General features: G+C 44.5%; 3 protein-coding genes and 1 long non-coding RNA gene across 12 annotated transcripts in view; 3 read left to right on the top strand and 1 right to left on the bottom strand.

Annotated features, from left to right (window-relative positions):
* The first annotated feature begins 21219 nt into the window (after positions 1 to 21219).
* RHBDL3 (rhomboid like 3) lies at positions 21220 to 150756 on the top strand. The gene is made up of 10 exons (XM_060271999.1): positions 21220 to 21814; positions 25539 to 25685; positions 31088 to 31111; positions 86136 to 86294; positions 119255 to 119479; positions 120197 to 120345; positions 123723 to 123835; positions 134058 to 134158; positions 145593 to 145653; positions 147584 to 150756. Exons 1-10 carry the CDS (start codon positions 21692 to 21694, stop codon positions 147853 to 147855), a joined length of 1374 nt encoding a protein of 457 aa, XP_060127982.1. The 5' UTR covers positions 21220 to 21691; the 3' UTR covers positions 147856 to 150756.
* Positions 150757 to 156284: 5528 nt separating this feature from the next.
* On the bottom strand, positions 156285 to 172823 carry C2H17orf75 (chromosome 2 C17orf75 homolog). Its single transcript, XM_035103867.2, has 10 exons — positions 172642 to 172823; positions 171464 to 171541; positions 169262 to 169387; positions 166864 to 167004; positions 166044 to 166101; positions 165416 to 165535; positions 163948 to 164012; positions 163677 to 163813; positions 161476 to 161579; positions 156285 to 160432 (listed from the first exon to the last, which is right to left on the bottom strand). Exons 1-10 carry the CDS (start codon positions 172782 to 172784, stop codon positions 160175 to 160177), a joined length of 1230 nt encoding a protein of 409 aa, XP_034959758.2. The 5' UTR covers positions 172785 to 172823; the 3' UTR covers positions 156285 to 160174.
* A 2061-nt stretch (positions 172824 to 174884) lies between these two features.
* Positions 174885 to 196933, top strand: ZNF207 (zinc finger protein 207). Of its 9 annotated transcripts, XR_009557217.1 has the most exons (13): positions 174885 to 175053; positions 180678 to 180804; positions 181651 to 181789; positions 183155 to 183325; positions 184118 to 184193; positions 185885 to 185985; positions 187451 to 187611; positions 188385 to 188474; positions 189563 to 189805; positions 190345 to 190507; positions 190701 to 190884; positions 191112 to 191191; positions 195084 to 196933. XR_009557217.1 is itself a non-coding variant. In XM_060271998.1 (12 exons), the coding sequence occupies exons 1-11, from the start codon at positions 175013 to 175015 to the stop codon at positions 190859 to 190861; spliced, it is 1473 nt and encodes a 490-aa protein (XP_060127981.1). In that variant the 5' UTR covers positions 174885 to 175012; the 3' UTR covers positions 190862 to 190884; positions 191112 to 191552. The 9 variants fall into 9 exon arrangements, 8 of the variants coding, with proteins under 8 accessions (XP_060127981.1, XP_034959762.1, XP_034959760.1 ...); XM_060271998.1 differs by lacking the exon at positions 195084 to 196933 and having other exon boundaries at positions 191112 to 191552; XM_035103871.2 differs by lacking the exon at positions 195084 to 196933 and having other exon boundaries at positions 183158 to 183325; positions 185885 to 185955; positions 190701 to 191552.
* A 10833-nt stretch (positions 196934 to 207766) lies between these two features.
* LOC132591760 (uncharacterized) overlaps positions 207767 to 208035 on the top strand; it is a 4546-nt gene continuing 4277 nt past the window's right edge. Inside the window, exon 1 of the long non-coding RNA XR_009557218.1 lies at positions 207767 to 208035. This exon is cut by the window's right edge and continues 1644 nt beyond it. This is a non-coding gene — a long non-coding RNA (uncharacterized LOC132591760).

The following is a 208035-nucleotide window of genomic DNA, read 5'->3' as shown; positions in this document are numbered from 1 at the left end:
CCCACAGTGAGACACACAAATGTCCTTTGCAGCGAGTGCCTTGTACTGGTTCCAACCTAAGCATGGTCTGCTCTGAAAGGTAGAGGTCCTTCCTAGGCCTACTTCAGGTGCTGGGAAATTAGTTTAAAATAGGGTTTCAGTGTTAATAGAATCATCAGCTGAAAATTTCAGATCCTATTCAAATCTGAGACCAAATTGGGCCTTGTCTGCATGTCGATTCCCATGTCCAACCTGTTACATTTGTATTGTGGAGAACTCACTAATCTTGCCCTGGAAGCTTCCTTACTACCTCAGTTGCTGTGTTGTAAAATCATTTCCCATGCAGTTTCAAGTACCATGAGAACAGATACATTTGTTTATGGGATTTGGCAGTGGGGAGTGTAACACCAGGTAAGATATCTATGATGAATAGAAAATCATACCTTGGAAATCGAACGGAATCAGTTCCGGAAGTCCATTTGACTTCCAAAACATTAAAAAACCAAAGCGCAGCATCTGATTGGCTGCAGGAAGCTCCTGCAGCCAATTGGAAGCCCCGACGGATGTTTGGCTTCCAAAAGAACGTTCGAAAACTAGGACAGTCACTTCCGGGTTCCGATTGTTTGAGATCCAAAACGTTTGAGAACTAGGCTGTTCAACTTCAAAGGTAAAGGTACCGCTGACCATTAGGTGCAGTCGCTGACAACTCTGGGGTTGCAGTGCTCATCTTGCTCTATAGGCCGAGGGAGCCGGCGTTTGTCCGCAGACAGCTTCCAGGTCATGTGGCCAGCATGACAAAGCCGCTTCTGGCAAACCAGAGCAGCGCACAGAAATGCTGCTTACCTTCCCACCGGAGCGGTACCTATTTATCTACTTGCACTTTGACGTACTTTTGAACTGCTAGGTGGGCAGGAGCTGGGACCGAACAACGTGAGCTCACCCCGTCGCGGGGATTTGAACCGCCGACCTTCTGATCTGCAAGCCCTAGGCTCTGTGGTACGACTATAAATAAATGCAAAAGTACAAGCTGAATGTGAGTGGCCTTGCTACATCTGTTTTTAGTCAACATGGGAAAATGCCATGTACCCATTTGGATAGATGTGTTTCCCCATCAGGTTTTCTACTTTTTCCATTAAAAAAACCCACCAACTGTTTTTCTTGCTTCTCTGCTTCTCTGCTGTGATTTTGTACGCTTGGTGCCGGCTGACTTCGCTTTCAACAAGAATTGAGATAGGATGCAGATTGCCATGGCAATGTGTGAAAATAGCTTTTCACATCACCCAGTTGCTATATCTGGTTTTTGGCAGATGGGAATGCAGTAGCTGATTGGTGCTTGAGAAAGACGGTGTGAAGGAGCCAGCCGAAAGACAGTACGTAGCAAGCAGAACATGCAGGTCTAGCCGTTAGGTGGAACAGACTTCCAAATATAGGTTCACGTTGCTTCTGGAGCTCTGTAAACATTTTCCCTAATTGGTATCATATTGGGGCTTTAAGGACAATGCCACAGCATGTCTGAGTAGCAAGATGAAGTATAGATTACTTGCGATTCAACAAGAATACAAATAGAACTGGCTCTTAGGGATGTAAGTTACTGTAGTGTGAAACCTGGCTCTTTGTACCATTTCCGTTTCACACTGGCAACGCAACCTTCTTCCATCTTACAGTTTCTTTCGCCCCTCCACCTTACACCAGCTACCTAGAGAAAGTTGGCAGAGTGCCATGTGCTGTGCCCCTGCTGATCTGGCATGACAAGTTTCTCAGAAAGAGACAGGGATGCAATGACAGCAAATCACCACAAGCCCACATGATGCTCTGATGTTTTGTCTTGAAACCACCTGCGCCGTTTCTGCTTCAGGTGTTGAAATTGAGAATAAACATCCCTGTTGGAGTTTCACCTAAGGAGAGAGGCCACTTAATGTTTTAGCAGTCCAGATTTAATGCCGGATAGGGATAGGGTTTTGAAACTTGACAACGGGCTACCGTACTAAGCATGGCCCTCCATTGGGTGGTCTTTTATGATTTCAGCTGCTACAGAACACCACGGCCCGCCTCTTCTGCTGCTTGCATTGGTTCCTTGTTTTCTACACACAACAGTAGGTACCTTTTTTTGACCTACCTTGTTCTTGATGACACTGCCCTTAATGGTCTTGGATAAAAAGTCTTCTATCTTTTGTTGCATCATCGTGACCTTGACTCTCAGTTCTTCAGAATCCAAATGCGCTCTTGGCAGATGGTTTTCCCGAATCCCATTCTCTCGGAGGACCACCCAAATGGCCTTTTGTTGTTGTTGGTTTGGGTATTCCATAGCTAGGATTAATTAAGCAGCAGCTTGCAGTTTTCTGCATTGCTGCAGTCACATATCTGGTCCAAGTTACCACAGAATGCCTCCAATGCAGGGATAGCCCACACTGCTGCTCCCCAGATTTTAAAAGTACAGCTCCCATCTTCCCTTGCCATTGGCTGTGTTGATGGGGCATGATGGGGTACACTGACACTTGGAGGGCACCACCTTGCCTACCGCTGCTCTCGGATGTACTTTGTCTGCAGCTGCCATAATAATAATAATAATAATAATAATAATAATAATTTATTTATACCCCTCCCATCTGGCTGGGTTTCCCCAGCCACTCTGGGTGGCTTCCAACAGAAATATTAAAATACACTACTTTCTTAAAGATTAAAAGCTTCCCTAAACAGGGCTGCCTTCAGATGTCCTCTAAACAGGAAACAATAAGGTGAAAAGGTGTTTTTGTCCTGTCCTACGGCCCGTGAGCGGGACCCAAGTGGCACTGTGGTTAAACCACTGAGCCTAGGGCTTGCTGATCAGAAGGTTAGCGGTTCGAATCCCTGTGACAGGGTGAGCTCCCGTTGCTTGGTCCCAGCTCCTGCCAACCTAGCAGTTCGAAAGCACTTCAAAGTGCAAGTAGATAAATAGGAACCGCTACAGCGGGAAGGTGAACGGCGTTTCTGTGTGCTGCCCTGGTTTGCCAGAATCGGCTTTGTCATGCTGGCCACATGACCTGGAAGCTATACGCCGGCTCCCTCGGCCAATAATGTGAGATGAGCGCGCAACCCCAGAGTCGGTCACGACTGGACCTAATGGTCAGGGGTCCCTTTACCTTTACGGCCCGTGAGCAAGTCTTGCTTGGCAGGCAACAGGGGCAGTCTATAAGTCAAACTTTGAGAATTTCCCATCATTCAAGCCTGCTGAACCTCAATTACAGGTAACCAACTGATGATGATGATGATGATGATGATTTAGAATTTATATACTGCCTTATACCCGGAGGTCTACAAAATGTGCAGTACATATAAAGTTTGCAGTGACCCCCCCCCAAAAAAATGGCTTATGTAGTGGTGCCTGGTTGCCGCCTGGTGGCAGTGTGACTTCGAAATGTCTGTATGCTTTTCAGCTTCTGCCTTGGTCCTATTGCTTTGCATAAGAAACCTGGTTTAATTGCACATGCTTTTCTCCCCCTGATACCTTCTGCTAATTATGCATTTGCTTTATTTTTTAAAAAACACCCATAGCAAGTCTTACGGCACAGGAAGGTGAACTTTGGGGATCATGGTTATTTATTTATTTGTTCCTGTTATTGCTTCATTAACCAGAAATGGGACTCTTGACGCACACAAAATGCCTCCAGTTACAGTGGAAAAACTCTTTCCCCCCAGAACAAAGTGGCATCAGATCTATTTTTAGCATTTTTCCTGTGCTCTAAACCCCAAAGGTTTTCCCCCTTGGGGCAGAAGAGGCGCTGCAGAATTCCATCGCAGAGTTAAAAATTTCTCTTTACGATCACCCAATACAATTCTTTCCTGCCACTTAACTACTGTTAGAATGGGGGTGGGAAACTCACCTGGTGTCAGACTTCATTCAGCCGCAACCAGAATGACCAAGGATGCCGGGAGCTGGTTAGAGCACGGTGCTGATAACATCCGATTTGCAGGTTTGTCCCCTATATGGAACAGCTGTGTATTCCTGCATGGCAGGGGTTGGACTACACCAGGCATAGGCAAACCCGGCCCTCCAGCTGTTTTGGGACTACAAATCCCATCATCCCTGACTCCTGGTCCTGTTAGCTAGGGATGATGGGAATTGTAGTCCCAAAACATCTGGAGGGCCAAGTGTGCCTATGCCTGGACCACATGATCCTCAGGGTCTTTTCCAACTCTATGGTTCTGTGTTTCTATGGAAATGAGTTGTACTTTTTCTTTGACAACGCATGGAGGGCTGCAGGTCCCTCTTCCTTGAGTAAAGGACACCATCTAATCCACTTTATGGATGCAGGTGTGCTGCTGAAGCAGGGAGACACATTCTCAGAAGTGAGCCAAGCAGCCTGTGTTCAAACTCCGCTTTTGAAACCCAATACAGGGGTACCTCGGTTTAAGTACACAATTGGTTCCTGAAATCTGTACTTAACCTGAAGCGTACTTAACCTGAAGCGAACTTTCCCATTGAAAGTAATGGAAAGTGGATTAATCCATTCCAGACGGGTCTGCGGAGTACTCAACCTGAAGCGTACTTAACCCAAAGTATCAGTGTAATTGGTTCTGGAAGTCCGTACTTAACCTGAAGTTTACTTAACCTGAAGCAAACTTTCCCATTGAAAGTAATGGAAAGTGGATTAATCCGTTCCAGACGGGTCCGCGGAGTACTTAAACTGAAAGTACTCAAACCAAAGCATACCTAAACTGAGGTATGACTGTATTTAAATATCACTTGACTGTAGCAGGATCATGCCTTGTCTTTTGTATTATCAGATTTTGAATAAACCTGTTTTATTACTGAGGAAAAGTTAGAAGCTCCCTTGAATCATTTTGGGGAAGGTAAGATATGGCATGCGGTAGTTTCTCTGCTAGCCGCTGATATGCGCTCTGATCTGCCTCCAGATTGAACCAGTTAAGAACCAACTTCCTCTTGATTCCTGGACCGATATCCACTTTAACAAATGTTCTGTTCTAATGGAACAAATGTAAACTCGGCAACATCCATTGCGGTTTCCACTTCTTTCCTGATTTACAGCCCATTCTGTAATGTACATTGCTTAGGATGGTGTGGGGAGTCTTTCGAAAAAAGAAAAAAAGCCTCCTGCTACATCAATCCTTGTCTCTCTCACATGCTCATGCAAATTCCACTAACCAATAGACGCTGCTGCATTAAAGCAATGTCACACTGCATTGGATTATTATTTTTCAAAGTGCTGTGCCGCATCAGTTTTGTTCCAGTTCTTTGCAGCTGCTATTTCAATTAATGGGGCTACTCCAAGGAAGGCGGGCGGGAAATTAATTTTGGAACTGAACTAAAGCTGAGGCTGGGGGAAAGGAAAACGGTTCTCAATGACAAGTTGTCCTTAACCAAGGGGAAGAGGAGGCTCTGCAAAGGACTTAGTTTGCCCTCAAGAGGAGCATGAGCTGTAAAAATAGTTACAGGTCTCACAAATCGTGCAGCAAGCTGTCTTAGTCCGTTGGGGGGTGGGGGGTGGGGAGAGAATCCAAGCAGCGACAGCAGCGTATTATATTTGGGTGCTTCCAGACTCTTGTTAATTTCAAGTGGGATTCAATCACATGCTAGCAAATTCAGGGCTGTAGGAGATGGGCCGTGCACAACAAACTCACTCCCCACCAAAGACTTTCATTTTGCCGTTAGGAAAGTGATGCGAAAATGGCGGTGGAAAGTTTTGGATAACGCTGCAAACCAGTCGGGATGAATGCTCAATAAAAGGTCATCTGGGAAAATGCCCTTTATTAGGGCCAGACAGAATAGTCACAAAGTAAGGAGCGGGTTTTTTTGCAATCTCTGGAAGTTGTCTTCAGCCTGGATGTTAAGTAACTTGAACAGCAAAAGGAAGAGCAAAATACCTTGCTTGGCCTGCCAAAATGTCCAAGTCTTAAAGTGGAATGGAGGAGGAGGGTTTTTTTTTAGGGTCCCCCCCCCCAGATTTAGTGAGATTAGACCATGCCTGCTGCAACCATCTCCAGTCCCAGCAAGGCATATTGGGGCATAGGAATAAGTGACTTCCCTTTCGAACTAGAATGTAGTGTATCTAACATTAATGGATGGTGCATTTTTTAAGTGCTTCAGAGAATTTCCACACTCGGTCATCAAGGGGTTGGGGCAGGATACCTCTATTTACTGGGTAACACACACACTACACTTTTGGCTTCTATTGACTTTAAACGATGCAACATAACTTTTAACGTAGCTTATTTCCAATAAGTATTGGAACATCAAACCAACCCTTAAAATTTTTTTTTTAATCCCACCGTATTTTATAGATCTCAATTGCAATCAGTTTATTGCTCAGTCATTAACTGACCACCACTATATGTTCAAATAGGCACCACATCATTGTGCTACATGATCAGAACTGCCTATATATGTATATACCGATATGTTATTTGTTGTTTGATTACATTCCCATTGTTTCTTTGCCTTCATTTAATGCTAACTATATGTCACTAGTAATTGTGAACGGACTCATTGCATCTTGCGCACGCCATTTCTCAACAAATTTATTCTCCAGCTGCTTTCTTTCTTTGTTAATATATTTCCCAGATTCTTATTAACCAGGCTACTATTGTGGGAGCATCTAGCTTTTCTTCCGTTTTTGGCAAAAGGCCATTCAAGCATCTGTTAGAAGATTCATTGCCATTTCTAGGTCTTGGGATACCAGTCTTTTAAGATATCCAAACCATGCAATTAAAGGACCTTTTGGTAGTTAACATCAGTTGTTGTTGTTGTTGTTGTTGTTGTTGTTGTTGTTGTTGTTGTTGTATCCAATGATTTTATTATTATTTCTGTCAAGACTGCATCCCAGTATTCTACCATTTTTGGACCTGTCCAAAGAATATGTAGTGCATGGATTGCCAATTTGCAATCTCTATGGCTTTCCCTGGTACCCGCAGAGTTCCATCCATCCACCCCCCTGCCCTTCTTCCATACTTCTTCATCCAATAGAAGCGTTCCCCCTCAAATTCTCACAAGAGTAAAGTGTAAAGAGACTGGTTATTTCTGCCCCTGCTGCGAACCCATAGCAACCAGTGTCCAGAGAAACCCAGAGTGAGCGCACGGACGTGGATTTTTCCCCCGTGCTGATTTGTGGAGAAAGATAAACAAGATGCATTGCGGATCGAAGGACCACATTTTGATATTCCGCATCCCAAGACATAGCATTTAAAGATGGGTGGTCCCTGCCCTGCCACTTGTTTCACCTTCCTTCTCACGGTGTCATCGTTCCTCCCAGAATCTGACTTGATTGATGTTGCTAAGAGAAAAGTGTTTCCTTCCTCTGTCTCTGACAAACAACAAACGTGACGCACAATGCCACAGATCAAACACAGGGAACACTAGGGTCTCCTTTGAAAGGAGAAAAATATCGCAGGCCAAGTGCAGCCAATTTATATAGCATTTGCCCCGCCTTGCACATAATCACACATCTCTCTCATCCAAAATGGTGGGCATTTGGCTGGGGAATTTTTTTTTTAAGTAATTGTGAAATATTTTTAGTTTTTAGATCCTAGATTTGCAGGTGAGGAAAAAATGTAAATAGCTGCAGCAGGCATGGTCCAGATCTTGCTAGTTTCCAACTCCTACTAATCCTACATGAAAATAGGGGTGTCCTATTCAATAATAATAATAATATTAATAATAATAATAGTATTATTTATACCCCACCCATCTGACTGGGTTGCCCCAGCCACTCTAGGTAGTTTCCAACATATGTAAAAACATAATAAAGCAACATTTTAAAAAAATCCCAATACAGGGTTGCCTTCAGATGTCTTCTAAAGGTTGTGTAGTTACTTATCTCCTTGGCTTGGGAAGTCATATAACTCTATCCCCTCCAACATTTCACCAATGAAAGTAGGGGAATAATAATAATAATAATAAATTATTTTATTATTTGTATGCCTGCCACCTGACTGGGTTGCTGCAGCTACTCTGGGTGGCTCCCAACAGAATATTTAAAAACACGATAAAACCTGAGGAAAAGTGGGGCATTCCAGGATCAAATCAGAAACCGGAACGGCTTCTGTCAATCTGGGACTGTCCCTGGAAAATAGGGACACTTAGAAGGTCTGCCATTCCTGTCTTACGGGAACGGTGGCCTTCATTGTGTGTGGTAATCTTCTCTTTAGATCTACCGAGAATGCTTTCTGGACTCTTCCATCGGTGGGCAAAGGCGGATCTTTGTGTTTTACATCAGTGGTCTTCAACCCCCAGGCCACGGACCGGTCCCGGTCCGTGGATCAATTGGTACCGGGCCGCCCAAGGAACATTTAAATACAATTAAATTAAAATTATTAAATCAAAACAATCTAAATAAAATATAAACAATCAATGTCCCCCCCCCTCAGCGGGCCGCGGTAAAATTATCAAACGTCGACTGGTCCGCGGCGATAAAAAGGTTGGGGAGCACTGTTTTACATCACTAAATAAAAGGGTGTTTTTTGCAGGTGCTGTATCACAGAGCTCCCATCAGATGTCAAGGAAATAAACAACTATCTGACTTTTAGAAGACCTCTGAAGGCAGCCCTGTTTAGCGAAGTTTTGAATGTTTGATGTTTTATCATGTTTTTAATATTCTGTTGGGAGCCGCCCAGAGTGGCTGGGGAAACCCAGCCAGATGGGCGGAGTTTAAATATTATTATTATTATTATTATTATTACTACTACTACTACTACTACTACTGTATTATTATTATTATTTAGAGGCTCTGTGCTAGCCATTGAGGGGTGGCTATTTCCACCTGCCTTGCCCCACCTTCCAGCCCTAGGAGCCTTCATGAGGGAGCTCCTGAAGGGGATACTTTGACCTATCAGTAAGCTATATTCTTACTTAAACCTTTGCGTATGATAAATTAGCCGTTCTTTCTTTATTATTAAGTTTCCATGTTGGGTTGCAGCGATACCGTATGTCTTGTGTACCGCTTGGAGTTTTTTTTTGTGCATGAGCCACTTTTGAGGGCAGATAGACTTGCGGGAAAGGTGAGATATGAACCAACGGGCCATTAAAAAAAACCCCAAAAAAACCCAAAGGTAAAACCAAAACCAGTCTTCCTGCTGAAATACTCTCTCCTACACAAGCGTTGAAAGGCCGGCCAGTCAATCAATGTTTATTATGGCAAACATCCTGCATATGTTGAAAGGCCTGGTTTATCTGACCACCTCTTTGAAGCCCTTTGGGCTCTATATTGAGGGTCAGGGCAGGCTATGTTGCTTGGTCATGTGACAATCACACAAAACACACAAAAAGCTTAGTGCTCCCTCAGTACCTCAGTACCAGTTGTGCAATTCCCTCCCCACATCTCTCCCTCAAATTGCCAAATTTTCCACATAAACAGTGCCGGATTTATGTAAACGTCAAACAAGCTATAGCTTAGGACCCCACTCTCTTGGGGGCCCCCACAAAATTTTTTACCCTGGATGTACATTTCCAAAATATAAGATAAAAAACAAATAAAATAAAACCTCCATACAGCAACACTGTTGGGTGTTGTGTAGGCAGGCTCCTATGATGTAAGTCATGGGCCCCTAGCCTGCTCCCTAAAATATCACTGGTTTGCTCATTTCTATATCAATTACTTTGATAAAATACATATTTTCTTATGTGCAAATGGATTTAGATACCTATTAGGTCCATAAATGACAATATAGCATATATTCAACACAAAAAAACAGTGACAATTTGTTGTTGACAAAGGACAGCTGGACTTATAAAGGGCCCCATTACCTTCAGTAGCTTAGGGCCTCACCAAACCTAAATCCGGCCCTGTACATAAATTCCATTTTTTTAAAAATAGAATTGACTTCCCATTCCATTTTCCATGATGTTTTTCTTACCCCCTCCCCCTTTGCTGCACCCCCATCTTCCCTCTTATAAAATGTAGTCACAACGCAATAATCTTTCATTGTTCTGTTGCTTGTAGTTTGAAACCTGCATTCACTATACAGCTTTTGGCAAATGCTGAAGACAAGCCTATTTATTCCTGGCTTTTGGCACCTGAGTCGTGTGTTTTCAGGACGCGACTATAATCCATTCTTCCGACTATAATCCATTTTAGCCTGTTTTTTAATTATTATGAATTTTAAGTTGTTGTAACCTGCCCTGGGACTTGCTGGTGAAGGGCTGGTAATAAATTTAACAAAAAAATAGCAAGTCTATAGCCTCTCCCATGCCATCTGCCTTCCTGACTAAAAGTCCAGGAGAGCCCTCTTAATTTCATGTTGTTTGTTATGTTAATTATTTATACTCTGTCTTCCAAACAAATTTTTACCAGGGTGGTTTTATAACACACCACACACACACACACACTCCTACCAATGGGACAAAACTAATAAAACGTAGACACTTTGTCACCAGACATGAAGTCTGTGGGCTGAGCAGCCTTTGCAACAGGTCTTCCCGTCGTTATTATATTATAATCCCCTTCTCCTAAAAGCTTTGAAAACTTGTACTTCTGTCTTAGGGACATTCCAGAAGGAAAGAGAGATTTAGCTCAATAAAACAGAAGCAGGCATCTTTCCAGAGTTTCTGTTAGGAAAAGATATGCTGCAATTCCGGATGCTGTGTTCATCAAGGCTGTGTGACTTAGTGTTGGCACCTATTGGCTAGTGCCTGTAATATCAATAGTTATGAGGAATGTTCACATAACTCCACCCTACCCCACTATTTTGTGCTCTTTTTACATAGGTGCAATTACGATTATTTTGTTTTAAGATTAGGCCATGTGCTCCCTTAGGAGTGGGAATACTCATCTTGCCCTTTAGACAAACAAAAAAATGGCAAAACTCTCTCAATTTTTTATTACATTTTCTGTTTTACATTTTAGAATATTCATTTAAACAACCTTAAAAAATTAATGACTTCCCTTCTTCTCTTTCCATGGTTCATTTTGCATAACATAAATCCCTGCATATTTTGTATAAACTAAACCATTCAGTATTCCATTATGACATCCATCAAAACTTATTTACACTGTTGAATTTCTCTTAATGTTGTCCACATTTTCAAATATACACAATTTTCCTCCATATATTCAAGAAACAGTTTCCAATCTTCTTTAAACGTATGTTCTTTTTGTTCTCTTATTCTATTTGTTGCGCATATTCCATAAGTTAAAGTTGCCATTCTTCTTTAGTTGGGACTTTGCTCGTTTTCCATTTTGGGGCTAATAAAACATGAGCCGCAATAGTGACATACATAAATAACCTTTTCTGACACATGGGAATTTCCGTCTAAATTATCCCCGACAAGAAGGATTCTGGTTGTTGTTGTTTTTTTGGAAAAGTACTTTGAAACATTTTTTTTTTCAATTCATTATGAATTATTTCCCAATACTCTTTTACCCTTTTACAAGTCCACCACAAAAAAACGGCAAAACTCAGCAAATTGACCCCCCCCCACCTCAATAAAGTCCCTGCCTTTCCCTCGAGTTGCTATGGCTGTCTTCTACAGGCTAGTGATCACTGTGAGAGCACATATGGCTTTGGGCTTTGCCAATGGACTGGGCTTGTGCGGAGGCACAATTTGTGTGAACCAGCCCTTATTAAGCCACGGACATTGGGGCTTGTGGGCTTCTGACAAGCACCTGGTTGGCCACCGTAAAAAGGGAATGGTGGACCAGAGGAGCCATTATTAGTTTCTTACAAACAGGAGCATCTCTCTGTATAAAAGGATCCACACAGTGTTTTGAATAAATGGGGCTTCGGAGCAGTTGGGCAGATCCACACTGTACACTTCCAAGAACATTCAACACACAGGACTCCCCAAATGAATCCTAGGAACTGTAGTTTGTTAAGCATGCTGCATATTGTAGCTCTGTGAGGAGGAAACAACAGTTCCCATGATATTTTTTTTGGGGGGGGGGTCGTCTGCTTTAGCTGTGTGGTGTGCACAAACGTGAGGTCACAAACACACCAGCAACCTCACGAGCTTTCTCTCACTGCTCTTTGGCGCCTTCATTTGAGAGCCAACTCTTGGTGCTGTTTTGGGGCTACCTTAAAGCTGAGCAGAAACAGAGCCCCCCCTTTTCTTGTCTCATCTAGAAAGCACCTCTATGGGGAAATATCAAAGAGAGACAAAGAGAATGGCTCTTTCTCTTTTTCGCCCTTCTGAAGCAAGGTCTTCAGAGGCAGAAGACCTCCACGGGAGGGGAAGACAGTTTATTTCAGAGCTAGGAGAACAACGAATGACTCAAGCGTTTGACCAAAAGGTACCCCTGCTGATGTTGTGGCTGCTGCCTATCTTTTTAAAGTCCGTTTATTTTAGACCAGGGGTCCCCAGACTTTCTGCGCGGCGGGCCGGTGCCCGCCGCGCCGACCGCGCGGTGGGCCGGAGGGCAGGGGAGTGCGCGCGCAGCGGGCCGGAGGGCGGGGGAGTGCGCGCCCGTGCGCATGCGCACACGCACACGGGCGGGAAAAAAATCGCCAAAAATCGCTTGTGCGCATGCGTATGGGCCTCCCCCGACCCGGAAGTGCACCAGAAATGACCTCTTCCGGGTCGGGAGAGGCCCATACGCATGCGCACAAAGGATTTTCGGCGATTTTTTGCCGATTTTTTAGATCGTCGCTGCGCCGCGCGCCGTGAGAGCGGGCGGCGGCAGCGGGCGGCGGGAGTCGTCGCGGGCCGGATTGGAAGGCCGATTGGGCCGCATCCGGCCCGGGGGCCGTAGTTTGGGGACCCCTGTTTTAGACCAAGAATCAAGCGGTGGAGATACTCAGGAGGAGGTGGAATTGAGGGTTTTATTTGTGGAGAAAGAGAAGCAGAGCCTAGAAAACATAGCAGACAAGGCGGTGGCAAAGGTTGCCAACAAGCCAAGGAAAAACGCAGCTGGATCTGGTCTTGCACAGAGGGTTTGATATGCAGAAATCAGCATAATAATGCTCATTTGATTACCTAATTAGCAGAGTCCAAATTTACACGCTAGAACAGTGGTTCTCAAACTTTTTTCTTTGGGGCCATACTTTCAGAATAAAAAACTGCAACTTCATCAGTAGTTTTCATTTCCTAGAATTACTTCTTTTTCACCTAAATGTCTGAGTTAATCTCACACTGGGGCCTGTGGTGCAGCTGAATAAAAGGTTTTTATTAACTTGTCTTTGAAACTCATGCTATATGCCTTTCAATGTGAAGCTTAATCAAAAGCCCATGTGCTCAGCATGTATTAGAAGCCAGAGTTCTTTTTTAATGTTTATTATTAAGCTGTGATTACTAATTGGTCTTTCAGATCATGCAGATCACTCGATCACTGCCAGGGACAAGGGGAAGCCCCACACATTGGAAGTTGGGGGTTCCCAGCACAGGTAGGAGACACTAAAGAATGAAAAATCTCCTCTGTGGTCTGTACAGGAGCATAGGAAACTGCCTCACACTGAGATCATCTGCCCATCTAGCTCAATGCTGTCTACACTGACTGGCAGCAGCTTTCAAGGGATCTTTCTCAGCTCTACCTGGATCTATCACATGGACCTAGATGGACTAGATGGAAACTTGATATAAGGCAGTTTCCTGTGTTCTTATCCATTGTGGGGGAAACCTAGTAATTTATCTATTATTATTATGCATAGTAAGTGTTGACTGGTTTTTTACTCTAATGCACGGGGGTTAAAGGGTTCCCCAGTTACAACCTAGAGTTGCTGCACATGTCTTTGAAACAGGTGTGGGGAACCCTAGCCATTGGCCACACTTGCTAAGGCTGATAAGACATGCAGTTCAGAAACATCTGGATACCCAAAGTTTCTCAACACCTGCTTTCAAAAAGTACTATTGCTATGGAAAGTGATGCAGCTGCAGCTTCTCACACCTATTCAGACGAAACTCAACAGACACAGACTAATGCAGCCTTATCTATAGAAATACTAGTGATCATCCAGCTATAAAGACGGAGATGACCCACCAAACAAACCTGAAAGCCATATCTCCTAACCCATGTTGTGCATCTCCCCTGAAAGCTTGCTAAATAATCCCTTAACAACTCTGCTGAAACCTGACTTTATATCGTTATGCTGTTAGATCACCATTCTTTTATTTGACAGTTTGCTGGATAATAAATCAGAATGGCTCACTTAATGGCTGTTAATAATGATTAAGGAGATACAGGGCTGGCTCTACCATTAGGCAGGTGGGGTTGCAGAGTAACAGGGAGGTATTGGGGAGCAAAGCCGTGTGCACTGTACCTTCTTAAAGGCAGCCTGCGGTGTAGTGGTGGACATTGTCCTGTGGCCAGTGTTGAACTAAGACACAACTGCATGTCCGGTTGGCCTCAGTACATGGTGTGTGCTATTTTGTTCCATGCAGGAAAATATATTGGTCATCTTTCCCTTTATTTGATTTGGATCAGGCATCCCAAAACTGTGGCCCTCCAGATGTTTTGGACTACAATTCCCATCATCCCTGACCACTGGTCCTGTTAGCTAGGGATCATGGGAGTTGTAGGCCAAAACATCTGGAGGGCCACAGTTTGGGGATGCCTGATTTAGATACTTCTGCTCTGCTTCAATGTTTGCAAATAAAACAATATTGGGAGTGGGGAGTCAGTGCTTCCCCTTGGAACTTTTCATTGCTTAGGGGAATAACCAGCAAGCACGCTGCAGAATCAAATCAAATCAAACAGACCCCACCTGAGCCACTTCTTTAGTCCTTGCAATCAGTGTTTCCATTTTGGAGCCATCTAGCACTCTGACCTCCGCTAGACTGTTTGCTCGACAGATGCTGGTCGGCTCCCTCCCCTTGGGCACGTCCCTGCATATTCATTAACTGACCTTTTTTTGCATTACGGGATTAGGTTGGAATCCATGGTCCTCTCGGAATAATAATAAATGTTGCTATTTAAATGACTGTTGTTAAGGCAGAACTTGGCTCGTATTTTCAAGGCACCCTCTGTTAGTTCATGGAAATGAACTGCCCACGTGTTAACCGTCCAACGTGCCACACTCGTATCTGTCAATTACTGTTTTACAAAGCTGAACTGCCAAGGAGGACGTGGAAGGAGAGAAAACGAGGGCTGTATAAATCAAGAGGGTTTCGAAAGCTTAGAAGTTCATCGTATGCTTGTAGCAAAACCTTTTAATTAAAATGATGTCACTCTCCCCCTTAGACGTTAATAGTAGCAAGGCCCTTGTCACACATCTCCTCTCAAGATTCTTTGCTTAAATTATCAGAGCTGTTGACTGTGAATTTGTACTGAGAAAGGGGGGGGGGGTAAATAAAGGAGCAGATGTTTATTTTTATTTTATTTTTTTAAAAATACTCTACAGTGGTACCTTGGTTCTTGAACTTAATCCATTCTGGGAGTCTGTTTGACTCCCGAAACTATTCGAAAACCAAGGCGTGACTTCCAATTGGAAGCCATGGAAGCCGCGTCGGATTTGCGGCTTCCGAAAAACGTTCGCAAACCGGAACACTTACTTCTGGGTTTGCGGCGTTCGGGAGCCTATTTGTTCGGGAGCCAAGCCCTTTGAATACCAAGGTACCACTGTATTCACCTGCTGAGGTAAGGACATATTGTGTTGCTGCATTATTATTATTTTTTAATCAGATTATAAATGAGAAATATGCAGGCTTGGTAAAAAAAAAATGCCGCAGATCCTGATAAAGTGAAGATACTTTGGCGTTCCTGGCTGAGATGCCATAAATCAAAGGTGGGGAACCATTTCTAGTCCAAGGGCCTTGATTCTTTCTGAGCAACCTTCTGGGGGTCACATGCCATTGGCAGGCAGGGCCAGACAAAAATGTGGATGGGGCTAATAATGCAATTATTACCTTTGTACAGTAGGCTGGTTTCTGCACACGTTTACATACTTTGCTCTATCTTCCAGGCAAGCAACAGGCATTATGTGAGTTAAAGGACACATCCCACAGGCAAAAATACTCTTAAGAGTATATGAAGTAAGGGCAGGGAGGGGCATGATGTGAAGAAGAGTCCTGAGGGACAGACAGAGGCTGGGAGGGCCATATTTTGTCCCCAGGCCACATAGAGTTACCATATGTCCTCTTTTTTCCAGAACACACCCTCTTTTTCAGGATTAAAATTTCTGTCCAGGTGGATTTATTTTAAAAAATTGGCAAAATGCCCTGGGTGTTGTTGTTGTTTGTTTACAGTCACCCAAGAGGTGTTTTTTTTAAATGAAAACAATTTTAAAATTCTGATGTGTCACGCTCCCACCCGTGCCGTTTTTCATTAATGGAATGTACATTAATTGAAACAGTTTTCTAAATTGTTCTGTGCACACTTACATTCACAAAAACGTTAACATCCCAAATACTATCATGTGGCAAGTGAGGAAGCGAAATACGTATTATTATTGTTTTGTTGTTGAAAGTTAAGAACGTTGCTACAATATACCACAGCTTCTACAGCCTACGTATAGCAGGGGTAATTTAACATGAGAGTCGTCGTAGCGATCCATAGCTAAAAGTCGTCAAATGTGTCCTTTTTTTTGCTTTTCAAAATACGGCAACCTTAGCTGAGGTTCCCCACCCATGCCATAAATGAAAGGGTTTCACATGAACGCAATGGTGAGGGGGTGTTCTTAGATCCAGCCTTCTGCCTGCTACATATGCAGGTAGCATCCGTAGCGCACTGTGCCTTTCAGTTTTTTTCCTGGTGTCCCAGCTTTGCTCGGGAAGAAATGATCAGGCCACAGTTGTTGTAACATTCAGGGTAGATCACAGTATGTGTGCATTAAACACTTGCTTTGATGCAGATTGGGACGCGGGTGGCGCTGTGGCTTAAACCACAGAACCTAGGGCTTGCCGATTGGAAGGTCGGCGGTTCGAATCCCCGCAACGGGGTGAGCTCCCGTTGTTCGGTCCCAGCTCCTGCCCACCTAGCAGCTCGGAAGCACGTCAAAATTGCAAGTAGATAAATAGGTACGGTACCACTCCAGCGGAAAGGTAAACGGCATTTCTGTGCGCTGCTCTGGTTTGCCAGAAGTGGCTTAGTCATGCTGGCTACATGACCCGGAAGCTGTCTGTGGACAAACGCCAGCTCCCACGGCCTATAGAGCAAGATGGGCCTATAGAGCGAGATGAGCGCGCAACCCCAGAGAATGGACCTAATGGTCAGATGTACCTTTATCTTTACCTTGATGCAGATTGCTAACAGGAGCTGACCTTCAATGCTTCAAACGGGGCATAAGTTATCCAAAGGACCATCTTCTTTCACATGGTCACCAATTCAGTTTCTGCCCAGCAGCCTTTTTCTGTGCCTCTGCCTTCTGAGCAGAAGTGGTTGCCTTTGCAATGTCCATGCTATGGGAGCTCTTTCCCTCCCTCCGTAGGTTTTCCTGGAGTAGTTGCTTTTATCGTTTAGGTGCCAGGTGGAGGGTATCCTATTCTGCCTCCTCATGATTTTTAATTGTACTGCAGTCTAAAATTATTTGCATATGCTAGCTTTTGCTATTTTGACCTGAGTTCTTTTGGGGTTTAAATGTTCTGGTGAATTTCTTACGTTGCTTTTATAAGCCAACTTGAAGATGTTTGCACCACAAGTGGGGTGTAAATCCTACCAACGAATAAATCGCAGTTGCCAGCTATTTTAGTTGTTCGCATCTAGGTAATTTTGGACCACGGGCTTAATGGTCTTGTAGTGGACAGGGTGGGGGACAGCTCCCTATTAACATCCCCCCCCCGCTCCATTCTTCACAACTCCTTCTACGTTCCTGATGTTCTAGATGAGCATGGGGGTCAGATCCAGCCCAATCGCCTTCTCAATCCGGCCCACGGACGGTCCGGGAATCAGTGTGTTTTTACATGAGTAGAATGTGCCCTTTTATTTAAAATGCATCTCTGGGTTATTTGTGGGGCATAGGAATTCATTTTTTTCTCAAAATATAGTCCAGCCCCCCACAAAGTATGAGGGACGGTGGATCAGCTCCCTGCTGAAAATGTTTGCTGACCCCTGTTCTAGAGGAGCTGGGAAGTGTCTTAAAAGTCAATTTTCTTTTGTTTTTGTTTTTAAATGCGGATTCACATTTTCAGCTTAAATCATGACTGCATTAATAAACTGGAGTTTGCTTTGGTTGCCCCTGGTGCTAAATGTATTTACTGGGAAGCAAGCCTCATTTTGTTGTAGAAAAGGAAAATACTGGTAGGTAGAATTCAATGTTGAGCTGAGGTGATCGTTCTGCCAGTGCAGCTATAGATAGATAGATGATAGATAGATAGATATTCTTAGAGCAAATGGTTTGCCAGAGTCTATTGGTTCCTTCCTGTGGGCTTAGCTGCACAGCCACCAAAAATGTTTCCTAACTGCATTTCTTGAATTCAAATTCCATTTGAAACACAGAAAAGAGAGTTGATTGTTAAACATTGATTGTGGAGTTATATGGTATCCTTATCCTTAGTCAACGGTATATGACTAAGGAAGGTTTAGATCAGCGTTTCTCAACTACTGTTCCGCGGCACACTAGTGTGCCGCGAGACGCTGGCTGGTGTGCCGCGATGTGCGGCGACGAGAAGGGCGATTTGCATTGTCACATGCCTGGCGGCCGCCAATATACAACACTGACCCGCCAGAAAGCAATATTTCTCCTCCTCTTTCCCAAAGCTCAATGCAAACGAGCCTGGCGGCCGCCAATACACAACGCTGACCCGCCGGAAAGCAATATTTGGCAAGTGTTTCTTACAGTCATAATTATAATATAGGGCGGCACAGAGTTAAATTTTTTAACCTTTTTAATGGTGGTGTGCCTCGTGATTTTTTTCATGGAACAAGTGTGCCGTGGCCCAAAAAAGGTTGAGAAACACTGGTTTAGATCAAGAATTCCTAACTGAAAAAAAGAAACCAATTCGGTTCATGCACAGAAATAACATCCCCCCCCTCATTTGGCAATGTGCTAATGCCAATTCATAAACCAGAGGGCTTTTATTCTCAGCATCCCTCAAATTTATAATCCAGGTGCCAAATGGATTTAACAGCTGATATCAAAATGGGAGCAAATTACTGTGAGTTGGGATTTTGAAGTTGCTGTGAAAATTATAATATGAAGCGACAAGACAAAGGTTGGAGACTTTTTAAAAAATCATTAGTAATAGCAGGTTGCCATCTGTTTTTCTCTGCTCAGCTAAACAGTGATAAAAAAATGTGTGTTTGTGTGTGTGAGAGAGAGAAGGAATAGAAATTAGATTGCCGATCTCTCCACCTCCAGTTAAACTAGCTGCACTGCTTTGCATGCACTAGCTCAAATTAAAAAAAAAACTAAAAAACTGTCAACCAGTTTTTTTTAATTAAAAAAAGGCAGTGAGAGGAACTGATGGAAATGTATAAGCAAACACAGGATCTATAACACTACATCGGCATGTTTGCTGTGTCATAGAAAGGGGCGGCTGCTTCAGGGATCCTTTGTTGTATAAACAGAACAAGTTTCTAGCCCTCTTGATAATTAAATCCAAACATGAGAATGGGGAGGCAGTTGAGAAGAGGTTGGGTGTTTGCTTCATGGTTCCATTGGTCTCTTATGCCTGTCCGTGTAGTAGAGGCAATAGGGGGCTATATCTATATTCGGTATAAGGCAGTCAGTCAGCTTCTTCTATGACGAGGTGGTGCTAATGGCACAGGAGCAGGTCAGCTGGCAATCCTGTGTATGCAATAATTTATACAGATGAATGATAAGGATTAGCGGAATACCCGGGCTGCAGGAATGCCAGACGGCTGCAGTTGTTCTCAAATTAAGCAACCTTACACCCCCACCCCCAATCCCTCCCGCGTCACCCGGCCCCTTCTAAAGGAAAACCCTCGCATAAGCCAGAGGCATAACCGCCTCGGACGCCTCGCCGCTGGCGCATTGACCCATGCGCTCCGCAACGCGTCATTCTCCCTATGTAAACAAGAGGGCGGGGCTATGCGAAATGAGATCCCGCCCTTTCTCGAAACTCCAAGCGCGACTCCCACGCGAGGTGCATAACTCCAAAAACGGCCGCGGAGCTGTGGCGGCGGCGTGGGGGAGCTTTGGGAACTTCCTCGTAATAAATCACTTTGGGCCGGGTCCCCCCCACCCCGAGCTTTGGCGCAAGGTGGAAAAGAGGAGGAAGGGAAGGGGGGAAAGAAAGACCGAGCCTGTGGGCTCAGGGACTGGAAGGGCGCGGCGTCCCGTCCCATCCCTCTGATCCTGCAGGCAGGCGCAAATCCTCCCGTTTGCACAGCCAACACGTCCGCATCTTGGAGGAATCCCGGGCGCGACGTGCCCAGCGCCGCTCCAGGAAGGAGGAAGACACTCCGCTCGCTCCCAACAGGCCGCCCCCAGCCTGAGCGGGGGACCCACGTGCTCTTCTAGACCCGCAGCCGGCTCGGCGCGCAGTTTCTAGCTAGGTTGCAAAGCTCACCGTCATTTCTGCTCTGCCCTGGCAAGGAGCCGATCGCTGCTCTCTCTCCCTCTCCACCGCTCGAGGTAGAGTTGCCGCTGGATCCACTGAGTTGGCTTCCCAGTCACCAGCTCCTGAGTAAACCGCGCTGGAGACGCCGACAACGCCGAGCAGCGACGCTTCTTCTGCGCCACCGTCCCACGAAGAGGGGTCTGGCGGCTTGCCGAAGGTGGGCGATCCTGGGCTTGGCGAGAATCGTCCTAAGGCGACCTCCCTTGGCAAGGTCACCCGAGGGGAAGAAGAAGGCGTTCTTCTTCGCAGCACGCGCGCCCTCGCCGTCTCTTCGGAAAGCGCCAAGACGACGCGGGCGTGACGAAGCGGCTGGCCCAGGGCGCGTGGACGCGGGCTCCTACTACCCCTAAGCGGTCGGCGCCGTCGTGGCGCGTTCCCCACGCGTTTCGGCCGCAGAGCTTTCCCGCGAAGTTGTGGTCCTGCGGCGCGCCAGCTTCCCCCGCTTTTCCTCCCTTTGCAGGCTCATCTGGGCTTGCAACGCGAGGGGGAATCCTCGGGCCGCTCTGGTGCCAGGCAAGCTCCACCGACCTGCCGCTGGATCGCGACTTTTCTTGCTCCTGCAAGCATCGCCCCCCAACAAAAAAACCCACCACCACCACGCATGAAACCCTTTGGTGCTCGATGGTTTTAATCCCGCAGGATTTGCAAGCCGGGAGAGGGTTTCCTCCGGCCTCATGAGGAAGCAGCAGCAGGGAAGCCCCCCACTTCCATGACAAGGAGGAGGCACCTCTCCTCCATCCGCGGGATGAGCGCGATGTCTGCGACGTTGCCACAGAAGAAGGGCAGGCGCCTCCCCGCGTGGCGCGGCGCGGCTCCTAGTGGGACTAAGGCGGCGGCGGCAGCAGCCGGAGCTCAATGACGAAAAGGGGCTGAGGAAGAGTAACCGGGAGGGCTCGCGGGTGAGCGCTCACCTCGCGTGGACTAGCAGGGCAGGAGGCGCAAAAGTTTGGCCAAGTTTAGGGCGCGCGCCTAAAAGGTTTCCAAAGGTCCGGCTCCCCCACTCCCTTGGCCTGTGCAGTTGGATCGAAGCCACATCAGCACCAGCATGCCAGCTGGAGGACGCCTCTCGTCTCTCGAGGGATATTTCCCTTAAGGGGGGGGGGGAATTCTACCCACGCAACGACACCCACCCGGTCTCTGGCTGCAGGAGCCAGCATGGAAGAGGAAGGGGCCAGGCTGCATAGGCGGCTTTGAAAGTTTGCCAAACACCTCCGAGGTTGCTTTGCTTCCTCCAGCCCCCCTCCCCTCGCCGAAAGAGGAGCGACTGAGAGGAAGGGCAGAGAGAGGGGGGCAGATCGGGGGGGTCGACCGGGGAGTTGGCTACTTCCAAGCATGGGAGACAGGTTGCCGGAGCCAAGCCGTGCAAACCCTTCTCCCGCGGTGGCCGCCTGCTCAGAAGCAGAAGCGATCGAGGTCCTGGAATCCGAGGATGTCCTGCCTATGGCTACGGAGGACGTGAGTTTCATTTGATGTCTCTCTCCCCTCCCCGCTCCCCCTCCGTTCCCAGTTGACTTTAATCGGATCAAGCTATTTAAAAATAAACTTTGGAATTAAAGGGAGGGGAAGTTTGATTCTTTCTAGGAAGAGAAAGTGGGAAGAAAATGAGGTTTCCCCCCATTGGGGTTCCCAAAGTGGCCCCTCTGCAGCAAGATCCTGGGCCTGTTTACACAGGAGTAAGCCCCTCTCACTTGAGTGGGGGTTACTTCTAGGTAGGTGTGCATAGGATGGAGCCTGAATAGATTTCCTTTTTAACCAGTGGGTGAGCTCAGTGTGATTCTGCATATTATATGTACTCCTATACAGATAGCTGTATGTATAGGTGTCGTAATCATTCCACATCCCACCCCCACAAAGCAGACAGCACAGCAAGTTTTTTTCTTGGACCAAATTAAAAGCATTTTCTCCCTTTCCGCAAAATGTTGTGTGTTAGTTTGCACCAGCATAGAAAGGGGTAACGGGTTGGCGATACACCCCAAACTGCTCTGCAAACGGGATGAGCTCCTGCCAGGAGCTGTTGTTGCCCTGGGTGAGAAACCGAATGAAAATGTGCCATGAAGGCAAAGGAATATTAACCCTGCTGTGATTTCAATAGGCAGCTGCTACAAAGCACATTGGATAACCTTGGGCGGGTGACCAACCCTACCTTGCAGGGTTGGTGTGAGAATAAAATGGGATAGTTCCCCCGAGTTGCTTGGAGGAATGGTTTGATACAGATGCAAAATAATCAGGGGTATCTCACAGAGACAATGAAAAGAAAAGAAACCCACATGTTGCTCACCCTTACTTTGGTGCTGGATGGTTACTCCTAGGGCAGATCCACACCATCGTTTAAAGCATATTCAATGGTGGCGCTGTGGTTAAACCACTGAGCCTAGGGCTTGCTGATCAGAAGGTCGGCGGTTCGAATCCCTGTGACGGGGTGAGCTCCCGTTGCTCGGTCCCAGCTCCTGCCAACCTAGCAGTTTGAAAGCACGTCAAAATGCAAGTAGATAAATAGGGACCGCTACAGCGGGAAGGTAAACGGCGTTTCCATGTGCTGCTCTGGTTTGCCAGAAGCGGCTTTGTCATGCTGGCCACATGACCTGGAAGCTATACGCCGGCTCCCTCGGCCAATAATGCGGGATGAGCGCGCAACCCCAGAGTCGGTCACAACTGGACCTAATGGTCAGGGGTCCCTTTACCTTTACCTTTAATGTCTATTTAAAGCACATGACTTCCCTCCAAAATTAAGGCAAATGTAGTTTGTTAACGATGCTGGAAATGGTAACTCTGTGAAGGAGAAACTGCACTTCCCAGGGTTCTTTGGGGGGAAGTCATGTGCATTAAATGTGCACTGAATATGCTTTATTATATGCATGGTGTAGATCTGCCCCCTCCTTGCTATTACTGCCTCCTTCCTGCTGTCAAATCATGACTTCCTGCTGAATAATGCAGTGGTACATAAGTGCCCCCAACCTGCCAGCCATGTCCAGATGTAGCTGTGGACATGTGGTGAGTAATTTGTGCTAATGCACAATGTCATCTGCAAGAGCTTTAGTGTACATTTGAACAAACGCTGTGTGCTCAGCGGATCCCTCACGCTCTTCCCATGCAATGCTTTACTGTTTGCTGCAAGCTTTTCATATTGGTTTGTTGTCATCCCTCCCCACATGTGGAACCTTCAGTCATTCAGAAATCATTACTGGCACTAATATCATCTTGGGGGGATAAGAAAATAAATGCAATGAGATTTCAAAGAAATTACTCTTCTTCCTAGTCGTTTGAGGCGATTTTGCAGCAAAGCACATTTTGCTCTGAATCCCACAGCCGGTTTGGGATGTGACCACACATGTACTTTCATTTTCATTAAGTGTGTACTCAGTACTTTCAATGTGAACCTCCAGCCTTCCTAAGCAGCCTAACTTAGTTGTAAGCCTTAATCTCTAAAGATTCTTAAACAGTGAACCTTATTAGTTACCAAGTATTTCCCTGAGAATGCATCTTCCCCCCCCATTTCATCTCCAGCTGACGGTTGGCGGAAGATTTAGGGGTGCTTTATATTGCTCTTAACCCGCAACTGCTGCAAGATTAATCACTGAATGGCAACCAGAGTGCTTGGGTCTCTGGGCTGGCACATTCTGCTATCTAAGCACTTTTAGAGCAAATAGTCCTGTGACAGTGAGCGATTCCCCGAGAGCGATTTCCTCCTGTTGGTTTTCTAATTCATCCTATTATTTGATTGTATTTGTTTCCCCTCTGAAGATTTCCTGGTGCAAAAGCAACCCACGTATTCAAGCTGCTGGTGCTTGAATAAAGCACAGGAGAGCCCTCGCCATAATTCAGAATGTTTCTAGTGGTTATTAGCAGGCAGAAACCTCCATATTCCCTAGCAACTTTCCTGGCAGAATTAGAGGGGCTGGAATGCAGCTGAGGACCATTTAGTCCAGGGATGAGGAGCCTGTTGCCCTCCAGATGCAAGTCCCATTGTCTTTGAGCATTGGGCATGCTGGCTGGGCCTAATGGGAGTTGGGAGTCCAACAGCCTTTGGTGATCTACACAGGTTCCCCATCCTTCCACTAGCCCTATGTTCCAGGTGTTCTTTCAAAAACTTATCAGGAGTTCCTATTGAGGAGACCAGTAATGGCTGAAAGAACAGCTTGGTCGCCACTATCTTTCTCTGCAATGTGCAGCCAGTCCAGAGCTGTCTTCTAAGATGCAAGTCCCATTGAGTTCATTGGGGTTATCCACTGGCAAGTTCAGTACTCAGCCTTAGTTTCAGACTTGCATAACTGGTTTGAGTCGCTCACAGAAGTAGGGCAACTCTTGTGGCATCTCCTAAAAACCTTGGGAATTGTAGTTGAGCCAGTTCTTTGTGAAAGGTCTGCAGCTATCTTATAGAACTACAGTTCCCAGAGTCCCTTGGTCAGGAGCTGTGGCTGTTACGAAGTTTGTAGCCATTGGTGCAGTACAGCTAAGACAGTAGCGTAGATGTCCTCTGAGAATTCTCATGCAATGCCAAACACACACACAAATCTTTTGTGACCCCTGCGGATCTGACACTGAAATCTGAATCCATTCCATCTTTCCTAATCCTGTGCTGAATGGAAATGATGGCTCTCATTGCATCAGGTGAGACTTGCCACCAGGAAGGCCATGACTAGTACGTATGACAACTTCCTGTGCTGTCCATTTGTTCCTTGGTCCCTGAATCAGGGATGGACAACCTCTGTCCCTCCATATATTGCTGGACAACAGCTCACATCATCTCTGGCTGTGGTGTTTGGAGCTGATGGGTGTTAGGGTCCAACAGCAAATGAAGGGCAACAGGTTCCCCATCAATGCACTAAATACATAAAGTAGTAATGTGAGAAACGTCCTCCACCCCTGAAACTCTGGGATACTTTCTCCTCCTCCTGCTCCTACGTGTGAAATTTCTACTCTCGCACCTTGCGAGAAAAGAAATCTGTTCTTGCAATCCCTGCCTTGATTGTTTGTGCGTTGTGTTACAGTGGTCGTGCATAAACCCAGTGAGTAGCTGACTCCTACTTTTTAAATAAAATAAATGTGCAACTTGTTGGTATCTTCTGTTAGTGTTTTTAGCGAGCTTGAGGCAAGAGTGCCAAAGAGTAGGGTAGACAAATCCACTTGCTGTTTCTTGCCGACTTCCTATCCATGCGTCCCATTACTTCCTGCTTTATAGAACCATAGAGTTGGAAGGAACCAAAGTCCATCTACTCCAACCTGCTGCCCAAAGGCAAAGCTGCCAAGCCACCAACCCCCCACAGATCAACCTTTGCTGTCCAGGACACAGTGTGACTCAATCAGAGGGCAGAAGCATGTGAGAAAGGTACGTGCAGAGGACGTAGCTCGGAGCAAAGTAGTGCTTCCAAATGTAGCGACGATACCGATGTGTGTTTTCTCATGCCGAGTGACATATTGACTTGTCTGGTGAGATGTGGAGTTGTTGGGGAGGCAAGGGGGAAAGGCTGCGGCAAGATCCTGTCACGGCACGATGTGGCCCCCATTCGCCTGTCGGGCAGTTTCATCGTGAGTAGACGGGTGGCAGTCAATGTCAATGGTATCTCGTAGCTCCTGGGCACCTTCCGCATGGGGCGAACCCATTGGGTAGGCTTACACCTGTACTCCTTTGTGGATGGGTGTCAGCACAGAGACATGAAGCGTGAGTGCCGGCAGGACTAGGACCAAAGTTGCACTAAGTTCTGGAGAACGTCAACAGGAGGAGAACCTCCAGAGGCAAATATCAATGGCGTGTCATTTGAAGGGAGGGGAAGCCGAGCTAGAATGAGGGTGCTGAAGGGCATGCTGGCAGATTGGGAGGAGGAAAGCGTGGAGGGAGGAGGCAGGTGGGATCAAAACCAAAGCAGAGGTGATGCTTGGCTGTTGCTCATGTAAGGATTCAGGTCTGACCTGGAAGTATATATAACCAGGCAAGGCAAGAAGGAACCAATGAGCAGTCTAGAGTGGGTGGGAGTGGGAGGAGCTGTGTTAGGATAATGCCCCTTCTTCCTCCACTAGCACACTAGTTACTAGTGCGCCAACATGAACGCCCTTGGTGTGTCATGGCTGGATGCCGAGGAGTGGTGGGAGGCACTGGGAGAGGGGAAACCCATGGGGAAGAAAGCTCAGAGCCTGGAGATTGGTGGTGGGACGACGATGCAAGGTATGCTTAATGCTGTAGCGCCATTTCTGCAGGGGCTGCCCATCCCGTTTCATCGCCTGAAGCGCCACTGCCCAAGTGCAGCTGTGGTGGCGGCGGCGGCTTCTGGGTTCTGGAAAGATCTTGCCGAAAGCTCCCGCTTCTCTGGTGGTGGAAGAAGCGAGGAGAAGCTGCTGTGGCTTCTGATACCCAGAAACTGCTATCACTTGTTCTCTTGCAGCCGCAGCAGCAGACGGCAGTGCATTGAGGGTTTGATCATGCCCTTCCCGCCCCGCCCCCCCCCTGTGGCTCTTGCTGCTGAAACAGACTGCTTCCTCTTGCCTCATTAAAAGGCTGTCCCTGCATTTCTGGCTATAAAACCAAAACTAAGCAGGAGAAAGAGGGAACCAAAGCACCTGAAGAACCCCAACCCCCTCCCATTTTTTGAAAAAGGACAAGGACTTTGGGGAAGGGTCAACAGGCATGTGGGGCAAGTTTTGTGCTGAGCCCAGAGAAAAACGGCTTGGGCGCATAGCTGTCAACCCTCCCTTTTTTTTGTGGGGAACTCCCTTATTCCAAGCCACAGCTGTCAACCTTATCTTTTTTTGCTGGAAATTCCCTTATTCCAGCGCCGTTTCCCGCTGCTATCCTGGATTGTTAGATATACCGTAGACCAGGCATAGGCAACCTTGGCTCTCCAGATGTTTTGGAACTACAACTCCCATGATGCCTAGCTAACAGGGCCAGTGGTCAGGGATCATGGGAGTTGCAGTTCCAAAACATCTGGAGAGCCAAGGTTGCCTATGACTGTCCCTGGGACAGGTGAGGCTGCTGATCCCTTATTTTCAAATCCGAAAGTTGACAGCTATGCTTGGGCGCTGGTTGTAAGCTCTTCCAGTTGCATCTCTCTCTCTCTGCAGGGTGAGATCCATGTGGAGCCCAGAATCCAAACTTAAAAGAGAATGTGCTGATTGGGGAAAGGAGCCTTTGTACCAGACCACAGGGGGAAGTATCAGATTCCTTAGTGCTTGTAACCCCCTTCTTAATATTTAAATACATTCGTCTTGCTGGATTTCTTTCCCAGGGAGTAATAATAAACCTGATATTATTACCTGGGAAAGCTATGTTTAACAATACATGTAATTAGAGAAGAGAAGCCACATTTAATATTACACAAGAGACCGGAACCGCTCTTTCAGAAGCAAACAGGCTTTTAAACCTCCATAATTATAGCCCCCCCCCCAAAAGTCTAGCATTTAAAATGCCTTAGATCTTGTTTTTAACTCCTTCTTGGGCCAGCATAGGTGGGTATGTGTCTCTCTTCTTCTGTGAAACTATTAAAAGCAAGGGACTCTACAGCTGATTATAGAATTAAGTTATGAACTGGGCTGGTTCTACAAAACACTCACCATTAGGGTTGCCAACTGACCACGAGGAATTCGCCAGATCTGCTGTTGTCCCTTGTAACAGCAGCTTTATCTGCAGAAATCAACATGTGAAGATTGTTGTTGTTTCGCAGCATGTGGATGCACATCCCCCCCCCTCTCGCTAATATCTGCAGATCTAACATCTGCTCAAGGCCCACAGCAGCAGAGGCTGGTTGAATACACTTGTTGATCTTCAGCTTGTGGGTCGTCCCTGAATCTTAGGTGGCTGTTCAGTTTTAAAAACAGCAGGGTGGGTTCTGGCAGGTGCATTCCTCCCCCCACCCCCGCTTGCCCTGCCTCTTCTGATTAGCAATCTGTACCTGTGGAAATCCCCTCTTCAGCTGTGGGTGGTGCAAGAGCCCCGTTTCCCTTGGCACCTGTTCATTCTAGGGGGAAAAGGAGAAGGAGGGTCATAGGCAGACATTAACATTAGATTGGGTCCCACATTGCTGGTTGGGTGTCTTGGGTTGAAGGTGACTTACAAGAGTTTAACAGCTGCAAAAGGCGCTTGTATGATTTGCCAAATCAGGTTCATACCATTGAGGTCTAACTGAAGAGATGTGTATCTTGTAGCAGCAGTGGGCGGCAGCACATACACACCAAGAGGGAAACCAGAGCACCCCGCTGCAAAGGAAGGCTCGGCTGCCAGGGCTATGGCATCACTGTCTGGTGGCATCTGGAGTTGCATTAAACAAAAGCGTTGATCGAATGTTAACTCTGAATCACTAGGCAGATTTGCTGTGACAAGTGGGAGTTTTTATATAAAGGAATATTCACTCAGGCAAGAGCTCGATTGTTTCTGTGGGAATCCAGGGAGTTAGCGCACAAAAGCTGAGCTCTTTAATAGAACAGTTTGCCGAGGTGAACCTGCCATGCATTTTTAGGTTTGATTGGCTGGTGTTATGCAATCTGCTCTAACCGGAGGTTGTCAGGAGTCCACGGCCTGGTGGTCTTTATAATGTACAGTGGGTTTTTTTTTTTAAAAAAAACTGCTAGTTTAGAATCATAGAGTTGGAAGAGACCACAAGGGCCATCCAGTCCAACCTCCTGCCAAGCAGGAAACGCCACCAAAGCATTCCTGACAGATGGCTGTCAAGCCTCCGCTTAAAGACCTCCAAAGAAGGAGACTCTACCACACTCCTTATCGACTCAGGCTCAACCAAGCCAAGAAACTGCAAACCAAGGCTTATGCCCTAACAGACATGCCGTGTGATGCAATGTCATAAATTGCACTTAGTTATGACTTCCCATCCACCTGCGCTTGTTCCTTGGTCTTTCAGGTGCGCATCCATATGAGAAGTGTGGCTCCTTCCTCAGAGCAAGGCATTCTGGGTAAGGTGGGCCTAGGAGAGTGCCGGTACTGCTGCTGCTTTGTCATGGTGGCTAGAAAACCAATTTTAAAGAGTTTTGAAAGCTTATAAAGTTACTTTTAACATATTTTTTATATATATGTAAAAAAGAAGATTTTCTAGCCAGTAGTGCAGGCATATTCCTTGGCCACCTTTCCCGGAGTGCCTCATTCTGTGAGGAGATCTGTCATCTCCTTGGCAGTCCCCTCCAAATGCTATGGAGTTTCTTGCAAATAGGAGGCGCTGCTGGTCTCCTCCCTCCCTTGATTTTGATGTGGTTCTTTATTTCGGCCTTGTTCCTGATGTAGATCTTCACTTAACCGTTCTTTCCCAGTTGGGGGGTGGGGGCGGCACTACTTCGTGGTTTGCCTCAGGTGCCAAAATGTCTTGGGCCGGCCCTGTGTTGACAGTCTTGTCATCCACAAATTTGTCTCCTTTTAAAGGCAAGTTGGTGGCCATCGCTGCCTCTTGTGGTAGCGAATGCCATAGTTTAACTATGCACTGTGCGAAGATACGCTACACTTTATTTTGTCCAACGTTCATGGTGTCTATATGTTTTAGTGCTGTGTGTGAGAGAATTTTTTTCTCTTTCCACTTTCTGCGTGCTATACATAACTTTATAAACTCCTGTCATGCCACCTCTCACTTGTCTCTCCCCCCACCAAGCTTAAAAAGTCCCAAATGTGGTAAGCTTTCCTCATGGGGAGCTGCTCCACCCCCTTGATAATTTTTGTTGCCCCTTTTCTAACCTCCTACGACTCTACAAGATCCATTTTGAGGTGAGGCAGCTGGAACTCTGCACAGCTTTTAAGATGCATTAGACTTGTATAAAGCCATTATGATATTGGCAGTTTTTCTTCTGTATTTTAGATCTTCTTGTGGTTTATGTGGAAATTGTTGAGTTGTGAATAAATAAATAAACAAATAAACAAATAAATAAATTTCTACCCCCGCCCATCTGGCTGAGTTTTCCCAGCCACTCTGGGTGGCTCCCAACAAAATATTAAAAACATGATAAAACACCAAACTTTAAAAACTTCCCAAAAAAGGGCTGCCTTCAGATGTCTTCTAAAAGTCAGATAGTTGTTTATTTCCTTGTCATCTGATGGGAGGGCGCCACTACCGAGAAGGCCCTCTGCCTGGTTCCCTGTAACGTCACTTCTCGCAGTGAGGCAACTGCCAGAAGTCCCTCGGAGCTGGACCTCAGTGCCTGGGCTGAACGATTGGGGTGGACCACGATGGTTTAGGACTACTTTTGTTATGTCGCAGTTATGTATTTTTCCCCTTCATGTTGTAAACCACCTTGTGCATGGTTTCAACTGTGGAAAGGTGGCCTATAAATAAAATTATGTATGCATATATGTATGTATGTATGTACCATCCAGATGTTTGGGGGCTACAACTTCCATCAGCCCTAACCAGCATGGCCAATGGTTAGGGATGATGGAAGTTGTAGTATAGCAACATCTGAGCTGCACCAGAGAGGGCTGCTCTACAGAGTGTTGTGCAATCAAACATAACTTCCAAATATCGGTGACGAGGTGTTCAGTGTGGAGGAAATGGCGGCCTCTATTTGACATCTGTGATGACAAGGGGGTTTGTGCCTCTGGCGTGGTCATAACTCTTCAGAGCAGCCCACTCTCCAAGGCAGGACCAGACTCCAGGACTTCAGTTTCCTATATTCTCCATTTGATTCCCTGTCTCTCTAAAAAAATAAAATACGTTTCTGAAATGGATGTACATTTCTGTGCTCTTACACTTTTCTTCCTCTTTTCCCCTCTTCTTTCTTTTATGCATTGCCTCTTCCCTCTCTCAGCACTGGAAAGCTCTGTTTGATCAGGTATGTGAATAATTCAGATTATTATTTTTTGCTCTAACACCAACAATGGAGACCCCGTGAGTTTGTTCAGTGGGGGAATCTTTTGTAACATGTAGCTTATGTGCCGTTTGTGTGGCACTGATTTGGTTGCAGTCATGCTTGGCAAGTATTACCCCCCAACTCTCGGGTTCTGATGCCTGTTGTACTGTATCTTTGTACACTTTCCTTTAAATTCTTACCCTTATCAATGGATGACCCAAAGGGACATGGGTGGTGCTGTGGTCTAAACCACTGAGCCTCTTGGGCTTGCTCATCAGAAGGTTGGCGGTTCGAATCCGCACGGCGGGGTGAGCTCCTGTTGCTCTGTCCCAGGTCCTGCCAACCTACGGTAGCAGTTCAAAAGCACACCAGTGCAAGTAGATAAATAGGTATTGCTGCAGTGGCAAGGTAAACTGCATTTCTGCGTGCTGTGGCTTCCGTCACGGTGTTCCATTGTGCCAGAAGCAGTTTAGTCATGACCCGGAAAGCTGTCTGTGGACAAACACCGTCTCCCTTGGCCTGAAGTGAGATGAGCACCGCACCCCATAGTCACCTTTGACTGGACTTAACCATCAAGGGGTCCTTTACCTTTTACCAATGGATGACCCTTCTTTCCAGGGCTGTGCTGTAAAAAGAAAGGAGCTCAATATGTTTAAAGATGAGTTTCCCCCTTTCTTTAGAAGTTTCATAGCCCTGTTGCTGGTTCAGCTCCTTCATGCTTGCATCAGATTCACAGGTAGAGCACATTGATACTGAATTTCAACTTTTACATTTTAATAACAGATCAAATTATGGGAAAATACCTTGTATGTTACAATGTTACCTTGTGTAAGGTTTAATATCTAATGTTTAAACAATGTATGGGACATATTGATATCGGTCAGTTTCTTAACCCCCAGAGCTTCACTGATTTAGCCTAAGAAACTAGTTGATCACTGAAAAGAATCATATAATTGTTGAATTGGAAGGGACTGTGAGGGTCATCTAGTGCAATAGGCCCAAGGTTGGAAAGACACCTAAAGTGTTAAGATGGTAGGATATAGATATTTTACATGTTTTCTTTGTTTCAGCTGTCTGCAGTAGCACAGATACTGCTGAATTAAGATTCAGTAGTGAATCTCCACTTCTGCCCCTTGCAAAACCAGGGGCTACTTGAATCCAAAAGGTCTCCCCATTCATGCACAAATGAAACATACTGTAGTACAATGATTTTAGTGTGCCGTACATGCACAGCAAACATTCACTGCTGATATGCAGATGTTACCTCTGTGAGAGGGCCCAGCAGATCTGAATTGTGGCAGAGGTTTTAACATGTCTGCTGATGTTGCCCTTTGCTTAATCCTGCTGGTGCAAAGGCTTCCTTTGGCTGTTTTCATAGCAAAGTCAATAATTAAAAAACCGAGAAAAACTAAGCAGGCGGGGGCCGGCTGGTCTCAAAGATCTACTGAAGTCTGTTCACAGTTACGTTGGCAGGCTAGGATTTGTTCCGTAACTTGCATTTTGCTTGTTTGCATTTATATAATTAATGGGATTTTACCTGTGGATCTGAAAACCCATTGCCATTTGTGAGCGTTCAAATGGTGTTTGTAGATATTTTCAAGTTACATGTTCTAAAACACAAATGTGGAAAAAAAGTTAACATTTCAAGGTACAATTTCTTTCCATTTCCCTTTTTATTTCCAGTTTTAGTGACATGTGAAAATACGTAGACATTTTCCTAGAGTTTTGTCTTGGTGGCTCGCTTTTGGCCTGCAACACTCTGTTAAAGTGTCCCGCCCATTTCTGTGTAGGCACAAATACCACTTTAGGCAAGCGAACTGTTATTACTTTGTCTGGCCCTGGAAGAAGGTAGCGTTTTATGAGGCAACATAATAATTTGGTTCCTGTATGTGGTCAGACCGCAAAGCGACTATCTGAGTGGGCTGCCTTGCCAATGAGATGTGCCTCTCATCCCAGAGATGGCTTATTATCATTCCCTAAGTAAGCTCCCTGCCAGTGGTGATGAGTGTCTGTTTATAACCCAGTAAGCTGTGCTCTATATTTAGCCCATAAATCTGGGGTGAGCAACATTCCTCATTGTGTGCAGAATGTATCTGGGGTGGGGTAGGATCATGTAGTTGCATTACTCTAATGACAAGCTCCCGGAGTCCATTCTGTAACACATTGGCATGAATTTACTCCCATCTGTATCAGTTGTTTTATTTGGGGTGGGGGTGGGAGAAGGAAAAGGTGGTTGTTCTGCATGAGTTTGCTTTGCCACTCCGAATTTCCTCTTCTTTTCTTCTGATGGCAGGGCGTTCCACAGGGTGGGCGCCACTACTGAGAAAGCCCTCTGCCTGGTTCCCTGTAACCTGACTTCTCACAGGGAGGGAACCACCAGAAGGGCCCTCGGAGCTGGACCTCAGTGTCCCGGCTGAATGATGGGGTGGAGACGCTCCTTCAGGTATACTGGGGCAAGGTCGTTTCTCCAAGGTAATGGAAAGTATGTCAGTAAGTGAGAGGAAGCTGCCCTACACCAAGTCTGGTCCATTGAGCTCAGTGTGTGATTTGCACTGACTTTCTAAGGTTTCAGAAAGGCAAACATCATGATGATGAAAACAGGGAGGGTCAAAGCTATGCTGCTATTTTTGGAAAGGCACCTGCAAACTGAGTTTGGGGTCTGAATGTGCAAGGCACCTCCTTCCTCCTTCCTTCCTTCCTTCCTTCCTTCCTTCCTTCCTTCCTTCCTTCCTTCCTTCCTTTTTTTCAACCCACTGAGATGTGTAGACTACAGCTGCCTAGTCTGAAGTTCTAAGAGGAACCAGCCGCTTTGCATTTTAACAATTCAGCAGAACTGCTATGTTTGGATGAATGTGTTATCCCTGTTTTCAAAGCCGGAACCTGAGTATAGACACTGCTGGTGAATAACTGGAGCAGGGTGGGGGGGTGGGGAGTACAGGGACAGGTAAGATAGGAGCCTGCTCATGGTAGAGCCACAGAAAAGTAGCTGCGAGGTGGAACAATCCCTGACTCCACACACATACACATACACACACACCAAAATATTATGGGTAAGGGTCTTGTGTGTATGCCTTCATCATGCTGCTGGGGAGTATCTCTGGCAGCAAAGGCATCATGCAAATCTCACCCCTGCCTACTGGGGCAGGAAGGGGACATCCCATGATGCGTATTCTTAAACCAAATCTCTTTCCCTGAACAAAGTGAGACTACCCATTAACCACTGCAAAGATTAAAAGTGGAGTGGGAGTTGGCTTCAAGGGCATGTGCTCTGTGGCACTCATCCTTCAAGCCCATTTCCACCTGATAGTTTTCCTGCCTCGGCAGGTCAGGATCCCCACGCCTGTCTTCTGCCGCCGGAAGTGTTTTCCAGTCTATTGTCGGCAACAGAAACTCCAAGGACCTTAAACCAGTCTTCGCCAACCAGGTGCCCTCCAGACACTTTGGATTTCAACCCCCATGTGGGGATGGTGGGCGTTGTAGTCCAAAACATCTGGAAGGCTGCTCTTCTGTATGTACCGAGGAAAAACAGGTGCCGTTTGAGTTCCGCATCCTATCTATGGTTGCTTTGGAGAGAAGCAGAGGTTTTAGTCCACAGGCATAGGCAACCTTGGCTCTCCAGAAAAAGTACAACTCATTTCCATAGAAACACAGAACCATAGAGTTGGAAAAGACCCTGAGGATCATGTGGTCCAGGCATAGGCACACTCGGCCCTCCAGATGTTTTGGAACTACAATTCCCATGATCCCTAGCTAACAGGGCCAGTGGTCAGGGATCATGGGAGTTGTAGTTCCAAAACATCTGGAGAGCCAAGGTTGCCTATGCCTGTTTTAGTCTCCCTTTTCTCCCCAATTGAGGGGACAGTTTCGCAGCATCTTCTGTTGGCTCCCGTTTGATCTCAAGGAGGCTTCACAACTCATAGGTTTCCAGGTTTCAGTCCCTGGCATCTTCAGGTGGGGATGTAAACCAACAAGGACACCCCTCCTGCCTGAAAACCACTTCCAGAGTAGACAACGCTGGGCTTGATGGACAAATAATTTGACCCTGGTGTAAGGCAGCTTCCTATGATCCAATGGCTCTTCTGTCCCTGGTGAGGATTAGTGCCTGCAGAACTTTCAGCTGCCATCAGGGATATTTCCCATTTGGCACAGGGTGTTTGCATGCATCAGTGATAGCTGGAGATATTTTGGTGGAAGATGGTGTGCTTGATCCCCAATTTTTCTGCAAGGAAAATTCCACTAACTGGTTCATTTTGACCCTACCTGAAATGATGGTATCGCTATTTTGAGGACTTGGATGATGAGAAGACATCATCAGATTCTGCCTAGCTGGAGTGCTATTGCCTTGTTGTCCGTTGGTCCTAACAGTGGCTTCTGTGGCTTCCTAACAGTGGGAGCAAACTTCATATTGAGCAGCTGGGTTGAAATTTGCCCCACTGAAACTATAAAGGCATTTTTAAAAAAGGAAAGAAACTTAGAGCATCAAACCAACTAGTTCCCTAAATGGATACCAGATGGCAGACCTAGAATCCAGCTGCTGCTGTCCCAGATATCTGGGGAGCAACCCCCTGGGTAGGGAAGCAGTCATGAAATAGGGCATCTAAGGATGCACTGCACTCCACTGCCAAAAGGATCATGAAACTGAATTTATGTGGTCTCTGCTTGAAAATGTTAACGCTAAGCAGTGTGATTTGAAGCTGTAGACTCATGTGCAGTCCCAAAGATTGGATGTTTCATGGTTTATGTGCTAGGTTCTTGGCAATGTCTGTCCCAATCCTCAGTTGTTGGGCAGTGAGGTGACTACATTGCAAGAAATGGAAGGTCAAAAATGAGATGAGAGCTTGGTGCAATATACCGCTTAACACTGGCTTGGGACCTGCCAGTACTCAGCTGAAAGGGACTGGGAGGTAATTGAAGTCTCAAAATAATTAGCCCCTCCTGAGATGAGGGGGCAACGTTGAAATTTAATCTATCTCTGGGGTGTTGTTGCCAAGCACAGCTCATGAAAACTGGTCCCCAAGCCTTCCCTGGATTCACAAAGCTTTTATCGCCTATGGGCAAAAGCAGGTGTCTTCGTCCGAGATTTGAGAATCTAAGATAGATGGAAAGCCCACTTCGTTTGGATTGGATAATGGAATATATTGTTTGCTGTAATTAAAAATTTCCTCTTTCCATCTGGTGCGGTTGGGTGCAAGTTTTAACATGTCTTTATCACATTTGTATCTCATTAGAGGAGTCTCATGTACATCTCAAATAAGCATGGCATACATTTGCCTCGCCACCAACCCTCTTATCCTTGCACAACAGTGAGTTAGGTTAGTGATGGACCTAAGCTCAGCCAGTGAGCTTCATGGCTGAGTGAAGATTTGAATCTAGGTTTCCCTGATCCAAATCTACCACTTTATCCAGCACAGTCTAATATTGCCTATTCCGAATAGCAACAACTCTAAGGCTTACCTCTTTCCTGGGCTTGCTGCCTGGTGTCATTTTTAACAACTGGAGACACTGGAGTTCGAACCTGGGACTGTGCTTATGTAAAACATGTGTTACGCTGCTGAATTAGTACAAGGTGGAGCCCATAAGTGCCAAAGATGCTTGAGGGTGACTTTGTTAGCCCTCCTCCTGCTGGGAGTTAGCTCGTGTGGAAGAGTCAGTTTCAACTGGGACTGCTACAGTCCCGCTCTGCCCACCCACAGCAGCTATTTGCTAATCAGTTATGCAAGCCTGAGTTATGTAAAATATATATCAATTAGGTCACCAGTCATTCAATAGCAGGTCATGTTGGACTGAAGTTTGGAAAAACTTTCTGGCAGTAAGAGCTGTTCGGCAGTGGAACAGACTCCCATGAGAGGTGGTGGACTCTCCTTCCTTGGAGGTTTTTTAACAGAAGTTGGATGGCCATCTGTCATGGATGCTTTAGCTGAAATTCCTGCATTGCAGGGGGTTGGACTAGATGACCCTCGGGTTCCCCTCCAACTCTTAAGAGTCTATGATTCTAGGACCTTGGATAGCTCCAAGCAGACAGCCTGCTCTGACAGGCTGCCTTTCCCAGGTTCTGACTTCTTCCTGCCTGACCGATGGAGAGTCTTAAAGAGGCTGGGCTGTGGCCTGGAGCCCAGCACTCTGTTGGAGGCAGCTCCCACCTTCTGCATTGCAAGCCGCATGGATAGCTCAGTTAGTTAGGGCGTGGTGCTGATAGTGCCAAGGTTGCAGGTTCGATCCTTGTATGGGACAGCTGCATATTCCTGCATTGCAGGGGGTTGGACTAGATCAGGCATGTCCAACAGGTAGATCGTGATCTACTGGTAGATCACTGGATGTCTGTGTAGATCACTGGCAGATCACTGGCTCCCCCAAAGAAGCTCAACAACTTTGGGTTGCCAAAAAATCTCAACATTTTGCCCTGAACCCCCCCCCAAAAGGGCCTTCTTCCTCTCTAAAAAGCTCAACAACTTCACCCTGAACCCAAAAAAACAGGGCTTTCCTTCCCCAGAAAAGCTCAACAACTTTCACCTGAACCCCCCCCCCCCAAAAGGGGTGGATCACTGCCAGTTTTTAACTCTGTGAGTAGATCGCAGTCTCTTGGGAGTTGGCCACCCCTGGACTAGATGATCCTCAGGGTCCCTTCTATGAGGCCCTTGGTGTAGAGGTGGGGTCAGTCCCTCTGAGGAATTTGACTTGGGGGTGTTGTCTCAAGCTCAGGAGGCTCCCAGCTGATGGGCTTACGGCCTGGTGTCAGAGCCCAGGTTCAGGTTCAGCACCTCTGTGGCTCATGTTGCTAGTCCTTGTGATCTAGCTGGTGGTCTCTCTTCAGTTCCAGAGTCCCAGAGTCTTGGCTGCTGCTCAGGATGAGGGGCATGACTCTCTCCTGTGGACAGTCCCATGAAATGTTTTCCTGTTTTGTTTTTTTGTTGGTACTGTAATTCTGGATGCACTGACGATAAAGTGATTTTGGTTTGTTTTGCATCTGAGTGTCAGAATGTATTTATACATGTGATCCCACACATAGGATTTTTGTTCCACATCTGCCATCTCTCTTGAGAGTTCAGGTGTGTTCAAGCCATGCTGAGCACTTCACACATTATTCTTGAATTAGAAACTCATTTCCAAGCAAAGCAACCGCATCCCCCCCCCCCGCCCTCACTTTTTAAACTGCTTTCTCTTACTAGCTTGGTTTCTATTTTTGAGGCCTGTTTCTTGTCCAGTTTCAATTTGTATGGTGTCTTTTAGTTTCTGTTTTAAATGCCCCTTGCTTTAACTCTTGTGTGCATTTTCTAGTGGAAACAGGTGTCTGCGAATTGCTTAAGAATGTTCATAGCAGGTTTACAGACAGCTCCCTGTCTGGTTACCTGTGATAAGTATAAAAACACCTCTGGGCAGCCAGAGCGGGACAGCATTTGTAAAATGGTGTTTCAGGTGGTCCCCGTGCCATAAATGCGTAGCACAGACAAATGTAGCCAATAAACCTTTTTTAATGGGACAATACACTCTTATTTGTTTTATTTGCAAAGGTGGCTTGCAGTTAGAAGTCACTATGCCTTCTCCTTTAGAATTGCTGCAAATTGCCATTGCAGGGCATTCCTAACAGAGGTGTGGGGGAGATGGGCATCAGAGCAGGATAGGATGCCCTGTTGACTACTGATCAGCAGGTGTTTCCCAGATTTTGGTGTTGTGCTGGCTCCAGGCTAGCACAGCAGAAGGTCCCCAATTGGGCCTCTCTCCAGCTGAATTCCATACTAGTCCAGCTCCCACTCCATGGCCTCATTCCATCCCCAGAATGCTCCCCCCCACCCCTAAGCTGTTCTTACATTTGCTATCTCATGGGTGTATGAGAAATGGGGTCTTTTTGGCAGACCCAGGGCTGGCACCGGGAGGTAGCAGTGTTTGAAATTAGCCAGGCGCCAGGTGTATTTAGCACCTGGCTTTCAACCACTTGTGACCAAGTGAAGATGCCTGTGCGCCAGGATGGCGCCTGACATCTCCACCATCTGGAGGTGTGTGCTTGGGGATCCTTGGATCCTGACTGTTTTCACACACTAATACCACGTCCTGTAGAATTTTTATATTTTATCTGCACAATCGGAATGAATTTCTGGAACCAAAATATTTTGGGTTTTTTTCCCCTGTGCAGCCTGAGCTCAGTTTGGGAGTGCCCTTGTTGAGGTCTGGAGGACAAGGATAGGCTGTGGGCTAGATCCTACTTTATCTAGCTACTTAGTAGGTCCCTTTTTAAACTCCTTGTCACATGCCTGACTTAACAGTGGTTTGCCATTGCTCCTCACTCCCACTATGAAAATCATCCTTGACAGCAATCTGTTTGCTCAGACCAGCCGCCCTCCACCCCAGCCCCCAGCCCAGAAGCTCCCTACTGCTTAAGTTAGCACCTTGGTTCAGTTCCCTGCCTCTCGGCTGCATTTTTGTTACAGCTCAGTGAGGGAGTCATGGATTCCTCCACGAATGGCTTTCCCTGCCCCAGCGTGAGTTTGATGATGCTAACAAGGCGAAGCGGTGTGAGAGCCTCTCTCGGGAGATGCCAGGCTAAACCTCAGCTGTGTGGGCAGGAGAGAGAGAGAGAACTTGACGACCACATTGCAGTTACATCTTGGAGACTGTTAATGCCAGGAGAAGTTCTGATTCATAACAATAACAGCAGCAGCAGCTACAGTGCAGATCTGCAACAAGTGCATCTGAGGACAGTGGTAGGGAAAAAGGGGGGGAGCCATAACTTTACTTTTTAAATGGAAAGGATTAGACTTTCAGCCTCTATCTCAGTTTTAGAGGGGGTTTTGGGGGGGGGGTAGCTTATAATTGACAGAGCTGTGGCTTTCAAAACCATTAGCCTTTCTCCATTTTTGTACCTCATGGCTTTTGGATAAAAGAAGGCGATTTCAGTAAATGCGGAAGAGGAGTTAATTATTAAAATATCCCCCCCATTATATATGCATAACCACTTGATTAATTTCAAGTGCATTTCCTGATATGTGAGAACATGACACATGATTAATTAATTAATTTTTTAAAAAGTACAGCATATGTTTTTATATTTCTAGAGCTAGGGATAAAAATAGAGCAAGAGCCATGGGCGTAGGCAGGGGGCAGGAGGGGGCAATTGCCCCCCCTAGAAGTAAAAGGCTAAGGGGCGCAGGCGTGGCAGCCCCAGCCTCCCGCTCCCAGCGCGAAGGGAGTGTAAGCGGAGGAGCGCTAAGCAGCGGGGAGCGTAAGCGGAGGAGGCAGCCACAGGCTCGCGTTCCCCGCACGCCTCTGGAGCTTCGCGTCGGGAGCAGGAGCCTGGGGCCGCCTCCTCGGAAGACCGAGGAGGTGCGGAGGAGGCAGCAACAGGCTCATGTTCCCCGCACACCCCTGGAGCTTTGCGCTGGGAGTGGGAGCCTGGGGCCGACTCCTCGGAAGACCGGGGAGGCGCAGAGGAGGCAGCCACAGGCTCGCATTCCCCACGCGCCTCTGGAGCTTCGCGCAGGGAGCGGGGGCCTGGGGCCGCCTCCTCGGAAGAGCTGGGTGGTGCAGGCATCGTGGCCCTGCCCACATTCCCACTGTGGCCCCTCCCCTTGCCCCCGCCTCTTGCCCCCCTAATTTTGATCCTGGGTACGCCCCTGGCAAGAGCGCTTCAAACCAAGGCAATATAATTTTCCTTTCCCATTGTCCTCTCTTGTTGCCTTTCCTTTGGGCTTGGTTTTATGCCACGTGGTACTTGTGGAAAAGAAACGTTATTAACAGAGAAGAGAGGAATAGCTTGGTTGTGGCAAAATCAAAGAGGAGTACATGGTTGGCTTAGGTGACTAGGAGAACTCTAAATCGCCTGCAAGTATTTCACTTAATAAGTGAGTTGGCTTGATCCCAAGTTCTTACTGCTGCCCCTTGAATTTCCAGAAGTCCCTCTAGCTAATTCTAATCCTATCTTGTCTACATGCTGAAGTACAGTTTCACTGCCAGCAAAATCTTGAAAGGAGCCTGGGTTCATGGAGCTGGTGGAGGCAAATGTTGTTTCTTTTCTTTTGCTTTTCATTTGTGCCTGATCATTTACTCTGGGTGCAACCCTAAGCTTCTTGGAGGGGCAGCTGGGTGGCTGTTTTTGGCACCATGTGCCTCTCCAGAGTCACTTCCCTGATGCAGCGGGAGGAAGTTCTGCCACCCTAGTCTAATTGCTAAAGCACTCTTGGTATTCCAGTGGTGGTAAGAGCAAAAGGAGAGGGTGTTCTGGGGGCTTGTCAGGGGCAGATCAACGAGGACTTGAAGGACGCCATGTTAACATTTGTATAGCTCAGTTGGTTACAGCGTGATGTTTATAATGCCAAGGTTGCAGGTTCAATCCCTGTATGGGACAGCTGCATATTCCTGCATTAGACTAGATTACCCTTCCAACTTTACAATTCTATGATTCTATGACTTTCATAGAATCATAAAATCATAGAGTTGGAAGAGACCACAAGGGCCATCCAGTCCAACCCCCTGCCAAGCAGGAAACACCATCAAAGCATTCTTGACATGTGCCTGTCAAGCCTCTGCTTAAAGACCTCCAAAGAAGGAGACTCCACCACACTCCTTGGTAGCAAATTCCACTGCCGAACAGCTCTTACTGTCAGGAAGTTCTTCCTAATGTTTAGGTGGAATCTTCTTTCTTGAAGTTTGAATCCATTGCTCCATGTCCGCTTCTCTGGAGCAGCAGAAAACAATCTTTCTCCCTCCTCCATATGACATCCTTTCATATATTGGAACATGGCTATCATATCACCCTTTAACCTTCTCTTCTCCAGGCTAAACATACCCAGCTCCCTAAGCCGTTCCTCATAAGGCATCGTTTCCAGGCCTTTGACCATTTTGGTTGCCCTCTTCTGGACACGTTCCAGCTTGTCAGTATCCTTCTTGAACTGTGGTGCCCAGAACTGGACACAGTACTCCAGGTGAGGTCTGACCAGAGCAGAATACAGTGGTACTATTACTTCCCTTGATCTAGATGCTATACCCCTATTGATGCAGCCCAGAATTGCATTAGCTTTTTTAACTGCTGCATCACACTGCTGACTCATGTTAAGTTTGTGGTCTACCAAGACTCCTAGATCCTTTTCACATGTACTGCTCTCAAGCCAGGTGTCACTTTGGCTCTGCCTCTCATTTATATAAGATGGACCCCAGAATGGGTTGTTTTCTCTCCCATTGAAAATAATAATAATAAGGATTTTTTTAAAAAAAAAATCATCTGCAGAAGATAGGGGGAGGTAGGTACCCCCCGCTCCATCCACCCTGGCCAATGTGAGCCCAGCAAGGCTTAGGAAATGGCAGTTCTTCCCTGCCCCCCACAACCACCATCGGATTGCTCTGTCTGTGCCAACTCCTCAAGGCAGCTCACAGCGCATCTGCCTTGGTAGCTCCGTCAGTAGAGCATGAGGCCCTTAATCTCAGGGTCATAGGATCAAGCCCCACGTTGGGCAAAAGATTCCTGCATTGCAAGGGGTTGGACTTTCAACTCGACAATTCTATGATTCAACAACTGCTAAAATACAATTATTTTTAGAGATACTTTCCTGCCTGTATTTTTTTTAAAAAAATCCCGTTCTGTCAACAGATCACACTCCCAAATAAAGTTTTGGGTGAGGCTCATTGAAGAAGCGAAGCATATTGAAGGAATTATAAAAGTGCTTCCCCACCCCTTCTCATTATTTTCCCTGAAAGGTGAAATGCGTAGGGCGTGAGGACTTGACAAGCTGGGGAAAGTTCGTTTGCAGATGTGTCTGGTTGAGGTGGGGGCAGATGGGAGGGGAGGTGAGCCGCCTGCATTTACGCCCCAGATCTTAATCCCTTTTACAGTTGTCAGCCTGGGCTGGCAGAGGGTCTGGAGGCAGGGGGAAAGGCAGACAGAGTAGTCTTGAGCTGAGGGAGTTGTTGGGGCTGGGCTGGGGGCTGGGGTTAAGAAACACCTGCCCCAGTCCTGGCCTGATACCTTTGGGAGGAATGGGGATGACAGCTGGGCCGATGCTGAGGCGACCATCATCTGCTGCTATTTGATGCACTCTGTCCATGGAACACACAATTAATGAGTCAAGGGAGGCCTATTGTCAGTGACAAAAACCCAGAGGCTTAAGTAGGGCTCTCGATCTTCTCGATCCAACCATCGTATTGCATTTTTCAAGTGGGGTTTGCTGGGGGGGGGGGGGAACATTGAGGCGCTGTCTAAAGCCACAATGCTCCTCTTTTTTTATTCTTCCCCAAACTGCTGCTGACCTTTGTCACACAGCTTTAACCCTTTGGCTTCTCTGGTTTGGGCTTTGGGGTTGAAGAGAAATCTCCTTTATATTGATTCCCTTCCCTTCCCCCCCCCCTCTCTCATGCCTTGAAAATATGCTGGTGATTGGTGAGGGCATATAGCTGGAGGCAGAAGATGCTTGGTTGTTGTTGCCCAAGTGTCACTGTTCCCCACCAGTCTAATTAATAATGCTCATCTTTTCAGTTTCCGGAAGTATAAGAAGCAAAGCTCTACCTGCCTCAGGAGAAGCAAAAACTGCTTCATGTAGATTTTTCATTTCTTTCAACAATAAAAAATCTAAACCGCCCTTTATCCAAAGGCACCCCTTTCGGTGTTTATTTATTTATTGCAATAATAAAAGTCCAGTACAACAAAAGCGAGACACAAGAGTTGTGGGTGTTGAGCTGGAAATGAGTGTTTGCTTTGTCGAAGCACTTCCTCCACACTCCCTGCAAAGGTGATGCTATGCTCTTTAATGATTCAGAAAGCTGGTAGAAAGCTGGTTTGAACTTGCTACCTCCCTCTAGTGATGTGCTTTTTCTTTTTCCTTCTTCCTGGGAGTATGTAGGACGGGTTTCCTGAAAAAGCTGTATATTCCAGCCACAGGCCAAGAAAATCCAGCACTTTCTCCACTCTGCCTACTGTTTCCTGCGTTACGTGTTTGTCATACTGTCTTCAAAGGTTGTAAATATGTGCAGGCTAGGATGAGAACATTTTTGAATAAAAGGCTGTTCGTGTTGGTTCAGATAACGGAGATTTTTACAGTACCCTATTCACTTTTAGTAGAATGAAGCCAGATATTGCCATGGAAGAAGTAGCACACAATTGAATTTGGGTGCATGGCCCTTAAAATATTGTACGAGTAGAGATTTCTTTTGCGCATTGCCCTCTGCTGCACAACATAGGAATCCTTGCATAGTGTCGTTCATTGCCATCAGGACTTGATTCCAGTTGGCTGATGTTACATTGGCATCTGGGAAGGAGTTAGAGCCAGATAGTGCCACATGACACAAACTGGGTTGCGGGGGAACTTCACCACTTCAGAGGCAGATTACTGAGACATCCAGTCAGACTGCATGGCACTATTCCACAATGTTGTTCTTGTGATACTCTGAAACCATCTTTTCAATAGCATGATTTGCTTTCTTCTGCAGCTCGTGGTTTGCTTTGCTTGTGTGTGTCAACTGGAATTATTATGTGTGTACAAGCAATTGTTTTGCTGCGCGCTTGTAGTTTGCTTATGGGATGTGCTGTAGTGTAGTTTGATCCTAAATTAAACTGTAGTTGGTAGATAAATATACAAAGGGCTCTGGTGTTATATGCTGAAGGATGGACGACATGTCCTTTGGTACCTCTTAGCTTTATGATGAATGAAACCACTTATAGCCAGTTGCTATTATATTTGTGAACTCTGATTTAGCTCTAATTACTGGCAGATAGCATGCAATAGCAGCTGAAGACCCCCACCGCCAGCCCCGGGGTTGTGCATCATCATGTGCATTCAGTCAGACCTGAAGATGTAATGCAGGTCAAAATGTGCTTGCAGAATCATGTTTGCATTGTCTACATACATAGATAGATGCTTCTGTGCATAGTTATCTATCCCTTTCTGGATTGTGGCAATGACCTACCTGTAATCTAAATATGTCTCCCATTTGTGCCCTCTTAATTCTTATAAGACAAAGTTTTACTATGCTGTTTTGCTGCCTCCCATTTTTGATCAGCTAAATCCAGGGCCGTCTTGAGCAGATCGCGCGCCCTGGTGCTGAGGGGCAGAGATCGCTCCGCCGCCCGCCCCGCCCTCGCAGGGCGCAATTGGTTTCCGCGCGGCTTTGCCGCGTGGCGCCCTCCTTCCCAGGCCGGCGCCCAGCTTACCAGCCCCGCGCCATGGTGCACTGCGCCACTGGGGGTCTACGACGAGCCGGGCCTGGCTAAATCACCTCAGCTCTGCTGATCTCATTTCATCGTAAGATGAACGTTTTCGGCCTTGCTTCCTAATGGAGGTTCAGGCAACATCCCATAGGACAAACTATGAGCTACTTCTTAACCGCTTGTGGTGAAAAATACATATTGCCTGCAGGAAAGCACTAGAGGAAGGATGCAGCCAGTCAGGCTTGAGTTAAAACAGCTTTGTGTAATTCATCTTGTTTGCTGCACCTGTAGGTTTGTAAAAAGTTTCTACTCTCGTTAAAAATATATGAATCTTCTCTCCCTCCTGTCTCTGAAGTGCACGGGAATAAATCCCACATGAAGGATTGTCTGTGCAGGGGGGGGGGGAGTGAATGATGCTAGATGTGATTGAAATCAAATTGCACTTGGATAATATTACTTCCATTTGTTGACTTGGTTTTTCAATGTTTTAAATGTGTGGGGAATAAGGTTTTGTATGTGTTTTGATGGCATATAGTGTATAGGTGAAGACAGGAGTGCCTGGCGTGCTCATGAGGTCACGAAGAGTCGGACACGACTAAACAACAACAACAGTGTATAGGTTTTCCCATTTCAGATTAATATGTCATCATCTCTCCCCCCCCCACACCAGCCCATCCTTGTGCTCTTAACCGATGCATTGCTCAGCACACACTGCATCCTCCACAAGCAAGTCCATTAAACCAATATTAAATTTTAAAGCTTGTGCATAGGTTGGGCTGGAAATCCTGCACACACATCTTGGCCACGTATTGTTATGCAAGTCAGCTGTGAGCTCAAAGTCTCATTCCTCATGGCTGGCCTATTGTCCAGGGGATGGCCCTGTCTCTATAGGAACAGTGCCAGCTGGCTAGCTAGCCTAAGCAATGTCAGTCTTTTCTTTGAAGGCCAGTGCTTGTGCCTGCAGGGGCAGCATATTACTGTTCCATCTCCTTTCTTCCTCTTTTCAATCATCTGTTCTTATCATAACAGCACAGTGCTATGATAGCAGGATTTCCAAATGCCTGGGAACTACTCTAGAATAACTGTATTTTACAGCACTGTATTTTGCTATCTTACTAGCTAAGCGAATGTTTTAGTAACCTGGTGGCAGATGATAGGGTTGGGTGTTTGTTTGTTTTTGGTAGTGTGTGTGTGTGTGGAGCGGTCTCCCTCAGGAGGTTGTGGACTCTCCTTCCTTGGAGGTTTTTAAGCAGAGGTTGGATGGCCATCTGTCATGCGTGCTTTAGTTTAGGTTCCTGCATTGCAGGGGGTTGGACTAAATGGCCCTTGGGATCCCTTCCAACTCTACAGTTCTATGGTTCTATGATTCCTGCAAAGATTGCTGGGAACTGTGGTTTGTTAAGGGTGCTGAGAGTTGCTAGGAGACCTACACAACTCCCAGAGTGATTCAACAATAAATCCCCATTTGCAGGGAACTCTGGAATTGTCAGGTGATAAAGGGTAGTTCCCGTTGCTCGGTCCCAGCTCCTGCCCACCTAGCAGTTCGAAAGCACATCAAAGTGCAAGTAGATAAATAGGGACCGCTCTGGCGGGAAGGTAAACGGCATTTCCGTGTGCTGCTCTGGTTCACCAGAAGCAGCTTTGTCATGCTGACCACATGACCCGGAAGCTGTCTGCGGACAAACGCCGGCTCCCTTGGCCTATAGAGCAGATGAGCGCCGCAACCCCAGAGTCGGACACGACTGGACCTGATGGTCAGGGGCGCCTTTACCTTTACCATTAAAGGGTAGTTTGATGGTGTGAACAAACAAACAGGATACCTGAGCCTGACAATGTTGGTCAGGGCAAAGGTGGGGCTTGACTAGACTTCCAGGACCTTGGATAGCTCCAAGCATGCAATTTAACTCTGTGACTGTAGGTGCTTTGTGCAGCCCAGTTTGTACAGGACTAGAAACATTTTTTAATTTTTTTAAAAAAACGTTTCTCAGGATTCCAGGCTTTTGTGCGAAAGCCCATATTCCATATCATATATTTTGTGCTTGCAGAACATCAGGAAGTGTATAATATATATTGCAACACCCCTTCAATTATTTATTTAATGGGTTGCGTATGTATATTTTAAATTTAAATGCAAGCTTCGTGAAAAGTTTATGTGGTGATGGAAGAAACTTCAGGCAACTCCTCCAGCAGATAAGACTCCAGATTTGCATATTCATTATAAAGGGATGCGAGTTTCTTGACTCTGTGCTATTGCTGAGGGGATTAGCAGAGACAAAGGTCCCCAAGCAGAAAGTGCTATAAAAGTATTTGCCTGGGCACCAATAAACCCTGAAATGTTAATGTGTGAACTGTTTGATCATACATCTCACACACCAAGCAAGAGTGTGGTTGTTGTTGATGATATGTAAAAAAACCAAAATATGCATGCTGCCATGACTGCACTCTGGGATTAAGAAGAAAGAATCCAATCAGAAATGAAGGTTGAATGGGCAGAAGTGGCGTGACATCAATTATAGCTGCAAGAGGCAACTGTCAAGGAAGGTGGTGAAGCTAAGTGGATGGTGCTGATGCGTGAAAACAAGAGATGGTAGGAACCCAAGGCAAAGCACAGTGTGAAGCAAACATGGGGTTCCCAACCCTCTTTGTCCCCTTTTAGCTATTCTCACCTGTTGTTCTGTCTTAGATAAGCTTGGGGGGGAATAATGGGGAGGGAGTGATGTGAGGATGGTTTCAGCATCTCTCCCTCATCTGCCAGTTCCCTCCCACAGGGGTACAGATGATGATGATTATCATTAATTCCCCGCCCATCTGGCTGGGTTTCCCCAGCCACTCTAGGCAGCTCCCAACAAAATATTAAAAACCATGATAAAACATCAAACTTTAAAAACTTCCCCAAAAAGGGCTGCCTTCAGATGTCTTCTAAAAGTCAGATAGTTGTTTATTTCCTTGACATCTGATGGGAGGGCTTCCCACAGGGCGGGCGCCACTACCGAGAAGGCCCTCTGCCTGGTTCCCTGTAACCTCACTTCTCGCAGGGAGGGAACCGCCAGAAGGCCCTCGGAGCTGGACCTCAGTGTCCAGACTGGACAATGGGGGTGGAGACGCTCCTTCAGGTATACTGGGCCGAGGCCGTTTAGGGCTTTAAAGGTCAGCACCAACACTTTGAACTGTGCTCGGAAACGTACTGGGAGCCAATGTAGGTCTTTCAGGACTGGTGTTATATGGTATCGGCGGCCACTCCCGGTCACCAGTATAGCTGCCACATTCTGGATTAGTTGCAGTTTCTGGGTCAGTTTCAAAGGTAGCCCCACATAGAGCGCATTGCAGTAGTCCAAGCAGGAGGTAACCAGAGCATGCACCACTGGTGAGACAGTCTGCAGGCAGGTAGGGTCTCAGCCTGCGTACCAGATGGATTTATAAGTGCAAAGAAACTGTACAGAGGTTAAATCCACATCTGGTTGCCACTTTTGCTTCTGCCCCCCCCTGGCTTGTGACCTCTGGTAAGTGAAGCAGAGGGGAATGTGGCCCTGAGGACAGAAAAGGTTTCCCCCATCCCTTGGCTAGACAAACCAATAGCCTGACCTGGTATGTGACATTTTGAAATGCATTGAGATTTGATTGTTTGGGTGTTCTCTCTTTAAAGGCACTTTGGCACTCACTTACTCAACTCTTTCTGTGGTTGTACAACAAGTAATGAGCTGCTGTTGCGTATGCAGTAGGCAGATTCTCACAGACAGTGGTGAGCAGCCAGTTGCCATACTTTTGGGTGCAGGGTCTCAGGTTCCTGCCAGTGCACTATTCTGCATTGTATTGCAGCCAGCAGATCCCTGACTTTGAAGATCTGAGAAATGAGAGACCACACACCATGCTCCCAGGCTGCCTGAGGTTTCCTTTACTGGCAAGAAAACAGATTGTGTGAGTGAGCGAGTGCATGCGCAACTGCTCAGTACAACAGTAAGTGGATGCTGGAACAATCCTCAGCTTTTAATTTGGGCCTGGTAGTGCAGCTTGCCAAGTATGTCGCTAAATAAATAGCAGGGTGAAGACCTAGTGGCTTAGATCCGATTAACCTTTATAACATCCTCCTGTGTCTTAGTTGGATTAGCTGCGGTTTATTATTATTATTATTAAGAGATGCTTATCTTAGTGACATCTGATGCAAGGGAATTGTTATGGTTGTAGTACCTGGGGACAAAAATATATTCTGAAGCGACGGAATTGCTTTTGTGCAACGCAGCTAGTTGGGTGACGTCTGCCTTTTTTGTTGCTTCTTCCAGCTTTTGAGAGCTAAAGCTTACGAACATTAATAGCAGTCAAAAATAGATCTCAGTAAGGGGGTGACCAGCTTTATTAGAACGAATACAAAACTAGGAAAGAAGTAGACCTCTTTGATAAGTGGCAGAGACTGAGAGAGGTGCCTCGGTTCTGGATGCAGAGTGGGTGAAAATTTGAGATAACAATTTAGCATGCACTACTTCCCCCGCCCCCAACTTGATTTCCCCTTTAAAAAATATGTTTAGAACTTTGAAACTGCAGTCGTACCTCTGCATACGTACGTATCCCTCTGGATATGTAAATTTCAGTGTATATTTCTGGGTTTCGCCGCATGACATGCACAGAAGCACTCAGTCACGCTGCGTGCGTGCATGTGCAGAAGGGCACCTCCAGTTACGAAGTTTTCAGGATGCGGCCGGGCCTCCGGAACGGATCCCGTTCGTAACCAGAGGTACCACTGTACTCATTCTTTAGTGTGGTATCTTGTCTGTATCTAGGCTGATGACTGGTTGATCAGCCACATAACAGAAACTGCCACTTTATTGTTGGTCACTGCACTTTGGGTAGGCAACGTTGTACAAAATAGTCCAGAAACTGCGGCTTGGCATTGTTCCCGGGAGGGAGGAGTCTGTTCTAAAGGACTAGATGTACAGGTGGCTACCATTTTAGACATGTCCAATTGACATGAAGCGATCGTCGACATGTAGGTCCTTTTGGACTCGGAAGAGGGCGAAATGGAACCCCCTTGCGAAATGCTCACTGACTGTACATTTCTACCAGTTCCTGTGCCTTTAATGGCAGCTTGAACACTTGAAGGGGCCTTCTTGCAATTATGAAAAAGCAGAGCCTTCCTGCAGCCCCCCCATCTGTCTCCCAATGTTATACAACTCCTGGGGCCTCTACCAGTGTCCCCCATCAAGTGAGGATGTCTGATGTCAAGGAAATAAACAACTACTGTATCTGACTTTTAGAAGACATTTGAAGGCAGCCCTGTTTGGGGAGGTTTTTAATGTTTGACGTTTTATTGTGCTTTTAATTCTGTTGGGAGCCGCCCAGAATGGCTGGGGAAACCCAGCCAAATGGACGCGGAATAAAATAAAATAAATATATAAATAAATAAAATCATTATTACTAAGAGGGGGCACTTAGAGCTCCACACCATGTGCAGCCTCCCTATATTGTTGGACTACAACTCTCATCAGCCCCAGCCCGCATGGCTGATGGTCAGGGATGATAGGTGTCATATCTGAGCAGTTGATGCCTGGATAGCTCAGTTGGTTAGAGTGTGGTGCTGATAATGCCAAGGTTGCAGGTTCAATCCCCGTATGGGACAACTGCATATTCCTGCATTGCAGGGGGTTGGACTAGATGATTCTCAGGGTCCCTTCCAACTCTAAAATTTTATGATTCTATGAAATGTCAGGAGGGCCACAGATTCCCCACGCTTGTGTTGCAGTCTAGTAGAGTTCCAGATCACTGGGAAGCCCCTCTTGAGATACCCATACTTAGTATATGGATGGCAGGAGTGGGGAGATAGACCTTTTTCTCCCCCCCCCTTTTTTTGAAGGGCCAGAAGTACAGCCCCACTTCCCCTTAATCGTGTGGAGCCCCATTAATGTGCAAAGCATGTGATGTGAGGTGGCAAGCATTTATCTCCAGTGTTTGCTGTTAAAGGCAAGACAGCGAATCGGGCTTCCCCCCTCTGATCAGGTAGTAACTCTAGGGGTTGAGATGCCAGGGCACTGCAATATTTAGAGCTGGCACTGTTACATTTCACAGGCATGTATAACAGGTTGAGCCTTGTAAAGGATGCACTGAACCAAGTGCTAGACAAAGGCTTCAGTCACCTGGTTTGAAATCCCAGCTCAGCTGCGTGGCCCTGGGGCCCTTGCTCCACTTCTGACTCCTTGGAAACCTTTCCTCCCGGTTCCCCCAGCCTGCTTATTAAATTGAGATACGCTGGATGTTAATTTCCCTTTTTAGGGATTAATATATTCATGTAGTTCTTGTCCATTGACCCCCCACAGCAGCTTGCAGACTGGGTATGCAAATTGCTAGCTACAGAGGATGATTGATCCATTAATAAATGGGATCTGATGCCTGTAAAGAGATAACTAATGTTGAAGTAATCACTGTGAGGTAATAGCATTTTAAAATTATTTTTTTAAGTTGCCTGTGGACCTTTCCTGCTTGGCGTTCCATGTTTCGGGTTATCTCATTATAGGAACACTAAAGACAAAAGTGAGCAGATGGTTTTTGTGCAGCCTTTTCTGGTGCTTGCCATCCTTCCCATGTTCAGTGGTCCACTGTTGGCTTTCAGAGATCTGATAATGACTTGAAACAAACAAGAGCGAAGCCAATTAGATTTTGTGTCAGGTCAGAGGTTGGGTGGAGTGAAACAGCATTATTTGAGGAAGGGCAATTCCTGCTGCTACCACCATTGCTTCTGCTGCTGCTATTGCTGCTAATCAGTTAATTAATATACTGCTTGATGCCACATTTAGGGTTCAAAGAGAGTTCTGAGTATAAAAAACCAGTTGCACAAGCATTGAAATATAGACACCCACAATTCAAGGATGCAATAAATCAATCCCATTGAAACATTCAATTTCATTCTACTGTTGGTAGTGATCATAGGGGTGTGAGGAAGCACAATAGTTTTTGTGGATTTGATGGAGGAAGTGGCAAAACCCTGTGCAGTTTCCAGATTCCTTCTTCCTGCAAGCCAATAACTGTTTCACGGGTACCAAGGGGCAACAGAACTCACCAGAGCCTGATGTTCCATTTAATGTGTGACTTGGTTTGCTCAGTGCTGGTGCTGTTATGAGGAAAATGTGGTGACTAATTTTTATTTTTTTTATTTTTTGATCCTGCAAGTTTCATACTCCATGCCTAACAGCAGCTTGAAGGGAGGCGCTGCCTGGATCAGGGCTACAGTATGTCATTGGGGAAAGTGTTAGGTCCCTCCTCCTGTCCATTCTGTGCCACAGCTGTTCTTACAAAAAGAATTTCATGGGCTCCAAACATGGAGCTACAACATAGTACAGGCAGCAACCAACCCGCATGTAAATGGGCAGTTGCCTGTATGCAATGATTGTTTAGGTCAGGCATAGGCAAACTCGGCCCTCCAGATGTTTTGGGACTACAGCTCCCATGATCCCTAGCAATCAGGACCAGTGGTCAGGGATGATGGGAATTGTAGTCTCAAAAACATCTGGAGAGCCGAGTTTGCCTATGCGTGGTTTAGGTCATTGCACAGCAGCAAGCCTGGGGTTGTCCCTGAGTGTACACTTGACTATGCGACTCTCTCAGTGTGCCTGTACAATATCCATGTTTTCAAACACCTGCTTGTTGCATTCAAACTTCACATTTTTGATGTGAAAAAGCCCTGAATGGATAAAATACCTACTGCTGGTGCTACCACTTGTCATTCCCAGATTATTCAAACTTATAGCAAACCACCTGTTTGCTATAAGTTTGCAAGGTGCTGTATTTCTCCCCTCCTTTAATATTATACCATATCTGCAACATACAGGGAAAACAACAATGAGGCTTGAACTGTGCAGAGATTAAAGTGACATTGTCAATTCAAGGAGGAGATGAAATAAAGCTTACCCTGTCGAAACTTACAACTTTCTGACTCAAGAGTGTGACAACTGCAGTATGATAATGTTACAAAAGAAAAAGACTGACTTGCGATTTCAGGCTGCAGGAAGATAAATCAATCCCTTCTTCCCAGTCCAAGTGATGTGCAACCCTCCGACTCAGATATCGGAACAGTTACGAAACGATACAAGGTTTTACAACAGAGAGGTCTCAATGGTATGCACATGTAATAATAAAAGGATACCAGATTGCCACTGAAAGATTCTGGGTTGTTTCTACAAAGTGATAATCGTTCAAAGAAAAAGAAAAAATATATTTAGAAGCTAGAGATGTTCTTGCTGCCATCAAAAATATTTTTTAATGTAAGTAATCTCTGGTTTTCTAGGATCTGAGGGAAAAAAGAGACGCCTCGGGGGGGAACGGGCAGGTTGCTGTGGCTTGGATTGCAAGACAAAGTTAAATTATGGCAATTCGTGCAAAGAAGGCTCCTGCTCACCTGCAGTCTGACCCCTGAAAAAAACTCTCCAGAGGGTTTGCCCAATTAGTTGGGGATGAGAGGCAGGGGCTCCTGGGCCAGCAGGAATTGTCCACAGCCAGTCTTAGATCCTAAGGTAACTTAAGGGCATTCATTGGGAGGAAAGTTTGTTGTCATAAGAACGTATATGAAGAGCCCCGCTGGATCAGAAAAGGGGCCCATCCTGTTCAGCATCATGTTCTCACAGTGGCAAGCCAGATGCCTGTGTGAATTCTGCATGCAAGGCTTGGGTACCACCATGCTCTCAGCAACTGATCTTCAGAGGCACGTCACCTTAGCCTTTGTAAATTTGTCCCCCCACCCCCAAAAACCCTCCTGTGCCCCTCCCCACGTGGTTGGGAGGGCACAGAGAAAGGAGGGGGACCGGGAACTTCTGTAAGTTAACTTCAGGGAGTTTCTTTAGGGATTCAAGCCTCCACCTTTAATTTTGCTCTTAAGTGTTGCTCTAGAAAGCCCTGCGTTTTATACACACTCCTACCACAATTGCGAACAAGTGCCTTTCCATTATTGGCCTCCAATTGTTGAATGTGCTGCTGAAGCCTACACACAGTCAGATATGCTGTAACTTTATTACTTTTTTTTAAAAAAAAATTTATTTATTACTATTTTTTAAACATCCACCTCCCACTCAGCCCTCCCACAAACTCTTCATTGTAACACTGGTACTGGCTCATTTATGTTTTCTGTCTGAATTGTTTTGGGGTTGTGTTGATACGGCAAAGGTCTGCAACAAAAAGACCACCGGGCAGTGGCGGGTAGGGTTCCCCCCCCCCAGTCTGCCTCCATTCATAAGCGGCGGCGGTGGGTGGGAAAGGGTCTTGTTTGCATGACAGGATTTAAGATGAGGTTACTTTGTTTTGTTTGAGGGTTTTTTCCAGGGCTGCTGTGCCGACCCCTGAGGGTATATGACAATACAAAGCCGGGCGCATGAGATTTCATAGGGCTAGAGCTGCGGAGGGTGGGAGGGGGCAAGGAGTGGAAGAAAATAAACGACAGAAGGAGAGATTCTCTCCAGCAGATGTGGCCACTCAAAAGGCAGCCTGTGCCCCATCTATCACTCCAGGAGATGAAGGGTTTTCATCTTTCTCTCCTTTTCACAGCTCTAGTTAATGATTATCAATACGAGGAGGAACATGGATGGGAAATGGAGGGAGGGGGTTGTTTTGGCAGCCCCAATAAAATATGCTAATTCTTCTCCTTGGTGGCCTCTCCTCTCACCTTCCCTGCCATGGGTGTGCACTCTCAAGCTTTGGAGGCAGAATGCAAATTGGCAGAGCATTGCTCCCCCCAAAGAATCCTGGGATTTGTAGTTTGTTAAGGCAGAGGGCCTTCTGGGTAGTGATGCCTGCCCTGTGGGATGCCCTCCCATCAGATGTCAAACAGATGAGTTTTAGAAGACACTTGAAGGGAAGTTTTTAATGGTGTTTTACCGGGTTTTAATATTTTGTTGGGAGCTGCCCAAAGTGGCTTGGGCAACCCAGTCATTTGGGCAGCATATAAATAATTAAAAATTTATTATCATTATTATTATTATTATTAGCAGCAGCAGCAGTACTGAGAGTTGTCTGATATGCTGGACCTCTGTCTTGCCTCAGTTATGGACTAGATGAGAGTTAAGAAATTAAAGCTGAGCTGAATCCAGATAAGACTGAGGCATTGTTAGTGTGCAGTCCCTAGACCAGATGGATGGGAGTTGCCTGCTCTTGATGGAATTACTCTCACTCTGAAGGAGTGAGTACGCAGCTTGGGGATCCACCATTACTGTTGCTTGTGGCTCAGGTGGCCTCAGTGGCCCTGAGTGTCTTCCATTAGCTTCAGAGAGTGGTTCATCTGCATCCTTATCTGGATAGCCTAATGTAGATTGTAAACCACTTGGAGTTTTTTCCCCTTAAAAAAATGTAAAGCGGTACAGAAATTAAATTAAATGAATAATAATAATTTATGTCAGCTATGCTTTGGTAGCCTCTAGGTTAGGTTACTGCAACACATTATATGTGGGGCTGCCTCTCAAGATGGTTTGGAAACTTTGGCTGGTGCAGAATTTGGTGCCCAGTTTGCTTATTGGGGCACAAGACGGTTTGAGAATATAGCACCAATCCAGGCCTGACTTCACCAGCTGTCAATTAGTTTCTGGGACCAATTCAAAATGCTGGTTTTGACATACAAAGCCTTAAATGGCTCAAGACTGCCTCTCCCCGTATGACCCGACCCAGACCCTATGATCGTCTTCTGAGGCCCTTCGTCATGTTCCTCCTCTATGGGCCATTTCTATGGTGGCTTCCCATTTGTGGAATGCTCTCTCCAGGGAAGCTTGCCTGGGACCTTGGTTACATATCTTTAGCGGCCAGGCAAAAACATTCCTCCTCTTTTAGACCTTTGGCTAATTAAACAATCTATGGCCTTTTTGGGAGCTGTATGGTTTTTGTTTGTTACTTTGTTGTGTAATTTTGTGTTTTAATATTGCAAACTGCCCATTCCCCTCACAAAGCCACAGTACCAAAGTAGCTTAACAGTCAATCCCTCTTCCCTCAGGGAACTCTGGGAAATGAAGTTCTGAGAAGAGAGTATGGGTCTCCTAACAAATTTCAGCACCCTTGTTGTTGTTTAGTCGTTTAGTCGTGTCCGACTCTTCGTGACCCCCTGGACCATAGCACACCAGGCACTCCTGTCTTGCACTGCCTCCCGCAGTTTGGTCAAACTCATGTTGGTAGCTTCGAGAACACTGTCCAACCATCTCGTCCTCTGTCGTCCCCTTCTCCTAGTGCCCTCAATCTTTCCCAACATCAGGGTCTTTTCCAAGGATTCTTCTCTTCTCATGAGGTGGCCAAAGTATTGGAGCCTCAGCTTCACGATCTGTCCTTCCAGTTCAGCACCCTTACTTCCCAAAACTTTTCGGGGGAAGCCATGGCTGTTTAAATTGGTATCATTGTGCTTTAAATATATCTTCTTCTTCTTTGGCGATCACTCATGGCCGAGTAATATTGTCTTCCATGAACACGGTATTAACAGTGAGTCTGTAAGTAACCGCGAAGGTCAATTCTGGATCCACATGTCCTTCCACAGTGGGGACATAGGTTTCTAGGCAGGAGTTGATCGTGGTGAGGGTTTGCCAAGCTGCCTTCCTCTTAGCACGTTTCTCCCTTTCATCCTGAGTTTGAGCATCTTCAAAGTCAATGACACCTTAGGTAAAGGCTGTTCTCCAATTAATTATTTGGGGAAAGCCATGGCTGTTTAAATTTGTATCATTGTGCTTTGAATATATTGTGTGGTTGTGGCCTGGCAGCTGCACATTCCACCAAGGCCTTTGTTTCAAAGTGGTTGCCCCACAAGCCAGAGTTCTCTTTCCTCAAAGCAGCGCTTTCCCTCTTGGCCAGTGATGCTGAAATGCTACTGAAATAGAAATGTATGGGGGAGTTGGGAGACTTAAGTAAAATCTGACCCAGGTAACCTGCAGCAACCTTGGCTGCCCTTCCTCGGAGATTAGTCAGGGTAGAGAGATTTCCTTTTCAATTGCAGAAACACCCAACAGTCTCCATTACAAGGTGCCAGCGGCCGGTCTATCTTTCTCTTGACAATACAAGTTTCCTTCGGTTGACAAGTGTGTTCACGACTCCCCTTGCTAAAAAAAATAAAATAAAATCCACCTCTACTTGGCTGAATCATGGTTCCAAAATGTTTTAGTTGGTTTTATACTCCTAGTGTACTCAAACAGTTAGAAGCTACAGTGCCTGCCACTGTCATTTCAACCTGCTATCAAAGAACTATTGAGATACGGAAGGAGCGGGGGATGAAATCTAGATATATCCGTAGCATTGCTGTCCCTGTACTGAGTCTGAAGGGAGGGAGGAAATAACCCATCATTACCATGTCTGGGAAATTCCTTGAAACTGAAGAGTTTCATGGGGGTTGTTGTAATCGACCTGAGCTCTGTATGTGCCAACTTGTACAGGCAGATGACAAGTTTGAGAGGTGTGCGTGTGATCAAATTTTCGTTCACTTTAAAGTCTACACAAATAGGGTACTTTGGGAGGTAATCCTTATCCCAGGTACCATTATATATATATGCCATCACATATTGTGTATTATGAAGGTTACAAACTTCAGAATGACCATATCTCATCTTTGCAAGAACGCTGTGAGGTCACATAAAGGTAAAGGGACCCCTGACCATTAGGTCCAGTCGTGACCGACTCTGGGTTTGCGGCCCTCATCTCGTGTTAATGGCCGAGGGAGCCGGCGTACAGCTTCCGGGTCATGCGGCCAGCACGACAAAGCCGCTTCTGGCGAACCAGAGCAGCACACGGAAACGGTGTTTACCTTTTTATTTATCTACTTGCTCTTTGACGTGCTTTCGAACTGCTAGGTTGGCAGGAGCTGGGACCGAGCAACGGGAGCTCACCCTGTCGCGGGGATTCGAACCGCCGATCTTCTGACCGGCAAGCCCTAGGTTCAGTGCTTTAATCCACAGTGCCACCTGCGTCCCTGAGGTCACATAGAGAGGACTAAAAGCCCAAAGTCATTCAGTGGCAAGAATTTGACCCCTGGCCATGTTGCAGAGCCTGTGGCAGACTGGGGTGTGGGTGTGGTGAATGCTAGTATGGGTGGTTTGGGCTGGTAAGGGGGCCTTGGGCAGTGCATGACCTGGCCAACCATTGGTGCCCAGTTGCATACCCACCAAACCTAACTAGTTGTGACTCAGTTACCTTTGCCCTGGGCTTCCTTTTCCTCCCTTCCTAGCTGTTTATCTCTTGCCTGCCTTCCGCTCACCCCCTCTGCTCACTGACTTGCCCCCCCCCCCAAGTACATCTCCGTCTTTGTATTTGTTGGCTCTGTTGCTTCCATTCCCGTATATTAAACACCTTTGGGACTGATCATTCAGAAGACTTCACACCCTAATTATTCCTTCCCGGATCCTGATTTGTTTTTTTATGCTCTCCGCCTCCTTTTATTTTCTGGCTCGGTAAATGTTTGCCCACGAGTAAAATGTTGTGAAGAGCCTGCTGAAACTCTCTCAGTTACCCACTGCTTTTTTTTCTTTTCTTTTGCACAAGAAGATTAGCTGAGCTATGTGATGTGCTGTAGTCGTGGGCGCATGGGCTCCTCCGTGAGTCATCTGGATTTTGGAGTCGCTGGAGATGCTAGGGATTGAACCTGGGTCCTTCTGCCTGAAAAGCATGGAATCGTAGAATTGTAGAGTTGGAAGGGACCCTGAGGATCATTCTAGTTCAACCTCTGCAATGCAGGAATGTGCAGCTGTCCTGTACGGGGATCAAACCTGCAACCTTGGTGTTATTAGCACCATGCTCTAACCAACTCAGCTAATTAGTGAGGCATGCACTCTTCCACTGAGCCATGAGTTCTCTTCTGTATGCTCCCCAGTCATGCGCCCTCTATGTACAGACTAGGCCAAAATATTATAACTGATAGATGAACAAAATGGATTTTGAAGTGGGAGTGACCTTGGCTTTCCTGGGACTCCTATGAACCGGGGTCCTGCTTGAGAAGATGGGGCACTCTTTTTCTTTTTTCTAGAAGCACGCTGTGAAGCGCCATAGAACCTGTCTGCATATTGCATAACTCAGACATCCCCAAACTGCGGCCCTCCAGATGTTTTGGCCTACAACTCCCATGATCCCTAGCTGACAGGACCAGTGGTCAGGGATGATGGGAATTGTAGTCCAAAACATCTGGAGGGCCAAAGTTTGGGGATGCCTGGCATAACTAGTCAACGGTCTGTTTCCAGGCACAATTCAGAGTGCTGCTTTTGACCTCTAAAGCTGTGTAGGACTTGGGCCCAAGCTATTCAAAGGACTGTATTTCCTCATAGGAACTTGCCCGGGTTTTGAGTTCTTTTGGGGGAGGCCCTTCTCTTGGTCCTGCCACCCTCACTGGCATGCTTGGAGGGGACACAAGAGAGGGTCTTTTCGGTGTCTGCTCCCAGACTTTGGAACTCCCTCCCTGGAGAAGCCAAACTGGCTCCGTCCTTGTCCACTTTCCAACAGGTGAATACTTTATTTTTCCAGCAGGGTTTGAGGAGCTGCTTTTATAATGAAAAAGCTGGTGCCGTGCTGTTTTTATTGTAATTATGTGTATCATTTTAACTGATTTCTATAGATAGAATTAAAACTATGTTTAATTGTTTTTTAATTATTGTTTTTTCAATGTTTTTAGCGGCTCTTATTTTTTATCTGCAAGCCTCCTTGAACCGTGTGAGGGGAAAAGGCAGGGCGTAGATAAAATGATGACGGTGATGATGCAGTTAGGTCATTTTGGACTCTGAACTTAAGAGTCCTACCAGTGTGGGTGGGTGTGGGTGTCTTTTGATGACAGTGTGTATTACTTCATTTCAACTGTTGTAAGCCCCCCCCCCAATCACAATTTCTTCAACACCTTTATAATGTTGGTTACTAAAGACCAATTGTTAAAGAGACAGGTGTTGCAAAATATCCTGCTTGCGTTCCCGGGACCTGATTTATCTCATTATTCATCTTGCAAATTACCATAAGGAGGTGCACGGCCAGAACCTTTCTTCATTTACAGAGCTGACAATAATCATTCCTTTTCTGTCTCTCTGGTTGCTCTGTGCTTTCTGTGTAAGATGATATCTTTATGCCCAGACTGGCAGATGGAAAACCAAGAATCCGTTACATTTGCAATTATGATTTCCTAGTTGGCTCGCCTTGCCTCTGAAGTTACCCTATTGTGCCTTGTCAGTTTCTCCAGTGTGTGCCTTCTGGAGTTCCTCCCTAGTCCCCATGCCCTTCCGTTTCTTCTTCCTGATTCTGTCCTGCCCTCAATTAAAATAACCATTGCTTGGCATAATATTTCCTGCATCCTGTAGATACCTGTAGAAAGCTTCCAAAACAAACAACAACAAAACCCCAGAGGGTCAGTATCAGCTCCATGGATCAGCAGTTTGGGTTGCAAACATTTTTACTTTTTGTTGCTGCTGTCTATTAAAACAATATTCTGTTTTCTTCTTCTTCTTCTTGGGATAGAACCAGTTGTTTCCATTTGCTTTTGGAGAGTTTGGTTTGGTTTGAGAGCTATTCTGACGAGTATAGTTGGAACAAATAATAAAATTGCCTGTAAATAAAACCTTATTTTTTTTGCAGAATATGTGCAATTGCTAGATATACCTAGATTAGCTAGAAGCTCGGTGCAAACAGGAAACACCAAACACATTGACTGCCTACTTCAATCCCCCGGGCTTCAATCCTATATGCAGTTAAGCGAGAGTAAGTCCTCAATAGAACTTACTTCTGACATATATTGGATTGTGGTGTAAATGCAGCCGTACATCCAAATCAGTGACAAACCCAGCCGAAGCCTCAGGGTGGGAATGAGCAAAGAACTGTATTAAACGAGCAGCAAAAGGTATGTAAGAAGCAGGAGGCAATTCCATGATCTATACATAGGAAGGAAATAGGTGCAACCACCATTAAGTCCCCGCTGTGTGCCATCTCGGATCTTGTATAAAAAAAGATAAACTATCAGGGATGCCTCCCTCAGGGATATAATTCTAGAGGCACACATGTACATATGGGAGAAGCACTCAAGCATTTTATTAATGCTAAATTGTATTTTTCCACATCAAATATTTTTGGAGTCCCATTTCCCCTGCTTTTTTTCTTTGCGTCTCCCCCCCCCCCCATGATTGCCATGAGTGTTGAGTAGTGCACTAATCCCATGTTTATGCGGTGGCAAACCTTGTAAACTTTGAGATCCAATGTGTTGTAATGGTTAGAGTGCTGGACTAAGACCTGGGAGACCAGCATTCAAATCCCTACCAAGCCTTGAGCCAGTCACAGTCTCCCAGCCTAAGTGGCTCATCTACACGTACCTTTTGCCCTGCGCTTCCTAGGTTCAGGTCTGCAGAGGAAAACCCGCTCTTTAATGCTGAATTTGAACAAATGGCAATTCGGCTTTTCCATAGATCGCTATTTGCTCCGATTTAGCGGTAGAGAGCGGGTTTTTGTGCGGAAAGTTCTGGGGCAAAAAAGAAAAGAAAGGTGCTTGGACAAGAGAGCTTTAAATCACAGACCTGTGCCTGGAAGTGCAGCACAAAAGGATGTCTAGATGAGCCCTAACCAACTCACAGGGTTGTTGTAATAATACCATTTGCCCGGGGGGGGGGAACCAGCTACACCATCTTGAGCTCCTCGGAGGAAAGGTAGGATATGAAAGTAAACATAATAATAAGCAAGTGCTGTATTTAGTCATGTTTACATCTATGTAGGCATGGCTGCTTTAGAGCAGGCTGGGAACTTCTCCTGGGCCTTTGTGTGTGTGTGTGTGTGTGTGTGTGTGTGTTGTGTTGCCACCGAGCCTTTTTGTTATCCTCTTGGTGAATGAGGATTTTGCCCCAAGTTCACTGGAGGCTGTGTTTGCTCAAGAGTTCATGAGAACTCGGTGATGGAGAGCAGAGAAGGTGCCCGACATGAAGGGATTAAGAGGGGGGGTCTCTCTAAGACCCTAACACAGTCTGTCACAGACAGCTTTTCTTGCTCCTGGATTGAGGTTCACGCTGTGTTGCTTGCCGCTCTTTTGAAAACCATGTCGAGTGATGTGGGATGCCACTCTGTCCCTGCGGTTGTACTTTGTACCATTCTGCTTCCCGTCTGCTTCATTTAGCCTCTCTCGCCTTTAGCCTTCCATTCAAGGAGCATCTTTCACTCCTCTCCCCATTCAGCTTTCCCTTTGCTGTCTTGCCCCTTGTTAAGACTCCGCTGCCTTCAGCACCATTCATCTCGTCCTCTGGCTCATTCACATTTCTGCTTCCCTTTACTCCATTCATATCCCACCGTCCGTCTGGCTGGCCAACTTCTCTTCTTCCTGGGCTCACCCCCTTTGTCTTTCTGCAATCTCCTTAAACATCTGACAGCTGATAAGGCATGGGGTTTTGAGATAGGTTATTATGCAGCCCCCCTCTTTGCCCCCCTTCCAAGGGTCCTAATTTATGCCTGGAATATGGGGCTAAATTTAGCATCACGCGTTAAACAACTTAAAAGATTTTCATCTGTTTGTCCCGGTATGACAGTATAGAACTTGATTTCTTCTACACCCTTTTTGCTAGGAACTTTCAGTTTGCGATATAAATGCAAATAGTGTGTGTGTGTGAGAGAGAGAGAGAGAGAGAGAGTAGTGAGAAATTCTCACCTTCAGAGGCAACGGTATAGTAGCCTTAATTTTCTACTGAAACGTGAAGCTGATATTTAAAAAAGAAAATAAAAAGATTAACTGACAACTGGTAGAAATGTGATATTTGTCACCAAAAGCTATGGCTACTCAGCGAAAATCTATGTGTTCCATTACAACAGGAAAGGAAATGGTCTACTTTTATGTCACAATTTTATTTAATCATCTGTGAATTTTAAAGGTAGTTTTCAAACAGTAAATGGTTTACAAGATAGACTGTAGAGGATTCCTGCTGCTGAATAGGAGCATGGGGGGAAACTATAATACCGGTATATTGTCCATTGTGAAATCCCTTTGTATGGCAGCAAATTTCATGGTGATGTTTGCTTCGCTCCTGCTTTTTGATGTCCCTGTTCTCCCAGTGAAGTATTGGCGTATCTCTGCATTTTATTGGAGACTTCATGGCTAGTACTCAGGACTGAGAAAATATGTTGTGTATGTGAGCGAATAACATGGTGGGCAGGGTGTTCAGCTTTGGCGGGGGAGACCTGGGGTTCAAAAACATCATACCGTGACTTTGGGCCACTCCTGATCTCTGAGCCTTAACAGAGTACAGTGGTACCTCGGGTTACAGGCGCTTCAGGTTACAGACTCTGCTAACCCAGAAATAGTACCTCGGGTTAAGAACTTTGCTTCAGGATGAGAACAGAAATTGCACGGCAGCAGCGGGAGGCCCCATTAGCTAAAGTGGTGCTTCAGGTTAAGAACAGTTTCAGGTTAAGAACGGACCTCCAGAACAAATTAAGTGCTTAACCCGAGGTACCACTGTAGTGGGGATAAAATGGGATAACTTATGCCAACTTGAGTTCCTTGGAAGTAGGATTTGTTGCAGAGCAGACATGGGAGCAATGAAATGTCTCCTAACCAATATCTGCACTGCTTAAAAGGCTTAGGAATCAAGTCAGCCACCTAGACTTGCCCCCACATGGTAGGGTGTTAATGTGTTCAGGATCCCTCTTCCGTGTGTGTTTGTGCACCTTCATTCATTCACACATGAATGCTTTCAGTTTTATACCTCTGAAATCCATCCCGATGCCATAGCTGCCAAGTTATCCCTTTTTTTAAGGGAAATTCCATTATGCTGAATAGGCTTCCTCGCAAGAAAAGGGAAAACTTGGCAGCTATGCCCGATGCTTCCTGTGTCCACACTAGTGGGTGGAGCTTGATGGGATGCATTTACACTGTGTGTTGTTGTTCCCTCCCCTCAATTAGTATTTCCCCACCCACCATAAATTCCACAAACCCAAGTTCTGTTGTGGGCCTTGGGGCAAGTATTGTATACCTTTGCAACACACCTTTAACCCCTCCCAAACTCCCAATAATTTTATTTTTTAATAGAAGTGTTTCAATCTACCAGATTTTCACAAAATAGCGCTCTCTCTCTCTCTCTCTCTCTCTCTCTCTCTCTCTCACACACACACACACACACACACACACACACACACACACAGTGTCACTTCAGGCCAGTAAAACTGAGATCCATTGCGGGCATGCACACAGTAATTCATCTACCTGTACACATGCACCTTAAAAAAAAAGACAAGGTTTTCAAAAAGGAGCAGGAAAAAATGTGTGTCACTCTGAGCCAGGCAAGGATTTGAGATCACCGTCATGAAAAGTTGCCACTTCTTTTCCTCACCTCCTGTTACCTGCAGAGGCAAGTTTTATTTTTAACACAGCTGTTTTGTGGAAGAGAAATTCTGCACAATGTAACTGTTTTAAAAATACCTCAAATTTGCCTTTGGCGGCAACCGGAGGTGGGGTGGAGAAAGGCAGGCTGCATTCAGTCCTTTCAGCGGATGCAAACAAAATGGAAGAAGAGGATAGGATATTGTGATAGGTAGAATCCAATGAAACGTCGCTGCATACTTTAAAACACAACAAAACCCCATCCACACAATGCACTGCAGTGTACCCACAGTCTACACAATGTGATTCTATATTAGATTCCTTCCCTCCCTTATTGGTTTATCTGCACATGCTATAATTGTGTGCATGCTGCATTAAAAAAAAATACACTTCAGATATACTTCAGATACACTTCTGTTTCAGTGTATCTGAAGAAGTGAGCATGCACACGAAAGCTCATACCAATGACAAACTTAGTTGGTCTCTAAGGTGCTACTGGAAGGTGTTTTGTTTGTTTGTTTGTTTTTTTAAAAAAGTAAGAGGTGCAAACAGCTTCAAACCCAGATTAAACTCCAGTGTGGACAAGTCCCTAGTCTCAATGGAGGAGATGTGTAAAGCTGTCACATGAGATTCAGGCTGCCTTCACAGTCTCTTAAGGTGATCCTTCCATGGATTTTGAAACCCAACCCTTTGCAAAAACCATATGGGGAACGTAATGACAACCTCCACCCATTGCTGATTTCTGACCATGCCAAATTTCAGGTAGAGAAGCTATGGGATTAGTATAGGACAGATGAGTGAACATTTCAAGAAGGACCTCTCAGAAAACAGCCGTTCTTTTATGCCCAGAGTGTTTTCCAGAATAGCCTCTCTCAAATCATCTTAGTGTTAGTGCTGCCTCCCCGAAATCTGGGGGCGAAGATGGATGGTTTTTTCTTCTTCTCACCGATCAACAGCAGGTCATTCACTTGTAATTTAGGTTTCATCCACCACTTTTGACAGCCATGGCTTCCCCCAAAGAATTCTGGGAATTACATACAGTAGTTTAGTCCTCACAGAACTGTAGCTCCCATCAGCCCCCCTCCTTACAATGTAAAGGTGATTATTACTGAGCTTACTACAGTGCTCCTGTTGTAGGGATTACTGAACTAATTGGAGGAAGATTTTTTTAAAGCCTGCTATCCTAAATACAGTTCCTAGGGAGGAAGCCTCATTGAGAAAGACCCCAGTGGGACTTCCTTCTAAGTAAACATGAATAGGATTTTGCTGTGTATATTGAAGACTTTCTGAGGGATCGCACACAAATAGTGAGGATTGGGCTTGTTACATCTACCTCTCTGAAGCTCAGCACTGGCACCTCTTTGTATACATATGACTGTATTTCATCCGATCCATCCACTGTAATTATTAAGTTTGCAGATGATACCACCACAATGGGTCTAATTACAGGTGGAGATGAATCAGCGTATACGGAGGAGGTTCAAAAAGTTTCGACATGGTGCCTAGAGAACAGCAAGACAAAGGAGATGGTGTTGGACTTTCGGAGGAAGAGAGGGGAACTAGCCCCGTTGTATATCAGAGGGGGCTGTGTGGAGAGAGTCTCTTCCTTTAAATTCCTGGGAGTTTACCTTAGTGAAGACCTCACTTGGAAAATCAATACAGCACAGGTGGTTAGGAAGGCCCAACAGAGACTCCATTTCCTCAGGGTCTTGCATAAGAACATTGTCAAACAAAAATTGATGATATCCTTCTACTGTTCCACAATAGAAAGCGTCCTTTCATACTGTATTACAGTATGGTACGCTGGTTTGACAGCCACGGACAGGAAGTCCCTACAGAGGGTGGTGAATACAGCACACAATATCATGGGCTGAGTTCACTAGATGACATCGCAGGAGACTGCAGCAGCTCAGGAGAGCAAGGAAAATTCTCAGGGAAGACTCACACTCCAGCCAGCACCTCTTTAATCTCCTACCTTCGGGCAGGAGATACAGAAGTATAGTCAGCTGCACCAACAGGTCAAAGGACAGTTTTATGGGCTGTTGGGCTGCTGAATGGAAAAAAATAGTGGTGCAGTTGACTTCTGACAAGCACAACAGAGTGCGAACAAGACTGAGTGTATGGGGGGGGGGCTCGTTTAATTTCACTGCACACAGATGGTGTAGTGACAATTAATGTTTATTACAGTGGTACCTCGACATCCGAATGCTTTGACTTCCAAAGGTTTCGACTTCTGAAGTTGACAACCCCGGAAATCTTTTCGCTGTGCGCGCGTTCTGCACCTGCGCAGAAGTGGCACGCGCGGTCCGCACATGCGCAGAAGCACAAAATCGCGCTTCGACATCCGAAGACCTCGACTTACGAAGAGCACCACGGAACGGATTGTCTTCGTAAGTCGAGGTACCACTGTATGATTTTATTAGTATATGCAAAGTGGTGCTCTTTAAATGGAAGGCAGCATGCTACAGGCAAGCCATTATCCCTCAGCCCCATCTGAAAAGTAGCACTGCCCCCTCTCCCCCAGCATGAAGTTGCCAACCAATTGGTTTGGGGGGGTTGCCTGGTCTGCCATAGCAAGCCCGAGCCTTTGCAACCAGCAGGTGAAAAGCCTGTAGAGATTCAAGGCAGATCATTTCTGGTTTCCCCACGTTCTGTTTGTTTGTTTGTTTTTTAAAGCACAGGAGCAAAGGGCTTCAGCGCACAAATTGCGCAGTGCAGCCATCGTTCTTGCACCTCCTCTTATGCTTCAAAGAGGCTGTCCATTAAAAACAAAAGCAAATAAATTATCGTTTAGCAAAGCACTAATGTGAATGTTCCATCGGTGCGAGGATTTCTCTTCCCCACTCCATGCAAACCCTAAATCTGTTCCAGGGATTTCCCCAACACTCCAGAAAATATCTGGGGATAGCCTATGCTTGTGGGGAGAAGGAGAGGAAGTCCCATTGCACTAATGACAACCCTTGGACAAGTGCAATTGTTTAGTTTAATGCTCCCCTTTGCGTGTATAAATGTTGGCCACTAACATTTATTAAAACATTTTGCAAAAACGATAGTGAAACAGCCTTAGGAACCGGGGGGAGAAATGTCTTGGTTAACACTGTGTTCACCATCCGATGAGTAACTTTGCAGCTACCTTTCAATTTACTCCCTTTAATAATGTTGAAAAACTTGCTGAACTAGTGCTGCAGAAGTCTCCCTAGGACAGAAAAGGGGGATGATAGCTGAGAGCCTTTTCAGACCAGCCTTACAGCTCTTAAAATATGTATGTATTTTTTCACTCTGACTTAGCCAAGTGAGAGTGGTTTGTTCCATACATCGTCCTTTATTGTGAAGAGTCTTAAGAAGTGGCTGGGTGTAAGCATATGCAGCTGTCAGTGTGATTTACATGTTGTGTATTTGATCAAAGGACCATCTTCCTTGGACAGAGAAACTGTCCACTCCAATCTGTGCACAGAATGAACACTCCAGTGACATTGGGAGGGAGGGAGGGAAGATGAAGAAGAACAGGAACCCAGAAGATGAGAAGCCGTCTATTCCAGGCGCACACACACACACAAACCCTCATTTAAAGGAGGGACTCAGAAAAGCTAGTCGGCCCCCATAAAACCTCCACTAGGGTTGTTTTCCATATCAATATGAAGAGGTAACAAAAGCAAGGGAAAGTGAGTAGTGCAGGCAGGATTTAAAATAAATAAATAAAATTTTCTGCCTCTTCAGATTTGGATTTAAAAAACAAAAGCTTATTGTTGCAGGGTGGGGGGACGGTGAATTAATTTTCTGCAGCTGCTCCTTTAGACCATAAGGGGACTATGTTGATGCAGCCTTTTATATGGGGCAATCTTCAGGGTTGACAGGCCCATTTAAATGGCCTTTGAGGCAGCCAGAGTGTTTCACATGATATTTTTTAAAAACTGTAATAGAAAGCAATATGGTTTTTCTCCTTACTTGCTATGTTTTCTGCTTCCCAAAAAAACTAGCAGAATAAGCATTCTTTGAGAAGATCTGTGCAAAGACTCCACACTCCCAGATCTAAAGGGGGGGAGAGAGAATTCTTCCCTCGGTGGAGAGCAAGTGATTTCCATCCCACCCTGTTTTTGTCACAATTACCGATGTTCCCATTCCTCTGCAGTTCGGTTTCTGCCAAACATAATTGGCTTCACTGCCCACTATTTAACATAAGTTACATAATTTGCAAAGTTTATATAATTTTTCATATAACGTACATACCTGGCATTCATTTCACTGCACAGTAAATATCAATTTAGAACAATAACAAAATTAGGTATTGTTCGCAGACATAAAAAAAGCACAGCCATGATGCGAACAATTGCACTCACTTGGCTGATTTCCCTTCCTGACATTTGCAGGTGTGCACACAAATGCAGTCATTCCTGCATCCTTTTCTGTTTTCATCAGAATCCATCCGTATCCCTAGTGGGAAGGCTGTTAAAAAGTGTAAGATGGCAAAGGGCCAATGCCTGCTGGGAGGCGGGAGGTAACGCCAATCCCTTTTCTTGTTTCCTCTTGAGCCTTGCCAGGATTACCTCTCTTCTTCAGTAGCTTCTCCACTAAGCTGACATTGCCCTCTGCTAGGTTCACTTCCCTCTAAGGATGTAAGCAGTCAGCCCACCCTCCTTTGCCACATTGCCCCCACCTGCCAGCTTTGCCCAGTCTCGCATTTGGGGAATGACATGCCATTGTTGCTCTCCCAGTTCCATCCACTGGGGACTTCCCTTACCTTCCAAACTGACCGGCCAGGGCAGTCCTGCTGCACCCCCTTGTGACTGCTAGAGCAGGAAATCTGCAGCAGTTTGAGCCACCACATATTGCTCACATCCACAGCCTCAGGCTGAGCCCATCACAATGCTGGCTGAAAGTCATCTAAAGACATTGAACTAGCTGAACATACCACCTGCCCCCAGGAAATGTGTTCCCTATTCCAAATCGCTTTGCTTGTGCTCAGCAGTATTTACGTCGTTGAAGAGGAAATAGCCTGAACTGAGAAACAACGTACTCTTAATTTTGCTCTTTCCTAAGGGAGAAACCACTGCCCATGCTCTAGGTTCGACAGCTATGCCATTAAAGAGAAAGGGCAGCATTCCTGGAAATGTCAGGTATTTTTCCTCCTGGGAGTCGTAGGCTGGGAGATCTGCCAAGGTGATAGACAGGGATCAGTGGAATTGGAAGCCCGTTTAAAGCTGCTTTAATACTGAGTCAGGCCATTGGTCTGTCTAGTCTAGGGCTGCATTCAGAGAGGACTAATCTCCTTGGACAGCTCAGAGTGCCAGCTGCATGGGAGCTCAACAGCCAAGGCATGCCAATGGATGCCATTCGCCAGAGCTTGAATATCTAGGTTCAGTTTGCTTTAACTCTGCTCGTGCAGTTTGTTCCTAGCAGAGGATGAGAGGAGTCATTATTAACATTTCCATAGGATCTCTCATGGTGGGCAGGTGGAAAGGGAGGCATATTGTGCTCCATATTGCAATCAGTTAGCACAAGTGTTCTGGGAGAAGGCTCTCTTCAGTGTTCTAAAATGAATCCATTTCAGTACAAAAGTTCCCTTCTTTCTCATATTTTTCCCCTCCTCCTCCTCCTCCTCCTCCTCCTCCTCCTCCTCCTCCTCCTCCTCCTCACGTTATATGGAAAAAAGTTTCAAAGCAGATTAAATAAAATCATTTTTAAAAAACAGAAAATTTGAAATGATGCACAAGGCAAAATCCCTAAAACACTCATTGAACAACAAGAAGGGCAACTCCTACCCCACTTTTCTGGTAAAACGTGATTTGGAAAGGACCACATTCAAATGTCACCTCACCTGCAAGCTTACTAGGTGACTCTTAGCCATCACTGAGTGTGTCCCCCCCACCCCGCCACAATTCCTGATTGCATAACGCTGGCCTACCTTCCAGTGCTGTTGTAAGGTTTATTGAGAAAAGGTATGGCAGTCTTCCTCATCCTGGTCCCCTCCAAATGTTGCTGGATTTCCGCTCCCATAATCCCTGATCGTAGGCCAAGTTGGATGGGGCTGGAGCAGATGAGAGTTGTGGTATTTTACACTTGGAGGGCACCAGGTTGGGGAAGCCTGGTGCATATGATGCGCTTTGAACAATGTGAAATTTCCTACCTGGATCCCATTTTTTTATCATGCTGAAATCTGCTCGGAGCAGATAATTAGTAGCGTAGTTTCCAGCTGTAGCTCTACTGGCATCCTTTACGCGTGCTGCGAGACACAGAGGTCAAAGGTTAGATGGTCAGGCGCTGAGCATATACCCTGTTGCGTACTGAGCCTCAGTGAAAGCGAAGCCTCCGTTTCTAACTCTGGAGCTGAAATCCGTTCCACGTCTTATCCTATTCCTAGTTCCATTAGTTTTAATGGACTCACATAAATAATCGATGAGGAAGGAGGGAGCTAAGGAGGGCCAGGCCTGCAAATATGTCATTTAGTCTTAAAACAAACAGCCAAACCGAAGACGTCTTCTTGCTGCCCTTCAGCTCTATTAACCACCCACTCTTTTAAGAGGAACTTTATTGCCAGTGATCCCTGGGTAGAATTTGCTTTAATTTTAATGCATGCGTGCACATGCGCACATGCACGCACATCTGTTCTAATCCAAATCGGCCTCACAGCAGCCTTCTTCTCCATACTTGAGTCCTCCTATGTCCTCAGTGGCATTTTTTCCAGTTGTGGAACAGGCTCTCCAGAGAGACCCACCTGGTGGCCACCCTTAATGTCATTTGGGCACCTGGCCAATACCTATTTATTTTCCTAGGCCTTTATAAATCACGTGCCAGTTGTGTTCTTGTTTAGCTCAGTGGATTTTTACTCTGCTGCCCCTGTATTAAATTGGTTTTAGCGCTGCATGTTTTTGTTCTCTGCTTTTAAATCATACTTTTCGGTGTCTTGTTGTGTTCTATTCCTTCCCTTTTTTGCTTTTATTATAATTGTGATTTAAACCTTTTGCTCTGCGTCATATTGCCTCTTCCTATCTTACAGAGGTTCTTGGGCCCTGTGCAGGGAGTGGTGTGGGCCTTTAAAGGAAGTGGTTGCTAGATTCCTCCTGGGAAAAAAAATCATATTCTGAACAGGGTCAGCCTCTCACATTTGATCCTTTTGGAGGGAAGGTGATTAAACCTGTATTCCTGGATGATGTAGATTTTTTTTGCCATTCCTTCCAGTGTAGCTTCTGACCTGGGAATGCAATTGCTTTAGTTCCATTGGTGGTTGATCTGTGTTTGCCGGAAGAACTAAAAAGGATGGGCCATATAGTTTGGGTGGATTGCCTAAGACAACAGACGATGGAGAGCCAGTGTGGTGTAGTGGTTAAGAGCGGTAGACTCCTAATCTGGGGGACCGGGTTCACATCTCCGTTCTTCCACATGCAGCTGCTGGGTGACCTTGGGCTAGTCACACTTCTCTGAAGTCTCTCAGCCTCACTCACCTCACAGAGTGTTGCTGTGGGGGAGGAGGGGAAAGGAGAATGTTAGCCACTTTGAGACTCCTTCGGGTAGTGATAAAGCAGGATATCAAATCCAAACTCTTCTTCTTCATCATCATCATCATCATCATCCCTGATCGCTGGCTGTGCCACCTGGGACTGATGGGAGTTGGGAGTCCAATAGGGTTTAAAGAGCCACAGTTCCTCTATTCCTGGCCCAAGATCTAGGAAAACTAGAAATCATAATAGCTCAGTCAGTAGAGCATGAGACTCTTAAATCTCAGGATTGTGGGTTTGAGCCCCACATTGAGCAAAAGATTCCTGCATTGCAGGAGGTTGCACTAGATGACCCTTGTGGTCCCTTCCAATCATGATTCCATGATTCTAAGTCATCCATCAAAAACTAATCAGGGGAGGAACCATATCTCAGTAGTTGAGCCCACCAGAAGGTCTGTACATCAGTAATAGAGTATCGGGTTTGCATGCTGAAAGTTCCAGGTCTGTTCTTCAGCAGCTTCTGGTAGGGCTAGCAAATGTTCCTTCCTGAAATCCTGGAGAGCTCCTTCCAGCAGAAAATACTGAGCTATATGGCCCAATGGTCTGACTCAATATAAGGCAGCTTCCTATGTTCCTTTGTGAATCAGAATACCTTGGCTTCAATCCTTTGAATCTCTGGCTAGCAAGCAATGTGAAAAAACCTCTGCCATAGACTCTGGAGAGCCACCACCACCACCGATCAGAGTAGACCACACTGGGTGAACAAATAGTCTGGCCTGCATGGAGGCAGCTTTTCGGGATCAGAGGGTACCAGCTGCCGCAGCAGTTTTATCTTTCTAACCTTTGCCTCTACCTTGCACAGGTGGGATTATAATCCTTCCCAAACCAGGCATATTCAAGGAAAGGGCAAAGTGAAAACAGAATCTCCCACCTGCTTCAAGTACCTGATCAATATTGTATATCCTTTTGCTCATTCTTCTCGGTACTCAAGAGGCACTGCGGAGAGAGATTTCTCATAGACCCAGCCAGAAGTCCTTTGAGAGCTCTGCGCTCCTCTTTCTGCAGCTCCGGAGCTGTCAAGCAAATTCTGCGCTTGTAATTTACTAGGGGCATTACCTCGGCACTTGAATGTTATCTGACTTCTTGCGAGCAGGGCGATGCTTCCAGCCCTCGGGTTCATCTTGGGTCAAAGCAATCTAAAACATGTGAAACGTACAACCTGGATGGTACTTAATCACTATGGGCTGACTGCAGAGAGAGAGCTTTTCTGAATGCCTGTGTGTGTGAGGGGGGGGGAGAGAAATCAGTGTTAGAAACTCAGTTAAATAAGCTAGGTGCAAAATGGCTCCTTAGACACCAAAGCGGAATGTCATTTTTGGGTAAGATGTAGGGTGGAAAGGGTGAAATGGCTGCTGAGCGACACCGATGACTTTGTTACTTATAAAGTAGCAGTCTATGCAATGGCAGCTAAGAAGATCAGGAGGAAGGAACTTCATAAAATAGCGGACAACTGCAAAGGGGATTCGGATATTTAACTTGGCACATCTTACCTGAGAATCTTTTGGTATTCTATTCTATTTAATGCAACAAATAATTTTAGTAGCCATGATCGTGGTTTTATTGTATGTCTGTGCCCGATGATTTTTATGGTTATTGTTTCCGTTTCCCCCCCTTTTTTTCTTTTTGTTCTCCTTCTGAATGATGCCATGGCCTATGGCTAGTGCAATAAAAAGTTTAATTGGAAATTGGGTAAGGTGGCTCTAATGTCTTGTTTTTCAAATGATGGACTGACTGTGGTTGATTCTCAGTTAAAACACCTGGCTAGTTCAGATGACAACCTTGATCTAGGTTGAGAGCTTGAGAACTTAAAGGGGGGAAAAGTGACTTGACCTATTCCAACCTCTTTTTCTTAATGGTGATGCAGACCATTCATAACCGAAGAATATTCTTCACAACTGTGGACAGGGCAGTGTTATAGATCAGGGGTCAGCAAACTTTTTCAGCAGGGGGCCGGTCCACTGTCCCTCAGACCTTGTGGGGGACTGGACTATATTTTGAAAAAAGAAAAAATGAACGAATTCCTATGCCCCACAAATAACCCAGAGATGCATTTTAAACAAAAGGACACATTCAACTCATGTAAAAACACCAGGCAGGCCCCACAAATAACCCAGAGATGCATTTTAAACAAAAGGACACATTATATTCATGTAAAAACATGCTGATTCCCGGACTGTCCGTGGGCCGGATTTAGAAGGTGATTGGGAGACCCCTGTTATAGAGAATAGTCAACGAGACAGTCATAGAATCATAGAACTGTAGATGGGAAGGGACCACAAGGATAATCTAGTGCAATGCAGGAATCCTTTTGCCCAGTATGGGGCTCAAACTCCCTACCCTGAAATCAAGAGTCTCATGATCTTATCAACTGAACTATCAAGATGGTATCATAGATGTTATTGCTATCATTGTTTATGGTTAATATTGATGCTTTCTACACCTCTTTGATTCCCCCCCCCAAATAAAACTGTGTCTTTTAAATGAGTGAAATTTTATACCATTTCCTCTTCCAAGGAAGGTTTGTGGTAGCTGAATCATGGAAAGAATCTGCTCCTCTTCCTTGTTTTCAGCTGGGTGGAGATCTCTTTGTTGTTGTTTTTATTGCTCAGATTGGTCCAGGAATTGTTTGCCCTCCCCATTCGAATGTGAACTCATCCGTGGCAAATGTGCCTTTAATTAAAGCAGCAAATAATCTGAGATTCAGGATTCGTTAACCAACAAAACAAAACAAAATCAAACAAAACACCACCACAACTTTCCTCTCCCTTTAAAGCAAATTTCCTAGGTCATGTTTTTCTCTACTACGTCACTGGGGTGTCCTTTTATTTCCATAGAATAATTTTAAAACCTTATAGGGTGCTTGGGAAGTGGGAGAATCTATTCTCAAATTGGACTGTGATTATGCCCGTTAGCATATTTACATTTCTGCTTAAGAGCCTGGTGGGGGGGATCAAGGGAATTAAGGGCACTTGTCATTGAAATGCAGAGGAAATCTTGCATGAAATTACCGTTAGTGCCCTATTGTTGGAGGGGGTTTCCAGCCGTCCACACCACACCCTCGAGCAGTTTGGTTGCATTTTGCGCAGTGAAGTGTGAAGTTAGAGGCAGGAGTAGTGCGACTGAAGTTAAAATAGGGAACCATTAGTTTGGCTTGGTGAGAGCATTCGTCTGAAGCTAAGAACTCAAGGGATCCGGATCTGGAGTTAGTCCTGACTTGACCTCTTAATGAAACTGGAGATGTTGCCTGTCCTCCCATTCATAACTCAATAATGGATAAATACTCAAAGCTTCTCTTCAAGGTCAGTTTTGTTCCCTTCCTTTCTTCCCCTCTTCCCTCCTGCCCCCACCCCATCTGCCCTGCCCCTTAGTAAAGGTGGTTGGAGTGGGGGAGGATATGTGAAATGTGTTGAGTTTTACAGTTGCTAAAAGAGAAGAATAGATACTTTCTGAAGAACCAGTGCACTTTTCTGAAATGTATACCTGGCAACCATTCCTAAAAGGGGCTTTGTAGCAGTTCCTTTTTCTTGACGTGGAGATGTGTAGGTATTGCTTATCATAGGTAGGTATTGCTTATCATATTAGCAGCAAGAAAGAATATGGGGGACGGCTTATGAAGATAAGAAATGAAACCGAGGACATGATCTAGGTCAGGCATGGCCAAACTTGGCCCTCCAGATGTTTTGGGACTACAGCCCCCATCATCCCTAGCTAACAGGACCAGTGGTCAGGGATGATGGGAATTGTAGTCCCAAAACATCTGGAGGGCCAATTTTGGCCATGCCTGATCTAGTTAGTCCACCTGTTTAAAGAAGCTGCCTAAAAACTCAAAGAAGAATTCGTACTCTCAGCACTTGAGTAGTGTTTACAAGGCAAAATACCGCTCCTTTGTCATATGTACAATGTACATTATCCCGGAACCTAGCACGGGATAAGTGGAGCTGCCTTATGCTGCTTCTCAACCCAGAGTTGTATGGAAAGTCACACCTGGGTTTTGAGGAGTGGGTTTCCTATCCCCTTACCTGTTACGACCCACTGCATTGGCTTCTGGGTGTAACTGGACTCACAACGGTACCACCCCTGTTGGTTCTCCAGTTACAGTGAGGGCAGGTGGGCTTCTGACCCCTTTACCTTTTGGGGTGGCCCCTGCTTTAAGAATGCTGTGGGCTGTGATTTGACTTACAGTACTTTAGGATAGATCAAGGGGAGGAGCTTGCAGATTGTATTAAGGGGCCTTCTGCCACAATGAATCAGCCACTGCCTGGTATGTTATTTTTGAGGCCAGGTGAATCTGTACTGTGATGTTGTAGCTTAGATTATGTAGATGGTGCAGCTGACATCGTCCCTTTTAAATATGTTCCTTCAGTTGGGTCGCGTGTGGATGTCCTGGGTGAGCCCACCTAACCCCAAAAGCTCTGCATGCTTGCCCATACTTTTCATGGAACAGTTGCCTTAATGCATGTGCAGCTGTAGCGCCGCAGATCCTTCCCAGAAACCCAGCCTGAGCTAAAGGGGGTGGTAGCTGATTTTGCCAATTTTGGTAACCTGTAATTAACAATTTGCGTGCAGTTTTCGTGAGCCTGGCAAAGAGCAGCTTTGTCAGGGGACGTATTGTACTTGTTTAACAGCGCTTGCGTTTTGAAATGGTTACTGTCAAAGGAAACTCGGGTCACCCTTTGGAAAACCTTGGAGGAATTCCCCATTGCGCTCTTCCGTCAGTGCTAGCATTTCAATTTGCCAGGTGGAACTGTCCCCCTTTTTCTCCCCGCCATGTGCTGTTCTGAGTTTCTCCTGTACCACCACCACCCATGAGGTGCATGTGGGGAGGAGAGAGGAGAAAGCCCTACTATGGTGCAAGTGGAAGTCCTTGCCCAGGGTTTCCACTGCTGGGACTCTGTAGGTGAATCCTGCCTAGGACATTTTGAGTTACTAGCCTTCTTTGATGGTTGCCTCTACCTCGAGCCCCACAAATCTGGCAGCTCCAGTTTTGTTGGCAGCCCTTGAATGGTACATAATTTGATTTCCCTCCACCAGAGAGTTGAATGTGTCACCTGATGCCTCTGATATGTGGAGTGTTGTGCCTGAGGCAAAGGGAGGACTATTGAAGGTCTATCTATGATGGTAGGTAAAGGGACCCCTGACCATTAGGTCCAGTCGTGGCCGACTCTGGGGTTGCGCGCTCATCTTGCATTATTGGCCGAGGGAGCCGGCGTATAGCTTCCAAGTCATGTGGCCAGCATGACAAAGCCTCTTCTGGCAAACCAGAGCAGCACATGGAAACGCCATTTACCTTCCCGCTGTAGCGGTTCCTATTTATCTACTTGCATTTTGACGTGCTTTCGAACTGCTAGGTTGGCAGGAGCTGGGACCAAGCAACGGGAGCTCACCCCGTCACAGGGATTCGAACCGCCGACCTTCTGATCAGCAAGCCCTAGGCTCAGTGGTTTAACCACAGCACCACCTGGGTCCCTATCTATGATGGTACATGCGTGTATTTGACATTGCAGCTATGGAGTGATGAATAGGTAAAAGGTAAAGGTAAAGGGACCCAGGTGGCACTGTGGTTAAACCACTGAGGCTAGGGCTTGCCGATCAGAAGGTCGGCGGTTCGAATCCCTGTGACGGGGTGAGCTCCCGTTGCTTGGTCCCAGCTCCTGCGAACCTAGCAGTTTGAAAGCACGTCAAAATGCAAGTAGATAAATAGGAACCGCTACAGCGGGAAGGTAAACGGCGTTTCCATGTGCTGCTCTGGTTTGCCAGAAGCGGCTTTGTCATGCTGGCCACATGACCTGGAAGCTATACGCCGGCTCCCTCGGCCAATAATGCGAGATGAGCGCGCAACCCCAGAGTCGGTCACGACTGGACCTAATGGTCAGGCGTACCTTTACCTTCACCTTTTTAAAGGTAAAGGACCCCTGGAGACTATGGGGTTGCAGCACTCATCTCGCTTGCAGGCCGAGGGAGCCGGCGTTTGTCCACAGACAGCTTTCTGGGTCATGTGGCCAGCATGACTTAACTGCTTCTGGCGCAACGGGACACCATGACGGAAACCAGGGCGCATGTAAACGCCGTTTACCTTCCCACCACAGTGGTACCTATTTATCTACTCGCATTGGCGTGCTTTCGAACTGCTAGGTTGGCAGGAGCTGGGACAGATCAACAGGAGCTCACCCCATCGTGGGGGTTTCAACCGCCAACCTGATGGGCAAGCCCAAAAGGCTCAGTGGTTTGTACCACAGCACCACCCGCGTCCCTTGGAGTGAAGAATATCCTGTATGTGAACCAGCGCCAAGCCATGAGTACAAATACACGGGGGCGGGGGGAATATAGGGCCATGTTGAGGCCCCTGCCCTAGTTGATCTTCTGCTATTCAACAGGCCTGCCTGGAATCCTGACTATAACATGGGCAGTTGCCACAATTCATATTCTGTACAGAATGTTAGCTCGTATACCTGCCAAAAGCAAGATAGAAATAGGAAGGGGGGGGGGAGAGAGAGACTGTCAAGTAAACAATATGTCATCGGGAAACATCTAGTAGGGCCTTTATCAAGTGGATTGCTTTAGCTGAAGTGATAATTCGGTCTTGTAATAATTCTTTCCTATTTCTTGACATATTTGGTTCCAAATGCGCTGCTATATTTGTGGGTGTTCGCTGCTTTTTCTTTTTCTTTTTAGCAGAACTGGCTACGCTTTGAGAATCATTTTTAACTGTGCCCTTTAAATATAAAGTGCAAGGTTTTATACTCTCTAAAAGGGCACAGTGCAGGCTTCACCTCTCTTTGGCTTTGAGGAGCACATTATTAGTGGTTATGCAGGGGAAAGAGATGAGAGAAGCTAGAATACCAAGTTCAGAGTAAATGGGCATAAAATGATGTAATTTGGGGCAAATGTATATATATATATCTTGATGAGTCTACACTGACAGTGATTAATCAGCAAAGATATCTTGGGGTCATGGTGGTCAACACAAGGAAATTGTCAACTCAGTGTGCAGCAGCAGTGAAAACAGCAATTTTTGTTTGTCTAGGATTATTAGCAAAGGGATTGAAATTAAAATAGACAGTATCCCAGTGCCTTCCATTGCCTTACTAGACTTGCTCTGCTGCTGAACTATTGAGTGTCTTACAGGCTGTTGCTTATATAGTGTTTTTGTTTTTAATTGATTGATTTTTATCTATTCTTCAAGTTTTTAACTTTGTATGTAAGCTGTCTTGGGAGGGCTTGGGAGGCCCTGAAAGGTGGCATATAAATGCTGAGAAAGAAGTAAACAAGTGAATTAATTCCTCTTAAATCTGCAATGGAGTCACATTTGAAATACCGGTACTGCCTGTGCTCTTATCCATTCCATCTCGTGAAGGGCATCACAGAGCTCAAAATTGTGCAGAGAAGGGCAATCAAAATGATGGAAAAGGCTGGAGCACCAGCCCAGAGAGGAAAGGCTAAAATGTTCGTTTGTTTTTAAAATTGAAATCTGATTTTGGAAAGAGAACATAATGGGGCATTTATAAAATTAGGCACCAAGTAGAGAGGTTTTTTCCCTCTTTGCTTTTCTCATCATAACAGAACTTGAAGCTACACACACAGCATAATGGACTTATAGAACATTCTGCCTCAAGATGTGACTAGGACTGGGCAATATCTGGTTTTCAACATTGCAGTACATCACTAGCTAAATATTGTAACACTAGTGTCATTCAGCCCGTTCAGTAAACGGGCGCTAGAACATGTGAGGAGTGGCGGGGCCGCGGCCTTCCCTGCGATACCCCCCCCACACTTCCTTACCCTCTTCTCCTCCTCCACCGTGTGGAGCCCTCTTTCCTTCTTTGCGTTTTTTCTTCCTGCCTTTCCCCTCTGAGGCAAAGGCTCCCCTCACGTGAGGCGGGGCTCCTGCCTGGCAGTGCCGGAGCTCCCTGCGGCCGCAATGGCAGTGCCGGCGCTTGAGGGAGCCGGCTGAGAAAAGAGAGGCGGAGGTGTGGGGGAAAGAGCCGCAAACTCTTCCCGCCGCAGCGGCTGCTAACGCGGGTGGGCGGGGAAGGAGGGCGGCGGCAGGCATGTGAGGCTCGGCATGGCGGGACCCGGCCGGGGAGCCTCGGCAAGAGCCAGTTGCCATGAGAGTGTCCTGGGCGCGCGAGCAAGTGTCTCTGCATCCAATCCCTGTGTCCGTGGGTCAGATGCGCAGTAGCGCAAACCCAGGGACACAGGGAATACTGGACGCAGAGACACTTTCACTTTATTATATAGGATACTGATACATCATGATGTGTGAAATAAGGCTGGTAGAGGCATTGGCTGGCTTCATGGTTTGTCCTGCATCATGATTTTTGCATAGCGCGCACACGCACACACACATACACACATCATGATTTGCAATATATTGCCAGGTCAAAAATTATGAAACTGATATCACGATATGGACTTCAATCTGGTTTTGGACAATATATTGCCTAGCCCTAACAGGCATCATGATTCATCGATGTATTACCAGGTCAATAATTATGAAACTGATAGCACAATACGAACTTCAAACTGGTTGTGTTTAATGGTGACGTTTAATGGCTTTGAAGCAGGATGAGACAATTTGATGAAGGATAGACTGCTGTTAGCTGTGACAGCAGAGTACTACCGGTAGTTCATTGGAGTGGGAAGTAGAGAATAACAAAGGAAGCCTGCAGTCTTCGAGTGGGTTTCATGGAAACGCCTGTCTGGCCCACGGCTGGGGAAAAGATGTTGGTCTCTGTGGCTTAGTTCTGATTCTGTGGTTCTTCTCCACCAGCTTGTTATTTGGGGGCCCTTTTTCAGGCAGAGGAGACCCCCTCTGATTGTGATCTGAAGATGCTCTGATTGAAACTGCAGAAGTACACGTTTTCTCTGCCAAGCGGTCAATCTTATGCCAACTTTGGTTATTGTTGTCCTGTAGACTTACTTTCAGGTTCTCCGCTTGATGGGAAAACCTGTGCCAGATTTAAGCTGCTGGCAAGCTGCTACTTTTGCCATCCACGCTGCTCGTCAAGGCAGCTTTTTCTTCTGCTGCGTCCAATCAATCTCAGCCAAAGGTGCAGCTTTTGTTCGCTGTCAGAAAACAGCGAGGTAGTTTTTTTTAATAGTTGTTTTTTTTTAAAGAAGAGAGATTCTTGTCGCTCTTACCAAACGGCCTTTTCTCATGTACAACATGTTTCCATGGAAAAATGCCCTCCTGGGCTGAAAATTCGCTCATAAATCCCTACCTCTTTTCTTCTGCTTTTCAATCCAACCGACAAGCTTGATATCATCATTATTGGCAAGCGGAGGCCAGCAGACCAAGTTTGGAAGATCAAAGGCAAATCTCCCTGCAGCTGAGATCTAGCCAAGACTAGACTGCATTGGATTTACTGTAAATGGCACTTCGTTACTATTGGGATTCGGGTTTACAAAAGAAAATGTCTTGTGTCCGATGCCAGTTCTGGCTCCTACTTTTAATTGCGAGCACAAAATGGAAGTTTGAATCCCGGCAAATTTTATCTCTCTGTTCATTGCACCTCCTCTTGCAGGAATAAAACCATTTGCAAGGACTTTATTTATAGTGCCCAGCACCCAGTAAATGTTAGAATTCTCCTCCTTTTAAAATACACTTTATTTAAATATTAGCTGGCCAGGCTGTGGCTAATCCCTGTGATTTCCCCCACCCTGTCCCGATCCATGATCTATTCTTTTTGTCGTCGTCCCCGGCGGCTTATCCCTGTGAATCCCCCACCTCCCTCTTCCCGGTAACCCCCACCCAGGGGAGGCGTGGTTCCCTGGGTGAGCCTGGTATTTGGGGGTGGGAGGGGAGGGTGAAGGGATTGTGGGAGTATGTTTGTCCGTTGTTCGTTGAACGTCCACTGGGGGGGGGCGCAATTTTTTTGACCGCAAATTCAGGTTTATACTTGTCTTAGGTGTGTCAGCTGGTCAGTGAAAGTGCATGACTACCTGCTCACATGTGAGTTTGAGTTTGTGGCCAAATTTCAGGACGATCGGGTAAGTGCTTGTGGGAGAAAAGTGGGGAATAACACACATGCACCTTCACCATTTTTATATACAGTCGTACCTCGGGTTACGAACACGATCCGTTCCGGGTCGCAGTTCGTAACCCGAAAAGGTCGCAAACCGAGCACCATTTTTGCGCATGCGTGGAACACATGCGCAGCGAAAACACTTCCGGGTTTGTGGAGTTCGTAACCCGAACTGTTTGCAACCCGAGCGGTTCGTAACCCGAGGTACGACTGTATATAGATTTATCAGTTATGAAAGAGCAGTGCATTTCATTAACAAACTACATTACAGCGCCATTCCCCTCCCAGAGTGGTTTAGTGGTCAGTCCCTCTTCCCAGGGAACTCCGGGAATTGTAGCTCTGTGAGGGGGAAAACAGCACCTTTAACAAACCACAGTTCCCAGCAATCTTTGAGAGAAGCCATGGCTGTTGGATATGTTTCGTATGGTAACTGCTTTAGATGTATATTGCAGCTGGGGCCTTGGTCTCTGCATCTGTAGCTGAAGTAATTTGGCAGCAGTTGATGGGAGAGATCCCTTCTTGAGCGCAACTGTGAGTCCAGATGGAGAAATAGCTGGCATCCCTAAATGCACTTTCCCTGTGAGAGAGCTTCCCTATGTACATGGAGAAAAGCTGGACGTGATCCAGCAGGAAGGAGTAAAATGCTGCCTGGAAGTAGTATCGGAGTCTAGGAGGCCGTGTCAAAACCGGTCACGGTTTGCGTGCCAGAAACCAGAAGGAAGAACTTATCAACATCAACTGCAGCAAGACCAGACAACGTTGCAGGATGGGATTGAGAGAATGATAGCAATTGGAGCAGAAAATAGTTTTTTTAAGGTCACAGGCAGCAGCTCTGTTGCTGAGCCATTGCAAACCTGCTCCTTACAGCCTGATTTAGCTATACATAAAATATCTCTCTCTTGTGCTGCCTGTTTCTCTCTCTTGCTTTTTTTTATTTTTAATGACAGACATCTGTCTCAAAGTTCCTTGCTGTCTGGAAAAGCTACTGAAGAACAGGAACCCTCAAGTGACACCAAGCAGTACAATACAGTCTGATATATTTGATGGAGATCAAACTTGCTCTGCAGATACATCAACTATAAACTACAGTCAGCAGAATTGGGGGGGGGGGCGCTTTTTTCCACCAAGACGTCTTTCTCTTCTGCTGGAGGCAAAGGCATTCCTGGAAGGAGAGAGGAGAGCTCATGGAGCTTGTGCTGATGTTCCTGCTGACTCCTGTAGAATTAAAATGGCTTAAAGGGACCTCGTGGGCTGCAGTGCTTCTGGTTGGGCTAGGAGAGGGGTTGGCAAAAAAAAGGCGTGGGCCGGTCCACTGTCCCTCAGACCTTGTGGCAGGCTGGAGAAGTGGCATGGAGAAGCGGGGGGAGCTGGAAGAAGAGACGAGGGGGGCAAGTAGTCCTCCCCTCCCAGCCCCAGCCGCTGTGCTTTCCTTCCCAGGGGCTGCCGCCACAACCGCTGCTGCTGCTGCTCCTTGTGGGTAGGCAGGGAGAGCTCGTCCGCTCCACACTCTGGCCCACAGGAGCACCAGGGCGGCGGGGGGGGGGGGAGATGAGCAGCGGAAAAGGGCTGGCTCCGGAGAGGGGCTGCTTAAAATGGCACTCAGCCAGCTCAGCCTAGCCCCCTTCCTCCTCTAGGCAGGGCGGGGAGAAGCCAGGAGGAGGGAGAGAGGAGGCGCCGCTGCGCTATGGGGGGGGGGAATGGAATGGCACAGGGGGGAAATGGCGCAGCCCGAATGAACAGAATCCCCACGCCAATCCACGGACAGTTTGCGGGCCAGATCCTGAAGGCAATTGGGCCTGATCCGGGCCCTGGGCCTTAGTTTGACAACCCCTGGGCTAGTACCTGGGTTCGGAAGTCCCCACTCAGCCATGAAGTTCACTCAGTGGTCTTAGGTCAGCCTCTCCCTTTCCTTTTTTTCCTTTCTGCCTTAGCCTAACCAAATTTGCAGGGTGGTTGTAAGAGTAGACTAATACTAGGATGTGGCAGTTTACAGTGTCCCAGGCTCTGCAGAGCAAGGGTAGCTAAACTGTGGCCCTGCAGAAGTTCTTGGACTCCAGCTCTCATTACCCCTGAGTATTTTTCATACCAGCTGGGGGTGATGAGACCTCTAATCTAACAGCACCTGGAGAGCCACGGGTTCCCCATCGTCTCTGATTGAGAGGAAAGGAAGGATATACCGTAAATGTGAACAATATTCTCATCATATAGCATGTTATTTACCTTCATGATCCACTTAGATGTGTGTTTTCAGTTTGCATTTGGGGGGACAGGGGGTGGGGAACTGCGACTGAATGTTTTTAACAACGGCTTGGGCTTTAATCAGTAGATTGATCTACTAACGTTTAGGTTGATTAACCTATATCAGTCCATTTTAATCCTGGGTGGATAATTTTAGTTGAGAGCTTGGAAAGGAAGGGTACATCTGTGTGTTGTTCCTTTTTTTTAAAAGGCTATTTGAGTTCCAATGTGCTACTTTTAAATATATAATGAAAGAAAGAATATTAACTCTTGCAACCAGAGTGGGAAGAAGAGCAGGACCTCTCCTCCTCCTCCTCTTCCTTCCATCCCGTTGACTACTGTGAGGGACAGGAGCTATAGACTACCCCCTCCCATCTTGACCACAAGCTCCTACCCGAGCACAAGCGGGAGCGGGGAGGGAGATGAGTCTAGCGGGGAAGCAGGAAGTAGAGGGCAGGGCTCTGACAGGGTCTCAGAGCCCCTGCTCCGCCCGGGAGAGGAAGGAAGGGAGAGGGAAAAGGGGAGGCAGGAAAACACGGCTAGAAGACCCCTCCCTCCCGTTCCGGAACTGCGCAAGAAGAAACGGGGGCGGAGATTGGGGATTCCCAGACTACTTTGTTGGAAAAAGACGCGGGAATCGCCATTCCGGGGTACTGACCCAGACTGAGAACATGTACTCTGTACAGCTTCTGCACTGTAAATAGTCTGTACATAATAAAAGCATGAAAAGGCAGTGTGTCTGAGCGTTGTTACTCTAGAGTAGCCGCCAGCGATCCTGTGACAACTACATAGAAAGGGAATTGACTATGCCAGCCCCATTGCTAGCATAGTGTTCTGTTGATTCTCTGGCTATGTTGGGAGAATGAAGGAGCTTTGAATTTGGCTGATTCACACTGACCATCAACATGTCTGGTTCCCCCCTCCCCGGTACCATTGCCGGGAGCATTTATACCAGTGGAGCATTCCGTAGTTATCCTGGGGGATCAAGGGCTACAGGGCCCTTTTCAGTGGCCCTGCAGCATTTATGTCACACCCTAAGGCTCTTTTGACAGCCCACACCCAAACATTCTGCCATCACTTGACATCCCTTCTCTAACTGAGGCTCAGTTTGGTTTTCAACATCTTGCCCAAGAAAAGCAGTGTGTGTGTGTGTATAGGTAGATTTCCCCCCAAGTGCATTAAAATTCATTATTTTTAATTAAACGAGCGAGAAAGCCATAAGCTGTAAAGAAATATCATTTTATCCAAATTTGAATGCAAGATAGGGAAAAGGTAGGTAGGTTATCCAAGGTTGATAAAACACAAAAGGAAATTCTGCTGGGTTACACAGCAAGAGACATTAATTTCATTTATTCATTTATTGAATTTATATACCGCCCTGTACCCGGAGGTTTCAGGGCAGTTCACAAAAAAAGATCACACTATATGAAAGCAAAATAAAAACAACAATCCAATAACACCCCCCTCCCTAAAGGGTATAGGATGTTTATTAGGTCAGCCAAAGGCGTGGTTAAAAAGGAACGTATAATGAAGGTGCCAGGCGAACTTCCCTGCGGAGAGCATTCCACAGACGGGGAGCCACTGCAGAGAAGGCCTGTTCTCATGTTGCCACCCTCCTGACCTCTCGAGGAGGAGGCACATGAAGGAGGGCCTCAGAAGATGATCTCAGGGTCTGGGTCGGTAGGAGAGGAATTTATGTTTGCCTGAATTATTGGAATCTGTCAAGTCATCTGAAACTAGTTCTTGGTTCCTCCTGTGTCATTAATAGCTGTGGATTTCCCTATCATTGCAATATGACCATAATCGAAGCTATACGCCAGAGATGGGGAATGTGTTGTGCGCTAATATACCAAACTTCATTCTCTTTTGTTCTCTCTTTCAGTTTGACCCTGAAAACACTGGCTATATCAGCACGGAGAAATTTCGAAACCTCCTCCAAAGGCATGGCTCTGAGCTAGATCCACACAAACTAGAAGTTCTTTTGGCCTTGGCAGACAACAATTCTGATGGGAAGATCTGCTACCAAGATTTCGTCAACTTGGTAAGTGATTCTGTGCTGATTGCAGGCTTGGCTCCAGGGACCCTATCCTGATTTTCTGCTCCCTTCTCACCACTGCACTGGGCATCTCTCACCTGGAAGGGTAGTGTCAAAGGGTGTGGAAGAGGAGTTAGCTTGAAAGGCTTTCCATCTTCAAAGCAATTCTAGTTATAATGGCCGTATGCTGCCTCCAGAATCAGAAGGAGCATGTCTCTGAATATCTGTCAATATAGAAACAACAGCAGGCTATTGTGCTGAAGTCCTGCTTGTGGTCTTCCCAAAGGCTATCTGGTTGGCCACTGTGAGAAAAGAGGAAGGAAGACCCGATGGGACTTTGGTCTGGACTGTTCTTATGTTTTTAAATGCTTCCCCCCACCGCCACCACTTCAAATTAGATGAGGGGCTGGGTTTGGACCTTGTTAGTGAGGATATTGTTGATTGGGAAACTTGGAGATCCTTCTTGATAATTGACCCGATGGCTTCTGGTTCAAGAGCTGTGTTATCAGAGCAAAGGTCTTTCCCACAAAGGTCAGGTGAAATAAAACAACAATTCTTGGTCTTTTTGCAACCCACTTCTTGTGGAAGATAACAGTTTTTCTTCAGGGGAGTCTTAGCAAAGCAAACCCTTGAGAAAATCCAATGTTCAAGGACGATTCTTTTTCTGCATTCCAAGGCATACTTGTGTGCCTAATCGATAGAGATGAATTGCTGAGAATATATACTTGCAAACTCATTCTTACATTATTTTATACTTGCTTGGTAATTATTGTGTTTAGATCTCAGTCTTTTTTAAGAAACTCAGAGCTCCTTATCTGGAACTCCCAATCATTTCCAAAAGTTGCCCTTATAAATGTGTGCCTTCTGGCCTAGATCCATGATCTGAAACCTGAATTAGGACCTGTGTAAGATACAAGGATCCCACCACTACTTGCATGGTGGTGGTTGCTGTTGTTGGACATAATTTTAGAAGGAGAAAGACAGAGGTGGAGGAGGAAGGGGAGGAAGATGGACATATGTGGTAAAGAAAAATAGATATAGACCCCATGTTTTAAGTTGAAATGAAAGTGGAGTTCTGGCTGTGAAAGTGCTGAAGGCCTAAAGCAGCCCAGTTGCTTCAGAATAATCCCATGTGTATAGAGGTTTGCCAAAAGGACAGACAGACTAACCTTGGATTGGAGGGGATTGGACTAGATGACCCTTTGAAGTCCTTCAAATCTATGATTCTATGAACCTGCAGATTAACCTAAAATGTGTGCCTATAGGTCAGTCGCAAAACCATACCTCCAATTTGGCTTGGGATTCTGCCTAACTCCCAAAGCAATCCATTTGGCAATTGCGTTTTATGACTTGCATAATAAGATATGGTCGCTTGTAATTTTTGAAACCTCTTTTTAAAAATTTCAATGCTGAAATCCAACTCGACAGGGCTGAATTCCTCCTGTTGCAGAGGCTAGCAGTATTTCATTTGAATGCCTGTCTCTTTTACTGGATCTTGATTGCTTCATTTGCTTGCAAACAAGATCACACTTGGAGTGCTATAGATAAGTTTATGCTCTGCTGCTGGAACGGTAAGAAGCGGCTGTTTTGACAATATGGTCCCCCCATCATTCCCAAACTCACAGCACCCCAAGAAATACCCACCCTTTCTCTGTAACAGTCTCTCATTTCCACCCCCCCCCCCCAATATTCTGCTCTCTGCAGCAGGCATGTTAACAGCTGAATTCAGTGTAAAGCTGTTGATTGGTATGAGTGGCATCGCTTCCATCTTGGCTTACCTGCTGGCCTTAAAGCTTGAGATCTTGAGCATAAATTAGGAGAAGTGCCTTCTAGATGTTGCTGGGCTACAACTCCTATCATCCTTGGCCGCTAGCCATGCTTGCTGCGGCTGATGGAGCCCAACAACCTATGGAGGGCACACCAGCTGCCCCTGCTCTAAATCTTTTATCTGCCATAGTTTCCTTGTGGTCACATATTCAGACAACTGGCAAACATCCTTCTCTCGCTGTTAGCTGCTGCCTGTACCTACTTTGAGGAAAAGCTAGTAACAGGAGAATGACATCAATTGAGAGTCCGTATAATGTAGTGACTAGACGAGCAAGATTTCCGAGTATACATGTACTGTACAAGATTACAGCCCCAGTCTTTCTGAAGGGGAGGTCTCATCTTTGTGCCTTTGGGGTTTAGTTCTTTCTGAGCTCAGCCTGCTTTGGCCAAGCTAAACTCAGGCTCCAGCACCGCAATCTGTTTCTTATGCATTTGTTTTCCTCCCCATGAGCAGAGCAGGAATGTTACTGTGCCGCTGGGGTTGGATTTTGTGTGTGTGTGTGCCTGTTGTATCAGTTTACTGTAGCCTTACTTAGCCAGGCAAGAAGATCAGCAGGGCTACATGATTAACCTCATTAAATTGCAAACTAAGCATAATCATGATGAGCACATAAACGTGTGACTGTGTATGTCAGGCATCCCCAAACTTCGGCCCTCCAGATGTTTTGGACTACAATTCCCATCTTCCGCGACCACTGGTCCTGTTAGCTAGGGATCATGGGAGTTGTAGGCCAAAACATCTGGAGGGCCGAAGTTTGGGGATGCCTGGTGTATGTCTTGTGAGTGGTTTTTACGCACATAGTGAAAAGCAGCAGGAGTAGTAGAATTTGCCAGCTTCAGTTGTTGGGGAGATGAAATGATCACTGGCTAAAATATAATGGATTAATTTGCCAGTCCTGCTTTGCTGAGGGTTGAGAGTCTTATCAAGCATGGCTGCTACTGATCAGCTTCAGCTGGTTTTTTAAAAGTCCATGACCTCTTCTTCTGTTCCCCCTCATCCTCAGCGGCTTTCTGGGTTCACATGCTGTAGGCCAGGCACCCCCAAACTTCGGCCCTCCAGATGTTTTGGACTACAGTTCCCATCATCCCTGACCACTGGTCCCCTTAGCTAGGGATCATGGGAGTTGTAGGCCAAAACATCTGGAGGACCGAAGTTTGGGGGTGCCTGCTGTAGGCTGACAAGAGTTGATACCAGGTGATCCTAAATGAAAAAGCAAGACCTGCAAGAAAATATTGCAGTGCGTGGTAGAGTGCTCTTGTTCAGGATGCTTCATTTAATTCCCCCAGCAGCGACTCAAGATTCTGTGTCCATTGAGCAATGTCAGGTAAGTCAGTTGGGTCATCGGCAAAGATAGGGGCCTGATGGAGGAAACTTTGCATGGCATGGAGACTCATAATGGTGGGACGTGGGGGCACCCATTGAAGCCAAGCTTTGGAAGATTCAGGACAGGCAAAGAAGTTCTTCAGAGAGCACTTGCTCCCTCAAAGCTGCAACCAGTCCTCAGGAGAACATTGGAAAACGGTGGCATGATAAGTCCGCTGCAATCTGCCAGAATCCCTGGCATCTGCCACTGTTTGACAGTGTCAGGCGAACCCCACTTCCAATTTAAGATACCTTGGTTTTGAAACGAAGGCTTTTCACAAGCAACTTCTGACCCAGACAATCCCTCCTATAAATGAGAAAGTTTCATTACATGTTTATTGAACCGATGTGGCAAGAAACCATTGATTTCCTATCACACCTAACCCTCTGTACCCATTCATTTACGTTTTTGCCGTTCTAGTTAATTGACATATAGATACTGAAGCTTCAAATTATATAAGAAATGGGGCCACTGTTCATTGGAAGCATCACTCAATGTTGGACGTCTTTCCAAGGATGTTTACATCTAACTGAAGCCTGTTATTGTCTTCTCTCATCACCACATAAAGCTTTGAAGTGGACGAGTTCAGATCTGGAGGTGCCAATGTAGCAGTCTGATTCTGGACAATAAAATTTCCAGATGTACATTCTGCTGGATTTAGTGAGACTTAACTCCCAGCATTAAGTGTGCCTGAGGTTGCAGCCCCAATTCACCTGATGTTGGAGCTGGTCTGTGGGCAACGTTCTGAGGTTAGCGTTCACCTGGTTTATGTGTGTGCGTGCTCGTTACTTGACAACTGTGACATCAAGTGGTGGCTTTTCACATGGGAATGAGCCCATCTCAAACAAAACACGTCAGAGAGAACTTCCACGTGATTGATGTACGTAAAATTATGGGTTGTGTGGAGAAAATAGCTAGGGGCAAGTTTTCCAGCATATTCTGGGATGCACTCCTGAAGATAAGGAATGCCTTCTGGAATACGTCTGAAAACAGAAGTTCACGGCAATAACATTTATGCTCCTCCCCGCCCCCAACCCCACAAAAATAATTTGAGAACTCAAGGGCCTCCAGAGAAGCAGCACATTGGAAGATTCCAGGCAGACAAAGGGAGGGATTTCTTTACACAGTGCATAGCTAATCTATGGGATTTTCACCCCCAGTGATGGCAATCAATTTGGATGACTTTTTTTAAAAAAAGGACTGGACAAATTCCTGGAGGATAAGACTATGTTCTACCTCTGCTGCTTATATGCCAGTGGTTGGGAATCACAGGAAGGGATAATGCTGTCGCACTCAGTTCCTTCTTGCCGGTTTCCCTCAGGCATCTGGTTGGCCACTGTGAGAACCGAATGCTGGACTAGAAGGGCCATTGGCCAGATTCAGCAGGGGTCTTCATTAAACACAGTTTAATGCATTTCACACATTCAGTTGTGAGCTATCAAGCAATGAGAAATCAAATGATTGTGTGCGTGTCAACCCGGGCCTTAGAAGAAAAGCATTCCATCGAAACAAGAGCAGTGCCATTAATGCTTTCAGAGCTCACAGTTCTCTAGAGAAAGAAAGAAAGAAAGAAAGAAAGAAAGAAAGAAAGAAAGAAAGAAAGAAAGAAAGAAAAAGGGTGCCCCATGGATGACCTCTAAGGTACACAAAACAAGGCTATGTGGCCGAAAGACCCAGGAATTCCTTCTTCTTGTAGAAAGGGATTGAACGGTGCACCAACCAGACTTCTGAGGTCCCTTCTCTTCCCAGAGCAACTCCCTCCACCACCTGATGAGCACTCCAAAAATTGGAGGACCCCGGGAGTGGCCTCCAAAGGAGCACATGGAACTATCACTAAGGCAAAGCAAGCAATTCAGCCATGTTGCACACATCATGTTGCCTTTGGGGCAGGGGTCCAGTGCTGCACTCAGCAGAAGGAGCCCTGAAGGCAACAGCTATAAGTAATATTCTTTACTGTCTACAGAGCAGTCCACCCCCTGAACTTTATGTCCGGGTCTCAAATTGCCTAATTGCACCGCCATGTTGCACAGGTAAAAGTGTTTTAGCTCAGTTATTTGGATTGAGGGATTGGTTTGTGAACTGTGGACAATCTCTAGGTCCTGATTGTGTTGTCTTGACTAGAGATCCAGTCCTCCTAATGGAGACTTCCAGTTGTAGCTTAAAACTTAGCCTTCCATAGTGGCTGCATATGCACCAGAGTGTTACAGTGCATATGGGTCTCCCAGGTCCAGTTTCTTTCCACGTTTGGTCTCATGCATATTTGCTCACACATGAGCACTTTCGGTTGGACACTCAGTGTTTCCCAACCACACTAGTGGGACAGTGCCTGATGAGATGTGTTTGCACTGTGCCTTGATGTTCTCTCCCCTCAATCAGTACTTCCCCACCCAGCATAAGTTCTGGAAATCTGATGTAATATTCTTAAAAAGGTCCAACATGCATCTACTCACACCTTCCTGTTAACCAGACACCACAGCAGATTCCAAGAGAAAAGCAGAACGAGTGCATTATTCAACAGAGGATAAACAGGAGTAACCAAGGCCAGCTTAAATAGAAAGAAACTGGTAGAAGGACATTAAAAAAACCACACACACACACAACATAAATTCCACCCAATGAGTCACAGGAGCAGCAGCAATGGTTGCACGTCCTTTTAATCCTTTGCACACCATATATCACACGTGAGGTCCATTGTGGGCATACACACAGGTACCGTTTTTGTTTACCTGTGGCCGCTTCTTTCATTTTTGTTTTTACTTTTGAGTTATAAGTTTTCTAATGTACCAGTATGTTTCCGAGCACAATTCAAAGTGTTGGTGCTGACCTTTAAAGCCCTAGACAGCCTCGGCCCAGTATACCTGAAGGAGCGTCTCCACCCCCATCGCTCGGCCCAGACACTGAGGTCCAGCTCTGAGGGTCTTCTGGTGGTTCCCTCCCTGCGAGAAGTGAGGTTACAGGGAGCCAGACAGAGGGCCTTCTCAGGAGTGGTGCCCGCCCTGTGGAACACCCTCCCTTCAGATGTCAAAGAAATAAACAACACTCTGACTTTTAGAAGACATCTGAAGGCAGCCCTGTTTAGGGAAGTTTTTAATATTTCATGAATTATTGTATTTTAATCTTTTGTTGGGAGCTGCCCAGAGTGGCTAGGGAAACCCAGCCAGATAGGCGGAGAATAAATAATAAATTGTTGTTGTTGTTGTTGTTGTTGTTGTTACTATTTGCACAAAAGAGTGGGTTAAAAAATAAAGTATGTGTCAGTCCCGATGGGCCCCACTAGCAGCCGACTGAGGAGTGCCTCACCAGTGAAAGTAGGGGGTGCAATGATATACAGCCCCCAAGAAAACATCATGAGGCAAGTGGGGCAGGGAGGGAGGAACCTCCCTACATGATGTGCTCCAGTGGGTAACATGCAATTTTATGTTGGTTTTAAAAAACCCAAAAAACCACACTATCTGAAGGGGGGAGGTTAAATGAAATGAGAGGGAAATGGTCTTTTTTGGACTATTTAAAGAAATATTATAGCATGATGGATTTGCAAGCAGAATTTGAAGCACGAGCAATACAGTTTTGTTTAACTTACTTAGCATGCTTGATCGCCTAACCCCACCCTCGCAAAAAAAGAAAAGAAAAGGATTTGTGGCGCTGAAAATAGAGAGTGATACAAAATATATCTTTTATATGGGTGGATTACAAGTGTGCCTTTGTTTGTTCTATTCAATATCCATGAAAGAAAAGCAAGAGCCAGCTGCGAATTGTTAAAACGTTATTGATCAGAGCTGTTCACGGCATCTCAAAACAAGTTCAGGACACCATCGCTTTACCCTTGGCTTGCTGCACAGCTAGAGGAGAAACATTACAAGAAGTTTTGATTGATGGGCTTAAACTAGTGGTGGAGAAAAGGCGCATTTGGTTAGGCGGTTGGCCGGTTAGTGTGAGCAATGCCTATTTTTGAGGGGACCAAGGAACATGTTCCCAGCTGCAGAATCATCTTTGAACCTGGCGTTGCTCCCAGATTCTCAGCCATATTAAAATACCTTTTTACCAACCTTGCTTGGTTTGCCACTGGGACACCCTACTAGAATATAGTGACCTAGCCACTGCCGCTTCGACCCTAGTGACTTCCAGGTTAAACTAATGTAAGCTGATTCCGCGGTCGTGAACCAGGACCATTTATGCCCTGCAGGTTCCCAAGCTGACACTGTGGCACTAAATCGGAGAGAGATGGCACCATGCCTTGTGAGGTTTTGTATAGTACTTCCCTTGTTTAATGGTACCACCTGTGATACTCCCACAATTCCCTTGGTTTGCTGCGGGGGCCAAAAAGATAACAGTACAATCCCATTTTTGCTGTATCAGAACCTCTTGCAGTTACACTGTTGGGAAACTTCCCTGTGGACCTCATGTGGATATAGCATTCCAGTGGGGGGGGGGGAAGAAATCCCTCTATGGCAGGCATCCCCAAACTGTGGCCCTCCAGATGTTTTGGCCTACAACTCCCATGATCCCTAGCTAACAGGACCAGTGGTCGGGGAAGATGGGAATTGTAGTCCAAAACATCTGGAGGGCTGAAGTTTGGGGGTGCCTGTTCTATGGGCAGAGGAAAGAAAGACCATCTTGAGTGGGACTCAGATCATGGCTTATCACTCTCAGCTCACTAGGCTACCCATCTCCCAGCGAGATGGAGGCATATCTGCTCATATTATTGAGTCTAATCTTTTTTAAAAATGGTGTTCCAGTTCTTTCTTCAGAGAGATCTTTCTGCTTCTGAGTGTGCTGTGTCTCCTTTTGATCTAACAAGAAGCCTGTGCAGGGTTAAGAGTCATGGTCTGCTGTGAGGCTCTGGCTGGAAGACAATTTAATTAGATTCCTGTTGGGAGCAGCTATGTACTGTGGTGACATCATCCAGAACAGGTCATTTCTACAGAGCTTCCCGTTTTATTGGGTGTGCATCACACAGTGTTAGGTGTGTGAATTAGAATCATGGAGTTGGAAGGGACCACAAGGGTCATCTTAGCCAAGCCCTCTGCAATGCAGGAATCTTTTGACCAATGTGGGGCTCGACCCCACAACCCTGAGATTGAGCCTCATACTCTACCAAGTGAGCTATCCCAGCTATAAAAGCCATTCAAGTTGGTGACCATTAAAGTGTTGTTAGTTAGCCTCGTCATGATGGGTGGATGGTAAATTGCCAGGAGTGGGTGCTGTGAGAGTGTTGCTTTCTACAGCCCTTGTTGATTCTGTCGCTTGTTGACATAGGGTTGCAACTGCGTTAGCTGTGACATAGCAGTCAAATAATAATAATAATAATAATAATAATAATAATAATAATAATATACCCCCACCCATCTGGCTGGGTTTCCCCAGCCACTCTGGGCGGCTCCCAACAGAATATTAAAAACACAATAAAACATCAAACATTGAAAACTTCCCTAAACAGGGCTGCCTTCAGATGTCTTCTAAAAGTCAGAGAGTTGTTTATTTGTAGTAATGGAAATCCAATAACAAGACGGGAGACAAAGTAGAGCTCCAAAAGGCCAACCCCAGGCGTAGCTCAGGAGCCTGTATTTATTGACAGCAACTTTGACAGCTAATGATTAACTTGTAATGCAGCTTCCAACCAATTACAGGAGTGTAGCCTCATGCATAGTAATGTCTTGGTAGATGTCACTTCCTGCCAACACCCAAAATTTCCGCCATGAAGGAAGTGGTGAACTGCACATCCCACACATCATGTACCTGTCACATGCCTGCTCTTTAAACATCCCCCTCCCCTCCATCTTGTGACTCTCAGTACTTTTCCAAGACCCTACCTGTTTCCCATTGTTCCTTTCCTGACCCAGGTTCGACCCATCCTGGTCTTCTCCTGTCAAGTCTGCTTAAACCAGATATATCCTGATCTTTCCAGATCCACCAAGCCCCATCCAGTGCAACTGAGCTATGCCCTTACCTCCTGACCTGTCATTGTACTGGCTTGCCAGCATTACACTTCCTAATACTAGAGCAGGGGTTCCCAACAAAAATTTCTCGAGGACCCCTCATCGAGCTGCCATTGTGACAAGGGCCCCCATTAATTCCTAATCCTAAAATTAAAAAGTGAGAGCCAAATTAAGAGTCTTTTTATATTTTATATTTATACGTTTTTTACAGTTACAACAGAGTACTCCATCAGTATACAGTTAGTTTTAATTTTCAGTTCTTAATGAGATGAGTTAAATCTGTCCTTTGAGTCCATTATTTCTGAAATATTAGGTTCCAAACTTGAAACTTTCACTCTGAAATCCGACCGCATGTCGAGCCGATTCCTATATTTGTTTTTCATGAAACACATGGAAGAAAATGCTTGCTCACACCGATATGTGGTTGCAAATGGAAGGATCTTTTTCATTGCCTTATCTCCAAGTTTCTTGTAGTCCTTGCGGCATACAGCAGAACTACTGCCTCTATCTAATTCTAGTTTTGCGCTAGACTCTGCTCATGCAGGAAGCGGCCAAAACAAAAAATCTGTTATCATACGAAATATAGTTAATATATTTTTTATTCTAATAGGATCTTGAGGACCCCTCTGGCATAGCTCGCGGACCCCTGGGGGTCCCCAGACCACCTGTTGGGAACCACTGTACTAGAGGATCGACGGGTGTGCCACGCCATTTTCCTAAACCAACCCCACATTTATTTCCTTGACATTTGATGGGAGGGCGCCACTACTGAGAAGGCCCTCTGCCTGGTTCCCTGTAACCTCACTTCTCGCAGGGAGGGAACCGCCAGAAGGCCCTTGGCGCTGGATCTCACTGTCCGGGGTGAACGATGGGGGTGGAGATGCTCCTTCAGGTATATTTTATTATTGATATGTTTTGTATAACTGAAAAATTTTAAATAAAGTGACACACTTTTTTTTGTATAAGTGACATAGCAGTTACTTGGCGGTGGTTGAATTGTTCTGCCTCCCACTGTGACGAACCAATTCTTTGCACCCACATGCACAACATGTAACACACACTGGATTTCCAAATGCCACAGAAAACCACATGATAAAGCAACTCGACTGGATACTTAAACATTTAGGCAAGATTTTGTTCCCCACCCCTGCCTTTTTGACCTTCCTCTGTGACCTTTAGTACACTCCATCACCTCTTTAAGCCCCTTGTTTCTTTTTGTCTCTTTTTTCATAGGAAAGGTCCTTAAGGGATAGTACTCTTGGATTGTGTCTTATGGATTTCCTGTACAAAGGAGCTCAGGCCTCAGTTGGGAGCCTCTTGATACCAGTCACTAACAAAAAATGCAAATAACTAGTAAAAGCTACTTAGTAACATAGAAAACACCCCTGTGAGTTTGATAGAACGTGGCGTTTTCTGTTTCAGGGATAATTAGAAGTGACCAGCTAATTCTTTGTGAAGTAGGAGGAAGTGGTTGGCATAACTCTTAATTTTTAATGGCTTTGATTTGATTTCCCGTAAGTTAACCTTCTTCTTTTTTAAATCTGGGAATCAATGTGTCTGTGCACCAACAGAAAGAAAGAAAGAAAGAAAGAAAGAAAGAAAGAAAGAAAGAAAGAAAGAAAGAAAGAAAGAAAGAAAGAAAGAAAGAAAGAAAGCTGGATATTCAATCACATCAGAAATATGTTTCTAAAAGGGAATTGTTAGGAACTCTTCACATGTTCTTAGTATGGTTGTATGTACATCCTTCTAGTTAACCCCAGCTGCTTCACCATCCCAGAGAGATGCTTCAACTTCTTAAAAGTTATTTTGGATGTCACCAGCAAAGTAGGTGCACAGCTGTTCATGCATATATTTAGGTTGTTTTTTTAAAAAACAACAACAACAAAAATAGACTAAAATAAAAAAATTCCTTCAGTAGCACCTTAAAGACCAACTAAGTTTTTATTTTGGTATGAGCTTTCGTGTGCATGCACACTTAGCTCATACCAAAATAAAAACTTAGTTGGTCTTTAAGGTGCTACTGAAGGAATTTTTTTATTTTACTTCGACCCAGACCAACACGGCTACCTACCTGTAACCAAAAATAGACTATTTCTTGAGAAAGAAGCATGTATGTACAGCAGATATAGAGACAACAAGGGACAACAAGAAATGAACCAAACAAAATGTTAAGGGCACCAAGTGGAGGCAGACTCTAAAAGTTGTGCTCAGATGATAAGAACACAGGAATACAAATTACGATTGTGACCAGCGCATGCAGTTGAAACTGTCGGATTCCATTTCTGGTTCACCCAGTGGTCACTCAACAGCAAGCTGATGCTATGGACAACAACAACAACAACAACAACAACAACAACAACAACACATTCCTGGAAAATTATTCAGTTGGCATAACTATTAATATATTTTTCAAGAGAAAAACTGAGGTCTGCACTCACTGCTTTCCAGAAGAAAGCTATAAAAGCAGTCAAATAAATGTTGCCTTTTGAATTATTTCTCATACATATGCATGTGGATTGCAGCCTGTTTTGTTTATGGTGCTGGCAAGAGGGCTCCTTTTTTATCCTGATGGCTGTAGATTTTTTTTTAAAAAAAAAGTCTTCCTGAAATTTTGTTTTTCCTTTACTGGCAAAAAACAAAACGTGTTTTCCTTTGCTCCTGTTGTCTGGGAGGGCATTTCCTTTCCTTTCTTTCTCTACCACAAAAAAAGACTGTTGGGGGAAATGCACTTGCTAGCAGCCCCATCGTAAACAAACAGCAACAGCTGCAGGCAGAGATAAAGCACAAAGCTCTTTAACTAAACTTTTTCTACCATTGGTGATGATGAGTTGAGCTGGAGCCTAATTACAGCAAGAGGCATTATTCACTGGGATCCTTGTTGGGGGCCATAGCCTTTTTCACACAGCTTCTTACAAGCGCAACAAAGCTCAAGCAGCAGGGCGGTGGGATCCCCTGTAGAGACAGAGTCTCCGCTTCCAGGTCAAGCATGTCTCCCCTCTCAAAAACAAAGGGCAGGCTTGTTACATGTGACAACTTGGATGCTGCGCCTCAGCCGGGCTCCTCTTCAGACTGTCAACAGGGGAAAAGGAGGAGGCAGCTGCTGCTGCTGTGCTGAGAGCCACCTGCTTGCCAGACTTCCAATATGTGACTTAGGTGAGAGGCAGGTGCAAAGCAGGGTTAGAGAAGACAATGAGGTCCTTATTATTAGGGGCTTGCTCTTGCATTGCCTTGATTCATCTATTTGCCTCTTGATACTGCAGGGTTGTAACTTGAGAATATTCTCATGTGTAATCGCCCACCCTTCACAATATAGGAGATACCGTAGGTAAGATTAGATCAATTAGATTGCGAGACGTGGGGTGATTTCATGCACATGTAGAAGAGCTTCACAAGATGTAGTTTATCTGGTACAAAATCCGACACCTCTGCTGCGATTCCTGAGAAATCTTGCATTTCCTTTCTGCGTTGCTTTCCAAAAGTTGCCGTTTTCATCTCGCAAACTGTGGCGTTTATAGACAAAGAGGTGAATCTACCTGCTTCTTGGTGGTTCATAGGACCCCTGGACCACAGACTTGCTTCAGCACAGAATTTTGAGTTGCATCCAATGGACACAAGAACAGAGGGAAGCTGCCTTACACTGAGCCAGACCATCAGACCATCTACATAGTTTGTCTACACAGACAGGCAATGGTGCTCGAAGATTTCAGACTGGAGCCTTCCTCAGCCCCACATGGGTATTAAACCTGGGACTTTCTGCATGCACAGCAGATGCCCTACCACCGAGTTATGACACTCCCTTCATGTTCACCTTCCCATCTTCAGCCTTCTGAGTACCCTCAAAATCTGCTCTGGAGTGGGGGGGTTAAGGGACCTTCTAGGACAGGGTTGGGTCTCCTGCTGTTTTTGGACTACAACTCCCATAATTTCTAGCTAGCAGGACCAGTGGTCAGGGATGATGAGAATTGTAGTCTAGAGTATATTTCACAGGCTGAGGAGAGAAGGGAGGCAGCTGAAGTCCCATTGCATCAGCTGATGTCTGCTTATCTAAAGCTGGATTCTGCCCAAAGAAGCAACAGGACTTTTATTACAGTTCGGCATCCCAGTAACTTGCCACTGCCACCATCAGGTGCAGAGGTCCCACAGCTACATTTGAAAACTTGATGGGAGGACTTAATTGTTCAGACATCAGGGTTCAAGTTGATGCTTCTCAATGCTCCAGAGGTTTTGATTTGTTTCTGAGGAGGGGCTATGTCCTTCTGCTCCTGGCCACTACCACCACTGCCCATTTGCTGGCCCTCTTCTTCAAGGCCCGATTCATACCACTGCCCAGAGGAAGACTGCAGGGCAAATGGAGGATACTGCTGCTGCATCTCATCATGGTTCGTGCCACTTCTGCACACAGAGGGGGGCAGGAGAACAAGCAGCAACAGCAAGGGGGGTATAGTAGGGCAGTCCAAGGGACTGCAGGGTGGCTTCCTGTGCAGGGAGAGGGCAATGATACAGGCCCCCTGACAAGCCGCCCTGTGCCTTTCACAACTGCACTGGAAGCAAAATTCAACAGGTGGAAATATTTCCTATTCCTGCAAATAAAAACCTCGCCAGTTGATTTCTGCCTCTTATGCCACCTTTGAGTGCACATGTTCTCCATCCTTTGAAAAGGAGCCAAGCTTGCTCTAGGATGGCTGCCTTTGCTCTAGATACGTACAGAGCCCTTCGCTGCAAAACTTGTTTTCATTCTTTACCTGCTGCTGTCGCTGCCCCCACATCTTTGCAATGATGTCTCAAATTCTACGAAACTCAGGCAATTAGGCTCAAAGTGAAATGAGCAGCATGAACTTCCCCCAGAAAAACTGTGCTGATGACACAAGTTTTGTGTTTGCATAATTTTATTCTGATTATAGAACTTGCATTTCCTTGGGAGCAGATGGGATGGAGTGGAGATGAGACAATTTAAATATTACTCCTGGTGTGCAAATGAACTTTATAGAGCAGAAATGCTTAGAAACAGAGGGAGAAAAATCTCTTCTCTCTCTCTCTCCTTGGAAGGGAACAGGTATTTTGATACTTTGCAAATGTTGGACAGACTTCTAGAAACAACCCTCAACATGATTACCCACCAAAAAATGCTCTCTGTTCCAAAACAAATATTTGGCTGTAACAGAGTTGATGCAGTTTTTCTTGAAGCCTCGCATATTGTCTAATGTAAACCAGATTCTTACGACCCAGGGTCTCACTTTCTCCAAGCTGAAATCCCACCCGCAGGGAGCGGGTGGGAGGAACCCAAGTTTTAGACAAGCAAAATAATAAACAATTACACACACACCCCAGTTTTGTAGCTATAATCAAATCACCTTCATAAAATGAATGGCAGGCATCAGTACAACCTACCCTCAGGTTGCACAATGGGTCAGTATGTCTGGCTGTTAACCAGAAGGTTGGTGGTTCAAGCCCAATGAAGGATGGCTGTAGGCAAGATTCCTGGATTGCAGGAGGTTGGGCTAGGGTAGCTGTCTACCAGCTCCATCTGGTACGCAGGCTGAGACCCTACCTGCCCGCAGACTGTCTCGCCAGAGTGGTGCATGCTCGGGTTATCTCCCGCTTGGACTACTGCAATGCGCCCTACGTAGGGCTACCTTTGAAGGTGACCCAGAAACTACAGCTAATCCAGAATGCGGCAGCTAGACTGGTGACTGGGAGTGGCCGCCGATACCATATAAGACCTGTCCTGAAAGACCTACATTGGCTCCCAGTACATTTCTGAGCACAATTCAAACCTTTAAAGCCCTAAACGGCCTTGGCCCAGTAAACCTGAAGGAGCGTCTCCACCTCCATCATTCTGCCCGGACACTGAGATCCAGTACTGAGGGCCTTCTGGCGGTTCCCTCCCTGTGAGAAGCCAAGTTGCAGGGAACCAGGCAGAGGGCCTTCTCGGGGGTGGCGCCCGCCCTGTGGAACGCCCTCCCATCAGATGTCAAAGAGAAAATCAGCTACCAGATTTTTAGAAGACATCTGAAGGCAGCCCTGTTTAGGGAGGCTTTTAATGGTTAATAGATTACTGTATTTTATTTTTCTGTTGGAAGCCACCCATAGTGGCTGGGGTATAAATAATGAATTATTATTATTATTATTATTATTTGATGGCTGTTGTTTCATGGACAAAAGCCCTTTCTTGATCATTGCCTCAGTGAAAAGCAGCCTGTTGTGCTTTCCCAAGATAATCTGTGATAACTGCCACCTCCCCCCTGCTGCTGGCAATGTGGCAAATGAAAGCTCACGTGATTTTTGGTTTTTATGAAAAGGTTGTGTCATTTTGGTCTATGAAAAGGGCCTTTTTTCCAAGCTGAACTCCTTTCGCCTTAAGAGGAGGTGGTTTGTGACCCAGGGTGCAGATGACTCTAGTGGCAGCATAGCTCTTTTGCAAAAGGCCATTCTCAAACAAACTACCCAATAGGTGTGTTCAAAATGAGAATTGGTTGGCTACGTCCAGTATGCCTGTGCAGAGTGGAGCGTATGTTATGTGACTGTTTTACTACATGCCTGGATTGCACTGGAAAGATGCAAAAATAGATGGATCTGAGGCAGGATCAGTAGGGGCTGAATTGTTGAGTTGGGAATGTGGTGCTGAACCACCTCATCAGTGCCAGAATCCGCAAGAGATGGGTCTGCCAGTGTTATGACTTGTCGAGACAGCAAACAAGCATTTGAGATGAAATGTGCATCTAATGGATGAGTGCCATCCCACCCCTGGTGCAGGGAGCTGTGCTAGTAGTGGTCACTAACACTTCTGGTGTTAGGTGGATCAGGGTATGTCTAACAAATCATCACATGCCTTGCAACCTAGCTGTAGTTTCTAGCCTGAGCTGCTCTGCAGAACCAACTGTTCCACATACAAGACCCAGTTGTTGTTAGCTTCAACTCTGAAGGTTAGGAGACACGCCTAAAATCAGAAAGAGCAAGCATGGTGGGGGAGCATAATTAGCCTTGAACACAATTTGTTGTGCTTACAGTCTTTGTTATTACCTCACTGTTTTCCTCTGCTCCTTGGGAAATCACGGCATTGTATTAACAGCGCAGTGTACTACTCATCCCTATAAAATTCAGTCTCCCAGAGCTACAGATTATTCAGCCTTCCACTGTAAAAGCCGAGTAGAGGGGTAACATTTTTATTCCCCGCTGATGGAGTGTCTGTTGCGTGGCACTTATTAATATCACTGTTCCACCTTGTCTGGAAGGAAGGGGGAGGGAACTTCTAAGCTGGTAAAAAGAAAAGAAAAAAAGCCACCATGATGGATAAAGAGAAGCAAACATTTTGTCTCTTTTTCCGCTTTCATTTTGCAGATGAAATATTGCCAGGACAGTTTCATTATCTTTTTGTGGGAAGAGTTTTTAAGGAGTTGCGTGCCATGTCCTCTCTGTAGTTTTAATGGCAAAGAGGAAAGGATGGGGAGGGTGTAAATTTAGACCTGGCTTTTTTATTATTATTATTTTTAATGGTGCCTAGGAATGCTTTTGTAGTGCAGACATAAAAAGGATATAAATCATATCTCCCAGTGCTTTGCTATAAAGCTTCTCTGTGCTGGTGTTACTCTTTCAATTCCCTGGTGGCCTGCGGAGAAGAATCAATTAAATCTTGCAATGCAGTCAATGAGTATTTGTCCAAACATGCTGGAAAGAATAAAAGGGGGCAGGAGGTCCTTAATGAAAGAGAGTTGTGGGCTGTAACATGGCCGGCCCTATAATGAGGCAGAGTGAGGCACTACCTCAGGTAGCAGGGCAGAGCAGGTGGCAGATTGCACATCCTGTCTGCTGTCCATTGGGCTTCCTCCTCCCATCATGGTACCATGAATGCACCAAAAGCCTGCTTGTTGCAGCTAATGCTGCTACAGTGGTCTAAACCACTGTAGCCTCTTGGGCTTGCTGATCGGAAGGTTGGCGGTTCGAACGGGGTGAGCTCCCGTTGCTCTGTCCCAGCTCCTGCCAACCTAGCAGTTTGAAACCACACCAGTGCAAGTAGATAAATAGGTACCGCTGCGGCGGGAAGGTAAATGGAATTTCCCGTGTGCTCTGCTTTCCGTCATGGTGTCCCATTGCACCAGAAGTGGTTTAGTCCTGCTGGCCACAGGACTCGGAAAGCTGTCTGTGAACAAACACTGGCTTCCTTGGCCTTGAAAGCAAGATGAGCACCACAACCCCATAGTCAACTTTGACTGGACTTAACCGTCCAGTGGTGGTGCTCACCTGCCACAGAGTGCCACCACTGTAAGAGAGAAGCAGGTGGTGATTCTCCAGGAGAGCTCTTGAGGCCAACCACAAGGGGTCCTTCCTTAGAGGGAGGCATTGTGCCTGTGCCACTTAGGCTCTGGCTTCTGTAGCTGAGCCCACTGATTTTCCCAGAGAGCCACAGGAGAGGCCCGGAACTCAGCACTCTGCAGATCTGGTTTGTTCCCTAGGAAAGAGCCTGGCGGTGCATTTGCCAGCTTCTTCATGGAAACAGTAATGAGAGGACCAAAGAAAACGGGGCAGCTTGTCAAGACGATGGCAGTTCCCCGCTCCTGACCTCTGGGCTTGTTCTTTGACTATGTGTGTGTACAGCATACCCTCCAATACTTCCCCAATGAAAATAGGGACATCGTATTCCAGAATAATAATATAAAAATAATTTATACTCCATGCATCTGACAGGGTTGCCCCAGCCACTTTGGACAGCTTCCAACATATATGAAAACTTAATTAACCTTTTTTTTAAAAAAAAACTTCCCTATACAGGGTTGCCCTCAGATGTCTTCTAAAGGTTATCTCCTTGAATTGGGGTTCACGTAACTCCACACCCTCCAACATTTCTCTGATGAAAATAGGGACGTCCTAAGGAACGGTGGGACATTCAGGGTTCAAATCAGAAACCAGCATGGCTTCTGTAAATACGAGACTCTCCCTGGAAAATAGGGACACTTGGAGTGTGTATCAGATTAGACTTCTCATATCAGTTTATTGCTTGACTTGTAGACCAACGCTGACCGATGTGCTCAATTGGTGATCTCCTGGCTTGACTTCCGACTGTTTCAGTATGATCACTTCCCCACATGTTCCTCTCCCAGATGCTGGCCACAATTCTCTACCACCCGCAAGCCTGGTATATTGCACTCTCTCTCTCTCTAATCAAATCAAATCTAGGAAGGCACTCAGAGTCTTCTGCATTCTCTTCTGGGATTAAATGTTGGAATAAATATTGAAAACTAAGGTTCTGAAAGGATGGAAGAATCTTGTTTTTCGAGGTGAGCGTGTATTTGGCAAGGGGAAGGAACGCTTTGGCAGAAGTCCAAGAAAGTACTTAATTTTAAGCATGTGAGCACTTGAGCAGTCTCACTTACTGGTAGCTGTTCCGTGTACTAATTATAGTTGCCTGGAGTGGAGGTATAGATGTGTCAGGGCTATTTTAAGTTAATGGTTTTGTGAATGTGGTGGCTGAGCACTTCCTTTGCTGTGGGTTGGGAGAAGTGTTGAGTTCCACCGGAGAGATAAAAACAGCATCAAGCTGGGGAAAGGCTTTGGCCAGGTTAACCTGCAGTGACTCTAAGTTCTAGAGATGTTCTCCAGTGTGGTGGGTGGAAGGTGGGGAATCTACTGAATCTACTGTCCCACACCTGAACCATCCCTTCTTCCTCTACCACATCCTGCACGTATTCCTCCCATCTTGGACTGCCCTGGCTCGTCCTCCTCTCCCTGGCCTGGTTTCTGCCTTGTGACCAGAGCCAAACACCATAAATCATTGACCCCTTCTCCTTGGTGGCTCTCCTGGTCCCCTCCCTCCATCCCTCCCTGGTCCCCTCCCTCCATCCCTCCCTTTGGAGCTCTGCCAGTCCCTGACGCCCTAGCTTTGCATGAAGGCAGGTAAAATGCATGAAGGCAGGTAAAATGTTTTATTGTCATCGTGTTTCCCATTGGTCCCATCTAGGAACCCAGGCAGCTACTTTGTACCAGTTGAGACTATCGGCCCCCCCCTAGCTCCATGTTGTCTACTCTACAAAGGCAGTGGCTCTTTGGGGTTTCAGTCAGGAGTCTGAACCAACCCTACAGAGGCTAAAGACTGAACCTGGGGCATTTTGAATGCAAAGCATGCACTCTACCGATGAGGTGTGAGTGTAGTGTGCCATTTCTAACATGAAGAACATGAGTAACATTACAGAGAACAGGCTATTTCTTGACAGGGCAAGAGTCTCACTAGACCTATGAGTTGCCATCTGAAGTTGCTTATCAGCTCCAGGCCATCTGAAGTGGGGTTCATCCAGGGTGTCCTCCCAAGCGAAATAGTCTGGCAACGCATCATTATGCTTATTAAAGTGGAACTTGGCAATGAAATTTTCATCCTCCATCATGATTGTTCAGCTGTTTCAAATCACTTAGAAAGCTGGAACTTTGATAAGTGAAATGTCAGTTAGAATAGACATTTTAATTATATATGTATGAGAAACTTTTTTATTATTAAAAACTCCTTTCTGAATATGAAATCTGGACTTATATTGGTTGTGGAGCAGTCTTCATCTGCAATATCTTATTTATTTATTTTAAGCAAATGAGATTCCTAGGGTGTACAGTGCTTTCAGCATCACACCATCTTAGAATTGCAGGGCATAGCTTTGCAAATGTAACAAGAAATGTAATTTTTATGAATTACATTATGAGCCTGTGATTGGCAGGGGGAAGGTGGGGGCTTTGCTTATGGTCCCACTGATGAACCTCGCCTGTCATGTGGGAATCCAGAGTAGGACCTTCTCTTTTGTGACACCCCTGTTGTGAACCACCCTGAGATCTATGGGGATACGGCGGAATACAGATTTAATAAATAATAATGAAAACAATATTTTTTAAAAAATAATTTTTATTTATTTCAATTATAAAAATCGTACATACACATACACAACATTACTTTCCATTTACACAAAAAATCCATGATAAGACATAGAGAAAAGACAAATTATTACAAATATTTCTCATCTCATCTCTATACTAGAAATATAAGAAAAAAGAAAAAAGGGGGAAAAAGAAAGAAAAAAAGGGGGGAATGTAAAGAAAAAATATTAAATATTAAGAAAATATAAAAAACAAAATAAGATAACACATAAGATAACAACAACCTTCCAATCATATCCTATGTAATTTATATAACTTCCTCTTATTATCCACAAAAGGCTCTCTGAAAACAATATAACATTTATGAATCCTTGTTTAGGGCGGCAGTCCTTTTCATAGGTATAAATATTACTAATGACATTTTCAGAACCTGGCTTTCCTAAATATCTCTTCCTCTTCCTGGTCCATATCATGAGACTTGTTCTTGCATTGAATTTTAAAGGCTCTTGCAAGTCAAAGCCATTTGACTAAGAAGTTGCGTGTGGCAATGTTCATTCCATCATTGACGAGTTTGAAAAAAAATACTTAAGAACCATCTAGTAAGCACATTTAACTCTGGTAGACATGCATATTGTAGTGGTCACGTGGCATTTCTACCAGCAATGGAGAATTTGTTGCCCTCCAGATATTGTTGAGTTCTAACCCTCAATCAACCCCAACCAGTGTGTCCAGTGGTGAAGGGATGATGGAAGCTCCAGTCCACCAACTTTTTTATAAGTATCTTCTTCAGGTCAGGCATGAATGTGCTTTGGGAGAGTGCATCATGTGTCATTAGCAAATAGCCCAAGTCTGCTTCTTTTCTTTGCTTGCTGAATATTCCAATAAACCACTTCGGAGAGAACAAGTCTTTAATGACTCTGAATATATTTTCTCCCGTTCGCTCTCTCTCTCTCTCTCTCTTTTTGTACTTCTGCCTCCAGCTTTAATAACCTGCTTATTAAAGAAGCCACAGATCAACTGCAAGGATGGGGTGGCCCCCATCCTTGTATTTTGGACCTGAGCTATTGAACATGCCGGCCTACAATGGACTCTCTGTTCTTTCAGTTAGAGGTTACATACTTGATTCGTAAAGAATAATACTATACCACTGCAGAAATCAAAGAAGCGAATTGTGTCCATATGGGAGCCTTTCTGGTTGGGTGTAGCAGAGAACAGATGATACTTTATAGGCAGTGATAGTAAGCCAATGTTGCCTGGGGTTTGTAAGGTCTTTTCACACATTACACGGTAACAAATCGAGGTTTGGCAGGGTGCTGCCTGCAGCCAACCTCAGCTTCTGACAAATAGACCTGTGTGATATATGTGTTTTCAAATAACCTGGTTGTCACATTTCTGAATATGTGACACCTAAAATATCTGTAATGAGGAAAGAGGCTCTGCGGAGGTTATGCAGTTTTGAGATTAGAAGCTTTACGATATGCACTCATGTTAATTGTGATTCAGTTGTTCTTTACTAGTCTTTATATATTGATTAAAGGGACCCAGGTGGCGCTGTGGTTAAACCACTGAGCCTAGGGCTTGCTGATCAGAAGGTCGGCGGTTCGAATCCCTGTGACGGGGTGAGCTCCCGTTGCTTGGTCCCAGCTCCTGCCAACCTAGCAGTTCGAAAGCACGTCAAAATGCAAGTAGATAAATAGAAACCGCTACAGCGGGAAGGTAAACGGCGTTTCCATGTGCTGCTCTGGTTTGCCAGAAGCGGCTTTGTCATGCTGGCCACATGACCTGGAAGCTATACGCCGGCTCCCTCCCTCGGCTCCAATAATGCGAGATGAGCGCGCAACCCCAGAGTCGGTCACGACTGGATCTAATGGTCAGGGGTCCCTTTACCTTTACCTTTTTATATATTGATTATGTATAGAGGTGATACAAAGTTGAACTAGAATGGGAACTAAAACATGTCTAGAATTTGTGCAGTGTTGACCTCTGGAGCTTTAAGCATTTTAATTGAAAGGGTGAAAATAAGCGGCTGAAATCCACCACCACTGTTTTCCGATCAACACCTAAGTTAACAACATTTCATCACCATGCCCAATTCTAATGCTTTTAAAGGAGTAAAACGAATAGTCATTCTGCAGAATGTAGAGAGAAGTTCTGGGCTGGAGGAGAAGCAAATACTCCTATCTGCAGTCATAAGCGTGAGCTGAATGAGCATATCTGATCTTCTCCCACACAAAAACCCCACACATGAACATAAAATGTATAGTTATGCAGTTATTTGTCTATGTTACCCAATTACATTAGCATATGAGAAAGAAGACAAACTGTTTTTGAGCTTAGGCAAAATAAGGGACATACTTGCACATATATATTTATTTAAATCCACACACATTTAAATGCTTTCCCACACACAGGAATGTCGGTGATGTCACCAAATTGCCGAGAGTAGTAAAAACTAAAAGATTGTGAGGCGCTCGAAAAGAATCTCTCCCCAAGTGGGTGAATGGGCATTAAAATAGCAAATAAAGTTTAAGGTAAGCAAGTGTAAAGTGTTACACACAGGGGCAAAAAAAAAAATCCTAACCACGTGTTTTTTAATTGGTGGTCACTGAACAGGAAAGTGATCTAGGTATAATGGTAGATAGCTCAATATAACAGTAGACCCTGCATGTGGCTGCTGTGGGGGGGGGGGGAGGCAATTTTTCATTAGGAAAATAAAACTGCCATTATCATTACAGTGGTATATACAGGCACGTAATTCCAAGAGGGCACGAACCAGGTGCCCCCATGCATATATAAGGTGGAATATATATTAAGCTGAAAACAAAAAGCTGCTGTCTCATACATAAATAACATATCTGACCTTGATCCCACAAATAGACTAAATTTAAAACCGGAAGCCCACAGCAGTTGCAGGATCTTATAGCTCCAAGAGCTAAGCAAGCAAAGCCACACAACAGGTTCAGATTTTCTTTGCTGCGTTGAGGCAGGGGCTGTGAGCAGGAAAGCATTCCCATAAATCAAGACAAGTACAAGACAGTTCAGAAACCGAGGGCCAAAATAGAGCCAATTGTGAGTCTCCCATGTTGCATTGAGCTTCAGCCCTATGTATCACTATTATCCTATCACAAAATGTGAGAGATGCCAGAAAATACATAAGTTAAGCTAAGAAAATTAATATTCCAGTCTTTCGGTTCCCTGCCTCTTAAAAGGCCAAGAAGAAAGATGAAATTTCAGATATGTAATTTTTTTACTCCCTGCCTTTGCAACGCATGTACACACACGTGCGCACACACACACAGACAAACAAACCTACTCCTGACCTGGAAACTGGTGCTAAAGAACTCTTGCAGATCTCTCAGCACCCTCATCAAATTATGCTTCCTAGGTTTCTTTAGTGGAAGACAGGACTGTTGAATTGGTATGGGTTTGTTGTGTAGAACTGCTCTCGCTGCTTACCTGTTCTTTTAGGACAGAATTATTCTCCAAGTTCTGCTCATTTGCTGAGGGCTGCTTTAAACAGTTGTGTCAACTGCTACACCCTTAGTGTCTCCATGCTGGAGAAAGTGGGCATCTTGAGCATGCAATTTTCACAAACTTCTTTTCTACACTGAACTGCATTCTAAGAAACGTACATGTTTGAAGCAGCAGACCTGTGTCCATTGCGTAAGGAGAAAATATCTAGGAGTCCTCATCACAAGAGTTAGAGTTAGAAGGGACCCCAAGAGTCATTTAGTCCAACCCTCTGCAATGCAGGAATCTCAGCTAAAGCATCTGTGACAGATGGCCATCCAATCTCTGCTTAAAAACCTCCAAGGAAAGAGAGTCTACAACCTCCCAAGGAAGACCGTTCCACCGTCAAACAGCTTTTGCTGTCAGAAAGTTCTTCCTGATGTTTAGTGGGAATCTCCTTTCTTGTAACTTGAAGCCATTGCCTCGAGTCCTACACTCCAGAATGGGAGAAAACATGCTTGTTCCCTCTTCCATGTGACAGCCCTTAAGATATTTGAAGGTGACTATCATATCTCCTCTCAGCCTCCTCTTTTCCAGGCTAAACATACCCAGCTCCTTCAACATTTTCTCATATGGCTTGGTTTCCAGACCCTTGATCAGGCATCCCCAAACTTCGGCCCTCCAGATGTTTTGGACTACAATTCCCATCTTCCCCAACCATTGGTCCTGTTAGCTAGGGGTCATGGGAGTTGTAGGCCAAAACATCTGGAGGGCCGCAGTTTGGGGGTGCCTGCCCTTGATCATCTTGATATTCTGATTTTTTTTTTAAAAAAATGTAACTTTTTAAAGTTAAAAGTCATTTGGGAAACTGAAAGAGGGGGGGGGCTGTGAATGTTCTTAATACGTAGGAAGCAAGGAATATTATTTTGTTGCTGTGGTTGCTCGTTCCTGCTGTAGTGGAAGCACTTTTTTCAGATAAAGTTAGGTCATTATGCGGCATGTCCTCTCTGGAAAGCTGTCAGTGTGTTCCCTAAGGGTTTTAATTCCATCTCCTAATGCCAACATTTACTGCTTTTGTAAGATTACCAGTTTAAATGGCTCTTGGCATTTTTATCACCCAGATGTGATCAAAAGCAACTAATATGCAGGCCCTTGTAAAATTAATGGAACGTGAGCGCAGGTAGGTGTTGTGAACAGAAAGGTTTCATTTGCTGCTTGCCTCACTGACCAGATATCACCTCTTGCATGCCTTCAATTCCTACTTCTTCACAGAGCATCTTCTCCTTATTTGGGTTTCCGTATATAAATAATAATAACCATAACTTGATTCTGCTGCATGCTGGTAACCATGCTGCGAACAGCAGGGTTTAGGAGTAATTTTTTTGATGGTACAACTCTTCCTCCCTAATGGATCAATTCATCTTCCCCATCTCACCCCAGCTTTTATCCAAATTAGAATAAAAGTATTTTGTTTTTCTCCATTATTTTTAGTATGTGACCATGCCGCTTAGTACCTTTCCTTGAGATGCATCAAATAAAGGTAGCTGACATTCTATAGCAGCAATGGAGAACCTGTCTTTGTGGGACATGGGTACATCTTCATTGTTCTTATTTAAGGAAGTGAGTGTGCTGTTTTATGGAGGTGGTCCCACCATGAGCCAAGGTGAGCATATTTTGAAAGCAATTAAGGCAAACAAGTGAGAGATGGACAGATCTGATTTTCTTGGCAGGATGCAATCCATTCGCACGGTTCTCTTACTTAACTCTTATAAAATGAAGAGATGTGTGAGGACACTGTTAATTTCAGTAAGGTTTGTGCAGGAGAACTTCCCACTCTGGTGTAAGTGAGGGTTGAACTGCAGTGGTAGGTGTTGTCTTCAGGAACCTTTTCACACAACACTCCTTGAGAAGTGTTCTCCTTTTTTCACTCTTATGTGTAAAAAAAATAACATATATATTTATTTATATAATAGCTGAATTACATGAGGGGGAAGGTAAATTCTATATATATATTTTTTTAAAGTAACAAAAATAAAAATTGGAAATAAATGTGCCCTGCCTTCAATGATCTTTCACCAGGTGCTGCAAAGGAGACAACAGTATTTGCCCATTGTGCAGAAGTCAAGGGGTAAAGGAAACATGTCCCCATTATTGGGGCAACCAGACTGACTGCTTGCTGCTTTGGTTCCCAGTAGGCAGAAAAAGCACCAGCAGGGCACAAGAACATGGGACCTTAGCTTGGTTGCCTTGACAGTGGGGATGCATTCCTTTTTCTTCTACTCTGCTTTTCATCTGCTATGAGGGCAATGAAAGAACTTTGTATGCCCTCAGTGTCGTCACATTCAAATCTGATTTAGTTGCTTGTTCATTTTTAAATTGCTTCAAAATAGGCAGCAAAAATGTAAAGGTTTTTCTCTGGGTTGGGAGGGAGCTGTTGTGAACCATAAGGATGCCCACCACTGAGGAGGGACGATTGCTCAAATAAGGGGAAGTCAGAGGTTCCTGGTTTCCAAAGCAAAGGCATCCGGATGGGAGACCAAAGGAGTGAATTCAGCACCAAGGACAGTGCTTCTGCAGCTGAATCCAGCCATCCCTCAGTGAGGTCCTGGAGGAACTGGCTGAGATTTAGAGCAGGGCCAGCCTGTCATTGACTGGAAAACCCACCCCTTGAGTGCTACCTCCTGTTCTGTTGAAGTGTCTTCTTCTGCAGCCAATGCCACCCGTATGTCTCAAGACGTCTCAAAAGTCAAACTACTGTTCGCTTGTATTCCTTTGGTGGTGAGAGAGGTTGGGGTTGGCCTAGGGCATGGTTGGTTGTCTTTGATTGGCTGTAGTGAAATTTGTTTTTGTGCGTGAGTGGGGTGTGTCCATGTGTTTGGATCAGGTTAGCCAGATTGATTTGTATGCTGTTGGCGGGTTCTTGTTGTTGTCTTGTTGGGCTGTGTATGTGATAAAGGGTAACCATATTCGGGTGAAGGCGTCTTCTTCTATTTGTCCCCATGTCAGTTTCCCACAACAGTGACGCTGACACAAAACCCCACACTAAGTAGAATAGAAGCAGTGCCACCCGACCCGACCCCACCCCATTCCATTAATCACGCCCCCCTCCACCTCTTTCACCCTTTTCTTCCTAATGTGACACTAATGTCTTAACAAATGAAACTGATCTGTAGAAAATGTAACCTGAAAAAAGAGACATTGCGCATACTTTTGTAAACGAAGAAATCTTCAATAAAAATATATTTGACTCCCTGAAAAAAAAGAGTCAAACTACTGGAGAATCACAGCACCCAAAGCGACCCCTCCAAGGCGCAAGCCTGGGCAGTGTGTATGGAGTCACTCTCTGAGCTGCCCAGATGACAAGACTCCCCTCTTGGTCTCCCTGATGTGGTCCAAAGGAAAGCAGAGCAATACATTTGGTACCCGCTGGGCTCCAGGAGTTGCAGCCTATGCTTCCCTCTTGCTCATGAGTCATGACTGTTATAAACAGATGACTTATGGGTACAGTAATATCCAAAACTATCTGGTCCGTAATTCCAGCCTAGGGGTTGCCAACATGATGTTCTCCAGATGTTGCTGAACTGCAACTTCTGTCAGCCCCAGCCAACATGGCTAATGGTGTAGGATGATGGGAATTGTAGTCCAGCAATGTATGGAGAGCACTACATTGACTATCTCATTCATAGCTGGCAGACAATTTGCCAGTTTCTGCTCCATATGTTTCAAAATTACTCTTTGGGAGATAGATAATTTTCACTTGTCATGGTTAAGGCTTGAATCTTGAACATTACGTCTTTTCATCAACCCCATAAAGAGTTTCCTTCTCCAGGTTCATGGGCTTACTAATGCAGTCATTAAAGCCCAAATACCTGATTCATGTGGGAACTCTACTAACCAGCTGTCTCGAGGACAAATGTGTATTTGCCCACCTATAAATGGGCATGTTTAGTTAGTCCATATGCATTTCTGTTCTTATTTTGATTACATGTGTATACGTGCCTAGAGTTACCTGTTTTAATCCTCCGTCTTTTGCCTGGAAAGTGAAAACTGTGAAGCTTGAAGCTTATGCAACACGCTTGATGCTATTTCAATACTTCATTATACCTTGGAGGTGCCTCTAAATCATCTCTTGGAACATGGGTGGTGCAACCCTTGACTTAAGGAAGCTGAGGGACAGTATTGCAGTAATCTGAGCACCCTTGACCCCAAAGGTTGCACATCTTCATTATTGCTCTCCTTGTTGTATTTATCCAATTACTAAGACGTTCTGAGCCTGAGGGAGTGGTAACTGGCAAATCTTCTCAGACCCCAGGACCCAGTCACAAACAGTGGCTAACAGGGAGCATTGCAGAACCAGCTTTGAATATGTTTACTATGGTATTCCACCATTTAAGCCTTGTTGCTCCTTTTTACCAGTTAGTTGTTCGTAGTTTGCTATTGGTTTAAAGTGGGGATAAATGTTTTCATGTCACCCAGCAGTCCAAACCAAACAGTTCTCCTTGCAAATTTCCCATGGGCATCTGGTTAGGCTTTGTGAGAACAGGATCCCGGACTGATCCAGAATGACTATTTATGTTCTTTTTTTATAATAATTTTTATTAATTTTACAAATAAAGAAATAACACAAACATACAGAAAATACATTGAACAACAGAGAAATAGAAAAAAGAAAAAAAAGAAATAAAAAACAAAGAAAATCCAAATATAAATCCTCATTCCCTTAACAATGTATATAGGGACCTCCTCGAGTTCCATCAATCTGCGTTTCATTTCATTTTTATCTTTAGCAATTTCTTATACATTTTTATACAAATTTCATAATACTTCAATTCTTTCATCCCTCTAACTACTTCACATATTCTCTAAATCCACAGCTTCTAGACAATCTTAAATCTAATCTTAATATACAATTTTAGCCTATTTTTTCAAATATATTTTAAAATCTTTCCAATCTTCTTCAATCACCTCTTCTCCCTGGTCACGGATTCTCCTGGTCATCTCAGCCATCTCCATATACTCCATCATCTTCATTTGCCAATCATCAATTGTTGGTAGTTCCTGGGACTTCCAGTTCTCAGAATGACTATTTATGTTCTTGTAAGGCAAACACTTCTTCTTCTTCTTCTTCTTCTTCTTCTTCTTCTTCTTCTTCTTCTTCTTCTTCTTCTTCTTCTTCTTCTTCTTCTTCTTCTTCCTCCTCCTCCTCCTCCTCCTCCTCCTCTTCCTCTTCCTCTTCCTCTTCCTCTTCCTCTTCCTCTTCCTCTTTTTTACATATGCCATTTCTAAATGGAACAGGGTTTTATTTGAACTGTACTGTAAAGAAAGCTATGAAACTGTATGACTATGACAATCATGGGTCTCCTGCGCTCTTCGCGGGGATATATTGCTACTGCCATGCAGCAATTTGGGAAAAATTCATGACCCTTATTTGCAGCTTTAAAGAAAAGGCTGCTCGGGTAACATGATTTACAGTCCTGCGCCTGAAAGAAGGGAAATGTCTGCATAGCAAGCTTTCTGCTTCCAATTCATGCGTGTTCCCTGGAAGAGAGTGTTGGGGGCACTCGGGGGCACTCTGGTGTTCCTACTTTTGTGAACAAGCTCAATGGTGGATCTACCGTAGTTAGTCCAGCATTCTGCTTTAGCATTTGCCAGTGTTTTTTGGCTGGGTTTCCATACTTCTAACAGCTGCTCAATAATCAGAAATAATCAGGCACATCTTTTCCTGCCATGCAGATACAGTGATTGAGGGAAAGTGGAGGGAATTCATTGTGCTGCATTTCTGCCTTTGTGTAGTTGAAAAAGTTGCAGAAACCCTGATCGTGGGGTACATGTGGACTTACATAAATAACAATTTATGGAAGCAGCCAATTCAGTAAAGTCCTATACAGTGGTACCTTGGTTCTCAAATGCCCGGTTTTTGAACATTTTTCAGAAGCCAAACATCCAGTGCGGCTGCCAGCTATTGTTTCCGGGGGACCTGCACCAATCAGAAGCTGCGCCTTGGTTTTTGAACATTTCGGATGTCAAACGGATTAAGTTTGGCTCTTTTGTTTTTGCTATTTATTTTGTGTTTTTGTTTTTGAGAGGCTTTTTCAGTTAATTTGTTTTTGTGACTGTGTGTAACCCAGTTCAGCTACTGACTGACTGATTTTGTGACTGCGGAAATGGATGAAAACTCCCCATCCATTGTTTGAAAATAATAATAATTTAATTTTTTATCATCTGCAATACTGTCTTATTTATTTTATGGTACAGTGCAATGATTATTGCTTTCACTTTATGGATCAATGGTCTTGTTAGATAGTAAAATTCATGTTAAATTGCTGTTTTAGGGGTCGTTTTTAAAAGTCTGGAACGGATTAATCCATTTTGCATTACTTTCTATAGGAAAGTGTGCCTTAGTTTTGGAACGCTTTGGTTTTGGAACGGACTTTCATAATGGATTAAGCTCATAAACAAGGCAGTTGTGGGGATGGCCCTCTTTTCTGCTATTTGTCTTCTCTGAATCTAGTACTTAGAGGAATGCATCTTCTGAACATGGATGTTCAGTTTTAGCTATTCTGATACATAGCCATTGATATACCTGCCATTCATGATTATTCACATGCCCACTTGTTTTGATGTTTGGACACCCTTGAAAGCTTTCTGTAGGTGCTTCAGTGAGGTTACAATCACAATTGTGATATCTCATAGTTACTCATGGAAATGACATATTTAAGAGGTTTGGCTCTGTGTGGAGCAGTTACCCAGTACAGTGGTACCTTGGTACTCAAACTTAATCTGTTCCGGAAGTCAGTTCCAAAACCAAAGCGTTCCAAAACCAAGGTGTGCTTTCCCATAGATAGTAATGCAAAATGGATTAATCCGTAACAACCGCTAAAACAGCAATCCATAAAATCCATAAAATGAAAGCAATAAACAATGTGGTGCAGTCACAGAATCAATCAGTAGCTGAACTGGGTTCCACGCAGTCACAAAAACAAAAAAGAGCCACAAAAATGCAAAATAAATAGCAAAAACAGACAGACCTCAGCGTAACACTCGAAATGAAAGTGTGGCACTCAAAACAGAAGCGTAACAGTCAAAATAGAAGTGTGGCACTCTAAACAGAGTAAAAATTGCAAACTGGAACACTTACTTCCAGGTTTGCAGTGTTTGGGTTCCAAGTTGTTGAGTACTGAGGCATTTGAGAACCAAGGTACCACTGTATCTATTGTATGTATGAAAAGCAGAAGGTTTGGGCTTGGATATCCTGAGGCCATGAGCCAAGGGTAAAAAAGAAGGGCAGGGGTGCTAATGCTTCTGTGCTTCATTTCTCACACTGAGTGAGGCTTGGCAGCTATCTACAAGCAGATGTCAACGAAACTGTTGCAGTGGATTGGAGTAAAGGGCTCTTGGCAGGGGTTTGGCAGTTGCACAAGAGCTTTCACAGCGTGTGTTGTTGGAGCATCCCACATACTTGCTGTACTTCATTATGCAGGAATGTATGAATACTAGGGGGCAAATGCCAAAACAAGAGGTTGTAATCACGCTGGAGTCAGAGTCTGCACCCAGTTTACTGTCAGCAGTTTATCACTGGAGAATTCAAAGCTTTACAAAGTTAAATACGAGTCAAATTCTCCTCTCTTTCTAATACTGTGTTAACCGGTATTTGTCAGCCGAAGCAGCATTGACTATTATGACAAGCATGCAGTAGATTAGGTTTGTAAACACATTATACAGTCCATTGCTGTTGTGTGATTAAGCTCAGGACAGCCCTCTATATATCTTAAGCTGGAATGCATTGTTCCAATTCATTATGAGTATATTATATTGATAGATCTCTGAAAACTGCTTTGAAGTCCATATCATTATATTGGTTTCATAGTTTTTGACCTAGCGATATATCACAAATCATGGTGCGTGTTAGGGCTGTTAGGGGTCAGCGAAAAAGAATCCAAAACCAGATTGAAGTCCTTATTGTGATACTGGTTTCATATATCACAAATCATGATGTGTGTGTGTGTGTGCTATGCAAAAATCATGATGCAGGAAAAACTGGGAAGCCAGCCAATGTCTTTGCATGTCTCCATCCTTATTCCACACATTGTGATATATCAGTATGTTGCGATATTTAGGTGGTGGTATATCACGATGCTGAAAACCAGATATTGCCCAGTTCTAGTTATGAGCAAGAACTACTTAATAAACTAAAATCTGGGGTGCTCGTTCAAGTAAGTAAAGTTTGAGATGAGTGCAATTGTACAGTTTCCTTTAAATTAATCAGATAATAATGTCATTTTTCTACTAGAAAGGAAAGCCCATTTTTGTTGCTTCTTCTTCGTCTTCATCTTCATCTTCCACCCATCTGACTGGGTTGCCCCAGCTATTCTGGGTGGCTTCTGACAAATGCTTACCATTAATTCGAGATTGTTATTGTTGACAGTTCCTTTCAAATAAACACATCCTCTGATACATCCACTATTTTCTTCAATTAAATCAATGCCTTTCCCCCCAGTCATTCCGTATAGAACAGGGACAGAGCATCTCATGGTTCTCCAGCTGTTGCTGAAGCACAGCTCCTGGCACCTCTCACTATTGGCCATGCTGGTTGAGCCTGGTGGGAGTTGCAGTCCAACAATATCCACAGGTTTCCCATCCCCATAATAGGCAAGTATGTCCAAACAGCATGATAAAAGTCAGTATGAGCAAATTGTCATATCCAATAGCCACTCTGCATTGAAGTGTATGCATGTTATGCTGTTAAGTACCACTGAAACAATACTTGTAGATTGGGTAGTAACAGCTAAGGCTGAATATTTGACTAAATTCTATTCCAGTCATTACCTGGCATACTGCACCACATAGCTCTTCCCACACTTGCTTTCTTACAAAAGAAAAACACTGCCTACATTTCTCAGTGAAGGAGTAGAGCTTTCCAGCAGGCCTTTTATATATCCTGCTCTGATTAATAGATCAAATGTTGTTATTTTGAACAGAAGTGTCTTTTTGAATAAGAGCATATGGGATGTTTCTTATTTGGAGGCACCAAAAATTGGTCTTCTAACAACCAATTTTAATGACCACTTTCTGAAAAGAAATGGTAATGGCTATTCTACATGAGATTTTCAGCAGAGTAGAACCCACCCACGTGATACATTTAGCATGTTTGTTTTATGTTAATTCGGGAGTAAATCTTTGTGGAATGAGAGCCAGTTATTGTTCTTTTGACTAGAGCTTGATACAAGTAGAAAGGGCTGCAAGGTACCCTGATCTGGGTTCATTTTACCTAAATCTGCTCAACTTCTCCATCTTGGCATTTTTTCATGCCCTCATTTGCCAAGCCGACTTAATTCCCTGAATGATATCCAGCTACGTTCATACTCAGAGTAGACCTATTTAAATAAGTGGAATTAACTTATAAACTAATTGATTTCAATGGATCTGCTCGGAGCACAGCTAATATACGATATCACCCCGTTCAGTCTAACCACCAAGCCATTACTTGATTTCAGCTTGTTAATCCCCCCTCCCCATCCTTTCCTTTGATCTTCTCCTCCAGATGAGTAACAAAAGGTCCAACAGCTTTCGCCAAGCCATCTTGCAGGGGAACCGGAGGCTGTGCAGCAAGGCCCTGCTGGAGGAGACTGGACTGAGCCTTTCCCAGCGGCTGATCCGCCACGTTGCGTATGAGACTCTGCCGCGTGAGATTGATCGGAAGTGGTATTACGACAGCTACACCTGCTGCCCCCCACCTTGGTTCATGATTGCCATCACCATTGTAGAGGCAAGTATTTTTTTTTTTTAAAAAAAGGTGTGTGTACCTTCTAGCTCAGGCATCCCCAAACTGCAGCCCTCCAGATGTTTTGGCCTACAACTCCCATTATCCCTAGCTAACAGGACCAGTGGTCAGGGATGATGGGAATTGTAGTCCAGAACATCTGGAGGGCCGAAGTTTGAGGATGCCTGTTCTAGCTAGCATTGTTTTAAGACAATGTGCTATGAACCAATTTAAACAGTAATCAGACTAAAGTCCCCCATAAGGAAACGCATCAAGCAGAAGTTAGTCTGAATCCTCTTTGAAAGCATTGGGATGGAATTTAGTTGCAACTAACCAGCCCCATTGATGTCTGCATGTCCACCAGCCCCACACCCTCCCATGGCCACATGTACACATACACAGGGCTGCTCCGCAGAAGCAGGAACGCTGGCTTACCTGAAGTTCTGCTCCTGTGAAGGAGGAGCCCCCTTCCACACTGGCACGAAATGTGGAGCTATTGAGGGCGAGGCTATTGAGTGGGTCACCATCAAAGCTTAAACGGGTAGCAGCACAATCCCATTCCCCCCCACATGTACAGGAAACAGGTGAGGGAGAAGGTCTGGACAGACCTTTAGTCACAACTGCACTTGCTGGAATTAAGCCTGTATGTATCCTTGCGTATATTTTCTTGGCTGGATGCTTGAATGAATTACAGTTAACTGTGTGATCTCCCTGCTTTCCTAGGTTGCCTTCTTTCTTTACAATGGAGTGGTACTAGATAGGTTTGTGCTGCAAGTCACCCATCCCTTATATTTGAAGAACTCATTGTTATATCATCCTCAGCTCCGTGCCCAGGCCTGGAGGTACCTCACCTACATATTCATGCATGCAGGGTGAGTTCTGGGAGAAAAGGGGGGCTGAATTTCTTGGGGTGGGGTGGGGTTCCCTTACCTCGTGGGAAAGGCAGGGGTTGACACAGAGCTGCCATCAAAGCACCTGGCATCAGTGGCATAGCGTGGGTTGCCAACGCCCGGGGCTGCACGGAGGGGGTGAGAGGGAGGTAAACATGCACATTCAACTGCCTAATGGCATCCACATCACTCAGGAGATCCCAGCCACAGAGATAAGAAAGTAAGAGTAGTTCCGTTGTCTGGAAAGACCACTTCCTGGTTTGCACGGAGATGCCATTTTCAACAGAGCCCAGCAATGGAAGCACACAGCTGTATTGAGGCAGCACTGGGTATTGAAAGTTTGCGCCCCCTCACAATTTTGTGTCTGGGGCAACTGCCCCTGTGACACACACACAAACTAAGACAATGCCCTGCATCCTTGGGCAGCTGCTGGGGGGCCCTGGCAGGGCCCACTGCTGATGTTTACCCTGCCCCCCTAAAAACAGATCCAGCCTGGCTGGGTCTAGCTGCCATTTTAGTTTCAGACAATGGCTTCCTTCAGCATATTGTCAAAAAACAGTCTCCTTGGCACTGCTTGGAGTACTGCTGCTTCCACTCCTGCCAGGCGAGCCCGCTGCAACACATCAACAGAGGAGAGGGCACCACCGGAGGGCCCCTTAAACCTGAATCACACCCCTAGGTCTTCTGCTCTGAAACTAAAATGCTGGGAGAATCCTGTTGCTCTTAGGTGTCCATAAAAAAGTATTACACACGGTCCCCATTTTTAAAAATGATTTGCGATCTTTGGATAAAACAATGTTCTGCAAAAGCTGGTTTATGTTGCCTGCTGGTCATAGGATGTCAGGGGCAGAAGCTGTAGAAGGAAATATGGGTATATCGTTCTTAACCTCATAGCAATAAGTATCTTTCCCTGACAGATCTGCAGGATTTTTTTGCATAATTCGCTTGCCTTCTGATAGGAGCGTCCTTCAAGTTGGAAATAGCTGCTTGAGGTGGTGGCGAGACATTTTCGTTGGGACAGTACCAGCAGGCAGGATTAAATACCATCTCCTTGCCCACTACAGGCCTGGTCATGCTCTTCAACCCACCCCTGTAATGCCACTTTTACATTTTAAAACCCATGCATGTTAATTGCAGTATGAGACAAAAAGGACTGCCTTTGTTCATAGAGATTTGCCAAAAAGGTTGAAACCTTAAAAAAGATGTAAGTGCTTAAACTATGTTTCAGTATGCTTCCCTTTCTCACAAAATGCTAACCTCTGCCTTGACAAGTATCTTGTTGCTGTTAGGCTGTCGTGTTGCTTGAAAAAATGTGCTGAACCTTTTAATTATCACGTTTCTTTCACAACTTTGGCTGGTTTCCAAGGGAAACTCATGGGAAGATACACTATCCAATGCCTCACAACTGTAAATATTAAGAGACTTTGCCAGCACAGCCTTATTACTTTTTTTTTGCAGTGGATTCTAAATCTTTTGGAAGTGTAAGCTATCAGAACCGTGTGCACAAACATCCCCCACTTGAGAAGCAATCCCTGCTTTATTTTTTATTTTTTATGATGGAATACTTACTACAGTTAGGTAGCTAAACCATCCTTTATAGCCAGCCTACCCTCATTAGATTATTTTCACATTCAGAGAATAAAATAAATCTCAGGAAGAGTAGTAGTAATAACCTCTTTCTTTCTACTTTTAATGGTGAGGCCATTATTCCTCTCTCCCCACCCCAAAAAGGCAAGCTAATATAAAGGTGGTGAAGCCTATTGTTGTCATACTTCCTGCTGTGACTTTAAAATGTTAATTTGAAACTCTTAATTTACTGCCCTCATCTGCTTTTTTTTATGGGCATTTGTGACAGCCAGAAGGTAGCTGAGGAGAAGGCAGTTCTTAAGGGTGACTGAGAGCTCCCCAAAATGTGCTGTTTGTGTCTTGATCCCGATGGAGAAAAGCTTTATAAGAAACAAAAGCTGTAAATTTTAGCCTTCCGCTTTAAAGCTGAGCGGACGTTAATTATCTGTGGGGCCCACCCATTTGCATTGCTGCCATAACTAATGACTTGCATTGATTCAAGGGCCCATTTGTTTGGTTGCGGAGAAGGTGAAGCCTTGATAAATCAATTATATTGTCATCTAAAGAATGACACATTCAGAGCATGGAGAGCCAATTATGTTTTATGGGTGCTTATTGACCATGGGACTCGGATGCTCCTGGCTGCAGTAGAAGTTGGGCTGAATGGAATGCTTCTTGAAACTTTTTTTAAAGAACGGGCATGCATCAAACACACTAAGGAACAGAACCTCTAAGGGTCTTCTAATCGAAATAAATCATTGCCCCGCAAGAGGCATTAAATTCTCCGTTAGAAAACATTGGGCATCTTCCCATGACTTTTCTTATGTACTACCCTGCATCTTGTTCTACTTCCTTCTATATAAGGGATTTTAAAAATCTTTTTCCAAATGGTGTTTTCCCCATTAAAAAAGAAGAAAACCCAATTCTAAGTAATCTTAGAATCAAAGACACTTTTAGGTTTGCTAACATGACAATCAGTGGGGTTTCCCCTCTACCCTGGCTACAATAGGTGGGCGAAGGCAGTAAATCAAGGCTAGGGCTTGCTGACCAGAAGGTCGTGGGTTCGAATCCCCGTGACGGGGTGAGCTCCCATTGTTCGGTCCCAGATCCTGCCCACCTAGCAGTTCGAAAGCATGTCAAAGTGCAGTTAGATAAATAGGTACCGCTCCGGCGGGAAGGTAAATGGCGTTTCCGTGTGTTGCTCTGGTTCGCCAGAAGCGGCTTAGTCATGCTGGCCACATGACCCGGAAGCTGTCTGCGGACAAACGCCAGCAGGCCTATAGAGTGAGATGACCGTCGCAACCCCAGAGTCGTCCACGACTGGACCTAACGGGGGCCATTTCCTAGCTATCTTAAGAGATGCTGGCTTGCTTAAGGCTGTCCAACCAGTTAGTGGATGAGCTGAGATTTATACCAGAGTCTTTCAGCCTATAAGCAATATCCATAATTATTCTGCTTGCAAATATACTTTGCTAATTAACAAAGTTTAAAGACAGGATTATTAAACCTGAATTGTGACATTCCCCCCCCCACTTAGGGAAAAATAATCTATTTTAACCTAGATAAAATTAAACTTTTTTTAAAAAACATCCAGAACCCTGGCACTAAGATGTTGACTCATTTATTTATACAAAGGCTCTGTACTTGTCTGTTGGTACCAAAGTGAATCATAGAATTGTAAAGTTGGAAGAGACCCTGAAGGTCATCTACTCCAACCCCCTGTATTGCAGGAATTTTATTCATTCATTCATTCATTCATTCATTCATTCATATGCTATTTCCATTTTCCCCAGGATAGAGCACCTTGGACTCAATGTTGTCCTTCAACTTCTGGTTGGAGTCCCCCTTGAAATGGTACATGGTGCTGCAAGGATCGGGTTTGTCTACATTGCTGGAGTTGTAGCAGGTATGTTGTATGGGTGAATAAACCTGATATTGGCTGATACTGAAATTGTGGTTAATCTCCATGGTTGAGGTTTCTTGTGAGAGAAGGTAGAAGGTGCCCATCATTTGTGACCATAATGTTGTCCTTATCAACACAATACAGTATAAATGTTGCAGTCAGGGCTACTTTTCAGCAGGAGCTTGCCAGAACTCAGCTCTAAAAAGGTAAAGGACCCCTGGACGGTTAAGTCCAGTCAAATGAGACTATGGGGTTGCGGCGCTCATGTCACTTTTCAGGCCGAGAGAGCCGGCGTTTGTCCACAGACAGCTTTCCGGGTCATGTGGCCAGCATGACTAAACCGCTTCTGGTGCAATGGGACACCGTGACAAGTGCCAGAGCGCACGGAAATGCCGTTTACCTCCCCACCACAGCAGTACCTGTTTATCTACCTGCATTGGCATGCTTTGAACTGCTTGGTTGGCAGGAGCTGTGACAGAGCAACAGGAGCTCAGCCTTCACAGGGGTTCAAACCACCGACCTTCCGATAGGTAAGCCCAAGAGGCTTAGTGGTTTAGACCACAGCGCCACCCACGTCCCCTACTCAGTTCTGGCACCTCTCAGGCGAGTGCCATTGCCATTATTAGAGAACAAGGGAGGCATCCACGGTGAGCTCCGGCACCTCTTTTTCTAGAAAAATATCACTGGTTGCAGTAATTTCGAAAATATGACACTGCATGGAAGTAAAACCGAACCAAGTCTAGAGTTTGTCAAGGTGTGATCATGGTTCCTCCTTTGAAGGCACTGCTACAAGCTGAATGTTTCAGACCACACTGGCCCCTGTTGGGAATGGACGAATCTGTCAAATTTGGTTTCTCTCAGTTTCTTATTTTTCTAGTATTAAGTTCAGTTCTCCACAATTCTGCATCAGTTTGTTGGGTTTTTTTTTAAAGTTACATTAAAAAAAATAACATTTTAGTTTGCTTTCCTTCTAATGTACAATTCATCTAATATTTATATTTTGCAAGCATTCCCCCCAATATAATACTCTGCTTTGTTCTTTTCACCTATATATGTATTTTTGTACACATCGTTTGCCTACATCACAAGATTCATAGAAGTTCAAATTACAAAGGATAGCTGTGAATTGTTTTGCTTATTGTTTCAGGGAGTACAAATGGCGTTGGTCCGCTTTAAAATGTAGACCAAATCATTTTTTTCTCCCAACCTCCAGCCACATGTGTGGCTACAAATCTCTCTGCAGTAGGATCCTGTGTCTTGTCAAGGTTCCTGTTTGCTAATTGCTGTGATGATTCTAAGCTTGTTAAATGAGCACACATAGAAACCTCCTTCAGACGTTTGCACTAAAAATGTGAAAGTTGGGAGGGGAGCCCGTCGGCCCAGGATTGTGCCCCTGGCCCAATTCTAAGCTGTTGTATGTTCAAATGAAGACATGTGAAGAGGACTTCTGTTGGTAACTGAGAAAGTTATTGTAGTTTTTCCTAGTGCCGTGTTTGCGCTTCAAGGCCCACAAGCCCTTCCCCCAAGGGCGTACCCACCATGCGGCAAGTTAGGGCAGCTGCCCTACTCTAGAAGCAGGGCTGGTGGGCAGAGGCGGAGCACAGCCCGGCGGAGCGCGAGTTCGCCATTCCCGCCGCACCGCGCCGCACCCTCCCTCCAGCTCCCCGGCGCGCCCTCAGGCAAGGCCAAGCACGGCGGGGAACCAGGGAGCGCGGCGCGGCGCGGTGGGCGGGAACGCCGAACTCGCGCTCTGCTGGGCTGGGCTCCGCCTCCGCCCACCAGCCCTGCTGCTAGGGAGGGGCACAGCCCGGCGGAGCGCGAGTTCGCCGTTCCCGCCCGCCGCGCTGCGCCCTCCCTCCAGCTCCCCGTCGCGCCCTCTGGCAAGGCCAAGCGCGGCGGGGAACCAGAGAGCGCGGCGCGGCGGGCGGGAACGCTGAACTCGCGCTCCGCTGGGCTGGGCTCCGCCTCCGCCTACCAGCCCTGCTGCTAGGGAGGGGCACAGCCCGGCGGAGCGCGAGTTCGCCGTTCCCGCCCACTTTGTGGCCCCTCCCCTTCCGTGCCTTGGCCCCTCCCCTTGCCCCCCCTAGTTTTGATCCTGGGTACGCCCATGCCTTCCCCTGTAAATAACTACACACTGACACATAATTTTAGTTTAAGTTATTGGGCAGAATTTTAGGCCACAACTTTATTGATTACAGCAAAGTGAGCGGTATTGGCTTAGGCATTGGCAACAGATTATAACTGATTCCTGGCTCTCTGGCTCGTGGTCTGAAAGGGTAAACACCAAACGAGGGAGCAACATTGATGGAGATCAACCGAAGCTCACCCTGGGGTTCCTGTGGTCCTGGCATGGCCCTAGCCCCTCAAGCGGACTTCATATGAGATCCTCAGATTCTTTTACTGGAATACCCTATTTCTGGAGGGGCAGGTGATGGCTGCGCCTCCCCTCCCCACACATTTCAATAATCCAATGCCTAACCACCAAACCTTACAAAGTTGTGATGATTGCTAAGGGGGTAGGCGAAAAGAAAGTGGCTACAGCCAATCTGCCAAATGGAAAAAAGTCCTACCCAGCCCCTGTTCCGAAACAGGCGACCCAATCCAAAGCAAGGCCAGCCATCCCGATTGGCCCAAACAGCCTGGCGTGATCCCAGGGCCTGACTGCTAAGTCTTGGGCCATGCCCAGCAACAACTCACCCTGCGGGGGGTGCCTTAGAGGCCCGCGCGCAACCAGGACCCTCATTAAAGAGGATCCCTTTTCTCAATTGAGCTGTACAGTGAGTGCAGGATCAGGCACTACTATAATTAAGCATTAGTTATTGGGGGGGGAAGGGACCCAGGTGGCGCTGTGGTTAAACCACTGAGCCTAGGGCTTGCTGATCAGAAGGTCGGCGGTTCGAATCCCTGTGACGGGGTGAGCTCCCGTTGCTTGGTCCCAGCTCCTGCCAACCTAGCAGTTCAAAAGCACGTCAAAATGCAAGTAGATAAATAGGAACCGCTACAGCGGGAAGGTAAACGGCATTTCCATGTGCTGCTCTGGTTTGCCAGAAGCGGCTTTGTCATGCTGGCCACATGACCCGGAAGCTGTACGCCGGCTCCCTCGGCCAATAATGCGAGATGAGCGCGCAACCCCAGAGTCTGTCACGACTGGACCTAATGGTCAGGGGTCCCTTTACCTTTACCTATGGGGGGGGGATCAGTTATAAGGCCATAAATGCAGTTTTGGGGCTTACTACGCTTTTTTCATGTGAAGAGATTTCCTGAGGTATAAAGTACCCAGGGATTATTTTTTTAATCTATATATCTGATTTGGCTTTACCTTTGTTTACCGCAGTGTCAGTAATTGTCAGCTGAAGGTTTTTTGTTAGGGCCCAACATGGCAACTTTCCAATGACCAGTGAATCTATGGGAGGATAGATCTTCATGGACTGATTGATTTTTACATTTGTACTGCATTTGTTATTCACGTCTTGCGCCTCTGCAGTTTGGAGGTGAAGGAAGCTGGCTTGATGACAGATCAAATCTAATTATAACAAGAGGAGAGAACAAGAGGCAACTGCAGGGAGGGTGCCATGGGATGTCTGGGACAGTGATTGGCAGGTTTAGCTATTTGTCCCTCTCCCATGCCCTGGTCCTTACCGATATAGCAAGTCTTGCTGCAATGAACAAATAAAGCTGCAATAGAAGTGTGCCGTAAAGGGACCCCTGACCATTAGGTCCAGCCGCGGATGACTCTGGGGTTGCGGCGCTCATCCCGCTTTACTGGCCAAGGGAGCTGACGTACAGCTTCCGGGTCATGTGGCCAGCATGACTAAGCAGCTTCTGGCAAACCAGAGCAGCGCACAGAAACCCCATTTACCTTCCCGTCAGAGCGGTACCTATTTACCTACTTGCACTTTGACGTGCTTTCAAACTGCTAGGTGGGCAGGAGCAGGGCAATGGGAGCCTACCCCGTCGCGGGGGTTCAAACCGCCGACCTTCTGATTGGCAAGCCCTAGACTCAGTGGTTTAGACCACAGCACCACCTGCACCACAATTAAAAAAAGAGAGTTATGTGCTATGAGGAAGTACGTGGAGGTGGGAAGCATAAATGTCATAATTGGATTAGAAAGCTAGGAATAGGGAGGGGGGCTCCATAAACATATTAGCGTGAAGGTCCTTTTCAGCGCATCTGGAGTACCAGGGCCGTCTTAAGCACCCCTGGTGCCATGGTGCGACGGATCCCTCTGGCGCCCCGCCCCGTCTCCCATCGCGACGGGCGGGCAGGCGCAGCGCTACTGCCGAGGGCGCTGCTGCGCGGAAGAGCGGCAGGCGGGCGGGCGCAGCTGCGATGCAGCCCCCTGGCGGGCCGGCGCCATGGCGCCCTGCGCCACCCAGCCTGGCCGTAGGGCCGGCCCTGTGGAGTACGGTATCTGGTCCTATGACTGACATAGCCAGTGGTACAATTCCACACAGCATTAACATGAGTAAACCATGTGATGCAGCAGCATGAAAAGCTAATGCTATTCTAGGCTGCATTCACAGACGTATAGTGTCCAGATCAAGAGAAGTAAGAGTACCTCTCCATTCTGCCTTGGTCAGACCACACCTGGAGTACTGCGTCCAATTCTGGACACCACAATATAAGAAAGATGTTGACAAGCTTGAATGTGTGCAGAGGAGGGAAGCCAAGGTTATCAAGGGTCTGGAAACTTAAGCCTTATGAGCAGCAATTGAAGGAGCTGGGTATGTTTAGCCTGGAAAAGAGGAGACTGAGAGGAGATATGATAGCCATATTCAAATATCTCAAGGGCTGTCACATGGAAGAGTGGGAAAGCTTGCTTTCTCCTGCTCTGGAGTGTAGGACTTGAACCAATGACTTCAAATTACAAAAAAGGAGATTCCAACTAAACATACAGTAGAAAAATAAAATAAAAATGACAGTAAGAGCTGTTTGGCAATGGAATGGTCTCTCTCCCTCAGGAGGTTGTGGACTCTCCTTCCTTGTGGGGTTTTTAAGCAAAGGTTGGGTGGCCATCTGTCACGGATGCTTTAGCTGAGATTCCTGCATTGCAGGTGGTTGGACCAGATAACCCTTGGGTCCCTTCCAACTCTACGATTCTATGCTTAGTGAGAAAGGCAGCGTATATATCCTCTTATGCTAGTTTTCTATGTTTGTGGCAGCCTGATACAACCCAGGCACAACTATACCAACTCAGGGAGAAGTAGGCCTGAAATGAAGCCTACATGTGTGCTCAACTCTTCCCCATCCCTTTCCATCCTCAGTGTCTCTGGCCATCCAAAATGCGACCAGGTGTGGGGAACCTCCAGATATTGCTAGACTACAACTCACAGCATCCCTGGCCATTGGCCTTGCTTGCAGGGGCTGATGGGAGTTGTAATTCAATTTCTGGCAGGCCTGATTTAGCATATGAAGTTCTTGGCAAAATAACCTATCCTCTCTCTCTTTTGCTTTTGTTACTTTGCAAAATGTCACATATGTGTTCTCCGTCTCGGACTTTCTCATTTTCCAACTCTGTGTGTTTGATTTACCCCCCTTCTCTTTCATCCATCCACTCTACATATTTTGCCTCTCCTCGGCTGATTTTGTCATCATCCCCCCTCCCCGCCTTGACTGTGGAAGGGAAATGCTAAGCATTTAAAAAAGCTGGGTGAAGGTGTGTTGCCTTCTCATTAAAAGGATGGAGCGGGTCTAAAAAAGAAGTTGCCAGGAAAAGATCACAGGCAGAAAAATATCTCTTGGTTTCCAACCAATTATTTCGCAGGACGCAGGTGAAAATATTTTCTTTAATAATTTCAAATCGTTTGCAGTGGAGAGAAAGGAGTGGGTGCCATCAGCAGTAGTGCGGACACAAATACAGCACAGTTGTGAATATACAGGAGGGGGGAACCAAAAATATTTATGCAAAATTCTTAACCGGATGGTTAAGATTGGACACGTGAGATGTGCCTCTTCATTTAGAACAACAACAACCCGGGTAAAAATGGGTGCTCCAACAGTGAAGACGGGCAAAAGGAAGAGAATTAAGATTGGACACCAGCTGGGGAAATGTGGCTGGAAGAAGAGAGGGAAGAGGGAAAGCGGCAGGCAAGTAATGGTTCTTTGTATAGTCGTACCTTGGATCTTGAATGCCTTGGCTCCCAAACAAATCGGCTCTAGAACGATCGAAAGAAGTAAGTGTTCCGGTTTTCGAATGTTCTTTTGGAAGCCGAACGTCCGACCGGGCTTCTGCGGCTTCCGATTGGCTGCAGGAGCTTCCTGTCGCCAATCAGAAGCTGCACTTTGGTTTTTCAAATGCTTTGGAAGTCGGGCGGACTTCCAGAACAGATTCCGTTTGACTTCCAAGGTATGACTGTACTGTAGGGCATTCCATAAATAGGGCACCACCACTGAGAAGGCCCTCTCATAAGTAGCTACCTGCCTGCCTCGCCTCATTTTGTTGGGGGGTGGGCAGAGGCCTCTGAAGATTATCTTAGGGCCTGGCCAAGTATATATGGGAGGGGGTGATCCTTCAAGTGGCCTCTCCCCAAGTCATTGCAGGATGCAATCTAGAGTAGAGGAAGGATGGCTGAGGAGGAGTGTCTCTTTTTTCTCTCTGTGTGTGCAGAGAAAAGTAGTTTGAGGGGGGAATTTGGTACAGAAAGAAATAGAACCCTCCACACCTAAATGCAAGCTCCAGTGACTGTTTGTTTGTTTGTTTGTTTTTAAAAATGGTGAAGGGGAATTTGTAGTTTGGCCTTCAGCAGCTATAGCATCAGCTGCCTGTTAGCTTGTCTTTCTAGCATGTGGCCAGCCCATTTGTCTACATCACCTGCTCTTTGCTTCTGATCTAACTTGTCAGGTGTGCAGGCTTTGGGAAACAAGCACAATCTCTGTTTGCGTGGGAGCACTGGAAGGTCTCGAAACAGTGATTGCATTTCCAAAAATGCGACTGCAATTCAAATAACGACTTCAGGGGACCTATCGATCACTCTGCCCGTTATTAGTAGAAAAGTTCCCAAATCACAAAAGTTCCCAATAGGTTTCTGTGTGTGGTCCTGGCATGAGGTCATTTGGTCATTTGGTTTTGTTCCCTAGCCTTGCAAATTACAGGTAGTCTCCCTGTAGTTGTAAAGCGGATATGGTGTTCAGCAAAACGGACCCTGGATCAAGGCTGTACTGATTGGAAGACACAAGCACAATGGTGTGTGTTTTAACCTCCCATCCCACCTGTCAGAGTTTGTTACGGCTTTTCCTGAGTAACGACCTTCCACATACCTTCCACATACTTGTCTTTTAAAAGTCTTTATTGGTGCACGTTATTTACAGTGTAGTGAGCTGTCGGTTTCATGTCTTCTCATTCCGTTTCAGAATCCGGCACTGCCCCTTTTCGCGACTTTGACCAACATAAAAGTCTCGGGACAGTGAATCTCCTCCCCTTTCTCCTCCTCCTTAATTCCGGTGCCGGGGGAAAGGGTCTATGATCCATTTTTTCCCTGTCCCCCCTTTCCGCCTCTCTCTCTTCCCGCCTCTCTTCCCATGCTGCCAGAGACCTGGAACTCTCTCTCTCCGTTTCCTGACTAGCCCCTTCAGACCCCGCGCTATCATGGCTGCTTGGGGACGAACTGCTCCTGATGAGAGGGGGAGGCTCTCTATAATCTCTCCCCCTTACACCACCTCTAAAACTGATGTAGATATGGGGCCACATGGAGCCCTCGGAACAGAGAGAGTGCACGGGTGCAAAGCCTCACTCAGCTGGGACTTGAAGTTAGGCTAGTGTCTCATCCCTCCCCCTAGGATGCAAATATGCATGGGAACCATATGTCCAGTTTCCTCCCCAGGTGTCTTTAAGCTGCAAGAGGAAGCGGGTCGGGGAGGGTCACCGCCTTGTACTATTCCTCCATCAGCAAAATGATTTAGGTTTGGAAAGGAGGACTGGCCCGATTCTCTCCCCACACCCCCTGGGGACCTGTCACAGCGTCTCTGCTGGAGCCAAGCACTTCCCAGCTTGTCAGTGGACGCTGGTCCCTAAGGACAAATGGGGCACTGCCCCCACCAGCTTCAGTCAGTCCTTAGCCAGCCATTACCTGCCTGCCTACTTACTTAACAATCAGCCCAGGGGGTAACAGCAGGGCTGTCAGCTTCCTTCTCCTTAGTCTCAGTGTTGCCTTTATAGAACTCAGCAGGGATGAAGACAGGGACAAAATTAGATTGATTTGACTCTGCCTGTCGTTGGCTGTGGCTTCACATACGATTCAGTTCAGTCCCTTCTGCCTTAGCACCCTCAATGGGCGCCAGCGAGCACTGTGAGCAACGAAACTTCAATAGCTCATGCCAGGAAACGGGTGGAGGGGAGGGAGGGAAGGGAAGGGAAAGTCAATTTAAAAACCTTCTTTATTTTCTTTCTTTTCTTTCTTTTCTTTCTTTCTTTCTTTCTTTCTTTCTTTCTTTCTTTCTTTCTTTCTTTCTTTCTTTCTTTCTTTCTTTCTTTCTTCCTTTTCCTCTATCACTTTTCCCTGCATGAACATAATACCACATTCACGTTTGTGTGCTGTCCCTTCAATTTCTTGCTTTCAAACATCTGTATGAATGGAAGCTTTGAAGTTAGCTCAACGCACATCTCACTGAGATTGATTGAAGATGCTATGGCCACAGTAGGAGATGCCATTGCTCCACCTGTTTGATTTCTGAAGCTGCTAACTTGCAGTCACGTTTTTAGTACGGCGAGTCCTAACGAGGAAGGTGATAAGCAAAACGTTCTCTTGCCGATAAAATACAATCTTGATGCAGCAGTGAGGTCTGAGAGGTCGTAGTTCTTCTCCCAGCAGGAGCACCTACTATGATTTAGAACAGGCATAGGCAAACGCGGCCCTCCAGATGTTTTGGGACTACAGTTCCCATCATCCATGACCACTGGTCCTGTTAGCTAGGGATCATGGGAGTTGTAGTCCCAAAACAGCTGGAGGGCCAAGTTTGCCTATGCCTGATTTGGAATGTGGTTGCCTGGGTGACATGAGTGCTCCGTTGGTTCCCCACGATGAAATATATTACTAACTTAATCAGGACAACTGAATGGTAAAGGGAGGTGCTGACTGGAGCCTCTTGGCCCAGTTTCTGAGCCAGAGGCTTCAAGAAAGCTCACAGTACAGAGGTGATGGTGATGACTGTGTCCTGTGTTGTTGGTCTCTGGTGTGTGGCATACTACCTTGATATATTTCTATACCAGTGTGGATTATAAATACGTAAACAAATAAATAGTATCAGAGGTATAGTGCTTCTGAACATGGATATTCCACTTACCTATACCATTCGTGGTCATATCCTTTGTGGATTTCTCTAAACCTTTTCAGAAACGTCCTCTAAGTGGGGGAAATGGTTTATGTGCTGGAAAAATATACTTTTCCTATAGTAGAGTCAGACACGTGGCCCGGGATTCACCTAAGAAGTCCCATCGGTGGGAAGCTTGCACGCGGACACCTGCTTCTGCAATGGGGTACTCCTGCTGCAACTGAATTGGTTCAAGGGAGGTCAGGAGAACACCTGGAACAACATGCTGTGGGTGGAGAGGGGGGATCATTTCATCTGGCAATCTGAAATGTGCTGGCAGAGCATTCACCATAGCACAACATTGACTTCCGCCCATGGAGCCATCACAATAACCGAGTAACAACACTACAGTTATTGCGTAGCGCTATGGTAATCTTACTCAACCCTCGGCTGCCACCTGACAGCATCTTTTCCATAAGGCTGCCTCAGTGGGAGAGATGAGAAACAGCACTCATTCCATCAGCTAAGCCAAAAGGCCAGCGCCATCAGGCACCTCCTGCCCCCGAAATGTTTCTATGCCAGCTGGCCTATATAAGAAGTTCTGTTTAAGAGTGGATGCCTGGGTTTGCTTCTTTCCCACTTCCTGTCCCTATTCTCTTGTGTGTCATGTTTATTAGATGGTAAGTCTGCGGCCTGAGACTATATTGTTTTATTGTACATAAGCCGCCCTGAGGGGTTTTTTTTCTTTCTTTAGCTGAAAAGCAGGTTAACAAATGCTCCGAATAAATAAACAAAAATAAAATAATCCGTAGGTGCCCTTTCCATGTGCGAAAAAGAGGGAGGAGGCCAGCTCTTTGGTAAATGCCCCTTTTTGATAACTTTATGTGCAAAAAAAAAAAAAGAGGAAGAAGATTTACTCTTTTGCTTAGCAAGGTTTTTGCAATAACAGTTCCCCCCCTCCCCTTTTCTCTCTCTCAGGTTCCTTGGCAGTGTCCATTGCTGATATGACTGCACCTGTCGTGGGCTCTTCTGGAGGCGTGTACGCCCTGATATCTGCTCACCTAGCCAACATAGTAATGGTAAGTACTGGACTAAGTAGTGATACAGTTTGAGTCAGTGTTTCTCAACCTTTTTTGGGCCAAGGCACACTTGTTCCATGAAAAAAATCACGAGGCACACCACCATTAAAAAAGTTTAAAAAATTTAACTCTGTGCCGCCCTATATTGACTATATAATTATGACTGTGAGAAACACTTGCCAATTGCTGTGTTGGTTGCAATCTCCTGTAATAAGGCTTCACAAGCTGCTGATTTCTCTGCCAGCACAATCCTTTGCTCAGCAAGTTTCAGGTTGAGCTCATCCAGCCAACTTCTTTAAGTTTGTCTAAAACCACCCTCCCGTGGTGGTGGCTGTTGAGAGCTGCGCTCGCCCCGCGTCGTGACCCAGCCGGCTTCCTTTCCGGCGGGCTAGTGTTGATTATTGGCGGCCGCCAGGCACGTGACAATGCAAATCGCCCTTCTCGTCGCCGCACGTCGCGGCACACCAGCCAGCGTCTCGCGGCACACTAGTGTGCCGCGGAACAGCAGTTGAGAAACGCTGGTTTGAGTTAGAGACCAGGAGTGACACGACTTCATTGGACGGAATTGCTGCTTTGAATCCAAGCTGCTCCAGTATTAGGAACAGCCAACTGCTGCGGTTATTACTTTCTCTTCATTGAGCTTTTAAGAACATAAAAAGAACCAGTGGACAATGGCCCATCTAGCCTGCCATCCTGTTCTCACTGTGGCCAACTAGATGCCTGTGGGGTGCCCCAAAGAAAGGGTCTTTTGCTGATAATAATAATAATAATAATAATAATAATAATAATAATAATAATGTTTTATTTATACCCCGCCTATCTGGCTGGGTTCCCCCAGCCACTCTGGGCGGCTTCCAACAAAACATTAAAATACAGAAATCCATCAAACATTAAAAGCTTCCCTAAACAGGGCTGCCTTGAGATGCCTTCCAAAGGTCCGGTGATTGTTGTTCTCTTTGACCTCTGGTCATCATCAGTGTTATTGGCTACACACCAAACTGCCTTCACAAAGTATAGGCAGCAAAGACGAAAACCACACATATCCTTGTCTGGGTGTATGACCACAGCACAGAGCTATGTGGGGAAACTTCTGTGTTCAGGCTGACTTCCAGAAATGCGGCAGCTTTTTGACAGTGTTCCGTTTTTTGAATGAAAAGGCAGAATGTTTGTGGAATGCTCTCCACGGGAAGGTTCGCCTGGTACCTTCATTTTATATATATATGGGGGGGGGAGAGAGAGAGAGAGGTGCCAGGTGAAAATGTTCCTCTTCAACCAGGCCTTTGGCTGATTAATATTCTGCATCCTTTTAAATGTGTTTCGGGTGGGCTATTGTTTTGCTGTTTCTGTTTTAACTGTTTATTTGTGCCTTTTCCCTTTTCTTTTTATCTTGTGAACCACCCTGAGATCTTTTGATGAAGGGTGGCAGGCAAATCTAATAAATAAAATTAATTAATTAATCAGTGGGAACAGATTAGCGGACCAAGCTATTTTGTAGCTCTGGTATGCCCATATGTCTGTTTCAAATTATTTGTGCGAATTACTTTTGTCACCTTTCTATTTCACACAAGTTTTTCCTGCACTCTTAGAGTGGCACATATGGTATTCATGTACCATCAAAAGCTTATACCATAATAGATGTGTTAGTTTATGATGCCACAAGAGTGTTATGTTGTTCATGCTTGGCTGTAGAATATTCTCACATTACCCAGTTCTGGCATTTGAAACAAAGCGTTCTCACTTAATGCTGACGAGGGGAAATCTTCCATAATGAAAATGATCTTTTGCGTTTGTTTCTGCATCCCATTAATGTCAGTGCTCATCTTTTCGTTATGCTTCTTCGTTTGCTTGTGGGAGAAAAGGTTTGTTGGAATCTTTTTGCTTCCCCTGAGTGCCTCTGGGTAGCTGCAAGAAATAAAAACGTCCTTGGCTGCAGAATGAAATGTTCCTGCAAATAAATAAACGAAGAGCAAGCAATAAGGCATTTCACCCGACGGGAAGTAATAAAGGGGGGGGGGAATAAACTAAATAAAGATGCATGAAAACAAAGAGTGGAGGAGAAAACACAATATTTAATAGCTGCACCCTGAGCCTTTTGACTATGTTACTTATCTTTGCGGAGAACTGCGCAAAAGAAAATTAGTTTAGAAGAAAAGAAGCAAAGGTTTTTGGGGTTTTTGTTCAATGGCTGGAGTAATTTATAGACGAAACCCATGAGCACTGTAAGACACAGATGGGAGCATTCTCCAGCAATTTCCCTCACTGCCTGAATCATTAGCCTAGAAGCATATCTGCGTGGTGGTCTTTGAGACTTGTCAGATTCATATCCAGGGCACAAATCACACTTCACCACAGTCCATAGATGCTGGCACTCCTCTGTTCTGTACTACAGATGAAGGGGCTGGTGGGACCGTCGAAAGCCGTGTGGTTTTCTTAAATATGCATGATGTCAGTCCCACATTGCATCATGCCTGCTTCTTAGAGGTACCCTTCTCCATGAAGGCACATTCTAAACCTGATCTCCATGGTTCCAAAAATAAAATCATCATTATTAATATTTTTTTAGTTTACAATATGTAGAGACTTTAACAGAATATTCACAGCCTGTCCATACCAATCCCAGTTTTTAGAACTTCTGGAATTTATTCTTGATCATCATAATAATCTATTATTTGTACCCTCCTATCTGACTGGGTTGCCCCAGCCACTCTGGGCGGCTTCCAATGTATATAAAAATATAATACAACATTAAACCTTAAAAAGCTTCCCTATACAGGGCTGCCATCAGGTGTCTTCTAAAGGTTATATAGTTACAGTGGTACCTCGGTTTAAGTACACAATTGGTTCCGGAAGTCTGTACTTAACCTGAAGCGTACTTAACCTGAAGCGAACTTTCCCATTGAAAGTAATGGAAAGTGGATTAATCCGTTCCAGGTGGGTCCGCGGAATACTTAAACTGAAAGTACTCAAACCGAAGCGTACTTAAACCAAGGTATGACTGTACTTATCTCCTTGACATCTGATGGGAGAGCGTTCCACAGGGCAGGTGCCACTACCGAGAAGGCCCTCTGCCTGGTTCCCTGTAACCTTACTTCTCGCAGGGAGGAAACCGCCAGAAGGCCCTCGGAGCTGGACCTCAGTGTCCAGGCTGAACGATGTGGGGTTGTTCTTGCTGTGTTCTTCCACAGCAAAATATTACCAAATATTTTTACTTCATTATTATTGCTATTAATAAACATAATTTTATTAATCACCTTCTACACAAACACCTCAAGCTGATTAATGGACATGAGACAGGAAGAGCAGACAAGGAACTTCCTTACAGTCTCATGGTGGCCTTGGGAGAGATCTCCTTGATTAGAGTTTATTTTTGTATGTTATTTGCATGGTGTGGCGATGTATTTCCCTTTCTTTCGCGAGACCTCGAATGCTGTTATGGGTGAATAATGCAAAGATAGTCAACGAGTTTGCAATAGGTCTTGTTGCAAAATGAAATACATTGCAAAATGAAATGGAAACTTAAAAAAAAAACTCACAAAAAAGCAATACAATACAAAATAGACACCCTGGCACAGACCCATTTATACAACTGGGAAAGCCTGTTGGAACAAAAATAATATATTCAACTCTTTCCAGAAAGTGCAGAGTGAACCTGTCACCTCTCAACAGAAATGCTATTTCACAGAATTGTGCCACCACCCTGAAAACCCTTCACAGAGTTATTGTAGAACAGGCTTCTGAGATATTTGGAACTTACAGGATAAAGACTCGCACAGACCATAGTGGCCTACTGGGTATATAGTGGATAAGTCAGTCTCCCAAGTAACTTGTAAGTGTATCACCAGAAATTCTGGCTATTCTCAGTTTAATAAAACATGTTTTGTTTGGTTCTATAACTACCTGTATAATGTCCCAGATCTTGCTAATTCACCGACATTTGGCATTTCAAAGTCTTTCCAGGGCCAAATTAAGTTCAATATATTTGCAGTTTGAATGCTTTGAATAAAATCCCAATCTTTCATTTTTGGAAGCTCTTAAAAAACTAAAGAAAGCCCTGTAAGCAAAAACCTGCTATAGTACAACTAACATGCATGACTTCTACTAGGTATGTTTGTATTTGAGGGCAGACCCACTAGATGTGAATGTAAGTTCCCTTCCCATGACATCCTTTCCAGCAAATACTTACTCCTGATCCCATAATCTTTCTTAATCTCTGCAGGATATAAAACTATCTAGAAATAACCTTATACTAAGACTACTCCATTGTCACTCTAACAGAAAAGTTTTAAGCCAGCCCTCCAGATGTACGGCAAAATATTTTCAATCAACTGTAGACCTAAATTCTTTTGCTGTTTTTGCCAACTGTATTTCCAGTTGTGTTGTGGTTTGCTACCAATTATTTTAGACCATAAAAGCATCTCCCCGCAACTAGCTTTATGGAAATCCTTTTCCTCAAAGACAGTTGTCCTAAGTTTGTGAATATGTATTTTCCCCCCGAATGATCAGATGCAGAGATGTTTTTGGAAAATCCAGCCATTGTTTTCAATTACAAATGTATTTGGAAATGGGGCAAGCGAAACTTACAGTAGGAAGAATTAGAAACTGAGACTAAAACTGGCAGATTCATCCATCCTAAAATGAACCCAAATATATAATATTTGAACTCCCTGATAGTCAGTTACCATGGCTAAGGATCAGTTCAGCTGCTAACCAAGGCTTTGGCTGTGAATTGTAGACATATACTAAGTTCTGTGACACTTTTGGAGTCTGCCTATAATGTTTGTTCTGCTCATCTGCACATTTTTAGGGACCTGTTAGGGCGCTGTGGGTTAAACCACAGAGCCTAGGGCTTGCCGATCAGAAGGTTGGCGGTTCGAATCCCCGCGACGGGGTGAGCTCCCGTTGCTCGGTCCCTGCTCCTGCCAACCCAGCAGTTCGAAAGCACATCAAATTGCAAGTAGATAAATAGGTACCGCTCCAAGCAGGAAGGTAAACGGCGTTTCCGTGTGCTGCTCTGGTTCGCCAGAAGCGGCTTTGTCATGCTGGCCACATGACCTGGAAGCTGTTTGCTGGCTCCCTCGGCCAATAACGCGAGATTAGCGCCGCAACCCCAGAGTTAGTCACGACTGGACCTAATGGTCACGGGTCCCTTTACCTTTACCTAGGGCGTCTCCAGAAGTCGACAAAAGCTGGAAAGGCTCGCAAAAAAGCATCTCTTGCCATTTGCTTATCTGTCTTATCTTCACATTTCCTGGGGGCTATTAACACAAAACACCTGGCACTGAACAACTAATTGCACCCCAACTGTGTTCAGCTACCCCCATAGAAGGAGGGAGATTAAAACTGTCCTCTCAGGGGGAAGAAGGAGAGGAAGTGAGGAGATTTGGATAAAGTTATAAAACTGTCAGGGCTTGTGCAATAAAAAAGGAAATTGAAGAACTCATCTCAGATCTATGTCCATGAGTGTGTGTGCATCTTGTCGGACCCCACCCCCAGAGTGCACATAAAATTTATTGATTTTTCATCTCTGGGTTCTTAAGTTCAGATTTATTGATCTGTAATATTTTGCTTGGTTAGCCCTCGCATCTCACCCAGAGCTTTGTTCATAAAAGAAAAATGAGTCTACCACAGGCCCAGCCAGAGACTTGGAAGTTTTGTGAAGTGGGTTATGAAAAATTCCTGGGGTGATGACTTGTCATATCTGTATTACTAGGTTGTTGGAGTTTTTGTTGTTGTTGTTGTTCTGTAGCCAAGCCTGTTTCAGTGTACTCTGTGCTCAGACATTAGATGCTCTGACTCATGACTTTGTTTTTTTACTAGAACCCTGAGATCCATCGATGAGTGCCTGGTGCAAAATACATAAGATTAAAGGAATGTTGAGTGTCAGAATTGATCAGACCTTAGGCATATAGTTAGTATTAAAGAACAGGGTGCCTCTAAGCGTATTCTGAGCCTGGAAATTTGTGTACAGGACCAGAACTAACCTCATAGTCCTTTCATGCAACAGTCTGCTCCTGGTTGGCTTTCTTCATTTCAACACTCCCATTCAGGTGGGAAAAGTTATGTTGTTGTTGCCACGGCTGATCAGTTGAGAGCCAGAAACCCTTGCCAATGTTCTATAAAGCACCAACAGATCTATAAGTAGATCCTGAGCTACCTTCTACTGACCCCAGTTGTATGCCACCCTGAGCTCCTTGGAGAAAGGACAGGATAAATAAAAAAGCCAACTTGTTTCATGACATTGGTGATTTCTCCAGAAGCTGATGGCATGAGCTCCCAGGCCTGGATTTTCCAGCATACATATATCAAAACAATGAACATGAGAGGTTGACATTTGTTTCTAGATTCAGGTGGGTAGCCGTGTTGGTCTGACACACAGTCGAAATAAAAAATAAAATTAAAAAATTGTCCAGTAGCACCTTAGAGACCAACTAAGTTTGTTCTAGGTATAAGCTTTCGTGTGCATGCACACTTCTTCAGATAGTGTGCATGCACACTTCTTCAGATAGTGTGCAGGCACCCAAAATCTTATACCCAGAACAAACTTAGTTGGTCTCTAAGGTGCTACTGGACAATTTTTTATTTTGACATTTGTTTGTTTTGAAGGATTCTTTAAAATGCAAGCAATAATGTCCAGGAATCTGTAATCCACATACTGAATTCTGCAATCAGAATTGCAGAAGATCCACGCCTTTGGTGGTGACACCTAGCAAATTCTTCCCCGTTCTGTTGGTATCTTCTGGTATTTCTGTGTCTGTTAATAGACTGAGTAGAACTGATTCTTATAGAGGGCCTTTCAGAAATGCAGCTTGGGGAGTTCTGATGCCTTTCCTATTGAAAAGTGTTATACGCATTTTGCTGGAAGGAGTGTATGGCAATCTCAAACTGTAGTCAATTGTTGTTAGCTTAGGATTTGCAGTTGTCTTTTAAATTAGTACAATGGGGAGTGGGCAATGAAGTTGATTGTAGCAGCAGCAGTGCAATTACGTAGTGAAGGGCTGGAGGAGATGAAGGAAGCCAGGGAAAAAGGATGGAGGGTTCCAGTGATAAGTGGAAAGATGTTGCCGGACAGTCAGGTCCGCCCACCCATAGATAAGCAGCAGGTCTATCTGCTGGAAAACAATGGAGCAACAGACCTAGATTACAAGCTTCTCAGAGGCCAGGTCTACCCAGGCCTCAACACAGCTCAGTCACCAGATCTACCGTGTTTCCCCTTTTTTAAGACACCGTCTTATAACTTTTTTTCCTCAAAAAAACACACGGTGGCTTATTTTCAGGGGGTGTCTTTTTTTTAAAGTGCTGGTACAACTGGGTCCCACTGGCTCAGGACACTCGGTGCTCTCTTCCGCGCACATTATAAACACCACACTCTAGCCTACTGTGCTATCCAGGTTTTGCTGTCAACCAGGCTGGCAGCAGCTCTCCAGAATTTCAAACTTGGGGGTACCTGGGGGTTAAACCTGGGATCCTTCTGCTCCCCGGGCTCTCTCACGCCGGCCGAGGAATGAGGAGGGAGGCCGTGACCCGTCCCGCTCTGAGATGCTTGTGAGGGAAGCGCGAGGGGGACGAGGCTTGGGCCCATGCCCCTGGCGCGCGCGCGCGGCTGAATGACGAGCCGAAGCGGAACCTTTTCTCTGTGGGGGGGGGAGACGCGCGCGCGCGCAAACACACACACACACACACACACACACACTGAGAGAGAGACACGCACAGGGAGAGAAAGAAAGAGACGCGCGCACACACACACACACACACAGAGACGCACGGGGGAGAGAGAGAAAGAGACGCGCGCACACACACACAGAGAGAGACGGACGCACGGGGGAGAGAAAGAAAGAGACGCGCACAAACACACACACAGAGAGAGACGGATGCACGGGGAGAGAAAGAAAGAGACGCGCACAAACACACACACAGAGAGAGACGGATGCACGGGGAGAGAAAGAAAGAGACGCGCACAAACACACACACAGAGAGAGACGGACGCACGGGGGAGAGAAAGAAAGAGACGCGCACAAACACACACACAGAGAGAGACGGATGCACGGGGAGAGAAAGAAAGAGACGCGCACAAACACACACACACAGAGACGCACGGGGGGGGAGAGAGAGAGACGCGCGCGCGCACACACACACACACACACACACACAGAGACGGACGCACAGGGAGAGAAAGAAAGAGACACGCGCACACACATAGAGCGTGCGGCTGCAGCACACACATAGAGCGTGCGGCTGCAGCGCTCACGAAGCAGCGCTGCACTTAGGGGAAGATGGCCAGGGAGGGGGGCTGCGGGGTCAAGGCAATGCGTGAAAGGGAGGGATGGCGAGGAAGAAGTGGGGAGTGAAGTGATCGGGGCTTTAACATGCCCGCACGCGCAAAAGGGAGGCTCGGAATATGGAGATCGGTTCTGGCTGCTTCTCTTAAAGTGCCGCAAGTAACGAGCCTCTCTCTCTTTCCTCCTGCCGCTCGTGCCCTTGGTGCTTCGTGCGGCGCTGCTTCACGCTTTGTCAGCGCTGCAGCCGCCACCGCTTCTGGGCACCCACCCGACCCCACAGGCTTCCTCCTCCTGCCGCGGCCGGCATTGCAGGAGCTGGGTCCTGCTGGCTGGTGCTCCGTGCGGCACTGCTGCACGCTTTATTGGCACTAAAGCAGCCACCGCCGCTTCCGGGCACTGACCCGACCCGGCAGGCTTCCTCCTCCTGTCGCGGCCGGCATGCTGGGTCCTGCTAGCTGGTGCGGAAGTATGGCTTATTTTCGGGGTATGTCTTATAGCTCTCAAATGGTTAAAAACCCTGCCATGGCTTACTTTCTGACTACGTATTAAAAAAGGGGAAACACGGTACCAGAAATGATAGACCTGTTTTCTGATGCTAGTTATGTTTGTTTGTTTGTTTGTTTGTTTGTAGAATTTGCTTTGCTAACACCCCACCCTGGAAAAATCCCTATGGCTTGCTCAACTTTCCTGATCCACTGAAATTATTGAGAATCAACACTCAAGAAGCTTGCCTTTGGATCAGGCAGTATTTTGTAGCATTGCCTAGCGTCAAGGACAAACAGATGGTAGCACTGATTTCTGTCGGAGAAAAGAAAGCTGGGTGCTTCGAGTCTTAGCTCCTGATCTTTAAATATATTGAGGTTACTAACTCTGGATTTGTCTGTTTCCTGTTATGTTGGTCAGCACTGCAATGTATGTTCTGCTGCCCTATGTTTTAGAGATACACATAATATAAAGTGGTAGAAGAGATAGATATTTAAGACTGCAATCTTATACAACTTTGCATCATTGAAGTCAGTGAGGCTTACTTCCAAATAGCCATGCGTAGGGTTGAGAATTCCTCTCTTTCTGATACCAGTTCCAACATGTATTTCCTTGATGCTGCATAATAACTAAATGAGAAATTCTCCTATGCATCGGAGCAAGTTACGAGCTGGAATGCTCATTTCTCTTTCTTTCCTTACAGTTCTGCTGTCGCAATTTCCCTAAATAATGGGCAATAATGATCTCACAGTTCTAGCCTTTCCTGGATACATTCTCACAAGGTCACAGATATAATTAGTGGCAATTTTCACAATCACTGGAGCTGGCTGTAGGGGCAGGGGAGGGATCACAAGTAGCACAACTGATGTGTAATAATTGTTCACTTGTCACAGTTGGGTTCAGATTTCCCTGCGCTATAGAATATGTGTGCAAGATACATCTAAATAAGGGGACAGAGGGATCAGGCACTGTGTTGTGTATGATTCCACGATGTGTTATTTAATACCCAAAGGAGCCTACCGTGTTTTGACAGGTAGAATTTTTTTGCTGATCTGACCAACAGAAAATGCTATCAATGTATAAGCCTAACAAATAAACATTTCTGATGCTACCCCAGTCATAATCCATGCTGAAGATTGTCAGCATGGTTGCATACTCTGGAAAGGCTATGCTGTAAAGCACCTTTAGTTACTGCCTTGGCGTGCAAATATTGAACATGTGATGAAGTGAGTGCTTTCTTACCTAAATACCTTTTCAGCAAAGTGCCTTAACTACATCTGTAAGGTCGTTATCCATTCTAACCCATCAGCTCTGTGCTTAAATATTAGTCTTTCCTTCGGTCTCTCTTCCTTGAGAACTGAGCTTGTCCTCTAAATTTTGCAGGTTTCATTACTTTGCAGCAGTGCTCTCTTATTGATCCTCCACTACTTCTAAGCTGTGTGCCACAAGGTCTTTCCAATTTCCTGCTTAGGAAAGCACAGTGTACGCTGCAGGTTGTTCTTTTTATTTGCGGTGGGGAGGTAGATGGGGGGGGGAGAGCAACATGTCACAGATTGAAAACGAGAGATATTTGCATAAACGGATGATATCAGTCACGTTAAAGATGGTCTATATAAAAATGCTGCTCTGTCCATAAAAGGAAACACAGAATAATACATTTTAAAAAAATAAAAAATACATTTGGGGAAGATAGGGATTGGGGACAAATGTGATGTTGTTTGCATTTTAACAAGAATCTACCTGATTTGCCCTCCTTAGACCCATATATGAACTGACACACAAATATCCTTTGAAATTTTCACTTCTCCAGTTTTGTGCTGCAGTTGTCCAGCCAATGTGCATAAAATGCATATATTAGTGAGTATACATTGGGTACAATTGCTTGTGAAAATACGTAGAATCTTGAAAACGGCATACAAAAAAATGTGTTTATTAGGAGAAATTTGCATTCAGTCGCTGCTTAAGTTTCATTAGGATCTTTTTTCCTAAACTGCAGATTGCTGCAGAAATGTGAACTGAAAAATGAGAAACAGAGAGGAATTGAAATTGACAGATTCAACCATACCTAGGGGCAAGAGTCCCATATCTGAATCTCTATTCTGTTGCAGCAGAGTCCTCCTTCTTTTTATCTGCGAAATTGTTAGAAAGTAGATGGCAATTTACCATTTGGTGGGTCAACCCCTATCTCTTTTTTTCCTCCCCCACCCCCCACCCCCAGACGTTTCACCCAACAGATGAACTGTGAGAATCGCTTGGGGACTCCTGAGTAAGGTTTCACAGTGGAAAGGACAGGCATTCAAAACCCCATGCGGATTATGCAGTGTTGTGTGTTGCAGGGGGGGGGGGTAAACTGGCATTCCCCATGCCGTCGGTTTGTTTTAAAACATCTCCCTCTTCTGGCCAGCATTGCTGCTGACTTAAGAAGCAGGCAGAATTGACTGACTTCAGAAAGCTAATCTTTGATTTTGTTTCTCTCTGCCCTGAAGCCCAGTGAATTGAGAGTATGCCAAAGGCTGCAGAAGCTGGAGGGAAGCTAGTTTGCTGCCTTGGGTGGGTGGGGGGGTAGGAGAGAGCCCACTGGGTCCTTTAGATTCATACCTGCCTCCAGATTATCAGCATGTGAAACACTTAATTGGAGATTGGTGACTCCCCTCTCTCTCCTCTTTCCCCCCCAGAACTGGTCTGGAATGAAGTGCCAATTCAAGCTGTTGCGCATGGCTGTTGCCTTGATCTGTAGTAAGTATCCTCATATGCTTGATATGTGCCTAGGTTGTTGTCATTTTAAATTAATCATTACTGCACCTCCTTTTAGGATCTAAATGCCCCATACGTTTCCCATCTGAGTAGCCTCCTTATCTGTAAATTGCATTGACACATTGGGAGGCATAATATTGACGTGGGTGGCGCTGTGGTCTAAACCACTGAGTCTCTTGCGCTTGCCGATCAAAAGGTCAGCTGTTCGAATCCCTGCAACGGGATGAGCTCCCATTGCTCTGTCCCAGCTTCTGCCCACCTAGCAGTTTGAAAGCATGCCAGTGCAAGTAGATAAATAGGTACCGCTGTGGCAGGAAGGTAAACGGCATTTCTGTGTGCTCTGGTTTCCATCACGGTGTCTCGTTGTGCCAGAAGCGGTTTAGTCATGCTGGCCACGTGACCCGGAAAGCTGTGGACAAACGCTGGCTCCCTCAGCCTCAAAACAAGATGATCGCCGCAACCCCATATTCACCTTTGACTGGACTTAACTGTCCAGGGGTCCTTTGCCTTTTTTTATAAAACCTTTTATTGGCTGTAGTAGTCATTATCGCTCGCTTTGGTTCTGACCCTGGAAAGAGTAAAGCACACTTCTGGATTGGAGAGTTTTGTGCTTCTTGGGAGTAAACGCAGCCTTATGAACAACACGGGGCAATCACCAAAGCCAGCATTCCTCTGTCGAGCTCTCTCCCATTGGCCTCTGTAACATTCTGTGCAGTACAGTTCTGTTCCTGGTGTCATCCTCTTCTTCTTTTTGAAAGATGTTTATTGATTTTGGGAAATAGAAAATTGTACAAACAACATAAGTCAAGAGCTGGAAGCATCTGCTTCAGATATGACGACATCCTCGCTTCATCGTGAGGATGCCAGCAGGGAAACAGACTGCGTAGCTGAGCTATCGCAACATTCTCCAAGTGTAATTGCTTGTTATACAGTGGTACCTCTACTTACGAATGACTCGACTTACGAATGTTTCTACTTACGAATGGAGCTCTGTCCGCCATCTTGGATGCTGTTTAGATAGGATTTTTTCTACTTACGAATTTTTAGATAGGGTTGCTTCGACTTACGAATTTTTTCTCCCAATGCATTCCTACGGGATTCGACTTACAATTTTTTTCGACTTACGAATGTGCGTTCGGAATGCATTAAATTCGTAAGTAGAGGTACCACTGTATAAGAAAACGCCAGGCAGGTGTGCTGTTTTTGGTAGCTGCCCCATGTTGCACACAGCGCTTGTTCTGCCCTTGGTTGCTGCTGTCAAACTGAACCTCTTTAGGGTGTGCAGAGGAACCAAGTTTGTTTATTTGTTTGTTTGTTTATATCCTATCCTGCCTTTCCTACCAAAGGAGCCCAGGTCAGCAAACAACAGAGCAGAAAACCTATGCAGTTGAAAGTAAAATAAGAACATACTTGGGAACATTTTGAAACGTAGCCCGGGGTATGGCATACATGATGAAGTTAACAAATCTGGTGAAAAGGGGAGACGACAAGAATATATTTTTACGTGGAGCAACAGTGCTTTTTTATATTCAAGTGCAAGACTTTGTGAACCCATCAATGTTCTTCTCTGGGGGGAATTTCAAAGTAGCAAGTATGGATGAAATGGTACAATAAGCGGGGAGTTGATACCTTTTTTGCTTTAGGGATTTGTAGAAATATTTAAATGCTTGATGTAACTATTTACAGAAATATTAAATCTGGGTTCATAATAGTATTATAGGGATCTTAACCGTAGCAAATAAAACATTGCACAACAGTGCACAATTATATTTAAAAGCTTTGGATTTTCTCATTGACAATGATAAAAAATAATAATTTCAAAACAGAACTGCCAAAATATATTGAAATATCTGGGAAAACAACCTAGAAACACTTTAAAGACCAGTGACCTCTCATTTCTCCTCTCTTCCAGTGAGCTTTGAATTTGGAAGAGCTGTGTGGCTGAGGTTCTACCCATCCGCTTACCCTCCATGCCCACACCCAAGTTTTGTCGCCCACCTTGGGGGCGTTGCTGTTGGAATCACCCTAGGCGTAGTCATCCTAAGGAACTATGAGCAGAGACTCCAAGACCAGTCCTTATGGTGGATCTTTGTCTCCATGTATGTGGTGTTTGTTCTCTTTGCCATCTTCTGGAACATTTTCGCCTATAGCCTGTTGGACCTGAAACTACCTCCACCTCCTTGAGATCCTGGGTCGAGGGACTCTCAAGGACAAATGGATAACTTCCCATCTGCCAGCTCCATTTCAAGGGCGGGGCGGGGTGGGATTGAAACGGAAGGGTTTATTTTTGTATGAATATCACAGGATATAAGCATATCCATCTTCTGAAATGGCACAAGTTGAGGGGGGAAACTATATGCTGCATGGCTAGGATGTGACCATATTATTGGAAAACGATGACCTAAGCAGGGACTGGCCAATAGAAACTTGTTTGGAAGAAGATTTGGGCGTGGAGATTTGCCGGTATCGCTGTAGTCCATAAGGACCAGGCCTTCTAACCATTGATCATGCAAGTAGCTTGGTGTTGCTTTCATGATAAAAAAAAGGCTGACAATTCAGCCCTATATTTGTGTAACAGGACACTTAACACCACATACTGGTGAATGCTAATGCACATAGTGAAATTTTGTTTGGGTTGCCTACATTTTTCCAGGTTAATCTTCTACCATACCCATAATTTACAAGAGCCATCCATCAGGCCATGGAGGGAAAGCTCTTCCTTCCTTTAACTAAAAGGGCACTCAGCCAAGGATGCTTGGCATTACAGGTCAGGTTGTTCTTCAGTGCCACCGCTGATGCCCAGTAAACCTGGACAGTTCCTCAAGTCTGCTGTCTTGTTAAGAGGAGCATGTCTTACAGAAATCTTCCAAGGGGTTCAGCGTATATGGGTTCACAACTTGCCAGTGGTGGAGGCCACTTCTCAACTAAAGGACAAACCAAATTGCACAGGGAGATTTGAAAGTGCTTTAACCTGGTTGCTAAATTCAACTGCATATTTAATTAGATATTCACTGTTTGTGACTGGGTTTTCATTCTTGAATACTTTGCAGACCACTTGAATATTTTGTAATTTTTTTGTGGACAATCATGCTATTTTCTTCTGGCCTCTTATTTTCTTCCTTGGTCCTACACATTCTTTAAAAAAAGCAGGATCTGCTTGCTGGCTGGGAAGGGGTTGCTAGATGTATCTTATTTCAATTTTGCTATTCCAGAAAATTTCAGCGTACAGAGCGTATGTTTCGTCTCCCGTCTATAGCACTGGATAAGACAAGAGACCACAACTCTACAGCCCCTTTGATTTTGGGGGTGTTGTTCTTGCAACCTTGGGAGACATATCCAGTCACATCCCTAACAAACATCTCTACGTGGTTCTTATTTGGAAAATGTGGACGGGGTTCCTTTGCCTCATGTGTTTTGAAAAATAGCCATCCAGGTTGCAATGCTGCTTTATGAATTTTGCAGATGTACTTTAGATACAGTCCTATACTCAGTGGGGCTTCCTTCTGAGTAGGCATGTAGAAGATTGCACTGTTAGAGAGTCAAGTGGGTCAGGGATGCATTTGACGACAGTACCTCAAGTAGGGCTTAGTTCTTGCTGAAGTAAAATGGAAGGGAGATCTATGGCCCTTGAGATGTCATTGGACTCCAATTCCCACTGGACTCCCATCCCATTACAGTGGTGCCTCGCTTAACGAATGCCCTGCTTAACGAAATTTCCGCTTAACGAAAGGATTTTTCGAGCGGAGGTTGCCTCGCTAGACGAATCTGTTTTACGAAAAATTTGTCTAGCGAAACGCGGTTTCCCATAGGAATGCATTGAAATTCAATTAATGCGTTCCTGTGGGCAAAAAAAAAATTTTCAATAAATATTCAATGCATTCCTATGGGATTCGCTAGACGAATTTTTCGTTATAAGAAAAGACCTGTGGAACGAATTAAATTCGTCTAGCGAGGCACCACTGTATTTAGATATTTCTTTTCTAGCTTCTAATGATGCATGCACAATGATGAGGCCATGCGGATGTGCCTTATCACATTGCTTCCTGGTAATTTTAGCTCCCAGAACCAGTCGCAGTGGCATGCCACTTGGAAATTCAACTACCACCGCCAAACAACCACACCCAGAACAAGACTGCCCTTTAGTTGGGGATGGAGATCATCCAACACACAAAAAAACATTTGCACCACTGTTCACCAGATGAAAGGTTAGTTGTGGGTGGCCTGGTCGCATTATTCACAGAACACTCTGCATACTTCAGGCACGGTCTAAATTTGCAAACCAGTCATTCAGATATTGCAAGTGGGGGTCAGGTCATTGGCAACCCCTTTGTTTTTGTTCTTTTAGCTTAATCAACTCACCCTAGAAAGGGTTAATCTGGATTAAATGGGAGGAAAATGTAGGCTGGCATTTAGATGTCAACAATGTCATACGGATGCAGCAAAAAATACGCATGGATGTGGAGCACCCATCCCAAAATAAACACCCACCGGAAAGCATCCAACATTGGCAACACTTGACGGTTTGGAGCTTAGAAAGCATCTGATTTTGAGTACCTGGTTTGCTTACTGCAGAAAAACCGGGGGGGGGGGGGGGCAAATGCCACTCATTATGTGACACACGTTCCATTTATTAGAAGGCCATAGTCCTGCAGAAAGCCTTTTTTACGGTTCGCTTGCTTGCGGTTGTTAAATGGAAGATAAGAATTGCGCAGAGCTCAAATCTGGCTCTTCAGAGCTGAGCGGAAGATGCAAGCAAGAAACCAGGATTCTGAGGTCTTACTGGTGTTTGAATTTTGCCTTGATAGGCTCACAGGTTGTTGCCACAGACAGGCTTAGGCTTTTGAGTGATCGGCACACAGTTTGGCGCCAGTCTCATTAATCCAATGAGTTCATGTTAAATCCCTTTCCCCTGTCATAGGCTTCCCCCCCCCCCATTACGAAGCCAAAGCCTCGTGTACTTGGGCTTTATCTCTCCACAGGTAAAAACAAAGTGACAGACCTATGACGACTACAGGTTACACGCTAATCTGAGTTATTTTCTACTAGTGAAATGTCCATCATTATGAAAGGTGTGTATCTGAGTTGGAGTGTGTGTGTGTGTGTGTGTATTGCCAGGAACTCTGGGAGAGCTGCCCATTTGGGGAGGAGGATGGCTGGGTTTCACAGTATAGCCAGAGAGCTCCAGGTTAGAGAAGGCTGGGGAGCATGCTTCTAGAATATGAGTGTCCTGATCCACAGGCCCAAAGGAAGTTCTGTGCGAGTGATTTGATGCAGGGATACCAGATGCCAGAGTGGTCAATTCTAGTGCTTTATTAGAAGGAAGTGTAAACTTACAAAACAGCCTGCAGAGCCCTGCTGCCGTTTCAGATTCAGGACAAGCACTAAAACAGCAACCGTCCCGTCATGACTTGCCTGGACCCAGGAAAGCATGGCTTCAAATTACAAGAAAGGAGATTCTGACTAAACATAAGGAAGAACTTTCTGGCACTAAGAGCTATCCAACAGCGGAACGGTCTCCCTTGGGAGGTTGTGGACTCTCCTTCCTCGGAGGAGAGGTTTTTAAGGAGAGGTTGGATGGCCTCCTGTCATGGATGCTGTAGTTGAGATTCCTGCATTGCAGGGGACTGGATTTAGATTACCTTTGGGGGTCCCTTCCAACTCTACGATTCCATGATTCTATGAAAAGTGAGAGGTGGGTACACAGCAATAGCATGGATAATATTCTGAATTGTGACTCCTAAGCCCTGGTCTCATAAATAGCAGGTGTGGGCAGCATTGCAACTCAAATGACTGAATGCTCCTTCCCTCAAAATAATAACCCCCGCATCGTGTTAGCTGTCAAGGAAAAGGATTTGAGCCTAGTCTTCTCCCTGACATACCAATTCTCTATCTGGAGCAGTATTGATTGAAGTCCCCATCTGCACTGCTGTTTCCCCCAAATAGGTTTATTTCCTCACCTCCTTTTTTATGAAGGGCCAAATTCAGTGGCAGAACATCTGATTTGCATGTAGAAAGTTCTAGGTTCGATCCCTGGCTTCTCCAAACAGCTGGGAATGGGCCAATAGTCTGATTCAGGCATCCCCAAACTTCGGCCCTCCAGATGTTTTGGACTACAATCCCCATCATCCCTGACCACTGGTCCTGTTAGCTAGGGATCATGGGAGTTGTAGGCCAAAACATCTGGAGGGCCGCAGTTTGGGGATGCCTGGATTCATGTGTGCCTAGGAGAAATACACCTCGGTGCTGCGGTGAACAGAATTTCCTGCATAATGAGGCTCTTGACTCAGATAAAACATTTTACTTTTGAGGTGAAAACTTCTTCCCAACCACATAATCTGCCCCCAACCATAGCAAAGGACACTCCATCGTGGAGCAAGGGCAAGAGACAACAACACTTCTCATTGATCTCACCCTATTCACATCATATCCTTTATGACTGTCATCAACCCCAAATTTAGTTTGCAGTTCTCCACCACAACCCCCACTATGCCTCTGAGGGAAATAAAATCTTCTGCAAGGTTTCTAGCTAATGCCTATGCAAAGCTTAGACATTTTGCCACTCAGATCGCACAAGAATGGAGGCCGTTCTGAGTTAAACTGCCTCTTAAAGTCACCCAGTCGTTCTGGGATATCGCTGCGCCAATGAGTGATTAGAGGATAATATTCTCCTTTACCTCCAGATGTCCTTGCTAGCTTACAACATTGCAGACTGCTGTGGATTAATTGCATCTTGCAGTGAGTCTTAGCCTCATCACAAAAAGTCTTCGTGTTTAACTCTGCTCCTGCCAGAATCTCCGCGCCCTAGACTCAGCCTTCCTTTAAATATATTCAAAATAATTAAAATGCTGTGTCGGTGAGGGAGAACACGCAAGGTTTCATACTGGGAAACGTGGACTTGGAGCCAGTCTCATCCGTAGTTAAGGTTTGCATGACAGGCAGAGCCAGAACGTGTTGTCACATCCACTCTTTTCTTTTATAATGAAGTATTACAGCATATGATTTAAAGAGCAACTGATGGGGAAGGGTGATGCGGGAGACAGATTGCTCAGCTCCTACAGGGACATCTACCGGGCAGCATTATGTAGCTACTCTTTCTAAAGGCTGTGTTCACAAATTTCAAATTGGATTTTTCATGGGCCTGTTCTGGACTAATTCCACTGCTCTATATATAGAAGCAGATGGCCGTGCTTATTAATTGTGTTTCTGTGTCGAGCCTGGCTTAAGGTCCTGGAAGAAATCCCTAGTTAAATGAAGAATTTGCTCCAGAACCCCCATGACATCAGCCCCTGCACTGGGATGCGCACAGTGAGTTTGAGCATGTTAGACGTAGAGCCCAGTCCTGCACATAACTTTCAGCATGGTGGTCTCCAGCAAATCAGACAGATGGGGCAAAGGAAGCGGAATATGTTGCAAAGTTTGATCAGGCTCTGTCAGGTCATCTGTATTATTGGGAGTCCAGTTTGCGGGGGTGGGGGTGGGGCAACGGATTGGATGTGTATGCCCTTAATCATCCCACCTTCTTTCCCCTGCAGATCCATTTGGCCGCAACTAATTTTCTGTCAAAGCACATGAAGGAAAGTGAAGCTGTTTTCTACTACATGACGTGGCAGGTGGGAAAGGGTTAAGAAACTCCAATGTTTCAGGTGTGCTTTCTCTACCTGTCACTGCACACAATCCAGGGTGCAATTTCGCAGCTCAGAAAGTGGTGACCAGGCCTGTATTTGCCACTGAAAGTGTAGACCAGGGTTTCCCAAACTTGGGTCTCCATCTGTGTTTGGACTTACAACTCCCATCACCCCTAGCTAGCAGAACCAGTGGTCAGGGATGACGGAATTGTAGTTCAAAAACAGCTGGAGATCCAAGTTTGGAAAACCCTGGTGTAGACTGTCTCTGGCCTAGTTCAGATTTAATAGGAAATCTTAGGTGGCCTATTTCTTCTTTCTCTTCTTCGACGCCTATAGCTTATCAGAAACTTTCATTTCACCTTTAAGGGAATTTTTATGTAATGTCAAAACTCAAGGAACTGAGTTTGCCTATGTCTGCTCTAGTTAGTGACCAAACCAGGATATGAAGCCACAGCTTGATCCTGGCTTGTTTTCACTAACCCTTGTTTTAAAAAAACCAGTGTTCCAAGTCTAGATATCACAGGGAACTGTGGTTTGTTTGAAAGAGCTTCTGATCTACTGATGGGCACAAAAAAGAAATGTGAAACTTTGAGATTCTTGATGTCTTGGTCACAGAGTAGAAAACCATGGGTCTCTGTTTCAATATATCTACAATTTTTTTTTATAAATAATTTTTATTAATTTTTAGAAAAAGAAAACACATACAAAATATACAACATAAACTCTGTCCCTTCATTTTCCCTCCACCCACAAGCCCACCTCTGCCACCAGTGAGACCCATGGGTATTGGGGAACAAAGGGGTCCATTTTAAGCTGGGTTTGACCTCCCCCCTCCTTCCTCCCCCCTCATCCCCCCCTGCCACTGAGAGGACAAAGGCGAAGGATCTCTGGGGATTGGCTTATCCCCCAGCTATTTCTTCACTGTACTGGAAAAAAGAAAAACAAGGAAAAAAAGGGGGGAAGCAAAAATATAAAAAGGGAAGAAAAAAGGAAAGAAAAAAAAAGGAAAAAGGAAAAATATTAATGGCTTCCACGACTCTCCTCCTCCTGGATTTCCCAACCTCTTTACATAGTTATGGCGGGTTTTCTAATCCAATTCAGAATCTTATTCTTATAATATTAACACAATCCTCCTCCTTCATGCTGTCCCCCTCTGAGCCCCCCCCCCCTGCCACTGGGGTAGCCCGAGGAGTCCAGCAGTCAAAAGGTTCCATTTTTGTGTCTGGGTTTCCCTCCACCCTTCCCTCTCCCCTCAAGGCACCCCCTGCCACTGGGTACCAAGAGTAAGAAGGGGGAGACAGGCAGTTTTCCACCCAAACACCTCCTGATCACCAAAATTATTCAAAAACAAACTCTAAGCATATTTCCTCAGCCATTCTTTTTACTCCCTCCAGAAAGCTCTTAACCTTAAACTATAAAAATCTCTCCTTCCCCCCCCCCAATGTCCCTTCTCCCAATTGGATCAGCATATCCTTTAACAGGCCAAGATTCCGACACCGTTGTTCATAAACCAAAAAAAGTACCTTAAACTAAAAATTTTACCCCACACCAATTCTTTCCCACATCCACTTCCAGACCTCTGCTCCTCCCTCTTTCTGCCTTTCCCTCCCTTCACTAACACCATTCAACATTTCAGTCTCTCCAGGATTTTCACTTCCATCAATCTTCTCTTCACTTTGCTTCTCCTTGTCGGCCTCATCTCTTTGTTCTGATCTTTGTTTTTCATCATCCAACACATATTTTTTATGGTCTGAATCAGTCTCCAAATTGTCCTCAAATTGTTGCTCCTCACACACAATCTCATAATCAAAATTGTCCTCTAAATCTTGCTCTTGCACCTCATTCTCCTTTTCTGTTGGATTGAAGCATTGCCTTTCCTTGTAAATATCTTCCCATGTTTGTAGATAGCCCAGCACAGCCTCCTAGAAAGCTCGAGAGAATTTTGTTTTCATAGTTCACTTGACCACAGGCAGACCAGAGATAAGGGCAGAAGGGTACTGGAAAATTCCTCTCTACCACGTTGTCGGCTCCATCTTGGCTGTTCTTATCCTTTGTCTTTAACCTCATCAGATTTCAAATTTACAGTCCACTTAAATCCTTTTAAAACCTTTTGAATCAATTTTTCCAATTCACAGGAATAAAATCGTCTTTCTTAGTCCTTTAACAATTTGACAGCTTTTGACAGCTGTCAAAGCGTCCTCCCCCTTGTTGCTGCTGAACCTCAAGGGGCAACGACACCGGGGGCTGGGGAGGTTTGGAAAAGTCTTTCTTTCTCTCGGGTCCGCAATCTTGAAAGAAGTTTTCCCTTTTCGGCTTGGGAATATTTAATGCGCCTCCCGATTGTCCATTTGGAAGAGATCGGCTTCCGTTACTTTAGAATCTCTTCCTATCTTCAAATTTAAAATTTTTAAGATCCGAATGGAGATTTGACTTACTTTGAAGAAGTCTTTTATTTCCTTGGAAGAATCCGCCGCTTGCAGGCTGAGGACTCGGAGCTTCACTTCAAGGAGGTAAGATGAAACCCAAAAATGGCTCCCGCGACTCCACTCCGCTGGCTCTCGATTGCTCTACTGAGCTCTCGGGCAGCAGAGGATTCGCGTCCGGAGCAAACAGCTGGGCACTATGTCACCGGGACTCTCTACCCGGTGTTTTTTCGGGGAGTCCGCTCGCTCTGCGGACTTCCCCCCCCTCCACGAAGCCAGGGACTTCGGAGCACGAAGTCCCTGCATCCAACTTCACCAGCGCGACGAATCGGAAGCCCCTCAATATATCTACAATTTGAGGCTGAATGGTTTCTTAATGGCTACCAACACAATGGTGTGTATGCAGCCGTAATTTCTTAGAAGTCACTTTTCGGTTTACGTAACACTCAACACTTACATTGAAAAAGCCATCCTGTCTTTTCAGCAGGGCAAGCAGCTGCAGTGGAAACTTCACAGTGGGGGAAGATGGAAAAAAAATTTAAAAAATGAAAAAAAAAATTATAACATATATGCCCCAACTGGCAAGGTTGCAGAAGCAGCCCTACCCAAATTGTGATACCCACCTGGGCCTCCAACTCAACTAGCTGAATGAGTCTTTTGGTTCAGATGCAGAAATGTGTCCCCATCCAATTCTAGCCAGCTGAACTTTGCAAATGTTGACCAAAACAGAAAAAACCTGTTTTAAAATTTTTATCAAGTGCCATCAAACTGTGACCTGGTCTTTCCCGCTAAGTAGAATTGTGTCTAACCAATACTGAATTTATTTACAAACAGGCAAACCTTTCCCCACTTAATCGACTTACAAAGCAGCATCACATTTTAGAGGCAGTCAAAATGGAATCGAGTACAGTCAAACCTTGGTTGTCGAACGTATTCCATTCCGGAAGACTATTCAACTTCTGAAACGTACGACAACCGAGGCGAAGTTCCCAATTGGTTGCAAGAGCTTCTTACACTCAAGCAGAAGCTGCATCGGATTTTCGAGTTCCGAAAAAAGTTCAAAAACCAGAGCATTTACTTCCGGGTTTTTGGCTTTCGGGAGCCGAAACGTTCGAAAACGGAGCTGTTTAAGAACCGAGGTGTGACTGTACTGGAAATAAGTCTACACCAGAGTTACAAAAAAACCCACAAAACCTCATGCATATTAAGACTCTTGGGATTACGTGCTGCTCGTATTTCATCTGGTTTCAGGATAGAATGAAAATTTGGGTTTCTAACTCAGCCTCTATATATAACCACACAAATTCAGCCACACACATTTGCCATCTCACCATAACTACCAGTTTTGGAAAGAGGCCTATTATCTTTGTACCAGGTCTCTGTGACCCTGCATTAATGTGTGGGTGGTGTTCTTTGACTCCAAAACGACTTTACAAGCCTGGAAGAGGGAAGGATTTTACAGTACTAACTTTTCTAGTCCTGCACATAAACTCTCTAAGCAGCTCATATTGAGCCCACTGCCCAATCTTCAGTTCCCATCTTCCCAAAAGCCTTTCAAGTGAAACATCATTTGTGTGATAGTGGATGCACACATTCCTAACATCCTAGGTCACTTTCTATTGCAGGTTCGAGTTTACGAGTGGGGCAGATTGTTGCAATGTCTCCGAGGGTTGCTCACATGCAAAGCTAACTTCCAAACCCAGCAATTGTAAGAAGCATCTGAGCACTTCTTGCTGCAAGCCTCTTTTCATCTGCATAGTGCAAATTGAAGAACCTATTTATCGCAAAGATTCAGGGGTGGGATTCACCTAACAAACCCATCAGCAGAAGCCCTGTGCTATGGCTTTCACTTCCACAAGAGGGCTCCCCCCCCTGTGAAAATAGGGAGTGGGGGAGGGGTCAGGGAAACCCAGCTGACATTTGTAATATTGTAATATTGAATTTCACCCATTATATTCAGCTATTCAGTACGGTAACTAAAGTGAAACAAAAGCAAACTCGCTTGAAGGGAAATGCATTTTAATACCATCATTAATCACTGATTTCTAATTGGAAAAAGTTCTTCCCAGAATCCCAAACCAGACTACAAATTAGTAACACAGAGCGCTTTACAAGGCACACAGAATTTCACGGGCTGAATTTATGCAGTAAAAATGTTGTTTTTCACCAAATTTAATAGCTCTATTAGTCACCAAGCACGTCCTGCCTCCCCACAGCGTCTGTTACGTTTACAGAATAAAGCTAGATCGATTAAGCTTTCTTTTCTTTTGCTTACACTATTAGTACCTCCCTCCATAGTTAACCATCATAGCACCAAATGAAGTAATTCTGCCTTAAAATAATAATAATGCTGAACAGAATATGCTTTTTCCCATCAAGGGCTATTAGAGCACACACAGTACTTGCAAAGTAGCATGCTGTAACGTCAAAATATTTTTCTATGGTGTACATACTTTATAGTTTTGTTCTGAGAGTTATTTGTGCACGGGTTCTATTTGAGGTTTACTGTTCAGCTTCTTTTCTTCTTATTAACATGGTGGTCAACATAAACATGCCAAAAATAAATAAATAAAAGCGACATGTAAAAGTTTGGGGTTTTTTTTTGGTGTGTGTATGGGGGCGCTTGTCCACATTTTACAAATGCAACTATAATTAACAGCTATTTTGACGGGTGTGTCGTTTGTTTTGAACTCTGGATTCGGATATTGCTTTAGCCTGGTTCTTTCAGACCAAGCTCTAGCAGAGGCCGTCCATGCATAAACTTAGGTAGCCACATGCAGATCTCTCGCTAGGATTGCCTAAGAGCAAGTCACAGGATAGGAAAACTCACACCCCCTAGACTGTTAACTGTGCTGCTCCAAGCTGGGTTAGTTTTTGCACGTGTATCCCCTAAGAGATCTCCTCGCCTTTACAAGCGATTGGTCACAGCAAACTGCCGATTTTCTGTGTATATTATACACAGAGCCCATTACGGCACTTAAATTTAACTTTTTGAATCGGGGCCTTTGGGGGGTGGGGAAGTGTTTTTTGAAGGACTGTGCCCCCTGAGTAGGTGAAAACTAGAAGTGGCCCTGTTTAAAAGAAAATCGAAAAATGCTTGAACCTCTCACGATACATTTCTCCATTAAACGAAATATAGACAAATCCAGAATGGAGGCAGTTTCTAGATAGATATGGCCAAAACTGAGTGTTTCTTCTGCATACAAGCACACACACACACCCCACAGATGGTGCACAAATACGTACAACAGAGCTGTGTGTGTGTGTGTAGTGCATTTCAAGAAGCTATATTCCCACCGACTAGCTCTTCAGGAGGATGAATGAGGTTCTGGGGCGGGGACTGGATTAATCCCCACATACATACACCCCACCTTCCCGGGCGAAATGTCTGGTGACAAGGATTCCAGCTTCTAAATAAATAAATAAATAGGCCTACGGGCATGGGGAATTTTATCTCAGCTGCTGCTCTAAGAGCATCCTCAAACTGCATCTCAAAACACCCCAGAGCTTGAAAAAGCAGTGGTCCCGGCCTCCACAAACAGGTTACCTTTTAAAGGGCTCCCTCATTTCACAACCCCAGGTTATTTTACTTTTTTTAAAACTCCAGGGGATTGCGAGAAAGCAGGTGGCAAGAGCCGATTTCATTTAATAAAAAAATATCTGGTTGTCTGCACAGATTTCCAGGTACTTGGCTTTTACAGTCTTGCAGTCACAACCTCAAGGCAAATGCCATTCAGAAACTCTACACAAAGATATTCCGGATCAAGTCGCGATGCACAAGCAAAGTACGAAGCAGAAATTTTTTGGGTTGTTTCACTGTAATCTGTTCTGACCGTTTAATTTTTGTAACACACCCTGGGACCTGCGGGTAAAGGACAGCTAATAAATTCAATGATAGTATAATATTATAATTTTTTTAAGTGTTATATGTGATCAATCTTCCATCAATTTATATTCTTAAACCTGATCAGAATATTGAATCATGATCCGCTGGGGTTGCTTTAATTAACTGTTTTCTTAATAGGTAACCCTAACACCATCACTGACATGAAAATGCGGTTTTGGTCCAGTTGCGGAAGACTTCAAGCGATATAACCTCCTATTCCCAAAGTAAGAAAAGAAAGTAATTAGCTTTCACACAATAAGTTAATGAAAGAGAACTCTTTTTCCACAAAAGAGAGGAAATGCAAGAGTCCTCTAATCGCCCAAAGTTTTTAAGTACAAATGAAACGGTGAATTCTATTTCACAAATGAGGATTCAGAATATTTCTCCACTTTCTGGCCACTTTAAGGCTCATTACAAGCTTGGTTTGTTGGTCTATGCTCACAGTTTACACTTTAAATCTGAGAGAAGTGTGCCTTTTCCTGGACACTTGGATCAAATGTTGCGAGGAACTGGAACCCAGTGCAGCTTTTCTTTGAAAAGCACCATTTCCTTCTCTCCCAGAAGACACACTAATTCTGCAATGCGTAAGCAGTAGCCCCAAGTTCAAGAGAAGGATTTATGTTACAAACCGGCTCTCTCATGAACTCCTCGAGGACATTTATTACATTTTTGGCTTCCGGCATCTCGCCGTGTTCCACTTTCACAATCTTCAGGAGGACGTCTCCGCTGCCGCAGTTCTTCAGAAACAAGTAGCACTTGAACAAGGCGTAATGGTTCATTTCTGCCTGCCTGATGAAGCGCTTCAGGTTGTTGATGTCTTGTATGGCCTAGAAAGACCACAGCGGACATTTATTTGTCACGTGCATCTCTAGATGGAGAAGAAACTATACATGCAAACAGACAAATTGCGGACATTTCCTGCCCCAGTATCTCCACTGGGACTGTGTGCACGTAGCCCGGAATGAAAACTGGCAATAGCACAAGATCAGCTGTTGAGAGCAAAGGGGCAGGATTGACTCCCCATGCAAATCAGCTGCTCGGTATGACTGCCAATCTTGCTTTTATAGACTGACTGATTGTGTACCAACACACATATAGATGCAGCTGTTTCAGGACTCCTGTCTATTCCATGTCAATATATGCGTTGGGAGCAATAAACAAGAATTTCCGTAGGAATAGCTCATCCTTAATTTGAAATTAGTGACAGCACAATCCTATGTGTGTCTTCTCAGCTTCAATGGGACAAGTAAGCAGCGATAGGATCACAGTCTAAATTTCACTCGATTACACCCAGCAATTGCTGCCACCTTTATGGTACTTACCTAGAGCATACAGTTCATTTTCTTCTATACAAAAATTTCTGGTCATAGTATCTAGTTGCAGATTAATGTATGCTAAAACACAGAGATTCAAGTTCATGGAATGTGGAAAGGCAAAGGGATATAAGAAACCAGTAAGAATTTTGTTACTCGCTTCAGGTGAGTCAGGTCTTGATATCATAGTTAGTTCTTTGGCTAAACTGGCTAATAGTTTGGGGCCACCCCAACATTAAACACTGCCAGAGTGAATGGGATTCATCCTCAATTCATAGGCAGCGTGTGAAGGTATCCAGAAATCTAAACTATTTCCACTGACTCAAGTATAGGCAGTGACCATTTTAGGGGCGTATGAAATGTGCACAATTGTGCATGCGCAAATTGCACCGAACTCGGAAGTGGCCCAAAAACATCACAAAAAGGGGCAGAACAGGGTGTTTGCAGGCTTTTTCGATGGTGTTCCAAATACAGGCAATTCCACTTTAATGGGTGGTTGCCTCGGAACGTAACCCCCACATAAATGGGGGGTTGCCTGCATAACAATAATGTGTTACCTTCAATTTAAAGTTCTCCAGTATTTGTCGGAAGAGAAATGGATTTCCCCCTTCAGAGCCGTTGAGAAATGCTTGCATCCAGTATTCACAGAATTTGTCGCTGCCTGAGACATATTTGGAAATAAAACAAAGTATTATAGGAATTTCCAAAAAGCCGGTGTGTCTTCTCCTTATAAGCCCTGTAAATAACATGAGAAACATGATCTGTACGATGTAAGAAAATAATATATGAAAAGCCATTTGTGATTGCTAGAGGGGAGAGTGGAGGCAAGTGCTGACCTCTTAGAAATCATAGAATCGTAGAGCTGGAAGGGACCCTGAGGATCATTTAGTTCGGCCCTCCAGATGTTTTGGACTACAATGCCCATCTTCCCCGACCACTGGTCCTGTTAGCTAGGGATCATGGGAGTTGTAGGCCAAAACATCTGGAGGGCTGCAGTTTGGGGATGCCTGATCTAGTCCAACTCCCCCTGCATTGCAGGAATATGCAGCTGTCCCATACAGGAATCAAACTTGCAACCTTGGCATTGTTAGCACCATGCAGATGACACAACTTTGATGGCAGAAAGTGAGGAGGAATTAAAGAACCTCTAAATGAGGGTGAAAGAGGAGAGCGCAAAATATGGTCTGAAGCTCAACATCAAAAAAACCAAGATCATGGCCACTGGTCCCATCACCTCCTGGCAAATAGAAGGGGAAGAAATGGAGGCAGTGAGAGATTTTACTTTCTTGGGCTCCTTGATCACTGCAGATGGTGACAGCAGTCACGAAATTAAAAGACGCCTGCTTCTTGGGAGAAAAGCAATGACAAACCTAGACAGCATCTTAGAAAGCAGAGACATCACCTTGCCGACAAAGGTCCGTATAGTTAAAGCTATGGTTTTCCCAGTAGTGATGTATGGAAGTGAGAGCTGGACCATAAAGAAGGCTGATCGCCGAAGAATTGATGCTTTTGAATTATGGTGCTGGAGGAGACTCTTGAGAGTCCCATGGACTGCAAGAAGATCAAACCTATTTATTCTTAAGGAAATCAGCCCTGAGTGCTCACTGGAAGGACAGATCGTGAAGCTGAGGCTCCAGTACTTTGGCCACCTCATGAGAAGAGAAGACTCCATGGAAAAGACCCTGATGTTGGGAAAGATTGAGGGCACAAGGAGAAGGGGACGACAGAGGACGAGATGGTTGGATAGTGTTCTTGAAGCTACTAACATGAGTTTGACCAAACTGCAGGAGGCAGTGGAAGACAGGAGTGCCTGGCGTGTTCTGGTCCATGGGGTCACGAAGAGTCGGACATGACTAAACAACAACAACTTACCAACTAAGCCATCCAGGAATGGAAACATGCAGAATGCAGAGTCTTAGGATGGAGCAAGAAGGCCATTACCCTCTCTCATGAGTGCCATGTAAGTAGATGAACTTATCTGACATACAGTATTTATAACTGGGAAATTACTAAGGCTGAATGGCACAGTAAACCATTGTTTGGGGGCAACACCATAGGATGGCTGCTTGTGGAGGTATCTGCTTGGCCAATGAGGGAGAAATAATGCTAGACTAGAAGGACCCTCGGTTTGATCCAGCATGGCTCTTTGATGTTCAGCTGCTACTGTTTTTTTTTGGGGGGGGGTGTTGGCCAAAGTTGTTGGACCCATTTCTTGTTGTTTTCCTGGACATTTTAACGATTTCCTCCTGGACACTGCTTCCGACTGCAGTATTCAGGATATGTCCAGGAAATTCTGGACGTATGGCAACCCTATTCTATGTTGTGGCTACATAGCATTGCTCCAAGTCAAAAGTGCACCATGAAGACCATTTTTAAAAATAAGATAAAAAACCTGCACTGTAGTCCAACAGCCTGACAATTTGCCAGTGCTTCTTAAAAAGCAACAAATTGGAAAAAAAACTGTACATGGGACAATTCAATCACAACCGTAGCCTTGGTCCATAATGACAACTCATGACAAGAAGACCATTGGACAACCCGAGCTTTGCAATGTAATCTAAAGCGTAGGATAACTGGAGGACCAAACCGGTAGACGAACTCCACACCCCAGAATATGTGTCCTGAGAACTCTTGCGGCATGGAAAGATCCTCCCAAAATAAACAAGTGTCATTTTAAAGCAATATTGAAGACTACAAGCATTTCCCATTGCTAGCCACACTCTGAAGACTGACACTCTCTCTTGCCTGCAAATCTCACCTGCATTGTGGAACTGAGGCTGTGGCCCACTGCAGTCAATCACCACCGGCGTGCGTCGTTCCTCGGTCATTGCCATACACAAGGAAGTCATTGTGGCTTCCCGGACAAGATCTTGAAGGCTTGCAGCTCTAAGGAACCTGAGAAAGAATGTGCATTTTTAAAAGAACGTGTTCATCACTAAGCTCAAGGCAGGGAGAGGGCAAGGCAGCTGCCGTGTAACAAGCCAAGCTACCTATGAGAAAGGCAATCTTAACGGGTGGTTTTCTCTTACCTGTTAATATCCTTCTTTGTCCTTTCATCGGGCGCTTTAACTTCAACTGGAGTGCAACTCAAAGCCTTGAAACAGGAAAGTTATAATGTAAGTGTTCTGTATAATGAGGTAGACTGGAGTGGCTAACCTGCGGCTCTTCAAATATCGCTGGACTCCAACTCCCATCAGCCACAGCACAGCATGCTCAGTGGTAAGAGATGCTGGCAGCTAAAGCCCCACAACTTCTGGCGAGTCACACCTGGTGTAGACTCAGGCCGCACTCCTGCACCCACTTACCTGGGATTAAGTCCCACTGTATTTAGTGGGATTTAGTTCCTCACAGTCATGTATATGATGGTAACCAACGCAATTTCTCTTCAAAGTAAATATCCCCCACTCCACTTATTTTATCCTTACAACATGGATTATTTGATATATGGTGACCATTAAGCTAAAGTCCCCTAGGGAGCTTCCTGGCCAAGCAGGATTTCAATCTCACATCATCCGGGTCCAAACTCAATACTTTGCCTACCAGACTCTCATCTGTAGAGAAGCTGTTTCTCTAAGGATAAATGGATTTTTCCTCTCTCTAAAAATCAATGGATTTTACTCTGCGTGTCTTTGTTAAGCACATGAAAGTAAACCTCAGCTGCAGTAGAAGAAGTAAGGGTTGTGTGAGTCATCAATCAGGATTTAATATTTTAAAGTGGGAAGTTTAATGTCCTCTTGCATTACTGGACAAGGGAAATGTCGACCCGTTATAAAACCTACATTCCTGATCAATGGTCCAAACACCTGGTCCGTCCTCTACTTAGACTGAGGTTTACTTACTGGTGACTGGGAGTGGCCGCCGAGACCATATAACACTGGTCCTGAAAGACCTACATTGGCTCCCAGTACATTTCCAATCACAATTCAGTGTTGGTGCTGACCTTTAAAGCCCTAAACAGCCTCGGCCCAATATACCTGAAGGAGCATCTCCACCCTCATAATTAAGCCCTGACACTGAGGTCCAGCTCCAAGGGCCTTTCTGGTGGTTCCCTCCCTGCGAGAAGTGAGGTTGCAGGGAACCAGGCAGAGGGCCTTCTCAGTGGTGACGCCCGCCGTGTGGAACACCCTCCCATCAGATGTCAAGGATATAAACAACTCTCTGACTTTTAGAAGACATCTTAAGGCAGCCCTGTTTAGGGAAGTTTTTTTATGTTGTCGCTTTTTTATTATTAATATTCTGTTGGGAGCCACCCAGAGTGGCTGGGGAAACCCAGCCAGATGGACGGGGTATTATTATTATTATTATTATTATTATTATTATTATTATTATTATTAGGGCACCATGGCTAATTCAGCAATAAACTAAAGCACTATTAATGGGGTTTTCTCTTTGACAAGAGTTATATTTCCATGTGCAAACAGAACTGCAACTGCAAGCTGCCAAAAAGCAATGAGTTGAACAGAAAAGTAGTTCTGGGATGTGTGAAATGGTACTCACGGCATGTAACACAAAGGAAAGGTTCTCCTGGAAAAGTTTAACCACTCTCTGAATAGGACAGATTGAATCCTCAAACCAAGTCGCCAAGAGAGGCTTGACACAAATTTCCAGATTATCTTGCTGCAACGAAATGAAAAGAGTGAAACTTTTACATGGAACCACAAAGTTTAGTTCAGCTGAACGACTCCTGACAATCTCTGCTCATGGATCCTGCAGCTAACATTCATTCTTAATTCCAAATCATGCAAGGCCAACAAGAGCTGTCATCTTGAATCAAACAGCTCAGCAGAAGCAAGATAATGGTGGAAATCAGAAGAGCTGCTTTAGGCACATGTGGGAACGTAGTCACTCCCCTGCCTTTAAAGTAGCAGAACCTCCAAACTGCACCACAAACTGCTCTTGAAACCCCCCAAGATGCAGACGTGGCTTCACCCTGCAAGCATGGGGGGAGCTGCATTTCAGAAACACAAGCCCAACACAAGAACCTAGAAACCATTGTGAAGCCATTTAAATCCCAGGCAGTATTATTCCAATGAAGGTTGGTACGTTTTTTTGTAGTTAACTGTGAAGTCAAAACTTGAATCCCCTGAGCAGAGAGCCACATAAACCAACAGCGATCAACGCTTACCTCTAAATCCAGGTTAATTTTCAGGTCCTGAACATATCTGTCAAGCTCAAGTCTGAATGTAAACTCTTAAGGAAACGATGCGTTTGTTAAAGCATCTGAAGTGCATCTGTTGTTAAGGTCCAGGCTCTGCAGCCCTTAATTTCTAACTATTATGGAAAGACAAAAAAAAGCCCTCCAAATGCATCTAATTCAAGGAATGGTTGAATTCAAAGAGCAGATGACACCTTCAGATGTGTGCCATCAGAAGCATGATAAAACAGACTACATCGATTTAGGTACATGGGGATGGTGAAATCGGCACACCGTTTTTCAGGAAAAGATTGAAATCGAGTTTGTGAGTCTGTTGCACATCTCTTATGTTCTTTGTGCACTAAGAAATTACTTTCAGGTGTGAAAATATATTTGTCAGCCTTTGGAGGGTGGGGGAATTCTTTCAACCTGGTTTTTGAATAGCTTTTGCCTTGTTTTCCAAATACAACCCTGGAAAAATGGTGCATACTTTAAATAATAATAAAAAGTAAAACGAAACCAGTATTCTCAGATGTTTATAGCCAAAACCACAAAAGAATGATCAGGGCATACATCATAGCTATCAACTTTTCCTTTTTTTTTAAGGGAAATTCCCTTATTCCAAATAGGATTCCTTGCGAGAAAAGGGAAAAGTTGACAGCTATGGCATACATATGCAGTGGTTTGCATGCTGTCATCTTTGGCTGAATTCAATGAAGCAACCACAGTATTATCAACTAAAAAAATGACTTTTCCGCTCATAGTCTCCTCTTACACACACACACACACATCACCAAAGATAAAAGGATATAGTTCAAGTCCCTTCTCTGAGCCTCCCAAAAAACAGATCACGTAGTCTAGAGGACAGCTGCTCAATTCTGCGTTTGCCATTTCTGTACATTTTTCTGGCTGGAAGAGGCAGTAGTAACAACCAACTTGGCTTTCTGGAATACTGAAAAGAGAAATTCTGAATTAATCACAGAGTGATTTTTATTCTTTTATCTCTCACCATAATCTGTCCACTCGCCAATCACATTATAAACTCATCACTTGCCTGAGATCCTGGATTCTACCCAGCCACTTCAATCTAGTGTCAATAAAGGTTGATTTATGCCTCCATTAACTTATTTGCTATACCTCAAAAATTTGCCCCAAGAGTTCAAAAATCACCCTTCCCTTAACCCTGCGTTCAGGAGTAAACAAATTGTAGGTGATGTCTTAATGGAGTTAAATACAGCCAAGTTGGGCATTTTTAAAACAAAGCAATGTCTGCCATAGAATTATTACTATTTATTGAATTTACTTACTGCCCTTTATCTGAAAATCGCAGGGCAGGTTTACAGAATAAAACACAAAAGCAACAGAAACGTAGGGAAAAAGCACAGAAGCAATTGAAGAGATCTGGGCCAACTGCTTAAGATCCAGCTGTTCATGGCTCCCAGGCTAAGGGCTCATCCATTCCATGCATTCAGTTCCTGTGAGTCCCTTTCCTATCCTCCCCTACCCCATTGATAATAACCCTCTCTTTTCTTTTTGGCATGCATTTTGAAAACAGCTTTTGGAGATCAAAGGGAGCTGGAGACAAAAGGACAATTTAGGCTTTGAGCTGTAGAAATGGGAGGAAAAGAGACCAGAACAGGTTTGTGTGAATGACAGGTGCAGCTATCTTCCTGTTGCTTAAATGCCTCTAATCCAGGCATTTCTGGGAGCATGGAAAAGGTGGGTGGGGCGCAGGACTGTCCTTTCAGACAGAAAAGAGGGACTATGCCCTTCACTTCCCCTCCACCCCTGTTTTTGACGTGTGTACCCCGGTCCACATTTAATCAATTATTTAGTTACATTAATTTATTAAATACCTTTTTAACAAGCTAAAATGGCATCACTGTTTGACCGGACAATACATTTTTCATTATAATGTTAACTGTTTTGAACAAGTACTTCTAAAAATTGTCACTGGCAGGCACTGTTTACCTGGGAGTAGGCCCCACCAAACTCAATGGGACTTGTTTCTGAGTAGATACAATTGCACTGTCCATTGATTAAAATCCATTTGATTAATCAACTAAGACTTCATTAATCAGCCGACAGCCCTCGTTTACTCATAAATCTCCCTAAGCTCAATGGGGCTTATTCCCAACTAAATCAGGATTGGACTGCTGCCAAACGACAAGAAAAACACACGCTTATAAAATGGTCAAGATTTTAGTGAAGATTATGTATTTCAGTTTGCTTTTAATCACCAAGGGCCATTATACCTTTAGCTATCCTAAACTCTAAAACACATTGACACTCCAGGTAGTTTAAAATATGAGTCATGGCCTGTATGCAATATGGATTCCTATGCCAGCTACTCTTGGCACACTATAGTGGCAAGAAAATATAACCATGGCAGTGTAAGCAGAGCTGCTCCTAATACAGTGGTACCTCGGTTTACAAACACAATTGGTTCCGGAAGTCTGTACTTAACCTGAAGCGTACTTAACCTGAAGCGAACTTTCCCATTGGAAGTAATGGAAAGTGGATTAATCTGTTCCAGACGGGACCGCGGAGTACTCAGCCTGACGCGTACTTAACCCGAGGTATGAGTGTAATTGGTTCCGGAAGTCCATACTTAACCTGAAGCGTACTTAACCTGAAGCGAACTTCCCCATTGAAAGTAATGGAAAGTGGATTATTCCGTTCCAGACAGGTCCGCGGAGTACTTAAACTGAAAATGCTCAAACCGAGGTGTACTTAAACCGAGGTATGACTGTATCATATTTTTATTTGAAAGCGAAAGGTTGTGTAACTTTTGAGCCTTCTTCAAAAATTTCAGAGACACAAGAAAGGAATGAAATTTCCCAGCAGTTGCCTTCAGACTAAAACTAAGTTTCCAGGGTAGCTTTACTACGTATGATCTGACACACGATAACCACTTATTACTAACAAAACTGTCATTCATTTCCAGTTGCTACGTGTCACAGCCAATGTGCGAACCCCACCAGAGGCTCCAGTCCCCACATATACTGTTTTCCATTGTATTCTTTAGAAAGCCAAAATCTCTTAACATGCTACGGATCCTCACCTGGCAAACTGCAGCAGAGCTGGGGAAAGGTGGGAGTGAGAGGAGGAAAAGGAAGGCTGGGCAGAAGTCGCAATCATAACACATCTTGTTCCTGCAAAAAGGTTATTTGGCACCAGGGTGCGGAGAGAATCATGTGGATTCTTACCTCAACTCCACAGATGCAACATTGCCCATCCCTTCAAAAAAGGCTCCTTTGGCAAGGTGTTTGGCAACGAAGCTACGCAGTTCCATCTCTGCTTCGGCCGGTAAGTTAGTGTCCACCAAAGAGAGGCTTCATAAATGAAAACAAAACACACTGTTGACTTTCGACTAGCCACTCGGCTGCAATTCTAGCCCCACTTACCTGGGAGTGAGCCCCACTGAATTCCGTATGAGTTACTTCTGGGTAGGAATGGCTGGGATCGCAGCCTTAGTCGGTACCAAAGATCACCAGCGGAGCATATGCTCTTTCTGGTGCTGAGCCAGGCTCTGATGAAGGAGCCTGCTATGGGGCGCCCATTTGCGCCCCCTCTCAAAATTGCACCCAGGGCCACAGCCCCTACAGCACCCCCCCCCACACACACACACTACGCCTCTGCCCAAGACTGATCAATCACAACCAGCTCTTGAACATCTGTGATTAGATGCAAGGGCTTCTGAACAAACAGGTGCCAGTTTCCAGTTTGGGGTTGTATTTCAACTTGTTGTGAAAAAGTTAAAGCGCTGATCATCAGAGCAAACCCATCACAGCGAGCCACTAAAAATGGCCGCCAAGTCCTAGCCCTGCCTTCCCCAACCTGGTGCCCTCCTAATGTTGTTGAACTCCCATCACCCCTGACTAGGGCTGGGCGATACCTGGCTTTCAACATTGTGAGATAAAGGTTAAGGGACCCCTGACCATTAGGTCCAGTCGTGACCGACTCTGGGGTTGCACGTTCATCTCGCATTATTGGCCGAGGGAGCCGGCGTATAGCTTCCAGGTCATGTAGCCAGCATGACAAAGCCGCTTCTGGCAAACCAGAGCAGCACATGGAAACGCCGTTTACCTTCGCCCCGGAGCGGTACCTATTTATCTACTTGCACTATGATGTGCTTTCGAACTGCTAGGTTGGCAGGAGCTGGGACCAAGCAACAGGAGCTCACCCCGTCACAGGGATTCGAACCGCCGACCTTCTGATCAACAAGCCCTAGGCTCAGTGGTATAACCCACAGCGCCACCTGGGTCCCTGGCTTTCAACATTGTGAGGTATCCTCAGCTAAACATCATTATATGCCAACATATGATGATGTCTGAAATAAAGATGTAACTATGTAGAGGCGAACAGGGTATTGTGCTGGCAAATGCTACTACTTAGAGTGGAAAGGGATACAGGTGGTGCTAGAGAGGAGCACTACACCCCATAGTCGATTTCAACTGGACTTACCCATCCAGGGGTCCTTTACCTTTACTTAGGGGTCTAAAACGGATACATTTTACCTACCTTTAACATGTTGTTACAACTGTTATTTTATAGTGCAGAGCAACAGGGGAAGCAGGAATCACGAGAGAACCGATGACTGGCTTCACGGTTTCCCCCCACATCAAATTTTTTTACATAGTGCACAAACACATCGAGATTTGCAATTTATTTTTATGTCATATGTTATGGAACCGTTATCATGATGTGGACTTCAAACCGATTTTGGACGATGTATCAATACATCGCCCAACCCTACACCTGACTACTAGCATGCTGGCTGGGGCCGATGAAACTTGCCTTCCTGGGGTCCCCCACCCATGTGGTGCCCTCAGACACAGTCCTTGGCACCCACCAAGGTCCCCTGCCCCTTTTAGGGCTGCTGCTGTTGTTTTTTAAATGATGCTATTGTCTGTTTGCTTTGCTCCCTTGTTGTTTGGTTGGAAGTGGGTTGACTATTTGGGGGAGTGGCCTGCTTTTTTTAATCTGCTTTTTATTTGCTTTGAGGGGGTGTAAGTGTTTTGCTTGGTTTGCGGGTGGACCAGTAGTTTTTTTGTTTGTTTGTTTGTTAAATGGATATTTTACGGTCCCCATGACTGTTTCTTAGATTTCCAAACATGTCCCCAGGGCCCAAAAAGGTTGGAGAACCCCTGTAGCCCAAAATATTTGGAGAGCACTAGGTGGGGCAAGATTGTTCTCGGCTGCTCTTAGCCTAAGCATGCCCACCAAATGAAGAATTCTTATTTTCATTGCCACCTCATCATACTACGGAAACGTCTCACTACAGAAAGTTCACAATGCTCAGAAGAATTTGGTTCAGATTTTAGAATCCCGCTGCACCACAGCTATGCACATTCTAATTAGCAGAGAAGGATTCAGAAGATCTCAATGGGTTTCCCATGTTGGTTTACCTGAAATCAGCAGAAGACGGAGTTTCAGATGTTGTGCTGCTTGGGCTCCCATCATCGCTGTCTACACCCTGGTGCAACCTGGGAGGGGTGGGGGAGAAGGATCTAACCAGTTATGAAAACACCTACAGAAACACACAAATCATATAAGCACAAACCCCCAAAGCACCGAAGACATTGCAAGAAGAACAGGGTGCCCACAGAAAACAACGGTGGTGGGGAAGGGAGGAACTGAAAAGGCAAGATCAGTAAGCTTCCCTCCAACTCAAGACGTGTTCCATTTCACACATCATTCTGGGTGGACAGCCAGACAAGCATCAATGGATCCAGGCTAGCTGTTTGCTTTGAGAAGGTTTGCTATCGCAAACTGGCACAACAATGGGACCTCCCTCTTCTTTCCCCCACTGTTTCAGTTCATACAGTATTGGAATTGGAGTTGGAGGGGTGGCTTTATGTATTAGTGACTGTTGGGAAAGGAAAACGTCACAGGTTCAATCCTTGGCAAATCCAGCTACAAAACGATCAGGAAGCAGGTTAACGGGAAACGGGTGCCACTTGAATAAAATATGGGGGGTGGGGTGGGGTGTAGTAGGTCCTGCCCTGCATAATTGATCACATGATGCAGTGGGGGTGGGGCGCCATGTCCGAGGTGGGGCAATGTTGATGGGCATTTCCGTTCAAATTGTGTGCCATGCAATTTGATTATGCAGAGTAGGGCTACCTTGACACCCCTCTCCCCAACATTTTATTCAACTTGGCACCCCTGAATGGAACGGAGGCTGCTAGTTTAGCCGGCTTTATGAAAAGCACTAAGATGCATTTGTGGAGCGGAAGCCATTCGATGAATGAAGTTCAGTACCATAGGATGTGGGGAAGGGCAATAGCTTTTAAAGGGAAAAAAGATCAGCCAGATTCATTGAAGGCAGCCGCTGGTGCACGCCTCCCAAACGCTACGCTGAAATAAGGGGCCATAAAGGACGAGAGGGGAAGGGTGTTGGTAGAGCATGTTGCCAAGGTTTCGGGTTTGATCCTCGCATGGGACATTGCAGGGGGTTGGACTAGATGATTCCTCCGGGTCCCTTCCAACTTTGCAATTCTATGCTATGCATGCATGCTGCAGAACCGGGGGTGGGGGGGGGGGAGACGCCGCGACGAAGCCCACCAGCTACACCCCCCCTCACCTGCAGCCTTGGTAGCCGTACAGACAATAATAGCTGTTGCTGCTGCGCTCTGATTTCCGATCCTCCGGCAAGCCGCTCCCTTCCTCGCTGCTCTCCAGCTCTCTGTCGTCTCCGTCTACGGACTCCTGGAGGGAAGGCAACATCTTGCTGGCCTTTCTTTCTTTCTTTCCTTTCCTTTCCACCTCCGGCTTTGTGAGTAATGGAAATCCGCTCCCCCTGTTGCCGTACAGTGCAGGGCCTTTTTCTGCTCCGTCCTGCGCGCAGCTCGCTTCGAAGGTTCCGGCCACTCTAATGCTATCGCCAGCCGCATTGATAGGGCACATCCCCCCCACCCCGAAACTTTCAGACCCTCCAAGTGTCCCTATTTTCCAGCGACGTCCCTGATTTAGAAAAGCCATCCCGGTTTCTGATTTGATCCCAGAATGTCCCACTTTTCCTTGGGATGTCGTTATTTTCATTGGAGAGATGTCGGAGGGTATGGAGTTATCCGACCTCCGAGCCGTCCGAAGGCAATCCTGTATAGGGAAGGTGTTTTCTTAAAATGTTTTATTATGTTTGTGTAGAGGGACGCGGGTGGCGCTGTGGGTTAAACCACAGAGCCTAAGCCCAGGGCTTGCCGATCAGAAGGTCGGTGGTTCCAATCCCCGCGACAGGGTGAGCTCCTGTTGCTCGGTCCCCGCTCCTGCCAACCTAGCAGTTCAAAGTGCAAGTAGATAGATAGGTACCGCTCCGGCGGGAAGGTAAACAGCGTTTCCGTGCGCTGCTCTGGTTCGCCAGAAGCGGCTTTGTCATGCTGGCCACATGACCTGGAAGCTGTACCCCGGCTCCCTCAGCAGCGCCGTCTTAAGCGCGCCTGTCGCCATGGTGCGCCGGATCTCTCCGCCGCCCTTCCGCCCCGTTTCCCAACGCAGTGGGCGCAGCGCTGCTGCGCGGCGGGCAGGCGGGCAGACACAGCGTGATCTCTCCGGCGCCCTCCCGCCCCGTTTCCCAGCGCGGTGGGCAGGTGGGCGCCGCGTGCAGCTGCGCAGCGGGCCGGCCGGCCAGGGGTGGGCGCAGCTCGCGGCGCCCTCCTGCCGGGCCGGCGCCATGGTGCCCTGCACCACCGGGGGTCTATGATGAGCCGGCCCTGTCCCTCAGCCAATAAAGCGAGATGAGCGCCCCAGAGTTGGTCACGACTGGACCTAATGGTCAGGGGTCCCTTCACCTTTTTATACAAAGTGAGTCCTTTAAAAGAGGCCCCATGGATACAGATATATGGGGTATAAATAGTAAAATTATCATTATGGAATGGGACATCACTAATTTCATTAGAGAAATGTTGGAGGGTATGCACTTTTAAAAAGATGTTTAGGTTTTTTTTTTTAAAAGCCTCTTTAAATTCCAGTGTTTAAACTTAAGTGATAACAACACAAGTAATAAACAAGTCGCTCATAGATTTCATTTCGTGATTTATGGCGTGATGCTGTGCATGTCTACTCGCAAGTTAAGTTCAAGCTGAGTTCAACAAGTCTTGCTCTGAAATGAGGAGGCTGAACCTGGAAAATGATTCTGCAGCGCAGGAATTTCCCACTGCGCCTTACCCCCAGTTAAACATGCATAGGATTGAAGTCGAAAGCCTGAGATGGCGATCCTCCGCATACCCGCTTGCAAGGACCTCCTCGACTCAGGAGGGCAGAACTTCCGGGCTGAGTAGACATTTCTTTCCGACTAAAGTACATTAGGAAAAAAACAGCAAGAGCCTTTTCAGCAGTGGAACAGACTCCCACGAGAGGCGATGGACTCTCTTTCCTTGGGAGATTTCAAAGCAGAAGCTGAATGGATGCTGTAGTTAAAGATCCCTGCATCTCAGGGGGGGTTGGACTAGATGACCCTCGGGTCCCCTTCCAATTCCCCACAATTCTATAATTCGATGGCTGGCACATGCGGGAAGGAGCAAAATGCCACCGGGCCCACTGGCAGCTCTGCTCTGCTGCACCGAGGCGCTTTAGGACGACGGAATGGAACGTTCACATTTCTACTGCAGCCAGCGGAGCTGCAAACCAGCTATTCGCGCATGCGCGGTTCTACTCGGCGCGCGCGCTGCCGGCTGCCCCTACGCCTACGGCATTCCAGAGAGGGAGAAAAGAGCGCGCCGCGATTTGACCGAACAATACGTGACGTTCCTCGCCCCGCCCACCTCCCTCAATGGGCGGAGGAGAAAGAGGAGGACACGTGCCCGCGCACTGCATTCTGGGAATCCGAGGGTTCGGCCGGAGGGCGGCCATTTTGTGTCTCGCTGAGGAGAAGAGTGCGCCGGAGGACCCGGAGGTCGAGCTTCTCGTCGCTTTAATAGTTGTCGTTTTTCCTTAGTTAAGCAGCCGCCGCCGCCGCCATGGGACGGAAGAAGAAGAAGCAGTTGAAGCCTTGGTGCTGGTATCCTTTTTTACCCTTGGCGGGCGAGTGGCCGGGAGGCTTCTCGAGCTTGGAAAGGAAGAGGTCGGGCGGCCTAGCCTGGCTTTTTCCCTTCCCTCAGGAGATGGAAGGGACCCCCGGCGCCTACTTCAGCTGGGCGTCGAGGCCAGCCTCCCTTCCTGACTCCACTGCCCCCGCTCCCAATATCCACCTGGGCCTAGTTCAAATAGCTCTCGACCCAACACAAAATTTCCATAGGGAACGGGTTGGATTTGTTTTCTTCTTCTCCTGCCCTCTCGCGCGCCTCTGGTTGCCAACGTTTCAATCGGCCGCTGCAGCTCTGCCCCGTTAACGAAAACTTCCCTCAGCGTAGACATACCAGGTTGGCCACGTTTATCGGCCTGAGAAGCTTCAACTTGATTATTTCTGCCTTTAAAGAAACAAAAGCAGGCCTGGTTGGGGGTTTTTTGTGTGCTCCATGAGCCATCGGCTTCTCAAATATATATTCCTCTGTTTTAGCAGGTGACCCAAAATTTACCAGTTGATTCGGTTCTTATAAATTTCAGAGGCCGTTTTCAAAGAAAGGGATGTTCTGCATAAATGTTGGTCTGCTGCCTTACTCCTATCCTACACATCTGCTTTTCATATATTCACAATGGGGATAATCCATACTCTTCGGTTTTGCCTTCTCCGCACATTCCCCTCCCTCCAAATTTAGATGTTGTTTGTGATATGTTTTGCTTTGAGAAGTCGTGTTTTGACCACGCAGTGAATAATGTTTCTCCTGGAAAGATGTTTGAGGATGCATGAGATATAGGAGTAAATATGGGATTGTCTGAGTCTTGTTTTTCTGAAATACGTCTTGTTGAAGTGTAGGCTGCTAGGTAGAAAGGGGGGGAAATATTTTAGGTAGATCTGCCAATTTTGTGTGCCTTTTCCTCAATAAATAATGGTGGTGACTTACAAAGAAAAAGAATATATTGGGAGTATATAATAGTTTTGTTTTTTAAAAAATTAAGCCTACTTGCTTGTATAAAGCCATTTGTGAAATTGTTTTGAAGTACCAAATTAGAAATGAAAGGGAAGTGATTTATAGGAAATGTAGGTTACTTTAACTTGTAGAATATTAATTGACATATCTGATCAATATGATGTACGTGGTTTACCCATTTTTATTTTCACGACCATGTAAGGTAGGTTACGCTAAGAGATGGTGACTCTGACCCTCTAACCACTTCACAGCACTGGTTCTTTGATACTAACCAAGCAGTCCCCGCAAGGGGCAGGGGGTGTCCTTGGCAGAGGAAGCATCACTTCATAAGCTTGTATTGACAAATACTTGTATTGTCAATACTGGCTTGTATTGACAAAGACAATGTAAACACCACGCGTTAACCCACACACACAAAAAAATGAATAATGGGAACTGTAGTTTATTAACTACAGTTGCTAGAATTCTTTGGCAGGTAAATGTGTTTTAAATGAATGATGTGTACACAGCCATAAACAGAAGCAAGGGAACCAGAAGCTTTAGTTTAGAGCTCTTGTGTTGTATCTGGGCATCTTACAGTTCCAAGCCCTCCCCTGGTCCATCCCCTACTGCTCTTGGGACACCAGTGGTGAACAGATCTACAGTACTATTATTCTAGAGGTTCTCTGACAATGGTCCCCTCTCTCTCTCTCTCTGCTGAGAGGAAGATCTGTGATATCCTGTAGCCTAGGAACATCCTCCTAGGGACCACATGATTTCGGTCCCTTATTAAATACTGATTATATTTTTATTCATGCAGACTTTTCCATGTACACTTGTGTTCAACACTGCTCATAATAATTTATTATTTATACCCCACCCATCTGGCTAGGTTTCCCTAGCCACTCTGGGCGGCTTCCAACAGAAAAATAAAATAATTGATTAAACATTAAAAGCCTCCCTAAACAGGGCTGCCTTCAGATGTCCTCTAAAAGTCTGGTAGTTATTTTTCTTTTTGACATCTGGTGGGAGAAAGTTCCACAGGGCGGGTGCCACTACCGAGAAGGCCCTCTGCCTGGTTCCCTGTAACTTGGCTTCTCGCAGCGAGGGAACCACCAGAAGGCCCTCGGCACTGGACCTCAGTGTCTGGGCAGAGCGATGGGGGTGGAGACGCTCCTTCAGGTATACTGGACCGAGGCCGTTTAGAGCTCATGGTACCAACCCCCTCATTTTAAATCATATCTAAAAACTGTTCAATTATAACCAATATACCAATCTTAGTATGACAGTTTGAACAGGAATACATAATAAAATACAAGGTCTGTTCAGTTAGAATAAGGTGTGTTTGGGGAAAATAAGGAAAGCTTAGTGTGTGCATCCCTTGATCCAGAATAGCAAGTCAAATTAAACTTGATATTTGCCCTCCTAAAATATTCAATGGGCACAAATTAACTGCTTATAATGTATATTGTGACGTTCTTGTGCCATAGCACTACCTTCAACACTCAAATCCCTTGTTATTAATTAGTATATTTCATACTTTTATGAGTAGGGACTCTTTCTGGTCTCCAAGAAAGAGACGCAAAGACATAATTAGAGCTTGCATATTGGAAGGCTAACTGTAGCCCTATTTTGTGTTAGGGCCAGTGTTAGAAACTGAAATATGAAAGCTAGGCGCTAAATGGCACCTTAGACCTAGGTTATAGGTGCAACAACAGAATGTATAGGTGTGCCTTTTTATAACAAGAATACAAAGTTGAAAATGAATGATTGCAGCTAAAATTCATGTTCATTTTTCATGTGGTCTAGTCCTTCCCCTGCCCACCCCCCTTACATTCTTAAGAGGGTCTCTTCAGTCTTCAGAGAGTAGCTGGAAGTGGGGAGGCAGAAAAAGCTCCTTTCTTTCCCCTCTGCAGTTTTAATCTAAAAATTTAGGTGCAGTACTGTGCCCAGAGCTCAGAAACTACTCACACTAATGAAATTACCTGTCGCAAAATGCGCATAGAACAATGGGAGTTTCGAACACTGGTTAGGACGCAGTTGTCATCTGCAGCAAGAGTGGGCAGAAGGTAGCTCAACATTTACAGAATGATGTCTTGAGTGATTTGCAGTAGAGCGGCAAGGGTTTCATTCTGATTCCCAATTTAGCAGTAGAAACAACAAAACTGCTTCCCTGCCCGATTAGGCTGATGAAATTTAAACATCGATCAGAAATGGGTGTTTGAGTGCAAGAATTGTGAGCTCGATTCAGTTCTGGTACTTAAAACAAATTCCTCGGCTCAGAATGTGATGAGAAGCACTCTTTTTAAATTTTAACTGTATCTCTTTTGTATCTACCAGAGCTAATTGCCACTGTCTCCCTGGTGAGGCATGATGCCAAGCATATAGAACCCCTCCCCTGATTTTGATGGTGCCTCAAAAGCTCTGCAAAACAAGACCTCTCCAGAAGAGAGACTTGATCAGTTCTCTTTGTTACATTAAGCTTTGTGACAAACTGTTCAAATCTCTTTGTAACAGAATTGCTTCTTGTTGCAAATTAGAGAAGGAATGTTTTTTTTCTGTAACAGACATTTGGAAAAAAGGCTCACTCTTCTTTCTGCCTGCTCAGAAGGCCAACAACATGACCTGAAATGTGGCAGAGCTAGGGTTGGGTGCACTTTATTTAATGGTTGGCAGCTCAGCCATAGCAGAGATTGTGGGTCCCTGAGCTTAATCCTCAGATTCACTATGTTGTGATTTCCATATCATTAATTATCCTGTATGTGAATCTGTATACCCAGGCATCCATTTTGCAGTCTTTGCTGCTGTGATTCGCAACATCCCTTCCTCTTAAAGACATATTTTTATAACTTTACTATGTTGTATAGTAGGCATAATAATAATAATAATAATAATAATAATAATATATTTATACCCCGCCCAGAAAAATGAGATAAAATAATCTATTAAACATTAAAAGCCTCCCTAAACAGGGTTGCCTTCAGATGTCTTCTAAAAATCTGGTAGCTGTTTTTCTCTTTGACATCTCATGGGAGGGCGTTCCACAGGGCGGGTGCCACTACCAAGAAGGCCCTCTGCCTGGTTCCCTGCAACTTGGCTTCTCGCAACGAGGGAACTGCCAGAAGGCCCTCTGTACTGGACCTCAGTGTCCGGGCAGAACGATGGGGGTGGAGACGCTCCTTCAGGTATACTGGACTGAGGCCATTTAGGGCTTTAAAGGTGAGCACCAACACTTTGAACTGTGCTCGGAAACGTACTGGGAGCCAATGTAGATCTCTCAGGACTGGTGTTATGTGGTCCTGGCGGCCGCTCCCAGGCACCAGTCTAGCTGCCGCATTCTGGATTAGTTGTAGTTTCCGGGTCACCTTCAAAGGTAGCCCCACGTAGAGCGCATTGCAGTAGTCCAAGCGGGAGATAACTGGAGCATGCACCACTCTGGCGAGACAGTCTGCAGGCAGGTAGGGTCTCAGCCTGCGTACCAGATGGAGCTGATAGACAGCTGCCCTGGACACAGAATTGACCTGCGCCTCCATGGACAGCTGTGAGTCCAAAATGACTCCCAGGCTGCGCACCTGGTCCTTCAGGGGCACAGTTACCCCATTCAGGACCAGGGAGTCCTCCACACCTGCCCACCTCCTGTCCCCCACAAACAGTACTTCTGTCTTGTCCGGATTCAACCTCAATCTGTTAGCCGCCATCCATCCTTCAACCGCCTCCAGGCACTCACACAGGGCCTTCACCGCCTTCACTGGTTCTGATTTGAAAGAGAGGTAGAGCTGGGTGTCATCCACATACTGATGAACACCCAGCCCAACCCCCCTGATGATCTCTCCCAGCGGCTGCATGTAGATGTTAAAAAGCATGGGGGAGAGGTCAGAGCCCTGAGGCACCCCACAAGTGAGGGTCCCGGGGTCTGAACACTCATTCCCCACCACCACTTTCTGAACACTGCCCAGGAGAAAGGAGCGGAACCACTGCATGACAGTGCCCCCAGCTCCCAACCCCTCTAGACGGTCCAGAAGGATGTTATGTTCGATGGTATCAAAAGCCGCTGAGAGATCCAGCAGAACTAGGAAACAACTCTCACCTTTGTCCCTAGCCCACCAGAGATCATCAACCAGTGCGACCAAGGCAGTTTCAGTCCCATGATGAGGCCTGAACCCCGACTGGAAGGGATCTAAATGGTCTGCTCTTGCAGGCATGCCTGGAGTTGTTCAGCAACCATGGACAGATTTAATGCTTGCGGGATCGACTTTGGTATTTCACTAGAACCCCAAGATGCAAAATAGTTACAGGAGACTGGTGGAATCAGATGCAAAATAGTGGCCCAAGAGACATAGACCCACAACATTTCATTAGCCCTATATTAAGATAATCTGCAAATCGTCATCTCAGTTGCTACAGATCACTGCAAATTCTGATAGTCTAATTTGAAAGGAGAAAGAAAGATCCTTTTTTTAGTGATGAAACAAGCTCTTGGAATCTACTGTAAATCCAGTGATCCAGCAGTAGGTCCCAATGTGCCTCCTGCCCACCCTCTTATATCCACTTATCAAAGAAATCAAAGTGTAATTAATACATTTTAAAGATCTGTAGCATTCCTTGAGAATAATTATTGTAATAGGTTTAATTGTAACATTTTTACTTCCATGCTTTCCTTAACAATGTGGCATAGGTATTGTAATAGGGATTTTGATGATGAGAAAATTCTTATTCAGCACCAAAAAGCAAAACATTTTAAATGCCATATATGTCATAAGAAACTGTATACTGGACCTGGCTTAGCTATACACTGTATGCAGGTAAGTGCTCGGGTATATCCTTTTTTCATATGGTGCTCTATTGAAAAGCAATGTGCTGCTGTTTTGTAATACTCTTCCATAAATTATGAGTATTTTAGATTTCAGAACCAGCTGCATTAATGAAAGCTCTTTGGTTGGCCACGGTAGGCCTTTGGGCCTGATTTGCCCAGGATAGTGGATACAATCATGACTTTATTATTTGGTAGTTGGTTGGAGTCTCGTCTAGTTCTAATTCTTTAAGAATTTAAAGCTACATTTGTAACTACTATTGTAGTGTTTTGCATGCTTGTCTGGGAGTAAATACCAGCATAGGATTGCAAATCTGAGCTTGCTTCCTGTGGAGAGATTCCCATAGAACAGCCTTTTTGTTTACCCCCTCTGGTGTGTGTGTCTTTCTACCTGTATGCAGAGTGTGTATGTGTGTTGACCACACCCACTGCCATCATGTGACCCTTGGAGAATGGTCAGTATAAATGCAGCCCCAAAAATGTTAGTCACCCCTGTTTTAGACTTAATTAGACCTAGCCCTGCTATTTGATTTAGACTAGTTTTATCTGCATTTGAGCTAACTAGAATATAGTAAACTGCCTTACTTCAGATTATTTGTCCATTTAGCTCAGTGATCTATTTTGACTGGCAGCATTTCAGAGATTTTTGCCATCCCTGCTACCTGATCTGATACATTCTGCATGCAAAACATGTATTTTACCACTGGACTGTGGTCCTTAAATCTAAGATGCTATAAGTGCTACAGAACTAAATTATCTTAAGTTTTTTTAAAAAGACAACAACAACCATATTAGTAACTTACCATGGTTTGAACTTATATTTGCCTACTTTTCATAGGTACATAAAGAAACAATAGATGCTGTTCCAAATGCTATACCTGGAAGAACTGACATTGAACTGGAAATCTATGGTATGGAAGGCATTCCTGAAAAAGACATGGATGAAAGAAGAAGGCTACTTGAACAAAAAACTCAAGGTAAATTGAAATACTTCAGTATGGAATGGGCTCAGTATTTAATTATCATGTTCTGAATATCACCAGTACACAGTGAGATTACTGTGAGCAACAGAGATGTAAATCTAGACATATAGGTATTATTTTATGGGTCTTTTAAATTGTTGTGACACTAAGGTGCATAGTTGCACACTTGTCAACCTGCTTTTTTATGGATTGCAACTTAATGCTTGAAAATCAAAAGTGGGAACTCAGTATTGGGTCTGAAATGATATTGGTTGTTTTTGGAGTAAATCAATACACCTAATGATAGTTGTAACATAGGCTTGCCATACATCAGGAAAATCCTGACACATCATGGTCTTTAGGTAAAATTGGCTTTGTGGGGATTTTCCCAAATCTGCAAAATGTGAGGGGAAACCCAGGTGTATGGCAATGTGATGGAAAAAGTAGTGGAAACCGCTCTAAAAGCTTAAAACCACCATTTTGGGGGAGGTTTGTTCCACAGAAAGCTGAACAATTTAAAAAAAGCTCAGCAACTTTGTGAGTGTCAGGAATTATAAGCACCTTATGTGCCCACCTTTTACAAAAGTTGGTAGGATAGGTAGCTCAATGCCAGTGGAATTCTGGTCCAACTGAAATATATTGTGCCCTGTGGTTTCAGGCTTCCAGGTAGACTCCTATTTGTTTAAAATTGCTTTCTTGTTGAAAAAAAGAGAGGAAATAATTTTACTGTGCTGCTGTGTGATCTTATTCTGCAGTAGCTTTTATTAATATTATGATTCTTATAACCAATTAATAAAATACCAAGAACCAGCAATATCACTAATCACATCATTCAGCACAGTTATTGGTTATATATTCTGGAGAGAGAGCGGGGGAAGCTGCGTTGAAAGGTTTAACCGTAAAAGGAAGAAAGAAATGTTATTTGTATATCCAGTGGAAGCTAAACCAGGCTATTTTATTCTCTTTGTAATGGCTGGTTATCAAGGTAATCTTTGACATTTGTTTACTTTTTCAGACTAGCAGAAGACTCCGATACATCCAATAATTGGCATTTTTAGTGCTGGTTGCAGCTTCACTTGCACTAAATACATCCCAATTTATGTTTTCTGACCCAAGTAGCAAATGATTAGATTGTGTTATGGATTCTAATTACAGTTTAAACAAATAAATGAATATTGTTTGTAATTGCTCTAAATGTTACTGAAAGAGTCATTAGTTTAGGTTTAAACCTAGTCTCTACTGTTGAAAAGGAATATTTATGAGATAAAAAGTATAAGGCAGCATTCCATTTTATTTGAAGCAAATTGCAGGTAGAGTGATCCAGGATGGAATGTGTTTAAGAGCAAATAATTTAACATCTGAATGTTAAAACTCTTTCAGCAGAAAGCCAGAAAAAGAAACAACAAGATGATTCTGATGAATATGATGACGATGAATCTTCGGCTTCAACCTCATTTCAAGCGCAGCCTGTGCAACCCCAGCAGGGATATATACCACCAATGGCACAGCCGGGTTTACCTCCTGTGCCAGGTGCACCAGGAATCCCTCCAGGTAGCTAGATGGAAATAGTGTGATGATTGTCTTAGAAGTTGCTTCAGTAATGGGAAAACTTTAGTTGGAAACATTTTGTGACATGCTATTTTGAAATATAATGGGTACTTATAAACAATAATTAGTTGCTCCATACTGAATACATTTATGTTCTTCCAAATTATTTGAGAGCTGCAAAGCCAGTCTTATTAGAGGGGAAAACTCTAAAATTGCCTTGAAAATATTTGATTGGAATTTTAGAAACGGCTCCAGTTCTGCTAGCTACCAGACAGCTTCACATCCCTGAAACTGTGGTTTCCATAATATACAACTTGTGATTTGGAATTTGGGTGCTCTTCCTTGAAAAGTTGTGCTTGGACATAAGCAAATGTGTAGAGAATTCTGGGCTATATTGAACGAGTTAGGAAAACAGAAAATGTTGGTTATGCAACTTTATTCGTGACATTGTAGTGCCATCTATTAACAAGTCCTCTGGGCAGTTTGCAATACAATTTACAGTTTACAATTACATATGTCTCAAGTGGAAGCTACTAATCTCTAATGGTCTTTAACAATGGAAAGGGTGGCTTCTTCTTTTTTAAACATGTGACACTTGGTACTCTTTGAACTAGCAGTAGTCTTTTGTATTCATAAACATACTTTGCGCCATAATTTGGAGCAGCAGCTATCTCAAATGGCAGAAGGGGAAAATCCCGTGGATAATATTAATAATCAATATTCTTACAAATCCTGTATTCATCAAAAATATTTGTGTACAGTATCAATAATCAACACACATTCTCTGGCTTTCAGGTATACCACCATTAATGGCAGGTGTTCCACCAATGATGCCTGGAATGCCTCCAGTGATGCCTGGAATGCCACCTGGGTAAATAAAAACAGTGCATTAATAGTGTAGTCCATGCCTAGATAAGTATGCTTCATTTTCACATCCTGAGCTTTTGGACTTTGAAGCTGCACACTAATTGTACAACACCCTTCTTAAATCATGTCTTAACATTTCTGTCAGTGGGCAGGGATACTCCTTTTTTTCTCTTTAACCTTCTTTATGCCCTTCATTATGCATTAATTCTCTTTCCACAAACTCAGCACTCCCATTCATACTTATTCTCTCTCACACCATCTGCATACATGCCTATGGCCCTGGTGTGCCAATCCCTTTCCCTTGCCGATCTGCATCTCCCTAGCAGAATTTCTTACCCAAACTGTCTTTTTCCTGCTTTGTCATTCTCTCCTACTCCACCTCACCCCACACAGTTACCCCTTCCCCTCTCCACTCTTTTTCCTAGTTGGTGTATCCATTGTCTGCCTTTACCACTCCCTCCGGAAGAGATAGAAACAACAGGAAGGCGTGCAGGCAAGCTCAGTTTCCAGTGTTGTGGCAGCTACAGTGTCTGACTGAAAGACACAAGGCTTCTCTGGCTTCTCTAGCAGCAGTTCTGGATCTTTGCAGAACAAATGAAACCACAATGGGGCTGAGGGATGAGGTGGACCAGAAGGCAGCTTCATGGGTTTCATATAGCCTGGACCCAGTTTCCTGCCCCTGTTCTACATGTTACTGTTTCAGATGGTTCCCAAAACAATATTGCCTATTTTCTTGTTCCATTTAGAACAACTTGGCAAATACTGGAGTGGCTGGATGTTTCCCCAGTATCATTAGTTCTCTCCAATGGTTTTGAATATGGCTTTCCAGTGTGGTTTTGGCAAAGGGGTCTGTCTGCTTTTTCGGTTTTTTGAGTTGGAAATCTGATCTCCCACTCTGCTGCTGAGTTCTGCCTGCTTCCCACATCCATCTAAACAACTTTTACAGGCATGGAGGGAGTGGTGAGTTCAGGCTACCACATCATTGTGCACTTGGCTTCCCCTTCTGGCCTTAAGACATAACAGTTGAATGGCATCCCAACTGGTTCTCCACATGCTTTGAGTTAAAATTGAAAGGTATGGAATGATTCAGACAGGTCTGCCATGGCTAGCTACTGAAAGCTGGAACTTACATTTCTCAGTGGAAATCCTTGGATGTCCTTAAGAACATTGTGTATCACAATCCTTCCCCTGTCTGGTGGTGCTCTGCAGATCTTCTGCACTACAATTCCCATTGGGGAAGCACTATAGCTCAGTGGTACAGCACATGTTTGCAAAAGGTCCCTGGTGTTTCTAAGTAGGGCTGGCCTGAAACTCTGAAGAGCTGCTGCCAGTCATTGTCAACAACACTGATCTAGATGGACCAGTGGAGTGACTTGGTATAAATCTGCTTCCTTTGTTTTCATCAGCCCCAGCCAGCTTGGCCAGTAATCAAAGGTGATGGGGAAATAAGAGTTCAAAACACATGGAATGTGGCTTAACACCAAATCGGTTATTGTGTATGTTACTACTATGGAAATTCCAGTTTTGGTGTTTTTTTGCTTCTGTTTTGGAAATACAATGTTTGGTGTCCTGTTAAAAATTTAATAAAAATTATTGAGATAGAGAGAGAAATATGGACCACACCAAATTGGGGAAGGCTGCAAAGTTCTGATACGCATTCTATATGGACTTTACCATTTTCTTCATTCTTCATAGGATGATGCCAATGGGTGGCATGATGCCTCCAGGACCAGGAATCCCCCCTCTCATGCCTGGTATGCCACCAGGTAGGTCAGGAATGACGAATCCATACTGTGGTGAGAGTTATTTTATTTTGTTTTTGAACTGATCTGGAGTTGCTGTTATTGCTCTGCATAAAATGGTGCACTTTTTGTAGGGTTTGAAAAAAATGGCACAGAAAAAAGTTTGCTCTATGTCTGTTATAATTCTTTGGAACATGTTATTAAAAAAAAACCTCAATCTGGACATCTACCAAAACTGTATGGCATGGGAAAGGAACACTACGAAATGAAATAAGAGTTGGTATAAAAAGTTCTTAGTGCAAAAAAAATGGGGCGGCTCATACTTTGAAGTCTTTGCAGCTTTCACCTTGATTGTGACTGTTGGCATCACTTAATTTTATATTCACCCCTAAATCAATTTGTGGATAAAGATGCCATCTTGTTCTGGGGATGTGGTAAGAAAATAATTTCCTTTGATTATTTTTTAATTTTATTTTTTGCAAATATAACAGTGGAAGTGTTACTTTGCAGGCACAGCTAATCAGCTAAGCCTGGATTTTTCCTCCCCCACTCCTGACGTCCTATAAGATGTTAGGGTGGTTATGGCTTGGCTGAAATGGCATCAAGGGACCAGGAGGCTTGACAGGCAAAATTAGGCACATAGGCTGGCAGTTCCCCACTTCTGTATTTATCAGAATTTAAAAGGGTGGTTGGCCATAGCCCCATGAGCATCATTATCTAGTGGTGGTGGTGGTGGTGGGAGTCATTTGTTCTGCAAGGATGGACAGGTGCCACTGCATTATGGTGGTGTCAGGTTTCTGCACGTGAGTGTCATCGTGGCATGGGGCAAACTTTCCAAATTTCAGTGTAATATGTTGGTTGTTGGGTTTTTTCCCACTGTCAGCAAAAAGTCTGAATTTTGCCTGGCTAGAAAGATGTCTGCTGTACAAAGTATGAGTCTTATTTATAGGTCACTTTTACCTCTTGCCGTGTCCACCATTGGTATGTGGCTAATGGAAACAGTTCAGATAAAGGACTGACTTGACAAAGCAACGTGAATGTGCCGACGCTCAGAGAGAATCTCACAGCCACTTTGCTTCCCCCCCCCAATCCTTTTGGCCATGCCAAAGATTTGGCTTACCTTTTTGTCCAAATTGGGATTTGTGGTTAGCCTTTGTCCTCTCCAACTATGATGCACAAAAAAAGCCGGAAGAGTAAAGCATGCACATTCATACACCAATTCTTGAAGTTGCATGATCAGAGCAGCAGCATTTGATCTGGCCTCAGGCCTTAAGTACATATGCACACACAACATAAAGATCATTTGTAAAAACTATTGCTGCCAAAAAGTTGGCTTATGCTCCTAATAATAGTTTACTGTCACAGTTTTCGTAATTGTGGTTAGTTATCCCTTCTGTCTATTTCTAGCTGTTCTCTGTTACTTAATAGAATATTGTCCTACCATTAAAAGGAATCTAATAGGGACATGTTTTTATATTAAAGTCTTCAGAAAATTACCATCAGAATAATTTTGTTATAGGTATGCCACCACCTGTTGGTCCTCGTCCCGGTATGCCTCCAATGACACAAGCACAGCCTGTGAATGCTCAAGGTGTACTTAACAGACCTCCCGCTCCTGTTGTTGCAGCACCAACTCCTCAGCCTCCCGTTACTAAACCACTTTTTCCCAGTGCAGGACAAGTAAGTTTGTTTTACATCCTGATAGGAGGATTTTAAAACTGTGTTTATCACAGTCACGCTGCAGAAACACCAGCACTCAAATCACTAGGGTTGTTAGGCAGATTGCTTGGTATTTGCTCCTATCTTTTGCTGGAGTTACTATACAAATGTAGTCTCAAAATGCAGGTTTGCTATTTATACCTGCTGTCTTTCATGTTAAGGTACCATTTTATTTTATTTTTGCAAAAGAATAAGTATGTTTTGATCTCTGTTAGCAGGTGCTCAGGGCCATGTTTCCATGAAGAACTTTTATAGCCATTGGCTCATCCTTAAAATTATAAATTCATATTTTCATAAGGAGAAATCACAGTGAGTGAGCAGGAGCATGCTTCTGAAATGATTTTTTAAAAGATTCTTCTGCTGCCCTACAATGCTTTCTTTTGTAGTCGGCTAAATTAAACTGTTAATCCTTCTCCTGAAAGATAAAGCAGTTATGCAGTAATGAAATAAAATGCACACATAGAGACATTTGAGAACCACTTGCTGTTTAACAGAGTGGAATGGTCTGTTTGAGAGAGACATGCTCTCTCCTGTTTCATTGGATTCATTGTAAATGAATAAGTCTCGTATGACTTCCAAGCATATTGCAGAGTCCTTCATAATGTGTTGTTGCATTTTGAACTTCTGCAGGGAAGAGATTCATTTACAAAAGTCAATCCAAGATCCTTCCTCTTGGTTATCTTTCACGCATATATTCGGAGACTGTTTACTGTTTCCTTTCTTTTATGCTACAGATGGGGACACCTGTCACAAGCTCAAGTACAACTGCATCCAATTCAGAACTGTCAGCACCTTCTAAAGCTCTGTTTCCTAGCACAGCACAAGTACGCAGGAAGTTGCAGTTTAAAATTGCTTTGCTGGTTAACCCTTTAGACCGTTATGTAAACATTAAAATATCTGCCTAAACATCTTCAGATAATTGTGGATTCCTGATTATGTTTAGCTATTAATCCCAATCTTAAATTGTTTGTATTATTTAATTATTTTACAAATTGTGCATAATATTTCGGTAATAGAAATAAACAAAAGATTCTACATTGTGGTTCTAAAGGGTTAAGAAGAGCATGAAAGCAGTTGAGTGCGTTTTAGTTGGCAGTGGTTTACTTGATGCATGGTTTATTTATTTTTCTAGTTTATGCTGTTATTTTTGATGCATCGTGATAAAAGTAAGGAAATGTCCAAACAAAAAATGCATCATGTCCTAAATCCCAACCTATCTAGTCCTGAATTTGAAATTCAGTGAGGAGTGCAGAATTTGTGCTATTGCTTGTCAAAGCATTCTCTCATAAGTGAAACTAAGAGCCCCCGAAGTAAAAAACATGTAATAGCTTCACAGTCATAGTAGGGTTCTGTCTTTCCCATTTGATGCAAATAAGGTTTTTTGTAGTTTGTAGGAAAGGAAAGTAGTTCAGCACTATAAATTACTATTTGAGGTGCCTCAGAACTTCATTTTGTTTTTATGCAGAGAATGCTTTTAAATTCACCTGGTTGACCCACTAGCATTCTTAGAAGAAAAATCTTCCTATATATTCTAATTGTGTTTGAATGCTAACTTGCCTAATACTGTTCTAAACCAGTAATTTCTAGATTGGCCTAATTACAAAAATAACATTTCTTAATAGATCTGAATTATATTGAACATACTGTATGAAATGATGAAAAAGGGATGGCAACAAATAGTTACCCAATTTGTCTTGCTCGTTTTTGATCTGCCACATCTCATTTTTGTAGTGTGTTTGTGTGTTGGGAGGCACTATTATTTTTTTCATCCCAGTTTGCTTTGTTATGTAATGAGGCTGAACTTTTACTTTATGCTAATCTAGCTGTGCAAATAGATTGTAATGCTACAGTGTTTAGAATTTTTGCATTTTAAATAGCATTGTCCTTATAGTTTAACTTTGTATTTTTACAGGCTCAGTCAGCTGTTCCAGGGCCGGTTGGTACAGATTTCAAACCATTGAATAATGCACCTGCAACTACCACCGAACCCCCAAAAGCTACATTCCCTGCTTACACACAATCTACAGCTTCAACCACTAGTACAACAAACAGTACTGCAGCTAAGCCAGCTACTTCTATAACAAGTAAGCCTGCTACCCTTACGACAACCAGTGCAACCAGTAAGTTGATCCATCCAGATGAGGATATATCACTGGTAAGTTAAATAGGATTTCTCCTTGCTCCATAGTTGTGAGGAAATGATCAAACAGTTGTACCGTTTATGTGGCAGCTCTGCTTCCCACCTCTTCCCTCACCATTTAGTGCGTCTTAACATGAATTATAGCAAATTTAGAATTGCTCTGTTTTCTGCAGTATACTTCTCAGAGCCCAATACGGGTTGCGTTAAAACTCATGTCAGACTGCTTCATATTTATTGGTGTGCTTTATGAACCAGATTTTCAGACTCCAGTATAATGGCACAATCCATAATACTGAATAATCCCTAAATCCTGCTTCAGAAGTAGTAGAAAAAGTTAATGCAGAAGTAGAAATTGATAATGTAGCATTTTGTTATACCAGAATTTACATGCTATAATATGTATCTCCGTAAGTTTAAAGATGAGATTTAATTGGTTGAGTAAGCCAGTTTAAATATTCTTCCTTGAATGTTACATGAGCTGTACTTGTGTCTCAAACTGACCTTTGATTTGAACTCATATTGTTGAAATTATCCCTGTGTGCTTCCCTTCATAGGAAGAAAGAAGAGCGCAGTTGCCTAAATATCAGCGTAACCTCCCTCGACCTGGGCAGGCATCCATGGGCAATCCACCAGTTGGACCAATGGGAGGTATGATGCCACCACAGCCGGGAATGCCCCCCCAGCAACAAGGAATGAGACCTCCAATGCCACCCCATGGTAAAAACACACTTAAGCTTCTTGAAATCCTTTACAGTTTATTTATTTATTTCACAGCATCTATATGCTACTCGATTGTAATACGAGCTTGAAGCGATTTACAAAAATACGCAGGTTGATTGCAGCCTAAATGCTTTACTAGCAGCAGTATTGCTTAAAGGTGTTTGTAATTTTTTTTTTTTTACCTTCACAGGTCAGTATGGTGCTCATCACCAGGGCATGCCAGGATACCTTCCTGGTGCAATGCCTCCATATGGTCAAGGGCCCCCAATGGTGCCTCCTTATCAAGGTGGACCTCCTCGACCGCCAATGGGAATGAGACCGCCTGTAATGTCGCAAGGTGGCCGCTACTGATGCTACTGCAAACGCTCTAATAGGTTTGGAGATTAAACCTTTTCTCATCTTGTGCTGTTAATATAGCCAAGCTTCCATCAATTAAAACTTCGTTGTGACTTTTAGGGGAGGAAAAAAAAACTTTCCACATACAAGGAACTTTTTGGACATTCTTATTTTACATGGCAAAATTTGTTTAGAATAATAAAACAGGAACTTTCCCTGATGTTGCAATTTATACTGTATGGCTTCTTTTTCATGTTTCATCTAGGTTTTTAGAAGTGAAGTATAGTAAATATGGTTCGTTAAATTGTGAAGGCGCTGGAAATACATGAACGTACCATCTTAAAGGCAAGTCCTGTAACCTTACGTTGCTGTTCATAAAATCATGCCTTCACAGCACTTCAGGTGCTGTTGGACTTCATGTCCCCAACAATAGTTTGGTGAGGGCTTTTATTGTTACCATCTACTTGTACACTTAAGTCTGAACGTGTAACGATATTTAATGTATTTAGAGTTTCCTGTTGCAGGGTTTATAAAATTGACCTACTAAGTTCACGTGACTTCCTGTACTGTTAAACTTTATTGTAATAAAATGAAAGAAAAAAATTGTCTTTTTATTCATGACCAGCTGTGGACAACTGCCTGAAGGTTTGTACTGATGCATGCTATGGTAGCTTGTGGTATAATAAATATAGATTTCCTGATGCTACATTGATATATTCTGAATTATTTGAACTTCAAAGTCACTACTTTAGCTGTATGCTGTAGCTGACTCCTGAACAAGTAAATAGACCTGTACACTTATTAAGCAGTTGCAACAAAGTCTTGGGCTTAAGAAGACAGACATGTTTTTTTTTCTGAATGGTGCGCTTTCTTAAGACTTCTTCATAGCTCGCTGGTTATGATACTGGTGTGCTGTTAGGGTTGCCAGGCTCAATAGAGAACAGGACTTTTGTGCCTTTAATTGCCCTGCTTTCTTTTGAGTCTGGAAACCTTAAAGAGAAACCAGCAGACCCTTTGCTTGGAAATTAAACAAAGGATCTGCTGGTTTCTCTTTAAGGTTTCCAGACTCAAAAGAGAGCAGGGCAATTAAAGGCACAGAAGTCCTGTCTATTGAGTCTGGCAACCCTATGTGTTGTTATGTTTCCTATGTGTAAATGTGCTTATACTAAAAAAAATGCTATTGTAGAACACATTTTTTGGCTTTGCTTCAGTTGATACTTAGAACTATCTCTTCCTCAGTTTAGAGACTTCAAGCTGCTTAACCTAACATTAAAGATTTCTCTTTTTAAAGCTTAAGTGCAAGCATTGGCTTCTGTAATAAAGGTGACCAGCATAGAGGGATCCACCATAAAACATAGGTTGCAGAATATCAGATTAATCTTAGTCAATTGATCAATTAATCTCTATCTGGGCATATCAAAAAGCAGTCTGGTTAAAAAAATACAGCTGAAGCTGCCCTGTATGATTCAAACATTGTCTTGTCCTCATTTAATGGCATGAAAGCTTCATGACTGTGTGACAAGAAAAACAGCTGTGGTGAGGTTTCAGCTGTGTCTTTAACTGGACTCTGTCCCGTTTATAAAACCTAGCAGGAAAGAGGGTAAAATTATCGCCTTGGATGACTGAGCAGTTGTTGCTCTCAAGAGGCATGATGTATTTGGGAGGTTGTGCCTCAGCATTTTGAGCCTTGTTTGTTTATATGCAGTACAAACCAGATCTCATTTTTATTGCTTTCTGTTGTCCTCCTTCCATCAGTTGATTTATAAAGACAAATTCTGTTATTGTCATTTTGCACTCCACCCCTAGCTACCCTGTTTCTCATATTTTAAGGCATCCCCATAAAATAAGCCATAGCAGGATTTTTAAGCATTCAAGGAATATAAGCCATACCCCGAAAATAAGACATAGTGATAGGAGCAGCAGCAATGCCGGCCGCGGCAGGAGGAGGAGGAAAAAAATAAGACATCCCTTGAAAATAAGCCATAGTGTGTTTTTTTGAAGAAAAAATAAATATAAGACGTGTCTTATAATATGAGAAACACGGTAATAGTAATATTGCATGTTAACAGCACCAATTTATAAAGTAAAAACTATTTCCAGTTTGCATACAGTCTACTTCAGTCCTTTGCTTGGTCTCAAAAAACTTTATTGTTCATGCTTGAAGTTTCTTTGCTGCTTTCTGTACATCCTCTTTTTATATTTTCGCAACTTTTGAAAATGCCCTGCCTTCCTTTAGAAACTTTGGCTTTGTGATCTTCACTCATTGTTTTAAGTTTTTTTAAATTTTTATTTTGAGAAATTTATTTTGCTGGAGTACTGTGTATTAAATGTCTGAGCAGTGTTATTGACACTTTGAATATGCTTTCTGTTGACTGGCTACCCATTTCCCCAAAAAGTACTTCAGAATATGCAGCCATGTTCACTGTTTTCTAATTACTTCACCCCTTTAGCTGTTCATTTATTTCTTTTTGCACTATTATGATGGCAATTGTGCAATTATACATACCTGTTGACCATTATTTGAAGAAGTTATGCTTGTTTTTCTCATTCATGAAAACACATATCTGAAGCTTGCTTTGACATTAACTGTCTCTGTAGATCCCCGTACTAAAGAGGCAAACAATTTTGGCCATGGGCTTGCTTAAGTAACTTTTCCTCAATCTATGGCAAAATTATACACAATGATTTTTCATTTTGTTCATCCAAGGGTGCTATTCTTGTAACATGGTTCATGCCTAATGAGCCCATTAGCAAGCCTTTTGTAGCCCATACTGGCCATTTTACATTTAAAAGAACTAGTGTACAATTTGTACTACCGGTAGTTGCATCCAGACTCTCCTTCTACTCACAGAAGAAACTGAGATTAAGCAGAGGCTCCTGCTGGATGGAGGGGTAGGCAAATTTCCTCTTCAGCCCCTGCACCACTTTCCACATTGTTTCAGAGCTCACCAGAGCAGCTTTGCAAGAGGAAAGAGAAATTGGTACAGATCTCCTCCCCCTTCGTCCAGCAGGAATATGGGAACTCTGTATCCAATAGACTGAATTTGATCAGAAACGTACTAATTTCTACTGTAGCCTTGTATTGCCCCTTTATGTTACCTGGAGTGGCACAGGTTCCCCATCTCTGCTGTAGAGAGTCACATGTGCTGTACGCTTGGGTTACAAAGAACTATCCTCCCCCCCCCCCCTGGAGGCAGGCATTCTGAAGCCCGCAGGTCCCTCTATCTTCTAGATAGAGGCTGTTGAAATATATTTGCTCTCAGTGGAAGAGTGCCAATCAGTTTCTGTCCTGCTTCCACTGAGAGACAGGGTGCTCTTGCATCTGTTGGAGGTGCAAGGGAACAACTTACATTTTCAGCATATATTCAAGGCCTTTATGTTGAACTTTCTGAATACAAGCTTGTTTTTAGAATAAAAGGTTCCATAGGTGTTGCTAATCCATAGGCTGGGGTCATTCGTACATGTAAGGAAACCTTGGCCAGTTATGAGAATAAACCTCAAGTCTCTTGTGATTTACTCCATTCATTCTCTTTTGTTGCCCACAAGGAAGGAACAAAAAACTTAGTTCCTTGTGATATCTGAACATGGGAAACTATTACTTGTTTACAGTATTTGTAATAAGAAGTGATGATCCAACCATGGTTTTGAGAACCGTGGTTGGCTTAATTGAAAGTAGAAGCTTTTTATCTCCTTCAGAGTCGCAAAAGCAGTAGGGTGCACAAAAGCCCATGGCTCACTCTCCTAGTAGGAGGACCATGGTTTCTTGCTACATCTAAACTCGGCCATTATGGAAAGGAATTTTGATACTTTACCAAATTTGTTACCTCTGAAATAAAAACAAACGAAAAAAGATTTATCTAATACAGTTGTCTTAATAATTGTACTGGTCTAACTACTATGCAAGAGTGATGTAAAGTTTCTGAACAGCAGATTCGTTTTTTACATTTTTCACTTTTACTGCATTAGTTCAGAATATTTTATCACTTGTAGGGGAAACACCCACTTTCTACTGAGTGTCATATAGCACTGGTCAAGCTGGAAGGTGAGCACTCTAGTTGGGTTTTTTTTTCTATACATTAGTTCTGATTTACAGATTCCATATCTGATTCGTGTGGAGCTTAAAAGTTGAGACCAAACCTTTGCTTGATCATTGGAATTTTGTTAATTTTGATTGCATGTATTTTTAACTTAATTGGGTTGTGTTTTTCTAAAATTTAAATTTTTCTTCTTCCTATAGCCCTGCCATAGGACAGGCTGAGGCAGAGTCTCAGTGTTGCCCTGTTCAGTCTGAGGCAAGTGGGATTTATTTTATTCATTCTAGGGGCTTTCACAGCTTTATAGCTGTTGGATATTCATGTCCCCAAACTTGCAGCAAGTTTGGTGAAGGCTCCTATCTTTAATTTAATTTAGGATTTTTATAATCTTTTGATGGGCTCTATATTAATATTGATACTCTGGCTTTAGGGCTTAAATTTACTGTTGTTAGCAGTCAGAAATCTTAAAATGAGTCAAAACATTTCCTGTTCAATTGTTAATCCCTCCATCACCTTACCCTCTGAAACTTGGTGTAGCGATGCCATCTCTTAACAATGAGATGACTGCCTTTGAAATGGTGCTGTGAATTTTAAAAGTCCAGGAGTTTTGTTGGCTGTGTTTAGTATTGTTAAGAAAATGCCTGTGTTGAAATCAGTTTTTCTCCACTGATACACACTTCTGCAGTTGGGGGTCAATGATATCAACTTGACCAAAATTTACCTGAAACAGTTACCTTATCATTAAATACGTTATCTATCATAAATTAATATTAATGTAGAGCCCACAGAGTGGAGAAAAATGCAGTTGTGAGTTTCATAAGATGAACAAGTGAGATAAATGTTTAGTAGGAAACATGATTCTTTCAACAGCCTTACTTTAAAGGTAAACTTGCCATATTTATGTGCACTGGAACATAAATGAGCATAGACATTTAGGGATTCCTAGTGTAAGCAATTTTCCATATATTATCCACAGAACATAAAACAAACATTTAGGGGTTTTGGTGCCATTTGAATCCTCCCTTAGAAATTTTTTTGCTAGACTCATGTGAAAACACATGCGTTACTTTAAAATAAAGATTTAAAATTCTGAGGAAAGCTGCTGATGAAAGATTTCCAAGAATACTTGAGAATCTACTTCTATCAGCAGCTCTTGCAACAAATCTAGTTTTTGTTTGAGTTTGAAGCTTTCACATGGCACCTAGATTTTCTGGGTGGTCCCTTCAGTTTGCACTCGCAGATCCTCAAACTGCTTCTTAAACTCTTACTTAGTTTTTAAGAGTTTGGGAATTTGGTGTGAGAGGCTGTTTCCCCTTAATTCAAGGGATAGTCCTCCATAAATTGTTGGGCTCCAAATCTCATCAGCACCCAGCTACTATTGTCAGTGGTCAAGGCTTGCATGAGTTTTAATCCAGCATCATTTGGAGGGCTAAAAGTTCTCCATCCCTGCCTTACACAGTCCTCTCACCCAATCCTCAAAGTGCTTTTCCAAATTCAAGTGTTGATTGCTTTTCTGTGGCATCTACTAGCTCTGGCTGTAACTCATGTTTTCATGGTTGCAGTTTAAAAACTCTTACTTAGAATTACCTCTGTCGTAATACCTAAGCAATACAACCAGCTGCCTGTTACTTCTCTCACATGCATGCAGAACCCTCTGCAAGCTTCTAATTTTCTCCAGAAATTGTAAACCATAATGTTTGGAAAGTTCACTGTGACTACCTCACATCTGAACATAAGCTGCATTCAAATCCTCAATTCAGTGTATTGTCATTGTGTGTGACATGACTTGACAGTTAATGTTGAAGATGGACTCCGCACTGAAGATGGAAAATAGCAATCAGCGTTTCTTCTACAATGTCCTCTGCTTTTGAGATCTGCTTTTTTCAGTACCCCCCGTCAATAGCCAATTTATTGAAACATGCTTTGTTTGGAGGGACTTGAAACAGAAGGGTTGTATTCATGGCTTATGTTATCTTTTTGAGTATCCACAAGAAAATAGCTTGGGTGTTAGAATGCCTTTACTGTCACCCTGTAATAAAATAGATTAAATGAGTGCCTTGATCCAGTTGCATGATTTTAGACAGGAATCACTTGATAAGAGAGAACATGTTTAGCGTTGCATATCTCCTTCATCCACTCTGAGCCTCTTTTTTTTACACTTCTGCAGCTGTCCGACAGTCACATTTTCTAGCATATACCTAGTGTAACTTTATGGTTTATGAAGACTGAGAGAGACATGGTTTTGTACAAAAGTATGTGCCTATCTCTTTATAATTACAGAGCAACCTAAAAGTCTGTATGAATGTACTTCAAAGGAGATCCAAACAGGTTTCATTGCTTTCCTTTGTAACAACTTTCTAAATTTTGGCTTTAGTTCAGAAATTCCTCTAACTGCAGTACACCTATTTTCAGGACCAATAGTAGTCTTAGGTGGTTCTTGGGGCATTGTGCTTCATTCATTCTGATCTCTTGAAGTGAGATGCACAACCAAGTTGAACTTTAAAAAAATAATAATTTAGAATTAAGATTTAAATTACAATTCTGAATTGCAGTTCACCCAGATTTTAAATTTTATCCACCATCACAGAACTTCAAAATGCTACCCAAACTCTCACATTGAAAAAGAAGTTTTGAGATTTTGTGCATTAGCAATTCAAAGGGAAACTGCTGTCATTGCTTACATAGTATTTGGTCCCCGCCCCAAGTTTCCCTTTAAGAGCTCTTGTGCAAAATTGTCAAATTGATTTTTCAGTAAGGAAGTCGATAGGCAGCAGTTTGAGAGTTCTCTGAGGCCCCTGCAGTGTGGAAATACTTTAGATAAGTTTGTGGTCATCCATATGTCATGCAGAGTCATGTCTTAATTTGAAAGTGGGAAGAAAATACAGTGGTACCTCTACTTACGAATTTAATGCGTTCCAAACACACATTTGTAAAGTCGAAAAAAATTGTAAGTCGAATCCCATAGGAATGCATTGGGAGAAAAAATTCGTAAGTGGAAAAAATCCTATCTAAACTGCATCCAAGATGGCAGACGGAGCTCCATTTGTAAGTAGAAAAATTCGTAAGTAGAGTTATTTGTAAGTAGAGGTACCACTGTAGGTTCCAGCTGTGTCTGGCTACCATTTTCCTCAAGTCTGGGGTGCTGTTATTTGAAGTACTCTGACTTGACTAAAGGTATCCAAGTAGATACAAGTAGTTAAATCAAAACTATAGATCATTTTGTGTCATATGCATACACTTGAGTTAATTTTGCTTACAGTTTTGGCAACTGTAAGGTGGCATTAATTCTGGCCACTCTTGCTATATTGGTTTTGTTTCAGTTTTAACTGAGGCAACACTACTCACTTTAAAATTATATGCATCTGAATCTTTTTGTGTATGTTTTTTGAAATGCAACCACACAATTACTTCACATCTTTTGTATAATAAATTATTTAATACATAATTCAGTCCATATTGCTTGTTGACCACTGTGACGCATAAATTTATTTATAAAATATTTGACCACAGAATAATTAAATTTAAGGAATCTTGTTGGGTAACGCAATAGCTCAGTTGGTAGAGCATGAGACTCCTAACTGCAGGGGCGAGGCTTGGAGCCCCATGTTAGGCAACAGATTAATGTATTGCATGGGTTGGACTAGGTGACCCTCGTGGTCCTTTCCAATCCTATGAACGCACAGTTACATTGTCAGTGTCAGCTATTAAATGTGAAGTAACTTGCTAGAACAGAGAGAAATAGTATTGCACTACATTGCAAGTGCTGTTTCAAGCTGCTTTTATGTTTTTGAGAGATCATACATTTTGGGCATTTCCTATTCTGAAGTTTCCTAGCCTGTTTTGGTCAGCTTAACCATTTGTTGTCCTCGGAAGCATACTTAAGAGAGCCATGCTGAAATGGCGGGGGGGGGGGGACACACACATAGAATTACACTTCCATTCTTTTTGGCCTACTGAGTCTGCGCTGCCAACTTAATAGATTGGAATGTCTTGCTGCACTATTTCCATACCTTTTTCAGATAACAGGTATTTGCAGTGGAACATTCTTGCCAGTGTCTGGCAAGACTAAATAAGTTGTTCCCTTAATTAAAAATAAATGTGAAGGCACAAAAATGCCTTCACTAAAATGGCAGTTTTGAATCACTGATGTATGCCTAGCAAGCACTGTTTTCAAAATGTCACACCTCTACTTCACTCAACAGTTGCTGAAAGTTAGGAGTCGAAGTTCAGTATAAATTTTACCCTTGTGCTTAATTTTACGAATAGTCAACTCAGCTAGCATAAAATATTTTATAATCCTTTAGGAATTCAGTCAGCAATTGAGGGATCTCAGACTGTTAGTAGTAATACAAGATCAGGGCTTTCCAGTTCATTTTCACTGATACCCTTGAAAGAACGCTACAATTTTGTGTGCAACTTGCACTGTAACCCTTTAACATTTGAACTGGTTCAACAAGTATATTTCAGAGTTCAGTTTGACGGACTACTTAGGAGTTAACAGTTGCTTTAAAAAAAAGTGCAAGAATTTTGGTTTGTGTTTCAAAATTTAAAACTAAATTATGAATTAAGCTTTTTGGTTTAATATAATTTGTGTTTTTATTGACTAGCAGCAGAATTTCAGCATTTGCTACTTACTGGTAGAGAAGAAAAAAATCCCACAGCACTGCCAGTACAGGTTAGTTTAATCTGTAAGTACCTGATGTTTGTTTGAAATCCTGTACTACAAATGCCATCTTAGTACATGAGGATGGAGCCATAAGTTATCTGGAGAGGGTTGCCTCTTACTACACCTAAAGGGATAAATATTCACAGGCTCTGATTAAGAGGGGGAATTACAATAAATAACCGATTTGGGTTTAGTGTATCATGTGGTGCCATTCCAGTCAGGGATCCAGTAATGCACTTTTTTCTAAGTGGGAAATCATTTGACTAAGGTTGATTGGAAAATAACCTCAATCACATCTGGGGTGAATGGGTGTTTATGCTGTTAACAAAACAAAACAAGAGTAATTAAATATTCTGATTCTTTCTTCTTAGCAGTCCTTACAAACACCCATCAGCACAGCTTTGTTAACTGATGAGCACACCTTTTATGATGGGCATTATTGATACGAAATGTTGTGTCCTCTGAAACCCTTGAATCTCAACACTTCAAAGCCTAGATAATTTTTCTTAGGTAGTCCCTTCTCTCTTCAATGGGTTCTGAATATTCAGTGTTCTTTGGTTATTTCTTAAAGTCGACTATGCATTTCTGTAGTGCTGCTGTTTTGCTTAAACTGGTGGTTTGTGCAAAAATGTAGTTGCATCTTAATTAGAACTGCATGTTTTTCTGTATCTTTAATTTTCTGCTGCCATGTTTACTAGCCAACTTAATTTGGTAACATGCTTTTCAAAACCTGCTCTCAAAGTGGCAAACTAAAGCTGTTGGCAGTCATTCGAGCATTTTAAGTAAATAAAGTTGAGAAGTGGTCAGAGCCTTGACACAGAAATATCAGCTTCTCCCACCAACTCTAGGCAAATCTCTTGCTTTATCGATTGCTTCATCAATATGAGACTACTGCTGCCTCTGTGCCATTGCAATCTCTCTCTTACTGCCACCTTATATTCATGTTCAGCAATCCTGAAACTTCTCCTTAGAATTGCCAATATCTCATTGGAGCAGCTTTAGAATGCTTCTTAAGACTTCCTTGTTTTGAGCTGGGCTTGTTGGCTTAGAGTTAAGCTAGCACAGGGTTACTGGTCTCCTACATTTTAGTTTGATCGAAAAAAATCATGTTAATTGGTTAATTCTGTGGTATTGGGTCTTTGGATCTTTGGATTGGGGAGTAGGCTACAACTAAAAATAATCTTTTGTGATCAGCATGAGAAAACAAAACTATGTATCATGCCTACCAACACGTGGGTAATGAAAATGCTTCTTAAAACTATGTCAGATGTGGAAATCTAAATCTAGAATTTAAATCTAGCTGCATTTCATAGTAAAGGTTGAAGAACCCAGAAGAACAAGTAGTCGCTGTAACCATTCAATATATGAATCAAGAGTGTTGTTCAGAATGTCTTGGTCCCTTGTTTTTCTAGTATTTCCCAGTCCCATTTCTCTAGTCAATATATAGTATTTTATAAGTATGACAATCTTAAATCTGCCCGCTCTGTAAACAGTTCAAGTTATTTTTGGGCAGGGGGGAAGTGGGCAGGATAAACAAAACTGAAAGCTAACCACTACTGTTGGCATTCAGTAGTTCAGCCACAAGAATTGAGTTGACCAGGGCATCATGTTACAAATTTTGAGTTGCCAAAGATTAATTTGCTTTCTACCTGCAAGAGAAACTATGAACATTAAGAACCTGCCATTCATTTAGAAGACTCCTTTTTTAGAACACATCCTATCTTACTGTGGTTGTATTGAAAATAAGGGTATCTTGTAAACATGATTGAAATTTTGATAGTTTCCTTGTCTTAACTTGTTCCCTTTACTTTCCTGTATACTAGGGAAAGTTAATACTTAAAACTAGTTTGTTGATTAGTGATGAAGTTGCTACTGAAACACCAAACTACACAGACACCTAATCATATGATTATCCCCAAGTGATATGTAAAGGGCTCAGCTATGCCAGGGAAACACCTAATTCTTAAGGTGTGTGGTAGGATATACTGCTTCACACAAGCACAACACTACACAAGGAGTGACAAATGCAGTTTAGAACCCTAGCAGAAGGAGTATCACCAGGATCATATTTATTTCTCCTCTGACTTGTGGGTCTAGCTTCTATTTCAGGCATCCCCAAACTTCAGCTCTCCAGATGTTTTGGACTACAATTCCCATCTTCCCCAACCACTGGTCTTGTTAGCTAGGGACCATGGGAGTTGTAGGCAAAAACATCTGGAGGGCCGCAGTTTGGGGATGCCTGTTCTATTTCAAGCAATGCCTTAATGCTGACTAGATCATTGCTACTTGGTATAAACTGGTTAACCAAATCTAAATGGCTTTGATCGTGCACAACAAGATTGAATTTTCTGGAGGGACACACTAAACACTTGGGCCAGTTGATATATTGGATTGCATTTATATTTGTAAACAGCTCTACATAGTATGAAGCAGCTGGCTTTTGTCCTGCTTATTGCTGTGCAGCCGGAGTGACCTAAGTGGAGTATGTTTTCAGTTCCAAATACTGTAACAGATCCTGTGATCTTACTCTGATCATATGAAAACAACTTGTGTAGTCCTGCAGACACCAGGAGAACCAGAAAGTGAGGGAACGTATTTCTGATCTGGCAACTCGGTAAGTATCTAGCATCTTCAATTTTGCTGGTCTTTGACCGTATTAAAGTTTACTACTCTACTAGCATCTTCAATGATTTTTGTTGGTGATAAAAAAATAAATGTCATTATTTCATTCATGTAGCATTTCCCTGATGAATGGCATAAAGATGGGGACAGACAACTTGTTCATATGCTTTTGATTAAAATTATACAAATAGCATTATCAGATGTACGCTTAAATAAAGCTGTGTATCTTTCATTCATTAAACTTTGAACCAGAGTTAATTGCTGTGCCTGTCTGTTCTTTGGTCCTGAAATATTTGCAGAAAATTGTCCCACATGGAATTGTATTTCATTTGGGGGGGGGGGGTTGTCTTCGTTTGAAAAGTTATGCAGTTGTAAGAATTGCACTTACATTTTATTTATTGAAAAATTACACCCTCCTTTCAATCAGATGATTCCCAAGTTGGCTTTACAAGCAACAGGCAACGATGCTAAATCCCTAACATGTACACATGTGTTTATGCTAGGGTTGCCATGTTTTCAAAAAGTAAAAATCAGGAAGCCCCCAAAACCCCTTTTGGAAATTCCTCCCGGATGTAAATTCCGCCTTTGAAATACTGGTAATGTCCGGGAAAATCCGGATGTATGGCACACAGACACCAGCAGTCTTAGTCCTCTCTCTTCTGCTTTGCAGCCCATGGGCAACTGGAAAGTGAAAATTATATAAAGCCACTTATGATGCAATCTCGTGCACAATTAATGGGATGTAAATACCATTTAACTCAGTGGAACTGGCTTGCAGATAAACTTTCAATGAATTGAACTGTATTGAGTGTGAAAAGGCAAGACATTGGCTGAGAAGAACGGTTAACGTTGATTGTATCTGCACAATTGCACATGACTATAAAGGCGGAAATGCATATTCTCACGCAATGCAGTTGTGGGAGGAGAGCACAATTACAGAAGTGCTGGCACCAATTGTGAAAACACTCTTTAAGAGAGAAATAATGAGCTTGGCTTCCAGATATCGTCCCATAAACCCAACAATAGCAGTTCCTGGAATTTAATGTGAACAGTGCATCTCCTTTGTACAAAGCCTACAAAAGCGGCTGGTGTATTGTGTCACAGTTGAAACTGGAAATCAATATCTGAGAGGTGTCTTCTGTCTTTCCATATGCAATGTCTTCTCGCTATGTTAGGATTTAATAACTGTATTTTTATAATAGTATAGATGTAATAACAAAATTGCAGTTTCCCTCCAGAGTATTATGTTTGAAGGCATTGGAACATAAGGAATTGTATTTAGAGTATTCGTGTTCCCTTGGCACCTCTTTTAACTTGAGTGCAGCAAGAGCTCTTGCTACCAGGTGGAAGGACTGGATGAGTTGTGTAGCACTAGTAGTTAATAATACCTGGTCTGGAACAAATAAGATGGTGTCGCACATTCTTGTTAAATGCAACTGACTAAATCTGCATAGCTGCCACTGGCTAGGGACCTCAAAAGTTGGAAGTTGCTCTGGCCTCTCTAGGCCTGTGAGGAGGGAGGGATTGACTCTGCAGTTTGACTATGCTGAGAGTCTGCCTCGTCATGCATAGTGACTGCCAAATCACAAAACCGCGTTTGGGAAAGTGTGTTGGAAAATGAAATATTGATTGCTTGCCAAACTATGAGCAGTGATGGGGCCAAGTGAACATTCACAGGGCATCCCACTGCCTTGGCACCACTACAGAAAAGGCCCCCTTCCCTGCTGTTTCACAGAGGTACTCTGCATTCGAATAATAATATGAGAACCATAAGCTTTTAGTTGACTGAAGAATGTGGCCAGCTCTGGGTACACTGCATTGGATCATTGCAAAGGGAGTGGAAGGGCTTTGTTTCTACTTGTGCTCTTCATTTCATAGACCAGTCCTTTCCCCGAATGTGAAGTGGGCATAGCATATTTACTAACTGCCACTAGAATGGCAACAACCAGAACATGGAAATGGTTACAAATATTGAACACGTGCCACAGGCAATAGCATAGTGTGACAGACAGTGATGTTAGAAAAATGATCCTCAAAAGGTGAAAGTGGCAAGAGAAACATGAGAACTCTGATGCTATCTGGCAGGATTTGATTGACTACAAAAATGTTGAAGCTCATGGAAGATAGGAGTCAACAGTTTATAACACAGTTTGGTGTTTATAGCTCACCCCCTTTTGAGAGTAAAAGTCTTTGTCGTGCAATTAAAAGGAATTAGCAATACAGTATGTGCATGAACAAAGCTAAGCTAATTGGAAGTAATAAAACAATCCTCACCTGACCCAAATCTGTCTGCTTACTTTGAAAAACACTGCAACCACTGCCGTGTCCTCTCAGGATCCAGTTTATAGAAATATTGATTTTATGCTTTGTTCTGTATACATAAATGTAAGCTGTTTTGTGATTTACTCTGTTTACTTTGACAAATGTTAAATTGGTCAGACAGACAGACAACAGTATGTGATTTAGGTAATTTCCAGGAAAGGAGGAATTTTATAAAGAACTCCAACCTAGCGTTTCATTACTGAGCTGCCCTTTCCTCCTCCTCCTCTCACCTAGTGGTCTAAAATAGGAAATACCCAATTTTCCTATTGTTACAGTGTAACTTCCTGCAAATGAAGAAGAATATTTGTAAGATTTTCCATGTCGCATTAATCTAGGCAGACACTGTGGGAGATGTCTGGATAATGTGGTTCATTGCAATTCTAGCTCCAGACAGAAATGCAACACTCCCAAAAGAAATAACCACATGACCTAAAGGACTGTCGTTGCTCCATGATCTATACTAAACTAATGTGTTTGTTGTATATGTTACCACTGCGGTGCAGGTCTCTATGGAGAAATCACCTTTTAAAATATGTTTACAAGATGAGGCTTGTTTTATAGGTGCAATATGGGGGGGGGCATGCAAGGTTTAAATTTTAAAAGTGTCCACCCCATTTGATTATCCAGTTATGTAAGTACCTAAAGTTGGTCTTGGGAAAAGCAATAGTTTTATATACTGTGAGAGAGAATTGTAAAATTAACCTTACGATTGGCTTATTGGGCAGAAACTCTGGGTTACTCACCGGATGGGAAAAGTGGGAAGTCTACGTCATACAAATCCAATTGGCTGAAGGAAAGGTGGCTGAGACATAAATAAGTCTGTTCGACTACTGTTGAGTAACAGCAGAGACTGCTGACCAGAGAAGGAAGGCTGGCTAAGAAGAAAAATCTGATTGAGAAGCCGGATGTCTGGAACTGAAGTGAAAGCAGGTGGGAGACTGGCAGGAGGGTATTCAGGCTGGGTATATATTATGCCCCCCAAAGAGCTGGATCAGGAAAATTCAGGAAGGAGCTTCTGGAGCTGCCCGGAGAATTGCCTTGGAAGCCTTTTCTCAAATGAAACCAGCTGAAGTCTGCAGTTCCTGGTGGTGAGATTGACTGGGGAAGAGGGACTAAGGGTAAATTTGAATGTAAGTTAAAACAGGTTAGAAACAAAGTTTTGACCGTCAGCCTTACCTCTGTATCTGCTCAGTAACCTTATTACAGCAGATATAAGTCTTAAAGAAACAGTAACAACTTTAGTATTCATTTCATAACACCTTTATAGTTTATAATAAAGAATATATTGATACATTTAATTATAAAAGTGTGGCTAGCTGGTTTTGTACCATGTCTATAATACTGTTGCTAGTGGGATATAGTCAATGGCATTGATAATGATATATCACAGATATTTAGTGGCAGTAGGTAAGAAGGTGAATCAGTGGTACAGTTGTAGATTAAAGCTTCATTGCAGCATGGCAAGTCATATGGTGTTTTGAACTCCATGGCAGTGGTAAGGCTACCTGAATTGCACAGCAAATAGACAAATTCTACCTGATTGATGACAAGGCTGGGTGTGTGGGTGTGTCATAGCTGCCAAGTTTTCCCTTTTCTCGCGAGGAAGCCTATTCAGCATAAGGGAAAATCCCTTTAAAAAAGGGATAACTTGGCAGCTATGGTGTGTGTTCTAAATACATAATGTCTGAGATGTTGAAACGCTTGTCAATAGTAACTGATTTTAAGAACCTAAGGAGCTCTTCTGCATCTAGGAAGCCCTCTAGCAGGGGATTTTATATCACAGTCAGACTGTAATGTGTAACAACCTCCATGAGTTATCAACATGCAAACTTGGCAGTGGGCACCAGTAAATTATCAACTGATAAGATCTTTGCCCTGCCTTTCAGAAAAGCATCTAAATTGGCGATACTTAAAATTCAACCATTAAAAATGAACGGTGAACAAAAGCATATTTTGAAAAATGCAAAACAACAAAGCAGCTGTAAAAGCAGAGATATGGCAAGAATAAAAAGATGTATTTACACTTGGGAGAATAAATCATTTTCAGCATAAACCCATATGTATGGCTGTTGGTTAGCAACAGAAGAGTAGCAAGAATCTGTCCATCTGCTGTCATGGAAATTTAAACCATAAGGCATTATATAAGAATTTAGTAGTGAAATGTTTCTATTTTGTTTCATGCTGAACATGCTATTGAGCAGCCGTGCCATGATGGTGTTTTGACCCTTTTATGAGAAGCCATTTATTACTATTATGCATGCATTTGCTGGGGAGCGAGGAAAGTGCACATACTCAGTTGTGGTGGTGGAATAGCAATGAACCAATCCGCAAAGCAACCAAGGCGGAACCACTGTGGCTAAACATGATCAGATATAACTATTTCACTGAGTATGAGTAACAGCGGCTGAATGTGTTTCTCACTGATGCAGAATTTGCTGAAGCAACAGCAGTCAAAGCTGAATTCCCCCATTACAATAAAATCTGTAGGGGCTCCAGACAGGTGGAGTCCCCAGTACTACCTTCCAGGCTATATCTATGTTCTCCCCAAGAAAAAGTGTTGTTTTGCCCCTAAAAAAAACCTCTACAACTTTGGCTCCCCCCTAAAAAAAAGCAGGAGTTCCTGCACCTCTTTTTCTGGGGAAAAAAGGCACTGCACCCAACTATCTTACGTTCTTAAATGACAGAATTACCCACTAGGTGGAGGTATAGCTTAATCACTCCCAATATATAGGCAGCCTACCGTACTGCTCCTTGTATGTTTTGAGATAGCAGTTCATCCTGTGTCAAACGCTTCCGTGGAAACGAAAACGGCAGTAGTGATTTCCTTGTGAAGTCTCCAACCCACACACCCACAGTTTCTGCCTTAATTAATTCATCACTCCTCTCAGTTGACATTTGTTTGGAAAATGTGAGGTCATGCTCCTGTGGTCTGAGAAGTCAAATAAGCTCAGAGAGAGAGGAAAAGGGGAATCCCAGCAGGACTCTTCTGATTTCTAAACAAATGACCCATGACTACAGACACAGTTCCTCCGGACAGCATGTCAGCTGAGCATTCATGACGGAAAGAGAGGTTGTACAAGGCTACGTTTCTTCTTTTGAGTATTACGAGAAAATTATTATAGAATACCAATTGTATACTTGGTATTCAACATTCCAATGATGTGTGTGCATGTATCTCCTAACCCTGAGGATCATTGCCGGAAACATGCCTGCATAACCACTAGTTTTATGCACATATGTCCCGGCTGTCATGGATGCTTCTCTGCGGGGGGGTGGGGACCTACATGGCCTCCACCTGTCTTGGTCCTCCCCCCCCCTACCTTTTAACAAATTGCATCTTTTACTTGTTTAGATTTGCAGCTCTAAGCTGAGAGTGTGTCACAATTTGGTCTGATGATCTGAAAAGCCCCGCAAAACCCATCAAATGCCAATAAATTGGGGGGGGGGTCTAACTGTTGATATTTTGAGCTTCAGAGCCCAGGCCAAATGACCCTCCTGCCAACCCTGCCTCTGAATAGTACTGATCTCACATGAGAAAAGGCTGA

The sequence above is a fragment of the Zootoca vivipara genome, chromosome 2 (genome assembly GCF_963506605.1).
Source record: "Zootoca vivipara chromosome 2, rZooViv1.1, whole genome shotgun sequence".
In the NCBI taxonomy this organism is placed as follows: Eukaryota; Metazoa; Chordata; class Lepidosauria; order Squamata; family Lacertidae; genus Zootoca; species Zootoca vivipara.
The sequence above is the reverse complement of the archived record's forward strand: the minus strand, read 5'-3'. Positions and strand labels throughout refer to the sequence as shown.

What these genes read in the sequence shown, in the direction of transcription:
- RHBDL3 (XM_060271999.1), top strand. Translation starts at nt 21,692, where the DNA reads ATGGGAGACAGGTTGCCGGAGCCAAGCCGTGCAAACCCTTCTCCCGCG. An exon ending in ACCAAGATTTCGTCAACTTG is followed by an intron (nt 86,295 to 119,254) that starts GTAAGTGATTCT and finishes CTTCTCCTCCAG; the next exon opens with ATGAGTAACAAAAGGTCCAA. An exon ending in ACCTAGCCAACATAGTAATG is followed by an intron (nt 134,159 to 145,592) that starts GTAAGTACTGGA and finishes TTTCCCCCCCAG; the next exon opens with AACTGGTCTGGAATGAAGTG.
- C2H17orf75 (XM_035103867.2), bottom strand. Translation starts at nt 172,784, where the DNA reads ATGTTGCCTTCCCTCCAGGAGTCCGTAGACGGAGACGACAGAGAGCTG. An exon ending in TACGGCTACCAAGGCTGCAG is followed by an intron (nt 171,542 to 172,641) that starts GTGAGGGGGGGT and finishes CACCCCTCCCAG; the next exon opens with GTTGCACCAGGGTGTAGACA. An exon ending in AAATTAACCTGGATTTAGAG is followed by an intron (nt 165,536 to 166,043) that starts GTAAGCGTTGAT and finishes ATTTCGTTGCAG; the next exon opens with CAAGATAATCTGGAAATTTG.
- ZNF207 (XM_060271998.1), top strand. Translation starts at nt 175,013, where the DNA reads ATGGGACGGAAGAAGAAGAAGCAGTTGAAGCCTTGGTGCTG. An exon ending in TGCACCAGGAATCCCTCCAG is followed by an intron (nt 183,326 to 184,117) that starts GTAGCTAGATGG and finishes TCTGGCTTTCAG; the next exon opens with GTATACCACCATTAATGGCA. An exon ending in TTTTTCCCAGTGCAGGACAA is followed by an intron (nt 187,612 to 188,384) that starts GTAAGTTTGTTT and finishes TTTATGCTACAG; the next exon opens with ATGGGGACACCTGTCACAAG.